Source organism: Acinonyx jubatus, chromosome B1 (genome assembly GCF_027475565.1).
Source record: "Acinonyx jubatus isolate Ajub_Pintada_27869175 chromosome B1, VMU_Ajub_asm_v1.0, whole genome shotgun sequence".
Taxonomy (NCBI): Eukaryota; Metazoa; Chordata; class Mammalia; order Carnivora; family Felidae; genus Acinonyx; species Acinonyx jubatus.
This window is the reverse complement of record NC_069382.1, coordinates 169,423,427-169,702,088: the sequence shown is the minus strand read 5'-3', so window position 1 is coordinate 169,702,088 and position 278,662 is coordinate 169,423,427. Positions and strand designations below refer to the sequence as shown.

The 278,662-nt window shown below is 39.6% G+C and overlaps 5 protein-coding genes and 1 non-coding gene across 19 annotated transcripts; 1 reads left to right on the top strand and 5 right to left on the bottom strand.

The window, feature by feature from the left end:
* Window positions 1–58,378: 58,378 nt before the first annotated feature.
* On the bottom strand, window positions 58,379–69,893 carry TLR10 (toll like receptor 10). 5 transcript variants are annotated; one of them, XM_027055178.2, is made up of 5 exons: window positions 68,551–69,893; window positions 68,247–68,333; window positions 62,078–62,515; window positions 61,386–61,616; window positions 58,379–61,274 (listed from the first exon to the last, which is right to left on the bottom strand). In XM_027055178.2, exon 5 carries the CDS (start codon window positions 61,209–61,211, stop codon window positions 58,782–58,784), a length of 2,430 nt encoding a protein of 809 aa, XP_026910979.1. In that variant the 5' UTR covers window positions 61,212–61,274; window positions 61,386–61,616; window positions 62,078–62,515; window positions 68,247–68,333; window positions 68,551–69,893; the 3' UTR covers window positions 58,379–58,781. The 5 variants fall into 5 exon arrangements, with proteins under 5 accessions (XP_026910979.1, XP_053073435.1, XP_053073436.1 ...); XM_053217460.1 differs by having other exon boundaries at window positions 61,386–62,515; XM_053217461.1 differs by having other exon boundaries at window positions 61,386–68,333.
* An 8,258-nt stretch (window positions 69,894–78,151) lies between these two features.
* Window positions 78,152–131,706, bottom strand: TLR1 (toll like receptor 1). 4 transcript variants are annotated; one of them, XM_053217459.1, is made up of 3 exons: window positions 101,886–101,967; window positions 96,909–97,036; window positions 78,152–88,520 (listed from the first exon to the last, which is right to left on the bottom strand). In XM_053217459.1, exon 3 carries the CDS (start codon window positions 88,451–88,453, stop codon window positions 86,084–86,086), a length of 2,370 nt encoding a protein of 789 aa, XP_053073434.1. In that variant the 5' UTR covers window positions 88,454–88,520; window positions 96,909–97,036; window positions 101,886–101,967; the 3' UTR covers window positions 78,152–86,083. The 4 variants fall into 4 exon arrangements, with proteins under 4 accessions (XP_053073434.1, XP_014935982.2, XP_014935983.2 ...); XM_015080496.3 differs by lacking the exons at window positions 96,909–97,036; window positions 101,886–101,967 and adding an exon at window positions 131,569–131,706; XM_015080497.3 differs by lacking the exon at window positions 96,909–97,036 and having other exon boundaries at window positions 101,886–102,022.
* Window positions 112,941–131,704, bottom strand: TLR6 (toll like receptor 6). Its single transcript, XM_015080495.3, is given in 3 exon segments — window positions 112,941–114,868; window positions 114,871–115,875; window positions 131,569–131,704. Coding segments are annotated over 2 exon segments (2,385 nt in total). The 5' UTR covers window positions 115,808–115,875; window positions 131,569–131,704; the 3' UTR covers window positions 112,941–113,420.
* Window positions 131,707–141,000: 9,294 nt separating the features above from the next.
* Window positions 141,001–210,002, top strand: FAM114A1 (family with sequence similarity 114 member A1). 5 transcript variants are annotated; one of them, XM_027055403.2, is made up of 14 exons: window positions 141,001–141,094; window positions 151,453–151,805; window positions 162,325–162,412; window positions 175,735–175,848; window positions 175,977–176,077; window positions 178,932–179,066; window positions 182,911–183,063; window positions 189,246–189,369; window positions 194,993–195,084; window positions 196,771–196,932; window positions 198,112–198,251; window positions 201,147–201,219; window positions 205,587–205,640; window positions 207,462–210,002. In XM_027055403.2, the coding sequence occupies exons 2-14, from the start codon at window positions 151,461–151,463 to the stop codon at window positions 207,561–207,563; spliced, it is 1,683 nt and encodes a 560-aa protein (XP_026911204.1). In that variant the 5' UTR covers window positions 141,001–141,094; window positions 151,453–151,460; the 3' UTR covers window positions 207,564–210,002. The 5 variants fall into 5 exon arrangements, with proteins under 5 accessions (XP_026911204.1, XP_026911182.1, XP_026911196.1 ...); XM_027055381.2 differs by having other exon boundaries at window positions 175,974–176,077; XM_027055395.2 differs by lacking the exon at window positions 141,001–141,094 and adding an exon at window positions 148,098–148,174 and having other exon boundaries at window positions 175,974–176,077.
* Window positions 149,177–149,283, bottom strand: LOC113601040 (U6 spliceosomal RNA). The gene has a single exon (XR_003422171.1). It is a non-coding gene; the product is annotated as a U6 spliceosomal RNA (small nuclear RNA).
* Window positions 210,003–221,733: 11,731 nt separating the features above from the next.
* TMEM156 (transmembrane protein 156) lies at window positions 221,734–278,358 on the bottom strand. 3 transcript variants are annotated; one of them, XM_053217457.1, is made up of 8 exons: window positions 278,172–278,358; window positions 252,259–252,528; window positions 250,478–250,738; window positions 247,450–247,569; window positions 244,277–244,360; window positions 238,087–238,129; window positions 229,953–230,055; window positions 221,734–227,144 (listed from the first exon to the last, which is right to left on the bottom strand). In XM_053217457.1, the coding sequence occupies exons 1-8, from the start codon at window positions 278,257–278,259 to the stop codon at window positions 227,085–227,087; spliced, it is 1,029 nt and encodes a 342-aa protein (XP_053073432.1). In that variant the 5' UTR covers window positions 278,260–278,358; the 3' UTR covers window positions 221,734–227,084. The 3 variants fall into 3 exon arrangements, with proteins under 3 accessions (XP_053073432.1, XP_014935984.1, XP_014935986.1); XM_015080498.3 differs by lacking the exon at window positions 238,087–238,129 and having other exon boundaries at window positions 221,736–227,144; window positions 278,172–278,356; XM_015080500.3 differs by lacking the exon at window positions 238,087–238,129 and having other exon boundaries at window positions 221,736–227,144; window positions 244,277–244,324; window positions 278,172–278,356.
* Between the last annotated feature and the right edge of the window lie 304 nt (window positions 278,359–278,662).

Sequence of the window (278,662 nt, the reverse complement as noted above, 5' to 3'; positions counted from 1 at the left end):
AACTTGCCCAAGGTCACAAAGATAGGCAATGGAAGAGCCAGGTTCAAGTTCAGGCTGTTTAATCAAGACAGACTGCTCTCTTAACCAATACACAGATTCTGGTCTGGGTGACCTCCAGGCCATTTTGGCACCTTCTCTTAAACTGTCACCCACACATGCTTGTGTTTGCTTATATGGAGCCATCTTCTTGGATGCTCCCCTACCATCCCAGGCCCCTGAACTGGAAAAACACTACTAATTCCGTAATTGCACAGCCGGAACTATCCAAGTTGTAAAGGTGGAGGACATTCTGCTGACTTCCAAAAATGGGGCTTGATAACATTTTTTTTTAAGTGGCCAAGTATATCTGAGGTATAATTTACAGAAAGTAAAATTATTATTTTTAGTGTACATTCCAATGAGTTTTGACAAACACATACAGTCATGCAGTCACCACAATTGAGACATTGAACATAAATACAGAGAACAAACTGGTAGTTGCCAGAGGGGAAGAGGAAGAGGGGGATGGACAAAATGGGTGAAGGGGAGTGGGAGATACAGGCTTCCAGTTATGGAATGAGTCAGTCACGGGGATGAAAGGTGCAGCATGGGGAATATGGTCAATGGTATCATAATAGTGTTGTATGGCGATAGATGGTAGTTACACTTGCAGTGAGCATGGCATAACACATAGAGTTATCAAATCGCTATGTTGTCCGCCTGAAACTAATGTAACTCTGCATGCCAACTATACTTAAATTATTATAATTTTTTTTAACATAGAACAATTCCACCCTCCCTAATAGTCTCTCATCCCCCTTTGCTGTCAGTCCTCACCTCCAGGTCTATTTTGTATCCCTGTGCTTTTGCCTTCTCCAGAATGGATTGTAGCCTCTTGGGTTTGGCTTCTATAGCTTGGCAGTATGTGAGATTCATCCATGTGGTTACATGCATCAGTAGTTGGTTCCTTTTAATTATTTAATATGGAGGTATCACAATATGCTTATACATTCTCCAGTTGAAGGATATTTGGATTATTTCCAGTTTGAGGCAATTATAAATAAAGTTGCTACAAATATTTACATAAAGATTTTTGAGTTAATGTAAATTGTCACTTCTCTTGGACAAATGATTAAGAGTCGGACTGCTAAGTTGTGTGGTAGGTAATGTTGAGCTCTACAACAAGCCAGTCAGCTCTTTTCCAGAGTCACTGTACCATGTTGCATTTCAACCAGCAAGGCATACTCTACAATCTCACCAGCACTTGGTAAGGTCAAGGGTTTTGTTTTGTTTTATCCATCCTAATGGGTAGAACGGTATCTCATTATGATAAACATATTTTCATGTTCTTATTTGACATCGATATATCTTCATTGATGGAGAGTCTAAGTCTTTTGCTCATTTGGGGGTTGGCGGTTGTTTGTTTTCTTATAATTGAATTGTAAGAAGTCTCTACGTCAGTGCTATTTTGCTAATATTTTCTTCCAGTCTGTGATTTGTCTTTTCATTCTCTCCACAGTACCTTTGAAAAGCAGATGTTTTTAATTTTGATGAAGTTCAATTTATCAGTTTTTTTTTCCTTTATGGATCACACTTTTTGCATTCTATCTAAGAAAATTTTGCCTAACCCAAGGTCTCAAAAATGTTCTCCTATTTTTTCTTGTAGAGGTTTTGTAGTTTGGGGTTTTACATTTGACTCATTGGGGGTTAATTTTTGTATATAATGTATGAGTCAAGGTCCATTTGTAAAAATATGAATGTCCAATTGTTCTGGCACCACTTTTGAAAAGACCAGTCTTTCTCTCTTAAATCGTCTTTGCACCTTTGTCAAAAAAATCATCTAACCATATACATATGGATCAATTTCTGGACTTTGGGTTTCCCTATTCTGTGTGTCCATCCTTTCACGAACACCACATGATTTTAATTACAGTAGCTGAAACTGAGACTTCCTGTATAAATCCCTGGATATGAGTAAACACAAAATACTTTTGGAAGGACGTACTCGTAACCCATGACCCAGAGAAAGCCCTACGTTGATTTACAAAGCCAAACTAACAAAACACACGAGGAAATATGCACTAGATGCAAGAGTCAGTTGTCCCTGCAAAATGGCACAACACAAGAAATTCATGTGGTGGAACTGTCCAAAACAAACTCTAAAATAAGTACCTTGAAAGATGTAATAGAATTAATTGAAGCTGTAAGAAAAGGGTCTCTGGTTCTAGTCAAGGTATGAATACATGCATTCCACTCTATTTCTCCAGCTAGTTACAACAGAAAACTCTAAAATAAGGCATAGAAAGCAACTCTCAGCAGACTCTGAAGGGTGAAGAGAAGATGGTAGACTAGCTACAGAATTTAGGACTTGAGGGAAAGCACAGCAGCAAATTCCTTGGGGTTGTTTTCTGTTTGTTTTCCTGCCATAGAGCCTGGTCTGGAAACTAGAACAGCCCACAACCTGGAACCACTACAGGTAGAGACAGAAACAGAGAGGAAAAAAAAGAAGACCCAAGGAAAACCCACTCCGTTTCGACAAAGAACCAAGAAGAGGACAGATCTACAGGATGGAGCCTTTACGACCATAACTGTCCAAGTGCAGGCAAGTACCATAAGAGATGCAATGCTCCTCCATTGCCCACCATGCTGCAGAGTCTATAGGACGGAGTCCAATCCCCATCTTTTACTTTGCACGAAGTGGATGTCAGCATAGAAGTGGCTCCCTTTGTAGTGGTGCAGTGGCAGTGGAGACCATGTGGATGAGCCCTGTTGACAATGCCCACCCCACCCTACGCAGCAAAGAGGCAGCATCCCCTCCCTTTTCCAACTAGAGAGTTGGGAGAGGATTATGGAGAGAAGGGAGCAGGAAAAAGAGAGCTTTGAATCTAAGTATGAAGTCCCAGGCTCATCACTGAGTGAGCCCAGCGTTACATTGACCATAATCAACAAAGCAGAAGCTTTGAGAATTGACTGTCATGTGGAATACCACCCAGGCTACCGACTGGCCCCTCAGCAGTGTGCGGTGGGACAGAACAGAGTGGCACTGCAAAGGTTCAAAAGTTAAGTGAACACATAAACCACAGCCCACAAAAGTGGGCCAGGATGTGTGTCCTAAATCTAAATGTGTTGACTGCCTGCTAAAATAGAAGATTTAAAGAGGAACCAGAGTCTCATAACATAATACACAGAATTTCTAAGATACAATCCAAAATTACTTGGTATAGCAAGAATCAGGAAGATCTCATCTTGCATGAGAATTAAAAAAAAAAAAAAAATCAACAGATACTTATGCCCAAAAAGTGTTGGAATTATCTGACAAAGATTCTAAAGGAACGATCATGAAAAATCTCCAAAAACAAATATGAATACTCTTGAAACAAATGAAAACTAGAAATTCTCAGCCAAGAAATAGAGGATATCTTTTTTTAAAAAAGCATTAAATACAAATTTAAAAATGAAAAATACAATATCCAAAATAAAAATACTCACTGGATGAGCTCAATAGCAGAGATCACAAAAGGGTCAGTTGACTTCAAGATAGATCAATAATGGATTATCTGAACAACATAGAGAAAATAGATTGAAAAAAATGAACACAACCTTGGAGGACCTGAAGGAGAATAATAAAAGATCTAACATTCATATCACTGGAGTGCCAAAGGAGAGAAGAAAATGCAGGGCTGAAGAAATATTTGAAAAAAATAATGTCTGAACCCCACCCCCCGCCGCCCCAGTTTGTTGAAAGACAAAAAACACAAACAGTAACCACCACAGCAAAACCCCATCAGATTCAAGTGGCTGACTCAATTCCCAAAAAATGTCTTGAGATAAACCCAAAGAAATGTGCGTCCTCCACCCCCCACTCCTGGACCCATCATCATTAAACCACCAAAAAATGAAAGACAAAGAAAAACAGTGTAAGGTTTAACATGCATGAAGCGTGATATTAAATTTTTACATTGGCAACTGGGTGGATATTAAATACTAGAATTGTAATGGTTTTGTTTTATTAAAAATTTAATAAAATTTCATGAGCTTTTCCAAAAATGAAATAAAATAAAATTTCTCGGCTTCTCCCTCTGCCCGAATCCTGTTTCCCTCACTCTCATGCAAGTCTCATTCTATATCATAGGCATCATTCCTCATTAAGTCATCTGCATGCAGATCTCTGGGAGTGTATTTCCACGGATCCTGACCTGGCCATGTGCCATTTAGCCTAGTGACAGAAAGAAATGTTGGCCTTCTGATGGTGGTGTAGTGAGACAAGCAAATAGTGATAGATTGCTGATAGATATTGTTAAATGTACTCCCATTTTATTTATTGTTTTTTTAATGTTTCTTTTTATTTTGAGAGAGAGAGAGAGCCAGGGAGGGGTCAGGGAGAGAGGGAGACACAGATTCCGAAGCAGGCTCCAGGCTCTGAGCTGTCAGCACAGAGACCAACGCGGGGCTTGAACCCATGAAACATGAGATCATGACCTGAGCTGAAATTGGATGTTCAACCGACTGAGTCACCCAGGCACCCCAAATATACTCCCATTTTATAGCTTAATTTAAATAGCTTTGATTTTAAAATTTTTGATATTTAAATCTATGATGTGGTTTTCATTTGTATTCTCAAATGTTTGGAGTGGACCTGCTCATCTCTCTTTATTTCTGTTATACTAGAAAGGAACACTATTGGTTTTATGAGGTGATCTTGTATCTGGCAAACAGGCTGAACTATCTTATTAGTTCTATTACTTTGCTTGCTGATGCTATCAAGTTTTCTTTAATGGGGATAACTATAATGCCTGCAATAATAACTATTTACTCTCCCCCTTCAATCCTCATACCTCGCATGCTTTCCTCCTGTTTTATGGTGTTGGCCGAATTCCGCAATATTGTGTTAAGCATTAGTGGCTTCCTTGTCTTATTGTGATCTTTATGGAAATGTGTCCAAAATGTCTCCACTAAGCATGATTTCTGTTACAGGATTTTTTATCTGGGCAAAAAGTTTAACAAATGTTCTTCACCTGTTTACACTCTTGTGGTTTTTTTCCTTTAGATCATTAATATGGCACGTTACAGTGATAGATTTTTTTCATGTGAAACTGATCTTGTATTTCTCTTATAAAGCCTACCTGTAAATGGGATCTATAAATATGCATGTTTTAATAAAATGCAAAATTTGTGTAGTTTATGTTTTATTTAGGATTTTACATCTACCGCAATACAAAACGAACTTACAGTTGCCTGATCAGTTTCACTAGCTTCCTAAACCACGTGGGAATAAATGAAGACCAACCAGATGAGAACAAGCAAGGGCTATTATTCAGAGCTTAATACAGCAAGAGAGTTAGCCACCATCACTTAGGTTTTGGCAGAGACTCAAAAGCAGGTAGAAAAGAGGGAAAGCTTTATGGTGGCTTAAAAAAAATGGCCTCAGCTATGCCTTGATTAGAGGCTATTGACATGGGGAAGGCATAGGAGGGCTAAGTACAAGCAGGGTATTCTGATTGGTTAGGGCGATATATTTGGTTTTTTCCAGTTGGTCCTAAGTTGGAAGTAGGGACAAAAATCAGGGACAATAATCAGGAATTATTAATCAACTCTTGGCTATTTGGGAATAATCGTTATAGGAGCTATTGTTTGACTTCCTGGACTATTTACTAGAGATAGTACTTCCTACATGTAGTACTTCACTAGAAATGGAGACTTTCTACAAATCTGACTTGCAGATAGTATATTGGCTTCCTGGGTTTGTTACTGTAATAATGGATTCGTTTCCTGGGCTGATTATTGCATATTGTGGGCCAGACTTCCATTTTTACCAATGATCTGGACATTATCTGTTTGTATATTCAGACTTTCAGTGGAGTTGGACAGTTTTCCTTCCTTTTCAATTTTCTGGAATATCTTATAAGAGATAGAAATTCTTGAAAGTTTGGTAAAATTCCTATGAATAACTGCCTGAGCCAAATCCTGGACAGTGGAGGTCTTTGTTTTTAATAACTATTAAATAATCAGGTATTTAAATAATCATTACTCTATTTAAATGTTCTCTTTCTTTCTTCCACCAATTTTTCACTTTCACGTTTTTGCAGAAATGTATCTGGTTCTTGAAAGTCAATATCCTTTGAAAACAGTTAGTCATAATAGTATATTCTAATTCTTTTAATTTCCATGTCTATAGCTACTTTCCTTTTTATTATATATTTTATGTATTTCTGTTTTCTTTTTCCTTTTCTTGATCAGTCTTGAGAGAAGTCTATCATCCCAATTTTTTCAAACAGCTAAATATGTTTTGTTAATTAATCTTCTGGAGTGCTTTGTGTTAGTTTTGTTAGTATCTGAATTCCATTAATTTCTTTATCTTTATTATTTCCTTCCTTCTGGTTGCGTTTGCATTGTTGCTATTTTTTAACTGCTTGAGAAAATTGTCTAACTCATTTGTTTTCAATCTCCTTGTTTCCTTGTTTTTAGAATGTATTCAAAGTTATAAATTTCTTTCCAAGTTCTGCTTTAATTGGGTTCCATAAATTTTGGCACACAGGCAGAGTGGCCCCATAGTGTAATACATTCTGCTCAGCGACCATCAGGCCTGGAAGGGGTGAGTGGAGGTTCTTAGGAAAGGAAGGAATGTTGTTTCTTTGCCTAAAGGAACCCTTAACTGACTTCTCATAGCCCCTCACAGTTGGGATCGCCCAAAACAGGTGCTTCTTTCTGATTCAAACAGAGATGCCATATAGAGTGGGGGGCATCTGAGATGGGGCTGTTGCTTGCTCAGCTCCAAGTATTTTGTTATTTGTCTTCTTTATTTTTTTCTAAATGTCACATTTTTATTCACTAATAAATTATTCATGGGGAAGAGTTGAAAAAGGCAAGAATTTTAAATTACTTATGGGAAAAGTGCAGGATCTCAAAAATGCTTCTGAAAGAATTAATTTAAATTCACTAGAGATCAGGGGTGCCTGGGTGGCTCAGTCAGTTAAGCGTCCAACTTTGGCTCAGGTCATGATCTCATGGTTCATGGGTTCGAGCCCCACATCAGGCTCTGTGCTGACAGCTCAGAGCCTAGAGCCTGCTTCGGATTGTGTGTCTCCCTCTCCCTCTGCTCCTCCTTTGCTCACACCGTGTCTCTCTGTCTCTCAAATGAATAAACATTAAAAAAATTTTTTTAAATAAATTCACTAGTGATCTTTCTGGGAAGGGCTCAATGGATAATATCATATGAATGAACTAAGCAAGAACTAAATATATGGGAATATAAATAAGTCCCTAAAAACTTAAATCCTGGTTTTTCTCTTTCTTTCTTCCCACACATTCCAAAGTCCGACTTTTTTTCTACATTCTGCCACTTAGTATTTTTAATTTTTAAAAGTGGGAGAAGTGTTACTGATGATTATACCTTCTTTTGAAAACTGTAGAAAATATGGAAGTACACCTGGGGACTAGTGGGTATAAACACAAAGAACCGGGAGATCTGTGCTTAACTGGTGCAGGCTTACGTTTTCCCTGGTGGAAAGTCTCCTTTAAAGAGAAGAAAACCAAATGCTGCTGAAGGATTCCTGGGGTCATCTTGTAATGAAGGCTGCTTTTGGTTCCCATGCACCTGCATGCCCTGGGAGTTCATATAATTTTTATTTTTTTAACCCAAGAGTTACTTAGTGGTGTTTTTTTCAGTTTCCAGATATCTGTGATTCAATTTAGTAATACACTAGAGAAGGAAGGGGAAAACAGACCAATGAAACTGAACAGATAAGTCAGAAATACATCCTTGCACATATGGATACTTGCTATGTAAGAACAGCAGTACCACGCATGAATGGATGAAAAACCACTTGGGAAATGACTTGAAAAGAACTGAATAACTATTTGGAGAAAAAATAAGCTGGATATTCTACCTTATATCATATACAAAGACAGATATCTGGTATAAAGAAAAAAACTAAAAGCTAACTAAAGGAAGAAATGTAGGAGACCATCACTGTGAACTCCAGGTAGGGAGAGATTTCTTCAAGACTGAACATATATAAACCTCATGGCAAGGTTTTGATGGATTTGATTGCACCAGAAAAAATTTTTTTCAGTGAAGTTAACAGTAGTTAACAGAATGGAAGAAGATATTTCCAACATCTTTACAAGAACGATACAGAGAACACATGTAAATCAATATTGATAGATCTCAAAAACAGGATGGTGTGAGACAAGTAGTAAACAACATTAATATCACACAGCATTCATATAAATTAGGTACACATATATACACAAAACAAAACTACATGTTTTATAAGAATACATGCAGGGACTCCTAGGTAGCTCAGTTGGTTGAGCGTCCGACTTCGGCTCAGGTCATGATCTTGGAGTTCACAAGTTCGAGCCCGACGTCGGGCTCTGTGCTGACAACTCAGAGCCTAGGCCTGCTTTGGATTCTGTGTCTCCCTCTCTCTCTGCCCTTCCCCCACTCGTGCTCTCTCTCGCTCTCTCTCAAAAATAAATAAACTTTAAAAAAAAGAGATTACATGCATATTGGGGTACCTGGGTGGCTCAGTTGGTTGAGCATCCAACTTCGGCTCGGGTCATGATCTCACAGTTCATGTGTTCCAGCCCCACATTGGGGTCTCTGCTGTCAATGCAGAGCCTGCTTCAGATCTTCTGTCCACTTCTCTCTCTGCACCTCCCCTGTGCTCTCTCTCTCAAAAATAAACATACATATATATATACATATTTAAAGCCACAAGTTAAATTGTGTTTCAGTGGAGTTAGGAAAAGAAGGAAGGAAGGAAGGAAGGAAGAAAGGAAGGAAGGAAGGAAGGAAGAGAAAGGGAAGGAAGACTTCAGCTCAGAGCCTAAGGTCATCTTTAGTGTATGCATGAGTAACTCAACTGTACACAGAAAAATGTAGACTAGTCTAGTACCTTGTATACTAGCTGTATAGTTGTTAGCTGCCTTCCTCCACCACTACCTTAAAAAATCATGTAAGACTGCAACCCAGCCTAGGTTTGTTGTACATATATTTTCTTTAAATAAACAGAAGCTTTCAACCTTACTAATCAGAATTTTCTTTTTACTAAAACTAAAATGTGAGAAAACGGCTGAACTGAATGTTTGAAATGAAAAGAAGCATCTGGCTAATTTCCTTTAAAGGCCTCTCTTCCCCCATAAAGGATGGAGTGAAACAATTGGTTCCATTTGAGCTTTTAATTAGACTAAATGTAATATGCCTACAAGTATTTTGCCTGCCAGGCATTGCAAAAATCTCTGCTGCTGATTTTACAAGAATTTTATACATGGGCAGACAAGTTGGCTGGGATTAAATAGAAGATTATCTTGGTAAGTGAGAATGTCAAAAAATCAAGGGGAAATCCAACCTTCTTGGAAGGAATGGCAGGACAAAGAGGGATGGGCTGGCAGAGATGGGCAGGCAGCCATGCGGGAAGTGAGTCTCAGAAATGCAGTGTAATTTAGTCAGGGGTAGATCTAGGTTTTGTGAGACCTGAAGTTTCCCTATTCAGGAAGGGAAGGGATTCTTAAAAAAAGAATATGAAAATACAAACACAGGCTGCCTGGGTGGCCCAGTCAGTTAAGCACCTGACTTTTGATATGGGCTCAGGTTATGATCTCACAGTTAGTGGGATCAGGCCCGTGTTGGGCTCTGTGTTGACAATGTGGAAAGCTGCTTGGGATTCTCTCTCTCTCCCTCTGCTCCTCTGCGCACCCCCCCCTTTCTCAAAATAAATAAACTTTTAAAAAACACACAAACACAAAATCAGCTATGATTGTGAATATTTATTTCAAATGAGAAAAGAAATCTGAATCCAAATAAACTATAAAATTTAAAATCCAATAGATACATTAAACATTATAAAATCTATGAAAATATCATAGTAACTCTTAGCAAACTTCCTGACCATCTCTATGATTCTTACATTCTTCATTTTTTAGATGCATACATAGTCTTTCTTTTTTTTTAATCACTTTTTTTTATTTTATTTTTTATTTTTTAAAATTTACATCCAAATTAGTTAGCATATAGTGAAACAATGATTTCAGGAGTAGATTCCTTAATTCCCCTTACCCATTTAGCCCATCCCCCCCCACAACACCTCCAGTAACCCTCAGTTTGTTCTCCATATCTATGAGTCTCTTCTGTTTTGTCCCCCTCCTTGTTTTTATATTATTTTTGTTTCCCTTCCCTTATGTTCATCTGTTTTGTCTCTTAAAGTCCTCATATGAGTGGACTTTTTGTCTTTCTCTGACTGACTAATTTCACTTAGCATAATACCCTCCAGTTCCATCCACGTAGTTGCAGATGGCAAGATTTCATTCTTTTTGATTGCTGAGTAATAGTCCATTGTGTATATATATACCACATTTTCTTTATCCATTCATCCATCGAGGAATATTTGGGCTCTTTCCATACTTTGGTTATTGCTGCTATAAACATGAGTGTGCATGTGTCCCTTCGAAACAGCACACCTGTTAGATGCATAGTCTTTAACAGCCTCTTTCTATGACAACAATTTCATATTTTTTTTTTAGAGAGAGAATAGAAAGACAAGCAAGTCTTTAGTGTGGTTGATTACAACTGGTATTTACTTTTAATAATTGGATGCATAAAACATGTGACTTTGCGCACCAATGTACTCACTTTCATAAAACTGCTACAGCTTGGTGCCTTATAAATACAGAAATTCTGAAAAAAAAATCTATTTCATGTGATTCCTTCAAAAAGGGAAGATATATAGATATAGATATAGATATAGATATAGATAGATATACACACACAGACACACACACATGTTTCATTTATAATTTGTTGCATTATTGAGTAGATTCCTTTAAAAATTTTTTTTTAACATTTATTTTTTTTTGAGAGACAGTGCACGAGCAGGGGAGAGGCAGAGAGAGATGGAGACACAGAATCTGAAGCAGCCTCCAGGCTCTGAGCCCAACGAGCAGCTTGAACCCGCAAACAGCGAGATCATGACCTGAGCCAAAGTCAGATGCTTAACTGACTGAGCCGCCCAGACGCCCCTAGATTCGTTTTTTTATTGAAATCTAATTAACATACAGTACTCTATCAGTTTCAGGTGTACAATATAATGACCCAACAATTCTATACATTACTCAGTGCTCATCATGATAAGTGTACTCTTAATCCCTTTTCATATTTCACCCACTGCCCCACCTGCCTCCTCTACGGCAACCACCAGTTCTCTGTATTCAACAGTGTGGTTTTGTGTAGACCATATGAGTTCACTTATATGTGGAATTTAAGTAACAAAACAAATGAACAAACAAAGAAAAAAAAAGTAGATTCTTGATAGGAAAGAACAGTTTGGATCAGGTATTGATGAGAACTGAGTCCCCTGTTTATGATTTTACATGCCCTGATGACTGGAAGAATTTTCTATGGATTGGCTTCTGACCCTGTCCATTTCAAACCTCATTCTTCCACTGGCGTATCTGGGCCAGATGCCACAGGACACAATCTTATTGTGATACGACCTCTGACCCTGCAGCAAGTTTCCATGCAGGCTGAGTTAGCCCACTGGGTGATAAAAGTATTCCTGGATATTATTCCCATACCAGGATGAGCTGACAATAACTCAGCCTAGAAGTAGTGTGAAAACATGAATGCATCCTACTAACCCCAAACAAAATGAAATTCCTTAGATAACATCCCTTTAGGTGAGTCCCTAAAGAGCCTGCCTGCAGCAATGTCAGTCCCATTGACATGAGCAGAAGTCAGCGAGCAACTTGGACCGATTGCAGTTAAAATATTGCACTATTGGGGCGCCTGGGTGGCGCAGTCGGTTAAGCGTCCGACTTCAGCCAGGTCACGATCTCGCGGTCCGTGAGTTCGAGCCCCGCGTCAGGCTCTGGGCTGATGGCTCGGAGCCTGGAGCCTGTTTCCGATTCTGTGTCTCCCTCTCTCTCTGCCCCTCCCCCGTTCATGCTCTGTCTCTCTCTGTCCCAAAAATAAATAAAAAAACGTTGAAAAAAATATTAAAAAAAATATTGCACTATTGCACATTTCGCAAAAACAAATGGCAAGGGAGCATGCCACTGGTGCCTTCCCATAACTTAGAAGGACTCATGCAAGTGAATCCCTTGAAGCTTCATCGTAAATCTACGTCGGACCCTATCGGGCTGCAAACCTGGCTGATGAGAACTCATCTGCAGACCCTGATAGAGAACGCACATTCTAAGCTCTCACCTCTGGAGACTCTGACTCAGTAGTGGAAGTGGTGCTTTGAAGCCCAGTGGGGTGGGGCAAGGTGCACGTGGAGGTGGGGGGGGGGGGGGAAGGAGAGGACAGAGGGAACCTACCGAGTCCTCATTATCTAATCTTCAATAAATGAAGAAACCATGATCCCCAAGGCTCATCCTGGCAACCTACGACCTGCTTGTCAGCTTTTAAAGTCTCCTGGTATTCCAAGAAACGACGGCCAGGGTCAGCTTCTCTACATGGCTAGCACTGCCTTTTCGCCACAAACATACACATTCTACTTCTCGCCGGGCACTGGGATTCGGAGCTTTTGTAAATGAGGCAAGGGCACGCAGGCACGTGCGCATGCGCCCTCTACATCTTGCTCCAAGCTACCCCCACGGGCAAATGTGAAGTCAACGGCCGAGTCTATCCATTGGAATCTTGGACTGGCTACTTGCAAACTGGAAGGTCTGTTTTCCGTGTTCTAACAATGGAGGCAATAGTACTTCCATTCCTCTCCCATACAGACAGTTCAGGTGAGCAATTAAATCAACAGGATCCCCTTAGAATTCATAGAAAGCTGCTTAAATCCTAAGGATGATTTTCCTTCTAACAAATAAGCCTTCATTTCTGCACCACTGGAGGTAGTCACAACTCTGACCTTGAGAGACTATTTGAAATAATCAAATACTATTATTAAAACAATAAGAACCCTTGCCATTAAGTCTCTTCTTTTTTGACACTTCTGCACAATGGCTTCATTCAAGAGGGGATTGCCCTGGGGTGCCTGACTGGCTCAGTGGGTTAAGCTTCCGGCTTCGGCTCAGGTCACGATCTCATGGCTCTGGGTTCGAGTCCCACGTCAGGCTCTGTGCTGACAGCTCACAGCCTGGACCCTGCTTTGGATTCAAAACCATTAAAAAGTAAAAGAAAGAGGGGATTGCTCCTGTTCACATTCCTGCAGTATCCCTTGCCATTCTGAACTCCCGGCAAGCATTTTAACCTCCCAAACCTCACTGCCTGCTCTGTAAAATAGGGGCAGTTCATATTATGTGACAGGGTTGAATGGAAAGGAATGAAATCGGGTTTGTAAAGCGTTTAGTGCAATGTAGAGTTTTGTTCCATAAAACCATAGTTACTGCACTCATTCCATTACTATTTGTGCTCTCAGAATGAATAGGAAGCCATGCCAATGAAAAGAGGAAAGAGACCCCAGAGCTGTTAAAGTGACAGGAAAAAGACATTCTTGACCCCTGTTAATGAGAGGATTGATAAAGATTTTTTTTTTTTTTGGAAGTAATTTGAAAGTGTTCATCAACATTTAGTAATTTCTAGGAATGTGTTGCAAACTGATCTAAACTAATTGGATTAAGTCACATCTGTCAGGTGCTCTTGGTAAAAATCAGTTGACTCCAGTGAGTACAGGTAGATAATAGAACGTTAATATAGAACCACACACCTGAACTGTGGGCATCTGATTAGGGTGCTTCCAAGACTAAGGAGCTTCCCCAGTGTAGACACAAGATACACTATCACAAACACTTCTCTCACTCCTGAAGAATAGGGTGAACTAGCCCTCCACATTCATGCTACCTTTTCCTAACATGCCTTCTTGGACTAGAGTCTGGAAAACTAAAAACTACATTTCCTGCACTGTCTTGCAGCTAAGATTTGGGATGGAAATTCGATCCCACCAAAGGCATAGCACATGTGGTTCAAAATACTCCCTTTTTTACAGAAAAAGGCTAAGCTGTAGGGCACGCTTTGTGTGAGGTCCAGATGGCCTATCAATTGAAGCCCAGGACTGGGCTAACATACCTGCCTTGTACATGACTGATGGTGGCTTTCCCGCTGCGGAGACGGGGTGGTGGGATTGGGTAACACTCCGGGCAGAGAAGTTGCCTTTCTTACAGACAGCTCACTCCCAGGAGGAAGAAAGGCAAAACTCGAGCTGAGCACATTCAGTACTCGTCCCAAACTCACCAGCTAAGTGCAGCCACCTCCTTCCTCCCCTGAACACACCAGAAAGTGAGAGAAAGAGAGGACACGAGTGTCACAGCTTCGCATGGAGGGGAGACATCAAAGAGGGTAAGAAGAGTTCATCCTTATTTGTTACCTATTGGCAGAAAGTCAAAGAGAACTGTCACAATTTACTCTATTGCTGTACTGCTAATTATTTCAAATTAATTTGTATAAGGATATTGTATTTGTGTACAACTTGTGTAGTTAGAAAAAGAAAGAAATGTGTGAAAGTATGGGCTGTGAATTCCTCCTCTATGTGGGCTAAAGTAGCCCAAAGCTACTGCCAGGAAAAAAAAAAAAAAAAACTGGAAAATCTAGATACAGCAGGAAACAAAATCTTTCAAAAGCATCAGGCTAGATGAAGCAAGAAGGATTAGGCAGTGCTGATTCTGGAGAAGGTGAGACTGCAGGGAGGAGAGAAGCCCTGCAAACTGAAGAGGAAAAGTCACTTCCTTAGAGAACCCTTTCTCTGTAAAGCAGCTCATCTCCACTATTCTCTGTCCCCTCTGTCTCCTGGCAAGCACTGCAACTTATAATTCAATACTGATTTCATTGTGTTTTTATCTGTGTCTACCTTTAGACTATACACTTTGTGCAGGCAGGAGAAGAGTGTGTCTATCTTGTGCATTGTTGTATTCCCAGCTTCTGGAGCACAGTACATACTTAGTTGAATTCATTGAATTCAGTTGAGTTGAGTTGAGTTGAGCTGAGTTGAGTTGAGTTGAATGGAATGGAAACAGTAAATGCTTTATGGTTTTTCAGATTTCCTGGGCTCCAGAGGCACCCTCTTCCCCAGGAAGCCCTATTCCCATGAAACTTTGTCAGTAAGATCTAACCCAAGCCCTTTCTGAATAACTGCATCTTTTGGTCCTGCTCTAAAACCTCTAGGGCTTGGAAGTGGATGGGGTCAGAAGCCTTACCATCCACTCACCTCCTGAACTCGCACACTCCCGACAGCACCCAGGCCACACCCCTGGGGCCCTGGGCCCTTCTTTTCCTAACCACAGAAAGTCCTGAGACGCTAACAGAAAAACTCTAGAGACTATCAAGTATCCAGTTTCGGTTTAACTCAACCCATTTCGCAACCTCTCCCAAACTCTGGGGGTTCCACAAGTCTACCTGCTCTCAAACGCTTACCTCGAGATTCTGAAACCGGACTTGCCCAACTTCAGCCCCATTGCCAGGTCCGTGGCCCGACTTTACCCACTCTCATTAGCCCCTGGCATCCACCCGATCCACCCAGGGCTTTCCCACAGTTCCCACTCTGAAGGAGCCCCTGCCCCATGGGTGAAGACGGTTGATAGAAAACCAGATCCACAGTACCCATTTAACTCCTCAATTGTGAGATACTTCTTTTTTTTTTTAAGTTTACTTTTTATATTTGAGAGAGAGAGAGGCGGGGAAGAACGAGTGGGGGAGGGGCAGATGGGGGTGGGCGGTGGAAGATCCGTCGTGGGCTCTGTGCTGACAGCGTGGAGCCTGATGTGGCGGTGCAACTAATGAACCACAAGATCATGACCTGAGCTGAAACCAAGAGTCAGTTGCTGAAACCAGTCAGTCAGTCACTGAGCCACCCAGGTGCCCCAGAGGTACTTCTCCTAAGTGTTGTTTGTAAGTGTGGCTTGATGGCCTCAGAACCTCATTCCTGTATTAAGTCTTCCTTTCTTTTACTTTCCAAGTATAAAGTTTCATGACAGAAGCCAAAAGCCCTGGGTTCTAGTCCTGATTCTTGAACCGTAAGATCTTGTATCATGTTTCCTGTCGGAACTCTGATTCATTTGCTCTTGGGTTTGATCCTTTCCTGTTCCCAGCAGGGAATTAGATTTTCTTCTGTGCACCCTGAGGCTATCAGGGTAAGGGAAACTGATTCTTGAGGCCCACATTTATTTGAGACTAGAGCACAAGCCCAATCCATATAATCAGATTGCAATGAGAGGCATGCCTGCAGTGCATCCTCCCCACCCACGATCAAGTGACCAAGGAACCCATACCTCCCATGAGAAGACTTTTTGTCGCTGTGGAAGAACTGCTCATGCCGTTCATTCTAGCCCCAGTGCCGGATTGTCATTCTCTGCCATCTATCTGGCTGTATGATACAGTCACCTTGAATAAATCATTCCATCTCTCAAGGCCTCAAGTTTTGGAGTTTTGAGGGGCACCGAACATGTACTCCATAGGTTAATTGTGAGGATTAAATGAACCATCAGGTGTCAAGTGCCTAGAATAGCCCTGGGCACAGAGGAAGCCTCTGTAAGTCCCAACGTGACCTCGTATGGAGAGCTCAGGAAAGCTTTCTCTGGCCCAGGCAACTAGCTCACATCTCTCCTGATTGGAACTTGGGCCCTCCCAGGGGCTGGATAAACACTAAGGGAGTGGCCTCTAGTGCTCCCTTTCTGGGATTCTATGCTGGCCACACACTTTTATTGTCACATCAAGGCTTTAAACACTCAGATTAATTCAATTGGTTGGGTTACACCTTTCTTTTTACATTTAGTCCCAGATTATACTGGCACCTGGGGTCAGGGACTGGGGTTGGTTTTATCTGAAATCTCCATGGTTTTGCATAGTGCTTGTCGAGTATTCTGTCAAGGTCTGTTTCACAAATGCACGGGTTTGATTTTGGTGTTTCAAGTCTCGCTGGGCAGCTACCTACAGCACATCTTGGGGGTGGGTTACACCTGAGGGTAGCACATCTCATCTACTACTTTCTCCCTAGCTTCTCAATGAGTAACGCTTGCCCAACCTCTCTTCCGGAATCTGGATGCCACTTTCCAAATCCACTACTTAGAGAAGGCCTGAGCCCAGAGGGACGTGTACCCCATAGGGGTCTTTCCTTTTCTCAAACCCTTACCAAATCTTTCTAGTCTTTCAAGGATTAACTGATAACTGACAAAGGATGGTCAATTTCCTCCAGTTTACTCCTTTTTTCATCTTATTAAACCGTCTACTTTAAACCTCAATCTAGATGTGGGAATTTCAAGCAAAACGGGGTAGATTTTAGCTAAGGCCCTCAAAAGAGGTAAGGAAGTTCAAGAAACTGTCCAAATGGAATTGCAAGCACAGAGAATCCTTAGACTTCTAAAGGTGTTCGATCACCACACAGGGGCTTTTCTGTTTGCAGATTGGCCGGGGAGCTCCTTTGGGCAAGACTGACATCTCAGTCATGGAGGTAGATCCAGGACCCAGCTCAGTGCCCACTCAGAAGAGCTCTGTAAGTGCTTATGAACTCAGCAAATTGGAATCTTTCAACCGATTAAATAAGGTCACAACAGCTTGGCTCATAGTAAGATGCTCAGGCAAGATTTCTTTGGCTAAAGTTGGCAAATGAAAGGCAGTAAGACACAGCGATTTTGGATCCGGATTTGAGATTCAGAATCAGATAATCCTGGGAGCAGATCCCAGTTTTGCTTGCTTCTTTCAGTGTGCCCTAAGCCTTTCCTCAGTAGAGGACTTATTTCAGATTTGTTATGAGTACGGCATGAAGTCATGCATGTGAAATTTACATTAGCAACTGCTAATACTTACTCAACATTACCTTGGGCCAGAAACTATGCTAGGACTTTCTCACTTAATCCTCCAACAACCCAAGGAGAAAGGTAATTTTTCTGCTCATCCCCCTCCCCTCCCTCCTCCTCCCCTTCCTCCTGCTTCTTCTTATAATTTACACATAATTTATTTGTTTGATTGCAAGCCTTCCTATAGTACATAACATGTTTTCCATAGTTGACCTCAGCCTTGTTCCTGTTGACTTCAGTGAGTTCTATTTTGGTTTTCAATGCTCAAGACTCTGCTCAATTACTACTGGTATCAGGTGGTTTATTGTCTCTCAGGATCAAGGTGGATATTTTCATATAAAATCTTATTTTTAATTCCCTCTCTGGAGATTCTTTCCTGGATTCTTAACTTCGCATACTTATACCTACAAGGACCCAGCATCCTAAAGTCACAAAGATAAATTCCTCTACCCCAACATCGCATGGTCTAATTCAACCTTCCGCTTCCTGGACTCCAGCATGGGGGCTGTGGGGTCAAGCCCTGCCCTCGAGAAAGGTGCTTTTAACCACCTCACTTCCTACAGATGAGGATGTGGAGGAATAGAGAAGCTAAGTAAAGTCCCCAAAGTCACACAGCTAGTGAGTGGTGGTTCCAAGGACTCACACATAGCCCTTGATCCTTGAGTGGTGGCTCAGCTCCTTTCTCCAAGGCCTGTCCTGGGCAGCCACACCCAGTGTTCTCACCACACCCTGGTGCTCTTGCCACCCCAGAAGTTCTGGCCACACCCTGCCCGCTCCCGGAAGGTAAACAGGGCCACCAGAGAAGGGACGCATTGTTGTGCCTGCAGTCTTGGCCCTGGAGGCCATGCACTTTGGCTTATAAATGCCACAAATCAATAACAGTAAAAGTCAGAATTGAGGCCCTCTTGAACTTCAACTGACCTCAATCCCAAGCCAGTTAGTCACGAGGATAAATGCCCAGGGACCGAATTCCAGGAGAGAAAACTTCCGCCTGGCATCTAGTCAACGACCTTGAAGGAGGGAGTTTGCAGTTTGGAGGACGTGAAGGGGGCGTTATGTTCTGGGGGGAAGACAGGAAGCTTGGCCAGAACAGAAAACACTGCCCTGGTAGCAACAAGGGTCACAGTGGTGACAGAGTGCAAGATTCCTTTTCCGAGGAGTGCTGGTTTGCACGAATAGGTTTGACCACAACAGCTAAGGTTTATTGAGTGCTTCCTACATGTCAAACACTGCGTTTAATCTTTACATGCCTTAATTCACTAGACGTGCTCAAACGACCCTATGAGATGGATTTTATTCTCTTCCCTTTGCGCGTGAGAAATACAGGTACAGAAAGGGTAAATAAACTTCCTGGGGGCTGCCCAGCCCCTAGGAAGCATAACTAGAATCTGAGCCCAGGAGATCTCTAGCCCCTCCCTGGAAGGAGGCTGGCACTGGGTTATTTCTCTTCCTGTTTTACCTCTCATTTAATTTGAATCAGGTTTTGAGGTGCCTGGGTGGCTCAGTTGGTTAAGTGACCGACTTTGGCTCAGGTCATGACCTCATGGCTTGTGAGTTCGAGCCCCGCTTCGGGCTCTGTGCTGACACCTCAGAGCCTGGAGCCTGCTTCGGCTTCTGTGTCCCTCTCTTACTCTGCCCCTGCCCCTCCCCTGCTCATGTTATGTCTTTTTCTCTCTCTCCCAAGAATAAACATTAAAAAACCTTAAAAAATTTTTGAATCAGATTTCTTGTACCAAAGTATATTCAGAAAAGGGATCACTTGTCTGGGGAGCGTCCCCGGCTGCTAGGGAATATGTAGGGTGAGAGAAGCTGGCGTTCTCAGGAGCAATTCCTGCTCCTAGTCTGAGAGGCCACCTTGAAAGTGAGGCCCCTCTCGCAGTCTTTATTGCAGAGTATTACAAGGGTGGAGGCAGAGCCTGAGAGAGGGTATAGACCCCTGGCAGAACCATTCTCCTCCCACCACTACGAAAGGTACAAATCCTGTCAAACCTGGTCTCCTATCTATCGTGACCAGGTTGACGTTTGGCCTTCTCGGTTGCTCCTCTGAGCTAGCTCCTACGAAGCCTGTAACAAAGGTCGCTAGAGGGAAAACACCTCAACCTAAGTTCCAAAGGGCAGTGTAGTGCGTACATCACAAGCTCCATGACCTTACAAACCAGGTGGGGGGACGGGGCGTGCTCGAGGCCACTCCAAGAGCTGCGGCTTGTTCGAATCACATGCTTTCTGAGTGTGGTGAGAAAAATCCCTACCTCTAATACCTCTGTGGTTTATCTAGAGCCAGGAAGTGCTGCATAAGCTTGGGGCCTATGCAGGTTTATCGGGCTTGTGGTTATCAATGGCCACTGAAGGTCCTCCAAGAAATGCCCTGTATTCATTCCTTGAGTATTTCCACACTTTGGATCATTCCTTTGATTAGTACACTATAAATACTTCAAGAATGATAGACCAAGTTTTAAGATAAGGGCTTTTTCTGATAAGGGTCAGGAGTTCTGGTTCTCAACAGCTGAGGAGGCTGTCCCTAAGAGGGCACACAGAAAACGTGGACTATAGGCGCCCCCTGCTGGAGGGGGTGGACCCAGACGTTGGGGGTCGAGTTCAGAGCCAGCGATCTTCTCAGGGTTTTCCTGAGTACCTCCTGCTCCCCTCTGATACCTGGCTCTCCTTCTCCTCCTTGTAGGACTGAAGTGCACATGAGGAGTGAAAAAGCAACATGGCTTAGGGGTGAGGAAGGTGGACCCAGAGCTAGACTGCCTGAGTTCCAATCCTATCTCTGCCGTTGCTGTGTGACTTTGGGCAGATCATTAAGCCTCTCTATGCCTTACCTTCCTCATCTGTAAATCAGGAGGATAATACTAGAATCTACCTCAAAGAGCAGTTATGAGACATAAATGAAGTAATATGCGAAACACTGAGAGATAAATGAGGTAATACGTGTAAAAGAGCATAGCTCTTAATTATATATGTATTGATAATTGCTATTATAATAGCCATCATCATTATTCTCACTATTATTATTAATAAAACCTACGAGGAAGCTTCCTTCCTCTCTCTCGACCCTAAATGTCACTCTCATAGCCATCAGAACTTCTAACAATCTAACAACTAGAACTTCTAACAACTCCTAACAATCTAGAACATCTAGAGCTTCTAACAACTTCTAACAATCTCCCTAACAGGGAGACAGCTCAGAGAGGGAATATGGTAGAGAAAATGAAACATATAAAATACATCTCCCCCTCCACCCCTCGATAAATATGCAATTACTGGCAGCCGTTAGTCACCCAAACCTTGGCATGCGTGATAGCACACATTATTCTAGACACCAAAGGAAGGGAAGAAATCATTAACACTGTTCCAACAATAAAGCTTTCTCGAAGGAGAAAGGTAAAATAACATGTATCAGCCGGGCACTTCCAGCCAGCCGGCCAAGTCTGTTGGGTTTGTTGGCTGTTTTCTGATAGCAAAATAACTTGTGAGCCGCCTTTTATTATTGCTGTTGGAGAAATTTAATAAAGTTTGGTGTCTGAGGTAGCAACAGGAACCCCAACCGAACAATTAGTGTTCTTGGAAATTTGGTGAATATACATAGGTATATTGGTGCACACACACACACACACACACACGCATTGTGCGTATATGTATGAAAACATGTATACTTATAGTTTACATCTTAAGGCATTTGCGTATGTATGATGAACACTTTAAAGACTATACATGTGTACATACACATCCATACAGAATGCCTTACTGATAGCCATGCCTCTTTGAGTGGAATGTTGGCAGTTGTGGGGAAGGAGTGAGGCATAGAAGAATTTTTTGCTAGCTACAGGACTACACCGGCCACTGTATTCTTAAAAAGTTTGGAAGTTGGGCAGGGCAGGGCTTGGAAAGGGAGGTGGCGGTGGTTGGTGGTGATGGTATATCTAAGTGATGCCGCTGGCAAGCAGAAGACCCAGTAGCTTGATTTCGGGGGTAGCTGGCTAGCAGTCGTGGTAGAAAGAGCTTTGCCATCCTTTTGCTTGGAAAAGCTTTGTGCTAGGCATTGCTACTTGTGGGACACCTTTGCTGACCCCAGCGCCGGGACCACGTGCCTCCTCTGAGCCTCCGAAGCATCCTGTACCAGCCACGGCACTCACCACTCTCTTCTCAGACTTCTCATTAGAATGAGAACTTCATGGGGAGGAAGCCATGCCTTTCCTTTCCGCTCCTGAATCTCCAGCACAGAGCTGGCATGCACTAAATATTTGTTCTGGGTCTGAATGAATAAGCAGACGGATAGACACAGGCGGGAATGGACAAATGAATGAAGGAGTAAATGAATCAGAGAAGCAAAGGGTGTGAGCCTAGAACAGAGAAGTGTTCCTACCTGAGGCATTCCAGAGAGGCAGCACAAGGGCCTGGGACTTACTATCTGCTGGGGTTTGCCTCCTGGTAGGAAGAGGATTAGTGGCAACAGCAGTTTACCACAGCCCAAGGACATAATTTAGTGTTCTAAGTCATGGAGGCTTTTTTTCTGAGACTGAGGAATCTTCTTACTGACAAGATAGTTCCCAGTGCATCCAGAGCCTGGTGGGAAGTCATTTGGGATGAAGTCACCCTGTGGCAGTTAAAAAAAAAAAAAAATATATATATATATATATATATATATATATAGGCGCCTGGGTGGCTCAGTTAGTTGAGCGTCCAACTCTTGATCTTGGCTCAGGTCATGATCCTAGAGTCATGGGATCAAGCCCCATGTCAGACTCTGCACTGAGCCTGGAGCCTGCTTAAGATTCTGTCTCTCTGTCTCTCTGTCTCTCTCTGTCTCTCTCTCTCCCTCTCTCCCTCTGCCCCTCCCCTGCTTGTGCACTGGCATGCACACCCCCTCTTTGTCTCTCACATTAAAAAAATTTTTTTAATATACAAGCAACACCCAGAATCAACAACTATTTTCATATATTCTGTGTAGTTCAATCCGCACTCCAGCCTTGTGAAGTTGGCACAGTTATTCTATGGATCAGAAAACCACACCTCAGAGAAGATGGGTGACCTGCCTGAAGTCACAGCACTGGAAAGCAGCAGAGTCTGGATCCCAACGTAGCTCTGTTGGTTCCAGGACTCCTCTACCGCTGTTTGGGGAGCCAGGGATAATGACACCAATGGTGAAGAGAGGGAAGAATGGCTTGGTAGGGCAGCACTCGCGGCTGTGAAAAGCTCTGAAATTTGTAATTGTTCCAATAATGGAAGTTCGCTTCTCCCTCAGATAGGTCTGAAATCGGGTTCCCAGTGAGCTGGCGGCTCTCCTCCAAGCAGGGATTCAGGAGCCTATGCTCCTTCTATGTTGTGGTTCCACCGACTTCAACGTGTGACTTCACCGTGAGAACCCAGGACAGAGCAAAAGCATAGGTCAGACCTTCACTGGAGACATGAGTCCCCAGGGAAGCTTGTAGGAAGCCAAACTTCTAGCTGCACCTCAAGCTGAAAACATGCCCAGAGCCCTTCTGTGATGAGGACCTTGACTGTTCTGTCCTCTTCTCTGGGCAACTACACCTTCGAATTTCAACTTGCCAGTCCTAGTAGCCCAGACCCATGACTGGAGATGGGCACATGTTCCAGGTGGGCCCAATCATATTTCCTCATCCCCTCAGAGTCAGGGGTTGGTTTAAAGAAGAGCATGTGATTCAAGGAGAGCCTGTTGGCACCCTTCTTTTACCAACTAAGAACTTTTTAAGTCTCTGGTTACAATGCAGTATGGATGGAAGTGTGGAGTGGTCTAGCATCATGCCCACAGCCTCATGGAAACAGCCAGAAGAATGAAAGCAGCGTGTAGGAAAAAGAGCAGAGGATGAGAAAGAGATTTGATGGCCTTCAAGTCCTTTAATTCTTAAGGCCATTCCTCTCCTGCCATTTCTGTAGTTTGATTACATAACCCAACACTTTCTCCCTTTGCTTATCTACTTCAAGTTGAATCTCTGTCACTTGTAACCCAAAGAGTCACGACCTAACATATCCAACGTAACAGAGGCCAGGAGACATGTAGCCGGTAAGTCTACAGTCCCCAACAACAATCCTTCCCTCTTCCAATTTTCTTTCATCCAGTACTAGCCTTGCTTACATGGTTTCTCTTACACACACACACACACGCATGCACACACACACATGCACACGTGTACACACTGTTATTGGTTGAAGTGTAACCCTCCCCCAAAAGATACATTGGAGTCCTAACTTCTAGTACCTCAGAATGTGACCTGATTTGGAAATTGGGTCTTTAACAGAGGTAACCAAGTTAAAATGAAGTCATTATGGTGGGCCCTAATTCCAATATGACCAGCGTCCTTATAAAAGGGGGAAGTTTAGACACGAAGATGTACATGCGCAGAGAGAAGACAGTGTGAAAAGACAGAGACACAGGGAAAGCACCACGTGAAGAAGAAGGCAGAGATCAGGGTGATATTTCTGGGGCCAAAGAATACCAAAGATTGACAGCAAACCACCAGAAGCTGGGAGAGAGACGCAGAATAGATTCTGTCAGAATAGACGAGAATAGATTCTCACAGCCAATGGAAGGAAGCTTGTAGACTATGAAACGATAAATGTCTGTTGTTTGAGTTACCTGGTCTGTGTTCCTTTGTTACAGAAGCCATAGGAAACTAATACAGACTCAGTTTACTGGCAGATAACTTGGTGACTTTGCCTGAGTCATCTATTTCCAGGAAGAAAAGCAGTAGGTATTTTTCTTGGTTGTTGTAAGCTCTCTAAAAAGGCCTTAAAGACTCCATTTCTCCTTTCATATTATATGTTTATATGCTATGAGTGATCAAATGAATAAGGAAGAAGGTTAAGGCAATTTGTAGTATACAGATTCTTTGTGTGTGTGAGTGTGTGTGTGTGTATTTTGGACATGAGGGAGGAGGTGCCCATAATAATGGTAACAATAGGGGTGCTTGGGTGTCTCAGTTGGTTGAGCAAGACTCTTCATTTCAGCTCAGGTCATGATCTTGCAGTTCATGAGATCAAGTCCCATTGCGCTGACAGCACAGAGCCTGCTTGGGATTCTCTGTCTTTCTCTCACTATGCATCTCCCTCCCCTCCCCTCCTCTGAAATAAATAAACATTTAAAAACAATGGTAACAATAATTGCCATTTATTAATCATCTACTTTGTGTAAGATATTGTTCTTGGTCATTTTAAAAATATCATCTCATTTAGTTCTAGGAAAAAAGAGTAGTGTCTCTTGAGGCGAAGTCAGTTCAAACCTGAGTTTGAATCCAGTTCTGCTGCTTTTTGGTTATTTGGTTTTGGTCATGTTTACTTAACTTTCACAAGCCCTTTTCCTCAGTGGAGTAGCAATTTGTACTTCACGGAATTTCTGTAAGATTAATCCAATAATATATGTGAATTGATTGGTCTATGGTAAGCCCTCTCACAAGTGGTAACTGTTTTTTTAAGTGCATTTATTTATTTTTGAGAGAGAGAGAGTGAGCAGGGGAGGGTCAGAGAGAGAGACAGAGAGAGAGAAAATTCCAAGCAGGCCCCTCACTGTCAGCATGGAGCCCAAAGTGTGGCTCGAACTCAAGAACTGTGAGATCATAACCTGAGCCGAGACCAAGAGTCAGATGCTTAACTGACTGAGCCACTAGGAATGCTTAATAGGTAGTAAATATTAATATTCAAATCCAGAATCACCCTATATAACACGCATTTATAATTCCCATTTTATACATAAGGAAACTGAGTCCCACACAGCTAATATATGAAAGAAAACTACATGAGACCTCGATCTGTCTGGTGGTTTCAAAGCCAAGGTTTTTCTGCTAAACGCTCCTTGAAAAGAAAAAGACCCTCCCAAACAACAACTTGTCAGTACCATAATTACATTTTAAGCGAATTGGAGTTACATGTAATTGTGTGATACAAAACACTCACAAGGTTTTATTTGGTGCTCAAAATGAGAAACCATGCAAATTTCCCAAATTAAAAAAGAAACGAAGAATTGCTCAATTTTGAACCTGCTCAGACAAGTGAATCGCAAACTGTAACACTTTGGTTCTAACACAGAACTCCTCTCTTCCTTTTATTAGTATCTCATAAACTATGCTGCTATTCACATGGCTTAGAACTTCATCAAGTGATTTTGGTGACAATTGTGCGGTTATTATAATTTGAAATGTTTTTTTCGTATCCTACAACCATGTCATCAGAGCATTTATGATGTGGTGGTGCAGAAAAGCACCAAGAGCAATGCATTTATTACAGACTTTAGATATCATAAAAAGGCTCTGAAGAAGACCTAACAGCCATGATGATATGATATGCTTAGAACCTAGCAGATTCGCTTCTACAAAATATGAGAGATAATGCTGAAGAAATGAAAGACATCATTAAAATGAAGTTATACACCAATGGGTGTAGATTTATGTGCTCTGGGACATAAAGTACCCTTTAAATTTATTAATATGGGAACGTTTGCTTTGAATTACGTGAGTTTTGAACAATGCAAAGTCTTCAGGATTTCATCCATTTCATAAAAATGGACTCATACAAAAGATATCATCACTGACTCTCAGGAACTCGAATAACCAATGTACTCGGTAGCTATGTTTCCCATTATGATTTATAAATTGAAAGTTGGATTTATACATCAGTCTCTAATGAGCTTGATTATCATGAGTCATCTCTGGAAATACTAAGGAAGAACAATTTCCTGGTTTGTAAGCTGAGGGCCACTTCACTGTGACGATCCAGTCCCCCACATCCAACGTACCTAGGTGGACCCCGATCCTTACCACAACGTGGACTGAGAGCCAGGGCTTTCTGAAAGGCAGGTAGAAGATATGTAGTGGCATATAGTATGCCGCTTATAATACTAACTTACATTTATTAGTTGCTTTTTCTATGTCAGGTACAATATTAAGTACGTTACATGCGTTATTTCCTTTGGTTGATGCAACAATTCATGTGTGCAGACAAAGGAGAAAAATGAGGCATGGAGATATTGAATGCCTTGCCCAGGAGGTGGCAGAGATGGTTGTTTCAATGCCTATAACTTACTTTTTTTTAATGTTTATTTATTTATTCATTATTTTTGAGAGAGACAGAGACAGAGACAGTGTACGAGCAGGGAGGGGGCAGAGAGAGAGGGAGACACAGAATCCGAAGCAGGCTCCAGGCTTCGAGCTGTCAGCACAGAGCCCAATGAAGGGCTTGAACTCATGAACCATGAGATCATGACCTGAGCCGGAGTCAAACGCTTAACCCACTGAGCCACCCAGACACCCTTATAACTTGCTTTTAAATACTTCCATATATGCAATGTGATATATGTATTACTTGGGTTAAGGCACAACTCACGTGGTCTGTAATGCATAGTAACCAGCACACATTCTAATCGGGAAGGCTGTGCTCCGGAGGCAGCTACGACACGTGCCTCAGTCCACATCTACTGCTTTGCCAACTGCCATAGAGAATGTCAGAAATGGGTTTTCATTTGTGATCATAGTGGCTGGCGAAGTAGCCGATGGGTTTTAGAAACGAGTTTTGTGTGGAGAAATTAAAGGTATTGAAAATATGTGGCCTAACTAAACTCTTCTAGAGGCACGGCCCACAACTACACAAATAAAACACACGGACCCTTGACTCCTGTGGCTTTCACCCTTCAGTGTAAAGCTCCAGGCTAAGTCCCTAACAGTCATGGATTCCGAGGATATTGGCTCGCTCTCAAGCCAAACACCATCTCTCAAGCGAAGAGAACCCTGTCTCTGGGGGTTTGGTGAGTCCATTTTGAAAGACCTTATCGCACCAGGTGGTAGATGAGCCACAGAAAGCTGAGCCTTCCTTCAGACTAAAGAACAGTTTACACAAATGGTTCAGTACCTGCTTGTTAATAGATGTTCGCTTAATAAATATCTATGTGGCAGAATTATAACCTGGTAGTGAGGTGGTGAAGAAGGGAGTCACTCATCCTTGCTTTTCTACTTCAAACCTGCTGTCACAACAGAAGACACCAAGGGTTGTGTCCGATTACATTGATTCAGTTTCATCCTTAATACTGAACCCAGAGCTGTCTCCAGAAGCAGTGCTCTTAACCACTGGGATAGGGTAAGACCTCTTTTTTAAAAAAAAAAGAAAAAGAAAACCAATGAGTAGGTAAAACAATCAAACAAAAAAAAGAATAACCCAAGATTCTAAGAAGTAACAATGGAGAGCTGACTTCAAATGGAGTCATACTGCAAAGAGGTCGATCTCTCACGACTGACCGGTGTGACCCAGCGGAGAAAAGACTGGCATTTCTCGATGCTTTTCTGCAAGCCCCAACCTCACTCTCCTCTGGGTCAGTGTGTCAGAGATGACCATCACCTTCAACCCCGGGAAAAATGGAACCTAGAACATCCAACTGTGATGTTATCAAAAGGAAGTTGGACTGGGTACTTATTATTAAACACTGAATACTTCTTGGGTTGTACTGATATATTTTGAAAATCAGAAGGTAGAGTCTCTTCCAGAAAGCTTTGTATGTATCAGAAGGGAGGGGAATTTGTTACCTACCGAGGACCTTACTTTCCAGATGCTGTGGTCTCTCCCCCTGCCCTCCTCGGCTTCCTCATTGTCCAGATCTAGACCCAGAACTTCATACTTTCTGTCTTGCCTTGCTTTTTGCTCCCATCCCAATGAACAGGCCCTACCTAGATTTTGGACAGATTTTCGTACCTTCTGCCTTGATTAGTGCATTGTAGAGAAAAATAGCAAGGTATTCAAAATTCTGCTTGCAAGGAGGGCATATGGAACAGTCACCTCAACACAAATGTGGCCTTTCTTCTGCTGGGGTGATAAACTGTATTGATATTTGGGAGGAAATCAACCTTGGGTTTCTGGTATAAGCCCCTTAATAAATAAATGTGGTCATGATGTTTTATATTTTTCATACATGGCTGCATCCAGCTTATTAATATTTTATTCTGGATGTTTTTCATGTATGTGTAGAATTGGCCTGTAATTTTCTTTTCTTATAATGTCCTTGTCAGATTTGGGTGCCAAGGGTATGCTGGCCTCTTAAAACAGCTTGCAAATTGTTCCACTTTTTCTGTTCTCTGGCAGAGATTGTAAAAAATTGGTCTAATTTCTTAAAGCTTTAGTCAAATTCTCTGGTGAAGCCATTTTAGCCTGGAGGAGTTTTGTTTTGTTTTGTTGTTGTTGTGTTTTTTTTGGTGGGAAGGATTACATTACAGATTCAGTTTTAAAAATTATTTAAAGGACTATTCATATTCCTAATGTCTATTTTGGCAGGTTATTTTTTCTAAGAATTTGTCCAGCTTATATAAAATTTTTGAAAACATAATTGTTCATAATATGATATATTAGACTTTAAGGTGAAGACTCCCCCCACCCCATTTCTGATATTGGTAATTTAGGTCTTCTCTTTTTTGTTCATGATCAGTCTCACTAGGGTTTACTTTGACTTTGCTGAATTTCTGTATTGTACATTGTTTCCCAGTTCATTTTGACTTTATCTTTGCAATTGCCTTCCATCTGCTTCCTTGGGTATAATTTGCTATTCTTTCTCTAATGCTTGAATGATTTATTGATTTCCAGTGCTTCTTTTTTTTTTTTCCTGACCTAAACATGCAACATAAATAGGACACCTATGGAAATATAAAACCCTATGAAAACAGCCAGATTTACCAACCCCTTTTAAAAGTCAACACTGAATCCAATAGGAATTAAATTAATGCAGCTCCATTTAGATTTTACCATTACATTGTTTGAATTCTATCACTCAAAACTCCTGCTAAAGATGGCAAGTTGAGGGGCGCCTGGGTTGCTCAGTTGGTAAGCGTCCGACTTTGGCCCAGGTCATGATCTCTCGGTTCGTGAGTTCGGGCCCCCCGTCGGGCTCTGTGCTGACAGCTCAGAGCCTGGAGCCTGCTTCAGATTCTGTGTCTCCCTCTCTCTGCCCCTCCCCTGCTCACACTCTGTCTCTCTCTCACAAATAAATAAACATTAAAAAAACTTAAAAAAATGGCAAGTTGAAAATATTATTTAAAGTTTTATGTCTCCCCTACCCGACCCACCACCAGTCCCACCAAAATGACAGTGAATGGTTATGTGTGTGTGTGTGTGTGTGTGTGTATACATATATGCCCACAGGAAATAAAGTGGGCATATGACCACATATGCCCACATAAAGAGAAAATAAAGCGGAAAAGGAAAGAAATATTTTGGAGGCTGGAAGGCTTATGAACAAGTACTTCCTGACTTAGCCAATCAAAGGAAGCTGAACCAATGCCAACATTGGGCAGCCTGGAGCAGGTTGATTGGAGTCACTGGACCTTGGAAAGGCTCTGGAGGTGGTGGCTCTGTGGTGAAAGTGAGGCTGAGAACAGAAGGTTACGAGTTGGTACAAGAAGCACACAGACACTCGCACTGAGATCTGCCAACTGTTTACCCCCACCCCAGAAATCCGGAGGCTGGCTCTCTAAAGAAGGTAGGCCAGAGCATCATACAGAAAATTGAGGATGAAGTAGAATTTTACTTCCTAAACTGTGGACTCTTATCCCCTTTCCTCCACTCCAGTCTCAGATTGCTGACAGCCCGGCAAGATCACCCTCCAGAAAATTCCTGCCACTGGCAAGTTCCCTATAGCCCGCAACACCACATGTGTACACACACACACACACACACACACACACAAACATACACACACACACACACACACACTGTCTTTCTCTCTCTCTCTCTCACACACACACATCCCACACAGCTTCCCATGATTTTTTTAGTGTCTCATTCTTAAATGTTTTTTAATGTTTATTTATTTTTAAGAGAGAGAGAGAGACAGAGCATGAATACGGGATGGGCAGAGAGGGAGACACAGAATCTAAAGCAGGCTCCAAGCTGTCAGCACAGAGCCTGACTTGGGGCTCGAACCCATGAACTGTGAGATCAGGACCTGAGCCAATGTCGGATGCTTAACCAAATGAGCCACACAGGCCCCCCCATTTAGTGTCTCATTCTTATATGTGAGATGGGAGCTAAGGATGATCAAACATCTGAGAAAACTTTCTAATTGGAAAACAGATCAAAACAAATAATAAGTTTTTAAAGAGCTCAGTATAGATAGAAACAGTGCAAGGAGCAGACAGAAGAAAACTTCAGAAATCTATCATTAATATGCTCAGAGGAAAATAAGAGAAGGAAATTAGGACATTATGTAAAAGTTCATTGTAAGACCAACTGTTGAGCTCTTAGAAATTAAAACTATGACAACCGACATGCAAAATATAACAGAAAGATTGGAAGATAAATTTTGAGAAATGTGCCAGAAAGCAGAAAAATATCAGACATGGAAATATAGCACAAAAAATTTTTGGAGACCAAACCAAAAATTAAAATGTTTGAAGAAAATAGAAGTTCCAGAAAGAGAAAACAGAGAAAATAGAGGTATTGAAATATTCAAAAACTAATTTTTAAAAAATCCTCAGAACTGAAGGACATGAGTTTTCATATTGAGAGAACTCATTGAGTTTCCTGCATAATAGATTTTAAAAGTCCCACACAAAAACACGTAATTATACATTTTTGGAATTCCAAGGACAAAGAGAAGATTCTAAACACATGCAGAGATGAAGTAACAAGCCTCATTCAAAAGAAAAAATATCAGACTTCTCAAGAACTGCACTGAGAGCTAAAAAAAAAAACAATACTTTCACACTTCTAAGGGAAAAATATTTTCAACTTAGAATTCTATACCCAACCCAGCTGTCAATCATGTGTGAACGTGAGGTAATTTTTTAAACATTTGTAACCAAGAAGGTACTGAAGGATGTGCTCACTGAAAACGAAATGGTAAAGCAAGAAACATTTCATGGAAAGGAAAAAAAAAAAGGATCTAATATACAGGAGAACAGAAAGGGATTTTGAATTGATAGTTAAAGACAACCCCAGGGTGACAGCTGTGCAGCAGACTTAGAGACAGCCAGTCACTGTAGGGAAGGAGGAAAGTGAGCACTGGGAAGTATATCTTCCCCTCAACATATTGAGAAGAGATTTACATTTCTGGTGGACAGTTTGGGAATGACTTAAGTAGGGTACACAGAAAGTGAAGTCTGACATTATGATTTATAATAAATCTATATTTGGTCTTTGTCCCTGTTCCTGGCACAGAGCTCCTAAAACCCCTGGAATCTCCTAAGTGGTACGAGTGATAGTGTCTTTTGTGATGCTGATGAGATGACTTTTAGACAGTCCTTATGTAATATGTAATATGGATGGGGGCTGGTTGCCAGAGAACCAACCACATGATTACAGGGTTAAAACTTTCTGTCCCACCCCCTGACCTCCAGGGAGGGGAGAGGGGCTGGAAGTTGAATCAGTCACCAAAGGCCAATGATCTAATCAATCATGTCTAGGTAATAAAGCCTCCATCGTTACCCAAAAGAAGTGGGTTTGGAAAGCTTCTTGGTTGATGAACACATGGGTATTCAGGAAGAATGGTAGGCTTGGAGAGAGCATGGAAGTTCTACACCCTTTCTCCACACCTTGCCCTATGCAGCTGTGCCACCTGGCTGTTCCTGAGTTATATCCTTTCCTGAAGAAAAGGTAATCTAATAAGTAAAATGTTTCTCTGAGTTCTGTGAGCTACTCTAGCAAATTAATCTAATCCAAGGAAGGGGTAGTGGGAACCTCTGATTTTTACCCAGGGGTCAGAAGCACAGGTGACAACCTGGACTTGGAATTGGCATCTGAAGTGCGGAAGGGGGCAGTATTGTGGGACTGAGCCCTTAACTGGTGGGATCTGGCACTATCTCCAGGTACCTAGTATCAGAATTGAATTGAATTGTAGGACATTCAACTGGTATCAGAGAATTTTTTGCTGGTGTGAAAAAAAAACAAACATTGGAATTGGTGTCAGTTCCAATTGTACAATTAATTGTACTAAGCAAACAAACAAGTAAAGAAGAAAAGATAATTATTAACTCCAGTAAGAAAGAAAATGTAGTCATAATATTCTATGTGGTTCAACCATATATATTCAAGATTATAATTATGCAAACACTAAATATAGAGCTTAAAAACGTATGATAAAAAAAATACTGGCCAGGAGAGGAAACTGTGTGTGTAAAGGGGGTGTTGTAACACAGCTAAACATAATGTTTTTATAGTAAGAAGACAATAGGGAATAACTAAAACCAAAAAGTTAATATAACAACAGTTCCAGGCACTGTTAAAAGTGCTTTTTATAAATTGATTCCTTTTTTTATTATTTTATTTTTTTAAGTAAGCTGTACACCCAACATGGGGCTTGAACCCACAACCCCAAGATTAAGAGTCACATTCTCTACAGACTGTGCCAGTCCCTCAATTAATTCCTTTTAAAGCCCACACCAAACTTCTGAGGTTTTTAAACCCATTTTACAGGTAAGCGTATGAAAAATAGTAGTATGAGCACATAATTTAGAAATCTGAAGACAGTTTCCAGAAGAAACAGCTTTAAGAAACAGAAGTGATCAGGTAGCTCAGTCAGTTAAGTGACTGACTCTTGGTTTCTCCACAGGTCTTGATCTCACATTTCATGAGATCAAGCTGCATGATGGGCGCTGTACTGATGGTGCAGAACCTGCTTGGGGTTCTCTCTCTCCCTCTCTTTCTCTCCCTCCCCTGCTCATACGTGCTCACTCTCTCTCTGTCCCTCTCTCAAAATATATAAACTTAAAAAAAACCTAGAAGTGATCATCTCTATGGAGAGGAAAGCAGGAAGGGAAAGGGATAGAAGAGAATGGCTGGTTTTCAAGAGAAGCCTTATAAAACCATTTGATGTGTTAACTTTTATATGTGTTGAACATTGGCAAAACTAAAAAACCTTATAACAAATGCACATTCTTAAAATATTTTTAACTAATAAAAAGACTCTACCTGTTGTAATCATCTGTATATGAAAAACTCACAGAAAGAAGCTCTCAGACCTCCCTCTTGTCAGCCCTGTCCTGCGGAGTCCTAGGGCACTGAAACTGCCATCAAATCTCTGCTCCATGGAGGGGGAGGGGCCAAGATGGTGGAACAGCATGGAAGGTTTTTTTTGCATCTCTTGTCCCTGAAATACAGCCAGATCAGCATTAAACCATCCTGCACACCTAGAAAACTGATTTGAGGGTTAACACAGCCATCTGCACAACCTGAACCAGAGAACTCAGCAGGTACATGGTGTGGAGAGGTGAACTGGGAGAAAGCCATGGAGGGCAGGGAGCTGTTTTTGCTTGCAGAGAGAAGATGGAGATGGTGAGGGCAGGGAGAGTACAGAAAGCATCCCCCCCACCCAAAAGCAGCTGGATAGAAAAGAAAGAGTATGCAAGGGACTGAACAACAAAGGGAGAAAGGAGAGAGGGTTTAAATTCCATTAAGACTCTATAAACGTGGGGAGCACAGAGTCTGAGACTCTGCAGCTCGATTCCTGACAGTACTGTGGTGGGAAGGGAAAATCCCCAGGAGCAGAGAGTGAGGTCCTCGGGGTCCTTCTACCACATGGAGAGAGGTGGTTCCCCTGCTGGGAGGACATTTGGTAGAAGTGGTGCGGCCTCCCCACAGGCAAAGATCCCAGCAGACCCTGGAAAATAACCACATTCGCTGGTGCTGGAACAAGGACGTTAAGGGTTAAGCCTGGTGCCAGGTATGTGTTGTGATTTTTCATAATCCCTGAAATGCGGCTGCTATAAGACTGCACTAACTTTTTCTGGGGCAGGCTGGCACCTAGCCACATTCTCTGGGCATTGGCATCAGCATGGTCTCCCAAATGTTCCTGGGGGCAGGCCGGCACCTGGCCATTGCTCAATGAGACCTTCCCCCAGAAGGTCTGAGTGAGTCAACCTGCAGTCCCTCAGAAGTGAGGGTTGGGAAACACAGCCACATCTGAGATAAAACTCAGGATGGAGGTGCTACCTGGCAACCTGACGGCTTGGTCACGGACAGTGTAAAAGCAGGGAGTGGATGGAAGCTGGAGACAAAGGAGGGGTGCGCCACTGTTGGTCAGGGAGAGTGCAGAGTTCTGATACTAGAGACTGGGCAGCTGGGTGATGCCATTTTCACACCTCCTGCACAGGTGCATACACACCTATGAGTGCCACAACAATCCACCCCAGTAAGCTAAGCAGTGCCATTTAGTGGAGAATGAAGCCATTACACTGAGCTCTGCCCAATTGGGCCAACCTCGCTCTTCAGGAAAGACACAAGTCTCTCCACCTGTTTAGTTTACAGATTATAAAGTGCTTCATAGTTTGACTTCCAGGGGAAACCGATGTAATTTCAATTGTACTACAGTCTTTTTGCTGGTCCATCTACCCAATTTTTTTCTTTTCTTTTCTTTTCTTTTCTTTTCTTTTCTTTTCTTCTCTTTTCTTATTCTTGAATACAAAAAGAGAAAAAATTTATTTTTATTTTCCATTTCTGTTAAACATATTTTTCTTTAATTTTTTTCTACTATATCTTTTTACTTTTCTGTAAAATTTTCAAATTCTATTTTTTACTTCCATTATTTCATTTTACTCAATTTAATTGTATTCATTTTTTTCAAATTTGCAAGCATTTTCATTTTTTCTTTTCCTTTCCTTTCCTTTCTTTTCTTTTCTTTTCTTATCTTATCTTTCCCATTTTTTCCCTCTAATCTATCAGGCTCCTTTCAACAACCAAACCAGAACACACCTAGGATCTGATTTTTTGTGTGTTGTTCTTAATTTTTTTAATTTTAATTTTTTTACCTTATTAATTCCTTTTCTTCCTTCAAAATTATGAAATGAAGGGATCCACCTTAAAAGAAAGAACAGGAAGAAAGGACAGCCAGGGACTTAATCAACACAGATACAAGCAAGATGTCTGAACCAGAATTTAGAATCATGATAATAAGAATACCAGCTGGGATTGAAAACAGATTAGAATCCCTTTCTGCGGAGATAAAAGCTAGTCAGAATGAAATAAAAAATGCTATAACTGAGTTGCCATCTCGATGGATGCCACAGCAGCAAGGATGGATAAGGCAGAGCAGCAAATCAGCAATAGAGAGGGAAAACTTATGGAGAACAATGAAGCAGAAAAAAGAGGGAGACTAAGGCAAAAGAGCACAATTTAAGAATTAGAGAAATCAGTGACTCATTAAAAAGGAACTACATCACAATCAGAGGGGTCCCAGAAGATGAAGAGAGAGAAAAAGGGGTAGAACGGTTATGTGAGCAAATCATAGTGTAAACCTTTCCTAACCTGGGGAAAGACAGACATCAAAATCCAGGAAGCACAGAGGACTCCCATTAGATTCAACAAAAACTGACCATCAACAAGGGATATCATAGCCAAATTCACAAAAGACTCAGGCCAAGAAAGAATCATGAAAGCAGAAAGGGAAAAAGAGTCCTTAACCTACAAGGGAAGACAGACCAGGTTCACAGCAGACCTATCCACAGAAACTTGGCAAGCCAGAAAGGAGTGGCAGGATGTATTCAATGTGTGAAATTGGAAAAATATGCAGCCAAGAATTCTTTACCCAGCAAGGCTGTCATTCAAAATAGAAGGAGAGATAAAAAGTTTCCCACACAAAAATTAAAGTGGTTCATGACTACTAAAGCAACCCTGTAAGAAATTTTAAGGGGGACTCTCTAAGGGAAGAAAAGATTAAAAAAAAAAAAAGCCCAAAGCAACAAAGACTAGAAAGGACCAGAGAACACCACCAGAAACTCCAACTCTACAGGGAACATAATGGCAATAAATTCATATCTTTCAGCACTCACTCTAAATGTCAATGGACCGGATGCTCCAATCAAAAGACACAGGGTAACAGAATGGATAAGAAAACAAGATCCATCTATATGCTGTTTACAAGAGACCCATTTTAGACCACAGAAACCTTCAGATTGAAAGTAAGGGGATAGAGAACCATCTATCAGGCTAACGGTCACCAAAAGAAAGCTGGAGTAGCCATACTTATATAAGACAATCTAGACTTTAAAATAAAGACTGTAACAAGAGATGAAGAAGGCCTTATATCATAATTAAGGAGTCTATCCACTAAGAAGATCTAACAATTGTAAACATTTATGCTCCAAATGTGAAAGCACCCAAATAAACAAATCAATTAATCATAAACATAAAGAAACTCATAGATAACAATACCATAATAGTAGGGGACGTCCACGCCCCACTTACAACAATGGACAGATCATCCAAACAGAAAATCAACAAGGAAACAATGGCCTTGAATGACACACTGGATTGGATGGACTTATCAGATATATTCAGAATATTTCATCCTAAAGCAGCGGCATACACATTCTTCTCCAGTGCTCATGGAATGTTCTCAAGGATAGATCACATACTGGGACACAAATCAGTCCTCAACAAGTACAAAACGATCGAGATAATGTGTATATTTTCAGACCACAATGCTATGAAACACGAAATCAACCACAAGAAAACATGTGGGAAGACAATAAATACTTGGAGACTAAAGACCATCCTACTAAAGACTGAATGGGCTAACTAAGAAGCTAAAGAGGAAATTAGAAAGTACATAGAAGCCAATGAAAATGATAACACCACAACCCAAAACCTCTGGGACACAGCAAGGGCGGTCAGAAGAGGGAAGTATGTAGCAATCCAGGCCTTCCTAAAGAAGGAAGAACGGTCAGAGATACACATCCTAACCTTACACCTTAAAGAGCAGGAAAAAGGACAGCAAATAAAACCCCAAACTAGCAGAAGACAGGAAATAATAAAGATTAGAGCAGAAATAAATGCTATCAAAACAACAAGAACAAAAAACCAGTAGAACAGATCAATGAAACCAGAAGCTTGTTCTTTGAAAGAATTAACAAAATTGATAAATTTTGCCACTTTGATTAAAAAGAGAAAGGAAAGGACCCAAATAAATAAAATCAAGATTGAAAGAGGAGAGTCAGGGGCGCCTGGGTGGCGTAGTCGGTTGGGCGTCCGACTTCGGCCAGGTCACGATCTCGCGGTCCGTGAGTTTGAGCCCCGCATCGGGCTCTGGGCTGATGGTTCAGAGCCTGGAGCCTGTTTCCGATTCTGTGTCTCCCTCTCTCTCTGCCCCTCCCCCGTTCATGCTCTGTCTCTCTCTGTCCCAAAAATAAATAAAAAAACGTTGAAAAAAAATTAAAAAAAAAAGAAAGAGGAGAGATCACAACCAACACAGCAGAAATACAAACTATAATAAGAGAATATTAGGAACAATTATACTCCAATAAAATGGGCAATCTGGAAGAAATGGAAAAATTCCTAGAAACAGGAAAACTACCAAAACTGAAACAGGAAGAGATAGAAACCTGAACAGACCCATAACCAGTAAAGAAATTGAATTAGTAATCAAAAATCTCCCCAAAAACAAGAGATGAGGGCCAGGTGGCTTTCCAGGGGAATTTTACCAAACATTTAAAGAAAAGTTAACGCCTATTCTCTTGAAGCTGTTCCAAAAAATAGAAATGGAAGGAAAACTTGCAAACTCTTTTTATGAAGCTAGCATTACCTTGATTCCCAAACCAGACAAAGACCCCACTAAAAAGGAGAACCATAGACCAATTTCCCTGATGAACATGGATGCAAAAATTTTCAACAAAATACTAGCCAATAAGATCCAACAATACATTAAAAAAATTATTCACCACGACCAAGTGGGATTTATACCTGGGATGCAGAACTGGTTCAATATCTGCAAAAACAATCAATGTGATACATCACATCAATAAAAGAAAGGACAAGCAAGAACCGCATGATCCTCTCAGTAGATGCAGAGAAAGCATTTGACGAAATACAGCATTCTTTCTTGATAAAAACCCTCAAGAAAGTAGGAATAGAAGTATCATACCTCAAGATCATAAAAGCCATATATGAAAGACCCACCACTAATATCATCTTCAATGGGTAAAAACTGAGAGTTTTTCCTCTAAGGTCAGGAACAAGACAGGCATGTCCACCCTTGCCACTGTTATTAAACATAGTATTGGAAGTCTTAGCCTCAGCAATCAGACAACACAAACAAATAAAAGGCATCCAAATCAGCCAGGAGGAGGTAAAACTTTCACTCTTTCTCAGATGACATGATACTCTATATGGAAAACCCAAAAGATTCCACCAAAAAACTGCTAGAACTGATCCACGAATTCAGCAAAGTTGCAGGATATAAAATCAATGCACAGAAATTGGCTGCATTCCTATACACCAACAATGAAGCAACAGAAAGAGAAATCAAGGAATCGATCCCATTCACAATTGCACCAAAAAGCATAGAATACCTAGGAATAAGTCTAACAAAAGCGGTGAAAAATCTATACACTGAAAACTATAGAGAACTAATGAAAGATATTGAAGAAGGCACAAGAAATGGAAAAATATTCCATGCTCCTGGATAGGAAGAAAAAATATTGTTAAACTGTCAATACTACCCAAAGCAACCTACATATTCAATGCAATATGTATCAAAATAACACCAGCATTCTTCAAAGAGCTAGAACAAACAACCCTAGAATTTGTATGGAACCAGAAAAGACTACGAATAGCCAAAGCAACCTTGAAAAAGAAAACCAAAGCTGGAGGCATCACAATCCCAGACTTCAACATGTTTTGCAAAGCTGTAATCATCAAGGCAGTATGGTACTGGCACAAGAACAGACACTCAGATCAATGGAACAGAATAGAGAACCCAGAAATGAGCCCAGAAACGTACGGCCAACTAACTTTTGACAAAGCAGGAAAGAATATCCAATGGAATAAAGACAGTCTCTTCAGCAAATGGTGCTGGGAAAACTGGACAGCAACATGCAGAAAAATGAACCTGGACCACTTTCTTACACAATACACAAAAATAAACTCAAAATGGATGAAAGACCTAAACATAAGACAGGAAACCACCAAAATCCTAGAGGAGAAAGCAGGCAAAAACCTCTTTGACCTCGGCCACAGCAACTTCTTACTCAACACATCTCTGGAGGCAAGGGAAACAAAAGCAAAAACAAACTGTTGGGACCTCATCAAAATAAAAAGTTCTGCACAGTGAAGGAAATAATCAGCAAAACTAAAAGGCAACCGACAGAATGGGAGAAGATATTTGAAAGTGACATATCAGATAAAGGGTTAGTATCCAATATCTACAAAGAACTTATCAAACTCAACACCCAAAAACAAATAATCCAGTGAAGAAATGGGCAAAATACATGAATAGGCATTCTCCAAAGAAGACATCCAGATGGCCAACTGACACATGAAAAAATGCTAAACATCACTCATCATCAGGGAAATACAAATCAAAACCACAATGAGCTACCACCTCACACCTGTCAGAATGACTAACATTAACAACTCAGGCAAGATGTTGGTGAGTATGTGGAGAAAGAGGATCTCTTTTGCACTGCTGGTGGGAATGCAAACTGGTGCAGCCACTCTGGAAAACAGTATGGAGTTTCCTCAAAAAATTAAAAATAGAATTCTGCTACAACCCAGCAATTGCACTACTAGTTATTTATCCAGGGGATACAAGTATGCTGTTTCAAAGGGACACATGCAGCCCAATGTTTATAGCAGCACTATCAACAATAGCCAAAGTATGGAAAGAGTCCAAATGTCCATCAATGGATGAATGGATAAAGAAGATGTGGTATACACACACACACACACACACACACACACACACACACACACACACACAATGGAGTATTACTCAGCAATCAAAAAGAATGAAATCTTGCTATTGACAACTATGTGGATGGAACTGGAGAGTATTATGCTAAGCGAAATTAGTCAGTCAGAGAAAGACAAATATCATATGACTTAACTCATATGAGGACTTTAAGATACAAAACAGATGAACATAAGGGAAGGGAAGCAAAAATAATATAAAAACAGGGAGGGGAATAAAACATAAGAGCCTCTTAAATATATAGAACAAATAAGGGTTGCTGGAGGGGTTGTGGGAGGGGGGATGGTCTAAATGGGTAAGAGGTATTAAGGAATCTACTCCTGAAATCATTGTTGCACCATCTAACTTGTATGTAAATTATAAAACATAAATAATAGAAAAAATAACCTCTGCTCCTTGGAGGGTGGAAAGTTCTGTGGCACAGAGAGAAAACCACTCTTCTTCTAAGACGTGTAGCAAGTGTGTGCACATACACAAGTACATATACATTAACCTTCCATGCAGATAATCTGGAAACTACATGGTCGCCTGCTGTATTTTCTGAGGAGATATCTATTAAACAAATAGACATAACAGTAAGAGCCAATTATGCCATCTAATGAATTACAACACAAAATTAAACATCATGTTTATGTTCGTCAGTTTTAAGAATGATGATTCTGCTGATACTTTTATGGAAAACAGTTACTAATTAATAAATGTTGGAGAAACAAGAATAATGAAGACTTTATTTGTTACACAATCTGCCCTAGGATCCTTGTTTAATCTCTTCCTAAGCCATTTATATAGTTCTGTGCCTTTTAAGGCTCACGTTTTTTTCCCTGTCACTCAAGGTAGAAACAGAGGACTCCTTAAATTATGTTAGAAACACACCGGCTCCCAGATAACACAAAGTCCACCAAAGAGAGGAAGGAAGGGAAAGACTAAGTCCCGAGGTACCCCTGATGTACGTGGTTGGACTTTACCCTCAAGCTCCAATGCAGTGAAGCAAACATTAAAAATCCACAGTTTGTTTATTTGTGAGAAGGTTGGGGAGAAGGAAGAAGGAATCCCTAGGCTCTTAAATAACACCATATTTAAATGACCCCTTTAAAAAAATAGGCTTTTTTTCATTTTTATTTATTTTTTTAAAGTAATCTCTACACCCAACATGGGGCTCAAACTCACGAACCTGAGATCAAGAGTTGCATGCTCTACTCACTGAGCCAGTCAGGTGCTCTTAGCCTTTATTTTTTAGAGCAGTTTTAAGTTTACAGAAAAATTGAGTGGAAAGAAAACATAACTGAATAGAAACCACAGAGATTTCCTATATACCTCCTGTCCCCACACCAACACAGTTGACCCTACCATCAGCATCAGAGTAGTACATGTGTTAGAATCTAGAAACCAACACTGACATATCACTCAAGGCCTCTCGTTTGCATCAACGTTCATGCTTCACACTGTGCATTCTATGGGACAGATGTACAATAACACATATCCACCATGATAGTATCATAGAGAATAGTCTCAGTACCCTAAAAATCCTGTGTCCCTTGCCTATTCATCCCCTCCCCCCAACCTTCTGCAACCACTGATATTTTTTACTGCTTCCATAGTTACACCTTTTTCAGAATGTCACATTAGTTGGAATCATGCAATCTATAGGCTCTTCAGATTGGCCTCTTTAACTTAGTAAAATGCATCTAAGTTTCCTCCATTTCATGGATTGATAGGACCCCTATATCCTGATTTTTAAAAGAATTTTTTCTATTATAGTATAGTAGGTATTTACGGATATTTATGCCTTAAAACTTTAGAGAAACACAATGCATTTCCACTTATTTCCTGGAATAGCTGTATCTCTTTTCTACCTCCTGGGAGGGTCCAGGGATCTCATGGAACACTGTCCAGCCATTCACTAATGTGTTTAGTGTCTATCATTGACCACTGTTCCAAATACTAGGGCTGAGTAGCAAATAACCCCAACACTTTGTGGTGCACTTCAAACATTTATTATGCTCACAGATTTTGGGGGTCAAGAATTTGGATGTGACAAACCAGAGACACCTTGTCTTGCCCTACAATGTCTGATGCCTCAACTGCAACACTTGAAGGCTACAGGATGCTATCATCTGAAGGCCCCTTCATTCACCTGCCTGGCAGTTGAAGCTGGCTATCAGCTGGGGGCATCATTTGCTCCCCACAACCTGGTGGCTGGTTTCAAGGGTGAACATCCCAAGGGAGACAGCATCAGGCAGAAGCCTTGTTTCTTTTTACAATCTAGCCTTGGAAGTCAAGCATTCTGCAGGATTCTATTTATTGAGGCAGTCATGGAGCCCGCCCTCTCTCTACCCTGGGTCTCAGCAGAGGAGAAATAGATTCTGCCTTGTGATGGGGAGTGGAAAGTTTGTAGAAGAACACGTGAAACCGGAAATATTGCTGTTGCTATTTTCAGAAAATACAATCGCCTTGTAGGGCAAAGACTTTGCTAAGCCCTGGGGATTCCTAGTGAAAAGCTATGGTTTCTGGCCAGAGAAAGGGTACAGGAACAGTGGGTAAACAGGCAATACCCCTAACAACTTTAAGTTCTAGGGTAGCAAGTAGCCAGGGTGCGTTGGAAAACATAGGACAACATCATAACCTGACTTTGGAGTTCAAGAAAGGTTTCACAGGGAAATTGTTGCAGAATCTCATGCAAAGTCTCACCTGCATTTGTGAAAACACCGATGTAGATCTGTGGGAGTCCACTTCAACACAGGCCACAGGGCTTCGTCCGCTAACACAGAACCTTCAAGTACTTACCACCCACCAGGCCTATGAAAAGGTTTCCCTGAGAAAGACCTGATGCTGGCTGGAACCTTCCACACCTTCCACAGGGTGGCAATATGGGCCAAGCCAGTATGAGAGGCAGTGCCTCTGACCTTCGCGGTCACCCAGGATTGTTGACACACCATTACCATGTCACAGAAACAGGCTTGTTAGAATTAACTGCTCAACTAGGTGGTGTTGAAAATGGTCTGAGGTCAAAAATGACAGAAGCGCAATGGGCTGAATTGCTTAATGAATATTTCCATTTCCCTTCCCTCTACCTGTTCCAAGTTTCAGAGAGAACTCAGGAGAGCACTATTTGGACAAAATAGATTAGTTTGCACCTATATTTTACAGAGAGGGAACTGAGAGTCAGAGAGATTCAAGTGACTCACTCAAGATGACCAAACCTAAGGTTGGTTTGGTGGGGTTTTTTCCACACTATGCAAAGGCCTAGAAAACATTCCTTTGAAATGTGTGAACAAATGTCCAATTTGTAGTGGGGTTTGGGAAGATTATCAATCAATTCCCTAATTCGTCAATTAGCATTCGGGATGCCACAGAGAGAAACAGGTGGGTGTCCTGGCTGCTTGTGGATTGCCACCCCACACGGGAGGACAAGCAGTCCTCCCTGCTCCCCCTCCTCTCCGTTCCTTTCCTCCCCACTCCCTCTTCTCCTCTGCCCTGCTCTCCCTCCTCTCCAACTCCCCCTCCTTCTCCTCCTTGCTCTCCCTCCTCCCCACTCTGCCTCCACTGCCCTGAGGTAGATTCAGTTCCCTCAGTGCTGAGAGAAGCCATTGAGGCTGCATGAATGATATAGCCTTTTAATTTGCTTTTAATTACTGTGGCCTGGTAACCCTTCCAAATACCCTTCACGGAGAGTAGTTTTATTTTTCCACTTATTAACCTCATTCACTAGACTGGAAAAAGAATTCCCCCTCCCTCAAGACCTCCCCTTTCATTCTTCTAGTTCCTTTTTTTTTTTTTTTCCAGCACCAGAAACTAATGCGTGTAAAACCGGAGCCAAGTATATTGTGGTTTCAAACACAAGCCTGTTTGGAGCAGAAGCCCATGGGATTGTTGCATTTCAGCCTCGAGGGACAGCCCCCTTGGCCTTGGTCTGTGAAAGGGAGGGGCCTGAATGGCCCTTTGATTCAGCCCAAATCTGGGGTTGGAGGTGGGGGGAGGAGAAGGCCTGTCATTTGACACTGTCTGTTGCACTTGGCCCTGGGCCTCTTTCCCCATTCAGGCCTCCCTGAGGATGCCCTGACTTGGCTGGTGCCTCAGTACCCGATATGCCTGGCTCCTCCGTGAAGTCCACCAGCAATCCCAAAGGTGTGGGGAATTCGATTCTGAGAATGCTGCTCTTAATAAAGTTCTTCCTCCCAACACACACACACACACACACACACACACACACACGTGCACCCCTTGCACAACTTCAGTAGGGTGTTAACCATATATCTGCTAGTTGATTTCTAAAGTATTTATTGCTTTAGGGGGGCTCAGTCGGCTAAGCATCTGACTCTTGATATGGGCTGAGGTCACGATTGCACGGTTTGTGAGTTCGAGCCCTGAGTTGGGCTGCAAGCTAACAGCACAGGACTCTGCTTGGGGTTCTCTCTCTCCCCCTCTCTCTCTGCCCCTCCTCTGCTAGTGCTCTCTCTCTCTCTCAAAATAAATAAACGTTTTTTTCCAAAAAGTATTTATTGTTTTTGTTGTTTGCATGTCAAGCCTAAGAAATAGACAAGCAAATCATTCAAATAAATGCAAGAGCTTAACAAGGTTAAGAGGCAAGTACAGTGTTGTGGTTATAGCCCTGGATGTTGAACAATGAGCTTGAATCCTGGCTTTACCATTTATGATCTTGGAAAATGTATTTAATATCTCTGCACTTCTCTGGACATCAATTCCCTCATATATAGTTATAATAACAATACCTCTTTCATAGTGTCATTGTGAGATTGATGAATTCCACACATATAAAATGCTTAGGACAGTGCTTGTCACATGGTAAGGGTTACATAAGTGTTGCTATTATGATAAAATTTTCTGGCTTGCATAGATAGGCAGCAAATAGTTAAAAGATGTAACTTTTAAAAGATCACATTTAAATCCCAACATAAAAATAAAATTTCTAGGAATAAATCTAACAAATGGCGTGCATGTTATAAGAAGAAAATTATAAAATTTTGTGGAATGTAATTAGAGACCCAAATAAGTGAAGAAATATTCCATGTTCGTGTGGAGGAGGATTTACTATCTTGAAAACCCTCTTTCTCCCCATATTAATCTTTACTTCAAAGAAATTCCAAACAAAATTTTGATCAGTATTTTTAGTGTGTATAGTGGAACTTGACAAGCTGATTCTAAATGAAGATTAAAGATGGGATAATTGCACAAGGGTTGATGAATCCAGAAAGACACTCCTGCATTTAGGGAAATTTGGCGTTTGGCAAAGGAGGCATTACGGATCAGTGGGAATAGGATGAAATAAGTAATACTGGGACAATCCATCAGCCATTAGCAAAGATGTAAAGTTGGGTTCCTGCCTTAGCTGTCCTGTGGACTAAAGACTTATGTGTGAAAAACAAAATAAAGAGGACTATCCTTATGACCTGCCTGGGTCTAAGAACCAGAAATTTCTTTTTTTTCTTTTTTAAAAATTTTTGTTAATGTTTATTTATTTTGAGGGAGAGAGAGACAGAGTGTGAGCAGGGGAGGGGCAGGGACAGAGAGGGAGACACAGATTCCGAAGCAGGCTCCAGGCTCTGAGCTGTCAGCACAGAGCGCGATGCAGGGCTTGAACTCATGAACCACAAGATCAAGTCCTGAGCTGAAGTCAGACGCTTAACCAACTGAGCCACCCAGGCGCCCCGAGAACCAGAAATTTCTTTTTTTTTAATTTTTTAAAAAATGTCTGTTTATTTTTGAGAGAGAGAGACAGAGTGTGAGCAGGAGAGGGGCAGAGAGAGAGGGAAACACAGAACCTGAAGCAGACTCCAGGCTCTGAGCTGTCAGCACAGAGCCCGATGTGGGACTTGAACTCACAAACTGCGAGATCATGACCTGAGCCAAAGTCAGACACTCAACTGACTGAGCCACCCAGGTGCCCCGAGAACCAGAAATTTCTTAAACAAGAGTCAGAAAGCACAAGCCATTAAGGCAAAGATTGGTAAGATTAACTATGTTAAAATTAATCTGTCAACATTTTATTATTTTGTGGCTAACCAAGGTAGGTTAATGGTCCTAACCTTGCACCCTCTCCTTGTAACAGAACACAATTACATCGATCCCCTTTCAATGGTGACCTTGCAGTACCCACCTGTAGAGTAAGCAGAATACACATCTCCACACAATTGTGTTTAAGTCTGACCATGTGACTTGCTTTGGACAACAAAATGTAGCATAACATATATGATGCTTAACAGAGCATGTAAATGTGCTTGTGTGGGCTACCTTGTCCTCCTCCATCTACCATGAGAAGACCATGCCCTGAGTCACTGCTTCAAATGAGAGGTACCTGGAACAGACCTAACCAGAACTGAAGCCCGACACAACCACCCTGGCCGACCAACAGAACTGTGAGTTTAGAAAATAAATTCTGGTTGGTACAAACAACTGAGATTTTGAGGGTTGTTTTCAATACAACACATGCTAGCAATAGTTGACTAGCATATTGACTTAATCAAAAGATTGTTTTCTTTTTTGAAGGATGTTGGACGCTTACAGAATCAATGAGGTGGCAGCTGGGAAACAGGCAGGAACTAAGATATTCCTGGAGGATAGGATTCGAAGACCACCAGGGGGTCTAAACAAAGGCTCCGAAAGACCAGGGCACCACTGTGGGGATGGAATCAAATTCTTTTCTATTTCTTTGATCCTCTGGTCAGGATTGAAATACCAGGAAGAGAGCATGCAATTGTCTACTGTTCTAAGAGTCCGGGCCACCTCTCTACCAACTAACCAGCAAGTGCCAGAATCTTGGTCACTGTCTCCCAGACTATATCTGGGAAAAAGGATGCCTCAAAAGGAAATAATGTACTTTTAGGAAGGGGGAGTTGATACTGGGCAACCAGAAACAAAAGATGGCTAAGACTCATGCTGACCAAGTTTCCTTCTGATTATGCTATTTATTCCAATAAGGGCCAGTAGAACAGAATACCCACCAGTATATGCACTTACCTGGTCAAATCAGTAATTGTATTTTTTATAGTAAACTTGTGTTTACTCTCGAGAGAAGGCCATACAACTTTTCCTGTGTCTATGAAGGATCTATCTGCATTCCAAGTGACTTAACCAAAGCAGTGCTTCCCATGGAGAGTCACCTTAGCCAACGCTGGCCTCCTAGGGATCTCCTCTGAGACCCTCATTCTCCACTGACAACACAGAGGACAAGAGGAATAGTCTAGACAGAGCATGGGAGACATGAAGGGAATAGCAACAAACAGGTTAGTTGGTACAAGATTTTGCTTTGAGAACCAAGGCAATCAGAATGGGCTTTATCTCACATAACCAGCCGGGCATAATTGGGGGTAATTTTGAGCTGGAGAATAACTCAAACACAACGGTGTTTCAGGAAAATTATTCTTCCTAGGGCATACAGGTTGGAGAACAGAAGAGATTGGCCACGACTCTGTCCCTATGCTGTAGCTTTTCAAGCTAGAAGTGTAGCCATAGGCAACTTCCCTGAAGTCGGTTTCGTTATCTGCTACTCCCCAAAGTCTGCCATCCAAGGCCAAGGCAGGTCTGTTCCTGCTAGGTATCAGAGACCAGGTAAAATCAGGTGTGTTCAGGATCGTATGGCATGGCATCGACAAAGCATTTGGGGCATGCTTCTGCACTGGGGATTCCCAGCCTGTGAGCTATGAATCCTTTGGAGAGCCTTGGAGCTGTTACAAGGGGACCCAAGTCCGTGTCCAACCCCAGTCCGAGGCGGGGTAAATAACATATCTTATACATCTGCACTACTCTTCCCAAAATATATATAGAAGCCATTGGGTTTAATTCAATGCAAATGCATTTTCGAGAGTTACTGGATTCATCCTAACAGTTTCTTATTAGTATAGATTTTTCTCAATCGACAACTATTACTGACAAAATTATCAGACAAGGATCTACAAGAGAGAGGTGATATATATCACCTGCTTCACTGACCTGTGAAGTTTAAATGACTGAATGCATGCAGGTGCTTAGACCAGTGCTTGAAGCAAAGTAAAAGTGCAGTAAAGCAACTATTATTACATGGTGATCGTCATCCATGAAGGGTAAGGACCACTCATCTGGATGATCTCTAAAACCATCTCATGTCGCTGAGTTTTTATGGCTTTGTGAATTCTGTGACAAATCTGGTGGGTAAAGAAAGGCTTTGAGATCTGTTGTCCCGCTGTTTCGAACGCAGAGAATGGCTAAGCCTATAAGCTATCGTAAGCTTCAGTAGAAAGCATCCTCGGAAGAGGGCCCATATCTCTTCATCTGACAGAGTGAGAGGCGCAACACAGAGGCCTCTGGGCACTGACTGGTACCACACAGTCACCTGTTGCTCCGGTGATGCGTGAACTAACTGCTGTCAGACACAGCTTACCCACTGGAAAGCGCAACAGCAACTACCAAAGCAGCCACAGGGTGTCGCTGTGACCCCAAAATTTCACACAAGGGCACGCCCCTGGGGGCAAGACTCCAGTTCATTTTTAAAGTTTTCTTTCCCAGCCTTCTCAAACTTTATTGTACACAGGTATCAGCGGGGGGCCTTGCTAAAATGCAGATTCTAATTCAGTAGGTCTGGGATGGATCCTGAAAGACTGCATTTCTAACAAGCTTTCAGGTGAGGCCGCTAACAAGCTCTCAGGTGATGCTGATGGTGCAGCGAAGTTCTGGCTTTCAGCGATTTCCCCTGGTTCCCAACCGTTTTCCCCTGATTTGGGACAGGAATAAGAATGAAGTAGAGCCGAAAAGTGGCTTCATTCTATGGCTTTCCGAGGCGGTGGAGGAGGGGGAAAAAAAAAAAGAAAAAAAATGAGAAACAACAAAAGAAAAATCAGGGCAGCTTTCTTGTGACATCCCAATGTCCTGAGTCCCTCGCAGCTACACCCCCGGCGTCTGAAGAATGACTGATGTGACAGGTGCCCCGGTTCGAGATGAGCTCCGGAGAAGGTCAGAATGGTTTTTCCCTGCCCTTCTTTCTCTGGCACAAGGGCTCATTTAGGAATTTATTGCAGAATTTACAGAACACCAAGTGGTCAAATGCTGCAGCGAACACTGGAAAGCTTCCCCCCCAAGCCAAGGCAGGGTTTCCACGGCGCCAGCTGAGAATTGAAGTGCACTGACAGGAAGAGACGCTTTGCTGATGGCATTACTCTTGCGTGCACAATGGGATCTATTTTAATGTCGCGAACTTCTGCTTTCCACACCCGCAGGGGAGGGGGAAAAGAGCCACTGCTGAAGTGAAACTCTTAGTAAACCCGGTTTGGCGGGGGGAGGGGGGGGGGCGTTTGACTTCCTGGCGGCCCTGGCCTGAAGCTTAGACGCACACTGCTAAAGGAGAAGTTGCATTATTGCTGGCGCCTGCCGTGTTTGTTTCTTCTTCTCTTGAACCTTTCCTCTTTTTTTCTTTTTTTGTTTGGTTTGGGTTTTCCTTTTTAATGACCGTCGTATATCCTTTTTGTCCTTTTTCGTTTGGCACCTGAGGCCAAGTTTTAAAAATTAAAAACGAAATTCTATCTATTCAGGTTTTAGCTATTGTATCAAATCAGTTTCAAGCTTATTGAGCTTCCCGCTTGTGAAGACTGAGGAAGATGTCGGGTCGAAGTTTTTTCTAAGGTTCTGACAGTGGAAAATATATTCCTTTCCCCCCTCCATCCTCTCCTGGGCCTCCTTATGGGGCAAACCTCCCCATCCAATTTGATTTATAAAATATGTAGCAGTGTGTTGTAACTGAATCTGAACTAAGACTAAAAGTTGGGCTATTTGCATGATGTTCATTCCTCCCAGTTAATATGCATATATTGATAGGCATAGGTAGGAGGAGGAAAGAGTACTTGGTTGAGGGGGGGTTGCAAATGAGAGGTGGGAAGGAATAATGAAAATGGGAGGAATGTGGTGCTCATCATACTCCTTGCCCCCTGGACGGGTTTGGGGCTCCTACAAAGGTTAACAGCAAGTGCCGAACAAACAGATTTCATGTAAGACTGTGGATCCCAGCACTGAGGCTTTGGGTGCTGACATGTGCATTGTTAATTTTTTTAAGTTTTGTTTATTTTATTTTTGAGGGAGAGAGAGAGAAAGAATCCCAAGCAGGCTCCACACTGTCAGCGCAAAGCCCCTCCAGGGGCTGGAACTCACAAAACCTTGAGATGATGCCCTGAGCTGAAACAGAGTCCACCTCTTAACTGACTGAGCCACCCAGGTGGCCCCTTGCACACCTGGTTTTGAAGATATACATATATATGTATATGTATATATATATATATACATATGTATATATATATGTGTGTATATATATATATATATATATATACATATGTATATATATTTTTTAATCTTGCATAACACATGTAATTCAACTAATTTGTTTTGATTATATAAGCCACATGCTTGGCTTGGGGGAGCTGATTTTCTGAACTTTCTAAAGAATAAAATATTTTTAAATTTCAATTGAACTTTGCCATATAAATTGTAAAAGCCAAGAAATATGACATGACTTTGTGGTCTCTGCACAATTGTGCACCCTGGAACAGTACTGTACAAAAGCCGAAAGGGAGGCAGCAAAGGACCAAATTTATTTTTGCCCAATTGGCTGATTATTCACAATTTCACACTCATAAATTTATTATTAAGCATCAGAAGACTTAGTGATTTTTTTCAATTCTATTTTTCAGAAAAATATTATAGAAAAGAGCCCAAATAAATAGTTGGCAATGTTTTCAAAATGAATAGAAATGTAAATTTTCATGTTATAATAGTTACAGAAATTTTCCACCAGTTCATTAGGTTGATTACACATACACGTGGTACTATTTTCTTAAGAGAGGTGGAGGGAAAGAGAGAGAGGAAGAGAATCTTAAGTAGACCCCACACCCAGCATAGAGTCAGATGGGGAGCTTGATCCCACAACTGAATGTGAGATCATGACCCAAGCCGAAATCAGAGTGGGATGCTTAACAGACTGAGCCACCCAGGTGCCCAGGTACTATTTTGATTGTAATGAATATGCCGTGTTTTTCCTCTTTCTTTAGTTCCTCTTTAATGATGGAGGTTTCTGAGATTGTGTGTATAAGCCATTTTTTACTTTTTAAGCAGTTATGTTATCTTATAGATGTGGTGGTTTATAGTGAATATTTGTGTGCAATTATTTACCTATTTTCTAACAGGGTCATTTAATATGACATTAGATTTCAAATTATTAGTTATTTTTAAATGAACTCTATGCACTAGTATGATTGTCTTATTTTTCTCTCCAGTTTTTTAAAGTAAGACATAATTGAAATATATTACATTGGTTTCAAGCATAGAACATGATTTGAAATTTGTATACATTATGAAATGGTTGCCACAACATCCATCATCATACCTAGTAACAAAACCTTTTCTTCTTGTGACGAGAACTTTTAACATCTACCCTCTTAGCAACTTTCAAATATGCAATAAATTATTAGTAACTATAGTCATCATGCTGTACATTATATCCCCAGAACTTATTTATTTTGTAACTGGCAGTTTGTAACTTTTTACCCCTTTCATCCATTTCACTCACCCCCCCCCCCCCACCAGCCTTTGACTACCACCCACCTGTTCTCTGTATCTACGAGTTTGGCATTTGTTTGGTTTTTGTTTTGTGTTTTAGATTCCATACATAAGTGAGATCATTCAGCATTTGTCTCTCTCTGTGTGACTTATTTCACTTAGCTTAATGTCTTCAAGGTCTATTCATATTGTCAAAAATGACAGGATTTCCTTCTTTTTAATAGCTGAATAATATTCCAGTGTGTGTGTGTGTGTGGTGTGTGTATACGTATACATATATACCACATTTCCTTTATCCACTCATCCATTACTGGACATTTCAGTTGTTTCCATGTCTTGGCTATTGTGAATAATGCTGCAGTGAACATGGGGGTGCACATATCTTTTCTAGTTAATGTTTTCACTTTCTTTGGAATTGCGGGATCATACGGTAGTTCTATTTTTAATTTTTTGAGGAACCTCCATATTGTTTTCCAGAGTGGCTGCACCAATCTACATTCCCACCAACAAGGAATTCCCTTTTCAAGGGAACAAAGGTTCCCTGTTCTCCACATCCTCGCCAACACTTGTTATTTATTGTTTTTTTTGATAATGGACATTCTAACAGGTGTGAGTGATATCTCATTGTGGTTTTGATTTGCATTTCCCTGATGATTAGTGATGCTGAGCATATTGACTTGGTGAGATTCTGGATTCCAGCATTGCAGCTTTGGAATGCTAGAATGTTGATACCTACCCTGTTTTAGGAAGAGAGATTTTGAACCTCCTACTACTGCATGGAACTCAGCATGACTCCTCACCTCAAGGATAAATGAATTTGGGTTTATTGAGAGAAAACACCTCAGCACAGACATTAGCATCATCTAGGAGGCACCTTCATTCAGCAATGTCAATAGTGCAAGGCTCTCTCAAGGGCTTTGAAGGGCCCCAGGTCTAGCCACCTGAGTTAGCTACAGTGGGCAGGCCATGGTGGTGGCAAATGGGGAGTGTAGCCTTCAGTGTGGTGTGCGAGCAGAACTGAGGCTCCTTGAGATCTCCTAGAATTACTCATGGGGACCTTTGCAGGAGGCCAGAAGCCCTGCTTAAGCCGGTGGGCCAAGAACAAAAGCTTGGGGTCACTGATGTTGATGTGCCTTATTTCAGCCATAGGCCAGTAAGGACTGGCAGCATTTGAGTTATATACTAAATAATGAGACTTACTCTTAAGGAACGAAACCCCTCCATTCAAAAATATGGTCTAGCATGAACAAGTATTTTCATGGTGAATACAAATATGAGTGAAACCAATAGTTAACAGGCTCTTTGGAGTCAGCATAGCATAGTACACAGGAAAGCAGACTCTATAATTAGACTACCTTGGATTTCTGTCATTTATTAGCCATGAAACCTTAACTTTTGGGTACCTTCTGTACTTAATCTGTTATATAAGAATAATGATAAAATTTAATTCATAGATCTATGACAATTAGCAAGTATAACTCACAACATCCTTAGAGCAGTGGCTGGCACATATAAACCTCAAGAAGGGTTAGAATTTGTATTGTTACACACAGGGCCACGATACTAAAAAACAGTATCATGGAGACTGACTCAACCCTTTTCCAGAAATCAAAGAACCAGGAGAAGGTTGAGGGCTAATGGGTCTCTGGATCTCCCCAGGACTAATGCGACCAGGAATCAAAAGAAGACATTGGGCCTAATGGACAATTAGAGCTAACTGGTATATATAGCTTCTCCTTCTGCCCTATTTTTTCCCCCAGGGCAAAAGGTGCTGCTGCCAGGAAGTTAAATACTTCAGGTCACTAGGTTTAGAAAGTTCCCAGACACAACCAAAAATCTAACTTCCTCCACAGAGAAAACAGAACCTAATAATGTAGAGCTTTTACCCATCCTGATATAAAATAAGAAATGCATCCCTTCCTTCAATTTTTTGTCAAAACTGTTGGAGAAATTTCCAATAACCTTAATATTGTGTTGCTAGAATTTACCTTTGCCAATCTGTCAGATCCATTAGTCTTACCACTGAATTTCACCACATGAGCCATAGCACTTGAGACAAAACTCTCCTGTGCTCAATGACTTCTGCTAAAACCAAAACAAGTTTGAGTAGCCAAGAAATAAGAGGCAATATAAGTTCTGGCCACATGAGCCAGGATATTTTCCTTCTCAGAGCTGCCTCCAGGGTGTGCAGCTATTCGTGTCTATATATATATATATATATATATATATATATATATATATATATATATTTGTGTCTATATATATATATATATATTCGTATCTATATATATATTCATGTCTATATATATATATATATATATATTCGTGTCTATATATATATAGACTCGTGTCTATATAAATAATTTGATTTAAAAATGTTTCAAAATGTATGGACCCATGGGAGGCTTGGTGTCTTATTAATGAAGATGGATAGAGAAGAGTTACTTATGTATCATTTATTTTCTAGGTGGTTCATTGAAAGAGTCTTTGTGAGATCCAAGCACCATGTCTTCTTGTTTCAAATCCAAGGACCATCTCTTCAGGCATTTTATTATCCAATGCACCCTCCATGGTTAATTTTATATGTACCACCAGGAGAAAATGGTAGCAGTGCTGTAATTAATCACAAGGACACCGGTCTTCAGAGCCTACTTACATTAAACAGTATAGCTCTTTGTGCCTCTTCAGTTCCCTAATAGTATGTCTATAACACTGGTCACATTAATAGCCGTGACACTGCATCATCTGTCCACACTGCCTTCCAATGACTCTTTCTCAATGGTTGGTACTGTGCTTCATTGATGCAAGCCTTCCCCAAAATATGCAGGTCAATGTGAACCAATATTCCTTTTCTGGTCTTGTTAAGTTTACCATTCATAATTTTATGGTATAAACATAGAACAAGGCATTTTCCAGTCTTGTCTTCCCATGAACTATTGAGGTAGTAATCATTGCATTCCCAGAATGGGAGCTCTTTTGATGCTGAATGGACCCTTGCCTTCCATACACTAACACCAGTGGGGGAGGGTCGGTGAGGGGTTCATGTGTGAAGAGAGAAGCACAGTCCCACTCTTCCAGGATAAGTACTTCCCTCTTCAACATGGCTTAGGACAGGGAGAGCACAATGTCACCACATCAGTGGAAGGTAAAAGAGGACATTGATTATAAGGCCCATTTGTGTTCAATATTAAAAGCCATCCTTGAAAGACTGCCTAACACATGACATAGAGCCTACAGCAATGGCAGTTATCACCCTGGATGCCAGATGCTGGGGGAAGAGGAGGAGTACAGGGTGAAAGACACCTGCTGCCATGCTTGCCATCCTATGGTGCTATAGACAAGAGGGGCCACTATAGTCAAAACACAGATAGACACAAGCCCACACTGGTGGCTCAAGTCTAAGGGCTGGTGGTAGACTATTGATAGCCCTGACCCCTGAAGTCATCTTGTGTTCAGTGTGAGAGTCATCTCAAATCAGCATGTTAGCACCATTCTGTTGGCCCAATCTTGGGTAGTCCCACACTGCTTCAGCCAGCAGCAGTGATCTGCTTGCCAGATTGTCCAACTCAAATTGGGGTCCAACAACCAAACTCTGAGAGGGCCCCCTAGACATGAGTTCTAGAGCTCCTCAGGATATCTGATTGACTTCATGTGTAAGGCAGTGGGTCAGAAAGCATCTTGAGGGGGACAAATGAAGACCAGGATCCATATGGGTCTGGGTCTGGGCCAGGGATATCTCACTTGAAGAACACTGCCAGTCTTGGTAGTACCAGACCCTAAGAAGGACTTAGAAATTCAACAAAGGCCCTTCAAAAGAGTTGGTAGCCAGGATGGAGGAAGGGGTCCAAGGCAGTGGGGAGACACTGCAGAGTCCAGGCACAAATAATTTTGGACAGTCTAAGCGGGATATGCAAGGGGCCCAATCCAAGGCTCTGTTGTTGAGAATGGAAATGAAAGGATCACAATGATGAAATCAAATACAAAAAGTAAGAGGCATCTTGTCCTGGATTGGGAAGAAAAGTCTCATCAGTGTAGGAGTTAAAAGATCAATGTTTGGCCTCAGGCTTAGGTGAGTCATTTAAAATTCCAAAGATGCAATTTCCCACTTGAAAGTGAGAGTTATATCTGATAGGTTCTAAACTCTCACTCATAGACTTACATTCCTAATCTATGCTTTTCTTGAATGGTTCATCATAATACACGAAGGAGTTGCACCTCAGAGAAAATTTGCCATAAATTAGATTTAAAACTCATCTCCCTCCAAACCATTTGGAATTTGAGGATTATAATCCCATTTTATCATAGACCTCTTTGCCACTTTTATAGAATATAGAACATTATCCACACTGGACTGTTGACACCCAGAAAATAGTGTCATTTATCTGTAGAGATGCACAGTGGTTGGGAAGGCATCCTGAAGAATCCGCAGAAGACTTGAACAATATTGATACAGAGCTCAATCTCCTTGAGAAAAAATGGAAGAAGCTCCAGGTTGGCAAATGGCAAGGGAATGGGAAGGAACTTGCAACTTCATAAGGCCTGGAATCATTTTCAAAACATGATCAGACTCATTACACTGGGTTCTGTTACAGCATGCAGTCTGTGTATGCTTACTTCCTCATCAATGTCATGCTTGAGGAGAGTGGGTCCCTCGATGAAATCTAAAACTTCTTGGGTAAAAGTATATCCTCAGTTCTGCATGAGGCTAGGTGCTACTTCAATCTCATGTTCCAATATTAAACCTATGTATGATTCATTTTCTATTATATACCACAAGAGTCAATATTATATACCTAATAAGACTCAAAACCAAGCAAATTAGGAAGTTCTAATTTTCTGGAAAATCTTAAGTTTCTGGAACAGTACAATGATCTGATAGGTAAGATTTCATGGTAGTCTAGCTGCTGAAACAAGAAGTTACCTAGAGGTATACCTAATGTATTATTTTTTAATTGTGACAAAATACATCTATTTTTAAAACCGCATTATTAAATTGAGGATTCTACCATGGAATAACTCAACCCTATTGACTTCAGGACTAATGTTACCTACTCTACATGTTCTCAATTAACTGATCTTTAAAGATAAATGTCTCACACTGAGTAATTTACTCGAGATTTAAAAATACTCATACAGTGTCTGTCTGACTCCTCCAGAAGCCATGAATCACACTAATAGCAATGGCCCAGATGCAAAAAGCCTGGTTGGAAAAGCATTCTCCCCATGCTCTGATCTTGCTGCACTGTGGTTTCTTTGGGTTTCCCCTTTTACCAAACAGACCATGAGCTCATAAGGGAGGAAGAAGAGAGACACTCAGCCTCAAGGCTGCTGAGCTCTAGCTTCTCCAAGTAGACTGGTCATTGGCCAAATGGTAGCACAACATGGCTTAGAGATTGACACCCAACCCTGTCTCTATACTCTCAAGTTGACCATCTTGAATACAATTTCTCAAATGACTGCTAGCATGAGAAATTCCTAAGATCACAACTATAAGGAAATAAGGTAGATGCAGAGCCTAATTTTGCCCTACTTAGGATATTAGTTTTATTAGATTGAATGAAATGAAGTAGGTGTTGTAGGTCAAGAGCAACCACATATTGGCAATTTCACATAATTCAAGCTATACTCAGAAATACTTCAATTCTGGATTCTCTGCCTTTTTCCCCTGACTTTCTATCCTGAAGCTGGTTGAGTCCCTGCTAAGTTCCTCTAGCTTACCTGGCATCCATTCCATAAACACTTATTGACACCTTCTCTGAACCAGGGACTGAGTAAACACCTGTTGATATAAGGGCAGAGGGAAGTCTGTCCTTGCCTTTGAGGAGCTCATACTCTAATGAGAATGGGAAACTTTAAAAATATATATGATCAGTTTGTGATAGAAATATATTTGAAGTGTTATGGAGAATCAAGGGGCATCATACTTAGAAGTGAGGAAGTTTTCAAAAAAAAAGTTGACATTTGGATTGTACAGTCAGTCATGCAATATGTTAAGGTCTGGGGGCAGAGAAAGAGACTGTTCTGGAAAAGGGCCAATAACTTGATACGGCTCAATGATAGGAGGCAGGAAGGTAACAGGAGATTGGTGTCAGATCTTAAACAAGCATGGCCATTTTCTTCCTTTATCAGGTGGGTAAGTCACAGAAATTTTTCTAATGAAGGAGGTAACATTTTTTGAAATATAATTTTGCAAAATTTAGAAAAGCTTGTTTTCTTTCTATGACTGGGGAGACTAGAAAGGAAGAATCAAGCAAAATGAGTAGGATGCATAGGCTTTAAACATTATCTTTCTTGTTTTTTCTACCTAATAAAGAAATATAGATTCACTTAAGCAACTCCAACATTATGGAAATATACAACATAGAAACCAAAAGTTTTCTGTAATATAACCTCCCAGGCCTAAACCACTGTTACTACACCAAAGTGAAATCGCCAAAGTATACCAAAGTATGCCAAAGTACTGAATATAGATTCATTTAGACTTTTATTTCAATATATAAACCACCATATTAATATAATTTTCTCCATACCAGTAAATATAGAACTACCTCATTCTTTTTAATGGCTGTGTAACATTTTATCGCATTAATGAACTATAATTTATTGAATTCGTTTTTATTCTGTGGAAACATGAGCTGTTTTCAATTTTTCAGTATTACAAATAATTCTGGGATGAACACCGTTTTATAGAAGCCTTTGCAAACTTGTATTTCTGTAGGATACATTCTTAGAAATCCTTCGAGGAAGTGACATAAAAGTAGTCATTTTTCATTTAAATGATATTGCCAAATAACCATCATAAAGGCTGTATCAATTTCTATCCCCATGGTGTATGCAAGGCCCATTTCCCTATGGGAAGGGAGGATTTTTATAGGCAGTCTGTTCTTATCAGAGAGATTACAGAACCTTGAGACTCTTCATTCAGCTCCACAAATGTCTGTAGTTCACACATCTCTCTGGTTTCTAATAAATTAACATTAATAGAAGCTCTAAGTTTTGCCCAAAAAAGTCCACATTTACGCCTATCTTTGGGCCATTCCAAGTATGCTTTCTTTTCCATAAGAGCTTTCAGCTTAGGATACCTGGTAGGAATACAGTAGAGTGGAATGGGTTCTAGCAAGATAAAAATTATGTAATCAGAATTTTCATGGAAGAGATTTTGGTGGGCAAAGTAAAGTTCATAATGGCACCACTCACTCTGGACAAAGTTGGGAGACAAAACAAAGATGGACTTACAGCTTTTCTCAATGCAGTTCGTGATATTTTCAGTAATGCTCTTGCCAGGATCAAAGTTTCCTTCATGAAGGCAAATCAAGTTCTCTTCTTTCTCTAGATTGGGAATTAATTCATACTTCACCCAGGTAGAATCATGTTTATTGTATGAAATAAACACATAGAACTGGACATTTCTCTTGAGTTGTTCTTGGGTTGTCTTCCTAATCCTCTGCAATGTCTGTGTCCACTGACCTAGCATCCTGAGATACCAGGGCAGATCAAAGTAGAGGCAGCAGAAGGCCATAGCCGTCCCCAGAACTAGCATGATAACCACAATGGTGACAATCAACAGAGCTGTGTTGCAAGATAATTCAGGAAGATGAACATCCTTTAACCGAGTCCCCTTTAGATTCAAAGGGTATTCACAGATATATGAATCTGACCATCCAATCATCATGCCCTGTGAATATTTTTCCAGCTGAATGAAATCTCTTAATTCACAGGTACACCGGAATGGATTTCTTCCTGCATTCAGAGTCTTAACTTCCTGACAGCTCTGGAAAAAATCCAGAGATGGGCTGAGAATTAAGTTCATTTCAATGTTCAGAATTGAGAGTTTTCTGAAATGACTGCACCCAGGAAGATCAGTTAGAAAGTTAAATGCGAGATTTAGTTCTCGCAAAGACTTCAGATGAATAATCTCTTTAGGGACAGTTTGAATTTTGTTATTATTCAGGTCAAGTATTTGAATACTTCTGGGCAAGCACCTGAAAACAGAATCAGCAAATTTGTTGGATGACAGGTTCATAGTGATCAAGGTTTCTGGCCAAAAGCAATTTTCATCATTTTCATATTGTAACAGATTCTGGCTGAGATCTAAGTGCTTCAAGGATGTGTTGTTGGCAAAGAAACTCACTAAAGAAAGTGTCTCCAATTTATTGCCCTTCAAAATTAAAGTTTTCAAATGAGGCAATTGGATAGGTTGCTTAAACAGGTCATCTGTTAAGATATTATCAGCAAAATTTAAATGTTTGAATCTTGTAGGATAATTAGGAAACCGCATGTGTGGCATTTGTGCATCTGATATAGTCAGGTTTTCTATATCCATTTTGGTAAAAAGCAAGTAGACCCTTTCCTGTGGAATATAAAAAATTCTGAACTGTATGTGCTCCAATTTTATAGTTCTCATTGCAGTATTTGAGTAATCAAATGAATTATGGTCAAGATAAACCTTGCCTCCAAAAGTCACATGTTGGACTTGGAAGCATTCTACTGATGTATGCCAAACAAACTGGAAGATGAGGAGAAGGTCGTCCCAGAGTAAATCAACTTTATTAAGCAATAGAATAGATGTCTTGGAATTCGCTAAAGTAAGATTTTGTTGAGTTTCATAAGTTGAAAATTGGCTTTTGCCATCTATGTTTGTCATTTCTAGTATTTTTGAAGTCTTGATTCCGTCACGCAAAAGAACCCAGAAATTTGTGTTCATTGGTAAAACAATATGAAGTTTTGTTGTGTTTAAGATGGGCAGGCTACCTTCTTCATAATAAAAAAGACTTCTTAATCCTAAGAAGACTGTATTTAGATGCAAATGAGCAATTTTCTGGAAATCTGATTTTCGTATTTTTGCCCCACTCAAACCCAGGATTTCCAGATGTGACATGTTGCCAGCCTCCTCATGGATAGGCACACTGTCAAAGTCATTGAAAGAAAGATCTAAATGTCTGAGACCTGCCAGTGAATACCAAGTTACAATCTTCAATCTGTTGTAAGACAAATCTAAATATCTTAACTCTCTGTTGAATTCAAAGGTCTTGATATCCAGCTCTTGGATTCTGTTATGGCATAGAATCAAAACTTTCAGTTTAGAGACAGAACGAAAATCTGAACTCTGAAGCTGAGAAAGGAGGTTGTAGGATAAATCCAGTGTGGTTGTGGTTGGGCTCAAGTCTTCAGGAACCTTTCTTAGGGACATGTTGGAGCAGTTGGTTGTCAATTCCCTGTCTTCTGGCGGCTTTGACGCGTAGCCCAGCACTGACATAACAATACTACAAAATACATAAACGCTTCTGATAAGTGTCATTGTAATTCCAAGGATTCAATCACTTGGTTCCTTCATATGGATGATGAAGATGAGTTCAAAATCCTAGAAAGATATATAATGTTAAATGGTTATGTCATTTTTTAAATCCTACAGGATTATTTTTGATGCCCAAAATTCACTATATTCACCAAGAGTTTGGAACAGAGTTCTAACCTGTATATTGAGTCTTTGACATGATCTGAGATCGTGACATGATCTGAGAGTTTGGCTTACAGATTTCCAAGCCAGTTGCTGTGCATATCCCCATCACTGAGGCAAGTCAGAATTCCCAGAAGGGATACATATAATAGTTGGCAGAAGTGCCTTTCTCCCAGTTCAACTTCGGAATTTCATTGCCAGGCCATATTCAACACTCCCTTGCATCCCATTTGGATAGCCTGAAGGCTTTAAGAAAATTGAAAGTGAAAAATTTTAAGATTTTATTCTTTTAGAGAAGTTTAAGGCTCACAGAAAGATTGAGGAGAAAGTATAGAAATTTTTCCATATCCCCCCAACCCCACACCTGCATGGCCTCCCCAGTTAGCAACATGGCACACTTGTTACAATCGATGGACCTACATTGACACAGTATAATCACTCAAAGTCCACAATTGACATTATTTTTCACTCTTGGTGTTGGACATTCTATGAGTTTGGACAAACGTATAGTGGCATGCATTCATCATTATGCATACATTCATTGCCCTAAAAATCCTCGATGCTCTGCCTATTCATCTTCCTTGTACTCCACAACCCTTTAGAACCATTGATATTTTTATTGTCTCCATAGTTTTGTCCTTTTCAGACTGTCATTTGGCTGGAAACATACAGTATATAGCTTTTTCAGATTGGCTTATTTTACTTACTAGTATGCATTTAAAGTTCCTCCATTCTTTGCATAGTTTGATAGTTTGTTTCCTTTTAGCACAGGATAGTATTCCATTATCCGGATGTACCATAGTTTGTTTATCCATTCACCTACTGAAGGACATGTTGGTTTCTTCCAAGTTTTGGCAATTATGAATACAGCAGCTATAAACATCTATGTGCAGTTTTTGTGCAAGATTTAAACTCTCAATGAAGGTACTTTGTTATTACCAAATACTATGGGCTCCTGAATTAACGTCAAGGAATTGTTCCTCAACTTTTACATTTGTGGACATAGAGAGTCCTTTGAGCTAATATCTGATTTTCAACAATGCTTAGCCATGCACATGGAAGGTCTAAAACAGAAATAAACAGAATGGTTCCAGTCCTTATGGTTCCATATGTCTTCAGGTTGGTGGCAACAGCAATCTGGATCACTGACAAATAAGAGAAATAATGATAATAACAGTTTCCATTTCTTGGGGGCTTTCTACAGTGCCAACATATATACACCATGTCTGCACAGGTACATGGGCACACACACACATAGCTTCTCAGAACAATGGGATAGCATGAACAGCAGAGAGGTCTCACTACACCATATCTTCCCATGGAGTATTATATCATTTGTTCCTCCTGCTGTTCTGTGGGAGTGACCAGCCTGAGGAAAGTGAGGGTTGGTGTGTATTGGGCACATGTATTAAGCAGAATATACACGCATGTATTAAGCAGGAAAACTCTCACCAAGGTACTTACCTCACCTTGGTGTTTTCCCAGTGCATGGTGTAGGAAGACATAAAGTTTAAGAGTTTACAAATTTAATATTAGAATCTAACCACTTCTTGATAGAGACCCAGGGGGTCTTTCCTATCAACCTTGTGCCTCTTCAGTCATTTCCACCCAACAAACAGAGGAATCTTTAAAATGTACATCAGAATCTGACCCTCTTCTAGTAAAAATCCTCCACTATTTTCTTATTTCAACTGGAGGAAAATCCTGAGTCCTTGCAACAGCTGACATCTTCAATCCATTTCTCCAACTCTAGTCTGGTCATTCCTTATACTTTCCAAGCATGCTCCCACATCAGATTTTTGAACTTGGATTTGCTGTTCTTTTTCCAAAATACACTTTCCCTAGATGACAAGTGGCATGCTCCCTCACTCCCTTCACATCTCTGCATGAAGATCACCACATCAGAGAGACTTTTTTGACCACCCTCTACAAAATATCACTCCCCACTCTCTATTCTCCTTATCTTAAAGTTATGTTTCTTTTCTTTTTTAAAAAACATTTTTATGTTCATTATTTTTGAGAGACAGAGAGAGACAGAGCATGAGCAGGGGAGGGGCAGAGAGAGAGAGAGGGAGACACACAATTCAAAGCAGGCTCCAAGCTCAGAGCTATCAGCAGAGCCTGATGTGGGGCTCGAAGTCGTGAACTGCAAGATCATGACTTGAGCTGAAGTCAGATGCTTAACCAACTGAGCCACCCAGGTGCCCCAAAAAGTTATTTTTCTTTCTAGCCCTTCTCACCACCTAACATGCACATTTATTATTTTTTTATAGACTCTCTTTTCTTACCCCTTACTAGAATGTAAGCTATGTAGGAACAGAAGTTCTATCTGTTTTATTCATTGCTATAGCCCCAGTGCCCAGAAAAGTTCCCAGCAGAGTGGGTACTTAATAAATATATTGAATAATGAATATTATGAAAAACTTAGTTCTTTAATTGCCTCTGTTCTGTGTCCAAACAACTTGAAGTCTGACTCTTCTCTCAAAGTCCTCAGAATTCTGCATCCATGAGTTTCCTCATCTGTAAAATGCAGGAAATAGTATTCCCCTCCCAGAGTTTCAAGACAAATAAATGAGATAATATGTATGAAGGCATGGTGGGGGGACAAAACAGGCAGAACTCATACAAGAGGACACCTGGAATATTACCTCATGCTCATCTAGATTTTTCTTTCTCTAGAACCTGCCTAAGTTTGTCGTTGTTGTTTAGAAATTCTAGAAAATGTGGACATTTCCCAAAATAACTTAAAAATGAAATACTTTATAAAACTATTTTGTAGAATATAGAAAAATGGATACAGAAATGCTTGACCATCTTGTGACATGACTGTAAAGAGAAAACTTTGATTTTGATATTCCTTGTCCATTGTGTGCTCAGGGGAAGAAAGCACAAAAGACACTGGGTGGGGAATGGGGTTGAGAAGATGGTAACCTGGAACTGGCCTGGGATTTTCACCTTTCCACTGAGAATATTCTTCCAATTTATCCCAGGTAGCCTTTTCTTGGTCACTCCTTTTTATATGACACTTAATATAGCATCCAATGATCAATATAAGAACATAAAAAAAAGAGCCCCTATAATACAACTTTATGTTCATGATAATTTTCCAGACTTTAAAAATATGGGAAAATAAATTTGTTACCAGTACCATAACATTAATCCATTGCCCACCTTTAGGATGACCTTAGTAACTTGTCCTCGGTGATGAATCCATACATTTATATCTATTCAAGGCAGATAGCATCTCCACTCCCTACTGACTCTGTCATGCAAATGAGGCAGTGGCCACTTGATGTCTTTTTAATAACAACCACTAACATTCATTGAGCTATGTAATACTAATTGTATATAGCTTGATCCTTACAACAACAGCCTTACAGCATCACTGCTACCGCAGTTTACCTTTCACAGATATGGAAGGTGGTGCTTAGAGAGGTCATATGACTGCCTCAGAGTCACAAAGTTAATAGATGGTGAGTCCAGTGCCTGGTGTCTTAGCCCCTCAGCTACCTTGATTCTCTAGGGTGAGTCAAGGTAAATTTGTTTTCAAAATATCTTGTAATAACCTAATCATAATAAAATTATATCTCACTAAGTCATACTAATTCTTTAAACTTTCCCATCATAGAGTCCAAGGAACCTAATGAGTAAGTCTGCAAATGCCACACAGTTTAGGTTTTATATCAATTACTTATAAGGACTGACATGGACTGAACCATTCTGTTGAGCCCTGTCTTGTTTAAGCCACTATATTTTGTTACAGCAGCCAACCTATGTCCTAACTACATACTGTTACATTTAGAATAAAACCCAAACACCTGAAATTGGTTTATAACACTCTCCATGAGCTGCTCTTGCTTCTTTCTAGGATCTCTCTTCATACCACCCTTCTCCTGGCCCTCTACACTCCAGTCATACTGTCCTTCTTTTTGCTCCCTGGCCACAACTATACTCACTCTGACCTTAGGACTTTGCACTGGATTTCCTGCCCCCCTCTCCCTTGGGTTACTCTTTCCCAGCCCTTCCTTGGCTGGATCTCTCTTCTCATTTAGATCTTGGCTTAAAAAGTTTATCTCCTAAGGGCATCTGGGTGGCTTAGTTGGTTGAGCCTCCGACTTTGGCTCAGGTCATGATCTCACGGTCTGTGGGTTTGAGCCCCGCGTCAGGCTCCGTGCTGACAGCTCAGAGCCTGGAGCCTGCTTCGAATTCTGTGTCTCCCTCTCTCTCTGCCCCTCCCCTGCTCATACTCTGTCTCTCTCTCAGCAATAAAAAAATTTTTGAAAAAAAAAGTTTATCTCCTCTAAGAGTCCTGACTTGACCATCTACCTAATCTAAACTGGCCAGACTTGCTATTAGTTCACATCACCTTATTTTATTTCTCTTCAAAACAGAGCACTTGTTTATTGACTGTCTCTTCCACATCTTACACCCATGAGAGAAGAAAGGAACTGATGAGCTTTTTCACTTCTGTATCCCCACCTAATAGAATAGTGCACAAAGCACATGCTCAGTAAATACTCTTTAAATGTATCTATGAATGAGGGGTGCCTAGCCGGCTCAGTTGTTGAAATGTGTGACTCTTGATCTCAGGGTTGTGAGTTCGAGCTCCACGTTGGGTGTAGAGATTACTTTGAAAAATAAAGTCTTTTAAAATAAATAAATAAATTCAATTCTGTATCTCTTAGCACATGATGGCACATAATATGTTCTCAAAAATGTGTGTTGAATGAATGAATTTGTGTTGTGAATTCCTGATATGGTGTAGTACATGATGGTCAGATCATGAGTTTGGTGTTGGGGACTGATAGATTTGTGTTCAAGTCCTATCTTAGTCATTTACTGCCTGTGTTAACCTAGACTATTTATTTAACTGCTGAAAGGTTCAGTTTTTCATCTATAAAATAAATTTTGTGCAGAGGCACAAGAGATCACGTATATAAATCACTGTTACCATGTGTGGCTTATTCAAATGGTAGCAGTTATCTAGGCCAAGGGTAGGGTGATTTCAGACACAAATTTTAAGGAGTGTCAAGAAATTCAAGAATCAAGATAAACAATGTTTTAATGGAATATTTTAAAATTACTTTTAACATAAAAATTCACAATGAACAAAATATCAAAAATTTTCGTGAAGACAGGATCAGTATTACTGAATTTTGCTTTTGTCTCAGGATCCAATGTGGCTTGGCAGGACACTGACAGTTATAGTCATTAAACTGACAAAAGTGTTTTTAACATCATCATCTCACAGAGTAATTAAATTTTTAGCAGCTTACTTAAAGCCCCTAGGTTCAGAGGCTATAAGCCCTTGAAAAATGCGACAATATCTAACCTAGTTGCTACTTCTAGAATCCCCTGAAAGGAGGTGTCATGATCTCTATACATTACTCACCTCTTCTCCCTACCCAATACCACAACCTCATCTGTAATTTATTCTAAAGAAGGGAGAGGAACTAACTCTTTTGAACTTTCCTTAATGTAAGAAAATAAAAAGGTACTATCTCTCAGTCAATGCATGTGCACTATGGCATTTCATTACAACATTTTAAAAAGTATAACATAAAATTTTTATGAAAGATGCATTCAATATGTATTGCATATTTTTATCATACTCCTCCTACTATTACTACTCTGCTGAAAATAGGTAAAAAAGAGAATGACTTTTAATAGCTTATGATTTAAAAATCCAAATCAAAAGACACTATGAAATGACTGTTAGTGATTTATCAAAGAATACTTAACCATCTAACTTTTCTTTTCCCAGTGATGCAAAAAAGTAGAGAAAGGGTTAAAACCTATAGCATGTTGTACAATCTTTGCAACATAAGAAAGAGCAAGAATGACATTTTTTGGGTGTCACCTATGTGCCTGGCATAGAGCTAAATGTTTTCCATACACTATCTTGTTCAATCCCTTCAATAACTTAACAAAATGGTGGCCTTTTTAAAAAAGGTTTTTTTAATGTTTATTTTTGAGAGACAGCACGTGCGCATACATGAGCAGGCGAGGGGCAGACAGAGAGAGAGAGAGAGAGAGAGAGAGAGGGAGACACAGAATCTGAAGCAGGCTGCAGGTTCTGAACTGTCGGCACAGAGCCCGACATGGGGCTCAAACTCACGGACCACAGGATCATGACCTGAGCCGAAGTTGGACGCTTTCCTGACTGAGCCACCCAGGCACCCCAAATGGTGGCCATTTTTATCCCTATTTCACAAATGGAGAAGCCAAAACTCAGAGGTTAAGTAACTTACCCAAAGTAACTCAGTGAATAAGTCACAGAGTATGGATGTGAACCCAGACCTATCTAGTCCCTTCCGGCACCCAGATTGAAGGCTTTTCAAACTGTGAAATGAAGTTTTTTAGGATGTGATTACCCATGTTGATTCCACTCTCAGGGATAGCTGTTATGGTGGCTTCTTCCTCCCTTCCCACCCCGTGCGCCTTTCTCTGAAGTGGCATGCAGCTACTAGAGGTCACTCTGCTAGGTATCACAAAGCTCAAGAGACTTTGTCTACATCCATTCCTAAGTTATGAACTCATGAGAACTGAAATAAAACTTAGACCGTACACAGAACTTCAATTCATCACTCAGTATAGGTGGTCTGTGGTAAAGCTCTTCTAGGAATCAGGTGCTTAGGTGCTATTAATCATCCTGTACTCTATAGCGGCCACATGGCCATCTTCAGCCACCGTGGACTTTTGCAGGAAACTGAACAAGATATCTACATTGTACAAAATCTATTAGATGGGCTCCTACTTTTTGACATAAAACACAAATGCAGAACTTTAGTAAAGGAGCAACAAATATGCTTTAAATAGCCAAAGCAGATGATATTAACATGTACTACAGGAAAATAAAAGCTGGAGAAACCTCACCACAAGGATGGGATCATCCATTCTGAGTAGAAGAACTGACCAGGTTTAATCAGCGACCAGTGAAAGAAAATCCAAACCCTCAAGCACCTACAAGACAGTTCAAGTCCTTAGATCAGTAGCCCCAACATCACTCATTAATTGTTAATCTTTAGATGAATATAGGCAAAATAATAAATACTAAAAATCTGAGTAAGGCTACTTTCCCATGTACATGTGTTCGAATGATCTCTTCTTTAGAAAAGACCCATCCCACCCTTATTTCTTTCTCATGAGTGTTAGAGCAAACAAGGCTAATAGTTCTTACCCCCTGGCTTGCAGCGGCTCTAGCAAAGCTGCAGGTGTGGATGATTTGTTGGCTGGACCAGAACTGGCTGCAGGCGTGCTTGAATCAAGCTTTTCAGTGAAGCTTAAGCTCCTTTGCCCCCTACTGCATGCTACTGGCATTACACGTTGCATGAATTTATTACAATCTTCAAGCACTTTTTAAAAAAATGGCAGTAAAATACACATACATAACATCTACTATTTTAACCATTTTAAAAGTTTCTTTATTTGGAGAGAGAGTGAGCAAGCACAAGTGGGAGAGGAACAGAGAGAGGGGGAGAGAAAGAGTCCCACGCAGGTTCTGCACTGTCAGAGCAGAGCACAATGCAGAGCTCAAACTCTCGAACTGTGAGATCACGACCTGAGCCAAAATCAAGAGTCAGATGCCCAACCGACTGAGTCACCCTGACTCTCCTAACCATTAAAAAATTTTTTTCTTAAGATTTATTTTTGAGACACAGAGAGACAGATCATGAGCAGGGGAGGGGCAGAGAGAGAGAGGGAGACACAGAATCTGAAATAGGCTCCAGGCCATCAGCACAGAGCCCCACTCAGGGCTCGAACTCACAAATCGTGAGATCATGACCTGAGCCAAAGTCAGACGCTTCACTGACTGAGCCACCCAGGTGCCCCCACCCCTAATCATTTTTAAGTGTGGTGCCATCAAGTACATTCATATGGTTGTGCAACCATCACACTGTCTATCTGTAGATCTTCTCATCTTCCCAACCATAAGCTCTAGACTCATTAAACAATAACTCCACATTCCCCTTCCTCTCCACCCGTGGGGTCCACTATTACATTCTCTGCAGGAGTTTGACTACCTTAGGCACCTCATATGAGTGGAATCATGCAATGTTTGCCCTTTTGTGACTGGCTTAGTGTGTAATGTTTTCGAGGTTCTTCCATGTTGTAATGTGTCTCAGAATTTCCTTCTCTCTCTCTCTCTCTCTCTCTCTTTCTCTCTCTCTGTCTTCTAATAACTGAGCCACCTCAAAACTCACTGGTAATGCTAGAAGCATTCTACACTCATCATCTCAGCCCTCCTGCCTCAAATCTGGCCACAGTTGCGTGACTACCTGGTGTAACTGTCACAGTCTTTAAAGGGTGATTGCCCAATTAAACTTATTGTTGACTCCTTATCTAACCTTTTAAGAGGGCACATCTCTATAGCTTCCTGGGACTTCATTCTCTGGTTGGGGTGGCAGGGTGGAAATTATTCCAGTCTGTTCTCTGAAATCTCACCTCCCTTGATGAGAGTTCTTTGGGGCCCAGTTACCCTTTCTGGTCTAGTAATAACTAAAACAAACAAAAAAACCAAAAAGGTTTCTAATACTTTCGTTGAAAACAGTGAGGTCCACACATATCTCATTTCACCTTTCATATTGGACTAGTCTGGCCTCCATGATCAAAACCTGTTCTTCAAGAAATCCTTCTCACTACATAGCAGTGGTGGTAAGGCTCAGTGATGTACCCTCCATTGTCATTCTGGTTCCTTTATGTATCTTTCTTTCTCTAACTGCTCTTACTCTGACTTCAAGATCGAAAGTTTTGTTAAAGAAAAAATTATTCCTAACTCTTGTTAAAGAATGGCAAGGCAGGACTCTGTTCTTCCCTGTTGTGGTATATATTAGAATTGTCTTCTTTAAAGCTGAGTAATATTTTATTTTGTGTATATACCATATTTCTTCATCCACTCATCCATCAATGGATATTTGGGTTGTTTCACCTTTTGGCTATTGTGAATAATATTCCTATGAACATGGGGGTTCAAGTCCCTGCTTCCAATTCTATTGGGTTTATACCTAGAAGTGGAATTGCTGGATCATATGGCAATTTTTGGATTAATTTTTTTCAGAACTGCCATATTGTTTCCCAAAGCATTTTAGAGCACTTTGAAGGTTCCTTCCTGCAAAGTTCAGATCAGGGCACCTGGGTGGCTCAGTCAGTTAAGTATCTGACTCTTGATTTCGGCTCAGGTCATGATCTCGTGGTTGAGATCAAGCCCCTCCTTGGACTCCACACTGATATTGTAGAGCCTGCTTGGGATTCTCCCTCTCTTTCTCTCTGTCTCTGCCCCTCCCCCATTTGTATGTGCGCTCTCTCTCTCTCAAAATAAATAAATAAACTTCAAAAAAAAATTCTTGTTCTAAGAATGTACTCCCTTCCCAATTTCATATATACATAAACCTATTATAATCATTCATTTTTTAATTGGCCATTCCTCTTGTGGACAATCCATTTGGAAGTTTTTATCTTCACTGGTGATATCCAGCAGTGTCACCTAAATATTTAGTGTAAATAAAATCTTAAAAATGAGATTTTTTTTAAACAATAATATTGGTGGGGGATGCTTGGGTGGCTCAGTTGGTTAAGCATCCAACTACTTTTGATTTTGGCTTAGGTCATGATCTCATGGTCATGGGATCAAGCCCTGCATCAGGCTCTTCTCTGGGCATGGAGCCTGCTTAAGAGTCTCTCTCCCTCTGCCCCTCTCCCCCACTTGTGCTCTCTCTCTCTAAAAAAAAAATAAAAAGCAAAATAATAACATTGGGGTTTTTCATAAAAAAATGTAATGCATGTATTTCTGCACATACTTTAGGAGGAAACCATACAATAAATAACAGCATAGAGAAAAACAACAACAGAAAATGAACAGTCTACTGCACACTAAACATATGCAAACATGTCTATAAAAATAGGTAACTGGAGGCACACCCATTAGGAGTGCAGGGAGGGAATTCCTAGTTTGTTGGATAAACTAAGCTCTAAAATCTCTTTCATTTCAGAAGTTCTCAAACCACTATAATCAAGACACTCACATTCTATTGTGGTCCTCTTATGGAAAAAATTACTTATATATTTTTTTGCTGTCCAAAGACATATTCTTCCTTTTTCAGAGCTCAAAATGTTTAAACACTTTGCCTTGCCAGTGAATGGAGTTTCTTTTACTTGTTTTTTAAAATTTGTTTATTTTGAGAGGGGGGAGGGGTAAAGAGAGAGAATCCCACAGAGACTCCACGCTGTGAGTGCAGAGCCTGATATCAGGTTCTATCTCACTAACCATGAGATCATGACCTGAGCTGAAATCAAGAGTCAGACAGACACTTAACTGACTGAGCCACCTGGTGCCCCTTCTTTACTTATTTTTTAATTTACTTATCAAAAACAAGTGGAGCCCAGTTAAACAGTAGTATTCTGGGGTCACCTGGGTGGCTCAGTCGGTTAAGCATCCAATTCTTGATCTCAGCTCAGGTCATGGTCACACAGTTGGTAAGATCGAGCTCCACATCAGGCTCTGTGCTGATAGCACGGAATCTGCTTGGGATTTTCTCTCTCCCTGTCTCTTTGCCCCTCTTCTGCTTGTACTCTGTCTCTCTCAAAATAAATAAATATTTTTTTAAAGCAGTATTCTGTCATTATCGCCATCATCATCATCATGATAGCTTGATTTACTTTTCTAAAGTAAATACAGGAAGTATTATAGGAAGTATTACATACAAGATATTGGCTAATCCTCACCAGAAACTCCACAAAACTTGCGTATAATTCCCATTTGACAGATGATGAAACTAGTCCAGAGAGAATAAGAAACTTGCCCAAGGTAATCATCCAGTAAGAAATGGAGTCAAGATTCAAAACTGAGCCTGTCTGAGTCAAAGGCCACAGTGTTTTTACTATTCCAGGTGACCAAAAGTTTATGTACTACTCTCTCTGCCTTCATCTGGAATTTCTAAATATTTAAATCCTTATTTACACTTAGCAGTAGTAACAGTAAGCTCAAAACCATATTCACTGATAATTTGGGGGTATAATTTTTTTTTTATTCTCTTCAAAAATCTTTCCCCTTTATCCGTCCCTTTTTTCCCCTCTTCTCTTACTCTGAGCTTCGGAGATATCTGCCATGGTAACACCTCCACACACACATACAAACACATACACTCTCTCTTTCACATAATTTTCCCCTCTTAAGATATCCTTCATATATAAGTTCCAGTGAACAGAGAACCCTTTGTTACCTTAGGTGGTTGGAGGTTTATTTTAAAGATACTCCAGAAGTAAGGAAGGCTACCAGATCTCACAGAGAACTTATAAAAAAAAAAAAAAAGGCTAACACAGTAGCCCTGGTTGGACCATCTTATTGTATCTTCCAAAGTGGGCAAAGGCTGTTCTCTACTCTAGTAATGAGTCAACTTCTCTTTGACTCTTCCTCTTTCTTAATCTGCTCCTCTTTCTACTGCCAGCTTCTCCTTATTGCTGCCTTTGCTTCTATTTCTTACTACAGCCTGTTCTTAGTGTTATAGCTTATGGGCAGGACAGAGGCTCATAATGAGGGTACTTCCCAAAGGTAAGAAATCTGATTGAATCTTTGTATCCAAGGAGCTCCAAAATGGAGTATCTCTATTTGGCAGAGGACCCATATCTGATAGTATACTGGCCTATTTTACATCTTGCCTTTGGTAAGGCCTAGGTCCCTGATCTGGGCAGGTAGGAAAGTCCTGTATTTCAAGGCTTCCAACTGGTGGAAGGAAGAGACTGGGGTTGCTTAAAGCCACCGCAGGCTAGCTCATAGTCTAGTACTAAGTATGTGTTGAGTAAAGTTCCTCTAGTTTAGTTAGAAATATCAGTAAGAGAAAATAGTGACATAGTGTATTTTTTCTGAATTAATACTTCTCAAAAATAAAAGGTAACAAAATTCTTACATGGTTAGGAAATTCTAATACTTCATCATTCATTTACTATACTTGACAAGTATAAGGAAGGGAAAACATTTTTGTTTGAACAAATAAATTGAATGGTCCTAAATATGTAATGGAAACCTAAAGAAAGACTTTGCAGAGATTTGGTAAATACTTCATGATCAACGAGTAGAGCAGCACTGTCCAATAGAATATAGATGATGAAAGCCACACAAGTAACTTTAAGTTACCTAGTAACCATATTTATTTTATTTTATTTTATTTTATTTTTATTTTGCTTAATGTTTATTTATTTTTGAGAGAGAGACACACAGTGTGTGCAGGGGAGGGGCAGAGAGAGAGAGAGAGACCACAGAATCCAAAGCAGGCTCCAAGTTTCATGCTGTCAGCCCAGAGCCGGATATGGGGCTCCAACCTACAAACTATGAGATCATGACCTGAGCTGAAGTCTGATGCTTACCTGACTAAGCCACCCAGGTGCTCTTCTAGTAACTACATTTAAAGAGACAAAAAGAAACAGGTTAAGTTAGTTTCAATATATATTGAATCAATTGATATATTGTATCAAAATATTAACATATAGTCAATATAAAAACTATTAAGATACTTCTTTTTTTTTTTCATTCAGCATGTTAGAAGTCTGCTACGTGTTTTACATTTCCACCACAATTCAACTCAGACTTGTCACATTTCAAGCACTTGACAGCCAAATATGGCTAGTGGTTACCATATTGAACAAATAGGGCTAGAGCCTTAAGCTAATTAATGACCATCCTACAATTAGCCAACAAACTGGAACTCCTGTTCACCCACAGAATTTTCCCCACTAATGCAAAATATTGATATTTCTCATTTCCTCACCTCTTCTAATTCCAACTCCTGCTCCCTTTCTCAAATAATCCTATTCACTCTTCAAATGACCCTATTGTAGAAACATCTATCTGGACCTGTGTCCTCAGAAATTACCCCAAAGGCATTAGGGATAAGCCTGTGTATACATATACATATACATATTAGAGGTAGAATGGGGGAAAGAAGAGGGAAGATAAGCAAATAAGAAAGATTAAAGAAGGAAAGAGACAGGGGCATCTGGGTGGCTTAGTTGGTTAAGCATCCAACTTTGGCTTAGGTCATGAGCTCACGGTTCATGGTTTCAACCCCCCATGTCAAGCTCTGTGCTGACAGCATGGAGCCTGGAGCCTGATTCAGATTCTGTGTCTCCCTCTCTTTCTGCTCCTCCCCCACTCATACTACTGTCCCTCTCTCACTCTCTCTCTCAAAAATAAATAAGCTTTTAAAAAAATTTTAAAAAGGAAAGAGAGAAAATGGAAGGCTTTTAAAAGCAGAAAAGATAGCAAATCTAAAGGAGAAAACAAAAACATAGGGGAAAGAACAGGGGACAACAAAATGGAGAAAATCAGGATGAAGACAAGGGACAGGATAGGAATGGAGATCAAAAATAAGTGGTGGGGGGGGGAATAAAATTTATAGGCTAAAGAAAGGAGTGGCAAAGGGAAAAAAAGTAGAGAAGGAAAGGAGGGAAGTCTGGGTTTCTCATCCAGGTGCCCATTATTATTATAGCTTTATTAATAGGTTGCTTAATGTTTGTTGTATTTTTTTTAATGTTTCTGTATTTATTCTGAGAGAGAGAAAGCATGAGTAAGCAAGGGATAGAGAGAGAGGGAGAGAGAGAGACTCCCAAGCAGGCTTCTCGCTTAGCACACAGCTGGACACAGGGCTTGATCTCATGACCATGAGATCATGGCCTGAGCCAAAATCAAGAGTCAGACACTTAACCGCCTGAGCCACCCCAGGCACCCCACTTAATGTTTGTTTTAGACCAAGTTATAGAGAAACACAATAATGTAACAAACATCCTGTAAGACACATCAACAGGAGAAATCTCCCGAGATTTCTTTGTTTTCAACCAAATACTTACAATGTTTTGATTGAATATGAAAAAATTACACACTGAATCAGATATCTTCCAATATATCCAGTGGTGTGCTAGAGCTGGGTTATACCAGCTCATAAGAGCAAAGTTTTAATTTTTAAGCATTTTGTGAAACAGTTGCCCAAAACAACTATTATTAAAAACTAAATTGTATATGCTTGCAATTAAATAAACTATATTAAAAACAAAATAATAGATACTCAAAACTCATCACTTCATAATTATTTTTTAGATATTTACTATTTATTATGTTCTTAAAGTTATTTATGTGTTTTATATCTGTATAGCTGAAACACCATAGAGAATTAATAACATTGTCTTTCTTGGTTTTTACCTGCTATAGTGGAACACATACTCCAGTAATTTCCTAAGAAAAAGTGTTTTGAGGGTTAATTTAGAGCAGGAGCTTAATGTCCTCCTTCATATTTGATCGATTGTTTGGCTGTCTCTAAATTCCTAAGTTCCAAATAATTTTCCCCACACAATTTTATTTTCTAGCTTCTGGTGTTGAGAAGTGTAATGCCATCTTAATTTGTGACTCCTTGTATATGCATTTCTCCTTCTCTCTGGAAAATTTTTGGATCATTGTCTAACATTATTCTAAAATTATCCTAAAATTTCAAGAGGTGGTGCCATGTACTATTAATTTTGCTGGGTGTAGTTAAGAGTTTCATGTCTTTCAATGGGATATCTTTCCTTTATTACTTTGACAATGTCTCCTCCTCCATTTTCTCTGTCTAGAATACTTATTAGATGTAGGTGGACTTCCCAGATTTAGGCTATTTCTTATTTTTTCTCTTACATTGGCAATTAATCCTTTTGTTCTTTTTTTAAATGTCTATCTTAAGGGGGGGGGGGGCAGAGAGAGAGAGAGGGAACAGAGTATCTGAAGCAGGCTCTGTGCTGACAGCAGAGAGCTCAATGTGGGACACCAACTCACAAACCATGAGACCGTGACCTGAGCCAAAATCAGATGCTTAACCGACTGAGCCACCCAGGTGCCCCAATCCTTTCGTTCTTACTCCTTAAAACTTCCCTTAGCATATTTTCAAAGTCTCCAATTTCTTTGGGGGACAGGGCTATCTTATTTAAGTTCTAAGAAGTATCTCCAAGTTGTCTTGGAAGAAAAGTCAGCATCCTTGTAGGCCTGCCTGTTAACCACATCATCAATATGCAGCATTCCTTCCCCCGACTCTCAAATACATAGCGCCTGGGACCTTGTTGATTAACTTTGATAATGGATCTTTATTAAGGGTGGCCATCCACTTGAATGGGTGTTAATTTGTGGAATTCAAGAAGTGACTGTGTCCTAGTATGAGGATGAAGTCCATCAGAAAGCTTTGGAGCAGTGAAGGAAAGCAGGGATGAGCAGGTCCAAAGTGCTGGGGAGCCACAGAAAGTTCAAAAAGAGGTAGCCAGGAAATTCAGCCCACTCCTGAAATCCTCAGGAGGGACTGCTTTCCTGTAACTACACAGGCTGGGGACCTGAATGGTTTTATTTGAAAATAAAAGGAAAAACTAGAAACTATAGTGATATTTGGGTTGCATTAGTAATGTCAGAGTTTTTCATTGGTTTGTTTTCCAACTGAATCTTCTTTTGAACTGTCCATCTTATTGCCAATATAACAACTGGGATTTAGTGCTTTTCTATTTTATTCTACTAGTTCTTTATGTAAAAGAACTACCTCTGTGAAAAATACTGGCGGTATTTTGATAGGGATTGCATTAAGTGTGTAGATTGCATTAAGTGTATAGATTGCTGGGGCACTTGGGTAGCACAGCTAGTTGAATATCTGACTCTTGATTTTGGCTCAGGTCATGATCTCATGGTTCATGGGATCGAGGCCCATGTTGGGTTCCACACTGACAGCATGGAGCCTGCTTGGGATTCTCTCTGTCCCTCTTTCTCTGCCCCTCCCCCTGCTTGTGTCCTTTCTCTTCTCTCAAAATAAATAAATACACATTAAAAAAATAAATGTGTAGATTGCTTTGGGACATTTTAACAATATTTGCTTTTCCAACCCATGAGCATGGAATTTTTTTCCATTTCTCTGTGTCATCTTCAATTTCCTTCATCAGTGTTTTATACTTTTCAGAGTACAGATATTATACTTCTTTGGTTGGTTTATTCCTAGGTATCTTACCTTTTTTGGGTACAATTGTAACTGGGATTGATTCCTTAATTTCTCTTTCTGTTGCTTCATTATTGGAGTATGGAAATGCAACAGATTTCTGTACATTGATTTTGTATCCTGCAACTTTATGAATTTGTTTACCAGTTCTAGCAATTTTTTTGGTGGAGTCTTTCAGGTTTTCTATATAGAGTATCATGTCATCTGCAAATAGTGGACATTTTAATTCTCCCTTGCTGATTTGGATGCTTTTTATTTCCTTTTGTATTCTGAATACTATGGCTAGAATTTCCAGTACTATGTTAAATAACAGTGCGAAGAGTAGATATCCTTGTTTTGTTCCTGACTGTAGAGGAAAAGCTCTCAGATTTTCCCCATTCAGAATGGTATTAGCTGTGGGTTTTTTCATATGTGGCCTCTATTATATTGAGGTATGTTCCCTCTAAACCTACTTTGTTGAGGTTTTTTTTTTTATCATGAATGGATGTTGTACTTTGTCAAATGTTTTATCTATGCATCTATTGAAATAATTATATAGTTCTCATCCTTCCTTTTATTAATGTGATGTATCATATTGGTTGATTTGTGAATATTGAGCCATGCTTGCAACCCAGGAATAAATCCCACTTGATTATGGTGAATGACTTTTTTTAATGCATTGTTGGAATCAGTTTGCTGGTATTTTATTGAGAATTTTTGCATCCATCTTAACCAGGGATATTGGCCTATAGTTCTATTTCTAGTGGAGTCTTTATCTCATTTTGCTGGCCTCATAGAATGAGTTTGAAAATTTTGCTCCCTTCTCTATTTTTTGGAACAGTTTGAGAAGTATTTACTCTTCCTGTGAAGCCATCTGGCCCTGGACTTTTGTTTGTCGGGGTTTTTATTATTCTTACTATTATTACTAATTAAATTTTTTAAATGTTTATTTATTTTAGAGACAGAGTGCAAGCAGGCAAGCAGGGGATGGGGCAGAGAGAGGGAGACACAGAAGCCAAAGCAAGCTTCAGGCTCTGAGCTGTCAGCACATAGCCTTATGTGGGGCTCAAGCTGGTAAACGGCAAGATCATGACCTGAGCAGAAGTCGGCTGCTCAACCGATTGAGCCATCCAGACACCCCCAGTTTTGGTAGTTTATATGTTTCTAGGAATTTGTCGATTTCTTCCAGGTTGTCCAAAATGTAGGCATATAGTTTTTCATAATATTCTCTTATAATTGTATTTCTGTGGTGTTGGTTGTTATTTCTCCTCTCTCAGTTGTGATTTCATTTATCTAGGTCCTTTTTCTTTTCTTTTTGATAAGTCTGGCTAGAGGTTTATAAATTTTATTGATTTTGATTCAAAGAACCAGCTCCAGGGTTTCATCGTTATGTTCTATTGTGTTTTTTTAGTTTCTATATTATTTATTTCTGCTCAATTCTTTATTATTCCCTTCCTTCTTCTGGCTTTAAGCTTAATTTGTTGTTCTTTTTCTAGCTTCTTTTGGTGTAAGGTTAGGTTGTTTACTTGAGATTTTTCTTGCTTCCTGATATAGGCCTGTATTGCTATATACTTTCCTCTTAAGACCACTTTTGTTACATCCCAAAGATTATGAACTGTTGTGTTTTAATTTCTATTTGTTTCCATGTATTTTTAAAATTTCTTCTTTGGTTTCCTGGTTGACCCATTCATTGTTTACTAGCATGTTATTTAACTTCCATGTATTTGTGGTCTTCCTAGATTTTTTCTTGTGGTTGACTTCTAGTTTCATAGTGTTGTGGTCCAAAAAGATGCATGGTATGATTTCAATATTTTTGTGTTTGTTGAGGCCTGTTTTGTGACCTAATATGTGATCTATTCTGGAGAATGGTCTATATGTATATGAAAATAATGTGTATTCTGCTGTTTTAGGATGGAATGTTCTGAATATATGTTATGTCCATCTGGTCCAGTGTGTCATTCAATGCCATTGTTTCCTTGTTGATTTTCTATATGGATGATCTGTCCATTCATGTAAGTGGGGTGTTAAAGTCCTCTATTATTATTGTGTTATTATCATTTAGTTCCTTTGTTAATGTTTTATATATATAGGTGCTTCATGTTGGGTGCATAAATATCTACAATTGTTTTATCTTCTTGTTGGATTGTCCCCTTTATGATTATGTAATGCCCTTCTTTGTCTCCTGTTACAGTCTTTGCTTTTTTTTTAAATTTTTTTAAATGTTTATTTTTGAGACAGAGAGAGACAGAGCATGAATGGGGGAGGGTCAGAGAGAGAGGGAGACACAGAATCCGAAGAAGGCTCCAGGCTCTGAGCTGTCAGCAAAGAGCCTGACGGGGGGCTCAAACTCACAGACAGTGAGATCATGACCTGAGCCGAAGTCGGAAGCTCAACTGACTGAGTCACCCAGGTGCCCCCAGTCTTTGTTTTAAACTCTAGTTTGTCCAAATATAAGTATTGCTACTCTGGATTTCTTTTGACAACCAATTGAGTGTTAAATGTTTCTTCTCCCCCTCACCTTTTTTGTTTTAATATTTTTTAACGTTTATTTATTTTTGAGAGAGAGAGAGACAGATAGTGAGCTGGGGAGGGGCAGAGAGAGAGGGAGACACAGAATCCAAAGCAGACTCCAGGCTCTGAACTGTCAGCACACAGCCTGACGCGGGGCTCGAACTCACGAACTGCATGATTGTAACCTGAGCCGAAGTCAGACGTTTAACCACCTGAGCCACCCAGGCGCCCCACCCCCTCACTTTCAATCTGTACATGTCTTTAGGTCTAAAATGAGTTTCTTGTAGGCAGCATATAGATAGGCCATTTTTTTTTTGTCCTTTCTGACACCCTATGTCTTTTGATTGGAGCATTTAGTCCATTTACATTCCAAGTAATTATTGATAGATATGTGTTTATTCCCATTTTACTACTTGTTTTGTTGTTGTTTCTGGAGATTTTTTCTGATCCTTTCTTGTCTTTGTCACTTTTGGTCTCTTCTTCATGCTCAGAGTCCTCTTTAATATTTCTTGCAGAGCTGGTTTAGTGGTCACAAACTCCTTTAATTTTTGTTTTTCTGGGAAACTTTATCTCTCCTTCTATTCTGTATGATAGCCTTGCTGCATAGAGCTTTCTTGGCTGCAGACTTTTCCCATTCAGCACTTTGAAGATATCATGCCACTCCCTTCTTGCTTGCAAGTTTCTGTTGAGAAATATCCAGCTTGACTTACAGATTTTCCCTTATAAATTATGGACTTCTTTTGTCTTGCTGCTTTTAAAATTATTTCTGTATCACTATATTTTGCAAATTTAATTACAATATGTCTTCTTTTTGGCCTGCTTTTATTGATTTTAATGGGCATTCTTTGTGTCTCCTGGATCTGAATCTCCATTTCCTTCCCCAAATTAGGGAAGTTTTCAGCTATTATTTTCTCAAACAAATTTTCTTCCCCCCTTTTCTCTCTTTTTCTTTTGGATACTCCTGTAATATCAATGTCACTGAGTTTCCTATATCTATTCTGATGTTCCATAATTCTTCATTCTCTTTTTTGTTCAGCTTCATTATTTTCCATTATTTTGTCTTCTTTGTCACTAATTCATTCCTTTGCTATCTCCAGTCTGCTGTTCATTGCAGTAACCTATTTCCAATCTTATTTATTGCATTCTTCATCTCTGATTGATTCTTTCTTAACTCTTTTATCTCTGTGGTAAATGTCTCACTGATGTCTTATATTCTTTTCTCAGGCCCAGTGAGTATCTTCATCATCACTGCTTTAAATTCTCCATCAGACATGTTACTTATATATGTTTCACTTAGAGCTCTGGCTGTGGCCTTATTTTGTTATTTTATTTGGGATAAATTCCTCCATCTTGGCATTTTGAATAAATCTCTGTCTTCTTCTCTGTATTAGAAAAACGAGTTCTGTCTCCTGCTCATGAAAGTAATGGCCTTGTGAAGGAGAGGTCATATAGTGCCCATGGCCTAGTGCTTTAAGAAGTGTCTCTGGTGTGTGCTGTGTGTGCTCTGCTATTGTGTGTTGGCTGCTCCATCCTTCAGGCCAGTCACCTGCAAAGGCTCTCCTTGCTTGCTATGGGCACTGTTTGGTCCTTGGCCTGAATGTGGCAAGTATTATCTAAATGTGCTCTGGTCTGCTTGTGAAATGAGACCTGACACCAACTCCACCAGAATTGAGGCCCTGCAGAACTCTCTGGTCAGGAGATATGGTGTGGGCAGAGGTTTGTGCTGGTCCTCTGGGGAAGGGACCCACTCTACTGGGACTGAGGCAAGCCTAACTGAGAACAGTCCTGCAACAGCACAGAGGGGCGGGCCTTGGTGTAAGCAAGTTAGACAGTCAGTGTCCTCTCTGAGCTGCTTCCCCCAGGTGGCTCTGTGTTTATGCTGAGGGACGGGGTAGGGAAATGGCACCAGTCATCTCCTTTGTTCCTGGAGAGGCTCTGTGAATGCTGCCTCTCAGAGGAGCATTTCTAGAATAGGGAATAACTCCCCTCTGTGTGCCCTGGACATTTTTCAGATTGTTGTTTCCACACTGTCTCTCCCCAGATTGTTTTCTTGCCTTCTATCTGGGAGCTGATTAAGACTTAGTTTTGATGTAATTTCCTTTTGTTGGTTATAAATTTTCAAGTACAGAAAAGTATAAAAGCAAAACTAAGCACCAAACACAGGTAAGCAATGATAATGTTTTGTATATTTTCATCTAGTCCTCTTTCTCTGCATATTTTTAACATATGAAACCTTGATATACATATATTTTGTATCCTGTGTTTTGCATTTATATTGTAATATAAGCATTCTCTATTAATAAAAAAACAACTTCCTATACATTATTTTTTCAAATTGTGGTAAAAAACACATAACACAAAATTTATCATCTTAACCCTATACACTATTTTTAATGATTATAAAATATGTTACTAAACACAGTATATTCCTCCATTGTTAGAAATTTAGAATTTTTCAAATTTTTCACTGTTAACAATGACTCTGCAATTGACATACTTTGTCCACATTTTAACTTACTTCTTTAGACTAGATTTTTGGAAGTAGAATTACAGGTCAAAGAACATGATTATTTTAAAGCCCTTAATATACATTCCCCAAAAACTTTGCCCTCCTATTATCACTATATAAAATGCCCATTTGACTGCAATCTCATTAGTATAACAGGCTGATAAAAATGGTACTGTTTTAATCTCAATTTGGTTAAGGCTTCTGGAGTGAAGTGTGAGATTAGATAACTGGTTTTGTAACCCTTTGCTGACTTATAGCCAATAAATGGGGTTGGAGAGTCTGAGAGGAGTTAAAGATTAGAAGAGGATTTTTGGAGAGTTTGGGGTGTATTATGAGTTCTATTTATCCTGAAGAAGAGATCAGATGTGCTCCCTCTTACCTCAATCCTAGGAAAAAGGCTTCAATAGAACCATTTGGAAACCTTGCCCAGGTGAACTGTGCAGTTGGGGCACATATTGTAACCAGTCTTTAATTCATACCAAAATCTAAAGGTCTTGGCTAGGTACTCTAAGGGCATATTTTACAAATAATGAAATTTAGGCCTAGAAAGTTTAAGTAAATTGTTCAAGGTCTTTGCAAGTAAGCAGTGGAAGTAACGGAGCTAGAACTGAAACCCAAATGTTCTGAATCAGTGCTTGAATATTTACCCATTCTGCAATATTTTTTCTCATTTACCTGTGAAATCTTTATTATTTTCATTACTATATATTTGTTCATACTTTGACCTGACCTGAATTCTTCATCTTCCAACTTGGAATTCTTTGGATTCCACCAATAAAATTTCAACTTCTAGCAGCCCCCTTAAAAATATTTATGAGATCACATATTTATATTCAGGACTGACATAACTGTTATTCTTAAAATGTTGAATTTGTTAGATAAACTTTAACTGACTCTATTACTCTCTTTAAGGATTTTTTATACTTGCAAGATGCAATGGGTTGAATTTTGCTCCCCAAAATTCATTTGTTGAAGGCTTAAACCCCTGTATTTCAGAACGTGACCTTATTTGGATATAAGGTTGTTGTAGATGTTATTAGTTAAGATGAGGTCATTAGAATGGTCTCTAATACAATATTATTGGCATCCTTATTTAAAAGAAGGGAAATTTGGAGCATCTGGCTGGCCCAGTCAGTAGAGTATATGATCTCAGGATTGTAAGTTAAGCCCCACATTGGGTGTAGAGATTATTTAAAAATAAAATCTTTTTTTTAAAGGTGTGGGGGAGTTTGGAAACAGACAGACATAGAGGGAAGACAAAGACAGAAATATGGTCATCTATAAGCCAAGGAGAAGAGGCCTGAAACAGATCCTTCCCTCCCACCCCTCGAAAGGAACCAACACTGCCAAGACCTTGATATTGGACGTCAAGCCTTCAGAACTGTGAGCCAGTACCTTTCTATTGTTAGGACACTCAGGTTGTAGTACTGTTTTACACCAGCCCTAGCAAACTAATACACAACTAGTGCTGACTATTGAAGCTTGGTTATGAAATCTTGAAGTTCAATACAGGAAGTGCAATCATCCTAGAGAAAACAGAAAATTTCAGTCCTAACAACTGTTGCAATTTCCATTAGAGAACAAAAGCTTTTATACATTTTTAAGCATATATTTCATGGTTTTAGTTTCCTTTCTGCTATAATACCTCATAGGAATTTAAATGATGACTTTTCTATATCCCTAAGTTCTAACTCCATAGCTTAACTTTTCAGGATCTTTGACATGATCTTAGTCTAACTTTTCATGCTTATATCTCACTGTTGTTTTTCATAAATTACATGACCAAGTCAAATTGGGACACTAGTCCCAAAATAGGCCTGGGTATTCCTATCTTTGTTCTCTTCATCTCTCTATTTAGAATGGCCTTTCCATTCTTTATCATCATACTTTGAAAAATCCAAAGTTAAAGTCTTCCTTCAGTGCCCAGTGAAAAAACCTTCACTTCTAAGAATCTAAATGGTTCTGAAATACCACTTTATATTTTTGCTTCATTGATTTTTATTTTACTTCTCTGGCTTTATGTAATATGCTCTTATCGACTTTAAGTAAATTAGGGCAAGAAGCAACTAGTACAGGTAAGTGTTATTTTGATTTATTCTTCCAAAAGTGGAGACTGAGATAAGAGCTTTGGGTGCAGGTCATTTGTTTGGAGAAGTAGTCTCAGGGCTCAAGAGTGAGGAGACTGAGAAGAATGAAACAAGGAAGAAAGAAAAGCAAATCTCAGAGTGAGTAAGCCTCAGTCCCACCAGGAACTCATTGAGGAATGGTGTAGAATATAATTATGTTTACCCAAGAATAAAAGACAGCAATATTTATCTAATAGGTCCCATCCCTTAAGTGGTCAAAAAATCTCAAGGTATATCTCTGGCACTTCCCGGTTTACGCATCTATCAGAATGGTTTAACAGGCTTCTACAAATATCATGTGCAGTGCTATTAATGAAGCCACAGGGCATAAACTGAGAGATACATGGTGCAGTTATGACAAGATGCTCTCTGACTACACTTGCCCAGAGCTAGCAGTTAGACTAAAAGGATAGACAGGGAGAATTACTCATGAATATTAAAAAAAATCTGATAAAATTGTGCTAGAAAACATATCTAACATGGCCCATTCCTTGCAATGTTCTAATCTGTTCATGCCCTAGTTTAATAGTTCCTAAAGACAAGAATACTATGTATAGAAACAGTACACGTGGACTGTATTCCTCCTTCTGATCAAAAGAGTAAAGTCACCCGTGCATGCTAGGTTAGGCAGCTAGAATCTCAGCAAGATATCCAGCCACAAAAAAAAAACAGGCTCAGAATTTCCATTTGACCTGAGATGTAACTCACTCTTAGTTTGGGTTCCTCCAAATGCAGACCCTGAGACAATTATTCAACTACAAGTAGTTTATTTCAGAGGTGATCTCAGGAAACACCCTTGAAGAAATGAGGATATGAGATAAGCATAGAAAGGAAGCCAATAAAAAATACATTTATTAAGCTGTTTCTACGATGGAGAATTAGAATTCCATCCTACTGGGGAACTCAGGGATAGTATAAAGCACACCCCAGATTTATCCCCAAAATGGGTGAGAAATTTGGGGTATTTATCTGCCAGTTCTCCTAACATTGGTTGAGAACTCCCTCCAAGAAAAATATCCAGCATTTCTAAATTGCCCTTTGTGTGAGCAAAGTGGATTATCATGGCCAGGAGAAAATCCTTCAGGCAAAGAGCCTACAGCATTAGCAATAAGTAGCTTTCAACATGCAGGGGCAAACCTGAGTAGAAATGAGAAGGGCATCAATAGCTATAGATATCTGCTATAGAAACTAAAGTTGTTTAAACAGCTACTTCTCTTGATTACATGACAAATTCAATGAATTCAGGGCTAGAGGAAGGAAGGAAGGAAGGAAGGAAGGAAAGAAGGAAGGAAAGAAGGAAGGAGGGAAGGAAGGAAGGAAGGAAGGAAGGAAGGAAGGAAGGAAGGAAGGGAGGGAGAAGAAAAGAAAAAATGAGTTCTTCATGTGTTAGACATTAACTGTTTAAAATTATTTCATTAATTTTCATTGCCATATGTAAAGGTGAACTGGAGCCTGAAAGTACATGTGTTTATCTGCATCACACATTCAAAATTGCATTTAGATTTGTGTTGATGAAAATAAAGTCATTGTTGGAACTTCCAAAAGCAGCAACATTTTTCCAAAAGCAGCACACATATATTTTTTGATCTATGTGTGATCTATTTATTTTGCTTGCTCCATCAATTTAATATTAATAGCTGCTCTTAGGTTAGCCCAAAAAAGTCCATGTTTGCTCTTCTCCTTGGGCCATTCCAAATAAGTCCTTCGTGCCATGAGATTTTTGAGCTTGTGATAGCTGCTGGGAATGGAATACTGTGGAATAGGCTCCAGCAAGATCAAAATTAAGTTATCAAAAGCTTCATGAAATAGATTGTGGTGGGCAAAGTAGAGTTCATAATGACACCATTCACTCTGAACAAAGTTGGGAGACAAAACAAAAATGGACTTGTAACTTTTCTCAATGCAGTTGATGATATTCTCCACAATGCTCTTGCCAGGAACAAAGTTTCTCTCATGGAGACAAATCCTTAGGTCTTCTTTTTCTAGGTTTGGTAATAATTCACTCTTCACCCACACAGAATCATGCCCACTATATGAAATAAAAGCGTGGAACTGAAGGGTTCTTTGGAGTTCTTCTAAGGGTAGGTTCCTTGCCCTATGCCGGGTCTGGGTCCACTGACACACCATCCTGAGATACCAGGGCAGATCAAAGTACATACAGAGGGCAGTCACAGTAACAGTCAACACCAGCACAGTGACCCCAATGGTGACAAGCAGCAGAGCTGTGTTGCAGGATAACTGAGACACATGAAAGTCCTTTAGTGGGGTTCCTTTATACCTTTCTGGATAGTCACACTTATAAGAATCAGGCCAACCCTCTACCACTTCACTTGATACTTGGCCTATATTCTGGATAAATTCTCTTAGCTCACAGGTGCATTGGAATGGATTGTTTCCTGCTCTTATGGACCTAATCTTCTGGCAGCTGTGGAAGAAATCAGCTGATGGGTTGGAAATTGAATTATGGTCAATGATCAGTACAGAAAGGCTGCTGAAAGCTCCACAGTCAGGAAGGTGGGCTAAGGAATTGGAGGCAACATTGAGTTCTTGCAAAGCTTCTAGTTTCATGATTGGTTTAGGAATGCTTCTTATTTGGTTATTGTGAAGATCAAGTACCTTGACCTTAGGAGGTAAACATCTGAAAACAGAGTCAGTAAGTATATTTGAAGACATATTTAAACTTAATAAACTTGTAGTCCAAGAGCAATCTCCTTCATTTTTATCATACCTTAGAGAATTCTGACTAACATCCAATTGTTGTAGAGACTTCATCTCTTTGGTCATATAAACTATACTTGCAAGTTCTTTTAATTGATTCATTTGTAAACTAAGTGTCTCCAATTTAGCCAAGTTTCCACAGTTTTTGAAAACCATGTCTGTTAAGAGATTATTAGAAAAATCCAAATATAAAAATGTGCTAATTTGGGATGGACAAACCATGTGGACCATATGTGTACCAGACACTGTGAAATTTTGGACGTTCATATTTGAAAAGATTTCATAGATATAACTTTGTGGAAAACTGAACACATCAGTGACCACTTGGTGTATAGAGAAGGCCTTCAGTGAAGTGTTCGAATAATCAAAATCTCTGAAGTTAAGGTGACCTTGTAGTTTTACATTTGAAATTGAGAAATACTTTATGCTTGTATGCCAAACCAACTGGATGATCATAATGAAAAAATTCCAAGTTGTTTCAATGTTGTTTAAAGTAAGATTTGATAACCTTGAGTTGTTCTGAAGTTTTAACAGAACATTTTGGAAATAAGAACATCCATTATCATCTAGCACACATTTGATATTGGAAAGTTCCAGACTTACTGCTGTGCTGACTGATACATCCAAAATAAAACTGAATTCTTTTCTTGTGGGGAAAATAATGTGTAGACTTTCTATATTAAAGTTTTGAAGGCTCTCAGGGTCTTCTTTTTCCCCATAAGCGTCTCCTAAGACCAGTAAAACCTTACTTATATGCAAAGAAGCAATTGGTAGCACACTAGATTTTTGTAATTGTGTGGCGCTCAACCCCAGAAATTCTAGTTGAGACATATTGCCAAACTCTTTGCATATGGGTAGGCCAACAAATGCATTAAATGAGAGGTCTAAATGCTTGAGATTCACAGTAGGACAGCAAGAAATCTTCCACAATTCATTGTGGGACAAATCCAAATATTCCAATTCCTGGTTGAATTTGAAAACACTAATATCAAGATATTGAATTCTGTTATGAGAAACTATCAAAATCCTTAGCTTTGATAGTGATACGATGTCAGAAGTCCGAAGCTCAGATATATAGTTTTGTGATATATTTAAGATTGTTGTTTTCAGGGATAGGTTTTTGGGAACATGAAAGAGACTTGATTCTGATCTGTCAACCAAAAATTCACTTTCATCAGTCAGTTGGATTTTGGTCTCAAGTATTAACATGAAGATGATGGCAAAATGGAAGATGCTAGAATTAGTTTTCATCATTTTGTAATATTAGACATTCCTAAGAATAGTTGTTATCCTTTAGAGCATCTTGATACAGGTACAAATCCTAAAAAAAAAAAAAAAAAAAAAAAAATCCACTTTAAATAATTGTATTAAACTAGGCATGACTGGCATGGAACATTTTTTCCTAGGGACTCATAAAATGAAGTCTACATTCTTTGAAGTCACACAATCTGAAACCAGGGAAATACACATATTGATAAACAATTATACTACCTCTAATCAAATAACTTTTAATATGCATGGTGTAATGGGTTGAATGGTGACGTCATCCAAAAGATATACACCTTGTAACTCTGTCCTAATCACCAGAAACTGTGAATATTACCTAACTTGGAAAAAGGATCTTTGTAGAGATGATTAAGTTAAGGATCTTTAGATGAGGGGATCATCCTGGATTATCCAGGTGGTCTCTAAATCCAGTGACAAGCGTTCTTATAAGAGAAAAGCAGAGGAATATTTGATGGAGATAATAGAGACACAGAGAAGGCCATCTGAAGATAGAGGCAGAAATTGGAACAGATATAGCCACAAACCAAGGAATGCCGACAGCTACCAGAAGCTGAAAGAGGCTTTAGAGAGAGCTTAGTGCTACCAACACCTTGATTTTAGACTTCTGGTCTCCAGAACCATGAGAGAATAAATTTCTGTTGTTTTTAGCCACCAAGTGTATGGTAATTTGTTATAGCAGCCACAGGAAACTAATACAGGTAGTTTTACATATTTATGGAAAGTCCACTGACCACAACCTTCCCAAGATCATACAGAATTCAAGCTAGGATTCACAGCTGGTATGTTTTCTACTTTTGACATGCACCACCTCATGGCTTTCTTAAGAGTTCCTTTCACATGGGGTTGAATTCAGGCTTTTTTGCATTACTTTCCATTATTTACACATGGCTTCATGCCTAACTTTGGTATTATTCAAAAGGTAATTAGATAACTAAAGGTCTCTTAAAATCCATTTACTCATCCATTTGTTTATTCATCCAGTATTTATTGATAATCTACTGGCCATGTTTTAGGAACTAGAGGTAAAGCCGTGAACAAAATAGAGCCCTAATTCTCAAGGGGTTTGTTCTCTGATGGGTAGACAGAAAACAAATGACTAAATGTAATTTCATGTAGTAGTAAATGACATGGAAAACTTAAGCAGAGTAAATGAATCAAGAATAATGGTAGGAAGGATATAAGATGGTGGAGCAGCATGAAGACCCTCAGCTTGTCTCATCTCTGCAATGAAGCTAGATCAGCACCAAACCATTTTGTACACCTAGAAAATTGATCTGAGGATTAACACAATAATCTGCATAACCTGAGCCACAGAACTCAGCAGGTACATGGTGTGGAGAGGTGAACGGGGGGAGAGAAAAGCCACAGAGGGTAAGGAGCTCTTTTTGCAGACAGAAGATAGAGAAAGGAGGAGACTGCAGTGCATCAGGAGAGTGAAGGAAAAATACTTGCCCGAAAGTAGTAGGAGAGAGAGAGAAAGAGTGAAAACACAGAGGACTGAACAAGAAATGTGTTGCCCAAAACCACTGATGGGGAGAAAGGAGAGTTTCAATAACACCAAGATTCTATAAACAGTGGAGCACAAAGTCTGAAGTTCTGGAGTTCAGTGCCTGGTGATGCTCCGGTAAGGAAGTAGGGCGAATCCCAGATGCAGGCAGCAGCGTCTGAGGAGTCCCTGTGCAATGGGGAGAAATGGTTCCCCTGCTTGGAAACCATTTGGTAGAGGCCATAAAGCCTCCCCAAAGGCAAAGTTCCCAGCGGACCCTGGAGAGTAGCCATGTTTGCTGGGATTGGGAAAATGACTCCAGAGTGGGATGAAACCTGGCACTAGTTGTGTGTTGTGATATACCATAATCTCTGAACTTCTGCCACTGTGTGATCTCATGAATGTTTTCTGGGGCAAGTCAGTACCTGGCCATTGTTCAGCAAGACCCTCCCCCAGAGAGTCAGTGTGGATCCAAGCTGCATAGATCTCTGAAGTGTGGGGTTTTGAAACACAACCCCATCTAAGATAAAACTCTGCAGGGAGGTGCCACCTGGGAGGTGGATGGCTTGGACACGGACAGGTTAGAGTCAGGGAATGGACAGAGGCCTGAGACAAAGAAGGGGTGCTTGATCATGGATCAGTGAGAGTGTGAAGTTACTGTGCCAGAGAATAGGGAGCTGGGTGAAGCCATGTCCACCTCTCCCATGCATGCACATGGGCATGAGCATGCCCGCCATGCTGATCCACGCCAGTAAGCTAAGCAGCACCACCTAGTGGAGAAGGCAGATGTTACACCAAGCCCCGCCCAACTGTGCTCTCCAAGAACAACCTCTAGAAGATGAGCATAAGTCACTCCATCTGCAAAGTGTCCAGTTCTAGGACATAGTTCATAGTTTCAGTTCTAGGGGAAACTGAATTTAACTTCATTCAAGTTTCACTGTGTTTGCTGGTTCATTTATTCATTTTTTTTTTTTTTTTTGCTTAAATTGATTTTTTTTCTTTTTCTTTGTCTTGTATAAAGAGAAAATTTTATTTTTATTTTATTTTTTTAATTAAAACGTTTAATTATTTACTTTATTCTTTATTATTTTAAAACTTTTATTCTATTTCATTTTCTTGATTTCATTTTATTCTATTTTACTACATAATTTTTTGAATTTAAAATTTTCTTAAATTTTCCTTTTTTTTCCTTTTCTTTCTTTTTTTCCCAATTTTTCTGTATTCTATCAAGCTTCTTTCAACAAGCAGACCAAAACACAGCTAGGATCTAGTTTCCTTTATTTGATTTGTTTTGCTTTTAATTTTTTAATTTTTACTTTATTTTATTAGTTTTTTTTCTTCCTCCAAAATGATAAAACAAAGAAATTCACCCCAAAAGAAAGAGCAGAAGAAATGACAGGAGCTTAATCAATGCAGATACAAGCAAAATGTATGAACTAGAATATAGAACCGTGGCAAAAAGAATACTAGCTCGGGTTGAGAAAAGCATAGAATCACTTTCTGTGGAGATAAAAGAAGTAAAATCTGGTCAGGATGAAATTAAAAATGCCATAACCAAGATGCAGTCTCAAATCCATGCCACAATGGCAAAAATGGATGAAGCAGAGCAGTGAATCATCCATATATAAGACAAAATTATGGAGTAATGAAGTAGAAAAAAAGAGGGAAACAGAGGCAAAAGTGCATGATATAAGACTTAGAGAACTCAGTGACTTATTAAAAAGGAATAACATCTGAATCATAGGAGTCCCATAAGATGAAGAGAGAGAAAAGGGGGCAGAAGGTTTGTGTGAGCAAATTACAGTGGAAAATTTTCCTAATCTGGTCAAGGACACCAACACCAAAATCTAAGAAGCACAGAGAACTCCCATTAGATTCAACAAAAATTGACCATCAACAAGGCATATCATAGTCAAATACACAAAATACACAGACGAAGAAAGAATTATGAAAGCAGCAAGGGGAAAAAAGTACTTAACCTATAAGAGAAGACATATCTGGTTCACAGTAGACCTATACACAGAAACTTGGCAGGCCAGAAAGGAGTGGCAGGATATATTCAATGTACTGAAGAGGAAAAATATGCAGCCAAGAATTCTTTATCCAGCAAGACTGTCATTCAAAATACAAAGAGAGGGGCGCCTGGGTGGCTTGGTCGGTTAAGCGTCTGACTTCGGCTCAGGTCATGATCTCACGGTCCGTGAGTTCGAGCCCCGCGTCGGGCTCTGTGCTGACAGCTCAGAGCCTGGAGCCTGTTTCAGATTCTATGTCTCCCTCTCTCTCTGCTCCTCCCCTGTTTGTGCTCCGTCTCTCTCTGTCTCAAAAATAAATAAACGTTAAAAAAATTAAAAAAAAAAAAGCAAACAAAATACAAAGAGAGATAAAGAGTTTCCCAGACAAACAAAAACTACAGAAGTTCATGACCACAAAACCAACCCTGCAAAAATTTTTAAGCGGGACTCCTTGAATAGAGAAAAGATGAAACAAAACAAAACAAACAAACAAACAAACAAAAAAAAAAAAAGCAACAAAGACTAGAAAGGACCAGAGAACATCACCAGAAACACCAATTCTACAGGCAACACACTGGCACTAAATTCATATCTTAAGTACTCACTCTAAATGTCAATAAACTAAATGCTCCAATCAAAAGACATAGGGTATCAGAATGGATAAGAAAACAAGACCCATCTATATGCTGCTTATAAGAGACCCATTTTAGACCTAGAGACACCTGCAGATTGAAAGGAAGGGGATGGAGAACAGTCTTATCATGCTAATGGTCATTAAAAGAAAGCTGGAGCAGCCATACTTATATCAGACGATCTAGATTTTAAAATAAAGACTGTAACAAGAGATGAATAAGGGTATTATATCATAATTAAGGGGTCTATCCACCAAGATCTAACAGTTGTAACAATTTATGTCCCCAACATGAAGCACCCAAATATATAAATCAATTAATCACAAACATAAAGACACTCATTGATAACAATACCATAATAGTAGGGAATTCAACACCCCACATACAGCAATGGACAGATCATCTAAGCAGAAAATCAAGAAGGAAAGAAGGGCTTTGAATGATACACTTGACTGGATAGACTTAACAGATACAGTCAGAACATTTTATCCTACAGCAGCAGAATACACATTCTTCTCAAATGCACATGGAATATTCTCCAGAATAGATCACATACTGGGACACAGATCAGCCCTCAACAAGTAAAAAAGATCGAAATCATACCTTGCATATTTTCAGGCCACAATGCTATGAAACTTGAAACGAATCACAAGAAAAAATGGAAAGACCATGAATACTTGGAGATTGAAGAACAACCTACTAAAGAATGAATGGGTTAACCAAGAAATTAAAGAGGAAATTAAAAACTACGTGAAAGCCAATAAAAATGAAAACACAACAGCCCCAATCGTTTAGGATGCAACAAAGGCAGTCATATGAGGGAAGTATACAGCAATCCAGGACTTCCTAAAGAAGGAAGTCTCAAATACATAACCTAATCTTATACCTTAAAGAGCCAGAAAAAGAACAGCAAATAATACCCAAAACCAGAAAAAGAAGGGAAATGATAAAGATTAGAGGAGAGATCAATGATATCAAAATTTTTAAAAAAGCAGTAGAACAGGTCAACAAATCCAGGAGCTGGTTCTTTGAAAGAATTAACAAAATTGGTAAATGCCTAGCCTGACTGATCAAAAAGAAAAAGGAAAGGGCCCCAATAAATAAAATCATAAATGAAAGAGGAGAGATCACAACCAATACCTCAGAAATACAAAAAATAATAAGAGAATATTATGAACAATTATAGGCCAACAAATTGGGCAATCTGGAAAAAATGGACAAATTCCTAGAAACATGTAAACTACCAAAACTGAAACAAGAAGACGTAGAAAATTTGAACAGACCCCATAACGAGTAAAGAAATTCAATCAGTAATCAAAAATTTCCAAACAAACAAGAGTCCAGTGCCAGATGGCGTTCCAGGGGAATTCCACCAAACATATAAAGAAGAGTAAACACCTATTCTCTTGAAGCTGTTCCAAAAAATAGAAATGGAAGGAAAACTTCCAAACTCATTCTTTGAGGCCAGCACTACCTTGATTCCAAAACCAAAGACTCCAGTAAAGGAGAATTATAGACCAATTTCTCTGATGAACATAGATGCAAAAATTCTCAACAAGATACTAGCAAACTGGATCCAACAATTCATTAAAAGAAATATTCACCACGATCAAGTGGGATTTATTCCTGGGCTGCAGGGCTGGCTCAATATCTGCAAATCAGTCAATGTGATATATCACATTAATAAAAGAGAGGATAAGAATCACATGATCCTCTCAAGAGATGCAGAGAAAGCATTTGACAAAATACAGCATCCTTTCTTGATAAAAACCCTCAAGAAAGTAGGGATAGAGAGATCATACATCAAGATCATAAAAGCCATATACAAAAGACACACCCCTAATATCATCCTCAATGGGGAAAAACTGAGAGCTTTCCCCCTAAGGTCAGGAACACGACAAGGATGTCCACTCTCACTACTGTTAGTCAACATTGTACCAGAAGTCCTAGCCTCAGAAATTGGACAATGCAAAGAAATAAAAGGCATCCAAATTGTCAAGAAGGAATTCAAAGTTTCACTCTTCACAGATGACATGATACGCTATGTGGAAAACCCAGAAGACTCAAGTCCTGCTAGAACTAATATGTAACTCAGGAAAGTTGCAGAATATAAAATCAATTACAGAAATCGGTTGCATTTTTTTAGTGTGGTTTTGTAAAAAAAATTTTAAATGTTTTATTTATTTTTAAGAGAGCTAGAGAGACAGAGCATGAGCAGGGAGGGGCAGAGAGAGAGGGAGACACAGAATCCAAAGGAGACTCCAGGCTCTGAGCTGTCAGCACAGAGCCCAACACGGAGCTTGAACACATGAACTGCAAGATCATGACCTGAACTGAAATCAGATGCTTATTTGACTGAGCCACCCAGGTGCCCCTCAGTTGCATTTCTGTACACCAATAAGGAAGCAGCAGAAAGAGAAATCAAGGAATCGATCCCATTTACAATTGCACCAAAAAACATAAAATACCTAGGAATAAGCCTAACCAAAGAGGTGAAAAATCTATACACTGAAAACTATAGAAAGCTTATGAAAGATATTAAAGAAGACACAAAAAATGGAAAAACATTCCACGCTCGTGGATTGGAAGAATAAATATTGTTAAAATGTCTATACTACCCAAAACAGTGTACACATTTAATGCAATTCCTATCAAAATACCAATAGCATTTTTCACAGAGCTCAAACAAACAATACTAGAATTTGTATGGATCCACAATAGACCCCAAATAGCCAAATCAATCCTGAAAAAGATAACCAAAGTTGGAGGCATCACAATTCCAGACTTCAAGCTGTATTTCAAAGCTGTAATCATCAAGACAGTCTGGTACTGGCACAAAACAGACACATAGATCAAGAACCCAGAATAGTTTTCCAGAACCCAGAAATAGACCCACAAACCTATGACCAACTAATCTTTGACAAAGCAGGAAAAAGTATCCAATAGAAAAGAAAAGTCTCTTCAGCAAATAGTGTTGGGAAAACTGGACCACTTTCTTACACCATACACAAAAATAAACTCAAAATGGATGAAATCCCTAAACGTAAGACAGGAAGCCTTCCAAATCCTAGAGGAGAAAACAGGCAACAACCTCTTTGACCTCAGTCCCATAACTTCTTACTTGATGTGTCTCTGGAGGTATAGGAAACAAAAGCAAAATGAACCATTGGGACCTCATCAAGATAAAAAGCTTCTGCACAGCGAAGGAAACAATCAGCAAAACTAAAAGGCAACCGACAGAATGGGAGAAGATATTTGCAAATGACATATTAGGTAAAGGGTTAGTATCCAAAATCGATAAAAAACTTATCAAAATCAACACCCCCCCAAAAAAACCCAAATAATCCAGTGAAGAAATGGGCAAAAGATTTTCTTTTCTTCTCTTCTTCCAAAGAAGACCTCTAGGTGGCTAAAAGACACATGAAAAATGCTCAACATCACTTATTATCAGGGAAATAAAAATCAAAACCGCAATGAGATACCACCTCACACCTGTCAGAATGGCTAAAATTAACAACTCAGGCAACAACAGATGTTGGTGAGGATACAGAGAAAGATGAACCCTTTTGCACCGCTGGTGGGAATTCAAACTGGTGCAGCCACTCTCTAGAAAACAGTATGGAGGTTCCTCAAAAAAAAATAGAACTACTCTATGACCCAACAATTGCACTAATAGGTATTCATTCAAAGGATACAAAAATGCTGATTTGAAGGGGCACCTGCACCCCCATGTTTATAGCAGCACTATCGAAAATAGCCAAATTATGGAAAGAGGCCAAATGTCCATCAGCTGATGAATGGATAAAGAAGGTGTGGCATATATATTCAATGGAATTTTACTTGGCAATGAAAAATAATGAAGTCTTGCCATTTGCAACAGCATGGATGGAACTAGATTGTATTATGGCAAGTGAAATAAGTCAAAGAAAGACAAATATACGATTTCACTTATATGTGGAATTTAAGATACAAAACAGATGAACATAAGGGAAAGGAAGCAAGAATAATATAAAAACAGGGAGGGGAAAGCTGGAGACAAAGGAAGGGTGTGCAACTGCTGGTCGGAAAGAGTACAGAGACAAACTATAAGTACAGAGTTCTGATACTAGAGACTGGGCAGCTGGGTGATGCCATCTTCACCCCTCCTGTGCATGTGCATACACACCTACAAGTGACACACAATCCATCCCAGTAAGCTACGCAGTGCCTTCTAGTGGAAAATGGAGCCATTACACTGAGCTCTGCCCAACTTGGCCAACCTCACTCTTCAAGAACGACACAAGTCTCTCCACCTGCTTAGTTTACAGATTATAAAGTGCTTCATAGTTCGACTTCCAGGGGAAACTGACGTAATTTCAATCATACTTCAGTCTTTTTGCTGGTCCATCTATCCAATTTTTTTTTCTTTTCTTTTCTTATTCTTGAATACAAAAAGAGAAAAAAAATTATTTTTAGTTTCCATTCTATTAAAAATATTTTTCTTTAATTTTTTCTACTATATCTTTTTACTTTTTTGTAAAATTTTCAAATTTTATTTTTTACTTCCATTATTTCATTTTACTCAATTTAATTGTATTCATTTTTTTTTCAAATTTACAAGCATTTTCCTCTTTTCTTTTCTTTTCTTTCCCTTTTTTTTCTCTAACCTATCAAGCTCCTTTCAACAACCAAATCAGGACACACCTAGGATTTAGCATCCTTTATTTGATTTTTTTGTGTTGTCCTTAATTTTTTAACTTTAATCTTTTTTACCTTATTAATTTCTTTTCTTCCTTCAAAATTACAAAATGAAGGGATTCACCCCAAAAGAAAGAACAGGAAGAAAGGACAGCCAGGGACTTAATCAACACAGATACAAGCAAGATGTCTGAACCAGAATTTAGAATCATGATAATAAGAATACCAGCTGGGATTGAAAACAGATTAGAATCCCTTTCTGCGGAGATAAAAGCTAGTCAGAATGAAATAAAAAATGCTATAACCGAGCTGCAATCTTGATGGATGCCACAGCAGCAAGGATGAATGAGGTAGAGCAGCGAATCAGCAATAGAGAGGAAAAACTTATGGAGAACAATGAAGCAGAAAAAAGAGGGAGACTAAGGCAAAAGAGCACAATTTAAGAATTAGAGAAATCAGTGACTCATTAAAAAGGAACTACATCACAATCAGAGGGGTCCCAGAAGATGAAGAGAGAGAAAAAGGGGTAGAACGGTTATGTGAGCAAATCATAGTGGAAACCTTTCCTAACCTGGGGAAAGACACAGACATTAAAATCCAGAAAGCACAGAGGACTCCCATTAGGTTCAACAAAAACTGTCCATCAACAAGGGATATCATAGCCAAATTCACAAAAGACTCAGGCCAAGAAAGAATCATGAAAGCAGAAAGGGAAAAAGAGTCCTTAACCTACAAGGGAAGACAGACCAGGTTCACAGCAGACCTATCCACAGAAACTTGGCAAGCCAGAAAGGAGTGGCAGGATGTATTCAATGTGTGAAATTGGAAAAATATGCAGCCAAGAATTCTTTACCCAGCAAGGCTGTCATTCAAAATAGAAGGAGAGATAAAAAGTTTCCCACACAAACAAAAATTAAAGTGGTTCGTGACTACTAAACCAGCCCTGTAAGAAATTTTAAGGGGGACTCTCTAAGGGAAGAAAAGATTAAAAAAAAAAAAGACCAAAGCAACAAAGACTAGAAAGGGCCAGAGAACACCACTAGAAACTCCAACTCTACAGGGAACATAATGGCAATAAATCCATATCTTTCAGCACTCACTCTAAACGTCAATGGACTGGATGCTCCAATCAAAAGACACAGGGTAACAGAATGGATAAGAAAACAAGATCCATCTACATCCTGTTTACAAGAGACCCATTTTAGACCAAAGAAACCTTCAGATTGAAAGTAAGGGGATGGAGAACCATCTATCATGCTAATGGTCACCAAAAGAAAGCTGGAGTAGCCACACTTATATCAGACAATCCAGACATTAAAATAAAGACTGTAACAAGAGATGAAGAAGGCCTTATATCATAATTAAGGAGTCTATCCACTAAGAAGATCTAACAATTGTAAACATTTATGCTCCAAATGTGAAAGCACCCAAATATACAAATCAGTTAATCACAAACATAAAGAAACTGATAGATAACAATGCCATAATAGTAGGGGACTTCAACACCCCACTTACAACAATGGGCAGATCATCTAAACAGAAAATCAACAAGGAAACAATGGCCTTGAATGCCACACTGGACTGGATGGACTTATCAGATATATTCAGAACGTTTCATCCTAAAGCAGCAGAATACACATTCATGGAACGTTCTCCAGATCAGATCACATACTGGGACACAAATCAGCCCTCAACAAGTACAAAAAGATGGAGATAATATTGTGCATATTTTCAGACCACAATGCTATGAAACTCGAAATCAACCACAAGAAAAAATGTGGAAAGACAACAAATACTTGGAGACTAAAGACCATCCTACTAAAGACTGAATGGGCTAACCAAGAAGTTACAGAGGAAATTAGAAAGTACATGGAAGCCCATGAAAATGATAACACCACAGCCCAAAACCTCTGGGACACAGCAAAGGTGGTTAGAAGAGGGAAGTATGTAGCAATCCAGGCCTTCTAAAGAAGGAAGAACGGTCAGAGATACACATCCTAACCTTACACCTTAAAAAGCAGGAAAAAGAACAGCAAATAAAACCCCAAACCAGCAGGAGACAGGAAATAATAAAGATTAGAGCAGAAATAAATACTATCAAAACAACAATAACAAAAAACAGTAGAATAGATCAGTGAAACCAGAAGCTGGTTCTTTGAAAGAATTAACAAAATTGATAAACCACTAGCTACTTTGATTAAAAAGAAAAAGGAAAGGACCCAAATAAATAAAATCAAGATTGAAACAGGAGAGATCACAACCAACACAACAGAAATACAAACAATAATAAGTGAATATTAGGAACAATTATATGCCAATAAAATGGGCAATCTGGAAGAAACGTACAAATTCCTAGAAACATGTAAACTACCAAAACTGAAACAGGAAGAGATAGAAATTTGAACAGACCCATAACGAGTAAAGAAATCGAATTAGTAATCAAAATTCTCCCAACAAACCACAGTTCAGCACCAGATGGCTTTCCAGGGGAATTCTGCCAAACATTTAAAGAAGAGTTAGCACCTACTCTTTTGAAACTGTTCCAAAAAATAGAAATGGAAGAAAATTTTCCAAACTCATTCTACAAGGCCAGCATTACCTTGATTCTAAAACCAGACAAAGACCCCATTAAAAAGGAGAACTATAGACCAATTTCCCTGATGAACATGGATGCAAAATTTCTCAACAAGATACTAGCCAATAAGATCCAACAATACATTAAAAAAATTATTCACCACGACCAAGTGGGATTTATACCTGGGATGCAGAACTGGTTCAATATCTGCAAAACAATCAATGTGATACATCACATCAATAAAAGAAAGGACAAGCAAGAACCTCCTCTCGGTAGATGCAGAGAAAGCATTTGACAAAATACAGCATCTTTTCTTGATGAAAACCCTCAAGAAAGTAGGGATAGGAGGAGCATACCTCAAGATCATAAAAGCCATATATGGAAGACACACTCCTAATATCATCCTCAAAGGGGAAAAACAGAGCTTTCCCCCTAAGGAACAAGGATGTTCACTCTCACCACTGTGGTTTAACATAGTACTAGGAGTCCTAGCCTCAGCAATCAGAAAACAAAAAGAAATAAAAGGCATTCAAATCAGCAAGAAAGAAGTCAAAGTTTCACTCTTTGCAGATGACATGATACTCTATGTGGAAAACCCAGACTCCACCACAAAACTGCCAGAACTAATACGTGAAGTTCAGGAAAGTCACAGGATATAAAAATCAATATGCAGAAATCTGTGGCATTTCTATACACCAATAAAAACAAACATTAAAACATTTTTTAGTGTTGATTTACTTTTGAGAGACAGAGACAGAGCACGAGCAGGAAGGGGTGGAGATAAAGTGAGACACAGAATCCGAAGCAGGCTTCAGGTTCTGAGCTGTCAGCAGAGTCCAAGATGGGGTTTGAACCCATGAACCATGAGATCATGACCTGAGCCGAAGTCAGAGGCTTAACTGACTGAGCCACCCAAGTATTCCATAAAAATAAACATTTTAAAAAAGATAGATTTAGCCTCACTTTATATGAGACAATGCATCGATACATTTGAATTATCTTTAGAGACTTTGGGGAAATTGAATGGATAAAATCCATACAATCAATCTGGCACTATTAAGTTCGGCACCACAAATAGTATTTACAAGTCTTCTCTACACAAGGCCAACTAGCTATTAAGTTGAAAAGATCAGAACCAGTTCAAGAGTTTTTTGGCTTTGTTTCCTAAGTGGTTTTGTAAACTTTTCCTTTTTATTGTAAAGATGAACTTCCTTTTTTTTTTTTTTTAAGTTTACTTATTTTGAGAGAGAGAGAGAGAATCTGCACTTACAGCCTGAAGCCCAACACAGAGCTCCATCTGACCAACCAGGAGATCGTGACCTGAGCTGAAATCAACAGTTAAAAGCTTAATGGACTGACCCACCCAGATGTCCCAAGATGCAGTTACTTTCGACTCTTTTGATCAAAGTGGGTGTAGCCTGGGAAACATTTTCAAGATCTACAATTCCATCTGACTAGTAGCACCCAGAATGGTTTCGGTGGCTTGAGAAAACAGAAAAGAAGATCTTGTGGAACAGCCCAGAGAAATAAAATAAACCTGTCCATAGAGGGGTTATAGGACAGCACCACCTCCAGGACTAATTTACCTACACCCCCTTTTCCGCAGCATTCTCATTGCAAAGGGAGAAACGGGGAAGGACGGGAAGAAGAACGATGCCATCTGAAACCAACAGAGAGAAGCTCTGTAAGAAAACCGTGAGGTGTTTGCGACTGGAATATTCATCCTCCAACTCACATAAGTCTCCTGAGAGCCAGCCATGCATGCGATGAGGTGTCATCCAAAGAAAAACAAAGACACGCCAAAAAAACCCTTTCTCTGACTTAGGATGAGCAGCTGATAATTAAACACTAGTGCAAACCACAGTAAGTACGCATCAGAAATAACCCACTTAGAAAAACACCCCAAACCCACAGTGTCTCTTAATCACAGAGACTTTTGAGATTTTTGTGTCTGATCACTAGTTAAACCATTATTTTCTTTCTATAGGATATTAAAAAAATATATATTGCTGCTTACCAACAAACCTGCCAGTCGGTCGCATTGGCAATCTGTAGGAAATTTAAGTACTTCCTGGAACATTTATTTCACTAGCAACTATATTTAAATGTTGGGGGTGGGAAGAAAAGCTCTTTTGTGCCATCTACTGAATCCCACTGAAATTACACAGGAAGTGTAAACCAATTTTCTCCTATTCATATGTAGAATAGGGGCTGGTGGGTTAATTGATAGGCCTGTATTAAAATAGAATTTCTGTGGCTCTTTCATTCTAGACAGCTGACTGCTGTTTCTGTGCGAAGTGAAAAACATGCTGTTGATAAACCACAGATGATTACTGGCTGAATTCAAAATGCATATTGTGGCGGCTGGGCTCAGAAAGGAAGAGCAGACCTGGCTGTGTCTCAGATGCTTTGCTTCTATTCTTGCGTTTTGATCAGTCCCCCATTAAAGAGGGAGGGGTCCAGATCAGCACTCTGCTAAAACTCCTAGAGAGAGAAGATCACTCATGTGCTAATAGAGAATGGATGCTAACTAGTCCCTTGTTTTTAACAAACTTGTTTTCCGAGACAGTCTGGTGCTTGAATTTTTTGCCATTGATATTTTCAAACTTAGTTCAAAAAGTGATTTTTTAGGGGCACCTGGGCGGCTCGGTCAGTTAAGCGTCTGACTCTTGATTTCACCTCAGGTTATGATCTCCCGGTTCCAGGGGATGGAGCTCCGAGACAAGTTCTGTGCTGACAGCACAGAGCTTGCTTGGGACTCTCTCTCTCTGCCCCTCCCGCACTTGTTCTCCCCCCCCCCTCCCTCTCTCTCTCTCTCTCTCTTAATAAATAAACTTAAGTTATTTTTTAAAACTCCATGTGAGAAACATACTATCTAACAGTAAAGTCGAAGACATCTCCTTCTGGTTAGCTGTCTGCACACTCTAGGAATTCATTCTGATAGTGCCATTCTTTTAACCTAACAAAAGCAACAACTGATGTGGGAAACAAAGGCAGAAAGAAATGGCAGAAAAAATTAAATTTCCTTGTAACCTGCAGCCCAGACAAATACTTGAGGCTTTTTTTCCAGGGACTCCCTATTGTCTTAATGCTAATGCTTTGCTAGAGGGAAAACAACCTTAGTTTGACAATAGCTAGGCCTCCAGTATCCTGGGAGTCTTTAGCGTATGAAAATCTCATGGGAAACTTCCCCTGGACTTTACCTCCCCCAACTCCATAACATATAACCAGTCTCTCCTCATGGTCCCTGGGCAGCTCTTACTGCCCATGGGTCCTGTCCCCATGCTTTAATAAAATCATCGTTTTTGCACCAAAGACGTCTTCAAGAATGTTCTTGGTTGTCAGCTTCGGACCCCCCACCATCACCCCAAAACCTCATCAGCAACCACCACAAATGGGCAAATAAAGTTAAGAAATGCTAGCTGTCTGCCTCAGAACTTGTCCCCAGCCTAGTATTGTATGACGGGCAGTCATAGACTGGATACAATTTTTTGCTGTGATCAGCTTCTTTTTCCCCAGTGAGCAAGGCCAACTTCCCTTAACTCAGAACTTGGGGTTCTTCTAATATTCTGTGTATCTCTCTGTTTCCTCCTACCACGCCCCTACACTTTGTTTAATAGGGGAAATGTATCTATGAATATATTTCTGAAACTGCAAGAATGAACCTCCCCCTCCTCCACTCTTACCATTTCTTCCCTCAGACCCTTCACTGGAGACGAGGGTGGTTTCTGAGTAAGAATTCAGCTCCCAGACGTATTGGACTTTGAACCAGGTCTGGAGAGGAAAGCCCACAGGGCAGGAAGCAAAGCCTGTGAGCACTCTGAAGTCCTGTGATTCCCTTCAAATTTCCTCCCACCACTCTGATTGCCCACCCACCTCCTTCTTTCCTCCCTATTGCCATTGGACGAACACACACTTGTAATCATGTACACCCATGCATTGATCCATGTGTCCTAAAGAAAACTTTAATTCTCAGGAATATAATTTCTTTGTAAAAAAATTTTTTAAATGTTTATTATTTATTTATTTATTTATTTTTGAGAGAGAGAGAGAGAGAGAGAGAGAGAGAGAGAGGCAGAGCATGAGCAGGGGAAAGGCAGAGAGAGAGAGAGAGAGACAGAATCCCAAGCAGGCTCCAGGCTCTGAGCTGTCAGCACAGAGCCTGATGTGGGGCTTGAACCCACAAACCATGAGATCGTGACCTGATCCAAAGTCTGATGCTTAACCGATTGAGCCACCCAGGCACCCCTCTTTGTAAAATGTTTAACATTTTACTTTAATAGCTACAAAATATTATTTCCACAGGTAATCAATATCAAACATTATTAATGAGATATTTTATATGTGCTTTATTCTAAGTCTTCAGAATCCAGTGTGTGTTTTATACCTACAGCACATCCTATTTGGACTACCCGCACTTCAGGTGCTCAGTGGGCTGGAGATATTGGAAAGCCCAGGTCTAGATGGAGTGTCATCACAGCCATGCAAATAAGCACAAACCTAAGCCCAGTTAATAGCAGCCCAGAGAACTAACTTCAAATAGAGCTCCCATATCTTACACTCCAGGCCACTCCTCACCTTCTCTCAATAGCAGTTTCTGCCCATCCCTAATTCCATACCCAGGCATTCTCTTTGGATCTAGGGCATTGTAAATATCCTGCCTCTAAGATATGACCTATAGTTGTTTTTTTTCTTCTTTTTTAAACAAAAGCTTTATTGAGATAGAACTCACATACCATAAAAAAGTTTACCCACTTAAAGTACACAATTCAATGGTTTTAAATATATTCACAGAATTATGCAACTGTTACCACAATCCATTTAGAATATTTCATCACCTTAAAGAGAAACACCATACGCCTTAGCTGTCACCGGCCACACCTGCATGTGCTCCAACTTTAGAAAGCCACTACACATTGTACTAATCCCTATAGATTTGCCCATTCTGGACATTTCATGTAAATGGAATCTACAATATGGGCTTCTTTGTAATTGGTCTCTTCACTTAGCTTGGTGTTTTCAAGATTTATCCACATTAGGCTGCTATCAGTGTTTCATTTTTTATTGCTAAATAATTTTCCATTGTATGGGTATACCACATTTTATTTATCTACTTGACAGATGATGGACAATTGAGTTGCTTACACTTAACAGCTTTTATGAATAATGCTGCTGTGAACATTTGGGTACAGGTTTTTCTATGGACACATTTTCTCTTGGGTATGTACTTAGGTGTGGAATTGCTGCATCATTTGGTAGCTATGTTTAGCCTTTTGAAAAGTTCTAGGCTGTTTCCAAAGCAGCTGCACCATTCTACATTACCACCAGCAGTGTGAAAGTCTTCCAATTTCTCCACATCCTTGCTAACACTAGTGATTGTCTGACTTTTACTATAGCCTTCTTAGTGGGAATGAAGTGGTATTTCGTTATGGTTTTAATTTGCAATTCCCTGATGCCTAATGATGTTGAGCTTTTTTTCATGTGTAGATTGGCTGTATGTATATCTTCTCTGCAACCTTGCTACACTTGTTTATTAGTTTTAATTAGTTTTTTAGTGGATTCCTAAATATTTTCTACAAACAAGATCATGTCATCTGCAAAATGTCATCTTCTTTCTTTCCAATATGCATGCTTTTTTATAACACGTGCTTGCCTTATTGTCATGGCTAGCATTTCCAGGACAATGTCGAATAGAGGTGATGAGACCAGACCTCCTCATCTTGTTCCTTATGTTAGGGGGCAAAGCGTGGAGTATTGCACGATTAAGTATGATGCTAGCTGGGAATGTTTCACTGATGCTTTTCACCAGGCTGAGAAAGTTCCCATCTAGTCCTTGTTTGTTGAGTGCTTTTATCAGGAAGGGGTATAGAGTATGGTTTCTTAATCAATAAGGACAAGAACAATGCTATGACCACAGTGCCTTAGTTTGGGGGGGGGGGAGTGCCTCTGCTTCCTTCCCTCCCTCCCTACTCTCCCCCACACCACCATTCCTCCTACCCACCTGATCCTAGAGCTCAAATTGTGTCCTATCAAGCTGGCTAGGAATAAAAAATGGCATCACCTGGACATCTGCCTTTTCATTAATTCTCCCTTAATTACTGAAAGTTTTCCAGCCAAATTTTTGAAACTGTTACCTGAGTAAATTGTAGGCCAAGGCCATTCTTGTCTCTAGCTATTTACCTGGTAGGAGGTTCCCTCTTTCAGTTTCATAAAATGTCAACAAGCACTTTGTACACAATCTTGGTTGGAGTTTTCTACTGTTGTCTAGGATATATTTTTGAAAGGAATTAACAGGTTAAAGGGCAAGGACAAGTTTATGTTCTTGACACATAACTGCCAAGTGCTCTCCATTAAGTTTGTGCCAATCTGCCTGCTCCCAAGGGGGTCAGAATACTCACTCTCCACATTCTCCACAAAAGTAGCATTTTGGAGACAATTTCATACATGAAGAGTGATATCTATGTTTCATTTTTATTTTCTTTTATTATAAATGTCTCAGATAGTTATTCACGTTTATTGACAATTTGTATCTTTTAGTGAATTACCTGTTCATGTCATTTGCCTATTTCTCTAGCAGGGTTATGTTTTTACTATTTAACTATGCATTCTATTTTATGTCACTGACAGTGTCTGTCAGACTTTTTGCAAACAACTTCCCCCATTGTTTACTTTTCATTTCATGATCTTTTGAACCAATAAATGCATATATTTTTATCTAAACAAGAAAACTGACTTTCTCTTTGCTAGCACTGTCATTCAGTTGTGTGCTGGTAAACCAGGTTACTCACCACCACCACCACTCCCCCAAAAAGCCTGATTGGTAGCATTTGCCAATACCTGCAGTATAAATATTTCCACTATGGTTGATTTCTAGCTGCCAACTGACATATTGCAAAATTCCTGAATGTTTAACAGGAAGCTCTCACAATCTATACAGACAAGTTCCAGCAGACTACTGTTACATTGCTTTTAGGTTTAGAAAGTTCTTCTCTACGACAAGGTCAAGCAAATATATGTGTATGTGTTCTCAAGAAAAGTTTCTTCGTTATTTTACTTTTTTTATTACCCAAGGAATATATGTTAACTGAATAGAATCAAAAAATATAAATCAATAAAAAGGAAACAAATAAATCAATGGTAATCTCACTGTATACAGATAAGCCAATATCATTTTTGTAGTAACCATGCAAACTTTTTTAATGTAAATGAACATGATTTAGTCTCTTGATGCCTGCTGCCAAATTGCTGTTCAGAAAATTTGTACACACACACACACAGAAAATTTGTACACACACACACACACACACACACACACACACTGATAGCATTAGACTGTATGCTGTTTTGTTATCTGCTCTTCTTAATTTATAACACATTATAAATATCTTTTCATGTCAGTAAATATCTATCTATGATGTAATGTGGGCCAGGAGTGAATGGTCAAGAAAGAATTCTTGAGACACTTTTGCTGCAAAAGGTGTTTTTATCAAAGCACAGGGACAGGACCTGTAGACAGAAAGAGCTGCGCTGTGATTGTGAGGAAAGATTGATTATATAGTTTTAAGTTAGGGGGATAAAGACAAAGAAACTTCCAAAAGGATTTTCATATGTTAAAGAAGATTTACAGGATCCTGGAGATCAGGCTATTGTCAAGCTAAGGTGTTTGGCTTCTAGCAAAGCATTAAAGTTAGAGCAGTTGTGAATTCCTTGAGTGTCATGTTCTGCCTGTCTCAATATTTGTCAACGGGCTGCAAGTTGTGAGGAAATTTAATTTTATCCACATTTATTTTGCCTCTGTTCTCCTCATCATCTACAATTTTAGTATTGGCTAAATAACATTCCATTTTATTTACAATGCATTTTTTTTTAACGTTTATTTATTTTTGGGACAGAGAGAGACAGAGCATGAACGGGGGAGGGGCAGAGAGAGAGGGAGACACAGAATCGGAAGCAGGCTCCGAGCCATCAGCCCAGAGCCCGACGCGGGGCTGGAACTCACTGACCGCGAGATCGTGACCTAAGCCAAAGTTGGACACTTAACCGACTGAGCCACCCAGGCGCCCCTACAATGCATATTTTAATTAACAATGTATTTAACCAATCTTCTGATGTTAGGTATTTAAGTTGTTTTCAATTTTTGCTATTATAAACAATTCTGCCATAAGCAGCATCTTCATGCATTTCCTTAGGATGTGTCTGAACAATTATTTCTTTAGGATATATCCATTAAGTGGACTTTCTTAGTCAATGGACATAAATCCATGCTATTATTCTCTGCTTGTTCTTCTACTACTATGAGTGATATGTCTTTTTTATGATTATTTAATCCAAATTTAGGATAGAATTTTAAGTTGCTCATCTTCTATGTAATTCAGTAGCCCACCAACAATTTCAATTTCCCTTCCCATCTATTGGTTCTACTGATTACATAACAGGGTATTGACTGGAATTTTCCCTACGATTTGGATCCAAAACCAAAGACAAGAAAGTGTTATATACCCCTTGTTCTTAAGAGAGCTGCCAAAGGCCAAGGACTTCCACCAGGGCATTCAAAAAAGCAGCTGAACCAGACAATGGCCCTCCCCACCACTGCCTCACTCTCATACTTCCCAGCCACCTGAGAGTGCTGGGGACGGCAGCAAGTCAGCAGCACTGGGATACCAGGGTTTATGATCTTAGGCTGCACCCTCTTCTCCTCGGGGAGAAGTAACATCCTCTCTCCTTTTCAAGCCAAGTAAAGGGGCTATGCCAGTAGAATCATTTATGGAGACTGGACAGAGAGACTAGGCATTTGTTTCCTCAGGTGAATGCTGGCTTTGATACACAAATGTGCAGGACACCCCTCCCCTCACCCAAGGGTTGTCCCTCTCTGAGGAAGCTCCCAGGGAGTTTAGGAGTGTAACTAAACAGAGGACCCGGTATCTACTCTCATGGAGGTTTCTGTTGGAGTAACCCTTGCCAACAGGTAATTAGAGACCTGTGACCATGTACCTGGGAGAAGGGGTACATCTCCACTCACCTTCCCTTGGTCCACATACTCAGAGAAAGCACAGGAGGACTTCATTCATCCCGGTTACTCCATGTAAAAAGAATGGAGGCAAGAGCTATGGAAAACAGAGCCAACTGGCCAGTCTGAGCTCTTGAATGACTTTGTGGAGTAGACACAGCTACCTATCCTAGACCTCCTGACTATATTTGTCCTACATTTAAGAAAGAAAGAAACTTCTATCTTATTTAAGCCCTTGAGTTTGAGGTCTCCTTGTTCTGTACCTTAACCAACACAATTATAGAAAAGGACATCTGCCTTCCAACCCCTCATTCCTGGTCTCTACATCAGGTCCAGAAGAGACAGCGCACGAGCAGGGGAGGAACAGAGAAAGAGGGAGACACAGGATCCAAAGAAAGCTCCAGGCTCTGAACTGTCATCACAGAGCCCAACGTAGGGCTTGAACCCATAAACTGTGAGATCATGACACAAGCTGAAGTGGGACGCTTAACCGACAGAGCCTTCTTGTTGCCCCAAATTGCACTTTTAATACGTCGAAGGGCTAGAGAGATATGAAATCTGCTTGAGATATCACTAAGGGATGAGAAGAGGAGAACTTTAGAATTCAGTTAACTGAGTGGGGAAAAAGAAAAACTACTTCATATTTACGCTTGGCTCTGTTGAGATTCCTTATAAATTTACCATAACTAAAAACCTCTAGAGTCCCTATGGCCTTAGAAATCCCTCCAGGTCTCTTTGTGATTTATTCTCATTCTTTTCTAATCAAATCACTCTCAAGAAATCTAGACAGAAACTGACTTCCTCCTTTCTCAGCATTGTTTTTTGTGTTTTCACGCTCATTAAAACCCAGACTCTAGCCCATGTATATTCCAGTCACCCACCATCTCTTTCCCATTCTCCCCCACCCATCCATTGCAATCTCTTTACCACTATCTCTCGTTTGCACCTCAGGACTTCCCAAGCTGCTTCTTTCATATTTTTCCCTCTCTCCAAGATAGCATTTACTTATTCTACTGCCACACCCAGTTGAGTCTCCAAGCCACCAGAGACAGTTGTGTCTTCCCCAGGGTGGTGGGTTGAATAATGCCCCCTTCCAAAAAAAATTCCTGTGCACTTGAAACCTCAGAATGTGGCCTTTTTTGAAACAGGGTCTTTGCAGATACAGTGAGAAGTTAAGACAAGATCATACTAGATTAAGAAGGGCCCTAAATCCAATAAGAGTATCCCTATAAGAGACGGAAAAGAAGACAGGAGAAGGCCATGTGAAGATAGAGGCAGGGACTGGGGTGATACATCCACGAGCCAAGCAATGGCCAGGATTGCCAGCAACCACCAGACACTGGGAGAAAGGCACGTGACATTTCTCCCTTAGAGCCTCCAGAAGGAAGTAAGCCTGCTGACACCTTGATTTTGGACTTCTGGCTTCCGAAATTGTGAGAGATCAACTTCTGGTGTTCTAAGCTTTGTGGTAATTGGTTATGGCAGCCATGGAAACCTAACACATCCAGTAAGGCTGCCAGTTGGATGCTTTCTTTGCTCACGGCTCCCTTTCAATTCCAACTTTGTGCCCACTGTGCCTTCCCTTTGAAGGGCCATCCCCGCCACAGGCTGAGGGCCTTTATGCTGAACAAGGCTTGCCCAAAACCTCTGAAGCCAGAAGCACTCCCTAATCATCTTTGCCATGTCCCATTCCTTTGAACCTGTCACCTTATTGACGTGCTTAGTTTTTATTCTCATCATGGCGTTAATAACTAAAAATATATTAAGGCAAACTTCTCAACTTGTGGCAGTAGATTTGGAGCATGGAAAGGCATCACACAAATATGAAGGAAGGGGACATTCTATTTGCATGGAGTTTTAAGATAAAAATGAGGATTTCAAAAGCATTTTATGCTTGTGGCCATTCAGAGCTATTCATAAATGTGTGATATAGTTTGTTGTTTGCTGTTTTGTTTTGTTTTATTGGTTTAGAAAACAGTCCAACAGAGGCAAAGGAAAATTTACAACTTGAGAGAGGTCCTGTGAAAGAGAATTAAGTGCTCTCTTGAAAGGCAGAGGAGGGCTAATGCCAATAAAAGATGACTCTAATAAAATTCCCTTAAAGCTTATTTCTTTACAACTATTAATTATGAAACTGGTTTATTATTAAATAAACTCAGTTATTATTGAATGAGCCAACTCCAGAAGGAAAGGACTTTATTTTTTTCTCTAACCACTGCCTTACAACCAGGTTTTGTGGAATCTTTCTCTATCAGGATCTATTCAGAATCTACCCTGAATCTTGGGCAGATGCCATAGATTTTATTGACAAGTCATATTATAATAATTGCACCTCTATTTCAGGCATTAAAATGTCCAGGACAGTCCAAGTATTATCATTCTCACACCTAATTTAAAATTTTGCTTGGCTCCATCTCAGGTCTTTCTTGCAGTGAATCAGGGAATAAGTGTGGTCAGTTTCTTTTTTCTTCCACCATCTTCTCTGCTTTCTTTATATTCTGGATGTGCCCAGACCACTTCAAGGGAAGAGTATTTTAGACAAAGAGGAGCAAATATCCCTGCATTTAACTATTGGGTAAGGCAGACAAGCCATCATGTCGGCTCTTATTATGGCAGAGTCCAACTGTTGTCTCTTTCACAGGATGTATCTGTTGGTTATTCAGAGGTCTCAGGTGGATACCCCATTGCACAGTTCCTTGATGCAGGGGGCATATTCTCTGGCTGATCGCTTGCAGCAATTCCCCCCATACATCTCTTCCGCCTAACCCCATGGCTTCTATTACTATAGTCCCTTTGCAAACAGGTTGCCCTGGTAGCTGAAGTCCCATCATGACAACTCAAGCCCACCTACCCTTCCCATAGTCAACATGGTCTACAAGAAATTCACAGACTTTGCCATGACAAAAAATGGAAGTCAGGTTGCAATCACTGCTTCTCTTCTCTCCTCATTTTCCCATTTTGGGCTATCCACATCAACCTCTCACCTACTGAATTCTCTAGGTGGGTAGCACTCATCCATGCATTTCAACAAAATTTATCAAGCACCTATATTTTCAAAACATTATTTACCAATCTTTATGTGCACAATCCCCACCCCTGCCACAAAACTCCCAGGGACACTCATCAGGCTCTTCCAAGAGCTCTCACATCATGCACTGAATTTGTGTACTCTTGTTATTCTACAAGCTGCAGGCTGAGAGTGGGATGCCAGGATACTTTTATATTATGCTTAGAGACCCTCTCATTTACCTTTGGAAGAAATCCAAAGCAATTTCCCCATAGGTCTAGAACCTCTACTTAATGATATCTAACCACCCTTTTGAATCTATTCTGGAGATAGGTGGTATGTGTTGGTAGTTACAAGGCTCTTTCTGCTATTCTTTAATACATCCAGCCTGGCTATGTCTAGTATCTCCACTTAAAATGTGGTGGCATTTATTACCTTTTGTCAGCTTTGAGGCATTTGCTAAAACTAAGACAACCAGAAAACTCCTATTCAATAACCAGTTACAAATAAAGTTGGCTCAGAGTTTCCTTTGCAAACAAATAAATCCATGTCTTTGTCCTTAACAGCCTGTAACTAAAGGCTATACAGTTGACCCTTGAACAACATGAGGGTTAGGGGTGCTGACCCCCTGTGTAGTCACAAATCTGTGTATAACTTTTAACAGCCCCAAAACTTAATTACCTCAATAACCTCAACTTACCTTAATAACTTCAAAATGGCCTCCTGTTGACCAGAAGCCTTACCGATAACATAAATAATTAACATACATTTTGGATGTTACATGTATTAAATACTGTATTCTCACAATAAAATATACTATAAAAAAGAAAACATTAAGAAAGTCACAAGGAAGAGAAAATATAATTATAGTACTGTACTGTAAAAAGTCCATTAAAAAAAAAAAAAGAACTACAAGCAGATCCATGTAATTCAAACCCATGTTGTTCAAGGGGCAACTGTATTTTCCTTTATATATATAAATTATTATGTCATGAGTCCCCACTGGTTAATTGCATATTTGTGTGACAGCGTCAGAAATTTAATAATTTCCTCAGATGTGAACAAAAATTCTTTATTTTCCATAAATGGTCTAATTTTTTCCCAAGCTCCAAAGTTGAACAGGATGACAAAGCTCACCCGAGTTCAATGAGGCTCCATAGGACACTCCAAGGGCCATTGGGTACACTTCTGAGTTTGACTTTCCTTGCTGCCATAAAGTCCCATAAACTCCTGCTCACACAGACTCTCTTTGGGAAAGGAGAAGGGAGAGGAAAGGTCCTTGAATGACCATTTACTTGTGTGTTTCCACTCAAAACTGAATGGTTGAACCAGAAGAGACTGAGCTACCTGTAATAGGCAAGTTTGAGCACCACCTCAGCCTCCAGCCTTGGTCCTCAGCTTCGTTAAAACCTAGTTTTCATTTAGTCTTCCAGAATGTGTAGATATAATAGAGGTATCATCTAGACAGAAACTTAAAATCATCATGTTCATCAGAATCCAAGTTAATGATGGTTTCTTAAATTGAATTTCCTGATTTTTTATGTTTCTGCATTATTGTTTTCAGCAATTAATGTCAACTTCATATTAAAAGCAGCTCTAATATTAGCCCAAAAAAGTCCATGTTTGCTCTTCTCCTTGGGCCATTCCAAGTAAGTCCGCTGTGTCATGAGAGCCTTCAGCTTGTGATACTTGCTGGGAATGCAGTTCTGTGGAATGGGTTCCAGCAAGATCAGGATTAAATTATTAGATCCTTCATGAAAGAGATTGTGATGAGCAAAGTAGAGTTCATAATGACACCATTCACTCTGAACAAAGTTGGGAGACAAAACAAAGATGGACTTGTAACTTTTCTCAATGCAGTTGATGATATTCTCCACAATGCTCTTGCCAGGAACAAAGTTTCTCTCATGGAGACAAATCCTTAGGTCTTCTTTTTCTAGGTAAGGTACCAGTTCATTCTTCACCCAGGCAGAATCGTGTTCACTGTATGAAATAAAAGCATGGAACTGAAGGGTTCTTTGGAGTTCTTCTAAGGGTAGGTTCCTTGCCCTGTGCCGGGTCTGGGTCCACTGACACACCATCCTGAGATACCAGGGCAGATCAAAGTACATACAGAGGGCAGTCACAGTAACAGTCAACACCAGCACAGTGACCCCAATGGTGACAAGCAGCAGAGCTGTGTTGCAGGATAACTGAGACACATGAAAGTCCTTTAGTGGGGTTCCCTTATAACTTTCTGGATTGTCACACTTATAAGAATCAGGCCAACCCTCTACCACTTCACTTGATACTTGGCCTATATTCTGGATAAATTCTCTTAGCTCACAGGTGCATTGGAATGGATTGTTTCCTGCTCTTATGGACCTAATCTTCTGGCAGCTGTGGAAGAAATCAGCTGATGGGTTGGAAATTGAATTATGGTCAATGATCAGTACAGAAAGGCTGCTAAAAGCTCCACAGTCAGGAAGGTGGGCTAAGGAATTGGAGGCAACATTGAGTTCTTGCAAAGCTTCTAGTTTCATGATTAGTTTAGGAATGCTCCTTATTCGGTTATCATAAAGATCAAGTACCTTGACCTTAGGAGGTAAACATCTGAAAACAGAGTCAGTAAGTATATTTGAAGACAAATTTAACACCACTATACTCCCACCCCAAGTGCAATTTGCATCATGTCTATCATATTCCAAAGAATTCCAACTAACATCCAATATTTCCAAAGATGTCATATGCTTAGTCATGAGACCTATATTGTAAAGGCCTTTTAATTTATTCTTTCGTAAGATAAGGGTTTCCAATCTAACTAGTTTGGAACAGTTTTGAAATACACTGTCTGTGAAAACATTCTGGGTAAAGTTCAAAAATTTAAATGTGCTTGATGTCTGAGGACAAAGCATGTGTATAAAAGGTGAATCTGATAGGGTTAACATCATAATGTTCATCTCAGAAAAAAATGTATATAACACCGTCTGTGAATAAATAAAAACTCTGTAACATGCTCTATTTTCAATGCTTTCAGTGCTGTTTTAGAATAAGTAAAATCTTCTTCATCAATGCTTTCAACTATTATTAAATTGTAAATATTGAGATATTCTACAGGTTTGGGCCAAAGAAATTGAAAAACCCTAACCAGGCATTTCCAAGTTGTTTCCACATGTTTGAGAGTAAAATTCAGTAAAGTTGGGCCTCTAATGAGTTCTGATAAAAATTTAATTAGAATTTGACAGTTGTCGTTATTCAATTTAATATTAGTCAGTTGTAAGCACCTTAAACTGTTAACTGATATGTTCACTTGGACAGAGAATAACTGATTTGGGTGAAAAACAAGGTGAAGTGTTTTTGTATTCAGAATTTGAAGACTTTCTGTTTCACTTTCTTTTGCATAATAACCTTCTAAATCCAGAAGGATGTGACTTAGATGCAAATGAGCAATTGGTAGCAGATCTAATTGTCGTAACCTTGTACCACTTAATCCTAAGAAATTCAGTTGCGTCAAGTTGCCAAATTCCTTACAGATGGGCAGGACATCAAAGTCATTGAATGAGAGGTCTAAATGCTTGAGACTCCTGATAAGGTGGCAAGAGGTCTTCTGCAACTGATTGTGAGATAAATCCAAATATTCCAAATCCTGGTTGAACTTGAAAATGCTAAAATCGAGGCACTGGAGTCTATTATAGGAAAGTATCAAAACTTCCAGCCCTAAGAGATAGCTAATGTCAGAGATGTGAAGCTTAGATATGTAGTTTTGAGATATATCTAAGACTTTGGTTTTTGGTGACAGGTCTTTTGGAACATGCGTAAGTTTCATTTTTGACATGTCTACTGCAAATTCACTTTCATCAGAGAACTGGATTATGGTTCCAACTATTAAGGTCAAAATGTACACAAAGCAAAAGCTTCTGGTGATAGATTCTTTGTCTTTGGTCATGATGTTTAAAAGGCTATTCCCCAAAGGGTTGTGCTGTTCTTCAGGGCATCTTGATATGTGTCCAAATTCTAGAAATACAATATACATTAAGACATATAAATATTGGATGATTGCTCTCAGACCTCCACTTCCTAACACAAAATCCCAGTGATCTTTTCATTCACTATCAGAGTCATTTCTGTTTGCATAATTAAATGTGATATATTCTCCAGTTATGCAGCTTGCTGGTACCAGGGGAGGCAATACAGACCTTATCATCAAAAAATTGTGCTTCTGTGTTTTAACCTGTCTAGGCATTCTCTGAGGGATGCACTCAGGGGCTTGGCTTTGTTTCACCATTTTCAGAACTTTCTCAGGGCTGGAGAAACCTCCTGGGTAATGTTTACTGAAAATCTTTATAGGCAAATATACTAGCCACAGGCACTGGAACAAGGAATAGCAAATGTGACAAACAGCACACACATCAAAAAGCCAGGGAAGGAAGAAGCTTACAAAAGAGATACGTGGTAGATAAGAGTCTTTGGAAATCTCCATGTGAACCAGGAAATCTAGAAAGCCACCCATGTCTAGGGCTGGATGCGTGTTCAGAAAAGAGCTAAGAAAATCCTAAACTTTCACCTTTGGTTGACCTTTGGCTCTGTGAAAGCCAAAAGTGAAAGCTAGGGCAGAGTTGTAAACAGCCTGGATAAACATCCAGGAAATGTTTCCACACAGAACCAATCTACAAAAATCCAAAGTTTTGTTTCATTTTATCTCTAGATATTTAAGAAAATCTCTATCAAAGCACTAGCTGGCCACTAAGTGAATCAAGCACAGAATACAATGGCCACACATAACAAAGAATATAGTCTTTACAAAATAGTTTAGAGCAGTCACTAAACAAACAGCCAACAGTACTCCCATGACAATCAGCAACAGCAAACCCTGGGAGACAGGAGAACCTGAGTTACCACATTATAATATTCAAAATGCCTACTTTAAACAACAGAGGCATGCAAATAAATTATAAACTATTACCCATTTATAGGAGAAAAAGGAAAAGAACAAAATTAGAGAACTAACACTACCTGGGGCATCTGAATGGCTCAATCGGTTAAGCATCCAACCTCAGCTCGGGTCATGACCTCACAGTTCGAGTTCGAGCCCCGTGTTGGGCTCTGTGCTGACAGCTCAGAGCCTGGAACCTGCTTTGGATTCTGTGCCTCTCTCTCTCTCTCACTCTGTCCCTCCCTGGCTCATGTTCTATCTCTCTCAAATATAAAATAAACAAAAAAAAAAAGGAAACTGAGAAGTGACGTTACCCAACTTCAAGACTTCCTATAAAGCTACAGTAATCAAGACAGTATGATACTGGTGAAAGAATGAACAGATCAATGGACCAAAATGAATAACTCAGAAATAGGCCTACACAAATATAGCCAACTGGTCTTTGACAAAGAAGCAAAGGCAATTCAGTAAAGAAAAGATAGTCTTTTCAACAAATGGTGCTAGAACTACTAGACATCCATATGCAAAAAAAAAAAAAAAAAGAGAGAGAGAGAGAGGATCTAGACACAGGTATTACACTTTTGACCAAAATTAGCCATAAATGGATCATAAACCTAAATGTAAAACATAAAACTAGAAAACTTCTAGGGGATAATATAGGTGAAAATTTAGGTGACCTTGGGTTTGGAGATGACCTTTTAGACACAACATCAAAAGCACAATCCATCAAAGAAAACATTGTTAAATTGGACTTCATTAAAATTAAATTTTTCTACTTTGCAAAAGACACAATTCAGGCAATGAAAAAACAAGCCACTGGCAGGGAGAAAATATTTACACAACACATATCTGATAAAGGACTTGTGTCCAAAATATACAATGAACTCTTGAATTCAGCAATAAGAAAATTACACAGTTTAAAAATGGGGAAAAGATCTGAACAGAGACCTCACCAAATAGCAAATAAGCATATGAAAAGATACTCAATATCAGATGTCACCAGAGAATTGCAAATTAAAACAATGAGATACTATTACACACCCATTAAAATGGCCAAAATCCTGAAACCACACCAAATATTGGTAAGGGTATGGAGCAACAGTGATTCTCATTCATTTTTGGTGGGAATTCAAAATGGTACAGACATTTTGGAAGACAGTCTGACAGGTTCTTAGGTGCACTCTTACCATATTCTCTGGCAATTACAATCCTAGGTATTTACCCAAATGAATTGAAAATCTAGTCCACAAAAAAAGCATGTAGATGTTTGTAGCAGCTTTATTCATAACTCCCCAAAACTGAAAGCAACAAGATGTCCTTCAGTGGGTTGAAAGGTAAACAAACTGTGGTATATCCAAACAATGGGATGTTATTCAGTCCTGAAAAGAAATAAGTGATCAAGCCACAAAGAGTCATAGAAGAACCAGAAGGCATATTTCTAAGTAAAAGAAACAAATCTGAAAAGGCTACATGCTGTATAATTCCAACTCTATGACATTCGTAGAAAGGCAAAACTAAAGATAAAAAGATCAGTGGTTTTTAGGGTTTTGGAGAGGGAGGGATGAATAACCAGGGCACAGAGGATTTTTAGTACAGTAAAACTGTTCCTTCCATATGATATTATAATTGTGGATATATGACCTTATGCATTTTTCAAAGCCCACAGAACTATATAACACAAAGGCTGAATCCAAATGTAAATTATGGACTTTAGTTAATACTAATATATCTATTATATAATATACCACACTAATGCAAAATGTTGTAATAGGAAAAACTGTCTAGTGGAGAAGGGGTACATGAGAACTTTCTGAACTATTTACTCAATTTTTCTGTAAAACTAAAACTGCTCTAAAAAAATAGAGTCCATTAATTTAAACAGAAAAGTATATAGAAATGCATCAAAATTTCTGTATATTAATTTTGTATCCTGTGACTTTACTGAATTCATTTATCAATTCTAGTAATTTTTGGTTGGACTCTTTAGGGTTTTCTATATATAGTACCATGTCATGTGCAAGTAGTGAAAATTGTACTTCTTCCTTGCCAATTTGGATTCCTTTTATTTCTTTTTCTTGTCTGATTGCTGTGGCTAGGACTTCCAGTACCATGTTGAATAAAAGTGGTGAGAGTGGACATCCTTGACTTGTTCCTGATCTTAGAGGAAAAGGTCTCAGTTTTTCACCATTGAGTATGATGTTAGCTGTGGGTTTTTCATATAAAGCCTTTATTAGGTTGAGGTATTTTCTCTGTAAACCCACTTTGATGACAGTTTTCATCACGAATTGATGTTATACTTTGTCAAATGCTTTTTCTGCGTCTATTAAGATGATCCTATGGTTTTATCCTTTCTCTTGTTGATGTGATGTATCACACTGATTGATTTGCAAATACTGAACCACACTTAATCCCTGGAATAAATCCCATTTGATAGTGGTCAATGATTTTTTTTTCAGTGTATTATTGGATTCAGTTTGCTAATATTCTATTGAGGACTTTTGCATCTATGTTCACCAGAGATACTGGGTTGTAGTTCTCTCTTTTTTTAGTGTCTTTATCTGGTTTTGATAACAGGGTAACATTGGTCTCATAGAATCAATTTTGAAACTTTTCTTCCTCTTCTATTTTTGGAATAGTTTGGGAAGACTAGATATTAACTCTTCTTTAAAGTTTGCTAGAATTCATCTGTGAAGCCATCTGGTCCCGAACTTTTGTTTGTTGGGAGTTTTTTGATTACTGATCCAATTTTATTGCTAGCAATCAGTCTATTCACATTTTCTTCTTCCTGATTCTCTTTCAGTAGGTTATTACAAATGGATTTTATCCATTTCTTCTATGCTGTACAATTGGAAATTAAGAATAACAATACCATTTATAATTATACCAAAAGTAATAAAATACCTAGGAATAACCTTAATCAAGAAGGTAAAAGGTCTGCACTCTAAAAACTATAAAACACTGATGAAAGAAAGTGAAGATGACACAAAAAAATTAAAAGATATTCCATGCTTATGGATTGGAAGAATCAATATTGTTAAAATGTCCATACTACCCAAGGCAATCTACAGATTTAGTGCAATATGCCAACATCATTTTTCATAGAACTAGAACAAATAATATGAAAATTTGTATGGAACAACAAAAGACCCTGAATAGCCAAAGAAATCTTAAGAAAGAAGAACAAAGCAGAGGTATCACAGTGTTAGATTTCAAAATACACTGCAAAGCTTTAGTAGTAGAAAGAAAGAAAGAAAGAAAGAAAGAAAGAAAGAAAGAAAAAGAAAGAAAGAAAACAAAAAAACCCAAAACGATACTGGCACAAAAATAGACACATAGATCAATACAGCAGAATAGAGAGCCCAGAAATAAACCCACATTTACATGGCCCATTCATTTACAATAAAGGAGGCAGGAATATACAATGAGGAGAAGACAGTCTATTCAGCAAATGGTGTTGGGAAAACTGGACCACTTCTTACACCAAACACAAAAATAAAATCACAAAGGATTTTAAAAATTGGATAAAAAAGGAGAAGAAGTTAATATAAATGGTTTCTGAAGAAACATGGGCATTGACTTACTAGACAAAGTCTTAAATCAACTGTCTTAGAAGTTAACTATGTGACTATGGTCTCTTTTCTTTGGACTCAGAGAATACTTTATTCTCTTTTAAAGGGCAGTCCTTTTATCCCTCCAAAATATTATATCACTCCTTTTGAGAATCTAAAATTGTACAAAAGGGCAATCAAGGAGCTATTGCCAGAAACTACAAGACATTCTCAAGAGTCTACACCAGTATTCAATTTGGCCATAACTCTGCCATCTGCTACAACCCGTGACTGCTCATGGGTGAAGGGTTAACAAACCCATTTATCTCTTTCTCTAGTGACTAATCTTACATAGGATTAACTTTCTAGCTCTTTTCTGAAAATCTGACACATGTAAAATGTCCACTGTGTTACCAAAAACATTACTTTTGGGTAAAATGACTCTTGAATGGTAAACAGCATCCATGCTAAAAGGACTGTGTATGAACTAGAAGTACGAAAGTACGAAGCCTGTGTTGTATTTCCTCTCCTATATCTTTCTGAGAAAAATGGACAAAGTGTGGCCTATTGGGGCTGTGAGTCTGAATGACTAGGTGAGCCTGAGAAAAACTCATCATGGTCATTGTGAAGCCATGCCCACCACTGGCCAGACTTTCAGATCCTCAACCCAGTTTGGCCAGGGCAACATGAGATAAAAGGAACAGAGAGGAAGGTGGGTGGCAAGTTGGAAAGCCAATCCACCTGTGGCTTGATGGCTAAATCTCTGTGGCACATGACAGGATAAGTCCTTTTGTGAGGGTGAAGATTAGAATAAGGCCAAGTTTGTGTCACAAGGAAGAACCACCTACTCCCTCCACCTCCATGACTTGCACCTCACCAAAACCAGTTGTGGCTGGGCTGGCACAGGTGATACCACTGTTAAAAAGATATGATTAATATAGTCCAAACTGGGCATTCATGACTGGTGAAGGGGTGGAAGCAGGCACACCAGCCCACAGATCCCATGCTTGTGACTGAGACAAAGGGGTGGGGATATAATTGTGCAAAAGGGCAAGCAAGAAGCTAGTCTCAGAGACTAAGAAATACACTCATGAGTCTATACCATTCCAGCTCTGATCTGCGTGGAAAATAATTTATGAGCTCCTGCAGGGAACACAAGCTAGCAGGACAGATGGGGCTCCACAGCTGCCTAACTCCAACTGCAGTATCCTAAAAGCAGCAATGGCAGCTGGGATGGCCCCTGGGCAGCATCCTGCACATACACTGGAGCGCCCACAACCACACCTGCCTAGGAACCACCTACAGGTAGACGTTAGAAGTATTCTTACAAACCGGGAAAAGGTAGACAAGATAACATATACTCTACTCTTTGTGGACACAGGAATTTTTTTTTTTAGTCATAGGATCTCATTCATTGACACAATTCCCATAAAAATGGATATGTGTTTTTTCCAACTCATATCAGACCAAAAGCAACAAATTGAGAGAGACATGATAATCTGAATACATCAAGTTCCTACAGCTGACACACTGAAAAAACAGGAAAAGATAGAGAGATATTAAAAAGTACAATGAAGAAGTCAGAAAGCATGTAAATTTGGAGCTGCTGTATATAAGAGATAACAGCTTTTCCAGAGCCCAGAAAGTTTCACTGTACTATGACAAATTACAGACAATGATATTCATGACACTGATGCTAAGTGAATGAGGAAAGATTACTGTCTGAAGGGTGGAGGCTGGTGCATGAACCCACAGACCCCATACTTGGAACTGGTACAAACGGTTGGAATGTGAGGTTCACTCTACCCCATTCAGGAGGTGATCTCCACAAGTAAATATCTAGAAGCTCCCAGGAGACAAGAGCAGACAACAACATTTCTTAAGTAGGACCTTGTGTAGCAGGAATAATTGAAAGCAGATTTTTGACTACTTGTTGCTCAGTTTTATTAACAAAAGGATCCACTGTTCATCATCTAAGGGTATATTGGAAATAGAAAAATAGTTAAGAGATAAGTAGTGTTTCAATTAACCAGTCTTTGAAAAACGTAAAACTCTTCTGGGTTGGAGAATTTCATTACAAAATGGCATATGGTTAAAAGTCCCTCACTTCTTCTCTTGTAGAACCTCTCCCAATTGCCAGCAAAACAGCCATGAAAACACAGAAACTTTTAAAACTCACCTTGCCACCAAAAACAAAGAAGGGTAGAAAATTAATGGAGGGATCCAAAAGCATCTACACTCATGAGAGGTATCAGGAATATATTAAGGAAAACATGGTATACTCTACCTTTGTCTCAGGAAAATAGACTTCCTGACAAAGGGTGGGAAAGAATTTTATTCCTCTTTCTGTTCGCATATCTCTGTTTGCAGATGTATGATCTTTCATTTAGAGAGTCTGAAAGACTTCATAAAAAAAAAAACTCCAAGAACTATTAAATTCAGTAAAGTTGCAGGATACAAAACCAACTTACAAACGGTTGCATATCTATTCATGAACAAACTATTTGAAAAAGAAAGAAATAAAACAATCCCATTTACAAATGCATCAAAAAGAATAAAATACCTAGGAATAATTTTAACCAAGGAGGTGAAAGACCCGTATACTGAAAATTATAAGACTTTGATGAAAGAAGTTGAAGAAGACACAAATAAATAAAAAGATACCCATATTCATGGATCAGAATTGGTAAATTCTTCAAATTGTTAAATTGTTAAAATGTCCACATTACCCAAAGTCATCTACAGACTCAGTGCAATCTCTTAAATTTCCAATGGCATTTTTAACAAAATCAGAAAAAAGAATTCTAAAATTCATATGAAATTACAAAAGACTCCAACCATCCAGAGCAGCCCTAAGACAGAATAAAGCTAGAGGCATTACACTTCCTGATTTCAAACTATACTACAAAGCTGTACTAATCAAAACAGTATGGTATTGTATGTTATTAGCATAAAAACAGACAAATAGTATGGAACAGAATCAAGAGTCTAGAAATAAACCCATGCATACACAGTCAACTAATATTTGGCAAGAGAGTTAAAAATACTTGATAAGGAAAGTGTAGTCTCTTCAGTGAATAGTGTTGGGAAAACTGGATATATGCACATGTAAAAGAAGTGGACTCCTATCTTACCCCACTTACAAAAAAAATTACTCCAAATGGATTAAAGACTTAACTATAAGACCTGAAATCATAAAACTTCTAAAAGAAAACACGGAGGGAAATCTTCCTTACATTGGTCTTGGCAATAATTTTTGGGATCTGACACCATCTGCCTATGTTTTATAGGAAACAAAAACAAAAATAAACAAATATATGATAAGGGATTAATATCCAAAATATATAAGTAACTCATACAGCTCAATAGCTAATAATAATAATAATAGTAATAGTAATAATAAAAATTTTAAAATAATTTTATTAAAAAATGGACAGAAGACCTGAGTAGAGATTTTTCTAAAGAAGACATACAAATAGCCAACTGGCATATCAGAAGATGCTCATTGTCACTATCAGCAGGAAAATGAAAATCAAAACCACAATGAACTATCACCTCACACTTGTTTGAATGGACATTATCAAAAAGACAAAAGGTAACCTGTGTTGACAAAGATGTTGAGAAAAGGGAACCCTTGTGCACCATTGGTGGGAATGTAAATTGGTATAGCTATTGTGGAAAACAGTAAGGAGTTTCCATTTTAATGTTTAATTTTTTCCTCAAAACTAAAAATATAATTACCATCTGATCCAGCAATCCCATTTCTGGGCATATATCTGAAAGCAATGAAATCACTGTCTTGAAAATCATGCATCCCCATACTCATTGCAGCATCGTTCACAATAGCCAAGACATGCAAACAACATAGGCATCCACTGACAGATAAATAGGTAAAGAAAATGTGAGATATTTAGAGAAAGATAGAAATAGATATAATGGAATATTATTTAGTCATTAAAAGAAAGATATTCTGCCATTTTTGACAACATGGGTGGACCTTAAGGGCATTAGGCCAAGGGAAATAAAGTCAGACAGAGAAAATAAATACTGTATGATCTCACCCATATGTAGAATCTAAAAAAGCCTAACAGATAGTAGAAAGGGAAGGGGTTGCCAAGGTCTGGGGGACAGGGGAAATGAGGAGATGTTGGTCAAAGGTTAAAAACTTCCAGATATAAGGATGAATGAGTTCTGGGGATCTAATGTGCAGCCTGGTGATTATAGTTAACAGCAGTGTATTATATACTTGAGAGTTGCTAATAGAGTAGATTCTTACAACCAAAAATAAAAGATCATTATGTGAGGTGATGGATGTGTTAACTAACGTTATTGCGGTGACCATTTTGCAGTGGTCATATATACACAATTATGTTGCAGATCTTAAATTTATAGTGTTGTATGTTAATTATCTCAATAAAACTGGGGGGAAAAAAGTAGGGAGGGACTTGAGGGTACATATTACATTCTGAGATGTGCAAGTCATACAATACTTGTAAAGGGGTTAAAGATAAGAACACTAGGGAGCCGTATCATCAGAAATTACAGTTTGTATATATAATACTCCATTAGGTCAAAGTATCAGAGAATTGGGCAATGAGAATAAAAGAGGCTACTACTTCATGCTGGTAAAAATAAATAGCCCACAATGAAAACATAACAGATAAGAACACCTACATAGTGAATAACTGCATCAAAATTTACAAAGTAAAAATGCTAAAAACACAAGGAGATATTGATAGTGAAAACATTTAGTGCATTTCTTTGGGTTACAATTAGATCAAACAGCATAAAACAATCATAGGAGGATTTGGATGAAATAATTAATAAAGGATTTAATAGAGACTTAGACTCTATAAAAAAAAGTATATTATATATCTAAGTCCCCAGGTTTCATGGAGCATTTACTAATATTGATTCTTAAGTCAAATTTTTTAATAAATACCCCAAAGCAGAAATTGTCAAAGTCATATTTTTGGGTAAAAAATAAAATTTTTTAAAAAGTTTATTTATTTTTGCGAGAGAAGCAGCGAGAGTGAGTGGGGGAGGGGCAGAGAGAGAGGGAGAGAGAATCTCAAGCAGGCTCCACACACTGTCAGCACAAAGCCCAATGTGGGGCTAGAACTCACAAACGATGAGATCATGACCTGAGCCAAAACCAAAAGTCAGACACTTAACTGACTGAGCCACCCAGGCACCCCACAATAAACTTTTTAAACCATTTTTTTAAATGTCCTAAACATTTTCTGCATCAAAAACATTGCGTTTTCAATTGCAAACATTAGAAAGTATGAGAGTCAACAGGGTGATATGCACATACTCTAATCTTCTCCTCTTGCTCTAAATCCCCAGAATGATTGTGGAAAAAATACGCACACACAGGAAGAAAAGAAAGAAAAGTCTTTAGGGAAAATGAAACCAAGAAAAGTCTCTGAGATCCACAAGCAGATTGGACTATGATAGAGTACTAACTTCCAAAGGATGTCCAACTCTTCATCCCAGAACTTGTGAATATTCTATTACATGGAAAAAGGGAATTTGAGTTGAAAATGGAATTAAATTCATTAATCTGCTGACCTTAAAATAAGAGAGTTATCCTGGATTATTCAAGTGGAACCAATGTAATCACAAGGGTCCTTAAAAACTAAAGAGGGAGGCAGAAGAAGAGGTCAGAGTGATATGATGTAAGAAGGACTTGAGCTGCCATGAGGAAGGGGCCATGACCCAAGAAATGCAGGTAGCATTCAGAAGCTCAAAAAGGCAAGTAAATGCATTCTCCTCTAGAGCCTCCGGAAGAAATGTAATCTTTTCAAGACCTTTATATACGCCCAAAAAGACTTATGTTGGAGTACTAACTTACAGAGCTGTAAGATAATAAATGTGTTTTTTAAGCCACTAAGTTTGCAGTAATTTGCTATAGCAGCAATATAAAATTAATACAGACTACTTTGGTCCACCCTCCTGATAAATAGGCTGTGAAAACAGATCAAGAAGCAGTTTGATATGGAGCCTCAACCACATTTTGGGTTGCACAATCAAAAAGCATGGCACTTACAAAGCAAACACCTATAATAGAAAGTAACCAAACTCAAGATACAAGAGAAGTTAACACCCAAGGAAACTATCAATGGTATCCTCAGATACTGAGGATTGATTGATAATGATATCCTAAGAGAGAGAGAAGAATTCTAAAAAAGAATGGAGTAGGAATCATAGAAATTAAAAACTTAATCATTGAAATAGAAAACTCATTAAATGAGTTGAATTGTAGAGTAGCAATGCTGATGTGAGAATTAGTGAGAAGACCAAGAAGAGGAATTTCCCCAAAACATAGTACAAGAAGCATAAGAAACGGAATATATGAAAGAAATACTAAAAGACATGCAAGACAGATCCACCATCTGAATTACCAGAGGATAGACTATCCTCTGAAAAATAAGCTGATAACTTTACCACCCCATCCCCAAAAAAGCCACAACAGGGATGCTAAAACGAATATTTTGCAAAGAAAGTAGGAAAGTTTATTGCTAAATTCCAATAAGTATTGATGACAAAAATTTTAATAATGATCTGGAACTAAAATTGCCAATAATTACAAGGGAATTAGTAGACAGTGGGGGAGAGGGAAAGAGTGAACTACAAGTATGTTGTGATCCTTGCCTGATTGAGGAGAATCTATAGATAGAGACAAGTTAATTCAAAGTGTTAATTCAAGAAAAATACAAGTTTAAGTATGTATATTATAAAATTAAGAGTAATTATTAGAAAATACAACAAAAGAGGGGCGCCTGGGTGGCTCAGTTGGTTAAGCGTCCGACTTCGGCTCAGGTCATGATCTCGCAGATTGTGAGTTCGAGCCCCACGTCGGGCTCTGTGCTGACCGCTCAGAGCCTGGAGCCTGTTTCCGATTCTGTGTCTCCCTCTCTCTCTGACCCTCCCCCGCTCATGCTCTGTCTCAAAAATAAATAAACGTTAAAAAAAATTTTAATAAAAAAAAGAAAATACAACAAAAGAGACAAACTCCAATCATTTGAGGGTGGGGAGAAGCTTAGAATGAAGAAACCCTAATCCATCTAGCACTGTACTGAAGGAATAGCACATAATGATTAATTAATATGTTTCTAATATTGTAAGAATGGCTTATTATTAGCATATCTATGACAATAACACATCAATATATAAAAGGAAAAGAACAGATGAGCATCTCCATGTATGTTAACAATTTACTTGTTAAATTTAGCATTCATCTTTGACCAAATACACAACTTTAATTAAAGTAGATATTGAAAAGATACGTTGAGGGGCACCTGGGTGGCTCAGTGGGTTAAGCATCTGACTTCAGCTCTGATCATGATCTTGGGGTTTGTGAGTTCAAACTCTGCCTCAGGCTGTGCTGACAGCTCAGAACCTGGAGCCTGCTTTCGTATCTGTGTCTCCCTCTCTCTCTGTCCCTCCCCTGCTCACGCTAGGTCTCTCTCTCTAAAAAATAAACATTTAAAAAATTTTTAAAGAAAAAAAGGGCGGTACCTGGGTGCCTCAGTCAGTTGAGCATCCAGCTTTGACTCATGTCATGATCTTGCGGTTTGTGAATTCGAGCCCATATAGGACTCTGTGCTGACAGCTAAGAGCCTGGAACCTGCTTGGGATTCTGTGTCTCCCTTGCTCTCTGCCCCGCCCCCACTCACACTCTGTCTCTGTCTCTCTCTCTCTGTCTCTCTCTCTCTCTCAAAAATAACATTAAAAAAAAAAAAAGAAGAGATACTTTGAAAACCTGATGAAAAATATATTAAGTATCTAACTTAAAGCCATTTCTGTTACATTCAATGTCAAAGATGCCCACTGTTATTTAACACTGTTCTAGAAGTTCTAGCCATTGCAATTAAGGTGAAAGGGAAATGAGAGACAGAAATACAGGAATGCAGAAAATAAAAATATCACTCTTTTTAGATTATATGATTGTTAGTGTGTAAAATCCAAGAGAAGTAATGGAAAAACTGTTAGAACCAGTAAAAGAGTATGATAAAGCAGTCAGTACAAAATAAATTATTTTTTGAAAAAGAAATCTAACTGTCTAAAAATAGTGGGTTGTCAAATAAATCATTACTATCTCCATTTAACTAAATATGACTACATGGCCTTTAAAAATAATGAAAATCTAATTCCATGGGAAATTGCTACTATCTTTATATAAGTGACATAAAGTTTATTTTTTAAACAGGTAGCAATAAATACGTGTAGATATATGTGGAAAAATTAAGATACATATCAAGATATTAATAGTAATCATCTCTACATGGTAGGATTATAAGGGAATTTTATTTTCCTTTTAGCTGTTACCTGTATTTTTTTAATTTTCAACGATCAAAATTAAGAAGAACACATTATTTGCTCAGAACATTTACCAAAAATTTCAAAATCAATAGTTAATAATATGAATTATGCCCAATCTCACAAAAAATAAAAATGCACTCTATGTTTATTGCAGCATTATTTATAAAAGCCAAGATATGAAAGCAACTCACGTGTCCAACCACAGATGAATGGATAAAGAAGATGTGGTATATTTATACAATGGAATTGTGACTCAACCATAATTATTACTTGACATTTGCAACAACATGAATGGATCTATAATGCTAAGTGAAGTAAGTCAGACAGAGAAAGACACATATCATATAATTTCACTTATATGTGGACTCTAAAAAACAAAACAAATGAATAAACAAACAAAAAGTAGAAAACAGACCCATAAATACAGAGAACAAACTGGTGGCTGATGGGCAAATGGGTGAAGTGGAGTGGGAGGTATTGTCTTATAGTTACAGAATGAATAAGTCAAGGTGATAACAGGTACAGCTTAGGAAATATAGTCAATGTTACTATAATAGGGTTTTATGGTGACAGATGGTAACTACACTTATAGTGAGTATAGCATAACATTTAGACTTGTTGAATCACTATGTTGTATGCCTAAAACTAATGTAACATTGTATATCAACTATACTTCAATTTTTAAAAATGCACATTAAAACAAAATAGGACATAACATCTAGATGAATCATGATCAGTTTAGACAGACCCAGCAAAGAAGGCACTTGAGTAACAAGGGGAGAAAGGATTTTAAGATGAACCCAGTATTAGATTCTATTAAAAAATAATAAATGTTAATTTTTTATAATGTTCTTTGGTCATGTAGGAAAATATCCTTCTTTTAGAGATATAAAATGAAGCACTTACAGATGGAATGTTAGGATGTCTATAATTTAAGATTTTTAACCGTAAAAAGATAAAGTGAATCAAATGGGATTTTTTATTTCTTAAAGATTAAAAAAAGAGGTATTATTGTTACCTGCCAAATTTGAAATATTCAAAAATATAACAGCCAGTGTTGGCAAGTGGGACTAAAATAAGAACTCTTGTTTACTACTGGCAGAAATGAAAAATTAGTACAACCTTTTTGAAGGACAATTTGGTCACATATATAAGTTCCTTAAAAACATGCCTACCCTTAATTTAGCAATCCCACTTTTCAGAATTTTCTTCTAAAGGAATTATCAGAAATACACCTAAAAACATTGCTATGAAAATGCTCTTGGCGTGATGAGAAATTGAAAAAAATGATAATGTCTACTGTAGAAAATAGTTTCATCAATTATTAAACCTATAACATGGGATAGCATGCAGCCTCAAATATTGCACTTTTGAAGCAATATGTTATATAAGTATAATTTCTATTTCTATTTATTTTAAATATAAATTATAAATAATATAATATTAAGTGAATAAGAGAATACAAAATTGTACATGTAGGAGGATCTAATTTTGTAAAATGTGATAAAATCTGACAAAATACACAAAGCCTAGGGAAAAAGGATGGGAAGAAATATATCAGATGTTAATAGTCATTATCTCTGCATCTCTGAATCATAGATACATTTAATTTTCTTTCTTATACTTTTGTGTATATTTGCAAAATTTTTAATTTTGAACTGTTTTTAACTCAAAAGATTTACCTCAAATATAGCTAATGTAAAAATATTTTATATTTAAACAAGCATGCTTGTATTATTTGGGGTATCGACATATACAGAGAACGTCTTCCACACGATGCTAGATGGTTGACGCTGTGGATGGGAACCCACCCAGAGGTCCCTCCACGGTGTCTGTTCAGGGGACTGAAACTTAGCCACCTTGTCGGAAAGCTGACCAGCTGCCCTGTGAGCATCCTGCCCCCCAAACACAAATATTCCTCCAAGGGCATTTATATCCTCAAGTGATTCCTCGTGTATACACTTAACAAGCCAGTCAGGAGCTTTTCTGTTTATGAAAAATAAAGGAGAGGGGAAAAAAGGGAGCAGAAGTTCAGAGAGTTCATCATTTGTTTTAAAAGGAAGTAAAGAGAGATAAAAGGTAAACGTTTTTTTTTTCTTTAATGCATCAAATAAAAAGAGGGAGAAAAAAAGACAGATGGAAGAAGCCCTGTTTCAAGGGGGAAGAAACTGTGGTGGATAGGATCCATGAAAATTCAGTCTATGAAAAAGACAAGATGAAAAAATATTAAGTGAGGTTAAGTGTGAGTCCGTAGTCAAGTTAGCAAATATGCAAGAAAGACACTGCTTTATTTGTCAATGTTTAGATAAGAGACCTGGAAGAAATCAGGGCTAGACCCGTCCCTGCCACTTCCTCCATTTAATAAATGTTTATTCAGAGGGCACTACGTGCCAGCACTGTGCCAGGCGGCAGGAGCCAGGGATAGAACTATGAACAGCACTGCTTTCAAAATACTTCTACATTAGTGACAGAGACCAAGGAACAAATACAGTGCCGTGTGCAGGGAAGATCAAATGCCCATGCCTACTACAAAAATACGTAAGTTGTGGAGCAGCAGAAACTGCTGCGCATGTTGCTGAAAGAGACCAACTGGAGAGAGGCGATGAGAAATGTAGACGAAAACAGAACCAACATCCTGTATTTCCCTGAACTATGGCTGCAGTGCTAGTGACTTTTATACCTTTTCAAGACAGTCATAAAAAGACCCCCTACTTTTTATCCGCCTTGTGAATCCCAAGGACGTTCACAACATTTTTAAAAAGACACCTAAAATCATCTTGCAAATATTTCAAAGAAACATTTTTAGTACCTGTTTCCTATGTAATTGTTGATATTTTCCTGCATATATGAAGTAATTATTCCACAATTTGAAAAAGCCATAAAAGCCTTTTTACTTACCAACGTGTTTCCTTCTCAGAAGAAGAGAAAGTAACTTCTAAGTGATCAGGAAGATAAAAGTGCTTGACAAACTGCTCGTCCTTCGTGGAAGTAGAGCAGGACCATAGAAACCGTTTTCTGCCATCTGTTGGACCTTCCTGGAATTACTCCTAGACAGGAATTTCCCTTTCAACAGTCACGTGACAAGCATGTGGGCCAGCAGATTTTCCTGGGCTACAGACTAAAACAGTAATCCAATTTTTAAATTCGTATGAGCACACGACTTAGGACAATTTCAGTGTGAAGAAAAAATGCTTTTTCTAAGGTAATGTTTATCTGCAAAGTGTGCAGCCAGAATGTTAAATTGTCACCCAGTGGAGAAAGTTATTGAACACTGCCTGTTTTCCATGATCAGGATATTTAACATTTCCAAAATCATTGCAACCCACCATAATCAAGCAATTTTGGAGCATTATTTTAGCTGGATGAGATACTCTAAAGCAGAATAAGCTTAGGTCCAATATTTGTTTTTTAAAAAATCAACTTTCAAGGAAAGTTTAGTAGTTGATACATAATATAGCCACATCTAGGGGAAGTTGTGAACCTGTTTCTCCACATTCTGACCACATTGGGTATTATTATCTTTTTAAGTTTATTTACTTTGAGAGAAAGAATGGGGGAGGGGCAGAGAGAGAGAGAGAGAGAGAGAGCTAGAATCCCAAGCAGACTCCACCCTGTCAGCAAGGAGCCTGACATGGGATTCAAACTCACAAACTGTGAGATCATGACCTGAGCTGAAGTCAAGAGTCTGATGCTTAACAGACTGAGCCACCCAGGCACCCCCAACATTTTGTATTATTAAATGCATTAATTCTTAATTCTAGAATAATAAATAACACAGATGCTGCAGGACTAAAAATCAATTTTCTAAAGGCCATTTAGAATAATTTTAGAACAATCAACAAAGGTTAATACAAAAAGAAGGTGTCTGGTTAACCAGATACTTTAGGCAGCCAGGATATCCAATTCCCCAGACTTTCCACTTAATCAAGACTAATATGTAAAGAAATGAACATATGAGTTAAATAACCATTCTATAATCACTCTCTGGCATTACCTCATCTATACAAAAAACAAGTTAAGACCCTACAATCTGACCCATAACGAAGTGAGACATTTGGATAAGAATCACTTCTGCTTTCAGGAGGAAGAGAAGGCCAGCTTCTTACTATTCATTCTTAGTCATCAAACATAACAGGAAGTCTTCTTAGGTGGGGAGGGTCAGCAAGGAGCCGATGGGTCTCTGATGGACCAACCAAAGGAAACAGCTAGGGAGTAGTGGGTATCTGTGACACTGGGAAACCAGCTTTGTGCAACAGGCAGAGGAGAAAGGGGCCAGCTGGGGTTTTAAGGGAGTTTTAAGCAACACTGGACTAAAGCCTTGAAGAAAACACACACACGTATTTACACACACAACACGTGCGCACACACAGACACATCACTACAGATTTGGTCACATTGCACAATGACTTAACAAACCCTCACTAGGACATTTCATAATGCTGCTATTCGGAGCTGTTATAATTCTGAGAAACATCTTTAAGGACATGACAAAACCCACAGAAGTCAGGTAACATGGAAGACAGGACGGCAGAGGAACAGATCATACTGGGCTGAACTCACAATGCCAAATACTAGCTTTGTGGTCTTGGGCAAATTACTTAACCTCACAAAGATTCCATTTATTTATCTAAAATGGGAGTACTTATGATTTTTAGGGAAGATAATGAATATAAAGTGGGTGGGACAGGGAACACAAGAGAAGTTACAATACTAAGGAGCTTTGGAATTCTATATAAGCCTTACATTTTTCCTTGTTGAGATGAAAAGACTTCAGGATATACTAATAAGTGAAGAAAAGCAAGGTGCAGAAGTGTATGGAGAGTGTGCTATCATTTTCATAAAATCTGGTCTATTTACTTAGGTTATCTCCTTGCCAGGCATTGTTCTGAGTGCTTTACAAATATTACCTCACTTAACCCTCATAAAGATGCTGTAAGTACTATCATTATCCTCACTTAAACTGGGGGAGGAGCAATCAGGTAACTGTCCAATCAACGTTGTGCGTGCTGGTCACCGGTGGGGCTGGGGTTTGAATCCACACGTAGTCTAGCACCAGCATCTGTGTGCTTCAGCACTACCCCAGGCTGCCGTCCACCTATCCTTAAGAGACACACAGAGGAGGGAAGGAGAGAGAGAGGAGCAGGCTAGAAAATGGGCAGAGATTGGAGTTTTGCATCAGAAACCAGTAGCCCTGTCAACACCTTGATTTTGGACTTCTGGCCTCCAGAACTGTGAGAGAATGAATCTCTGTTTTAAGCCACACAATTTTATGGGAAATTGTTATGATAGCCACAGGAAACTAATACAAGAATCTACATACCTATGCTGATATATGCATAAAAATATTTTTTTTTCTGAGAGGATAATTAAGAAATTGTTACCTTTGAGCAGAAGAACCAACAGAGAGCTTTATATTCACCATTTTATGCTCTTTTGTCCCTTTTGAATTTTTTATTACTATTTGCATGCATTAGTTTTATTTATTTTTTCTTTCAGCGTTTATTTATTTTTGGGACAGAGAGAGACAGAGCATGAACGGGGGAGGGACAGAGAGAGAGGGAGACACAGAATCGGAAACAGGCTCCAGGCTCCGAGCCATCAGCCCAGAGCCCGACGCGGGGCTCGAACTCAAGGACCGCGAGATCGTGACCTGGCTGAAGTCGGACGCTTAACCGACTGCGCCACCCAGGCGCCCCTAGTTTTATTTTTTAAAAACAAAAGTGTCATAGTGGGATAGGTAAAATAACAGTCTAAAAATGGCAAATATACTATCCCAATAGAGAAGCAAAACGTTATTTTGATGATTTTTACTTTTTAAAACACTGGCCTTCCTTTCCCTGGAAAAGTCAATCAACAATTACTTTTGTTTACCAACAGCTTAAAATTTTTTTTAATGCTTATTTTTGAGAGAGAGAGAGCACGCACATGCGCGCGGGTGCACGCACACATGAGCTGGGGAGGGGCACACAGAGAGGGGGACAGATGATCTAAAGTGGGCTCTGTGCTGACAGCAGATAGCCACATGCAGGGCTTGAACTCACGAACCATGAGGTCATGACCTGAGCTAAGTCAGACGCTTAACCGACTGAGCCACCCAGGCACCCCATCAACAGCTTTAAAAACAGGTTATATTAAAATTATATCATAAAATATACAAACCATTAAAAATAAAATTGATAACTTAAAATTGGTATTAAAATCCAAAAATGCTGGGTCACCTGGGTGGCTCAGTCGGTTAAGCGTCCAACTTCGGCTCAGGTCACGATCTTGCGGTCCGTGAGTTCGCCCAGTGTCGGGCTCTGGGCTGATGGCTCAGAACCTGGAGGCTGCTTCTGATTCTGTGTCGCCCTCTATCTCTGCCCCTCCCCTGTTCATGCTCTGTCTCTCTCTGTCTCAAAAATAAATAAACTTTTTAAAAAAATCCACATATGCTGAATTAAAAAAAAAAAAGACAAGTCACAGTCTAGGAAAATTATTTGCAACACATGTAACCACAAAAGTATTAATATCCAAAATATATTAGGAATTCTTACAAACCAATAGGAAAATGAGTAATAAGCCCAATGGTGGGAAATTAGCGAAGATATAAACAGATGGATAACAGAAAAGTAAAAAGAAATAGATTCAACATATAGTAAGGAATGAATCCTTATTAGAATATGGGAAAATACAAAACAAGACAATGAGGAGACACCATTGTACACACCTGGGATGGACAAAAATTAAAACATCTAATACCAAATGTTGGTCAGATCATGAGGAAACGGGAACTCTCATACATGTTCAGAGATTCTGACTTAAGTGGTCTGGGATGGCACCAGGCATCAGTATTATTTTAAAAGCTCTCCAGGTGATCCAGTTCAGAAGGATCAGGGCACTTAGATGTAAATGTCATTCTAAACACATCGCGCTCTAGTGGCCCCTGTTTTCGTCAACTGCACCCTTCACACCTCAGGCCTGGAAATGATGTAGGTGTCCTTGACTCTCACTGCTACCTCCAGATCAGTCTTTGAAACCTACCCCTCCTGGTTGCAATTACCCACAGAGTCCCATCAATTCCTTCATTCACTGAGTATTTCAGCAATGCTCACCATCCAAGTACAATACCACCCCTGCCATAATTCCAGTAATTCCAATAACTATGTAGAGATACTTTCATTCCACACACCCCCACTTCTTAGTTCTTTGATATTCTCTCTGCTAATGATCTTATACTGCAACCCACCTCAGCCATTCATTCCCTCATTATACCCTAAATATTATTATTGCCAATGGCTGTACCCTCTCCATAATCTCACTTGCCAGCATCCCGCTCTCCAGCTACAGCCTCCCTCTGCTCTCTCCCTCTGCTGCCAACAAGTCCTCAGCCCCGCTGCATTGGACTGAAAGCTCATGATCCATCCTTTTAATCATCCCTCTACATTTACGCTCAGCTACCTTATTCCACTCTCCTCTACCCAGGTTAAATCCAACTCACCACTGGACTACACAGAGCCTGAGCAGCTCAATGCAGTTGGAGAAAATACCCACGCTGACTGTTTTACTCGAAATTCATGACTGGGTCCCAACCTCAAGAGGGAGCAGCAATCCTACTACCCTATCTACCCCCCCCCTCTTTCCCAAGCCTGTTCACGCTCCCCTATCTTATACCTCCTTTCCTCTCTTATGCTGCCAACACCCCCTTCCTTCCTCTCTCTCAGCTGATGATGCTTCATTTTTCATGCAGAAAAGCAAAGCAAGCAGAAGAGCATTTCCACATCCTCCCCCAAGACTCTACTAGCCTACTTGTATGTGTCTACCTGTTGTACGTGTCTTCCTTTGTTCACCTGAATGAACTCAGTCAAGAGCTTCCTCCCCATTGAGCATTGACTTCCATCCCTGCTTGTCCACTCAAGGACATCACTCTCTTACTCTTGCAAGGATCTTTTCTCTACTACATCATCATTTTTTTTGCTCTAATATATGGTTCTAATTAGCATATAATGCTACAACTTCTCTCATATTTGAACCCTCAGTCTCTTCATCTTTGCTCCCCTTTCCACCAGAACTCCTTGAAAGAGTTGTTGTACTCACTGTCTCTAAAGTCTCCTTCCAGTCTCTCAAACCTACTCCAATCAGGTTTCAGTGATTTCTCTATCACTCCAGAGAAATCATTCTCGTTAAGGTCACCAATGACGTCCACATTGCCAAATCCAATTTTCAGTTGGACTGACCAATTCTCAGTTTTCATCAGATCTATTGGCAGTATTTAACACAGTTAAAAGATCTTGAAAAGTTTTCTTACTTAGCTTCTGGGACCCCATACTCCCCTCCTCCATTGCCATTCCCATACACCTCCCTCCCAACTTCTTGCTAAATCACTGCATTCCTTCCCAGTCTCCTTCTGGGTTCTCCTTATCTCTCCGACTTGGCACAGCTAAGACTCAGTCCTGGGCCTCTTCTCTTCTGCAACTCTGTGCATTCTCATCCTGGTTCATAGCTTCAAAACTATTGATTTACTGATGACTCCCCAGTTACTATCTCCAGCCCCGACTTCTCCCCTGAACTCCAGATTCTTACACCCAACTGCCTGCTAAACATTTGCTAAACTTTTCTTGTTGCAAATCAAGTGCTTGAATCTTCACTACCTCAAACCTCAAACCTGTCCCTTTTGCATCCTTCCTGACCTCAATAAGTGATACTTCTGTTCTTGCAGTCATTCAGGTCAAAACCGTTGGACTAATGTATGACTTTTTTCTTTTCCTCCAAGTCTACATCCAATCCTTGAGCAAATTTGGCTGGGCTTTTCTTTGAAACATCTCCATAAGCAAAACACCCCTCGTGCCCTCCACCGTTCCAAAGTGGCCAAAACCATAGTCATCTCTCACACAGATAACTGTAATGACTTCCTAACTGGTCTGTCTGCTTCTGCCCTTCCTGCTACCGACCAACCTTCACCCTATCCCAACCCAATTACAATCAGACACTAGAATCACGGCACACTCCTACTCAAAATCTGTAAGGGTTCTCATTTCACTCAAAGTATAAGCCAAAATCCCTATTATGGTTTGCAAGGCACTGCCTTATCTGCCTTATCTGCCTCATCTTTTAGACTTCACTATCTCGATGGCCTCATTCCTTCCACTCTGCCCCATCCTCCCTCTGCTCCAGCCACACTGGCCACATTACCATTCTCTGAGTGCACCAAGCATGTCCCCACACTGCTCTTGCAGTCCTCTCTGCCTGAAACTGTCCCCACATATCACCATTGTTCACTCCTTTACTTCCTTAAAATCAACACTGAAATGTCACTTTATTGTCAAGACCTTCCCTGACCACGGTTACTCCCACCCATGATATTCTAGACCTATGGACACTATACATTGCTTTATGTCACCACCTGATATGTTACCTAGTTAGAGTCTATCTCCTTTTCGACAGAATGCAAGTTCTAGAGCAGCTAGAGCAGATCTAGGCACATACTCAAAAAAAGTTGGGTTTAATGAATGGTTGTGATGTAGGCAGGCTGGGGCCATGGATCCAGAGGGGGTCCCACAGGACCAGCCAAGAGGGTCCTTGGCTACACACTGGATAGAAATAGCCAGGATGGAGTGAGAGCAGAGTTTGTTGATGATACAGAGACAGTGCACATACAGATAGAGCATCTGGAAGACTCAGAAAGGAAAAGGAAAGAGAGTCTCTTCTTTGTTCCCGGTCTGAAGTTTTTATTGAGGACTGTGGTCTGGTGTATGTGTCCTCTCAGGCATCCAAGAACTGGTTACAAGAAAGACAAGTGTCCAGGTATCCTCCATAACTCACTTATTCCTTGGAGCCAAAGGGTCTTGGCATTGAGATGCCTAGCACCAATGGTCTGGAATAGGCACATGATGGGTTTATCCGATCATTCTCTCCCAGTCCTTTCTTCGATGTTATCTATTATGTTGGAAGACTAAAGAAATCATTAACTCCTTGTCCCTTACAAGGAGGGCATGCATTATTTGTACTATGAGGAACATGTATGAGTGCAGGTACTAGCAAGAATAGAAGCAAGAAAAAAAGCAAGAAGGAGATTTTTATGGAGTCCTTCAGCTTCCCTCAGTTGAACCAACTTGGAGGACAATTTCAAGTATCTAAAAAAGGTGACCTGGCTATTCCATTTCTAGCCTGCAATATAAGACAATATACACAAAGGAGGCCATTGCAGCACTATGTGTAATAGTGAAACATGAAATACACTAAATGTCCATCAATTGGGGAATTGATAAGTTGTGGATAATCGTACAATGGAATCCTATAAAGACTTTAAAATGAATGTACTAGATCTACAATCTATGAACATAAATGATTCTCAAAAATAAAATGGCACATAGGATGTTATTTATACAATTTTAAAACATTGAGGGGTGCCTGGGTGGCTCAGTTGGTTGAGCATCTGACTTCAGCTCAGGTCATGATCTCGTGGTCAGTGAGTTCCAGCCCCACATGGGGCTCTGTGCTGACAGCTCAGAGCCTGGAGCCTGCTTCGGATTCTGTGTCTCCCTCTCTCTGCCCTTCCCCTGTTCGTGCTTTGTCTCTCTCTCAAAAATAAAATAAAAACATTTAAAATTTTTGAAAAATATAGTATTTGTGGATAAAGAGATGTGCAGTGTAGACATATGGGTGGGGAGGATACACAACAGCTGGAGGATAGTGGTGACCTCCAGGGAAGGTGAAGAATGGAAGGGAGTAGACTTCAAACATATCTGTAACATTTTTTTTTTCTTTTAAAAGAATGTTCTAGGGGTACCTGGGTGGCTCAGGCCATTAAGGGTCCAACTCTTGGTTTTGGCTCAGGTCATGATCTCACGGTTGGTGAGTTTGAGTCCTGCATTAGGGTCTGTGCTGATATCGTAGAACCTGCTTGGGATTCTCCCTCTCCCTATCACTGCCTCTCTCTCTAAAGAAATAAATAAATACACTTAAAAAATAAATAAATAAATAAAAGAAGGTTCTAAAATAAATATGACAAAAAAGAAAAGTTATTCAATCTTCATATTGTCATAATATTATCTACTTTTTTCTTATACAAACATTTGTCCTATTATTCTCTGCTTTCCAATATGTCTTAAAGAGTATTTTATTCTTTAATACTCCCAAATATTTTTAATGAATAAAAAAATTTTAAGTTGCAAAAAATAACAACTTTTGAAATAAATCCTGGTGGGCTTAGAAGCAGCAGCATGTCAGTAAAAGAGCATAATTTGCAGTCAGCAACAAAACCTGTTGCTGGAGTTACTTGCCCCGTATTCTGTTATCGGAAAGGTGTGGTTTGGGTCAAAGGTGAAAAGGAAACCAGCCGTGAAGAGGGAATGTTTGATCGCGCGGCTACCGTTCAGCGCAGCAGGGAGGGCAGGTGTGGCAAAGGTGCTTGCTGTCCTTAGGCTCAGAAGTCACAAGCATGGTGTTTGCGTCCATGGTTCACCGAAACACGCCTGTCACACCTCTCAAACAAAATCTGCTAACACTCACAATTGCAGAACTCAGAACGAATCACTGTTTTTAAAACTGCATTGTCCCTAACTTATATAAAATATATGTGCACGTATATATATTTACAAGAAAAGGTTTATACCATACATGACACGTTTGTAAACTTCCCCTGCCCTACACTTAATATTCGGCTATGGCCTGCCTTCTTTGCTGTCAACAAATCGGATGTAGAGTTATAATTTTTAATGGCTACAACATATCTGATTGTTTGGAGATGCTATGGTTTACTTCACCAATCCTTTATTGTGGGACAGATTATGACCGGGTTTTCTCGGGCACAAACAACTGCAATAAACATCCTTGCACATACATACTCGCACATTGGCTTAAGACAAATTTCGCAGACGTGGAACTCCTGGGCCAAAGCTACTGCTTTTGAATTCTGATCCCCATTTCCAAACTGGCCTTCTAGAAAGTGTTTTTTGCTTAGTTGGCCGATTTTAAATCAAATTACGCTCCCACAAACAAGGAAAGGGAAAGCTGTTTAACGCACAATCGAGGCATCAAAAACTGGCCGAACTTGAGCGATCCCTTCCCGGGGAAACTGTCCGCAGGGTTTTCCAGCACTTTTAAAGGTAGGAAATGGATGCGGAGAACCCCAAGACCTGCCCAGGGTGGGGGTGGGCGTCCCTCCGGCTCTTCCTGCGGGCACAGAGCTGGAAAAGCCTAGTTACCCCGCGAGGATCCCGGCCCGGCGGAAGAAGGTGCCCGGGAGCCTCGGCTGCGCTCGGGCGCTGGGGCGGGGCGCCCGCGGGGGCGGGGCTCCGCTTGGGCCGGCCGCGGGGCGGGGCAGCTCGGCCGGCCGCCCCCTTGTCCCCCCTCCCGGCCCGCCCTCCGGCCGCGTCCCCGCCGGCCCTGCCGACGTGGCGGGGCGGGACCCGCCCGGCGCTCCCGCGCGCACTCGGCCGCCGGAGCGGTAAGAGCCCCGGGCACCCTCTCCCCTTCCCCTTCCCCGGGAGGGCGGGGGAGTGCGAGGACAGCCGCATCTGGGTGTTAGGGAGACCCTGCCGTCTCTCCTTGTCCTGGTCCCCAAATTCTGCCCTCCGCTTTAGTGGGAAGCCATCGACAGGGACTTGGCACCGCGCGCGGGACCCGGGAGGACCGGACTTGGGGGGTGAAGGTCTGGGGAGGCGCGGGAGGCGCGGCCGAGGGCCCTGTGTGGGTGCGGGCGTGTGAGTGTGTGTGTGTGAGTGTGTGTCGCTCCGGGTCCACGCTCATGCACACACCCACACGCCCGCACTCGGGGTCTGCCCCCTCGGCCGGCCTGAACCTCCGCGGAGACTGCCTTGTGTTCTCAAAGTATCCGGTCGCGGCACCAAGCAAGTCTGAAAAAGTTTCTCCAGTGCCCCAGGTCCGAGTCAGAGGAGGCTGCAGGATCACTGCCGCCAGGGGCACAGAGGGAGCAGCTCCCCATAAGGCAAAGTCCTCCATCCCGGGGTTCGCCTGTCCTTGGCCCCGGAAAACCGAGCTCTGGCCTTGACCTCCCAGCCAACTTCAGCATCTCTCTTCCTTCAGCTTCACACGCTCTTCCACCCCAGCCAACACCCTAAGCTAGTGCTACCTGGATTCACATCCCCCAGGCGGAGCCTACCCCCTGTCCCCCGCCCCTCCCCAGCCCCCCACGCGCTCACTCACTGATCTTCCACCATGGAATCTGGTGAGTATTTCCAGCCATCTCAGATCTGGCACCTGAACTTCACCGTCCTTTCCTAGAGTAGGAAGGCATCTCTGTCTGGGCTAAAAGCAGTATCTGTGCCCCATTCATCCCATCAATTCCCATCCTGAGAATTAGAGTTACAAGCAGGTGGCTTCTAAAATCAGTCTCTCTTGAACTCCAATTTGAGATAACTAAGGAGACAGCCTGTCTGTTCAGAGGCCTCTTTCTGTCCTCTTTTCCTCCTAGTGCCCCTTTCTGACCTCACCCATATTCATTCCCAGTTCTCTCTGTCCTTTCCTCCCTCAGAACCTGAGCTCAGGAAAGAATCTGCTAACTGCTTACTTACATTGTAAGCTTTGAGCGAAGGAATGAAACTTCCAGGGTGGTATTTGAAGCACAAGAGAGCCAGTGCAGAAGGAATTTGAGGGTGAATGGGGGCCTTCTAGAAAATCAGAGATTCAGTTCATATAGGTAGCCCTTTATTTAGAAGTCCAGCATATATCAAATATTCTTCCTTAATCAATATCAAACAATATATTTCAATTCCGTAAACATCTGAGGGTTAGAAACCAAGCTAAGTGCTTGCTGGTCACAGTCCTGGAGGAGGAAATGACACAGAAACAAATACTCCTTATAAATGCCATAGAAGTTAGTGCAAAGTATCACTGTCTCTCTCACACACACACACACACATACAGCATGGAAGAGGGAGCAATTAGTTTTTTGGAAAGAATGGGGCAAATTAAGGAAAATTTCAGGGTAAGAAATACACTAGACATGGAGAGACAGATAGGAGTTTGCAAAGCAGTTGAAGGTAGGGCAGCCGAAGCAGAGGAACCAGGTAGGCAAAGGCAAGGATGTGGGAATGCTTACAGGCTTGTTGGTAATGATGGGAAGTCTGGTGAGGCGAGTGAAGGGTGCATTAAGAGTTACAACAGGTAGAGAGATGGGAGCTGAATTATGAAGGCTCACAGATGTCATGCAAAGGTGTTTAAACCTAGTGGTTTTTAAGCGAGAGCAAATAGGTCCCATCTGTGTTTCAGAAAAATACGTAGGAGACAGGTGGAGGCGAGACCAGAGGACAAAGAGGCTGGGGCTCGGGCCCACCACTTGTTAAGCTTCATAGGTGGAGAACTCTTATAAGCTAATTAACCTCTCATCCAGAGGTTTTTTGTTCCTGCTCCTTCACTGACCAGCCCCTTTAAAAAAATTTTTTTAACTTTTTTTTTTTTTAATTTTTTGAGAGAGAAAGACAGAGGGTGAGCAGGGGAAGGGCAGAGAGAGAAGGAGACACAGAATCCAAAGCAAGCTCCAGGCTCTCAACTGTCAGCACAGAGCCCAATGCGGGGCTCGAAATCACGAACTGTGAGATCATGACCTGAGCCGAAGTCGGGTGCTTAACTGACTGAGCCACCCAGGCACCCCAGCCCCTTTATAAAATTGGGGGCAGTGATTTTACAGTCTATCCTGTTACCAAACTCGTATCTTGCCAAATGAGACCATTTAAAAAAATCTATCCCCTGCACTACTATTTCATAAAATGAAAGACATTTTAATACCAAGGAAAGCATGCAGGCTAAACTTGCAAGATGAAGGCAGTCCTTTAATTTAATAAATTTAGATTGACAAAAAAACTTGCTATCTTGTCCTCATTTTTCTCTATCATCAGGAACTGGTCCCAGTCCTGCAGTTTTTCGTGTTCGGGAACCAAGTATCCAGGTCATTTTGTCCAGTTTGTCTAAGAGCAGGAAGTGAGGAAGCCCACCGAGAGTGCGTTGCGTACCCACAAAGAGAGGGTGGGGCCATCTTTCCACCTCAGAATACTGTCTCTCCCCCCACTATTCCTCCATGCTGCCTCCTAGCCCAGCCACACATTCATCCTGATTATCTAGAATTCCTTCCTGATACTGGGCATTTGCACATACTCTGATCCTATCATGCCTGAGTAACCATAGCAAAACCATTTTCAAGGTTCTCCCTTGCACAAGGTCAGTCTAATTCGGGCACATCGTTACCTTATTGGATGTGCCGTTTTTTGTCATCTCTTACCCATTTCATGTTAGCTGAAGTGGTTTCCTGGACCTTCATTGACCAGGAATAAAATGAAAACAGATTATTCATTTTCTGAAGGGTAGTAGTCATGGCTTCCGCTTTAAACTTATTTTTGGAGCCTATGATGTTGCTGCTCCAATACCTAGCATAGTTCTGGGAGCGTTTTAGGTGATGAATGAATTTACTCATGAAAAACTAACTTATTCCCAGCCCACAAAGCCTCCTTTATATGCCACTCTTCCTCTCCTTGAAGTGTTCTAAAGAAGCCTCCTTGTTTCTCTGGGTTCAGTTTCGCTAGCATCAAAGCCACAAGACATGGCTGCAGTGATCAATGTTCCAAACCATAAATCAGGAGAGATTTATAAGTCTGATTGCTTCTGGGGCCCCCCAGGCCGACATGGGGACTGTCCTAGGAAACACAGTGTGTATCACAGCTGCGGTCCTGGTGCACTCTGACAGTCACTGTGCAGACACAGCTTTCTATTTAAAACACAACAGTTTCTAATGGCCTCAGATAAGAGGGCACAGTGTTAAAACTGATTTCATCTCTCCTATCATAACACCCAGAGTAGACAAAGATCTATCAGAACAAACAAATGAAAACAAGTTTTGGTTTTGGTTTAGAGAAAATACAGACCTGTAACAGGCAGAAGTCAATATAGATTAACGATACATACAATTAGAAGTTAAAGGGCGCCTGGGTGGCTCAGTCAGTTAAGCATCTGACTCTTGATTTCAGCTTGGATCATGATCTCTCGGTTCATAAGTTTGAGCCCTGCATTGGCTCTGCGCTCAGAGTGGGGAGCCTGCTTGGGATTCTCTTTCTTCCTCTCTGCCCCTCCCCTGCTTACACATGCTCGCTCACTCACTCTCTCTCTCTCTCTCTCTCTCTCTCTCTCTCTCTCTGTCTCAAAATAAATAAACATTAAAAAAAGAAGTTAAAGTAGGGTAAATATTATGGTGACCATTTTGACTCTCTAAACGGATGTAAAAATACAGTCTTTCTGAAACTTGTAAGTTGTCCATTAATATTTTAACCAGTATGGGTTCAATACCTTATAGCTAATTTGGGGCATTTCTGAAGGAATGGCTTCCTGTAGCTGGTGGAATGCAGAGCAGCTCCAGGGAAGAGAGGTTTCTGTCTGCAGTTTTTCTACAATTGACCTAAGGCAATTTGGCCATCAGCTTGTTCTGAGAAGCTTGATGAAGTCCAAGCTCTCTGACCTTTAAGGCCTCTGGCATGGACTGCTCTACAGGCAGGACTCGGCTAACCCAGTCAGGTTTTGGGGTTCTCCCGAAAAGCATAACTAGAAGATCTCTGTCTCAAAGACCACTAAACTGCTGAACCCAATAGACTCTTATGCCCTGGTAATAGAAGGGTGGATTGCACCTGTATGTTATTATTTGCCAATCCACATATCTCAGGCATCTTCTGTTTCACGGGTGAAAAATGGCTTCTAATATCCCTGTGCTAATTAGCACATCCTGGGGTTCTGATTAAAGGGGATGATGGTTAAACCGTCTCTAGAAGTGGACACCCAATTACAGATTTTGAATGCTAACTAAAGTCTTCTGGAGAGGACATTCCTGAATAGGGCACTTGGGTGTTAACCAGCCACCCCTAGGCTGTAAATTGCAGCAAACCTGCATACATGTCACACGATATATGCAGAAGTATTTTAGAGTACGTTACGAACAGCACTGCAACACATTTAGGGCAAAGCAGAATCAACAACAACAACAAAACAACGCTTTTTTATTTGCCCATGAACGTTTATTATAGCCAGGTTTATCCTTACGTCCCTGTGTATAGAAAAGTGAAATAGTTTGGAGTGCCTTAATAATCCAGATTAATAATAAGGATTTTCAAATTACCTTACAAAGAAATGAAAATATCAGACAGTGTCTATGGCCAGCTATTGATGAATAAAAAATGGGAACAAAAGTGATGTTGAAGCATCATTTATTCACAGGGCCATTCTCCTAATGCCCCTAGGACCCAGGCAAGGATAGGACAAATTAAAACAAAAATTTCTAGATCATGGAAACCAAGCAATGTTCTAGACCATGGGTCAGCAAACATTTTTGTAAAAGGCCAGATAGTAAATATTTTAGGCTTTGCGACTTTATGGGCCATATGGTCTCAGCTACTCAACTCAGCTGTTGTAGTGCTAGAGAAGCCACAGACAGTACGTAAACAAATGAACATATCTGTGTCCCCATAAAATTTGATTTACCGGAACAGGCGGAGGGCACAATCTGGCCAGCAGGCTATAGTTTGCCAACCCCCAGCCCTAACCCAGTCCTGCCTCTGAGATTTTCAGGAAGATTTTATTTGTTTACAAAAGGACAGCAGCTTTTCAAGTACCATCACTCAGTTCTGCCTTCCTCCCACGAGCCACAGCAACTGCCTTTTCTGGGCAGTGGCCTTGTTTCATTCTTTACTATTTCAACTAGGCATTGGCCTAGTCATTGACACACTATCTCCAACCTTAATATCCTAAACTTTATATACCAGCTAAAGGGAAGTATGCTTTTTTTTTCTTTTTTTTTTTTTTTTTGCTATTCCCACCTATAGACTTGTTTATAGGAGTGTTATTACTGAATCCAAGGATTTTTATTTAAAAGGAGACCTTCTAGGGGCATCTGGGTGGCTCAGTTGGTTAAGTGTCTGATTCTTGATTTTGGCTCAGATCATGATCTCGTGGTTCGTGGGTTCCAGCCCGGTGGTGAAGCTCCATGTTGGTGGTGCAGAGCCTGCTTGGGATTCTGTCTCTCTCTTTGCCTCTCACTTGCTTGCACTGTTTCTAAAAATAAATAAATAAACTTTAGAAAAATAAAAGAAAACATTCTAACTTAGTTAACCTGGAGGTTAAGGAACAAAAGAAAGACGATATGGATCATTTGGAACCATTAGCTGTAAGATAGCTCTTGAGTAGTAAATGGGGTAAAGGCATTTTCTGTTTGCTTTCATTTCAAATTACATTTAAAAAAACTTTAGGGGCGTGTGGGTGGCTCAGTCGGTTGAGCCTCCGACTTCGGCTCAGGTCATGATCTCATGAGTGAGTTCGAGCCCCGCGTCAGGCTCTGTGCGGAGCCTGGAGCCTGCTTTGGATTCTGTGTCTCCCTCTCTCTCTGCCATTAACCCATTCTCACTCTGTCTCTGTCTCTCTCAAAAATAAATAAACATTAAAAAAATTTTTTTTAAATAGTAATAAAAAATATAAATAAATAAAAAATTTTTAATTCCAATATTGTTAACCTCCAGAGTTATATTAGCTTCAGGTATACAATATAGTGATTCAACAATTCCATACATCACTGGTGCTCATCATGGCAAGTGCCCTCCTTAATCCCTATCACCTTTTTAACCCATCCCCCATCCACCTCCCTTCTAGTATCATCAGTTCTCTAGAGTCTGTTTCTTGGTTTGTCTCTCTCACTCTCTTTTTTTCTTTGCTTGTTTGGTTTGTTTCCTAAATTCCACATGTGAGTGAAATCATACAGTATTTGTCTTTATCTGACTGACTTATTTCGCTTAGCATCATACGCTGTAGCTCTATCCAGGTAGTTGTTGCAAGTGACAAGATGTCATTCTTTTTGGGGGGTTGAGTTATGTAAGTATATATATGCCACATCTTCTTTATCCATAAATCTACTGATGGACACTTGGACTGGTTTCTTGGTTTGGCTATTGTAAATAATGCTGCTATAAACCTAGGGGTACACCTTCAATCTAGTTATCGTACTACTGGGTATTTGCCCCCAAAATACAAAAACACAAATTCAAATTACATTTTAATCTCAAACCTCTGAAAATATTCATCAAACAACACACATGTTTGTTGAGCTTCCCACTAGGTTCAAACAACCATGTTAAGTGCTGCATAAAATCTGAAAACAAAACACGGGAGCTCCTTGTGTTCATAGAATTTACAATATACTGTGATAGGAAAACACTCAAGTGACTCTAAACCAAAGGCAAGTATAACTGTCCAAGGTGAGGTAGTTGCAAAGCACTCTGGCAGTTCAGAGAAAGAAAAATTCTATCCAGTTGGGAAGAACAAAGAATGGAGGCAGTACTTATCTTAACTGGGTCTTGAATGTGTTAAGACAACGTATTGAACCAACAGCCACATGAGGGTCTTTTGTGAATGTCAGGCATTGCATGGATACTTACATTGTCTTGGTCCAGGTTTTGGAAGGGAATGGTGGGAGATACACACAGTGGGAACAGAGTACAGAGGTGCTTGGATGCCAGCTGAAGCTTCTCACCTCCTCCCAATAGTAAGTGGGAAACCCCTAAGGATGTATGAACAGGAGGGTGAGGGATGGGGAAGCAAAAGGGAGAGTGACAGTAGAGATCTGAGTCCAATGTTGAAGCCATCAACATGAACCATAATGAGACCCTGATCTAGAGTGGTGGCAATGAATAGAAGTAAAAATAAAAGAAAAGGCATAAGTTCTGAATAAAGAGCCTCTAGGATTTGGGCACTGGGAGAGAAGAGGCTGGTGGCACTATAGTTGGGCTCTGACATGGTTCAAATCTCAAATATGTCACTGAAAGTGTGACTTCTGAGCCTCAGTTGCCTCGTCTGTAAAATAGAGCTCATAATATCTAACTCACAGGAGAGAATACATGTAAGGAGCCTAGACTTAATAGGCGCTCAATAATGATAGGTATCGATATTACATATTCTTGAGAGAGTGAAGGTTTAGTTAATGACAGCGCTGAGGTTTTAAGCCTAGGTTATTGGGAAAATCTAGGCACCATTAAAAGGAACACAAAAGTCAACAGGAAGAACTAGTATTAACAGTAAGACCACAGGTTTCCTTTTGGATGGGAACAGTTGTCCAGCTGGCCATTAGAACTACTTATCCAGAAGTAGATTTTTTTTTTATGAATATAATTTGTTGTCAAATTGGCTTCCATACAACACCCAGTGCTCATCCCAACAAGTGCCTTCTTCAGTGTCCATTACCCACTTTCCCCTCTCCCCTACCCCCCCATCAACCCTCAGTTTGTTCTGTGTATTTAAGAGTCTCTTATGGTTTGCCTCCCTCCCTCTCTGTGTGTAACTATTTTTCCCCCTTTCTTTCCCCCATCTCCTTCTGTTAAGTTTCTCAAGATCCACATGAGTGAAAACATATGATAGCTGTCCTTCTCTGACTGACTTATTTCACTCAGCATAATACCTTCCAGTTCCAGCCATGTTGCTGCAAATGGCAGGATTTCATTCTTTCTCATTGCTAAGTAGTGTCCCATTGTATATATGAGCCACATCTTCTTAAAAATATGGAAGCTTCATGAATTTGCGTGTCACCCTTGCGCAGGGGCCGTCCTAATCTTTTCCGTATTGTTCCAATTTTAGTACATGTGCTGCCGAAGCAAGCACTAGAATTTTTTTTTATTAACAGTGTTATTAACATATAACACTATAGGTTATATGTATTATATATATTCTTAATATATTGAGATATAATTCACCTACCACAAAATTCACTCAGAGGAATTTTGAAAGTTCGGTGGTCTTCATATATTCACACAGTTGTACGGCCATTACCACGATCTAATTTTAGAACATTTTCCTTGTGGACAAAAGAAATCCATACCCATTAGCAGTCATTCCCTCCTCATTCCCCTTCCCTTCTGTCCCTGGAAGCCACTAAATTACTTTCCATCTCGATGGAATGAGGTAAATATTTGAAACTCACGACGTAAGAGTGGTGTGTGAAACTGTGAGAGAGGAATGTGATTCACCAAGGGAGAGAATGTAGTACAAGAAAAGGTAACAGCCAGACAACCTGGGGGAATGGCTGTGTGAGGGGACAAGAGGGCTACATGTGCACATGATCCTAAGCCCGTACCTCCATTTGGCCAGTATGTTAAGTGGTTTCTTACATACTCTGGGTTTCGTGACAACTTGAGGGTTGACCAATTGGTAAACACCGAGGTCGACAAAAATACTTACTGATTTGATGGAGACTTGACTTCTGGTATAGTGAGAACTCTGTGTTTTCATTTTAGCCTAAGAAAATTATCATCTTGGGGCAACTGGGTGGCTCAGTTGGTTGAGCGGCTCTTTTTTTTTTTTTTTTTCACCGTTATTTTATTTTTTTATTTTTTTAATTTACATCCAAATTAGTTAGCATATAGTGCAACAATGATTTTAGGAGTAGATTCCTTAGTGCCCCTTACCCATTTAGCCCATCCCCCCTCCCACGAGCGTCTGACTCTTGATTTCAGCTTAGGTCATGATCCCAGGCTTGTGGGATTGAGCCCCATGTCAGGCCCCATGCTGAGCATGGAGCCTGCTTGAGATTCTCTCTATCTCTCCCTCTACCCCTCTCCCCTGTCCTCTCTCTCTCTCTCTCTCAAATAAAAAATTGTTAATTTTTTTAAAAAATGAAAATTATCATCTTGAACTAGCCTTTTAGATCTGTACTGTCCAGTAAGGTAGCCACTAGCCACACATGCCTATGTAAAATATAAAATTAAATCATTTAAGAGTTCTGTTCTACATGATACACTAGCTTGCAAACTTGGTAAAGAGTTTTCTGCTTTGTAGGTAATTTCATAATAGTGACATTCCTCATTTGACTTAATACCTTACTTCTTTCCCTTCCAATTCATCCTGTGTTTCCCTGTGTCAACTATTGTCCAGCAGAACCCAGGCCTTCACCAGCTGGTGTCCAACAAAGCACACTTATGTGTATATGTTGCTTTCTCAATGTGAATCTCTGATGACATCACAAAGCTAAATGTCAAGTCATTTTTGATCAGCTCCCAGGTATTTTCTATGCTTATTCTCATTATTGCTGTGATTGTAATTACTACAGTGATATTAAGTAATTTCACAGACACAGATAATACTCATAGTTCCCACATACATATCCCTGCATACCAGGTACAAGATCCATGAAAGTTTAGAGATAGCATTGCACGGTTGCATTAGTTTCCTATTGCTGCTGTAACAAATTGCAACAAACTTAGTGGCTTATAACAACACAGATTTATTCTATTACAGTTCTGGAGGTCAGAAGTCCCAAACTGGTTTTCACTGGGCTAAAGTCAAGGTGTTGGTAAGCCTGGTTTCTTCCGGCATCTCTGAGGGGAGAAAGGTTTCCTTGACTTTTTCAGCTTCTGGTGGCCACCCATATTTGGCCTGGCTCATGGCCCCTCCTTCGTCTTGATCACCCCAATCTCTGCTCCTGCTCTCTCCTCACCTTTTCCTCTCTGTAATCATATTTCCTTCTGCCTCTCTTGGAGGACACTTATGGTTTCATTTAGGACCCATCCAAATAACCCAGGATAATCTCCATCGCAAGATCCTTAATTTAACCATATATGTGAAATCCCTTTTGCTGTGTAGGGTAACATTCACAGGGTCCAAGGAACAGGACATAGATACCTGTGGGGGCCATTATGCAGCCTACTCCAAGGTTATGTAAACTTTCTTATTGGTAGAAGAAAGTTTACTCCTACCAGATTTCATTATTGGGGGCTTTGAACAAAGTTTAGCAATTCCGATTAAAGCAGAAAGTATTTATAATCATGTTGACAGATATTAAAATGTCTGACGATGCCGGTGACACCTCAGCCACTGGAGACAAAGCAGAAATTACCAAGATGCCCAATAGCAAGTTTTTACCCAAAGAGACAGAAGCACACTGTGATTCAGCTACGATTCCAAATGAGCCAACACCAGCTGATGCCACAGAAGATGGGCATGAAAATGCAACCATTCAGCGTGCAGAGACTGCAAACACCCAGCACCCTGAGCCCCAACACCCCAGTGCCACGCAGCATCCCCCCAATGGAGAAGTGACTGAGGATGTGCTTGCTGAATGCATTGACTCCGTCAGCCTCGAGGCGGAACCTGGATCTGAAATACCCCTGAAAGAGCAGAGTAATCCGGTAGGAGCGGTTCATTCGATTCGGTTCAACCTGGGTTCTTATTGACACCTACCGTGGGCACAGATTTGTGCCAAGCTCCATGGGTGGGGGTTGGGGATTCAGAATATACTATGGCATCACCTCTGTCATCAAAAGTGTGTTGGGTGGTGAGAAAAGGCATACATGAGAATAATTGGTCATTATGTTATTTGCATTTTGATAATTACAGTAATACTAATAACAGCCACCAATGACTGGACACATCATTATGCCAGGCACCCCACTAGCCACTTTCGGGTCAGGTAGTTCACTCCATACGACAGTTCTTTGAGGTTTTGAGATGGATATTATTAACCTTAATTTATAGATGAGGCAATCAGGAGGCAGCTTAGTGAGATATTAAGCTACTTGGTAATAAATGGAAGATATTGAAATATTGGACATAAAGAGTCCAAGTTATTAACAAGCCTGATTCCACCCTAAAGAAGTCAGTGTTTCTTTAATACCACTTAAATTTTAACACATATTTACAGATCTACTGTGGGATCTTAAACATTCAGATCACTATTTGATCATCAGCTATACCGCCTTCCAAAGGACCAGAGGCAGAGCATGTTCATTGCCCCTTCCCTTCAGTGTCCACATCTGTCTTTTGAGGGATTAAGATAGACCAGTGTCTCCAAATTGGTACCTTGTTCAACGTCGGTCTGACCAACGAGCTGGATTTTCTTGGCATTTTTACCTTCATCCATGTGGGGACTGGTGGGGATGGAGAGGCTCCCAGCATGAAAGAGGGAGGCAGGCCACTCCCCTCCAGTCCTGTGCTTTCCACAGTGATGGTACAGGTTGGGGGGCGGGGGGAATAGTGGTTTTCCTCAACCAGACCCCAGCCCTGCTCATCTGAAGTATGCCACCAGAGACCACCTCCGTGTCTGTCCTTGAAGGGACACTACGACATGCAATGAAGGGGGGAAACTAAACAGAGAACCAGTGCTGGGCATTCCCTCTTGAACCTATCATTAACACTATTAACTTGAGCAAGATACCTAATTTCTCTGTGCCTCAGTTTTTCCCTCTATAAAATGAAGAAGTTGCACATGAAGAGCACTAGGTATACTTCTGACTAATATTTTGTGATTCTTTTATTCAATATCAGGTTTCTTGTACCTCTGCTTCTTCAAAGGGTTTGACTTTTAGAACTGTTCTAAAATGAGATGGACTTCCTCAGGGAGGAGGGGGTTTCCCACGTCTGGAGATGTTTAAACAAAAGCAAACAGTGGTTTTGTAGGGATGTCATGGAAGGGATCTGAGGCCCAGCTGAGAGTTTTTATGAGATATGGTACACATACAAGGAAAATTGTGTTTGTGAGTTCCAAGAGTTCACAGACTTCAGAGAGCCTCCTAGACCAGAGGCTCTCAACTCTAGTTGAACATTTCAACCACTGGGAAATGTTTAAAAAAATGCTTGGGGCACCTAGGTGGCTCAGTAGGTTAAGCATCCAACTTCAGTTCAGGTCATGATCTCACAGTTTCTGAGTTTGAGCCTCGCGTTAGGCTCTGTGCTAACAGCTTGGAGTGTGGACCCTGCTTCAGATTCTGTGTCTCCCTCTCTCTCTGCCCCTCCCCCACTCGCACTTTGCCTCTCTCTCAAAAATAAATAAACATTTAAAAAATGCTGATGCCAGGGTCCGTATTAGTCTGGGTTCTCCAGAGGAATAGAGCCAATTGGATATATATTTAAAAATCCTATACCTATATATACCCATATGCCTGACTCTGGAGACTGGTTTCCCTGCACGCTTTCTATTGTGGGAAACATTGGTTCTCAGTTTTTATTATAAAAGCAACTGTTATTCAGTATCTTTGTACATTAAGAAAACCATATTTTCTGCACCATTATGACCTGACATGACCTAAAGAAACTATACTAGCTCCACTAATTCAAAGTATATATGTTCCTAATGGATAGATTATACATTCCAATTTCAGACTTCTAATAATGATAACAAGACTGCTAATAAAACTAATACAAAAAAAAAAAACTCAGTATGCTCCTACCTATCCCCCTTCGTAATTTTTTTGAGCACACTGCTTTTGAAAGCACTTTATAAACCTCCTTCATGCCATAGGGTTAGAGCCAATTAGTAGACAGGTATTGCCCTCCTTTCCCTACATGACACTGATAGTTTTCAAGGACTTGGAAAGGAGAGCATTTCTTCATAATGAAGCATCACAAAAGTATCTGGATGGAAGTGCAAATATTGGCGGCTGGGTTGGGCCTGTGGCTCTGGGTGTATGTGTTTGGCATTGCACCAGAAGCTAAGTGAAACCAAGATGTGGGAGGAATGCCCATCAGTATGTTTGTTCTAAGAAGGTAGAAAGCCGATATGGCTGGTGGGAGGGCCTTGAGGAAAGAGGGTATTTCTTCCACCAAGGTCATATATAAACCCCAGGTCATATATAAACCCTTCTAAGTAGGTGCAAATTTAGTCTCTTTCTAAGGATTACCCAGAGAGGGGGTGGGTGGTTCAACTATCTCTCCTGGTAACCTATCCTTTTAAATTAAAATTGGAAGTCACTTTTGTGTCTTGTCTTCAAGCATTGTTCATTTGCTATTTTATTGCCCTTGTTGGATACTTATTAAAAGAAATCCTTAGCAATGATGAAAGCAACTATTTTTCTGTTGATCCAGAAGAGAATTAATTTTGCAGAAAATCTTGAATCAAAAGTTCATTTACAAGTTGGCTGTTTGGATCTTGAACACAGGTCCCTTGAGGAATGGCGGGTCCAGTAGGAAAACACCCAAGAAAAAAGCTGACTTGATCCCAGGCATATCTGAGCCTAAAAGAATCTCATTATCCCTTTAAACAGCTTCTATGGGAAAATAACACTTTTAACAGAAGAAAAAAAAAACCTGGCAGAATAGCCTTTGAGAATGTATAAACCAGTATCTTCTAGGACACACTGGATTTTGCAAAAATATGCTCAGATGTGTATATATTTTTTCTTTAAGTGACTTGTATCTGCATAGTTATTTTGGGTCTAAGTCCCCTTAAAATCCCCATTATTAGCTTCACCTTTGCCTGAGTCGGTCCAGTGGTTGTAACCCGGCAGGTAGGGTGGTGTGACCAGGAGGGACAAAGAGAAGAGGAAGAAGCCAGTGGTTCTGCCAGCTGCTTAGCTGGCACCTCTGCTTTGAAGGACCACACCACTGACAGTTTATGTACTCAGAAAAGACATCTCTGTCTTTGATGTTACTTCTTTTTCTCATCCATTCTGATGTACAGACTAGAGGTCACTGAGTTGAGACTTCCTGCGGTATCTACTCTACAACATCCATGAGTGATGACCCCCAGACTTACTTGAACGTTGGAGATTAGACTAGACTCTCTAAGGCCTCTACCAGCCCCATGACACCACGTGTTGTGCCTAGGAATCTGAGTGGTGCAACTATCTTCAGGATGCCTACAGTCTAGTTGGAGAAAGGAGTGTTGTATAAAAGTAATTATGGCATGTCTTATAGTACTAGATAGGACAGACACAAGGGAAGCCTTAGATGGGGCACTTAAATCGGTCTTCAGGAGGTGGGGATGTCTTCAGACTCAATTTAGAGATGTTTTTCTTAAGTGCTAGTCAGGAGTGACATTTATTTCCAGAGATTTTCTGGGGAGTTATTAGATACTGGCCCATCAGCTCCTGTAAGATCCAATCTAGACCAAATTTCCCTAAGTTCTGAACACCAAGATCCAATCTAGACCAAATTTCCCTAAGTTCTGAACACCAAGAAATGTTACCCAGAGTGGGGAAAAAAGTCATCTCTACTGTTCAACGCCAATACATAAGGCCAATTATGAAAGTAAAGAATTCTAATGTTACCACTAAAGGTACTCGCAAAGGAAAACATAGACTACCACTGATTAGTTCTCTCCCTAGGAAAGGAAAAACAGAATATATTACGAGCCATAAAATTGCTGTCAAGGGAAACAAAGAAGAGAGAACATAGACCAAGACTCACAGATGGCAGATTTTTGCCACTTAAATAAGTAGAGTTTGCTTTTGTTTTTGTTGTTGTTGTCATTGTTGTTTTCTTGTTTTGTTTTTGAGTATTTCCTCCTTGAAGACTACTCTACCTGATGGCACTCAGTTTTTGGCTTTGGTGGATGCTGGTGCCATTTGGCCGTAGAGGGCAGTACCTCCTAAATCTGGTGGTATATTGGAATAACCTGGGGAGCTTGTTAAAAATTCAGATTCCCTGGCTCTGCACTGAGATTCTTATTCAAAAGATCACAGTGGAAGCTAAGACTGTATTTTAGAAATGTTTTTTATTTGTTTGAGAAAGAAAAGGAGGAGCAGAGAGAGAATCCCAAGCAGGCTCTGCACTGTCAGCACAGAGCCCCACACGGGGCTCAATTCCATGACTCTGGGATTATGACCTGAGCTGAAACCAAGAATCAGATGCTTAACTGAGCCACCCAGGCTCCTCAAGACTCTGTATTTTTAATAAGTTCCTCCAAATGATACTCTTGCAGTCTGTAGACCAGTGTTTGGGAACCACTAATACTAGGACATGGAAACAGCTAGTTGAAGAATTGGGTGAGATTGAGAAGATGGTGAGTTCAGTAGTGAACATGCCATGGGACATCCAAGTGAAGGTATTGTGTGGGCAGTTGGTTATAACAGCCTGGAGCCCGGGAGAGAAATTTAGAAGCCATTAATATTTGGATGTTATTTAAGAAATGGGAGTGGGTGAGATTGTCTAAGTGGTATATGTAAATAAAGAAACACAGAGGCCAAGGACTTGGCCCTGGAAGTTTCCTGCCCCTGAGCCAACTTGGCTCTTAGATTCTTTTTGATATGTTGTGGTAGCCAGTAAAGTGGTTGAGACAGCGAGAGTTACCTCTTGTCTTCACGATCTTACCATCACATTCTATAAGGGAAATCAATCACAGATCTCATTGTACCACACTGACATTTTAAAATTGAACATTAATTAATAAGAAAATTAAAAACAGATCATGAGAACTGTTTTCATGTAGACTTGAGAATGTCCCATCGTTCTGTCCTTTCAGGTGCTTTGACCACCACCCTGGATGAGTTTCACTTAAGACAAATGCCTAGAATTCTAGAGGCAGGGTTTTCTTCCCTTAGAGCTGGCATCAAAAAAATAGAATTCCCTGATGTTCAGAGTTGGCTAAAACACCATTTAGCACAGGGCAAAAACCTTTCTTATGTGCTATTAATAAAAAGAGAGGCTCTAAAATAAATGTAACCATTTGTAAACCTTGAATACCTTTAATATCACCATGTAGAACCCCTTTCAGATATTCAGAATGCTATTTAATAAATAGTTCATCAGTTAAAACCCACTTCTGCAATTCAGTATGCTAATTAGCAAAGCATCAGCTGTTAATAAAGACACAGATAATGGAAATGCTCATTATATATGTCTCTGGAGTATGGCTTTCATGATTAGGATGCCAGCTGACCACCCTGAACTCCAGCATATTTTATTAGGATGCGGGAAGCACTTGGATTGTAACTTAATTAAGGCATTCCCCCTAATATCACAATATGCATTTGGCGACTTTCTAACATAAACTGAAATCATAAAAGATGGACCAAAAAAAGTAAGAGTCAGAAGATAGAGCATGGAAGCCATGAGTATAGAGCATTTTAAGAAGGTCAAAGTAGTTAAGCTTCAGATGCTAGTGAAAGGTCAAGAAATAAAATGACTGCAATGACTCCATGACTTTGGCCACAAGAAAGCTATTGTGGCATTGATGAGAATGGTTTCATGAAGCATGGTGGCTGTGGGAGAATACTGTGGCAGGTGGAGTAATGGAGGGTGGTAGATACAGCAGGTAGGTACTTTTTGTAAAAAGTGAAGAAGCAAGATGTGGGGCAGAAACCAGATAAGTTTGAGACAAACTTTCTGTCCTTGTGATTTTCATTTGTAGGTTTAGAGATGGAGGAAGCACGTACATGGTTAAATATGGGAAGTAGCGGTAGAGAAAGGTTGAAAAGCCAGGAGAGAAGGGAAGACCAACCTATCCAGGCCCAGCGGTGTTCATGTGGAGGTGATAATTTTAACTGAGAAGACATCACTTCCATAATGCTAGATGGGAAGGAAGTAATTGTGAGTGCGGGGTGCAGTTAGGTCGAATTTGTATTTAGATGGGTATTTGGTGTAGGCCAGTGTGTATTTTGTGCATAAAAAGGACTACTCGGGCTTTTAATATGGTTTTAAACAATTAGTGTTCAATGTATTAAGGTTATAAATTCAAAAATGCAATTCTTCCTAGACTTTATGTTCATCTCACGAATCTTATTCTATTTGGAAGTCTAGCAATATTGAACACTTTCAAGGGACTTTTGATGAATGGTTTGTCCTTTTTACCAACTTAAATATGTTCAAATATCTTTAAATTGTGACTATACGAATTTAATGTATTCTGTTTTCTGTTTAAGTACCTCATTTATCTACTCAAACAAAACCTTGCTGAGTCCATAGGAAGTGCTATTAAATCTATTAAATAATGGGTTGGACCTAAAGACGTGTTAGATGCCAATACTATGCATCAACTTAGGAAGATTTCAACTTAAAATCATAAGTCTAATCATTCAATTATTCATTTTAAATTGTCTTTTTACAGTTTCACTCTAATTTCTTAAACAATTGTGCAGAAAAGACCAAATATGCATAGAAATATTAATAGCATGACTTTGATGCTTTAAACCTTTCTATATTTAATTTTAAACATTCTCAGAGTTGAATGATGCATACTCACCAAGGAAAAAAATTACCTGGAAATAACTGAGGCCATTTTTAAGCAAATATTTTGACAGAACTTCAGGCATCCAGAGCAATTTACATCTTCGCTGAATGTCACACTGAGCCCCTTTTTAGAGCAGCTGTGTCATGAGTAACAAAACTTAAAAAGGGTTTGGTCTCACAGATGCAAGCTGTGTGTAGTACCTAATTCTTGATTTACTTAAGACATAGGATAACCAGGTTGATCTTTGATCTTTACAACAGGTACCTATGTTACTATCTAATTGTTAAAGTCCTTTGAATTCAATGGAATTCTAATATTTGTACATTTTTTATGTCTAATGATACATGTAAATTTGATAGCGTAAAATAATGTATTTTTTATTTAATGATAAGGACGTTTAAATGGAACACCAGATATGTAAATATCTTTTCTACTTAAAGAACTTTGAACGTGATGGAATCCTGCATTCTTTGTATTCTTAGGACCACACAACAGCTGTGGATGTTTAAATGATCTCCAGTTGAGGGGTGCCTGGGTGGCTCAGTCGGTTGAGCGTCTGACTTCAGCTCAGGTCATGGCCTCACGGTTCGTGGGTTCGAGCCCCGCGTCGGGGGCTTAAAGCCTGGAGCCTGCTTTGGATCCTGTGTCTCCCCTCTCTCTGTGCCCCTCCCCTGCTCATGCTCTGCCTCTCTCTGTCTCTCAAAAGTGAATAAAGATTAAAAAAAAATTTTTTTTAATGATCTCCAGTTGAGTTTTGGGTATCCCTCTTGATCAAGCCAAGTCTGATTTTGCTCTCTAAATGAAATCATAATGTTCTGAGAGTTTATGAGCAGGAACAGGAAGTTAAGAGAGTTTCCATCTGGTGGCTTCTGTGTTCTCTGTGAATTAGGATGTGAAGCTGACTGTTTGCTTTAAGTTTATTTATTTATTTTGAGAGAGAGAAAGAGAGAGAGAGAGAGAGAGAGAGAGGACAAGTGTGGGAGAGGGGCAGAGAGAGACAGAGGGAAAGAGAAATCCCAAGCAAGCTTCATACTGTCAGCGTGGAGCCTGACACGGAGCTCGACCTTGAGATCATGACTTGAACTGAAACCAAGAGTTGGACTTAACCAACTGAGCACCCAGGCACCCCAAAGCTGTCTGTTAAAGGAGGTGAGGGTTGCATGGGGTGAAGGTGAGAAAAAAGTTTTAAAATAACCATATTTGTTTAATGAAAGATCTGAGTAGATCCATGCCCCCTACTTTATAGACTCATAAGCCATTTAAAGCAGAGACAATACTCAAGATGAGAATTCATGTTGAACATTTAGTTTATATGGTTTTTATATCAAACGTGCACATTTAGTCATTTGAGTATTTGCCATTGATAACAAATTTTCTTTGCAGCTGATCACGAGGTCACAGCTCAATGTCAAAGGAGCTTTATTAATAAAGCAATTGAAGCATTTATACTGCAAAATATTCTAGACTCATTTAACATTTATTTTCATTTGCTAGTCAATTACCAGCTGTCAGAGCATATTAAGTATTATAAATCTGAGTCAAAAGCTGTCACCCCTAAGTGTATTAACTCTCCCTAATCACATAGGTAGTGATTTGTCCTGTAAAAGAATGATATTAATCACCAACTTACATCTGTCTTCATGATGGTATAAAATTGCCACTGGCTTCCATTGCAAAAGTGAAGTAAATCAATGTAGACACCAAAAATGAAAGCAGACAGTCATGAATCATGAGTATTTCCATTCATGTTAACAAGCTCCTCATTGTTTCCAGGCAGAAATAAATGTCAGCCAACTTTCAAAGCTTTTTTGCTCCTTAGTGTTAAAAATGTAGATGATGATGATCACTAGTTAACATTGATGGAGTTTTTATTATGTGCCAGGCATTATGCTCAAAGTTTTATATGAATTATTTCTTTTAACATTGACAATAATCCTGTGAGTTTATTGGCTCTTATATTTATGGTTCTTACACTATCATACCTTTCATTTCGTAATGAATAAATGATAGCTTGAAAGACTTGAATAACTTGCCCAAAATGGGAGAGCCTGGAGTCAAACCCAAGCAGTTTAATTCCATAACCTCTCCTCTTGACCAGTATTCTACAGTGATGGATGGTGTTTGATATTTACTAGGTGAATTGGTTAAGAATGCATTTGGGTACAAATAACTAAAATCCAACATATAGTAGCTTACCAAATAGCAACTTATTTTTTCTGGCTTAACAAAAAGAATGAAGACAGGCGGCTACTCATATTGGTTTAGTAGCTCAGCAACGCCAGGACCAGTGACTCTGTGATTCCCTGAACTTTCTCTCATGGCAGCAAAAATGGCTGCTTCAGTTTCAAGTACCACGTTTATATGCAGGGCAGGAAAAAAAGGATGACGGTAAGAGTTGGCACCAGCCATAACTGTGTAGTTTGTCATGAAAGCAAAAGCTTTCCCATTTATATCTCATTGGCTAAAACTGTTTGACATGCCCACCCTCATCTGCAAAGGTAGAAGGCAGCAGGGAGAAGGGGGAGGCGGAGGCTGATGGACCAGCCTTGGGTCCAAAGTTATAGGCTCTACAACCTCCGTAGGAATATTTCACTGAACTTTCTCTTTTTTTGGAGTAAAGAGCTGGGATTCTCTAACACCTCATGTATTACTCCGAATGTATTCTTGCCTCATTTTCTAGAATGTATTTCTAAATAATAAGGGAAAGCTGCAGTTTCGCTAATTGGGTCAGGGCTCATTGGTTACAAGCAACAAAAACTATTACACACTGAAGAAAATGGGTGAATTTCAGTCATTTATTCAACAAACAAATGTATTAAGTACTCATTGTATGCCATGTACTCTTCCAGGCCCTGGGGATATACCAGTGAACAAAACATTTAAAAAAGAAAAAGATGGACAGACTTACTATGCAGGAATCTCATGGAACCCAAAGATAGCAATGCGGTAGGGCCTTGAAGAGGGACAGGAACCAGGGGCCCAGAAGCTGTCAGGAATTCAACAGCTTCTCTCCGCATATCTCCTTCATCTGCTCACTGTGATTTCTCTTAATCTGTAGTCACCATGATGGATAGAATATGGTCCCCTACACGGCCTGACTTTTCATCTTCTATTCAAGCAAGCCAGCTCAAGCTGAACCAGAGTCCCTCAGTCTCAATCCAAATACTTAGGCAGAAGAAGTTGAATCCACAGAGCCCGGGGACAGTGACAGATATAGTTACAGTGGTCACTGTGAGTGGAGTGGACACCTAGAATGGCATCTACTTCAAAAGGCTACCTGTTGCTGCTGCCCATCCCCCAGCTTATTGGTGCTCTTCTAGACACTTTGCCCGTCATCCCTCAGAACTCCCTCCTGTCACCCCAGAGGTTAGTTACCTCTAACCTGGAAGAGGACATTTGCTTACCTATGTTAAAGTTGCCCAAGTTTTAAACTTTTTCAAATCACTTTGCACCCTAATATAGTAAATGTTTTCCCCCTCACAAGCCTCGTCCCTATCTTCCAGATAATAGGATATTTGGGTCTTTGTTAACATCAAACTTACTTCAAGCAGAGCCCTCAGAAGCCAACACCACTACTAATCAATTTTGTTCCAAAGTATGCATTGAAATGTGGGTCGGTGTATTCTGTTATGGCCCTTATAAATGCGAAGCCAGGGAGATATGGTTATTTTTTTTAACTTTCTTTTTGTTTCAAACCAATGGGTGTTTTTTCACTCATGCGTGTACTGAATTGCTAACCTTGGGGCTAATTTGTTTTTCTACAGGCTGTGGATTCCCCATCACATGGAGGGGGATGGGCAGGCTGGGGCTCCTGGGGCAAATCTCTGCTCTCATCAGCATCTGCCACAGTAGGTAAGAATTATATGTTGCATTTGAATGGATAAAGTTCAGAAGCCTAATAATAGCATTTGACATTTTGATCATACCATGTACTGATAGAGTTTAACATTAGCCCATGAGATAATAAGAGCAAATCATTTTTAGTGCTTGCAGCTCTAAGTACTTCATGTATATTGATACATTTTTTCCTCAGAATAACCCTACAAAAGAGGTATTTTGGGAGAGCGTCTGGGGGGCTTAGTCGGTTATGTGTCCAACTTCGGCTCAGGTCATGATCTCACGGTTCGTTTGTTCCACCCCAATGTCGGGCTCTGTGCTGTCAGCACAGAGCCTGGAGCCTGCTTCGGATTCTATGTCTCCCTCTCTCTCTGCCCCTTCCCCACTTGCACTCTGTCTCTGTCTCTGTCTCTCTCAAAAATAAATAACCACTTAAAAAATAAAATAAAATCTTTAAAAAAAAAAAAAACGAAGTCAAAAGTAGGTGGGCTGAGATTTGAACCTAGTAGTATAGATTTAACCACTATATTATATTGCCCCTTAAAATGTAAGATTTGAGCTCTTATAATATATTCTTAAAGTTTTGTCCTTATCATCCCACCAGAATGTTTTAAAATATACAACTAACCTACTCTGTGAAAAGATTTGGGGTATTTCAATAAAATATGCAGGTATGAAGGATAGAGTAAATATCCCAAGGCTGATAGAGTTAACTGTAATTGAGCATTGACCTTGACTCTGAGCTTCTTGGCTGCCAGTAGATTATCAATATTTCATTGAATGATAAACCAAAACTTAGTGTATCTAGATAAATTTATTTTCCGGTGTTAAATTTTTGAAGACATTTCTTGTATCAGCTCTGTGTGTACAAAGAGAAAATATAATGGACAGTGTCTTCATCAGCATAGGTTTGGCAAGTATTCTTCGTGTGACCAATTCTTTTTTTTTAATTTTTTCTTTTAGATTTATTTATTTTTGAGAAACAGAGTGAGACAAAGGGTGAGCAGGGGAGGGGCAGAGAGAGAAGGAGACACAGAATCTGAAGCAGGCTCCAGGCTCTGAGCAAGCGGTCAGCACAGAGCCTGATGTGGGGCTCGAACCCACGAACTGTGAGATCGTGACCTGAGCTGAAGTCAGACGCTCAACCGACTGAGCCACCCAGGTGCCCCTTGTGTGACCAGTTCTTATGTGCATCTTTCATGAAAACGGAAGGAATAACAGCAACATGTCTAAGATAATTTAGCAAAGGCATTTCATCTTGAAGGTGGAGCAAATGAGGAACAGGACAGGGAAGCAGCAGGTAATGTGGCTTTCAGATCATCTAAGTCAAGTGTTCTCAAGGTGTACTCCATGGCTGTAAGGATTTTGTAATGGGCCATAAATTGGTCCAATTCACTGGATAGGAGGGATAGGAAGGTCGAAAGTCTTTTGCCCCACTCTGATGGCCCATGGTCACAGTTTAAGGGCCAGCTGTCCAATTTGATAGAATTTAGACTGTCTGGAAGAATTAGATAGACTTCATTCCTCTCTTTCCGTGTCTGGAATATCAGGGAACTCTGGCAAGAAGGAGATGGTGGTCAAATAAATGTTGGCCTTTGGGGAGGGCCCGGAGAGCAGATTTTTTTCTGTTGCTGATTTAAGGGGCCAGGTATGCTGTGGATTCTACATACGCAGATGGAAAAATCAACCGAGTTGAAGTAGAGAAACCTGTTTGGTTTTCCAAACAGGAAAGAGTCTCTTCAAGAGAGTGAAGACAGGTACTTGCAGCCATCTTGCTTCCTAGGGAAAACATTTGAGCTTTTAGTGGCTCTCAGATGGATCTTGCCACTGACAATATGTAGGAATGACATGCTTTCTGACCCCAAAACTAAAAATGTGGAGTCCAGGAGCGCCTGGGTGGCGCAGTCGGTTAAGCGTCCGACTTCAGCCAGGTCACGATCTCGCGGTCTGTGAGTTCGAGCCCCGCGTCAGGCTCTGGGCTGATGGCTCAGAGCCTGGAGCCTGTTTCCGATTCTGTGTCTCCCTCTCTCTCTGCCCCTCCCCCGTTCGTGCTCTGTCTCTCTCTGTCCCAAAAATAAATAAACGTTCAAAAAAAAAAGAAAATTTAAAAAAAAAAAAAAGTTCAAAGCTTTAAAAAAAAAATGTGGAGTCCAGAAGTTTTTGACATTTGTTAAATCGTGGAACAGTAAATAATATGGTTTCCAAATTACACAGCTCTCCTCATGGTTTATGTCATAAAACATTACAGTCTCCTGGATGCTTCCAACAGTGGTAATGGTGTCCACATCTGCCCTGGCTTATTATGAATTTGGTGCTTTGAAAAGTTCTATTATAGACAAAGGATTTGCTTTCTTGTTAAAAATTTAAATATAAGTTCCTTCCACAGTAAACACTGAAATCAACTGCCCTGTGGGGAGCAGTTCAGGTGTTTTTTGTACACTTACAAGTGCACCTACCTGAATCTGCTCTGCCCCCAGTTCAGTCTGTCATTGTTTCTCACCAATCAGTGGCTACACCTGATCATTTGACTTTGTGCTTCACTGGATCCATATGAAGTTTTCTATCCACCAACCGCCAGCCTGTTAAACTTACTACTCCGTTATCTTCTTAGGTGTCCTGTCGTAATCTGACCTTTGCACATATATAGCCTAGTGCAGCTGTGGTCCAGTGGACTATGTTCCAAGGCCTCTGGGATTTGTTGCCCAGTTCATATGTAACCAGTAGACGATGCTGGTTTTACTGCTTAAAAAGCAGGATGTGATTCTTGTGGCAGGTCCCACCCCATACTGGTGGGCACTCATCTTTTAATTTGACCTGAAGTCAGTGTGTTAATCTATAACCTATGCTTGTATTTGGTGTTACTCTTGAAGTTTCCCTGTGTCTAAGGCACCACGAAGATGATAGATGTTGGATCTTGTTAATGTTACAACCACTTTAAATTTCTGGTGGTTCTCACCTGGCTTTGTACACTGATTTAAAAAAGCTTAGAGGTGCCTGGGTGGCTCAGTAGGTTAAGCATCTGACTTCGGCTCAGGTCATGATCTCACGGTCTGTAAATTCAAGCCCCGCATCGGGCTCCATGCTGACAGCTCAGAGCCTGGAGCCTGCTTCGGATTCTGTGTCTCTTCTCTCTCTGCCTCTCCCCCGCACTTGCTCTGTCTCCGTCTCTCTCAGAAATAAACATTAAAAAATTTTAAAAAAATAAAAGAAAGCCTAGAGATATAACTGCTGTGGACCAGCAGGATCGCTGTGCCAGTCACTGTGGCCACTTTCTCTTTTATGGTTAGTGGAGATATGGTTCATCTGAGATTGGCATTTGCACATTGCCCCATAAAATAGCGGAATGAAGTTCAGTATAACCTCTTGTATTCGTTTCTATTGCTGTATAGCAAATTACCACAAATTTAGAGGCTTAAAACAATGTATCTTAATTATCTCGGTTTCCGTGGGTCAGGAGTTCAGGTCGGGGATACCTGGGTTCTCTGCTCAGTGACTTTACCAGGCTGAAATCAGCTGTGCCAGCTAGCTGCATTCTCATTTGATAGTCAGGGTCGTCTTGCAAGGTTGTTCAAGTTGTGGGCAAAATTCAATTCCTTGAGGTTGTAGGGCTGACACCCCCATTTTCTTGCTGGGGATTGGCCAGGGTCACTCTCAGCTCCTCCAGGCTGCCTTCAGGGCCTTCTTCAAAGCCAACAGAATAATCTCACCCACACTTCAAATGTCTCTCGTTAGGAAGGGCCTAGTCCCTTTTAAAGGCTCACCTGATAAAATTCAGGCCCACCCAGGATGATCTCCTTTGATACACTCAAATTCAACGGATTAAGGACCTTAATTATAACTGAAAAATCCCTTCACCTTTGCCATACAACTGTCACTTAACCATGGGAGTGAAAGACCAACATTTTCACGATGACCCTGTAGTGCTCAGAGGGGAGGGGATTACCCAGGGTGTGTACACCAGGGAGCAGAATCTCGCCCTTCCTACCCTACCACATTTCCCTTTTCTGTTTGAAATCCTCATCATTTACACCACTAAGTCCAGAAACTTCATATTTTTTGTGCCTCTAGCTACATGCTGGAATTGTTAGAAGCATTTAAATCTTGGCGTTCTTCTCATTTGCAACCAGCAATGGCCAAAAGGCACATGAGGGAGCTCAAGCAAATTTTGAAATGTTGATGCTTCTCCTTAGAATCCTATTAGATAAATTGGCACTATTTTTAGAAGAGTAGAGCCTAAACTGGTCCATCACCACTGGTCACCGCACCCCGAATAAATGCAGTAGCAATAACACTGAATACCATCCCTAAGTTACTCCTAAGGCATATTTTGGAGATTTCTGGCCAAGATATGCTGTGACTCTGTGTAGTAATAGTACCTAAAGTAATAGCAATACATACTTTAAAACTGGGTAAGTATCTCCATGGATGTGATAGAGAACTAAAACTTGTAGCATAAGGGGGTGGGGGTGGGGGGCTGAAGTTACGGGTTCCAGGGCTGGAGACAGGCAATGGTGGTAGTTGGGAGATTGACTCCCAAAAGATAATATGGATCACAAGCGTCCCACAAACGGAGAAGTGCCATAGCCTGGCTCACAGCCTGAAACACAGGGTTGGAGTAGAGCTTAAAAAGTCCTGGGTGCCATCCTGGATTGTCATCTATATTAAGCTGCTACCTAGGGAATGAGAGAAGCAAGTCAGGGACACCTTCTGTTATGTACAGCATAATATCCACCCAAGACTTTGTAGCACTAATAGTTTATTATCACGAGGAATAGAGACATTGGAAAACAGAGCACTCCCAGCAGTAGATGAGCTCTTGAAGGTTTATAAATTGTCTGTGGAAAGTAAAGAAAGAAAATAATCACACATTGCATTGCAGTTGACTCCCGCTCAGAAAGCTCATGTTACCCCCAGGGTAATTCTGGTTGCAGACACAGAAGTGCAAAACACGTAGTTGGTAACAAAACACAGAGCTGTCAATTGAGCACTAGAAATAGAAGCCAATACTTCATACACTTGTTGAAAAACTGCAGTCACAGTAGTTGGAACTGTTCAGAGTTTGCAGGAGAGTACTTGGAGAATTGAAACATTGGAAGGTGGTTCGTTCTCAGAAAGGGCGCTGGACCAGGAATCATAAAGATCTGAGACCTGGTCCTGGCTGTTACTAACTTGTGATCTCAGAGGACAGTCACTAACTACAACACCATGCACCTTATTTGGATTAGATTCCTTATTTGGAAAAGTATGGGTGGGGGGACTTAAGAAATTCTAAGATTCCTTCCACCTTCCAGAATATGATGATTCGTTAGTCTATGACTATATATAGAAGGAGAAAGATATTTATAACCCCTATGCTAAATGGGAAAATACAAAAAATGATCCACTTTTTGCTACTTTGTATTTTCGTATTTGGTCTTTTGCCTCACTACTTTGACCCCAAGGTTAAGGGAAAATGAGAAAAAATGGCCTCCCAATGCTTGATATAAAATCAAACAGTTCTCAGCCAACAATTATTTCTGGAGAGACTATAACTCTTACATTAGCTCCATCCACAGCTACACTGTCATCATGTTCTAAGAAGACTTGATCACATGCCACCCGTGTCTTTGGATAAGTTCATAAAATGAAATTAAAATTGTTATCATTTGAGATCCAGGCCGAAGCCGGAATGAAAAAGGAAAATATAAAAAATAATGATTTTGATGACCATTTCAAAGCGATGCTGTGAGAACCAGATGTGATTTCCCGCCAGCATCTGAGAGGCCTGACTTTTTCCTACACGATAGACTGGTAATCAAAATGAAAGTCAACAATGCTGAAACATATACAGATAGAGCGAGGTACAAATTGTATAGTAGAATACAGCAACTTGTTTCTAGATATTACAAAAGTCCTAAATGGTTTTTTTTTTAAATCTAGTTTTGACAGTTTTATAAGTCTAAACACCCTTTGCAGGATACCTGAGGAGAGAGAGGTGTATCTGATGTGTATATTTTTACCTTTTCAAAATTACCATTGTTCCCCTTTCCCATCTTCTTCCAAGTTATACAGTTTTCCCCTTTTGCACATTTTAATGAAACCCTTCCACCAGCACTGTCAGAAATAATGACAGCGTTTATTCCAGAGAATGGCAAACTAGTCAAAATGATACTACAGTGAGAATCCTTAACTGGGTAAATCACTATCGATATCACATGGATTCATTTCTGAAGGTGACATCACTGATCGTGTGAAAATTCTCCAGGATCATTAATACAGACAATTATAGGATGATAGGTCAGTGCATAGAGTTTGTTCACAATCTATGAATAAGACCGAGGGGTTAATGAACGTCTGTTTAACTGCCAGGCACGTGCTATCGGTTCAGAGACATTTCTTGTCAATTTTGAACCTAAAAAGAAGTGAGTATCTGACTACGGAGTGGACACCAAGCCTTAGAAGGAAGGCTTTCCCAGAAGGAAGGTGGAATGGATCCTCTTTTTGCTGCACTGATGTTTGGTTTAGTTGAGCACAGCCAACATCATCTGTGTTTTTCCGAACAACTACTACTCACGACTTTTTATACTATCTTGAATTCCTTGATAGAAGTTGGAGATGCAGCCAATATTTTTAAACTGTTGTATTTCTCAGGGCACCTGGGTGGCTCAGTCGGTTAAGCATCCGACTTTAGCTTAAGTCATGATCTCACCTTTGGTGAGTTGGAGCCCCGTGTCAGGCTCTGTGCTGACAGCACAGAGCCTGGACCTGCTTCAGATTCTGTGTCTCCTTCTCTCTGCCCTCTCTCATTTATATTCTGTCTTTCTCTGTGTCTCAAAAATAAATAAATGAACAAACATTGAAAAAAAAATTTTAACTGCTGTATTTCTCAAAAACTCGCCCAGAGTTTAAACTGATACAACTTTCAGAAGAGCAATTAGCATTATCTGTAAAATTTTAAATGCACATACCTTCTAGCCCAGTAGTTCTACTGCTGATCCTTTGAAAAAATTCATTAATATATAAAAAGATGTTCAATACAGAATTCACTCAGCAAATGCTTACTGTTCCAGACACTATTCTAAGCACTGGAGATAAGGCAGTGAGCACATGACACAAAGACCCTTGCCCTAGCAGGGCTTACATATGACTGGAAGGAGACAGACAATAGACAATATACATAATAAATAGGAAATTATATAGAGGGCTAGAAAGTGTAAGTCTCTGAGAAACATAAAGTGGAGTAGGGAGCACAGGTTAAGGTTTTAAAATGGTGGTGAGGGTTAGGTCTCAGGGAGGTGATAACGCAGCAAAGACCTGAAGGAGGTGAGGGAGTTGGCCGGGCATATATGAAAAACTTAAAACACCTCAAGTATCCACCCACAGAGCATGTTAGCTATTTGGATGTAGTGCAATGTAGATGTTCGGAAGAATAATCTATGTAACCATTAAGCTTTTTTTAAGGCTTATTTATTTTTCTAGAGAGAGAGACAGAGCACAAGAGAGGGAGGAACAGAGAGAGAGGGAGACACAGAATCTGAAGCAGGCTCCAGGCTCTGAGCTGTCAGCACAGAGCCTGACATGGGGTTTGAATTCACAAAGTGTGAGATCTTGACCTGAGCCAAAATCAAGAGTCAGATGCTTAACTGACCGAGCCACCTAGGCGCCCCTTTATGCAACCGTTAAACAGAATGAGGTAGGGACACCTGGGTGGCTCAGTCGGTTAAGCATCCAAGTCTTAATTTTGGGTCAGGTCGTGATCTCACAGTTCGTGAGTTCGAGCCCAGCATCGGGCTCTGCACTGACAGCACAGAGCCTGCTTGGGATTCTCTCTCTCCCTGTCTCTCTCTGTTATTCCCCTGCTCGTGTGCTGTCTCTCTCAAAATAAATAAATAAACACTGAAAAAAAAAAAAAGAATGAGGCAGATGAGTGTTGTAGGTCAGATGCCTGGGGGAGACACAGGCAGAAGTTAGGCTGTGGGAGTTTCACTGTGAAGTGCTCTCAGGATCAAGCCTTGCAGGAGAGTGAAGGATTGGGAAGCAGAACTGGGCCATCAGAGAAGCTGAACTGCAATGCAGGTTTTTCAGAGGCCTCAGTTTGTCCCCTAGGGAGCGGCGGAGGGGGTGGGGGGTAGGGTCAGGATGACTCTCCAGAGATGTCCCCCATAATGCACAGGGCACCACACTCGGCCCCTACCACCACCTGCATGTGCCGTGTATTTTGAAGTAGAAGAAGCCTGGTCCGGAACACTTCTACATAGGTATATGCTTTTTAAAAATGTTTCATGAAAAAAAATCACAAGAAACAAATAAGGGTTGTTATCTTTAGAAGGAAATGGGGGACCAGGGGCGCAGAGAGGAAAGTAGGGTCACTTAAAGTCTTTTAAGAGCTCCAAGCACTTTTCCTTTTTGAAGTTCCTCTTGTATCACAGCAAATGTAATGAAACACAGCCATATGCCTCATTAAATATATAATTTACAGGGGCGCCTGGGTGGCTCAGTCAGGTTAGTATCTGACTCTTGGTTTCAGCTCAGGTCGAGATCTCACGGTTTGTGGGATCGAGCTCCACGTCGGGCTCTGTGCTGACAGTGTGGAGCCTGCTTGGGATTCTCTCTCTCAACCTCTCCTTCTGCCCCTCCTCCTCTTGTGCTCAAGCACTCGCTCTCTCGCTCTCTCTCTCTCTCTCTCAAAAATAAAATAAACATTAAAAACTTCTAAAGTAAATAAATACATAATTTACATATGACTATGTAAGAGTTGAATTCATTTGAACTGTAGCTGACCCATTGACCTAATATCACATTTTGAATACATTTAAGTAAGTATTGATTAATTTCTATTTCCAATTTGCATATTTTCCTTTCTGTCGTTTAGAAGCAACATTTTTTTTCAGGTCTTAAACGTTTCCATAGGCTTTTATAAACTCATAGACTCTACTGTCTATTATGTTAGTAAGTCACCAGAAGTAGTCTAGGGAGAAAGAAGCTGGCCCACCTTCTGTTGTCTGTGATTCTAAACTCTTTGAATTTGATCATATAAATGTTTTTGTTTTAAAAATCAACCAGATATATCAGGAAAGTGAAATTATGAGTTTTTTTTAAGTTTCTTTTATATATATCCATTTCTTAAGGAAAAATAAAGAAATGGAAAAGAAGGAAACATTGTATTAAAAATTAAAATAGGGGGAGTCCTCTGAATGAGTTAGCTGGTCCCCTGCGTGCATGGGCTTTACCATATGGGACCAGTAGAAAGTACTCATGGAGGGGCACCTGGGTGGCTCGGTTGGTTAAGTGTCTGACTTTGGCTCAGGCCATAATCTCAAGGTTCATGAGTTCAAGCCCCACATCGGGCTCTTTGCTGTCTGTGCAGAGTCCACTTCGGATCCTATGTCTCCCTCTTTCTCTACCCCTCCTGGCTCACACTCTGTCTCTCAAAAATAAACAAACATTAAAAAAAGAAGAAGAAAGAAAATACTTGTAGAGTTAGCCAGTCATCCAGGGTGCTGCAGAGAACTACTCTTGCTTCCCTAAGTTACCTCTTGGCAACAAATTAGTTTCTTCCTCCACAAAGAGGGGAGACCTCGCTTTAATGGGTTTTAATCTTGGTGGAACTCACAAAATAATGGTTTGGTGATATCATGTGCTTTTTGAGGGAAAAAAAAAATTAAACTGGATGTATAAGATAACACCACACAGCATGGGGATGATTCTAAAAACATCACACCTGCCAACCCCTGACTGAAAGGGGCAGAATTAGAAGAAGATTTCACTCCAGAAATGGCCTTTGCCTTGCTGTCTAGTCAAGGTAAGGGAAGTCCAGTAATTTTAGCATAAGCTAGTTTTTTAAAAATAAAAAATCAGATCAAGGATCTGATTTCCAAGAAGTTATAGAAATGGGACTAAAATGACATTTATCCACTGTAAATGGCATATAAAACTTTCTTAATATAGCATAGTGGTTAAGCGTGTAAATTCTAGAGTTAGGACTGGGTTCAAAACCTGCCTCTGCAGGTTTGGGACCATGGGCAAATTATTTCATGTCACCAATATCTCAGTTTTCTCCATTGTGAAACAGGCATAATAGTATCCCTTATCTCATAGTGAGAAGATTAAATGAGATAATTTACTTTACTAGAAATAACTAGTCCAGTGCCTGGGACATAGTAAGTGTTCAAAAAATGTTGGCCGATACCAAGGGTATCATGTATTTCTCCTTGGTGATTTTATAGAACCCTGGGAGATAGATGTTACAATCCCCCTTTCAAAGAAGACAACAGTAGAGACTCAGAGGGTAAGTAACTCATGTAGATCACACAACTAATAAATGATGGAACCAAAATTCCTTGACAAGACTCCAGACTCCTAAGTTTAAGATGTTTACCACTAGGGTATAGGTGAGAAATTAAACACCAGCCAATCATTTAACATTTGCTTTAAAATTGTACCATATCACAGCATATGTACAACATTATTTTGTTTTTCATTTATTTATTTATTTTTTATTAGAGAGAGAGAGAGAGAGCAGGGGAGAGGGGCAGAAGGAGAGAGAGAAAATATTAAGCAGTCTCCATGCTCAGCTCCAGAGCCGGTCACGGGACTTGATCCTACAACCCTGGAACCATTCCCTGAGCCAAAATCAAGGTGGGGTGCTCCACTGGCTGAGCCACCCAGGTGCCTCATTGTATAACATTCTTATCTTCTTTGCAATATTCACCTATTTTTGCTGCAATAAGTCCAGGGGTAAAGGATATTCCATCTTTAGACCCATGGAATTTGAAGGAATTTCATTTCTTTGAGGATATTTAGGGTTCACAATGAAGTGTGAGGAATCCATGATTATACACTATAGTATTATTCGTATTTGTTGTTGTTGTTGTTTTTCTGCTATTGGTAGAACCTAATCAGTATCTCTGAGAATGAATTACTCACAGTCAAAAGGCAAAAATGATTCCATATATTACTTCCTTGTTCTGGGCACTAGATGTCACACTAAGTAAAGTTTTAGAAGTTATTCTTCAAAGTAGGGTGTGGCATCATTAAACCTTATCTGTGAAGAACCATAGCTTTCTAATTTTAGTAGAATGCACTAATGATGTACTTTCACTAACAAAAGAATTCAGAAAGAATTGTTTATCAGAAAATATAATTGGGGCAAACTTAAATATGTGCAATTCTTTGTATATCAATTATACGAAGGAAAGCTGTGGGCAGTATTGGGTGGGGGGGTATGGATGGGTGTGTGTGTGTAAGTGAGTGTGTGCATAGGTGTGGGTGTGTGGGTGTTTAGGTATGTGGGTGTGTGAGTGAGTGTGGGTGTATAGGTGTGTGTGTGTGTGTAGGTGTGTGTGTGTACGTGAGTGTGGGTGTATAGGTATGTGTGTGTGTGTATGAGTAGCTGGAGTAGCAACGTAGTGTCATGTGTATTAAACAGACACATCCCATTTATCTGAAAACAAAAATGGTATTTCCTTCCAGAAACAAAGTAACTTTTCTAGAGGCAATTTATGGGGACATACCCCTAATCATGTATGTTCTGAGATGGTGAGAAGCTGTTCTTCCCTAGGAAAAGAATCAGAGATGGTCTTCACGTGAAAGGGGTCTAGAAGGCGAAATAGGAGATAATGACAGTGTGGTCCATTAAATCCTGCATGTTCTCAAGGAAGGATGTGGAATCATCTTTCTTATATGGCTTTCTCAAAGAAAATGTAGCTGACTCCTCCCTGTCTTCTCCAACTCAGTTATGCCTTTATGTTAGCCCTCAGAAATCTCAGTGTGAATCCTATTTGAGATTTGTATGTATATTCTTTCCTTTTGGAAAATATGTGTGTTTTTAAAATATGGCAAGTAATATGGACTCATATGTAAATAGGCTAGATGGTATCTTGTAACTTGAAGGTGTTACTGAAACTTCAATAAATTTCCATTGAAATGCTTGGAATTTACTAGAAGGTAAGGGGAATGAGTTCAAGCCTTAGTTTTAGCAGTTATAGGTCATGTTTGTTCCAAGTAACTTGATAATGAATTTGAACTGTATCTAATGAGCTGCGCATGAATATAGGCATATGTTTCTTGTGAAATTAATGTTTTAAACATTGTAAATAATGTTATTTAAGTTTCCCTGTTTTCTAGATAGTGTATAATGACAGGTGGTTTCCACTGGATGTAATTAGTCCTCTGGTAAATATTAGTGCCCTGATTATGTTAAGATCACTCTGATAAATAAAGTTACAACTGATAAAATACTACTATTTGGGTTTGGGAGTCATCTGTGTCTTTCTCTTATTCAGGAGATGGACAGTGGGTCATTTTAATGGTGCTTTCTAAGACTAGGTGGTTCTCTTTGGCTCTCAAATCCTGCCATGACTTGGGATTTTTTCCCCCCACATATTAATATTGCTGCTGCCTTTGGTTTTAGCAACCTGATGTTGCCTGGGTCCCTGGTGAAATCGTTTTCCCTTTCTTCCTGCGATGCTAAGGGGGAGGTGAGTGCTGGGACAGTGGCATCCCAGGCTGTTTCTCCAAAAGAACTCAAAAAGCCATTTTAGGACAGTCAGTAGACCATTAATTTTTGTGTTCAGTGGGAACTTGAGAAAAGCTGTGGTTCATCATGGGGGCCTCTAAGGAGAAAAATTAATTGCTCCAGAATAAAATGTAGCCAAGACTATTTCTCTGTCAGGCCAGGGGTTGTTTGTGTGTGTGGCACACGGTGCTTGGATGAAGAGGTCAGCTCTGTGTTTACCAAATAGTTATTGAACACCCACTGTGCTGGGCTCTGGAGACTATAGGCATCTTGGCCCTGCTCAGATGGCGTAAAGCCAGTGACCTTCAGCCTGGCCGACGACTGTTAGGAGCTTGCATGCGGACCGTTACTGCTTAGGACAACTGGCAGAGCCACTGGGTGCTCTTCCTGGTTTGCTCACTGATTGGACTTTTGATTTTGACATGTCAGCTCCAGACCTTGCACTCTCCGCACTGAAAGAATGACTAACACTTTGAAAGAGCATGCTGGGCCTCACCCGATTTCAGCTCGGTGACTATTAATTGAGTGTCTGTGACCGGGCTAGGCCTGCAAGGAATTCAAAACTGAATGATGCATGCCTGTTTTGAGGAGTTTAGAAAAGAGTAAAGAGGAAAAGACAGGGATCCTATTCACAGATATCTTGGATTTGGAATCCCAGGTTGCTAAGCAGACCGTCTGAGAAACAAATGAGAGGGATTGCAAAGTCCATGCTGTTAACCACTACATGCTCTTACAACCGGGGTATATGCCTACAGCTTACAACAGCTCTGGAACATGAGCTATCGAATTGCAGACCGTGGGTTTCTATTGTATTGGGAACGGTATTTTTATTTCCTGGCAGGTCATGGATTGACAGCAGTCAAGGAAAAAGCAGGAGCCACACTACGGATTCATGGTGTAAACTCCAGCTCTTCTGAAGGGGCCCAACCTGATACCGAAAGTGGAGTCCCTCAAAGTGAGCGATCTGTTTATCTGGGGGCTTCTTGGACTTCAGCTGTATCGCACTATGTGCGCAAACAGAAGATTTCTAAGTCCAGATCAGTAGACTAAACTCTAAGAGGATGTTTCTCTCCTTACTAGCAGATGTGGCCACAGATCAGAGTCCCACAGAAAGCCCACCCACTTCTCCCTCATCCGGGTCTCGGGGCATGCTGTTCGCCATCACCAATGTGGTTCAAAACACAGTAAGTCGTTAGCTGCTTCCTCTGTTTTCCCTGGTCTCTCCCAGCGCCTTCTTTTGATATCTGTGTTTACCCGTGACCTAGATACATCAGAGAAAAGATGGTCTTGCTCATAACTTCAGACTATGGTTTTGTTATGCTTTCTCCTACAGAGTAGGTGTAACCTTGGCACCAAAATAATAAGAGCAAATGAAATACATTTTATGTTTAAAAGAAAGGACTGCTCAGAAGGAACGTTTTCAGTCTGCTGTAACAGTGTCCTTTCCAACAGCTGCAAGGACAGCCTCCGGCTGGGGAGGAGAGAGGGCTCTTTCTTAGAGCGGAGACAGCTGGTTTTCTTCCATGGTCTATGTTTCTTTTTTTAAAAAATTCTTTTTAACGTTTATTTATTTTTGAGAGAGAGAGAGAGACAGAGCATGAACGGGGGAGGGTCAGAGAGAGGGAGACACAGAATCTGAAGCAAGCTCCTGGTTCCGAGCTGTCAGCACAGAGCCCGACGCGGGGCTCGAACTCAAGGACCGCAAGATCATGACCTGAGCTGAAGTCGGCTGCCCAACCGACTGAGCCACCCAGGCGCCCCAGGTCTATGTTTCTTAATCTTCAATTTGAAGATTATAAAGCCATTCAGAAACCAAAAAAAAAAAAAAAAAAATGCTGGTAAGGAATTGGAAACAACATCCTGAGATGTTTCTGAAGTGTTTCCAGATAACTAAGACCAACATTCTTCCCCCATCTTAACCTCCCATTCCTACTCTCCCCATTCCTTGAATAACCCTAAGTTTATCCCCTGCCCCAGATCCCTGTCTGCCTCTTCAAGAAGCTTATTATTGGCAGCAAAACACTGATGAATAATGAAAAAGCAGGGAGGCACCCCAGATGAGATGATGCAGCTAGCCGGTCTTCAGTGTCAGGAAGAAAAGGTTTCTTTTCTGCTGTGTAAAAACCAACTACTTTTTCTAGAAGTATAGTTGATGTCCAATTTATTCATTCATTCATTTAAAAACAAAAAGGTGGGGGCACCTGGGTGGCTCAGTCGGTTAAGCGTCTGACTTTGGCTCAGGTCATGATCTCACCGTTGGTGAGTTCGATCCTTGCGTCAGGCTCTGTGCTGACAGCTCAGAGTCTGGAGCCTGCTTGGGATTCTCTCTCTCTCTCTCTCTCTCTCTCTCTCTCTCTCTCTCTCTCTCTCTGCCCCTCCCTTGCTCACGCTCTGTCTCTCTCAAAAATAAACATTAAAAAAAACTTAACAGAAAAAAAGGTAATCAGTCCTCACTATGTGCCAGGAACTATGCTAGATGCTGGGCATATGTGGACAAACAAAAGGGCACAACATCCTGGAAGACAGAGCCAACTCAAAGGTGAGTACAGTGCAATGTGGGAAGGAGAGGAAGCTGTGGACACATATGTGAAGTCATCTTACCGGACTTTGGGGTCAGAGCATGCCAGAATTAGAAAATGCGTGCTCTCCTCCTTGCAACTCAAGGCCCTCTAGACTAAGGCTGAATGAGAAGCAGCAAGTGTGTTTTAGGAGTCAAACAGCAACACATGTCCAGTATGCCTACATGTGGAGGGGGTCGGGTTGGGGATGGGGCGGAGCTCTTTCATATCCCTGGTTATAAGAAATGAGTTCATCGTCTCCCTGAGTGACAGCGCAGGGCACTCTGAGTTTGTCTTCAGCACCCTCAATTCCTTTCTGTGTTCTCTTCTACCTTCTGATACTTACTTTTCCCAAGTTCCAGACACTCCTACCAGCTTTGCCCTTAATCAAAGTCTCCATGTCCTTCTTTCTCCCATTTTATTCTCTACTGAAGTAATCCCTCGTAGAATATTAAAAGACATAAATCAAATCATGCAAAAGTATGAATTGTGATATCCCATAGTCCTTCCACAATATACATGTGTTAAAATCTGTTTTCTGATGTGAATATTGAATGGCCCCCAAATCTGAAAACAGCATCTAAATGTCCAAGATGGAAATGCCTACTAAAGTATATTAATTCAGCGAAGTCTAATATTGCTAATGAAGCAATAATTATGAAGATTGGAAAATGTACACAGGCAATAATATCTTAATAAAATATAATGTGTATAGTTCATGTAAGGCAGAAAAAACACAGATGTGTGCATAGTATAATTGCAGTTGTGTAGTTGGAGTATATGAACAGAAGCTGTAAAGAAATGTAAGCAGTTCTATTTATATGAACAGTTTATGTGAGTAAATCTTGGTTGTTTTAATCTTTCTTTTTTAAGGAAAACAATGGCTGACAAGAGGATTTGCAGGATCATTGTATGATGGAACAGTTTCTAAAGGCAGCCGTATATGGAAATCAACCTGTCTTATTTCATGAATATACTAATTATAGGCAGTTATTGCTAGTTTCTGAAAGTATGCAAGGGCCATCTGAAACAGCCTGAGGGTCCCATACTCCAAGGCCCTAGATTAAAGAATTTGCTAAATTGGCAAGAGTATTTGACATTTTAATAGACTGCTCCAAACAACTCTGTTACTCAGGTTAACATTCTTTCAAACAAAAACAGTAATGGGATCACCTATTAATTTCATGTCTTAGATACGTATTCTATTCATACACATAGAGCCAGTAAAAATTAATCCCAAATATGCTTTGGTTTTTCCTAAGCGTCCTTTTTAAATAATATTGTATGCCCTACAAATTATATGCCATATGTCCTTCCAAGGAAAAGAAAACAGCATTAAGTGGATGTTAAATCCCTGATGAGAAAAAATTGTGACTTCATATTGATTTTAATATTTGCACATAGTGCCTTCTGTGAGTTTCTGACTGCTGTGAAATTGCAAAAGGCAAAAGCTAATCCCATGTGATTATCTCATCTGCAGGGTAAAAGCGTCTTAACGGGCGGTCTGGACGCTCTGGAATTCATTGGTAAGAAAACCATGAATGTCCTTGCGGAGAGTGACCCAGGCTTTAAGCGGACCAAGACACTCATGGAGAGAACCGTTTCCTTATCTCAGGTGGGATTATATACTTTTGCCATCCTTTCTTTCAGTCAGTAAAGTAAATACCTTTTTATTTATCTTTTTAAATAGGTATTTTAAAGCATGTGATTTAAATTCAAATGACCTAAGACAGTAGAGAATGAAAATTGAGTTTCTAATGCACCTGTTCCCCAGCCACTGGGTTCCTCATGGGAGGCAAACGCTGTTAACAGCTTCTTATGGATTCTGTCAGAATTATCATATAGCTATAGATATGGGTATAGACATAGACAGAGATACAGATACATATATACTTTTGCAGACAAATGGTAGCATGCTAACCACACCCATTTGTACCTTGCTTTAATCACTTAATAATTTCTTGAAGATTATTACATTTTTGCCATTTGTCTTAGTCCACACAGGCTACTACAACAAAATATAAGACTAGGTTTCTTATAAGCTACAAACATTGACTTCTCATAGTTCTGGAGGCTGGGAAGCCCAAGATCAAGGTGCTGGCAGATTTCAGTGTCTGGTGATGGCCCATTCCTGGTTCATAGATAGCCATCTTCTCGTCTTCTCGCTGTGTCTTCACATGGTAGAAGGGGCAAGAAGCCCTGTGGGGGCTCTTTTATAAGGACACTAATCCTATTCATGAGGGCTCCACCCTCATGACCTAATCCCCTCCCAAAGGCCCTACTTCCAAATACCATCACATTGGGGATTAGGTCTCAACCTATGAATTTGGGGAGCGGGGCACCGGGGTGGCTCAGCTGGTCGTGTCCAACTTCAGCTCAGGTCATGATCTTACAGTCCTGTGAGTTTGAGCCCCATGTCAGTCTCTGCACTGACAGCTTGGAGCTTGGAGCCTTCTTCAGATTCTGTGTCTCCCTCTCTCTCTCTGCCCCTCCCCCACTGTGTGCTTTTGCACACACGCACGCTTTCTCTCTCAAAAATAAATAAATAAACTTAAAAAATGAATTTTGGGGGGACACAAGCATTCAGTTGAAAGCATCATTGTATGTATTCCAGCTCTACTACTTTCTAGCCACATGACCTTGAGCAGGTTACTTAATTCTTCTGTGCCCTGGTTTACTCGCCTGTGCACTGGGTGCAACATCAATACCTACTGATAGTAAAGATTCAATGAGTTGGAAGAGTACTGGACTCTTAGCAAACATCAGGAACGGTAGTTATTGTTGTTGTATTACTATGTGTCAATATAATAGGTGGAAATGGCATCATTGGAATTTTAATTTACAGTCCTCTTACTATGTGCAAGGATGGGCCTCTCTTCTCACACTTCAAGTTTTAAAGTTTTCCAACCCTCCTTGGGAAATACGATATGAAGAATTGAATCTGTGGGGCACCTGGCTTGTACAGTCGGTAGAGCATGTGACTCTTGATCTTGAGGTCATGGGTTTAAGACCCATGTTGAACGTAGAGCTTACTTAAAAAAAAAAAAAGAATTTAATCATGTTTTGCTTACCTATAGTAGTTAAAGAAGTTAAAAGTAGTATTTATTTTCTTTTCCAAGTATAAAACCCTAATAGTGAACTTGCTTTTTCAGATGGCACATGCCCAGTTCATGCTCCACAGTGCGGACATGCTCCTGGTCCCTTCCTCCATAACAGGCAGATACGCCAGGTCTGTCTCTGCCTTCCTGAAATCAGGAGCAGCTGATACAGCCCCAGATTTCATAAATTTCATAGGCAGGACAAACATACCTTCTCCTGGCTCAACACTAGGAAGCCACTAAGGAGCCATCACTGACATCATGTTAGTGGCATTTCCTGAAAAGCTTTTGTTTTAAGCTATTTCCTCTGGTCTCTTCCAGAGTAACCTTCATATAACCACTCTGATATTATAGCTCAGGTCAGGACTTGGCAGGATCATCTAAACCACCAGCCTACCGATTCTGCAAAAGAAAATACATTTGTATTAATCAGATAATTAATACCAGATGTTGCAAAATGAAAATGAAACTAAAACACCAACCCCCAAGGATCGATGTGGCTAAGAGCAAAAAAATCTAACTTTCGCTCCTGCAGCGTGAATGTCCCTGTTCAGGGACTCTCTAGATAGCTCTTTTCTGAGTCCATTATCTTGTGGATCTGCCGTCCTAAAATCTTTACTTCCAGCCTCATAGAAGGGGAAGGAATATGGGAGGGCCCGGTAGGTAGGACACTTTAGGACTTCTCCCTGGAAGTGATATATGTCACTTTACCTTCATTCCTTTGGCCAAAACTTCCACAGAGTCTACCTAATTCAACTCAAGGGGCTGAGAAATATAGTTCAGTTATGTGTCTAGGACGGAAAGGGTATTTGGTGAGCATGTAGGAATATTGTTACCACAGGACTTATATATAAAATTTATATAGATACATACGTACATATTATATATTATATATACACATGTACCTACCTATAAGCCTATATATGTGTCTATATATAAGTATATATGTATAGATATAAATTTCATTCTAGTTAAGAAGGTGATAATGTGGGGGAAATGTGACCAAGTCCAGAAACTGGCTAACTATGCTTCTTTGGCTGAAATTCACATACCTCTAAAATGGAGAATTTCAGGGCGCCTGGGTGGTTCAGTCGGTTGAGCGTCCGACTTCAGCTCAGGTCATGATCTCACAGTCCATGAGTTTGAGCCCCGCATCGGGCTCTGTGCTGACAACTCAGAGCCTGAAGCCCACTTCAGAATCTGTGTCTCCCACTCCCTCTGCCCCTCCTCCACTCATACTCTGTCTCTCTCTCTCTCTCTCTCTCTCTCTCTCTCAAAATAAATAAACATTAAAAATTTTTTTTTAAATCCCCAGTGGTAATTTGATGAGATTGTTTTGAAAATTTAAAATTCAGAGCTTGTACATATTAATGTTAAAGACAGATAGAGGGGAGAATTCTGTCTGCAGCCCAGTGAGTTTTTGGCTAAGCGCCTCAAGAACCCAAAAGGAGAAATGGGGTCGATTGTTTTATTGATGCACATTAAAAACCACGGTCTGTTCTTCCATGATCTTTCCCTTGTGAATTTGTGGTGGCCACTGTGTTTATGGTGCTCTCCATAGATACTAAAGAACCCTATAAACGTAATGCCCAGTAAACTTAATGAGGAATCAAATAAAGGATGCTTAGAATCACAGAAAGCAAGTGCAGGAAATTGGGAGTGACTGGGGGACTCGGTGTTCACTTTGCTCTCTTTATTTAATCAACAAAAAAAATAACTAGAGAGAAATGATCAACATGGAGAGGAACTCCATTCACAGTCCTACTTCTCCAGCATCAATAAGCTAATATTCTTCTTTATACTTAGTATCTGATGAGAAATACGTTATGAGTTTATATTTTATTAATATTGTTCATCAAAGATGGTTAATAGCCACCCACATAAAATTTTTTAAAATAACGCAACTCAGATCAAAGCAGACCAGCTTATGACTGCCTTGAGGTCTGCCTGGGTGCCAAAGTTGCAGTGAATCCTATCACAATAGATTAGACTTTCCTGGTGTGCATCGATTTGCTCGTTATAGATAATTTGGATATTTTAGAAAATAAGAAAATTAATCACACACGGAAAACACTTCAGCGGAAACCACGGTTCAGCTTCTGATGTGCTTCTTTCCAATCCTGTTCCCAGGCATAGAATTTTTGCTTTGTCTTTTCATGTATATAATGAACATGGAAAACTCAAAGTGGAATATTATGTAAAAATTGTCAGTAGGATCAATCAAAGAATCATTGTGTTAGAAATTCCCAAGTAACTAAAACCTACTCTTCACAAATACAAAGCCAGCCCTTATCTCCCCTGATTCAGGAAATGAGGCATCCCAGCATACACCCAGGGCACAAACACTGTGTATTTCCGCAGATGTTAAGAGAAGCCAAGGAGAAAGAGAAGCAGAGGTTGGCCCAGCAGCTCACGGCCGAGAGGACCGCACACTACGGGATGCTGTTTGATGAGTATCAAGGTTTGTCACACCTGGAAGCCCTGGAAATTCTGTCCAATGAAAGTGAAAGCAAGGTATGTCAGCCCTGCTCATGTATAATACCATGTTCACTGGGGCACGTGGGTGGCTCAGTTTGTTGAGCGTCTTACTCTTGATTTCAGCTCAGGTCATGATCTCAGGGTCATGAGAACAAGCCCTGTGTCAGGCGCCGTGCTGGGTGTGGAGCCTGCTTAAGATTCTCTCTCTTCTCCCTCTGCCCCTCCCCCTGCTCATGCTCTCTCTCTCTAAAAAAAAAATAATAATAATAACAATAAATAAAATAAAATTCCATGTTCACTAATTTGTTTTCTTATACATGAGAGAAACTGGAAAATCTGCCATTAAAATATCTCATGTTTAGGGCCTTGTTAGTAGTGTGCTAGGGTCACAAGTATGATACAGTTTGATGACCCCTTGTGCTCCACATTATTTCTTCTCTGTCCTATGCTAAGCTATTACCCCTCCCCGCCCCCAAGAGGGCCAGCAAAATAAGAGTCATCACCACCATACTTCATGGTGCCAAAGGTTGCTCAGAAACTTGCCTGTCAGGCTCCTGGCCCTGTGCTTTCTTTTGGTGATGTACCCAGACCAGCGATGCCCTACTAGGCCACATTGCCATATCCACCCAATGAAAACAAAGCAGCTGATGTTTCTTCCAGACTGCAGGGTTTTAATAGAGTTTTATGGGCTAAATAGTGATGTGTTCACCCATTCGTTAAAAAGCTTGGGCCACAAAAGGCAGGATTATCTTGCTGGGGGTTAAAGGTCTATTGGGGGGGGGGCACCTGGATGGCTCAGTTGGTTGAGCATCAGTCTTCAGCTCAGGTCATGATCTCACCATTCATGAGTTCAAACCCCATGCTGGACTCTGTGCTGACAGTTCAGAGCCCGGAGCCTGCTTCAGATTCTGTGTCTCCCTCTCTCTCTACCTCTACCCTGCTCTCACTCTGTCTCTCTCTCTCAAAAATAAATAAACATTAAAAAAAAAAAAAAAAAGTTCTATCTGGGAATGTTCCAGAATGGAAACCTGGGAATTACCTGATAGCCCTGTACATTCACATCCCCATCACTGTGATCTCAAGAAACAAAATAGAAACAGTAGAAATCAGCAGGGTTTGGGGATTTTTTTTTTAAAGGATCTACGTGGGGGATGGGGGAGGGTAGTTATTGAGCAAATACTCATATGATACTTATATAGTCACTATTCTAAGTGCTTTAAAACTATTAATTCACTTAGTTATATATACAGCTCTTTTGCCTGGTGTCAGGCTGATTGTACTTTGGGGTGTTTTCCTGGCGGAGCCATAGGGTAGCACCTGCTGGACGTCTTGGGAGGGGCCATAGTTCATCTCAGTGACATTCACTGGGGACAAGCAGGACCCCTGATGGCAAGAGGAACTTGGAAGTGAGCCTTACAGTAGAGGAGTGATTCTTGACTCTCTCTTGGCCATGTCCTCCATGTTTGCACTTGGAGGGGATACAGACATTCTTGATGCCCACCTAAGCCAGGAAACATGGCCTCTGCCCTATAAGAGGCAACCAAGAACCAAACAGGATGGAAATCCCCCTCCTTCCAGATGATTGAGTTATGTGTCACTTTTCTGTGTTTATTTCTTTTTTATTGTTGTTATCCATGAGCCATCAGGAACAGTCTTGTGGTTAAACGGTTAAAGGGGGTAATTTTTTAAGAACAAAATCATGCCTCATATACAGTTACAAAATGAACGTGAATTAAAGAATTTATTTAGCCTCTTAATTAAATGAAAGAACCAAGCAGATATTATAATTGGTTCAGGGGAAAAGCCAACACACATATTTACGTGGAGTAAAGCAATTTTGAAACCAGTGTGCAAATGGTCATAAACCACAGGAGGTGAGGCTGTTCCTCTGCTGGACAGAATCTATTCACACGTCTATAGACTAGAATTATTTTGCACTGCTCTCAGCTCGTGCAATCCATAGAGTTGTGAAGTTGCTCCCATAGACTCGGAATCAGATAACCTGGTAACGTGTGCTCTAGAAAATGTAGTTTTCCACTGAATCACAAATCTTTCCCTATAAAAGCTGGGCTTCGAGTCAGACATTACACGATCAAATACCACTCAGTAGTAGCTGTATGATTTTGGACCCATCTTACCTCAATCTCCTTATCTGTGAAATGGGATTAATAATAAAACCTACCTCATAGCAGCATTAAAGAATTAAATGAGATAATCCACGTGAAGCCAGTTGCAGCTTGCTGAATAGATAATAAGTACTCAATAAATGTTAGCTGTCTTTTTATACATGTTTATGTATATGCATATATAAGGTTGATGACATTTTATTTTTACATGCATTCTTATATGTGTGTGTATGTGTGTTGTTTTAATTAAAAACATAACACGGATGTATGGTCTCTTGTAGTTATCATAGTGGTAGAGAGATTCCATTCTGGAGAGTTCCATTGCAGTTTTCAGCTGTGAAAGAGTCCCAGGTCCTTAGAAAAGAGCCCCAAACGACTGACGTTGCTAGGAAGGAGGTTTGGTCCCTGGAGGGATGCATTTCCCTCTGTTTACACACTGTTCTACAAGCTCTGCTTTTGTTCCCCCGGCCTAGAGATTTTTATAGATTCATAGTAGGGAATGCAGAACTTTTTCTTGGATTAGTAATGCGTTACTGGGTGCTATAAAAAAAAAGTCCTAAAAATATATGGGTCAAATCAGTAGGCATTATCCTCATTCTAGAACCGTCCAAGATGGGAGTGCCTGGTCATCAGGCAGCTTTCCTGAATTAGGGGTTCAGGAGCCACGCTCTGTCCATCTCATGGCTCCACTAGATCCGTCCTGATGTTCACCTGCCTCAGGCAAGAATACAAATGGAGACCCTTACTGGGGTTGTCAGATTTAGCAAATAAAAATACAGGATGACAAGATAAGCTTTAACTTTTAATAAACAATGAATACTTCTTTTTAAAATGTTTTTAATGTTTATTTTTGAGAGAGAGAGACACACACACACACAGAGTATGAGCAGAGGAGGGATAGAGAGAGAGGGAGACACAGAAGCCGAAGAGGTCTCCAGGCTCTGAGCTGTCAGCACAGAGCCTGATGCAGAGCTCGAACTCACAAATGGTGAGATCATGACCTGAGCTGAAGTCAGACGCTTAACCGACTGAGCCACCCAGGCGCCCCAACAATGAATACTTTTTTAATGTAAATATGTCCTCTGCAATATTTGAGACACACACTTACACTAAGAAAATATTCATCATTCAAATTTAACTAGACCTCCTCTACACACCAAATTCTTGGAAGTTAAAGGAGTTTTGAAACAAACTGTTGAAAAAATATATATATTCTGTCATCCTACCCTAACAAATACACTTTTATAATGACTTTGAAGGCCTGGTTCCCATTCAGACTTCTCACACTCCTCACATTTCCGTACTACCCTCCTGCCTGCTCTCCTGTCTTTATTTCCAGCTATCTCTCACTTCAAGGGCTTTATATGTACATGTGAGGATACCCTAGTTCAAGTTCCATCCACGCCACTGCTAACAGCCACCTCTTAGACCTAGGGGTGCACCCTCCAGTGGATGGTCCTGCCATAAGGAGCACATCCTGAGTAGAGATCCATACAGGCTGAGGGAGGGAAACTTTAGCAACTTTAGTACCTAGAGAGTGGTTTGGAAGAAGGAGTGTGGGCTCTGGGTGGGCACATCCCTTTGGCCCTGTGGACTCCCCTGTGTCTGAGTCTAGAGCATTGGATTTCACCATCTTCTAGGCCCTCTTTGTTGTCTTTATCCCACCAGCACAAGGACAGAAAGGTGTAGAGGGTACACTCCCATTTTTTAAGAGCCTTGACCTGAAAATGATACACATCACCTCTGCTGACCTTGCTATTGGCTAAAACATAGACACATTATATGGAAATATAAGGAATTATTATCATTACTACTCTACTAGATTGACTCTAGGATGGCAACAGGCATGACAATGTGGTATACTATAAACCTTATGAAAAAAACTAATCATTTTAATTGCTATTATACACAATAGCTCACAAGAACAGTAAACAAGAATCTTCAAAATGGCACTCTATACTCCCTCTCAGGGAAAAGATTTACAAGGCAGACTGTCTACCCTTGTGTTCCCATCAACACTTAGCAGAATGCCAAGCATATAGTCAGCATTCTATGAATATTTATTGAGGAGTGCATGATTATTTATTATTGGATTGAAATAAAGATTCAATGCTCATCACCTTGGCATAATGGAATGAACTAGGAGGAAGCAAAAGAGATACTGTAGTAGAAAGATGCTGACAATAGATTCCTTTGTTAAAAAGAATCCTTTCCAAAGGATGCCCAAGGCATACAACCCCGGTGCATTCCCTCCCAGAGGATGGCTCCCCTCCAGAAGACATGAGGAAACCATAATGCCCCACATTTTCACTAAGTGTTGTGCTCAAGCACATTTATTCAATAATTACCTTTTTTATTTTACTCTTTGAAAACTGCTGTTTAAAAATACATCTGAATTGTAGGAATCTGATGTGGGCCTATCTAGGACCCTGAGACCTAATCATGAATATCTGAGCTGAAAAGAAGCTCTTAAAAGGTCAGAGCCAAAGGATGTGGGGGCAGCCATCATGCAGGGTGCATTTGCCTCCACCTGCTGAACTCCATGACTGATGGGTTTGTGTGGATGCCTTCCTGCCACGCTTCCTTCCGGAGCTCCTTGCCATTGCATTCTGTCCTCCTGATATACATGACAACTTCTAGGAAAATGTTTTCCTGGCATCCCTGATGCCCTCTCTAACCCTCTCGCTTACCCTGATGTGTGAATCTACAACCATAATGAATACGAAAACATATTCCAGGGGGCATTGCGGCTCCTCAGCTGGTTCTGGCTCCAGAGCAAGTGTTTGACCTGCAGAATGAAAACTTTACTACTTTACAGTCTTATGTCATTTTTTGTATGGTTTTTCCATGCACTATGGCCATTTTGAAAGTTCAAATCAGTCTTCAGATTCACAGAGGATGGCTGGCCACGTGTGCAAATAATTTTTAAGTGTTTACCGCGGTCAGTTTCAAAAGAGGGGCTCTGAAGACAGTGAACAGGGAAGTTGTCAGCTCAAGCATCATCCTCTGTGAAGTCTCCCTGCCCACCTTCTTGTCTCCCCAAGTGGGACTGAAGTCGCCTCCCTGGTGCCCCACTGCCCCTCCATTCACATCTGTCATGGCCGTTAGCGGTTAGCCTGGGCTTTCCTCCAATAGACTGCAAGATCTCTGAGAAGAAAAATGTGTCTCATGTGTTTTTGTAGCCGTGGTGTATAACCCACATCTAGCAAGTAATAATGTATGTATATCTGTATATGTAAAACATTTCTTTATGTGTTTGTTTATATGTATATGTATTATACATACATATGTTAATATTCTTTTATGTTAACATACATGACATATATGTAATTTCTTGACTGTCACTGTAAGTACTTTTAAATACATTATCTCATTTAACCCTCAAAACAACCTTACAAGGGAGATGCTATTAGAACCCATTTTACAGATAAGGAAGGAAAGACATAGAAAGGTTAAATAAATTATCCCAGGTCACACAATTCATAAGTGAGGGACTCATATTTGTTGTTTTTTTTTTTTTAAGAGTGAGAGATAGCAAGCAGGGAAGGGACAGAGGGAGAAAGAGAATCTTAAGCAGCCTCCATGCTCAGCGCAGAGCACAGAGCCCGATGTGGGGCTCAATCCCATGACCTTGAGATCATGACCTGAGCCGAGATCAGGAGTCAGTCGATTAACTGACTGAGCCACCCAGACGCCCCACGGGGCTCATCTTTGAATTCAGAGTTGACAACATGTGTGTTTTTAACCACTTGGCTACAAGAGCTGCCACCACAATTTACTTAGCGTCTGCCTTTTGCACCTGTGTCTCGTACTTCACGGTCACTATTTCATTTACGTCACAAAGGATCACAATGAAGTGTGGCTCTCCCTTTAAAGTTGTAAAAGCTGAGGCCCAGGGAGCTTATGTAACTCACCCAAAGTTGCAAGGTTCATAGGCAGTAAATCCAGCGTTCAACCTGGCATTACCCCCCGCCGCCCCCCCCACACACACCACCAATCGCCTGAGTCCTGGGAGAACTGGGGACGGCCCTGTGTAAATGTGACTAATGAGAAGAAAAGATGACAGTTACACTGACCTATTTCTGTTTTCAGGTTCAGTCATTTTTAACATCGCTTGATGGAGAGAAGCTGGAACTCTTAAAAAACGACCTAATTTCCATTAAAGACATCTTTGCAGCCAAAGAATTGGAGAATGAAGAGAATCAAGAAGAACAAGGTAAAGGAAAATAACCGGTTAAACAGCAAAACAAAGTGTTGGTATGATCCTTCAGAAACGGCTGTTAATAAACGCAGCCCTTTGAACAGGGGATGATTTAATGCAAGTGCCCCTCCTCCTCGCTTCCAGAACACTCTGTACATCTGCTCTTGTTACAGGAGCTGGTCGCATTGATCCGTAGGGCGGGAACTCCTGACTGACGCATCTTCATTTCTCTGGTGGGCAGCACAGTTCCTGACACATCACGGCACACAGTAAACTCAAATGGTCACATGGACCAAGAACGCAGTGCCCTGAGCAGGGCCCTGATGACTGGAGTTTATGCTCTGATATCTAATTTCGTATCTGCATGCAGTGGGCAGGGCTTTTCATGGATTTCTTCTTGTATTTTTCTTTTCTTTCTTTCTTTTCTTTTTTTTTTAAGAATTTATTTATTTTGGAGGGGCAGAGAGAGAGAGAGAAGGAGAGATGAGCATAGAGCCCAACGTGGGGCTCAATCTCACAACCCTATCATTACTTGAGCTGAAATCAAGAGTCGGACACTTAACCAGCTGAGCCACCCAGGCTCGCCTGAGAGTAATTTCTTACTGAGGTCATCACCTAGCACTGCAACCACAGTTGTTCAGGTTATGCTAACAGACAACCATGGCCACACAGGCTGACTTCTCCTGGGACTCTCTCAAGGTCCCATTTGAAACATTTCCACCATTTACTGGCTGCATGGCCTTGAACAAGTTAGGTAACCTTTCTGAAACTCGTTATCTTCACCTGCTAAATGGAGACAATTATACAGATTCCCAAGGGCTGTTGTGAGGCTCAAGTTAGAGAATATATGTAAAAATATTTATTACAGAGCCTGGCACACAGAACTGCTCAAAAACATTAGCTGGTATTGTTATTTAAAGTGCTAAAACAATGCCGGGACAGTAGTAAAGGTACAATCAATTGTAGCTTTTATTTACGATTGTATTTGTTATTACCCACACAGCATAGAGATCATGTGCCTTCATACCCATCAAAGAGCTGGAAGTGTTCTGTGCCCAGGTGTGTTACGTACCTTTAATCAAGGCTCAAGCACGAGAGCCAAGCGCTTCAGCCTCGTTGCTCAGGACCAGATTATTCTAGGCATTTGCAAACTTAGTTAAATACCATCTCCCACTTTAGTCCTTCATAGAGACCTTATGTGCCTTCAGTTTAATGAGGTTTATGCTCATTGCATCAAAATAGAAGACTCAGTTATACAGGACAATAGAAAGAAGTCAATATCAAAGAGACTATTGGAGAAGAATGTTTTTGAGATTTGTGTGTTTCTACAAAAGTCACAAAGAATGACAGCCTTGTCTTTGTTTTAATAATGAGAAACTAAGACACTAGATGTCAAAGTTCACACACATGGTATTATGGGCCCAAGATGAACCAATAGGGATGCCTGTTTTCCAGAGTAACAATCACCAGAAAGATCCAGATTATTTCTCTTTGGTTTCATGATGCCTAAGGTAGACCTTGATCCTAATGGGGGAGTCATTGAGAACGGCATAAAGAAGATCCCAGATTTCCCCTAATGTCAGTACTGTTGCCAGTGCAACTTAAAGCAGCCCTGCATCCCCAACTAGGGTAATTTCTTAGAGAGGAACCTTGGTTCAATACTGTTAATACTGTTAATGCTACCATATATGATGTGTTTCAGTCAATACAGAGCTTTAGTAAATTGGGCTTTTTTCATATGACAAAAACAAAAAACAAAAATTGAAGTCCTGGACAGCATGCTTAAGAAATGGTAGACTTTCTCTCCTTAAGTGACAGAACCCTATTACCGCCCATAATACTTCCATTTTCCCAAAGGGCATCTCCAGATTATCAAAACACTATTAATTTTAATTAATTTAATAGATAAATGTAAAACATGTAAAGAAAAACTGGGAGAAAAGAGTAGCGGGGTTGCCATTAAATCAATCCAGTTATGATGGAGCATGACAACTCCATAGAGGTGGACAGATTATCTAAAAGCTGTAAAGAGTTATCTCATCAGTGGGGGTGAGCGGACGAGCCAGGAACACTCTGAGAGAAACCAGAGCATTCGCATCCATTTTTTTTTTCTTGTAAGCATTTACATTCCCAAAGACCCCTTAACATGTAAATAATTTATTTGCAAGTCTTGGAAAATATAACAAATTGTCGTTTTCAGCTAAACTCAACATCAGGCCCCTCTGCCTTTGATAATATTAGCTAATGATTTGCATGATTGTCTTTCCAGCAGTGTGTAATTTTATCACACTACTATAGGTCTCTAATTTGTCGTGAAGAGGTTCTAAAAGGCCATTTTCTATTTTTATCGCTTCAGTGAAGATCTTGACCACATGTACGAACCAAGAGTTGTAGTAATAGATATTCTTTGTTGCAACAGTATTGATCATCTGTTTTTATCTACTTCTGTTTTTCTCTACTTCCATTTTTCTCTGTGGCTTTTTTTCCCCTAAGATATCTGCTAAAAGTTATTGGTATCTTTTTCTGTTGTATAGAACAAATGCACATTTAAAAGCTGGAGAGGGGTACCTGGGTGGCTCAGTCAGTTAAGCATTTGACTCTTGATCTCAGTCAGGTCTTAATCTCAGTGTCGTGAGTTTAAGCCCCGCACTGGGCTCCATGCTAGGTGTGGAGCCTGCTTTAAAAAAAAAAAAAAAGTGGAGCTACACAAAGTATTTGCATCCTCATTTAGCATTGATGACTCCCAAATATTTTTAATCTCCCTATGTTTTTTTTTAATGTGTATTTATTTATTTTGAGAGAGAGAGAGAGCAGGGGAGGGGCAGAGAGAGAGGGAGAAAGAGAATCCCAAGCAGGCACTGTGCTGTCTGCACAGAGCCCAATGCAGGGCTTGATCCCATGAACCATGGAATCATGACCCGAGCCAAAATCGAGGTTGGATATTCAACCGACTAAGCCACCCAAACACCCCAATCTCCCTATGTTTCTATCTTTGTAGCACATAACAACATAGTTGATAATATTTTAGTGTTTACAAATACTTTCACGTTTGTTACATTATTTGATCTTTACAACAGTGCTACAGCAGAGATGGATGGGTTTTTTTTATCTAAATTTAGAGGAGGGTATGGAAGCCAAGAAGACCCATGACTAGCCCCAGGCCATATATTCTCTAAATGCAGGAGCTGGGGTAGAACCCATGCCTTCCACAACTAAGTCCAGGGCTCTAACTTCCCTGCATCATTGCCTCACACAGAACAAGAAGTGAGAAGAACCAGGCAGTTTGGCAATGAGCCCTTGCTGATGCTGCACAGATGTGTGCCTGCCCCTCTTACTTTGCCTACATAGGGAGGGTGAGACCAAGACTCCTGCCCAGCAGAGAGAGAGAATCTCAGCTTTGTCTCTGTCTCCCTAGCCCTTCATCTCTCCTTTCTTGCAAGTAGCTAATGAGAAGGCATTAGGTTGAAGACTAGGTTCAGGTAATCTCCTCCAGGAAGCCTTCTTAATACCCCTCTCAGGGCAAGATTTGGTGCTGTAAAAGCCTTCTCAATCAGTGCGCTTACCTCTTCGGGTTAGAACGATGCTTGTGGCAGCTTCATCCTGAACAAAGACAGCCATCTCTCTCTCTCTCTCTCTCTACCGCCAAGGTACACACCTCCCTGTCGCTGCTGCAGCCACCCTGGCCTCCTTGCTGTCCCTGCGCAAGCCGGGCACACTCCTTCTTGGACTTTTTTTTTTTTTTTAATTTTTTTTTTTCAACGTTTATTTATTTTTGGGACAGAGAGAGACAGAGCATGAACGGGGGAGGGGCAGAGAGAGAGGGAGACACAGAATCGGAAACAGGCTCCAGGCTCTGAGCCATCAGCCCAGAGCCTGACGCGGGGCTCGAACTCACGGACCGCGAGATCGTGACCTGGCTGAAGTCGGACGCTTAACCGACTGCGCCACCCAGGCGCCCCTCCTTCTTGGACTTTGTGTTGGTGGTGTCTCTGCCTGGAGATCTCTTCCCGTGCCCCATCTGGTGTTGCTCACCATCTCCTCCTCTGTCATTACTCAAATGGCACCTTCTCAGTTGCCCTCTCACTTCCCGACCGCCAGCCACCCCCATTCCTCTTCCTTGGTTTATACTTCATAAAACTTTCCACCTGACACATATGTTTTACCTCTCTATTTTGTTCATGAATCTGTCTCTCCCCTGAGAATATATGAACTCGGGTGATGATAAACTGATCAAGCCAAATGTTTTAAACAAAGACATACAAGTTACTCCGGCTGTCTTCACGAGCTGCTAATTAGCCATTTTGTCTATAAAACAGCAAAGGGCACATGCACACAAGTATTAGATACAGTTTTTCTCACATGGCTTAGTTATCCCTGAAGGTAATGCCTTTCCCCACTGACACAAACCAGAGGATTTTCTACTCAGAGGGTTTTGAGATCATGTAATCAGACCGATTAATGATGCTTTTATTCTCCCCCAAACTGGTGGTAAACCCATTGTAGAATCAATTCTTTAGCACTTAGAAAATTCAAATATGGTTTCAATTCATACATATAAATGAGAAAAAGAAGTAAGATTATAACTTGTAAAAAATCGTTTTTATTGGGACACCTGGGTGGCTCAGTGGGTTAAGCATCTGACTTTGGCTCAGGTCATGACCTTGCGGTTCGTAAGCTCGAGCCCCGTGTCGGGCTCTGTGCTGGCAGCTCAGAGCCTGGAGCCTGCTTCGGATTCTGTGTTTCCCTCTCTCTCTGCCCCACCCCTGCTCACAATCTGTCTCTGTCTCTCTCAAAAATAAATAAACATTAAAAAAAATTTTTTTAATCTTTTTTATTGACCCTCAATGACATTAATTTATTTTTATTTGATGGTATATATGTGATCTATATATTATTCTATATGGTATAGTTTACCACCAAACTGTTTATTTAATAAATACTCAGTTTAGTACCTATTATGTTCCCGGCCACTGTGTTGGATGCTCTGGATTCAGGAATGAGCAAAAACATATACCATGTCTGTCCTTAGGTAGCTCCCATTCTGGAGGGAAGATATACCGTTAAGAAGTAGTATAGGACCAACAGGTGTCCTCGGAAACCTTGGGAAATTTCCCAAGAGATACAGTGTAGTTACATCAGGTAGTGTATGACCCACGAGACTAGTTCTGCTTGCTCAGCACTATGACTCTGTGGACAGAAAAGGGTGCCCTGGGTATTATTAGAGTTGCAGTGCTAAGCATAACAATACTCAAGGTCATAAATACAGTGTTGTCCCAGGTCTCTTCCACCATTCGTTTGTTCATTCAGTCATTCTTTCAACAAATAGCTACCGATCACCTATAGCTGTCAACAAGACAGATAGGTCCCTTCCTGCCCTCACGCTGCCTTCAGGTCAGCCTGGGGGCACCCCAGCTACAGCTTTGAGCAACGAGGCTGGGGCAGCCCTCACGTGGCACTGCCCGAGCATCGTGGTGCTTGGGAGCGAGCAGCTCATAAGCTGCCCTCTGGCAGCCGGGGAGCAGGCTGCTGCAGCCCTCACTTTCACTTTGACTGCGGGCTGTAAGGCTCGGGGAGCTGCCACATTCTGAAGGAGGAAAAATAAATCACGTTTCTTACTTCTGTCATTTTCTATTTCCAGCCTTAGAAGAAAAGGGAGAAGAATTTGCTAGCATGCTTACAGAGCTTCTCTTTGAATTACATGTTGCAGCCACGCCTGACAAACTCAATAAGGTCAGCACTGTCTAAGTCTCAGTTTTTGTTGTTGTTGTTGTTTTTAAAGTTACCGGTTGTAAAATTCAAGAGATCCACCTGAAATGGAAAAACCCCAAACCCCAAATGGCACATGGTGATGGGGGGAGGAGAGTATGAGGTCACTAATTAAGATTCCAGGAGGCAACATAATGAAATGTGATGGGAGAGAACATGCTAGACTGTGTCAGGAGACCTGCCTTTTAGTTGCAACTTCACCAGTAACGACCCTGTGACCTTGAACAAGTCACTTCTCCTCAAAATAGAATTGTATATCAGAGCAGTGGGTATCTTCAGCATAGGGGAGGGAAAAGGGGTGCAGAATCACCAAGGGGTTTTTCAAACTCCGTCTCCCCTCCCACGCTGCAGTGATGTGCCAGAATCATGCAGACAGAATCCCCTCAGCCGGGTCAGCCACACGCCCCCTCCTGCACAGAATGCTGGTGCCGCGTGGAGTCTAAGAACCATCCAGCTTTTTCAGTCTGGGTTCTTCTAATTGTACCACAGCATGTTTTGCAACTTAGTGTAAGGACTTGCCGTGGAGTTTGTTAATGAAGACACTGCGTATTAAGTACTTAAAACTGTGTTATTTTTCCCATTCTCTTTTTTTCCCTTCTCTTTAGCAAGCAGTAGTTGATGTAGGCCCTCACTTAATCAAGGTGGGTGAGGAAAGGACAGGATGAGGCAGTGAGGGGGAGACATGAGTAATTTCTTTATCTCAGATAGAGGTCACCGATTCTGGCAGGTCAGTGACTTGAACACAGTGGGAAATTGCCTCATTTATCTCTGTGCAGCACCTGCCACTGCTGTGTGTGTGCGTGCGTGTGTGTGTGTGTGTGTGGTGTCTCCAAGGTCCCACTGGCTTGTGGACATGGTCAGCTAAGCTTTAAGATGAGAAGTAAGTTTAACATAAGCTCAGATACAACTTTCACTTAAGCAAACAGCTTTAAACCGTAATGTAAAAACTCGGTGAGTCTGCCCTTTCTAAATTCAGGGAATGACAGATGGGGAAGGGGGGTTGATCTGCTTGTTCAATTTAGCCATAATTTTTTAGGCTTACAGGTTTCTCAGACTGCACTCATGTGAGATTAAACTAGTCATGGAGCAGCTCCAGGTCTTTCCCACAGCTCCTCTCCTCCCCCCTTGAGGTCTAATGTCTCCATGACGAGGGAAGAGAGAACAGATCCATCCTTCACCTTCACTGCATGATACATTACTAGGTTCATGAAACATTAAGGGTTTCATGAGCTCTATCAAATGAGGAAATTTGCTTTAGCAATGACCCTGGCTAAGTCTCTAACCTATATATAAAAAAGTACTGTTATTCTTTTATAGTTGGTCATGAAAAGTGAAAAATATACTATCGGTCTTTCAAGGTGACTGTCCTTTTTATTCTTACCCGTGTATCCTTTCACAGTGTGTTTTAAAAAGGTCCTGCAGTGTTCTCGCCATACTTTCTATTCTGCCCCCTTTTCTTACTTTATATTCACCAGAAAGCACCAACAAGGCGCTTTTAAGGGGACTAAGGAATTGCCTCATCACTTTTTGAATGTACAGAGAATCACCCTTGAAGGTTTAGGGCAACTCTACTGTAGTCTGGGGATTGGAATTTCTTCGTCTCCCAATTTGCATAATAAACGAATTGCTTTGGTTGGGGGGCCTTTGCAGGCCATGAAGAAGGCTCATGACTGGGTGGGAAAAGATCAAGCTACCGTATCAGTAGATATGGCAGAAGAGGCAGAGGAGAACACCAGAAAGGAAGAAAAGGAAGAGAAACCAGAAAATCCCGAAGAAGACAAAAAGGAAGAGAGAAGAACTAAGACAGTTGAGGTAAATGTATTTGAGATTACCTAAAGAGCAGTGATACTACCTTTATTTCACTAGTAGCCGAATTTCAAGTGAGGAGAAAGCACTTCATTTTCATTTGTATCCTGTTTCACATTATAGAAATATGAGTATTAATGGGATAAACACTAAAATTTCTCGATGCCAAGACAATTCGTGACTTAGCATAGATATTGTAGTTTTTCTCCAGAGCTTTACAATGATAATTTAAAGGAAAGAAGATCTTTAAGAACATAGTTGATTTATCATTAGGATAAAACTCCATCTTATATGCAAATTTGTAACTATAAAAGGTCTTTATGCCCCATAAACTAATGAGGTAATTGAAGCTTTTTCCAGAAAAAAACTTCATGGCCATGGTTTCTATTCTATAGTTTAATAAATTTATGTGAGCATAATTTATAACCTGTGTTCAAAAATGAGTTTGCAATAACTTCGCTTTTACATTGAATTTTCATTTTAGAGAAAGTAGATTTTAAATTCGACCACTATAAAGAAAAATGTCCAGTGAGGTTGACTTATTCAGCCATTCTTCCACAAGCATTTTTGAGCAGCTGCCTGTTGTGTGCCCAGAACTGCTCTGAGAACTAGGGACACAGATGTGAGTGTTGCCGTGACACCGGGGACCCGGCAACACCTCCATGTTATGGCAGCCTTTCTACTTAGAAAAGTCTCCGATACACCCATTCACCTTTGGGTAAACTTGTCAGGCCATTTTTTCCCCAAGAAATATATATATATTTTTTACAAGTTTATATATGTATGTGTATGTGTGTGTATATATATATATATATATATATATACACACACAAACACACACACACACACACACACACACACACAAGTTTATATGTATATATAAACTTGTCAGGCCATTTTTCCCCAAGAATTTTATTTATATATATATATATATATATATATATATATATATATGGAAAAAAATTTATATATATATTTTATATATATAAATTTTTTTTTCATTATAGGGTTGTTGTTGTTGTTTTAATTAAACTCTACCCCCCATTGTGGGGCTTGAACTCATGACTCAGAGGTCAAGAATTGCATGCTCTACCAACTGAGCCAGCTGGGCCCCCCACATTATAGGATTTTCAACAAAGCTTCTGCTCCATGAATAATTTTCTTACTTGCATTTATCTGTTTCAGGAAGTATACATGCTGTCCATCGAAAGTCTGGCAGAAGTAACAGCACGTTGCATTGAGCAGCTGCATAAAGTAGCAGAGTTAGTTCTTCATGGGCAGGAAGAGGAAAAACCAGCTCAGGACCAAGCAAGAGTTCTGATAAAGTAAATGTTACTTTTAATTCTTATTTTTCCAATTTTACATGTATGTGCCATTCAGATACACACCCATAGAGGCATACACACACCCTAGGCTACTAAAGATTTAAATTATAAGGCAACTAATTCTATTGTTCCGTGGTCATCTTTAAAAATAGACTCTCTTAAGAATCACAAGATTCTTTGCTGAATCATGTTAACAAGAATAAGAACAATTAAGTAGACATTCTAGGGATTATTTATGAAGAGATTTAAGGAAAGAAACACTAAATCATTCAAGGATAAGTGTTTATTTTAATAGATCAAAGTCTTAAAAGTACAGACCTTTGAGGATAATTGCATTTTTAACGTACCATAAGAATAGAGAAAGGACACCTTGATGCAGCTTCTCAGCTAGCTTCCCAAAGATATTCAAACGCACCCCCATGGTTCCTAGCGACTTATACCAGCTCTGCATATTCTGAATTCTGGCAGTGATGGTTGTTGATGCAAGCCAGTTTCCTGTGGATTGCATGTGTGTGCATATGTGCTATCATATGTTACAGTCTTCCAACAAATAGTAGCTATTATTATTAGTTTATCTAGTGGAATAAAATGTAACCGTATGCACATGAAAATAGTTGGTATGGAGCTGAAAAACAAGCCATCAGCTTTTACCCGCATGTCTGTATGCCGTAGTGTGGAAAATTAGCACAGATCCAACACCTTCTCATTACTACACAGACACAGGAGCCGAAATAAGAGCCTCCTAAAAATACACAGGTACACAACACACACATCTCAATACACTCATTCACTTTGCTAGCTAACTAGTCTTTGCTTATTACTGTATTTGGCATTGTAGGTGGGGAGCAAATGTTTAGTCAGAGAACTTTCCAAAAAGTCGACATTAGCATCTTTGTACTACTGGTAGCATTTTTCCTCACTTGTAAGGAGGTGTCATCTAGTCTAGATTTTCCTATCTAAGCATGTGAAAATGAAAGGTGATCTAAGAACCACACAATCCTGCACGTAATAGGCTTAGGAAGAATATGTAGTTACCTCAGTCTATAGAAGGAAGAGGAAAGGGAAAAATAGGAAACGTTTAAAATATTGAGGAAGACGTCGAAGTGGTATTTTATATTTGTGGTGTTTGTTTGTAAAGGGAGAGTGTTCACAAGTCCCTAAGTATGTATAGCAGGACCTTATTCTTAGCATCTCTGATTTCCAGTCCAGATTATACCAACCTTACCAAGCTGCACCAAGCGAAAGGTCGTAAGGCCTCACATGTGTCTGTATAAGTGCCTTTCCACCCACCTGCCCAAGGCCATAGACAAAATGGCTCTGGGCTATCCCCGGACCTTTCTCCTGACCCTTTCTGCAGATAAGTTTTGCATGGATGGATGGAATGGTAGACAGATAGATATAGCCCGACAAACCTAAATACATAGCTTACACAGAACCCCTGTTTATCAAAACAAAGCTCTCTGCTCCTGACTTCACTAGATCTTAACATGTAAGAGTCTTAACTTGGAGTTACTATTTTTCTAATAGAATTTTAACCACTATTCATAAGAATCGTATATACTAGTTACAGAAGGAAATAGATAATATTCACATTGTTAGGTTAATTGGATTGTTTTTGGTTTTTGTCATCATCTGTGATGTTATGACAAATGTTGCTTTGTTAAATATTTGTGCCTGTCTAGCATTATTTTCCTGAGGTAAAGTCCTAGTAGTCAAATGGCTAGAATAAACTTGGGGTTTTGATAGAAGTCTTTAAAAACAGATTTTATAGGGACGCCTGGGTGGCTCAGTCAGTCAAGCGTCTGACTACGGCTCAAGTCATGATCTCACAGCTTGTGAGTTTGAGCCCCACGTCGGGCTCTGTGCTGACAGCTCAGAGCCTGGAGCCTGCTTCGGATTCTGTGTCTCCCTCTGTCTCTGCCCCTCCCTGCTCATGCACTGTCTCTCTCTCTCTCTCTCTCAAAAATAAATAAAAACATTAAAATTTTTTAATAAATAAACAAAAACAGATTTTATAGGATCTTTATTATGAGGTACGTAATAAAAACTTAATCAAGAAATTAAGAGACATCTGAATTTGAATTCCAGCTCTATCACTTATTACTGCATGTCCTAAGCAAGTTACTTAATCTCCTTGGGGCACCTGGCTGGCTCAGTCAGTAGAGCATGCAACTGTTGATCTCCAGGTCATGAGTTCAAGACCCAAGTTGGGTATGGAGCCTACTTCAAAAAAAAAGTCACTTAACCTTCTTAAGCACCAGTTTCACCATCTATAAAATGGGGATATTAATGTAATCTTTAAGATCACTATGAGGATTAAATATGATTATGCATATAAAAACACTTAATGAATGCTCATTATTATTTCAAAATGACCAAAAAGCTAGAGAAAAGCCACTTGGCAAGAAGCTTATACCCCCAAACCTATGGAGGAGCTCAAGCCTCAAATTTTCCTGCATATGCTTTTGATTCTAAAATGAGGTAGGGTGAGGGTGCCTGGGTGGCTCGGTTGGTTAAGTATCCAACTCTTGATTTCAGCTCAGGTCATGAGCTCAGGGCTGTGCGTTAAAGCTTTGAGCTGGGCTCTGCACTGAGCTGTGAAGCCTACTGGGAAGAAGGGAGGGAGGAAGAAGGAAAAGGAGAGACAGAGGAAGGGAGGGAGGAAGAAAGAGATAGGGTGATTATTCATTAATTATGCATGCAGAGAAAAACCAGGATTAGATTAAACTATGATTGTGAACCATGAAAGATTACTGAGGGAAACATTTCTGCAGAGCATCTTCAAACTTGTGTGTGTTCTTTTCAATGAATATGGTATCAGTATCAGTAATTTTCTTGATTTTTAAATTATTTTATCTTATGGAAAATCCCCCCAAACCTCCTATTTTCTTTCAGATTAACTACTGCAATGTGTAAAGAAGTGGCCTCCTTATCAAAGAAGTTTACGAATTCTTTAACCACTGTTGGGGTAAGTTTATCATAGTGATTTTTTTTTCACCTGTTTTGGGAGATGAGCCTCTGAGGAGCTGTGAGAAGTGCAGTGCCTTCTTTGTTGGCTCTGTAAAACAGAAGCCGCGCCATGATGTTTACTAAAACCAGGCCAGGAGCACTTGTTAGAACAGGTAACTTAGGGCTCTCATCTGACTGGGTTCTATCCTGATGCTGCCATCTCTGACTTACAAGGTATTAAGTGGGTCTTGAAACATCTCTGAGCCTCATTTCCTCTATTTGTTTAAAAAGAAGTCAAATAAAGGTTCCTTTCGTTGCTTACCACTTGTGATATATAATTCTATCTTATCTATCTATCTATCTATCTATCTATCTATCTATCCTATGAAAATAATTTTGAATACTCACATTCACTATTGCCCTCAGAACCTGTTGTTTATGCCACCCCCACCCACTGTGAGAGGTTTCCTTATTATTACTCTTCAACTTTAACCAAAAGAAAAAAATTCTGCCTGTTGGCATAAGTGTTTCTATTCTCAAGGTAACAAGTTTGAAAGGTTTGGCGTTTGGAGGTGTGGCTTCTGGTTATTTTCTTCAGAAGCCAGTCACATTATATAACCCTACCTTAGTGGGATTGGGAAGACAAGTGGAAAATATTCCTTTTTAATCTTTCTCTTTTTTAAAAAATTTTTCTCCTTTAAAAAAAAAAACGTTTTTTAATGTTTGTTTATTTTTGAGAGGGAGAGAAACAGAACTGAGCAGGGGAGGGGCAGAGAGAGAGGGAGACAGAATCTGAAGCAGGCTCCAGGCGCTGAGCTGTCAGCACAAAGCCTGATGCAGACAGAGCTCCAACTCAGGAACTCGTGAACTGTGAGATCACGACCTGAGCTGACGTTGGATGCTTAACCTCTGAGCCACCCAGGCATCCCCTCCTCCACTTTAATCTTTCTACTTTTTCTTTTAAGGCCCTGGATTCAAGGGCAGATGATTCTTGCCATGAGAAACAGCAAATTTTATTTCCTTTTTTTTGTTAGGGTGTTTTTTGGTTGTAAATGTGTTAGTTTCCCAGGGTTGCCATAATGGGTACCATGCAAAGGGGGGGCTTAAACAAGAGAAATTTATTGTCTCACAGTTCTGGAGACCGGAAGTCTAAAACCAAGGTGTCAGCAGGGACATGCCCTCTCAAGAAGCCTCTAGAGGAGAATCCTTCCTTGCCTTTTCCAGCCGCTATAGCCCCAGGCATTCTTTGGCTCATGGCAGTGTAACTATAATCTCTTTCTCTGCCTTCACATCATCCTCTCTTTGTGTATTTCTGTGTCCAGATTTCTCTCTCCTCATAAGGACACCATTCATATTCGATTAGGGTATGACCAGTGGGACCTCATCTTAACTTATTACATCTGCAATGACCCTATCTCCAAGTAAGGTCACATTCTGATGTCTTGGAGGTTGGGATTTCAATATATCTTTCTGGGAGTACATAATTCAATCTATAACAGGAAGTGACAGAAACAAGCTGTATGTAATCTAGACAGAAAAGGGACTTTATTAAAGGCAGTAGAGGAATGTGAGCAGCTGTGGGGATCCAGCACCAGAATATGTATTCCCTCTCTCTCCAAAACATTGCCATTAATGTGACTCAATTGTAGCATTTCCCAGACCCCATGTCTCTCCATTCAGATTCTGAGTTCCTGGGTGAGACTACTGAAAGGTCATCATTGTGGGTCACATGTCCGCTTGGTATCACCCTTAGTGACTGGGGACAGGATCATATCATGCAGACCTACCTGGCTGCTGGGGTGTACTTTCCCCCACCCTGCTACCCACCGAGGCCAAGGTCAGTTCTCAAAAGAAGTGGAAATGATTGCAGACCTGACTGTCAGGAAATGTGTGTTTCCCACACTTCTATAAGCGACTCGATTAATCAGGGATGAACTACATACCACCTATCCATTCTGTTGTCGAGGAATCTGGTTTGTTTCTCCTATTTTGTAAAACATCAACCCTTATACTTGTATAATTTGGGGGCTTCCACAATAAGAGCTTCTGTATGTAGACAGAGTGAAGAGGGAGACAGAAGTTCGTTGATACGATAGGCTTGATGAAACGCACGTGTGTGCTCGGTGTTGTCTGAGTGACAGACACCCAGGGACTTTGGTGTAACTGCCAGATTCACAGGGAGGTGTGAGGTCCTAATCAGGATGAAATGGCCTCGGCGACTCAGCTTCCCAAAGCTTCTCACTCTTTCCCCAGTTCACTAGGTGGGAAACTGAGGCCCAAAGGGGTGAGACAGATGGCCAACTGTTTCTCTATGGCTGCCTACTGATGAGGATATATGTGTCTGTGCGTGCGTGCGTGTGTGTGTGTGTGTGTGTGTGTGTGTGTTGTATATTGTATATGATTCACATTAAACATTCACTTATTTACATTAGTGGGTAATATTCACAGCATTGCTTCCCATTTCTCTTGACATGCCACCTTCCAGTACAGTGCTTCTCAAATCTTAATGGGAAGGCAGATCACCTAGAGAACTTTTTAAAATGCACGTTCTGGGTCAGTAGACCGGGGATGAGGACTGAGTTTCTGCATATCTAATAAACTCTCAGATGAGAACAATGTTCCTGATTCACAGTGTACATTTTGAGCAGCAAGGCTCTAGCTACTGGGCATGTACTTGAACGTATACATATGTACACACTTACATATATGCACATGTGTACAAATGTTTGCATGCGCAAAATCAAGAAGACACACGTTACCACTTTGGAGAAGGAAAAAGCTAAAGCTGAGTTTACTGAAATGCCGTCCCATCCCAACACTACCCCTGATCTTGTGCTAAGATGAATCATTTATATCAAGTTTCTGTTTTCTAAAACAGCCGTTATTCATAACTTGAAGTTAATGAGTGCGTATTGCTCTCCAGACTCCATTTAAATTGCTTGCACATCTCATTGATTCTGAAAGCCAATGTCATTTTATTGCCCTCGTTTTGATTATATTTTAGAGGTTTATTGATAATCAAATAAACATGAAAGCAAATACCATAATGGATTTTCTGGTTAGTTACTAAAATGACTGGGGTTTTAAAGAGTTTTTCCCCAAGACTCCATTATGGTCTCCCCAGTAAGACATTACTTTGCCCTCAGTAAAGTAGTGTCAATGAGAGTGGGCTGCTCTGGAAAGATCTATCTCATTTATATATTTTTGTTTACCATAAAGTCATCTGGATACAGTAAGGAAAACCAGCCTATTAAGATTGCCCTCTGTCTTTCCAGTCCCTTTAGTTATTTATTGTCTAAGAGTAAAGTGAACAGTTAGATAGAGAAGACTGTTGATTGATAGACCAATAGTGGAAATAATGATACTAACTAATACTAGCTCTCATTTTTTGAACACCTACTTAATATCAGGCTCTGTATTTTGTGTGCTTTACATATATTCATGTTTTGCAAAATGGAATCTCCAGATCTGTCTGTAAGTTGTACTTAAGAATGTGTTAATTTTCTACTAATCTGGAAGACGCACTCTGTAACCAAAGACCCATGTTTGCACTTAAAAGAAAGAAAATAAGTCTAGACCAGGGTCGGCTCTAGGGTAGACTAGTAAGGTGCTTAACTCACCCACAAATGTGAGAGCTTACCTTGCCCCCATGCCTCCCCAAAAAGACAAGGAAACAACTTCAGTCATCTAGATACATATTTTCATGTAAAATTTAAAAAGGCGGGGCGCCTGGGTGGCTCAGTCGGTTAAGCATCCGACTTCGGCTCGGGTCATGATCTTGCAGTTTGTGAGTTTGAGCCCTGCATCGGGCTCTGTGCTGACTGCTCAGCCTGGAGCCTGCTTTGGATTCTGTGTTTCTCTCTCTCTCTCTGACCCTCCCATGCTCATGCTGTCTCTCTATCTCTCTCAAAAATAAATAAATATAAAAAAATTTTTAATCAAAATGAATACAAAAAGATCATGATGAACCAAATATCAACATTTTAAGTAGAGACAAGATCCAACCCTATACTTGGGCAACTCAGCCTCACTCACCTCCCCATAATCCCAGACGTGCTACAAACTTTCAATAGTTAAAAAATGTCTGAGCTTAAATTTCTAGTTATGTGACCTTAAACAAGTTACTCAACTTTCCTGATTCCTATTTTCTCATCCTTACTTTAGGTTATCATGGTACCTACCTACCTACCTACCAGGATTTCTGTCAAAATTAAATGAGATTAGATAGAAGCAGCACCTAATGTGAAGTCTGGTCTATAATAAACATTCCACTTCTCCTCTTCCTCTTTAAGAGATCCCTCTACAAAGCCATCATATGACATTTTATGTGGCAAGCTTTATACTATGAGCACCTAATCTGTCAATTTCATCCTTTTGATTCCACAGAGCAACAAGAAGGCTGAGGTTCTTAACCCCATGATCAATAGTGTATTGCTAGAGGTAAGTGGCCCCCAGAGAGAAAGTGCTTCTGAATCAAAGCAAATGTTAGAGCTACTTGTTTTGTTTGTCTTTTTCCCAGGCAGCAAGTGTTATTCCAGTTCTAAATCTTATCATCAACAGTCGCTTTTGAGCACATTTGTGTAGCTCAACCAGCTGTAAACCCTTGGGTGAAGCAACAATACCTAATTTTCAAGAATTCCTGATTATAAAGAGAAATGCTAAGCTTGCACGTTATTTCTGTTGCTGTTTCCTCCAGCAGAAGCACATTTCTGCTGCCAAGTTTGACACCAGATTTAACACTGTGATTATTGGCTGCAATGAGGGATTCTTGCTCAATGGTGATTTTTGTAAAAATGAGCCCTTGTCTCCATTCACGATCACCTTTGGTTTAGCCGGGTCTAAGCTTCAGACTAACAATATTGACAAGTTGACTGTTTAGCCTCTGTCTGTTCAGTGACCAGAGGCACTGTCCTCAGAGATCACTCACTCCCTGGCCTGTCGGCTCACCAGGACTTTGTAACACTGATACGAAGCTGTCCCGATACTGCTGTGGTTTTACCAGAAGCCAGTGACAGAAGAGAGAAGAGGCCCCGGAGGCCACATTCCTGAGTCATAGTCACGGTGTCCTACCTGTGGCTGGTGGAGGAAAACCTTCCATCAGGGGCCCAGCTATAAGGACCTGGCACATCTATAGCCCCAGGGCACCCAGCTGAAGCCACGGGTATTAACCAGTTTGAACACGGGCAAATGCATATACAGTTTTTTGTTGTCTGAAGTAGCTGTCAATTGCAGCGTTTGGAAATTACCAAATACAAGTCAGGGAAGGCTACCTATATATTTATAATGTTTGTAGAAATTGTGCCTTACTGTTAGGGAAAACTACCAAGGTACAAAAGTAACAAAGTGGTGACATCAAGTGTTACCATTTAGGACACAGCCACGCAGTGGGATGAAGTCAACCAGAAGGGACAAGGAGCTATAGGGGCAGGTTCTGGAGGACACAGCTAAGAGGAAAGCCAGGCAGTCAGATGCAGAATATGGAACAAGAAAATGTCTCCCCTGGCCACCCAGAAGGCATCGGCAGATTAATTTACTATGTCAGTCATGAAGAATATGAAGTCAAGTGTTTATTTATTTCCCCGGTGGGAGTTTTCTTATGTTTTAGTGACCTGAAACATTACATAGCCTCTCGACCGACTGCGGTATGCAAGAATACCACAGAGCGTTGCTTCACTATATGCTAACTAATTTGGATGTAAATTTTAAAAAATAAAAAATAAAGTTAAAAAAATTCTTAAAAAAAAAAACAATACCACAGAGCATAAATGGCAACATCAAATATCCAAACCAAGTAGAAGGTACCCATATGCATTCAAGGATTTGCCATGAATGATTACACAGTACTATCTCCAGTTCGCTTTATGTAGCCCATTCCTGTTTATTCATCTCTAGGTTAGGGCAAACTAGAGCTTCCTTCATACTGTGCTTTTGTGTTATTTCAGGACAGTGGGGTTGGTCTGGGAGAGGAATAGGGAAGACTGGATATATTTGGTCATGAATATACACATATCGATGTAGCCTCAAAGTCCATGGAAATGACTTGCCTCATGTGAAGTGAATTCTTCTATTAGTATAGATAATTAAGAGCTGAACGCATTCATCCAAAGGACTGTGTTTACCATTGCCTTAAGCACCAACATTAAAGGAAAAATATTTTAAAATATTGTGAGGTTTGCAAGGAGGGACCATTATCAAACTGGAAGGATTGTCCAGGTTGAACTCTGCAAACAACCCTTGAGCCACATTTCTCCCTTCTCCCAGGGCTGCAATAGCACGACATACATCCAGGATGCCTTCCAGCTGCTGCTGCCTGTGCTGCAGGTCTCACACATCCAGACCAGTTGTTCAAAAGCACAGCCGTGACCTGGCCAGACTCCCATCTAGTGAAAGAAAAGGCAGGCCACATTGCTCTGTTATATATCAGTGAAGGGGATGTTCTCTGCACATCTGGCCACAGACGCCCCTTTGAGGACTCTACAAGCAATTTTGCACGGACTGTATGGAGAACGCAAGTTGAGAGAGAATATCATTTCTCTTAATGTATATGGTTGTTTTTACAAATAAGTGTATTTCCTTTATGTTAATTTAAGTTTACAAGGCTTTATATTGATAATTTCCTTTAATTTGAAGTTCATTCACCAATATTCATTTCCATTTTCCTGGTCAAGCATGCTATATTTAGAAATTCATGGGTAGATCCTATACTTTTTATTTAATCCTTTAAATTCCCACCTTTAAATGTCCCATTCTTATGGTATTACTTTAAATCAAATCTTATACTGAACTTAGTTTTGTTACATAAATATGGCAAAGATAACACTACTTACAGATATTACCTATTATAGTAAAAGAGAAACATAAATATCTCTTTATAGTAACTCATTCTGAAAACAAGCTTTCATTGAACTCCTACTGCGTGCTCACAATAGAAGAACATGATCTGAACCCAGGAAAAGAGTAGTTAGGTACTCTAAGTAATCTTTATGCCCAATGCGGGACTCAAACTCACAACCCTGAGATCAAGTTGCAAGCTCCATCAACTGAGCCAGCCAGGTGCCCCTAGACAGATGCTCTAAAAGAGGATTAATAATAATTCTTAAAATGCTTAAAAATACTAATAAATTTTCCAAACCTTAAGAGGTTTGATGAGCAAGGTAAAACTAGAGTTTTTGTTTTTTTTAATGTTCTGCTCTTCGATGTATTCTTGTATTTTTCCATACTCCTTGGACTTTTTGATCCCAAACTTTATATATGGCGTGAAAATATATATGAAAGGGGGGTACTAAAGAGTATTCAGTTTAAACTAGACTTTTTGTGACCATAAGTACATGATAGCATAATTACAAAGCCTGGAAATATCCGAATAGAAAATTAAAGGGATTTGAACACAACACACCCCCAGACTGCATCTTTAACTCCGAGTCAAGCTATTGTATAAATACACACATCACACTCGCCAGTGGTAAATACCATCATTGCTTCTAAAGGGCAGACAATACTGATGTGTGGCTTGACTAACTGGTAGATTGATCCATGACAGATTTCACTGAAGACCCGGTGGCCAGGAGAGGCATTGTCTGTGAACACTTCTCCTGAGCTCCATACACTCATTCTGGTGGGGGTTCATCCGAGCCCCATCAGCATCCCGACGGGCATTGTCACAAGATGTCTTGCTCCCTGGTTCTCTCTAAGGCAAATGAAACTTGTACTTTTATAGGGGTGAAAATCCTTTGTTCACATATGCTTTCCCTCCCCTGATAGAGTAGACTGCCTATGTTCCATACAGGCAAAGTAGGAATATTTTAATATTATCCTATGTCTTATTAGCATTTTACTTGTGTCCTACATTTCATTTTGTGTATCTCCTGAAACAACCAAATAGAAAACATAAGAATAATTATTTACAATCTGGAAAAGAACTCTCTGAGGAATCAATTAAAGATGCTTTTTTTTCTATTGTTTTTTGATTGCCTGAAATGTTTCTGATATTAAGTCTAGAGAAAAACTAACTGCCAAAAATGCAATTACCTCTTCATAAATTTTGTAGGTATTGTGTACAGAGCAGAGGAGAGGACTTAGATTTACGATCTCTCCACAACAGATTTTTCAGCATCAGATGGATTTATAGATGTTAACTGGAAATGTAATAGAAACAAGTAGTTTCAAAGGAACTAGATTCCCAGAAACAGGCTTTAAGCCCAACTTCACCCATATAGTTTATAGAAAAATTTTTAATCACAAAATGAAATAGAAATCTGTAAAAGAATAAAAGAAATAATTGTTCTTTAAAAAGTGGTTGACGGTGTTTACATTGCATTTACATATCTTTTAATGATAAAATATCAAAGGTTGCCAGGTAGAAACATAGGTTGACAGATGATTCCTGGGGCCTAGCTCAATGGTCTGTGAATTACATTATTTAACAGAGAATAATCACTTAAAATATATCCACCCTCCAGGATTGCTCTCTTTCAATACTGTTTTTCATCATCACTTTTAAATAATTGCTTCTTCGCTTTGCTTTAAAACCTAGCAAAGCACAGGATCCAAATCTGGGCAAATGTCAATCAGTTACTGAATGAATGATTTAGCAGGCTTACTTTGGAAGTTTTGTATTCCTTCAATAATCCTTTACATAAATTGGGTTAGTTTCACTCTTTGCAATTACCCTGAACAAGTGTGCCAGTTTTTTTTCTTACATCAAGTGCAAACTAAGTTCCAGTCTAAATAATGAATGTAGTCCTATGCCTGTGCCTTATTAAATAAAAAACATCAAAAGTGTATTTCCAATTCAAAGCAAAACGCATCCAAGAAAAATTGCTTTGGGGTATTGATACATACAGCTCTAAAGGGTAAAAATTGAGCCCGAAATCTTAAAGCGGAGGCGTAAGCTTGAATATTCTATCCCACTGAGGACAGAATTCTGTCTTTTCTCTGGGTCTCACACTGGGCTGCACATCACACTCATGATTAAATGCGTAGTGTGACAAGCTGAGGCGGTGGCAGGAGTCAGCTGGGGTACGCAGCAGCCTCACCAACACCAACTAAGGAACCATGGACCTCAGCAGCAGAGCTCAGAGGGGATGAAGAAGCACCAGCCTGGGGTGGGTTAAAGGAAGCTGCTAAATGTAGAAGTCTGAACCCAGAAATGAGAGCATTTCCTATGCTTTGTAGAAGTCAGCTGACCCACCAGGAGCTCTCCTATCTGGAAAGTCACCTTCTGCACAGGCCAGCCATGCTGCACTTTTTAGAAACAAGAGCAAGCAGATTTCAATCAAAGCCATCCCAGAGGTCTAGGAATAACATCTTAGGGAAGTAATTTAGCAAAAATGCAAAAAAAAAAAAAAAAAAAAAAACCTATTTCTCTTCTTTTGTAAAAAAAAATAGGGAGAGATGATAGATAGATAGATAGATAGATAGATAGATAGATAGATAGATAGAGGTAGGTAGGTAGGTAGGCAGATAGAGTGTATGCTGAACAGATGGGGTGGATCATAATACATGATTTCAATCCATGTTTAATTTTGTAAGTGAAATTATTCTTCAGCATCAAGGTAATTTTTGTAATGTAAAATTTGCCCTTTGATCTTCCTCTTAAGGATGCTGTACATTCTGGGGGCACCTGGGGGGCTCAGTCAGGTGAGCATCTGACCTCCGCTCAGGTCATGATCTCGCCATTCCTGAGTTCGATCCCTGCGTCAGGCTCTGTGCTGACGGCTCATAGCCCAGAGCCTGCTTTAGGTTCTGTGTCTCCCTCTCTCTCTGCTCCTCCCCCACTCATGCGCGCGTGCGTGCTCTCTCTCTCTCTCTCTCTCTCTCTCTCTCTCTCTCTCCTTCAAAAATAAAGAAACATCAAAAAAACTTTTTTAATGAAAGATTTTTTTTTAATTTAAAAAGGATGTCCTGAATTATGATACTCAGATCCAGGCTCAACTTGGTTTCTTAAATGATTGTGTTTGTGAAGGCACATCAGAAGAGATCACACTGAAAACCCGTCTTAAAACTGCAATTTTGCCTTCACAGCCACCCTTCACATAAAAGAAAAAATCATGTGGTTCACCATGTGTTTTGTTTTTCTAGATATCTCATAATTTATTCAGGTTTATGTTCATTTTCTGTATGTTCACCCATAATAGATATTCCTCTACAATATCCACTATTAAACAAATCTGAGGAGAGGCATCATTCTTTTCATCTTTTTTTTTGCTTAGATCTGAAAATAATCCGAGTTATCCTATCCTTTGAGCATCTTACCTTTAGTAACTATTAAATTATTACAATCCAATGGTAAGAGATGGTGTATTTGCTATTTCTGGCATCTAGGGTCATCATCGACTGGGAATAGAAGATGAATATAGTTAGAATTTTGTGTTGGGATTTAAGCTACATTTGCCTTTGTATGGATCAGAGAATATTTTCCTCTGCATGAGTTGTCAGCCGAAAAGCAATGGGATTATGTCTGCCTTTGGTCACTGCTGACTCACTTGACAGGCCTGTCTCTTCTATTAGTCTCAAAGGAATTCTATACTGCAGAAGAATAATATGTACAATTTTTATATGCCTGCAATGAGTACAGAATTTAGGGTGATTCAGAGATGATCCATCTCCCTGCCCTGGGTTTCACCGCTGGGCTTCTAGAACTGCCATTTGGAGGAAAAAGCCAGCGTAGAAGCCAAGGCCAGATGGATGGAACCTTGGCAAAAAGCAAAGCTAAGCCTCTGCCTTTGAGTCCCTGCCATCTTTCTCCTTTTTCTCTCTCAGGATTTTTTTTTGACAGTTAGTAAATGCTTCTCTTCCAGGATCAGCTTTTACAGTCCTGACTATCTCTTCTATATCTCTTCTTCCCTTTCCCTTTCTCTATGTTTATGCTATCCTTTTCCCAATTACCTCATCAGAAAACAATCCATCCAAAAGATTGCAATAATAATAAATAATATGTATTTACTATCTGCAGGACACTGTGCCGAGTATTTTATAAGCATTATCCCATTTAATCTCCATAATTCCAGTATTGGGTAGATATTCTTACAATCTCCACTGCCCAAATGAGAAGAACACTGAACCACAGAGACATTAGATAATTCATCCAACCTTACACAACTAGTAAAACAGAGCCAGGATTCAAACCCAGGGCAGTTTGACCTAACTAGCTAGCACCTGAAAGTATTATGCACAGCCTCCAAACAAAAGAAACATAATCTGTTATTTTTAGAGACATCTGAACACTTACATGTTTAGCTCTCTTTACACCATGAAGTGGATTTGTAGCTGAAAGGTTTGGTTGTCAGCTTTTGGTTGTTTCCATGCAACTGAGGCCAAACTGGGACTAAAGAGACACAGAATGAAGCCACACAAGGTCACCCCCGGATTATTCTCACCCCAGGCTAGCCACAATACTGGCTTCACAGACATTTACATCAAGCAGCTTCCTGGCCATCAACACAGCATCCTGTCTCACAGGTGCCTTTGATATGCCTAAAATGGCTCCATTTCCTCCTCCCTCCCCCCCCCCTTTCTCTGGTGCCAGGGAAACCCTTGTAAATCACCACCCTTCCCTTCCTGAAAATCCTTAACCCTCTACTACCTGCCTGGAGCATTGGGACTTTTTTTCTTTTTCCTTGCCTTGAAGATTACCGACTCATCTAGGCAGCTGTTTAGCTGATTCTTTAGTACCAGGTGCTGTGAGATACTAATAAATGTTTTAAAGATGTACTAAATAACGCCTTCTTTTCTCTAAACTTGGTGTTGTTCTCTACAAAGCCCAAGAAATGATGGTGGTGATGGCAGTAGTGGTGGCATTCTTATTTATTGAGTGCTATGTTCCAGACACTTTACCTCTGTGATCTCATTTAATCCCCAATGTCAGTCTTATGAGATAGCTACTATTACCGTACCCATTTTGCAGATGAAAAAGAAAGCTCAAAGGGGTTAAATAATTTCTACGTTATCCAACTAATAATTGGAAGAGCCAAGGTTTATGTCCAGGCACTATATAAAATGCTAGACAGAGCCCATGGACAAGCAGATATCTGGTCATAAAAAGGACTCTCCCTTGGGTTGAGTTCTCTTCAGCCAACATCTGGGCTCTTTTCTTCCCATCCTGTGGCTCCAGGCAGAGATAAATTGTCCCACAAATCTCCCAGTCAGAGGCCTAACCACATTTTTTTCCTGCCAATGCCTCTGATTCCAAGAGAAGGTGGGCAACCTATATACATCCCATTCTCTCTCATGTGATAAACCTCATATTGAGTGATCCATTTCTCACTGAAACCAATGATTGCCTTTTTTGACACTTGTGTAGAAAAGCTCTGGTTTGCTATCTCTGCAGAAAAAAAAAAGGATCCATAACTAGGAAATGTGATAAAGGACAAGAAACCAAATGATGAACAACAGGGCAGAAACACTGGCCAAGCCATTTATGTCAGAAAGAATTATTTGGTCCTAGAGGGCATCTTCTGTCAGGGATGTATAGGATACTTTCCAGAAAGCCTCACAGCTCCCTCCCTCACTTGTTCCACATCTTTATTTAAAATCCGCCTTCTCAGCAAGATCTCTCCAGGTCGAATTTCAGCCTTCCCAATATTTTATATTCCCTTTCCCTCCTTTGTTTTTTTCTCCATAGGATGTATCATTAGCTAACATCCTTTGTATCTTACTTGTCTATTATATGTCTCTTGCACTAGGATGTAAATTCCATAAGACAGAGATATTTTTTTTTGTTACCATATTCCCAACACCCAAAGCTGGTGCTTGGCACATAGTAGGTGCTCAGCAATTATTTATTGAATGAACAAATACATCAAAGTCTGTAAATACTGAATGAGAGGATGGAAACAACCATATTATAGGGCAATTAATGAGAGAATGTCTGGTTGAGTTACATTATAAACTGTTAACTATTGAAGTAATTGTGTCCATTTTAATGGTATTTGATGTTTTAGGAAAAATGGATATGATTTGGAGGCTTAGAAATATATGAACATTTTTTCCATTAAAGTGAATGAAATTTACATTTTTTACTTAGAAGAATTCACTCTATGAGAGATTTTTCAAGACTCTTTGTCAGGCATGGATAGACTATGATGAAAAATTAAGGCCACTTAAGGGCCCCTGGTGGCTTAGTCAATTAAGCATCAGACTCTTGGTTTGGCTCAGGTCATGATCTCATGGTTCATGGGATCAAGACCTATGTCAAGCTATACCAACAGTGTGGAGCCTGCTTGGGATACTCTCTCCCATGCTTTCTACCCCGCCCCCACTTGCATGATCTCTCTCTCTCTCTCTCTCTCTCTCTCTCTCTGTCTCTCTCTCAAAAATAAACATTTAAAAAGAATTAAAACCCAGACACCTGGGTGGCTCAGTCAGTTGAGCATCCAACTCTTGATTTCAGCTCAGGTCATGATCTCACAGTTCAAGCCATGCATCTGGCTCTGTACTTACAGCCTGGAGTCTGCTTGGGATTCTCTCTCTCTGCTCCTCCCCCACTCCCATGCTCACTTGTGTGCTCTCTCTCACTCTCTCTCTCTCTCTCTCTCAAAGTAAATAAACAAGCTTAAAAAAATTAAAACCACCTAAATAAGTAACTATGGTATACTGATGCTGTGGAATAATATGCAACAGTTAAAAAGAATAAAAAGAATGTGCCTTAGTCATTTTGGACTAGTATAACAAACTCAGCATAGACTGCCTAGCTTAAAGAACAAACATTTATTTCTCCAGTTCTGGAGGCTGGGCAGTCCAAGATCAGGGTGCCAGCAGATCCAGTGTCATGGGAGAGCCCACTTCCTGGTTTGCAGATGGCTGTCTTTTCATTGTATCCTCACATGGCAGAGAGCAGAGAGAGAGCCAGGAAACAAGCTCTCTGCATCTCTTCTTATAAGGGCATTGGTCCCATTCATGAGGGTTCCCCTCTTACCACCCTAATACCTCCCAAAGGCCCCATTTCCAAAACACTGGGGATTAGGCTTGAACATATGAATTTTGGGGGACAAAAACATTCAGTCCATAGCACAATGGAATAGACCTCTGTACTAACAGATCTCCAAGATGTATTATGCAGCGTAAAAAGAAAGTCACAGTATGGCACTTGTAGAAAGTCTATCTAAAATAACACATGCACCCACATCCCTAAAGAAGATCTAGAAAGATACATGTATAACTACAACAATGTTTGTGACCAGGGGTGGAAAAGGTTGTGATAAGGTGGAGGAGAACCTCAGAATTTTGTAGAGTGATTAAAGGGGACTCCAGTGTTATTTGTAATAATTAAATATTTTTTGGGGCACCTGGGTGGCTCAGTCGGTTGAGCGTCCGACTTGGGCACAGGTCACGATCTCACGGTTTGTGAGTTCGAGCCCCGCATCCGGCTCTGGGCTGATGGCTCGAAGCCTGGAGGCTGCTTCCGATTCTGTGTCTCCCTCTCTCTCTGCCCCTCCCCCGTTCATGCTCTGTCTCTCTCTGTCCCAAAAATAAATAAACGTTAAAAAAAAAAACTTAAAAAAATATTTTTATAATGAAAATGTATTAATGGATGACTTATGTAACAACATTTTTAAAAATCAAAACAAGAAGCAAAAGAAAATTGCTTCTGATCAGGGAGTTAGGGGATAGGACCCTGCCAATGACTTCAAGTATAGAACACACAAATTATTTTTCAATAGAAGAGCCAGAAATGTGAGTGAAGGCATCTACATGCTTTGGATTTCTTCATCATCAATATTCCTATAAGGTTCTAAGACAAATTTGATGACCATGCAAATTTCTTTTTCCTTTCCTCAGAGAAGCCCAACCCAAATGCGTAGTTTGTAAAGGCTGTGATGATGTAAACAGAAAAATTTGTCATTTCCATCCCATTGGAGAAGGACTCCAAAAACTTTCTCAGCCAGATAGTCTCTGTAATCTTCCTACTAAACCCAAACAGCTCTGAGATACATAATGGCCAAAGAAGCAATTTCAAAAACTTCTGGAGGGAAACACCACACAAATGAACGAGTCTGTGGTTCAGAGTTATTAGCTTGATGCCCAAATGCATATCATATTTGCAAGAGGCAGTTTACAATCTGCTCTTCTTGACAAGTGTAGCACAAGGGGATTTAAATCCCTGCATTTGCAATTTCTGTCTCTCTCCAAATTTATGGCAAAATTGTAGACACGAATAATGTGTCAGGGTTGAATGGATTGAGGTCTCTGCTCTCCTACAGCTCCATTTCATTCAAAGGAGAGTAATAAATGGAAAGTAAAGCAAAGTCTCAGTAGATAACGAATCCGAGTCCTAATGACCTTCCTGAACTACAAAATGGATTTGTAACTTATTTGGCATTGCCCAGACTATTTGGTGCCTGTAGTGAGGTGTGAAAACATTTGGGCCATTTTGGGCCACAACTCTGCATTTTAAGCATTTCCTCAATGATTCATGAAGGGTCAGAACTACCTTTCCCTGGCAAGGTAAAAATCTATCAATGGTAATGAAAGACTCGTTTCCATCCTGCCCTGTACACTACCTTGATGAGGTTGTGATTGATTATTAAGGAGTCTTGATCTGTTCTGCAGCCCCTGGGACCATAGCATGACCATTTATATAAGATATGGGTGTTATAAGTTAATGCCTGCTATGCCATACCTCTCTTTCTTTTAAAACCACTTGGTCTTTGGCAAGGATTATAAAGAGTCACATTTACTCTAGCGAGGTCATGTGCAGAATAACATATTTGCTTGCTGAACAGTACCCAGTCTGTCACTTGGCTGGTCATCTCTATCTGGATTTGCTGCAAATACAGCAGTTGGTCAGTCATTGCTAGGTCATTGATACCTAATGAGAATAATATATGTCAAATGGTCTGAAATTAGTTGGCTGAAAAAATGAAAGACTTGTTGATTTTTAAAAGTAGGAATAAAGTCCTCCATGTTTTGCATCCAAATATTGCCTTTTTGTCTCTTTGAGGTAATCATGTTTTTTCTTTCCAGGGCTAAAATGGAAACAAGTCATGAGGTAAAGAGAACATCTATTGATTTTTATGAACCTATACTGTTCGTTCATTCAGTCATCAGCCATTCATATATCTATACTAGGTCCGCAACATCTATTGTGTGTGTTCAATTTGAAATTCACTTTGCCCTTCTCTCATCCAAAATAATGTAAATCACTTTGAGCAAAGAAATCCAGTAGGTATATTCATGGTTTCTGCGAACACCCTACTCTATGCTAATGACACCCAAATTTCTACCTTGAACCCTGACATCACTCCTAAATTCCAACCAGAGTCAACTTCCTACCAGACATCTGTACATCAGTATTTCGTATCCCACTAAACTTAATCTGAATATGTCCAAATTAAATTCATAATCTTTTCTTCTCCTCCTACATTCTCTGTTGGATGCAGTGTTACTTCTGCCAGAAGCCTAGCTTTCACCCTAGGCTGCTGCTTCTCTTTACTGTCAACACCTAGTTGCCAAGTGCTATTGCTTACTTTTTTGTGTATCTTCCTCCATCCCATTGCCCCTGTCTTTTTTTCTTTTTTTTTTTGAGAGAGAGAGCATGCACACTAGTGGGGAAGAGAGGCAGAGGGACATAGAGAGAAAATCTTAAGCAGGCTCCACACTCAGTGTAGAGCTCAGCATAGGGCTTGATCCCATAGTCCTGGGAATATGACCTGAGCAGAAATCAAGAGTCAGATGTTTGTCGGGCGCGTGCACCATCTGCTAGGGTGGTCGTTTTCCACACTCTAATTTTTTGAGTAACAGCGCCATCTTATCCTGGGCATTTGTTCATTGAAAATCTGTGGCTCAGAACAGATTTACTCGTCGGCTCTGTCTGTTGTTCGTCTTTTGGTTACCTATTGGCCATCATTTGAACTACACCTGGATGTGCAGATCTCAAATTCATGCCATTTACCACGGGGATCTCTGGTTTTGAGCTACTGACGCACCCTTTCATTCAGGGAATTGGGTTGAATTGAGCTAATTATCATTCAGACCCTCAAAATAAAAAAATACTTGACCTTAAAAAAAAAAGTCAGATATTCAACCAACTGAGCCACCCAGGCACCCCTCCATTGCCCTAGTCTTGTTTCACTTTTTTCTTATCTGTTCTACGAACTAGTGTAGTAGATATTGAAGGGTAGCAGAATATGCCACCCCAGTATATGACTGTAGGAGATCAGGATGTGCTACTCCAAAATATGCTGCTTTGGTATGTTCATTACTTTGAGCTGTAGGCACTTGAAAAACAGCAAATGCAGGAAGAAGTTTTTCTGAACTCCCCTTATCTTCCTAAAGACAGATCCCCAAAAAGAAACTCAGTTGTCATAAATCCCTTCCCCTGGAGTTTCAATAATCAGAGAAGATTGACTCTTATTACAGGACACAAGACTAGAAGTAACACCACATCCAAATGGACTTTGGAACAACCTGTCATACCTCATCTGTTCTTCTCAGTGCCCACTTATCTTTCCTAAAAATCATTTACTTTTCCCTGAGAGGCCTACATCTCCACCCCCTTTCCCTATTAAGATGGTATATAAGCCTGAATTCTAAGCCACTTCTCTGAGTTACTCATTTTCCCCTGGGTATCTCTAATGTTACGTGAGGTTACAAGTTAATAAACATCTGTTTGTTTTTCTCTTGTTAATGTGATTTTTACTATTAGGGTCTCAGTGAAGAACTCAGAAGGGTAGAGGGAAAATGATTTCTCCTCTTCCACAACACCAGCCTGATGTCAGGACAGGCCCCAGGCCCCTTCCATTAAGATGGTGTCAGCACAGACTCTCTGAGAGTGCAAATCTGGTTACTCCCCTGATCAAAACCTTCACTGGCTGGCCTCAGCATTCCTTTACAGTCTGGTCCTACATTTTCCAGCACCTTCATCAGTTCCTCATCAACTCAAGGATCAAACTCACAGAGATTCTTGCTGGCTGCCCCCAGCACCATGCTCCCTCTCACCTCTATGTAGTAGCAATTGAACATATGCAGCTACCACCATGCATTGGCTAGATAGAGCCCATGAAGGACCTTCATGGATTGAAGTATTGAACAATATTGATGACATCATAGAACAACACATTCCAAAATCAATACAGTATCATTAGCACAAATGAAAATGTGCTTTAGGGGCACCTGAGTGGCTCTGTCGGTTAAGCATCTGACTTCAGCTTAGGTCATGATCTCGTGGTTCATGGGTTAGAGCCCTGCGTTAGGCTCTCTGCTGTCAGGGCAGAGCCTACTTCAGATCCTCTGTCCCCCTCTCTCTCTGCCCCTCCCCCATGCTCACTCTCTCTCTCAAAATTAACATTTTTAAAAATGTGCTGTAGTGGAATTTATTTATGTTGAAATGTTTACTTATTTATTTTGAGAGAGAGAGAGAGAGAGAAAATTCCAAACAGGCTCTGCACTGTCAGAACAGAGACCGACATGGGGCTCACACTCACAAACCATGACATCATGACCTGAGCCAAAAATCAAGAGTCCGCCTCTTAACCCACTGAGCCATCCAGGCATCCCTGGAATTTATTATCTTTGACTGGACTTTTTTTTCCTCTCATTTTTTTTTAATTTAAATTTTAGTTAACATATGGTGCAATATTGGTTTCAGGAGTAGAATTCAGTGATTCATCACATACAACACCCAGTGCTCATCCCAACAAGTGCCCTTCTTAATACCCATCACCCATCTGGCCCATCTCCCAGCCATCAACCCATAGTTTGCTGTCTGTCATTAAGAGTCTCTTGTTTCTGTTTCCCTCTCTTCTCTTCCCCCACCTTCCCATATGTTCATCTGTTTTGTTTCTTAAATTTGACTGGATTGTTTTTTAAATTTGGCTATAGTATAACTGCAAAAGTGGGATGAAATTCCATAAAATCTTCCAGTGTCTCAATCTTCTCTTACTGCAATGATTCAAAAACTGGTATTTAGGGATAATCAGAAATTTTAAAAAAGGGTTTTCCTGAGAAGTGTGTTTAACCATTAATAAGCCTTCCCCACCTCCCCCTTTTATAAACCGTAGGGACTTCCCAAACCTTTTAGCTAGTTATTACGGACTGGAATGCTCAAAAGGTGGATTTAAAGTGCAGTCTTTCTCCAGGTTGAACAGGGAAACCTGGTTTTAGAGTACCGGTTAACAGCAACCTGCAGTCGTGCTCCTCTGATTGCAATCTGCCTTCCCTCTATTCCAATATCCTTTGCTGTAATAAATCATTCTTTCAGTTGTGCAGTAGCATGTAAGGGCTGCCTGCTTAATCTTTAATTGGTTAAGCAGTTACAAGCTCAAATTATATAGTGTGAAAAATATCACAATAGATCACAGTATTGTCAATTTCCCCCGAAGAACTCTGGCATTCTCAAGCTTAACAAAGCCCATCTCTGTCACACATTAATTATTGCAATGTCCTTGAAACCGAGAGTAGCATAGTTATTGCTATTTGCAAAGAGAGCATACTTCTGTGTCCTGTATGTCAGCCCGCGTGTGTGTGTGCGTGTGTGTGTGCGTGTGTGTGTGTTTGAAGGACACATAGATCTTGAATTAGGGCCTCCCCTTCTATACATCACTGCTCAAGTGCCTTTATATGGGTTCCTTCCACCCTGGCCAACTTACCTTTTAAGACTCAGATTACATCCCCTCCCCTAGGAAGTCTTCCCTCACTTCTGTCTTCCTCCTTCATTTAGGTGCTCCTTGTCTGGGCTCCCATAACACTGGTTCCAGGAGTCCACAAACACTTATCAGGTAATTTCCATATCAGGCATCTAGCTTGGTACTGGGAATTCAAAGATGGATAAAACCAGTTTCTCAAGGAGTAAGCCCCAGCCCAGGCCTTTCCAAACTGTCTGGGTCACCTGTCTCTGCTATGGGACTATGCCTGGTATAAGGTAACTGTTATATTAATAAATGGATCAATAATTAAAAGACCTCCACTTCAGCAATATGTTAATAATCAAAAGCCTTAATGTGTAAGGTACTCCAATTAAATTTTACTGTAAACTGGTAATAAAAATTAAGTCTTGGTGCTGAGATGGTAGGGGAGGTTCTACACTGCTCAAGTATTGTGGTGGTATTAATTAAACAGGAAGGAAAGATGGAGTCTCAAACACTGGCTTGTTTCAGGCATAGGTAAGTCAACCTGGGTCCCAGGTCTTATACAATTGGTCCTCAAGAGAGGCAGGACAATGTCCTCTCGCCTCCTTCTCTGACCTCCCTTTTGCTCCCCCATCACCATCCGTCCCATCGAAATGAGCACAGTCTCTAGAATATGGCCTATGTGATTTCTGTCTCTGATGAAATTTCTTGCACTAAAACATGCCATTGAAAAAGATCATTTTGCTCACGTTAATCTAATTGTTCTGTAAAAAAGCAACGATTACTGAATAATGGAGAACTTTTCTTCTAGTATTAGTCTGTTATTTAGATAGCTAGAATAAAATAGACAAGTTTTTAAAATACTTTTCCTGCTGAATTTTTCACTCTGAATAAAGCATAAAATAAAGAAAATCTCGCTATGATGTAATTATTAAGCACTGTTGGTTTGTTGTGATATCATGGAACTTTGTTATGATAAATTGTTTAAAAAATAAAACCTATATCATCCGTTTGCCAAAATAGGCGGGGGAATAGAGATGATATCCTGTCTCTGTGTAGCAAATTTCAAGTAGGAAAATGTGTTTGAACCCAGTAAGCAGAAAGAAACTTTCCAGGGACTCGATTCACAGCCTTTCTTCATCCATGTGTAGGTGTTTGTGCATTGTAATTACTATCTTTCACCACAGGGGATCTTGAGATGAGTTAAAAGATTTTACCGCCGATAAGTAATCTATTAAACAATTATTTGTTGAGCCTTTTTTTCTGTTTTTTTCTTTGTTCATTTGTTTTGTTCATTAAATTTCCACATATGAGTGAAATCATATGGTATTTCTCTTAGCATTACACTCTCTAGATTGATCCGTGTTGTTAGAAATGGCAAGATCTCGTGCTTTTTTTTTTCAAAAAAATTTTTAACGTTTATTTATTATTGAGAGACACAGAGATAAGCAGGGGAGGGGTAGAGAGAGGGGAGACACAGAATCTCAGGTAGGCTCCAGGCTCTGAGCTGTCAGCACAGAACCCAACGTGGGGCTCAAACTCACGAACTGTGAGATCATGACCTGAGCCGAAGTCAGTCGCCCAACCGAGCCACCCAGGTGCCCCTGTTGAGCCTATTTTATGAGCATCTAGAACCCAAAGCTTCAATCTGTGCAAGTCTTCTCACAACCACCAAATAATCCAGTTCTGCAAAGGTACTTTGATACATGGGTAGACACAAGAGAAGCATTGCTGCATAGCAATACTTGTGGTAGAGTATTGTTTGTAGCCTCCAAGCATTGTTGGAACACAGAGATTCATGATACAAAACCCCCATTAGAAATGCTTATGAAAGGCATTTGTCTTGGATAATTTTTTTCCCAAGAAAAAGAAACTTCCCTTCCCTACATAGAGAGTCCAAGATTAAGATGCAACAGAGGGTTAAGAGCATGGAGTTTGAAACCTAGACCACTTGGGTTCAAATCTCAACTCTGCCACTTAATAGCTATGTGACCTTGAGTAAGTTACTTAACCTCTCTGCCTTAATTTTTACACTTGTAAATTGGGGTGATTGATAATAGTCCTTACCTACTGATTCAAAACTGGTATTTAGGGATAATTGGGAAGGAAAAAAAGGATTTTCCTGGAAACTGTGTTTAACCATTAATAAATCTTTTTTTTATATTTTTAAAAAAATTATAGGGACATCACAAACATTTTAGTTTGTGATTGTGCATTGAAATGCTCCAAAAGGGGGGATATAAGGTGCAGCTGTGAGTGGTATGATATAAAACCAATTAACTAATAAGTACCAAGTGTTTAAAATAGTGGCTGGCACATAATTAGTGCTACAGTCGCTCCCACTTATCCGGGTTTCACTCTCCTCGGTCTCAGTTACCGGTGGTCTGGAGGGCAGATGATCCTCCTGATGAATCGCCAGAAGGTCAGAAGTAGCCTAAAACTGCATCACAAGGCCTAATTCATTCATCTCCCTTCATCTCATCAAGGAGGCATTTTATCATCTCACATCACCACAAGAAGAAAGGTGAGTACAGTAAGCTATTTCAAGAGAGGGACCACATTCTTATAACTTTTCTTATAGTATATTGTTATAATTGTTCTCTCAGGATTATTGTTAACCTCCTACTGTGCCTAGTTTATGAATTAAACTCTAGGTGTATATGTGTAGAAAGAACATAGTGTACATAGAGTTCGGTACTATCCGTGGTTTCAGGCATTCACTGAGGGTCTCGGAACATGTCCCCCACAGACAAGGGGAGACTACTGAACCATTGTTAATACCCTCCCCAACTCCTACCCCAACATTTGGCCCTTTTGGCAGTGATCGTATGAGCTATGACTGCCCTAAAGCAACTGAAAAAATAGAGCAGATATATATATATATATATATATATATATATATATATATATATATATCTTTTAGTGTGAGTAAAGGAAGTCTCTCCCCAAATGCACATGGCTAGAAGTTAGACTTGGAAGTGGAAAATAATCACTTTGAGAACCCCACCCCATACGCTTCCTTAGAGCAAACCACTTCCTGTCCCAACATTATTTTCATGTAAGGGGAAAATAAACATTTAAAGACAGCTAGAAAGAATCAAGGCTCCATATAAGGATACAAACTGATGCCTGTCATTACCAGATGCCAAATCCCAGAAAGGACTATCTCTGAAACAAGTGTTTAAACTAAACAGAGCAAATTGTCAGTTGGGGGAGGGGAGGAGTGAAGGTTTTTTTTAAGTCACTATTTTCTATTAAGCATTTCAGAGAGAGAGGAGAGACAGAGAAGGAGGATCTGGTTTGTACTAAAAAGGAATTAAAATAAAAAGCAGACTCCAGTTCCCTGGGCAAACGAGCCCTTGTCTTAATCTCAGTTCTGTCACTGACAAGCTCTGTGATGTGAACTTGGGTGAAACCCTCAGCCTCCAGAGCTTTGGTTTTCCTCAGCTGTAAAATGGAGGAGTTAACCAGATAATCTATAAGATTTCCTACAGCTCAGACATCCTATGACTTTACTAAGTAAAATAGATGTTAGATGTTATATTCAGCAGGCAACAGAAGCCAAGTCTGGAAACTTAAGCAGGAAAAGGATATTTTACAAAGATATTATTGGTAGCTCACAGAATCAAAGGGAAGGCTAGAGAACCAGACTCAGAACCAAGGCAGTTTGATGGGAGTTCGGGGTGTGTTGGGGAGTTTAAAAGCAGGAATGACTCAACTCTGCTGCTGGAATGAATAAGCTCCAGTCATTTTTTTCTTGCCCGTACATCATTGCACCTATAAACCAAAGTCCTGATAAAGAAGGTCAAATTGGTCTAGCTCTGGCCACATGTCATCCGTTGGCTGATTAGCAAGAAACTTTGATTAACAGTCCTATCAAGACATTGTTCCATGGGTCAAAGGTAATTCCCTAAAAGGAAATTGGCATACAGTTATGAAAGAAATATAATGCCTACTGTGTGGCTCTTCATTACAGATGTGCCTGCTTTTGTAATATCACACACTGATACCACTCTTCTGTGTGAAAATAGATGTGCTATTTTTACAGTCCATCTGAAAATAGACATAATTTTGGAGAGAGATAATGATGCCGTGACAACTTTGTGGAGACCCATCATGAAAGTTTCGGCACTGAGACATGCTTAAAGAATAGCCTTAGCACGCCTCAAGAGATTGTTCTGGGGGAAAAACCAAGCCTGTGTTTTATTTTTAAACACATCTCCCTGCACATCTCCTTGGAATTGAGGAGAAACATTCACAGAGGCACCTGACGGTTTTCTTCTTCTTCCTCTTCCATACTTACGGAACCCTGTTTGGATTCTGATGGTCAATTCCTCCCCCCTCCTTAAGAACCACTCAAATCATGATCCTGCTATACTAACCACAAAAGTGGCTGGGTACAAAAGCATATTTTATATACTTCAGTCTAGGACTGAATCCACATATTGTTCCTGAGATCACAGGCAAATTGGTGAGCTTCTCAGGCTTCAGTTCCTTAGGGACAATGACACCTGTCTCCAGGAATCATTGTAAGGAAGAAGTGAGACTATCTGTGGCATGTGCCTGACATACAGAGGGGCTCAGTAAATTGTTCTTTATCCAAAAAATATGTATTAAGAACTTTCTGTAAGCCAAGTATCATGCCAGCTTCCAGGAATATTATGGTGAGCAGAATCAGTCTAGAAAGGGAGATAGACATTAATTGATAACCATGAAAATAATTGTAAAAAGCAGATATTGAAAGGGTTATGAGGGCTGAGAAAGTATATACTTGGGAAATTCCACCTCTTCAGAAAGATCAGAAAAAAACTATCTTCAATGCTGCTTAAAGCCACCTTCTTGAAAAACCTACCCTGCTTACCCCCAGCTGGAAATGATTCTACTGGCCTGTGAATTCTCAGCAGGAAGCGTGGAGCCTGTAGATGACATTTATCTTACCCTATCTTACCCTTGTGTCTAGCATTATAACTAGGAGTAGTGTACCCTGTCTCCTCTACTAGAGTATAGATTCTTTGCAGGCAGACACCAGGCCATCCACATGTTCGAATGCTTCACAATATCTATTAAAGTCTATTATTTCAATAAATAAGTGAAATTAGCTTTCAGGAAGCTGCCACAATTTAACAGAATTTGAAGCTTAATTGATGCCTTTTGTAAGCCAAGTTCCCATTGATTTCCAAGTCATTTGTCTGAACATAATAGGCAATGTTCAAGGAAACAATAATTTGACCTATTAGAAATCATATAATATCTATCCCTCAAGGAGTGTGATATCCCTCAACTCCTGCTGAATAGTCCCAGACCTGAACTTGACCTATTAATCAAGTTTACAGGGACAATAAAAAGTGAGACTAGTAGAATTCCATTTTCCAAATCTTCAAAACTTAAATGCTATGATTAGAATCTCAGTTTGTGATCTAGAAAAAGAAAGGAGAGGAGAGGAGGGGAGAGGTAAGGAGGGGAGAAGAGGGGATGGGAGAGATGGAGAGGATACCAAAAAACCCTCTGTATGCTGAATCATTCATTCCTGTTAGTTTGTTTAATATTAAACCTGACCCTGCCATTAAAATCTAGAAATCTTCCCAGAAAAGCAATTTTAACCATATAATGATGCCAGGAGATTAAATTCCACCTGAATTCTGGAAAGATATTTTTATATTTTTCAATGTTAAAAATTGTCTGTATGTACTCTTATTGTAATTAACAACTATAACTACTCTTGACATCAGTGATAGCTATAAATAATATGAATGCTGAAAGAATCAGAAGAAACATTTTGCTATTATGTTTCAATATTCAAGTTTCACTTAGTATTTCACTTAAAGTCATTTGATTTTGGTATCTTTGAATTTTTTAAAGCATCCTCAGTGCCAAAAGGAGACAAAATTTATAAATCCAAGCAAATACATTAACAAACAACCCAGGCCCTCTTAAGTAATTTGCCAAATAGAAACAATCCCTCTGTATAGGAAAACCCATCAAATCAGAATCTGCAATGTGGGCTAATGAGAGAAAGGATTTTCATCCTTGACCTTGGTTTTTGGTTCCTTTCAATATCAAAATCTTGAGGCCACTGTAGTTGTATAATGATAGATAAACAAGGAGAGGAAGCATTCCATTGCTGTTTTTATGGGTGTCATCAGCTTGTTTTCCATGACTCATGATGGCTTCCTGAAAAAACTCTGATTTCTTTTATCTCATGGGCCAAATGAATGCTCTTGAGCCAGTTTTCATCAGCCAGCGACCATTCCTACTGTTCCCATTGTGCATTCTCAGCTGGACCCATATATTTACTAGTTAACTCATTCCTGAAATAAAATTATGAGTATTCTTCAAAAGGGTTTAGTCCAAATGGTCCGGAGGAATTCAGAGGGATATTCTGAAGATAAAGAGAAAAAAAGACAAATATTATTCATGCAAGAATGTTATTATCTGAAAAGAATTAGTGGAGAATAATTTTTAAACCATTTATTAAAACTGTGTCTTATAAGGACACCAAAAATCTTCTCAATATCACTGATTAAGAGCTCTTTCTAATCCTGTGGTAGACAATGGAGCCTCCATTATAAACCTAGGAAGACAGTGTGGCTAGTGGTAACAAACGTCTCAGCCTAGGACCCAGGAAACTAGGGTCTCCTCAAGCCTCTGTCACCACAGTATGTTTGGGTTATTGTCCTCTTCTATAAAATAAAGTGTAAGTGTTCACGCAAGTTTCTTTTAAAGAAACACAGAAGTTGGGACTTAATCATTCATTCAACAAATACTTATTGAACATGTATTATATACTAGGCAGCATTTCCGTTGAATGAGCTGTCTCTCCATTATGCTCCCTGAGTCCCCTATGAATGAATACCTGTATCATGTTATTGGCACTCAATCTGATTTCTCCACTGACTGCATGTTACTTTGCCAATGAGCAGCAGAATTCTTGGCATACAGTAGGTGCTCAAAAAGTATTTGGTGAATGAAAGGGGATCTCTTCATATGAAAGGTTGAACATCCCAGAACGAGGACCAGGATGAGAGATATCAAGCATAATATTTCATTAAAGCAATCACATGATTACATTAAAGTCTACCTAGCAATTTCTAAGCCAACAGCAGACTCTGATTCCACTAAGACCCAAACACTAAGACCTGCTTCTCTCTAGTCCTGAACACAAATATATACTTGGCATTCAGTTTCCAGTTTGACATTTTGGGCCATTTACAGTCTATCCCTTCGGTTGCCTCTCTAGATCTGCACTCCACTTCTTTCCCACCCTACTGTTACCCTCGAGGCCAGCCTATATGAACTACCTCAATCCAGCTCCATTGTCCTCTAGCTCTGATTGGGTTTGACCAATGGTAAGTACTAGCACATCGGGGAAAGAGAGAACAGCCAAACTGAGATATTTATTCTCTCTTCAGGGCAATTGCAGGCTGTTGTGTCACTTGGCCAAAAGTCACAGTCCTTATCAGGCAACCCTCCCCATATATATCGTGTGTGTGTGTGTGTCTGCGCCTGTGCCTATCTTTCTGGGTTCCTTGCCCCTTTAGTCTTAGGGATAGTAGCAGTGTCCTACTGTTAACTAGTTTTAGGATGCTGCACTCTCTTTTTGGGTTTTCCCACATCTCGGCTTAATAGACCCTTTAGTAAACTCACATCAAATGATTCAGTTTGAGTATACTATTGGTTTCCTGCTAGAATCTTGACTTAAAGTGTCATAAAGAATAAATGATCTAGTAATGCACACACACACACACACACACACACACACACACATACATTGGACTATTACTCAACTATAAGGAGAATAAAATCTTGCCATTTGCAATGACATGGATGGACCTAGAGAGTAATAATTTGCTTATTATATTAAGCAAAGTAAGTCAGTAGAGAAAGACAGGTACCCTATGATTTCACTCATATGTGAAATGTAAGGAATAAAGCAAACAAACACAGGGGAAAAAGAAAAGAGAGGAAAACCGAGAAACAGACTCTTAACTATAGAGAACAAACATGGTTACCAGAGGGGAGGGGGAGGTGGGTTGGGGATGGTGAAATAAGTGATGGGGATTAAGGAGTGCATGTGTTATAATGAGCACAGGTGTTGTATGGAGGTGTTGAATCACTAAATTCTACACCTGAAACAAACAAACAAAGTCTAGATCATTTATTCTTATCACCACCAAGGACAATTAAAGGATACTAATAAATGCTAGTGTCTTTCCTCTTCCCTGTTATAATTTTTATATCCCCTACCACAGCTATCAATAGTGCCTTAACATAACAGCTACTTAATAAATATTTGTTGAATAAATGAAAAATAATTCTAAGAGGGGTGCCTGGGTGGCTCAGTCAGTTTAGCGTCAGACTCTTGATCTCAGCTCAGGTCTTGATCCCAGGGTCATGAGTTCAAGTCCACGTTGGATTCCATGCTGGATGTGGAGCCTACTTAAAAAATATACAGTGAAACCTTGGTTTGCGAGCATAATGCATTCCGGAAACATGTTTATAATGCAAAGCACTTGTATATCAAAGCAAATTTCAAGAACCATTGGCTCAGTAATCACGTGATGTTCAGCATCATGTACTACTTGTATTACAAGACATCGCTCATTTATCAAGCGTTTATCAAGTTAAAATTTATTAGAAATGTTTGCTTGTCTTGAGGAACACTCACAGACAAGTTATTCACAATCCAAGGTTTTACTGTATATACATTTCGAAGGCACTTCTGACCATAGTTTGGGATTCAAGCACATGAAAATCAATGTACATTAGATTTATTATCAGATCCTATATTGAGGGAAGTTTTTAATTTCAGTAATTGAGGATCAGCGGGTAGTCTGGCTTTATAAATTTACATTCTCTCTTTTCTCATGTTCTGACTAAAGAATGATTGGCCTCCTGGAATTATGTATGATCCAACCTTAGGAAACAGCCAAGGGATGAGCTGACATCTCAGGCGAACATGTTGTTTAATAGACTAAGAGATTAGTTTATTGGTCCTTCCTAGACCTTGGAGAAAATAGTGATTTTATTTCATGCCATCTAATTCATATGAAGTACTTTTGCAAGTTCATCACCTTCTGTCTCCTACACCCAGATAGAAATGAAGTTTGAGGTAAACTGCATCTCCTTGGATCTTTCATGTTTATAACGAATAAAGACAAATCACCAGTAAAGCCCAGTCTTCACTCACCGTGTATACTGATCTTGCAGATGCATCGTGGAAGTAACTTCTAGTTCTGGTATTGGAGGAAGCACTTTCTTGACCGGAGTCAAGGGCAGTCTCTGCTTGGTCCCTATTTTTTAAGAAGGAAAGCTGTTCTGGTCTGTATGTAGTCAATAGCAATGCAAAAACAGATACAACATTTTCCAATGTACTAAGAGAACCATGCCCTCCATCTAGCAAGGATATTGGTAGTTTCCATCACTTGCTAGATTTCCTGTCTACAACTGTGACACCTTTAACCCATTTCTCTCAACTCTGTTTCTTTCATTTCTCCTCCCCACCCACACTTCCTGAGCACAAGACCTGCAGCATAGTTAAAGGGGGAGCAAAGTAGAGAAAAACATTCTTAGCGTTCAATGCCAAGTAGAAAGAAAAAAACTTTAGTTGAAACTGACTACAAACATTTCCTTCTTTGCATTTTGTTAAAACAGGTCCCTAAGAAGAATATCAAGGACATCTCTGATTTCAGGGACAATTTTAGCAAGAAGCCAAGTTACAAATCAGATGAATTCTAATCTGTCCTCCTTTTCTAGGACTATGTGACATCAAGTCCTTCTAATATTATCTTCAGCTGACTTCAAGGTAGGAGGTGAAATTTCAGACCCATGGCATATGGTCTTTCTTTCATTCCACTGGGATCTGGGGTCTTGCTTTTCTGGTTTTTATATTGAAACTTGAGTTTTACATAATACATGTAGTTTTTGCTTCACAGATGTCTCTTCTTTTTATACAAAGCCCTGGACATGAATGGAAATGAGGTGACCTATAATTTAAAGAGAAGTTTGAGCAGCTGCTTCTTAAGAAGACAAATCAAAAAGGAAGATTTAAGTGTAATCAAGAATATGATGCTTATCAAAGGAAATTTTTTTTTAATTTTTTAAAATTTCCATATGCATCAAAAAAAAAAAAAAAAAGAATTTGAGGCTTCTTATCCATGAAGATGATTAAACACTGGTATAGGTTACCGAAATAGAAATACTGTGAAACCATCTGTCAGAATTATACTTTTAATTAGAAAAAAATTTAATAAGACTGATTTTTATATTTAATTTTATGAATAAAGAATACAGTCACATGATTAAAATTTTATAAACTAGGGAGGGATATTAGGCAAAATGTCTTCCTCTTTACCCCATTCCCTACAGACAGCCACTTTTTACCACATCACATACATAATTCTTTCCCTTCTTTCCTTCCTCTGCCACAGGCAACCAAAGATTTTAGTTTTTTTTTGTAGATAGATAGATGATATAGATACATAGATTTATATGTTCATATGTGTGTATATGTTATTTTTATCTTTATGTAAATCATAGCATACTATACACATGTATGTATATGTAATGATCTATCTCAGAGATCTTTCCCCATAAATTCTTCCACATTCTTTTTTACAACTTTCTGGTATTCCATAGTATGGATGTATCATCAAAGCACCTTCCTGTCAGATTGTGTCTAATCTGGTATTGTAAACACACTAGCAATAAACATTGTATATATGTCATTTCTCTCCTATATTAGTAATCCATAGGAGAAATCCCTAGAAATAGAATTGCTGGCTCAAAGGGCTTGTACATTTGTAACTTTGATAGTTATTGCCAAATTACGTATCACAGCAGTTGTAGCACATTAGCCTCTTGGTTTACCTTAGTAAAGATAAGAGTGCAGAGCGCCTACTGCCTCTGGCCCCAGAGGGTGATGTCAAACTTCTGGATTTTTACCAATCTGGTAGATTAAAATGTATTTCAGTGTAGCTTTAATTTTCATTTCCACCTGAATGTAAGCTCAACAGAGATCTTTGTTTGGTTCACTGCTGTGTCTCCTATACCCAGAAGGCCAACATTATTGGCACATAGTAGACATCAAAATAAAAAAATTAAAAAAAAAAAAGTCTTTTGAAAGAATTTATTCTGAATGAGGCCAAACAACTTTTCATACATTTAAGAGCCATTTGTAGTTCCTTTTCTGTAAACAGTCCATTTTTATCCTTTACTCATTTGCCTACTGGTTTATGGTCTTTTCTCCATTAATTATTAGAACTTCCTTATTTACCAGGAAAAATTGCTTATCGTATGTGATGAACTGCCAATAACTTTTCCCTAACGGTTTTTACTGTGTTCATTCTTGTAGTCAAATTTATCAGTCTTTTAACTGAATTTTGTGCCATGGATCGAAAGCACTACTTTGTGGTTATAAATGGATTCTACTGTTGTTTCTCCTATTACTTTTATGGTTTCATGTTTACTTAAAAATTATTGATGCTTTTGAAATTTACCCTAGCAGTAGTGTGAACTCTGGATGAAGCACATTTTTTTTTCTCTAGATGATTATTCAGTTGTCACAACACCCTTCATTCAGTAGTCCTTCTCTTTCCTACTGATTAGATGTGCCCCTTTTATCATTTACTCAAGTCCTAAACTTCCTACTTTGTCATTAGATATTTTTCTCTACTTATGTACCAGTACCGTGGTGAAACAGATACTTCTCTTCTTTCTTATTCCATGTCAATTTTTTCTTGGCTCTTACTGACAGCCTATTTTTCATCAGGATATTAAAATGACCTTGTTTATGATTTAGGAAAAATTGGCATCTTTATATATTCATCTTCCAATTCAAGAATATAATAGACCATTTGTTGTTGTTCAAGTCATTTTTATGTCTCTCAGGAGCATTTTTCTGAGGTTTACTTTAGAAAGATCTTATATGTTTCTTTATATTAATTTTATTCCTATTTTATCTTTTTATGGTTGTTTTAAATGCAGTATATCTTCTAACTGGTTGTATTTACATATATGAATGCCATCAATTTTTTTGTATTAATTTTGTACCCTATCCCTATTGAATTGTATTTTTAAAGAATGTTTTTAAGAGAAATCTGTTAAATTTTCCAGGTACACAAAGTGATCATTTTACCTTTCCAATTTGTTAACCAGGTATTTCTGTCTCTTACCTAATTGTGTTGGCCAGTACTTTGAGGATGGTGGTAGATAAAGTGAAAATATTGGACATTCTTGAAAATTTCTGACTTTAGCTAGGCATGCTTTTAGTGTTCTCCTAGTAAATATGATTCTGGGTTTTTGAGACAAATATATTTTATCATGTTAAGGAAGTACTTATTTATTTTATTTTGGGGAGTTTTATGAAGGATGGGCATTATTGTGTGTCAAATGCATTTTTTAGGATGTATGGAGATAACCAAACAAATTTTATGAGTGACATTAATAGATATCTCCTAATGGCGAACTGTTCCTGTATTCTTGGAATAAGCTCCTCTTTATCATAGTAGAAGTGTTTATGTATGTATATATACATATATTTTTTTAAAACTGAGCTACTGGATTATTTTGCTAATATTTGTTTAGAATTTTTGCACAGAAATGAGAAAGGATGAAATATGGCCTTTTGTAGCAACGTGGATGGAACTGGAGAGTGTTATGTAAGTGAAATAAGTCAGACAGAGAAAGACAGATATCATATGTTTTCATTTTTATGTGGATCCTGAGCAACTCAACAGAAAACCATGGGGGAGGGGAAGGGGGAAAAAAAGAGAGGGAGGGAGGCAAATCATAAGAGATTCTTAAAAACTGATAATAAACTGGGGGTGGATGGGGGGTGGGAGGGAGGGGAAAGTGGGTGATGGGCATTGAGGAGGGCACCTGTTGGGATGAGCACTGGGTGTTGTATGGAAACCAATTTGACAATAAATTTCATATTTAAAAAAAAAGAATTTTTGCACAGAAATACATAAGATTGCCCACTGATTTCATTTTAGACACAATCTTTCTTAGTTTTAAATATTACTAATGTTGGGATGCCTTAATGGCTCAGTTGGTTAAGCGTCCCACTCTTGATTTCGGCTCAGGTCATGATCTCACAGTTCATGAGTTCAAGCCCCGTGGCAAGCCCCGCAGTGCAGAGCCTGCTTGGGATTCTCTCTCTTTCATTCTCTCTCTGCCCCTCCCATGTGTGCTCTCTCCCTCTCTCTCAAAAGAAATAAACCTAAAAAAATAAAAAATAAAAAACATTTTAAAATAATAATAATAATGATAATAATAATAAATATTACTATGTTTATTTCAAAATAGAATTAGGAAGCATCCTTCTTTTCTATGGTCAATAACAGTTTAAATACCATTGGAAATATCTATTTTTTAGAGATCAGTAAAAAATTCCCCTGTGAACTGCTCCTTCTGTTACTTTTTCAGGAATAACTGACAAATTTTCTATTTATTCTATGATAATTATTTTGTTTAGATTTTCTATTTCTTCTGGTATCAGGTTTTGTAAATTTTTCCAGAAAATTATTGATCTTAATTAGAGACGTTAAAAAGTAGTAACTACTCTTTAAGGGACAGGAGTAGATGCCTTTTTTAAGCCATTTCAACAGATATTAATGACCTTTCCATTACTGTGGCAATGCTAAAATAACTGCCAAAGTTAGAATTCCTCCTTTTAAAAAAAAATATATATATATACATATATATATAATTTGAGAGATAGAGGGCATGTGAGCAGGGGAGAGGGGCAGAGGGAAAGAGAGAATCTTAAGCAGGCTCCACACTCGGTGCAGAGCCCAACGAGGGGCTCAATCCCATGACCCTGGGTTCATACCTGAAATCAAGAGCTGAATGTTCAACCAACTGAGGCACCCAGGTGTCCCTAGAATTCCTTCTTATAGAGTATTTAACCTTCTAAAAGGTAAGTGACAAGGCTTTCCTGACTGGTTAGGACACAGGTGAGAAAATGAGACCAGTCTTTACCTAGACAGACACAAAACTCTCATTTCCTTGCTCTCTTCCTCAAAGGGCCATTGCACTTGACCCTGTTAGCATCCTTTATTTTTACCTTATTATCAGTAAGAACAACCACATCTATGGGGCTAGTTCTATCATCCCCATTTGTCTCACACTGAATCTGTGATTTTTGTCTTTCTAAATATGTGCTTCTCAGAGGTGGGTGTGGTAGGCAGAACTCTAAGATAGTCCCTGAGATTCCCACCCCCTGGGGTAATGCCCCATTTAATCCCCTTCCCTTGAGTGTGGGCGGGACCATGAATGGGATGTAGGTTACATTATATGGCAAAGATGAAATTTCTGCAGGTGTATTTAACATTCCAAATCAGTTGATTTTGAGTTATTCAAAAGGGAGACTATTCTGGGTGAGGCTGACCTAATGAAGTAAAAGCCCTTACAGAAGAGATGGGGCCTTCCCTGAGGTCAGAGAGGATCTCTTGTGAGGCTTAAAGAAGAAAACCACCATGCTGAACTATGGAAAGGGTCAGGTAGCAGAAGACTGCAGGTGGCCTCTAGGTCCTGAAGCAGCTTCTGGTAAACAGCCAGTAAGAAGCCAGAGCCATTAGTAAACAACCTCAAAGCAAAGCAAAGCAAAGCAAAACAAAAAAACAAAAAAAACAAAACAAAACAAAAAAAAACAACCTCAAAAAATGACTTCTGCCAACAACCTAAATGAGCTTAGAAGTAGAGACTCCAGATGACAATACAGGCCAGCTCTCATCTTGATTTTAGCCTTGAGACCCTGAGATCCAGCAAAGCTGTGCCCACATTTCTGACCCACAGAAAATGAAATAATAAAGGTGTGTTGTTTTAAGCCACTAAATTTGTGGTAATTTGTCACACAACAAGAGAAAATTAGTAAAATGATCAACAGAACCTTGGCCTGAAAATCACCAGAACCTGGATTTAAAATGAAGGTTCTAGGGACACCTCGGTGGCTCAGTTGGTTGAGCGTCCAACTTCGGCTCAGGTCATGATCTCACGGTTTGTGAGTTTGAGACCCGCGTCGGACTCTGTGCTGACAACTTGGAGCCTGCTTCAGATTTTGTGTCTCCCTCTCTCTCTGCCCATCCCCCACTTGTGCTGTGTGTGTCTCTCTCTCTCAAAAATAAATAAAATGTAAATAAATAAAATAAAATAAAATAAAATAAAATAAAATAAAATGAAGGTTCTAGGGGCACCTGGGTGGCTCAGTTGGTTGAGCATCTGACTCTTGGTTTCAGCTCAGGTCAGGTCATGAGTTTGAGCCCCACATCAAAATAAATAAATAAACTTAAAAAAAAGCTGTGCTCACAGCTTTTTTTTTTTTTTTAATAAAATGCAGTTAATAGAACTCTGCCCCAAATCTACTGAATTACAATCTCCCTTCAAAATGGTCCAGGAGCCTGAAATTTTACAGACATCCAAATTAATTCTGATGCACATTAAGACTTCAGAATGAACTTGCCATGCAGATAATTGCTTAGACAATCTTTGACAAAGCATCTGATACTATTCAGAAGTTGAGATTTGGAGACAGTTCTTTTTAAAGTTAAAATATCAAAAGAAACTATTCATGAAATTAACTAATTACCAAAGAAAATTAACAGAGCTCTTTTGGTTAGAAAGCCAAACTATTCATCATTTGCTGATTCATTTGGTTTGCTGATGTTGTATAATATGGTGTAACCGTAATTTACTACAGAATGCTATTATCTGTCAAAATGATAGCTAGTTGCAAATAACTCTCTAGTGGTACATTATATTCTGTTTCTCCTAATACCCAAGGATATGTAACTTATAAGCTAATAGGAAAACTTCTGAAAAATTGATAAAAAGGCAAAAAGGTAGAATATATGTCATTTTGATGCCTTCTTCAGAATAGCTAAGATGGGTGGGATATTTTTCTAGTTCTACACTGGGAAATAGAGTTTCTTTCAAACAAAATTAATTCACTAACACTAGTTAAGGCAGCAGAAGCAGTCAGGAATACCTTAAAACTTCACAGAAGTCTATTCATGAATTTGTCAAAGGTCTGAACCAAACATTTCTTTGACTTTTTTCAGGAACCTCAGAATGGGTTTTGGCCTTCCTGAATCTAGTGAACAAAATGGATTTCCAGTGGTAGAAACTTTGATTAAAAATAAAACTCCATGCCTTGTGTTCTTGAATAAACCCTCATCACACTAGCCATGACAATGTCCACATTGTCTCTGATATTTTTCTTTTTCTTCTTCTTCTTTTTTTTTTTAGATTTCTATCACTTTTCAGAAGTGCTTTACATCTATGACATCTGGTTTGTAACTTCAATTCATCCTTCCAAAGTAATATTTGATTCCCACTGAGTAACAGAAACTTGCAAGGTGTTTTCTTCTCTTTGTTCCTGATGATTTTCATGTCAAAGACAAGGTACTTCTCCCACAGCGAAGGTACCTCTAAAACTTCCTCATTCTAGCCACGATCTCTTCGCTGCTTAGAGAATTTGTCCCATCAATTTTTTATATTCATATTTCCAAAGCTACCGGTTCAGCTATCCTTGGTTATGAAATTGGAAAGACAAAATAGCTAAAACCAAAACAAAACGAGGAATAGTAAACAGGACTAGGTATCCGTACCATGTATGATTCTGTGACCTCTATTTCCCCAATAGTGAATTTATCCAATTTTGTTGTAATTGCTTATTTGTCTGTCTCCTTGTGTGCAAAGACTGTATTTAATGCAGTTATATTCCCCAGAACCAACCTTCCAGTATGACACATAATAGGTAAAAATATGTGTCGAATGACTGAAAGAATGTCATCTAACTTCTTTGTGCCTCATTTTTCTTTTTTTTTTTTAATTTTTTTAACATTTATTTATTTTTGAGACAGAGAGAGACAGAGCATGAACAGGGGAGGAGCAGAGAGAGAGGGAGACACAGAATCCGAAACAGGCTCCAGACTCTGAGCTGTCAGCACAGAGCCCGACGCGGGGCTCGAACTCACAGACCGTGAGATCATGACCTGAGCTGAAGTCGGATGCTTAACCAACCGAGCCACCCAGGCGCCCCAATGCCTCATTTTTCTTAATGAAAGTGCATGGGTACGAGCTGTACAAGAAGTCAATTCTGGGGTGCCTCCTAGGAACTTGGAGATAAGGAAAATAAGATTGTCCTCTGAGAGTTAGCCTATGAAATCAACTCATAACCACAGCAGAAGCATTATCTTCAGAAATCATTCCCAGGTCAAAGCCTATTAAATGTTAAAAGTGCTGAGCCATCAAGCTATCCCTAAAATGGGGAAGAAGGCCTTTCAAGCTGTGTTGGCAAAGGAATCTGCTTTAAGACCTACCAAGCAAGCCTTGGCCGTGATTTGACTCCCAGCATGGTTTTGTCTGAGGAGAGAGGGCACACGTGTTAGCTGTCGGAAGTGTTTGGGTCCGTATTTTCTCTCGGTTGTAATACTCATTGTGAATCAATACGTTGGCCTTCTTATAAACCTGTTTTGTGAGCTGGGTTACATAATGGATCTTTTTTGGTGAGCCACCACTGCAGGAGGCTGAGCCTTCAGGCCTGAAGAAAGGCTCTGGACCAGGTAAAGTCACCAACGTGAGGCACCTGGGTTGCCTTGTGGGTGGAGCAGGCATGCAGCCTCAGCTGGCAGTGGGTACTCACGCCTGAACTTCCTCGTGACTTCATCAAAGCCAGTGTGGTTGCCTTGACGCTAAAAGGAAGAAACTCAAGGTAAGGGTAAAGGAGGTAATAACGATGTATTCTGATGTACTTTGAAAAATAGAAAGCACTACCAAGTGCAAAGCAGAATATTTTTACAAGCCCACTTGAGAGGGCTTGGAATTTAATAGGACCACATTTTGCTCAGCAGGGATGGGCTACGGATGGCTAACCCTGGAAATGGTGACCTCGGGGCTTCCTTCCCCTCCTTGTACTTTGGGAGATTCGGCCATGACTCCGTGGAGACAATGGCAATAATGTCTAAACTGTTATCCACAAAGTACTTGCTTTCCTTATAGGAGCTTCTCCAGAAATGAAGGAATGCAAGTTAATCTTCACAGATCACTGTAGTCAAGATGGATGCGGAAGTTCTCTGATGGTTTGGTGATTCTTACTCAGTTCTCTAATCTGGCTCTGAGAAAACCTTCCAGTCTTATTTCTTCTTATTGCCCTAGGAATGCAGAACTTCAGCACCACTATGCACCCTTCTGACCTTTTCATCACATAAAAACATTGGCACTTTTGTGCAAGCCCAAGATAGCTAGTTGCTTTTTAGGGCTAATAGAACCAATTATGGTAGCTTAAAATAGATTTCCATTATTCAAGGAGCCAACTCTCTACTGTGTTCAAATCTCCATCTGTTATTGTTAACAGTGATCCTAAAACCACTCAGCTGTTCCAAATCTGGCCAGTGTGAAAATCAAATGAGGACGGGGAAAATACATGACTGCAAAATTACCTAGAATTAACAACTGAAGAGAACAGACAGCTGCCAGTACTCTGAGCCATTGTCTCACTTGCCAGTTTGTTCACACTCCAAGGAATGAAACTGATGAAGTGTTTAAAAGTTATAATTTAGGGGGAAAAAGGTTTTGAAAGGTCTTTGTAAGACAGCTGCAGCCATTGTTTCAACATAGCCAATGTAGAGTTGTATTTATTTAACAAATATGTATTGGGTACCTACAGTGTGTCCTCATAAGCACTATGCTATAAGCTGGGGATGCTGTGATGAATATTATCAGGTCGAGTCCCTGACCTCAGGGAGCTAACTGGCTCATGGGAGCCACATCAATCAAACAATAACACAAATATATAAAATAACAATAGTGATCATTGCCACAAAGCGAGATTTGTGGCATTACGAAGATGTGTGATATAGGGAATTGCCCTGGTCTACAAGGTCCAATATGACTTCCTTGGGGAAGTGTTAGCTGAGCCAAGATGGGAAGGGCCAGTGGGAGGAGGTGAGGTCTGCAGGGAGTGGCTAGTTCAGGCAGGGAAAGTTTGTGCGAAGATGGAGATGTTTATCTGCATGTGTTTTATCTTCAGTTCTTCCAGGCCTAGCACAAAAGGCTATCACATAAAGGCATTCAATGGATGAATAGATAAATCATCCTATTCTGCCTATAGATTCCTCACACTTAAGAAATTCTTCCTGCATGTAGAGTCATCTTCTGCATTCGATCTATTCTGTAACCCACCAGATGGCTGCAACCTTTACTGTTTTATGAACCCAAATCCGTAGTTTAGGAGTCGTAAATGCTACAGTTAAGCAAGTAAAAATTAAATTTCCATGTTACTTTGCTTGGTTGTTGGGCATCTGGCACGAGTAATTTATCTTCTTTTCTGCTGGAAATCGAAAGCTGCTTAGTCTTTATTATGCTGGCCATAAACATGTTGCAAATTGTAATTTTACATTGCCATTCGTTTTATTTGGGGGGTAATACAAATTACTGGGTCATCCACTTACTTCTGGCATTTAGTAATTCTCTTTCACAGTAAAATTCCATTTTCTTTCCTTCATGGTCCCTAAGAACCCACTCACATTAACTGCAAAAAACATATCACTAACGCTGAAATGTTACTTTGAGGGAGACTCACACTGTCACACACAAGCTCCTACAACCTTATACAGGGTAGAGAAAATGTTTCATCTCGGTCTCCAGTGTTAAATATAAAAACGCAAGGAGAGTTGTGATCTGTGGCTTAACCCAGCAGGAGTCAACTCCTCAGTTCACCATAGTCAGTAAGTGGTGAGCCAAAAAGCCTGCGGGACAAAATTGAGTTTGAACCCTCACTCTGCTAGGAACTGCCTGTAAGTCAGTTACATAAACTCTCTTAATTTCAGTTTTTCTCATCAGGAAAAAAAGCGACATTGTTGTGAAATGAAATACAATGATATCTGTGAAAGTTGCCTGATAAATGTTTATAGTTGAATCGGGTTTCCCTTCTCCTAAGGCACCGAGGGGTAGAATTTCCTTAGCTGTGCTGTCAGCTCTGTGACAGCAGAGACTGCTGGTCTGTGCCCCTGTCCCATCAATGCTTAGCATAACACATGCCCCTTAGTCGGTATTCAGTAGATTTGGGTTGAATATTTGAAGGTGAAGAATTTCAAGTTTTAAAGATTCCTCCATATTCTTTTTTTTTTTTTTAATGTTTATTTATTTATTTGGCAGGGGGAGAGAATCCCAAGCAGGCTCTGTACTGTCAGCTCAGCATCAGACATGGGGCTCAATCCCACGAACCATGAGATCATGACCTGAGCCGGATTGGACCCTCAACTGACTGAGCCACCCAGGTACCCCAAGATTTCAACATTTTCGATGGTCACAGAGGGGGAGATGACATAGGCCACCTCACTGGCCTATGCAGCAGGAGTGAGTAGAAGCTCTAGTCCTAGAAACCTGGTGTCATAGATATTTAGTTATCGGCTATCCAACTTGTGGACATCTCAGGGGTGCTCTCAAAGACGCAGGAGGCCAGAGGGCAGATATTGCTGCTTCCTGGCTCCAGGGTACCAATCTGTGGCTTGCGCTCATTCAACCAAATAACCCTCCTTGGGGCTTTGAATTCTGGACAGTGATACAAAGCTGAAATGGTCAAAGGGTAGCTCTGGAAGCTCGGAGGGAGTGTTCAGTGGTAGTGATCCGATCAGAGACATGCTCACCAGGCCACTCCCACTGTGACTTTGGCTGTATTTTTGGCTGCCTGGCCTCCCTTAACTCTTGTCTATTTTGCAACCTCTGAGTGCCTAACACGTCTGTTGTTTCTAGGGGTTACCTACTGGTTTTCCAATATGTTTCCTTGCTGGCAACCCAGCCAAGTTGATTGCTATTGTTTGCCTCTGATGATTCAGGTCCTAGGCCACTGCTCCTGCCCCTGACTTTGGTCTCCCGACAGTGATCAACCCTTTAAACACTGTTTTAGGGATACATTTCAAAGTTGCTTTTGCATAGTTCTCAAAATTTCTTCTTCAAGAAGGTCAATGTATTTCATTATTCCTTGATATCCTTAGCAATGCTGCAGAATGAGTTATATGTTCTTTAATGAAGTAGAATTATGTGCCCTCTGATCACTCTCACTTTGTCTTCACCTTTCCCAAACCCCAAGATTCATTTCTTGCTCATCTGCTCTTTCTACTTCATACTCATTTCCCCTCAGGGTTTCTGTGATTTAATAAGCTTTTATTTTGCACAAACTACGTGCCAGATATTATGTCAGGGACAAGGATCCGAAGCTGAATAAGAGAGTCATCACCTGTGTGAAGATAACAATCCACTGAATAACATGGAAACTAGATTGATGTCAGGACAGGCAACCTAAGCCATCCCGTTTCTCAAAGCCAGGAAGAAAATATTAGAGACACATAAAAGCTTAGGATTTGATTCTGCGTGCCATCGCTTTCTACAGCAATGAGATATGCTTACTCTCCCAGTGTTTGCTCCAGAGCGGGTCGGGCACTGTGCAATGCCAGGGGCTGGGTACTCTCTCTGTTTCTCTCTCATCCTTTTGAGGGTGTGAGCCTATCTATCTCTGTGTGTACATGTGTAACAACGCTTACTTTGTACTACGTGAACAACTGGAGAGGCATTCACGACAGCAAGCCGCTCTGCCAAATGTGACTGTAGTCTCTGCTCCCTTTGAATAATCTGGTTTTTTTTTTGTTTTTTGTTTTTTTTTTACTCATGTTACTGCTTCTCCAGAGAACCATGCTGGCACATTTTTTCCTTGCATTCTCACTGCTGCCTATAATCCATCATTACAAAGAGAGGCCTTAAAAACGGCACTCAAGGGAGACATTATTTCCTTTCCATTTCTCTCTCAGAAAGAGCAACTTATAATAGGAGAGGAAAAATTGCATTTAGGCTAAAGGATTATAAATAACAAAGAATCTGCTTCTCCTCCCCCCCTCCCCCACCAGCCCTTAAGATGCTAAGCCTCAAAAGGACTCTTGATTTTTTTTTTTTTTAGAAAGGCCTTCACCCCCTGGCTCGCTCTAAGCATTAATATTATATACCTGGTCATAAAGCTAGAGGATTTTTAATGAGAGCTATTAAAGGGAACGGATGCCGGAAACAGTTTCCTCTGGTGAATGAAAATCAAAGGCTCATAAATACAACTTGTGAGGTTAGTCTTGTGGTTAGCTAGTACTTTAAATTTGTGATTCCCCTGATTATACGAGTTGGCAGGGGGACTATTGACTTTTTCTCAGACAAAACTGCACGGCTCAAAATTATGACTTGAAAAGAGTGAGAACCAGGATTCCTAAGGCCCCTGACAAGCTCTGCAGAACTGGGTTAAAACATTCCTGGTATATGAATGTCAGGCCTGGGAACCGCCTAAGAGGAAGAACAGGGGAAATACCATTTCCTCCCTACAAAAATGAATTTTGGCATCTGAAACAACCTTATGATTTTAATTTCATTAATCCAACAAAATTGTCACTGACCACACAAACCACACTGGCCCACATTTGGTTACTATCAAATGATCACTAAGCTAACTGCTTATTATTATCCATAGGTTAGTATTTTACTGCTCACACCGAGAAGAGAAAGTCTGCATTTTTTTGTTTAATTGAGTTCTTTGGGTGCATTCATTCCAAGTTTCCCTCAAGCTAGGGGTCCAAGTACATGCTAATCTAAGTAGATAAGAAAAGTCTCGGGAGCACAGTTCCCAGGAAATGCTGGGCACAGATCTGCATGTGGCTGCGATGCAGTTGCAGCGGGGGCCTGAGGCTTTGTTCAGTTTCCTTTCATTTTTGAAAACCGTTTATACACCAGACTTGAAGCTTCCCCTTATCTGACTTCTCACAAAGTATGAGGCAGCCGGCTCACTGGCTAATACGCCAGGAGCTGTAGAAATATCACTCATGATTCTGTGGTTTTCCAAGAGTCGAGGACAGGACGTCTCCCTGATGAAGGAGAGGACTTTGCTCATCTCACATTCTCCCTCTCTTTCTTTTTAATATGACTTGACAGCTTGAATTCAGAAGGAGGCTTCACAATTAGGAGATCGAACCACAGCGTCTGTGCTAACAGCTCCCTTAGCCGCTCTAATTAGGGTTCCCTTATTCCATTTCTGTTTCTCGGGAGAGGACAGGGGACTTTTTAATTGGGGCTATTAGAAGTTCTCTTTACACAATGACACGCTTTGCTAAGTGAAAGCCCTAGCAAAAGCCATGCCCACTCTGCAATTACTCCTTGCAATTCTGAGGAATAATAGTATCTTGTCTCATTTAAAAATAAATCTGAAGCTGATTCCTTATTGCTTTCTCTCCTCTGCCTACTCACATGAATTTCTTCTTGCCAATTAGGCAAACTTTCCATTATTTAGGGAGCTAGTTTTGATCATGAGTGTCCCCTGATAGTAAGACATATTAAACTAGATTTCATTTGCCCACAGCTCCTTTTTTCCAGATACAAGGCCAATTTAAATGAGCTTAGATCATTCGATCTTGGGTCTACAGTGGAATGGTGAAGCACTGGGATTTTCAAAGCCATGCTCTGTCTGCACATCATAGAACTCACCTGAAATGACCCGCACGTTCAGTGTTCGCAGTTTCTCAGAATCCTTTCCTTTTAAGAGAACAAATGTACGTTCGTATTTATGACCTATTCCAAGAACAGAAATTAAATATTTAAGTGATAAACAACCACATTCTTAATATATATTCCCCATGTTGACTCAAAGGATTACCAAGGAAAATGGGCCATTCACAACAGGGTCGGGAGCCACGAGACATTAAGAGCTTTCCTTATTAAGTTCTTTTCCATGAGCAAATACAGGTTCTTTCTAAAGCAAGCAGTTTCTCCACTACCATAAATGCCATCATGCCGTCTCCTCTAAGGAAAAGCACCAGCTGTCATGTATAGGATGTTATTATTCCTTACATTATTATATATACATAGATATGTACAGAATATTTAATGCATATTGACTTTTAATGTCTATTTATTTTGAGAGAGAGAGAGAGAGCACAGAGAGAGAAGGAAACAGAGAGAATCCCGAACAGGACCCATGTCATCAGTGCAGAGCCCGACGTGGGGCTTGAACTCAGGAACCATGAGATTATGACCTGTGCCGAAATCCAGAGCCAGACGTTGGACTGAGCCACCCAGGCGCCCCTTTAATGCATATTTAATGCCCTAAATGGTGTGATATTTTTTCATTACTTTACATGCTTGGATTTGTAAGACAAGCCTTCAAAAGTCACTAAGCCTGTCATTTGGGTAGATGTTCATAAGATTTTCACTCCCCACTATTGGTTTCTTTCTAGACATTTTCTCTATCTAGCTACTACTATCTCTCTTTCCCGATATGCAGTTACATAGAAAAGCAGATCAAGAAACTCAAAACCATGCACTATTTGCAAATAACATGTTCATTTAAAATAATATTTTTAAAACCAGAAAGACCTCTGGGGTGCCTGGTTGGCTCAGTTGGTTAAGCTTCTGACCCTCGATTTTGCCCCAGGTCGTGATCTCACTATCGTGAGATCAAGCCCCACATCAGGTTCCACGCTGGGCATGGAAGACTGCTGAAGATTCTTTTTCTCCTTTTCCCTCTGCCCCTCTCCCACATGTGTGCGTGCACTCTCTCTCTCAAAAAAGAAAAAAAAACAATAACAACTAGGAAAACCCTAGGAATTAATTCTGATATTTTATTAGCTGTATAACTTTGGAAAAACCATTTAATCTCTCTGAGGCTCAGGGTTTTCTTCATCTATAAATGAAAATAATAGTACATACCCTGTTTACATACTTTGAGAAGCTAGTAAAAAAAAAGCTTGTGAAAATGCTCTGAAAATGGTTATTCTACAAATACACAATGTTGATGATATTATTATATATTAGCCTTATATACTACAGTATCAATGGTAAGACTTGATATGAAACTGCTTTCAGAAATACCTGCAACAAATACATAGCCTAAAGAGTTAACGGTACCTTCACCCCAACCTAGGGGCAACCATTTGTTCTGCCTACTGAGATGCCCAGCACAGCCTTGCCTGGCAAAGAATTTAAGAGTGTTGGGTGCCTGGGTGGCTCGTTTGGTTAAGCAGCTGACTGTTGGTTTCAGCTCAGATCATTATCTCACAGTTTGTGAGTTCAAGTGTTGGGCTCTGCACTGACAACGTGAAGCCTGCCTGGGATTCTTTCTCTCTCTCTCTCTCTTCCCTTCTTCCACTCATTCTCTCCCTCCCTCCCTCCCTCTCTCTCTCTCTCTCCCTCAAAATATATAAATAGACTTTAAAAGAATTAAAAAAAAGAGTCTTAGGAAATACTCCAACCATCCCAATACTACTCTCCCTTATTGAGAACTACTATGCACTAGACACTGTGATAAACTTCTTCTAGAACCTCTTTAACGCAATCCTTACCTGTGGGGTAATGGTGATTATTCTTGTTTTACAGAGGGGAAAAAGGGGACATTTAGATCTAGTAAATACCTTGCTCAAAGTCACATAACTGATGAGTGATAGTACTAACATTCTATTCTGTCTACCTATCTCCAAAGCCTCTTCTCTTAAGGATACATTTTAGACTGTCTTTAAGTGACCATCTACTCATATTGTAAACTATTGCTCAGGCGTGATATTCAGCCAGTAAAGGCATGGACATACCCCGGAAGTGTCAGTGTATGCACAGGTACACAGTAGAAGAGCCAGTACACGCATGGGTACACACCTAAAGGGTTGATATATGTGTGAGTTCACACCATTAGGGCTACTTGAGCAGTTTACAGTCAATGTCCATCCTGATAGATGGATGCCTGAGTCATACTAAATTTTTTTTTTTTGAGGGAGAGAGAGAGTGTGTGTGTGTAAGCGGGTAGGGGAGGGGCCCTGGGTGAGGGGAGAGAATCCCAAGCAAGCTCCATACCCAGCACAGGGCCTGATGTGGGGCTTGAACTCACAACCATGACATCATGACCTGAGCCAAAACCAAGAATCAGCTACTTAACTGAATGAGCCACCCAGGCACCCCAAATTAAATATTTTTAATATCATCCCTATTGTCTGATTTCCAATCACACATTTTAGCTTTGCCCAGCCAAAAATCTACTGACACCCTTCTACTTATGAAAAGAATGACTCACACACTCATCACCTAGAGCCACTCTGCTCAAGATCTCCAACTCTGAAATTCTTTATCCTCACTCCCTACCCTTCTACCTCTCTTCTGCATTCACTTCCACTGAGCCTCTGCTCCACCTCCAGCCCTTTTGAACTCCTGCCTAGCTTCGCCTCCCCTCTATTCTCTTGTCTGAGTAGAGAAAGATACATGAAGCTTCTTGAATGCTGACACTGTGTCTCACTTATGCTTCTTTTCCTTGGGTAACCTAGAACTGCCACTGACACGCAGTGGGTGCTCAATAAATGGCAAACTGAACTTTAAAAGGAATGTACATCTAGGGGCACCCGTGTGGCTCAGTCAGTTAGGAGTCTGACTTCAGCTCAGGTCATGATCTCGCGGTTCATGAGTTCGAGCCCCACGTCGGGCTCTGTGCTGCCAGGTCAGGGCCTGGAGCCTGCTTCGGATTCTGTGTCTCCTTCTTTCTCTGCCCCTCCCCCACTAGAACTCTGTCTCTCTCTCTCTCAAAAATAAGCCGTAAGAAAATTTTTTTTCAAGAACGTAAATCTATAGATGAGACCCTAAATGAATTGTGCCAGACAACAGATTTACTCCTTGATACTTACTCTGCCACTTCCACACTCTTCTGTGGCTTTCAAGTATTTTGTGGATAGTGAGGATGAGCAAAAATATAAAAACAACTAGAACTAAAACGTACCAAGTGATCTTCATGGAACAAGTGAAATCTGCAAAGAAAAAAAATGCCATAAAAATACAATAAAATGATACAACAGAGAGAGGCCATATGGCGGTGTGGTTGTATTCTAGTACATATTCTAGCCTTAACTGAAAAGCTAAATATCTAGCCATCACTGTTACAGGGTCATTTGCTCTCCTGACTTCTTCCTTGACATATTAAATGGGTGTATTAAATGAAGAAATTTGACCAGGGAGCTTCCATGGGTTCATTTAGCTCCAAAATTCTAGGTTCAATTTCACTTAGAGGTTATGCCGGCAGGAGTTGCCAGGTAGTTGCTATCACTAGGCTAAAACCACAAAAAGCAGAGTCCCAGTATCAGGGCCATTTGTAATTAACAGGTGTGACCCTGGGCCAAGCAGCCAAAAATTAGGTCCTCAAATTGACCAAGATGCAGTGAGCGTAAGGAAGATGGAGAAGAAAGAGAAAGACAAAGAGAAAGGGTTGGAATGAGGCATATAAGAAGAGGCCAAAGCAGATAAATAGTCAGACTCCCCTTTCTGCACAGACTTTCACTGCAATGATCAGATCAGGTGCACATATTAATTAGATAGTTACCCTAGCCTACAAAAAAAAAGCTTGTTCATTCAAATGACAATGAGGCTCATGGGAAGGATAGTCCCCAGCCAGCAACAGTTTAGCACCATCTCCTTTGGTGCCATAAAGACACTGGCCAACCGACCTAGGAATCGGTGACATAGCAGAAGGTGACCTCATCATGTCCAAGACATAGCTGTCTACTGACTTCCCAAGCCACCCTGTGGACCCTCCTCTTTGCACACAAAACACAGTACTTACTCAAGGTAGCAGGATATATAACTTGTTTATACCCTTGGATGTTTGCCCTTGTGGGGTTCAGGTTCATGATATGGGTACCCCTTTCACAGGGGCCACCCCCATGGGCAGATGTACATTATATTGTCATCCAACATTTATTTAGAGAAGAGACTGAATGGAGAAAAGATAAAAGTTGACTGGAACAGCAGCCCTCAGCAACTGCCCCCCCCCCCCAAATCATCCCAAGCCCTTCAGCTGCAAACTTGCAGTCCTTGCTCAGCAAAGTAAAAGTATGCAGGTGACCGGAATGGAAGACTTACAGTGGCAGCAAGAACCACGTTGGGCCCAATGGCCAAGGTGTCACTGGGCACCAATCAAGCTATGAAAAAAGAACCACGCATTCACCAACTTTATATAACAATAGCAGAATGTCCACAGTTGGGGCCAAGCCTGCCTGTACACCCACCAAAGCCCCAGTGCAAATGCAGAAGAATGTGTCTCCCCACATCCCATGCTGTCACGTACCCCCCATCCCTGCAGTCATCTTGGAAAGGATCAAGGGGGAACAGAGAGGAATCTGAAAAAAGTCTGAAGAGACAAATTTACCAGATTGGACTAAATTTAGTTTCACCCCCTGGTAGATAGGGCTTTTAAGGGAGATCAAATTAGTCTCTGCACAGCAGAGTAAAATATGAATGCATTTTAAATCTCCTACACGTGACAAACGGATATACTTTTTCCAGAATACAATACTACATACTTGTATACCACTGTTATCTTGCTGAGTTATGGACACAAAAAAGTTGTCAACTATGATTTCACTTTGACTAGCATTTATCGATTTTTTTCATTAACACAAAAAATTGTCTTAAAATCATACTTATGGAAGTGCTTATTTTTCCTTTATGTTTTAGAAAACATAAAAAGCAATTAGATGGATACATTGAAAGAAATATAAGTTTTTAATATTTATAATGCAAACCTCTTTATCTTTCAGATTTCATCATTGTTATGCAGTCCTTCCAAAGCCTACCTTCCAATCTCACTCCTGAACCCAAGGGAACTGACCCCTCTGTTCAGATCTTCTCTCTTACCCTATACACACATCTTGAAATACCCACTAACTGCAGAGGCTGTAGGGCCCTGCAGACTAACTCACAAGAGAAATTCCTTTGAAGCCTCATATTTTACTTTAAAAATGCATATGTATTATATAGTTGTGTTTGCTTTAAGATATATATAATATTTTCTAAATAATTTTATCTGAAAAATTAAAGCTTTTAAAGCATTCTAAGGCAATATGAAAGGCTTCCATATATCTGAAATATCAAAAAGCACAGCAACTTACTCTACCATAGCACCTGTCACACTGAATTTACTTGCTTGACCACTTTACATTCATCTATTTTTGTGTCCCTAATGTTAGCACATTGCTTGGCATACAGTAGGCACTTATTAAATGGTTATATCATAAAATGTTCTCAAAAGTAGATTTTATGGGTGAAGTGGGGCACACTGCCTAGAAGAAAGGATCAATTCTGGCAATTCAGAATAGGGTACCTAGGAAGCTAATAAGCTTAAAAGGGAAGTAAGATATGTCTAAGTTTTATCTTTTGGACTCCTACCTTTCCCTCAGAGCCATCCAGTGACCCAGAGTACCTAACCTCCACCCTGCTTATCTCCATGCTTTGCATGAAAAATCCAATTTTATCCAGTCCTCAGTCTCAACTTTAGGAGAAATCATGTTAAGTCAATTCAAAATAAAGTTTTCACAGCCCATCAGAATGTACATGAATGTTTGCCTTTAAAAATAAATTTCACCCTTTAATACCTAGGTGTGGTGGTGTTACATCAAGCACAGCTAATAGGCATGTCCAAAGTTACTCTGAGGTCTTTCTAGTGCCCCTCAAATCACAACCCGCAGATGCCTCCTCAGACTCTGGGTACTGCTAGACCCCATGAAAAGCAAAAAATAAACAGATAAAAGGGCTAACATTCTTTCCAGTCATACTATTTCATCAACAAAATTCAACTATTTAACTTTTAGTGAAGTTAATGTGTTAGCCTTTATTTAAGTTTGTGTCCAATTCTCTTTCCCTCTAACTTCCTTAAATACATACTTTTGACATCCTTTTCTAGGTGCAGAGAAATGTGTGTACAATTATTCAGGTATTCCATAATCCTACAAGTATGGTTCATAGACTTTTCCTCCTTTGGATCTTCTTCCACAATTGCTGACGTTCTGGTGTGGGTTTTAAGATTACATGTAATGTTATGTTCTTCCAAGTGGTCAACTATAGGAGCTACAGTGAAGTTAAAATGTCGACAAGGTGAATGAAAGTCATTTGCCTTCACTTCCGTTGATCCTTTCATGGTAAGAACTGGGAAGAGATTAGGAAAATGTTATTTGCAACATAGTAATACGTAGTAAGAAAGCACACACTACTCAAAACTAAATCCCTTGCTTCCTCTACAAAGTAGAAATGAGAAGCTCCCTGCACTAAAAATAATGATTAAAGTGCTTACATATTTTAAGATTGTGAAAACCAGGTGACATTTGGGTTGAAATAGAATTGGGGCATCTCAAGGAAAATACAAACGTTTCCCTGATGATTTGTGGGACAGATTATAATGCTCCAAGAGAGAAATGCCTAGTTATGCCCATTTTGAATCCCTGGTCAGCCAGAGAAGAAGGAGAAGAAGGAGGAGGAGAAGGAGGAGGAGAAGAGGAATGGGGGGGGGGGGTGAAGAAAGAAAGGGAAAGAAAATAAATAATGCAAGGAAAGAAAGAAAGAAAAATAATAAATTGATTGCTGTTGTTCTAAACCACTGAGTTTTGAGGTAAAATGTTACACAACCATAGCAACTGGAATAATTTATCAATGCACTGTTTGACATTTCAAGGAGGCAGAGAAGTAGCATCTATGAGTGACCAACCCTTAAAACACTTCTTAGTTCTCTATCACCATAAAGGTACTTTCCCAATTTGCTTTCTGGTGAATTTGACCTAGAATCCTGCAATAGTTGCAGCACTAGTTGAATAAGAACCCAGAAAAAGGTACCTCTTTTATACTTCATCTAAAGTCAATACCAAGAAATCTCATTCCCATTCTGAAAGAATAGAAAAAATGCCAATATGGAGAGATCCAGGCAGCAATCTCACTGAATAGGTATAAATAATAAATCTGATGCTTGGGCCTGAGGCCACTAGTGTATTTTATGACTACAAGTGAATTATTTAATTTCTCAATGATACAAGTTGATTTGATTTAATTAAATAATATATATTCATTCTCAAAATAGATGTGAGATTCAGTTAAACATTACACATAATACAGTTATTCTTTTATTTTTTCATTCTTTAAACAAATATTTATTAAGCATCTAGTGTTAGGCATTCTGCTAAGATCTAGAAATATAGTGAACAAAGACAAAGTCTCCAGCATCAGGAGGCTCACTGGATAGTTAGACAAGTGAAAAGACAATGCATATTCAGTGGATAAATGTTAGGTAGGACTAGGTACAAATGTATCAAGGATTCAATGACTCCTTAAGGAATCAAAGTTCGATTCTACTGTGAGAACCTATAGGTTTACTTAGACTTTTTTTTAATTTTTAAAACTTCGATACCTTTGAAGAAAGCATGCTAAATAATCTTTTAACCATCAAATTACATAAATTGTGGTGGCATTTTGATGTATTTTAAGAATAGATATTTTGGTTTGGTAAAGTAAACCAAGAACGAGTAATGTCCCAAAGCCCTGCAAGCCACTCATCAAGAGCCACACTGCTGATTGTTCCAATACCATTGGATTTAAAATGAAATGGTTTATTACGTTTTTAACAGAATAAAGTGGTTTATCCTTGACAAATTTTATTATCACTTTCTCTTTACTTTTACCTTTTGATGTTTGTTCCTGAGAAATAAAATCCATGAGTTTTGTGGACTCACAAGCCAAACATGAGGAGCACATTTTAAATTCATTCGTGATGCCTTGGCAAATTCTGGTGAAGTTTTGAAAGTTGGAGTGATTTAGAAAGATTCCCATAATAGTCTGAGTTTCTTTTATTGGTTTCAGAAAAGTCACAAAAGAAAAATTTAAAGAGGGGAGTGAATAGTTGAAATTAGGTTGTAAACACACTTCCAGACATGATAGCTCCAATATATTTCCTATAAAGGAAAAAAAAAATGTGTTTACTATGAAATCCTGAGTTTTTGTCATTCAAGTAAATACATAACAAGTGCCTGGTTTTTCTTAGGCAGACACAGTATATTTCAGCTTGTCAGTGACAAGAATGTTTTTACATGAATTAACAACATCTATTTCATTTAAATATTTCCTTTAAAAATTTGTCAACATTCCCTATTAATTTTCAGGGAAGAGAAATTGAGACATTCTTGGAAACCTTAACATTTAACCGTCTCTCTTCTGGGAAAGTTTTAATGAACAAAGCTTGGGTTCCTCCAAATCCATCTGTCCCCAAATAGAGGTTTAAGTCAATTGCACAGAATTGAACAGGGAATGAAAATCTTGAACAGTAAGTCTGTATTAGTTTCCAAGGGCTGCTGTAACAAATTACTACAACCTCGGTAGTTTAAAACAAGAGAAATTATTCTCTTGCAACTCTAGAAACCAGAAGTTCAAACATCCGTTTTATTGGTCTGAAATCTGGGTGTCTGCAGGACCACTGTCCCTTTGAAGGCTCTGAGGAAGAATCTGTTTCTGGCCACCCTCTTCCAATTTTTGGTGGCCATTGGCATTCCTTAGCTTGTGGCCACATCACTCCAATCTCCGTGTTTCTGGTCACATTGCTTTCTCCTCTGTCCTGTCTTCTACTCTTCTGTCTGTGTCATCTCCCTCTGCCTCTCTTATAACATGTTATATAACAATTGTGATTGAATTTAGGTTCCACCTGGGTAATACAGGATAATCTCCCCATCTCAAGATCCTGAAGTTAACCATATCTGTAGAGACCTTTTTTCCTTATGAGGTAACACAAGTTCCAGGCATTAGCACGTGATATCTTTGGGTAGCCATTATTCAACCTATCTGAACCTCCAAAGATGACATTTAACAGAGTGACACCCTAATTTTTATTTTTGCCTGAAGACAAACATTAGATATGGAAATGATGGTATAAAAGAAAGAACATTGTATTCAAAATAAGACAAGGACTCTAGAGCTATATCTGTCATTAGGCAAGATACTTGGACAATTTACTTAATCTCTGTAAGTCTTGTTTTGTTATCAGCAAAATAGAGATAAGACCTCTAGATCCTGCTAACCTCATCAGATTATAGTAGCATCAAGTGGTATAGTACATATGAAAACACTTTTGAAATTTGTACAGATGTATATTATTTAAAATTCAAACCTATATTCCAAAGTGAAAATTAAAAATTCAACTTGCATTTAAGGTAGAATTATCTGTGAAATAATTCGCATAAGTAATTAAAACTCACTATATAAAAACTGAGAATCCCTATTTAGCAGTAATGATCATGTAAGGAATAGGTAAGCTCTCTCTCTCAGGTATTCCTAGTGTGACAGTCATTTGCTAGTAGGAAAAAATAACTCAATTGTCCCTTTATGTGACTTTCTTTACCATTTCTCATATAATCACATAGGGCAAAATAAATGTTTTAGTTTTTCAAGTAATGTGGAGTATGATGAAAGAATTACTTCAATTCTTACAGTGATTACTACTAGTCATACATCTTGGTTCAATATTAAAAGAAACCCAGGCTATCGATTGGTATTAAAGAATTTTTTATTTGTGGAATTTGTATTTTAATAATAATTCCATACGTGTCTCATTACTGATGGTTATATTTTTATTATTTAATAAAATTAGAGGCTTGTTTTCAGTCCTCTACATTTGAAATTGTTTCTATAATGATTCACATGTGATTTCTAGCTATAAACACATTTCATACTTGCATTGCTATAAAGGGTTTTTTTGGGGGGGGGAGATGATATTTTACTCAAATCCACAATTTTATTAACATATTTGTTAATATATTTATAAACAATGTTATGATTGAATTGTAACTAATTTTTAAAACTATTTTCTTCAATAATAATGTCCCAGGAAGGAGAAAGAAATGTACAATCTGATGGAACACTATAACCTATAGTTTTTTTATACTATTAAAAGACACAAAAACATCTCTTGCCATGTTTCCATTTTACTTACTGGCATTTTTCATCTTACAAAATTTTCCATTTCTTGAATTTGTGTTCCTATGATACAATCTAGATAGGGAAATTTTTGCTGTGAATATTACAATCATCTTATCCAATAAGTGACCAGCTAGGCTTTCTGGAATTAATGCTATATCCTTTATATTTGACTATGAGGTAATTATGATGGTTTTTAAACCTTAGTTTTAAATAATTCAATTGGAAAGGAAATAAATAGAGGATATATCCTTCCCTGGTATAATTTTAAGAAATATTAAATTGTACTCAATCATTTTTGTTATCAGGTGGCCTATTTTCTCATCTCCAAAAACAAGGATATATGAATTTAACTACTGCCATTAATATTGCTGGCAGTCAGACATCTAAATTCTCACTCCCATAGATAGAAATGCATTCCAGAATTACTCCAGTACTATGACTGCAATCTCTCAGCATAAGTATATAGAATATTAAGTAGAATTAGGAAAAAACATTACAGGGGCACCTGGGTGGCTTAGTTGGTTGAGCCTCTGGCTCTTGACTTCAGTTCAGGTCGTGATCTCACAGTTCATGGGTTCAAACCCTGCATCAGGCTCTGTGCTGTGTCAGCACACAGTCTGCTTGGAATTCTCTCTCCCTCTCTCTCTGCCCCTACCCCACTCATGCTTGCCCTCTCTGTCTCTGTCTCTGTCTCCCCCCTCTCAAAATGAATACATAAACTTAAAAAAAAAAAATACATTACACTATAGGACAAATGCCCAAGTCAAACTTTTTTTTTTAAGAAAGCCAGAGAGTAAGGCTATAAAAACATCAACTACCTTTATTTTCTTTTTTAATTTTTATGATAAAGCTTTATCATATATAAGCATATGTAAAATGTGTCGTGTCAGTTGAAGAATGATAAAAATAAACAAACACCCATATATCTATCATGCAGATTAAGGATATTAATATTACCAATATCTTTGAAGCACCCTATCCCTTCTCATCCCTACATATTCCTTTCCAAGAGGTTAACCACAATCATGAATTTTGTGTTTATCACTCCTTTGCTTTATCTTAGAGTCTTTCCAAGATGTACATATTCCTAAATAACAGTGTTTCATTTAACATATTTTGGAAATGTGTTTGTGTGTGTGTGTGTGTGTGTGTGTGTATACATATATATATGGAATATACTATATGTATTCATCTATGACTTACCTTTTTTGTTTAATATGTTTTAGTCATGTCGCTGCATATAGCTATAGTTAATTTAATTGTCTGTAGTATTGTTTTGAATGAATATACCACAAGTTGTTTATTCTTCTGACAGTAAACATTTGGGTTCTTTCTATTTTTATTGTTATGAATAATGCTGCTATGAACTATAGCCCTCATACATTGCCAGTGGGAACATAAAATAGTGCAACCACTTTGGAAAACAGATTTCCATCTTTTATATGTTAAATATATACTTTGTATATGACCCAATAATTCTACTCCTAGAAATTTACACAAGAGAAATAAAAATACCTATACATGAATTTTCATGGCAGCTTTTTTATTTGTAATAGCCATGAACTGGAAGCAATCCAAAAGCCCAGCAACTAGTGAATATATAAGCAATTCCTGGCATACCTTTATAATGGACTATACTATTCAGCAACAAAAAGCAAGAAAATACTGATCCAAACAACAACATGTACACAATGAAACTCAAATACATTATGCCAAGGGAAAGAAGCCTGATACAAATGATTACATAGTTTATTATTCTATTTAAATGAAATCCTAGGAAATGGAAAAATATATTGACAGTGGGAGAAGGGTTTTTCTGCAGAGGAGAAAGAGGGACCTTTGTGGGGTTTTAGAAAGTGTTATATCTTGATTGTGGTGGTAGTTACATTGGTGTGAACATTTGTGAAACCTCGAACTATACACTTACAATTAGAGCATTTTATTATATGTAAGTCTTATCTCAGTAAATTTTATGTTTGAATAATGCTATTATGAATGTTGATGAACATATCTGCCATTTTCTCTAGTATACATACTGAGTAAAATTGCTGGGTTTTCAGTATGTGTATCTTTGATTTTCCTAGAAAATGCCAAATTGTTATATGAAGTGATTGTACCAATTTATATTCTTTTGTGTGATGTATAAAGGTTCCTATTGACAATACATATTGGCCAAGGCCTTTCAAGTTTTGCCAATTCAGTGAGTATTAACTAGAATCTCACTATGTTTCAAAGTGTTTTTTCTTGTTTTTTCTATTTTGACATATTTTTCTGTTAGGTTGTTTTTCTTTTCTTATTACTGTTTGGGAGTTCTTTAAAATTTCTATTTAAAATTTTAAGAAGGTCTTTAAATATTTTGTCAAGATAACTTCTCACAGATTATGCCTTATCAATTCATTTTCTTTATGATCTTTTAGATAAAAGAAGCTCTAAGTTTGAATGCAGCAAATCTGTCAATCGTTTCTTTACAATTTGTGCTTTGTGCCTTAAGAAATCCTTTTCCCTTAAAGTTAAAATGAACTTCTAAAAGTTTTAAAGTTTTGCCTTTACATTTTTGTTCTTAATCTATCTGGAATTGGGTACAGTGTGAAGTAGGAAGCCACGTTAATTTTTTCCACATGTGATAATCAATTGCATTAGCATTTATTGGGTAGACTATCTTTTCCTCGCTACCCATAAAGACACCTCTGACATATATCAAGTACCCGTGGATATATGAGTGTGTTTCTGGGATCTCAATTTTGTTCCATTAATCCATTTTTCTGTCTTGGCAAATTACACTGACTTAATTACTTTTGCTTCATAAAAAAGCTTTTATATCTGATAGGAAAAGTCCACTCACCTTGTTCATTTCTTTTAAAAGTGTCTTAGCTATTCTTGGCCCTTTGCTCTTTACAATAAATTTTAGAATCAGCTTGTTAAGATCAGAACCTAGCTGTGATTCTGACTTGAACCCTGAAATCCATTGGAAAAGAGAGATAAGATATTGAGTTCCTCCTGTCGCTTTTTTCTTCCTTCCTTTCTCTATTTATCTGGGCTTTCTTTGACATCTTTCAATGATCTCTCTACATTATACCCCATATACCTTTTGTTAGATTTCCTCCTGGGTTCCTTACTTTTTGTTGTTAGGGCCAACAGTATCGTTTAAGGGTGTGTTTTAGGTTTGTTAGTGGCATATGGAAATACAATTGACTTTTGAACATCAATTTTATTTTTTGCCACTTATAAACTTCTTTATTAACTTTTATTTTGTATAAATCTTTTGGACTTTCTATGCAGATATGCTTACCAACTACAAATAAAAACAATCTTATTTATTGATTTCCAATCCTCATAACTTTTATTTCTTTTACTTTTCTTATTGCACTACCAGGACCCCTAGTACCATGAAGAATAGACATGTTGAGAGAGGGCATCTTTGCTTGTTCTTGATCTTAAAGAATACTTACATTTCATCACTGGGAATAATATTTCATATAATCATTTTTGGAGATCAGTTTAAGGAAGCTCGCTTCTATTCCTAGTTTGCTAATGGTTTTTCATTACAAGGGCTGTTGAATATAATTCAATGCTCATTCAAGAACTTTGAGATGATTGTGTGTTCTTTCTTATTTAATCTGTTAATACAGTGAATTACGTTATTAGGTTTGCTAATGCTAACTCATCTTGTATTCCAGGTATATCTAATTTGATAATTTTACACACCTTTATACATGTTTGATCATTTTTATCCAATTAGATTCTTTTTTTAATTTTTTATTTATTTTTATTTTTTTTTAATATGAAATTTACTGTCAAATTGGTTTCCATACAACACCCAGTGCTCATCCCAACAGGTGCCCTCCTCAATGCCCATCACCCACCCTCCCCTCCTTCCCACCCCCCATCAACCCTCAGTTTGTTCTCAGTTTTTAAGAGTCTCTTATGTTTTGACTCCCTCCCTCTCTAATCTTTTTTTTCCCCTTCCCCTCCCCCATGGTCTTCTGTTAAGTTTCTCAGGATCCACATAAGAGTGAAAACATATGGTATCTGTCTTTCTATGTCTGACTTATTTCACTTAACATAACACTCTCCACTTCCATCCACATTGCTACAAAAGGCCATATTTCATTCTTTATCATTGCCACGTAGTATTCCATTGTGTATATAAACCACAATTTCTTTATCCATTCATCAGTTGATGGACATTTAGGCTCTTTCCATAATTTGGCTCTTGTTGAAAGTGTTGCTATAAACATTGGGGTACAAGTGCCCCTATGAATCAACACTCCTATTTCCCTTGGGTATATCCTTAGCAGTGCTATTGCTGGGTCATAGGGTAGATACGTTTTTAATTTTTTGAGGAACCTCCACACAGTTTTCCAGAGCGGCTGCACCAGTTTGCATTCCCACCAACAGTGCAAGAGGCTTCCCGTTTCTCCACATCCTCACCAGCATCTATAGTCTCTTGATTTGTTCATTTCGGCCACTGACTGGCGTGAGGTGGTATCTGAGTGTGGTTTTGATTTGTATTTCCCTGATGAGGAGTGACGTTGAGCATCTTTTCATGTGCCTGTTGGCCATCTGGATGTCTTCTTTAGAAAATGTCTATTCATGTCTTCTGCCCATTTCTTCAATGGATTATTTGTTTTTTGGGTATGGAGTTTGGTGAGCTCTTTATAGATTTTGGATACTAGCCCTTTGTCCGATATGTCATTTGCAAATATCTTTTCCCATTCTGTTGGTTGCCTTTTAGTTTTGTTGATCGGTTCCTTTGCTGTGAAGAAGTTTTCCATCTTCATGAGGTCCCAATAGTTCCTTTTTGCTTTTAATTTCCTTGCCTGTGGGGATGTGTCAAGTAAGAAATTGCTGCGGCTGAAGTCAGAGAGGTTTTTTCCTGCTTTCTCCTCTAGGGTTTGATGGTTTCCTGTCTCACATTCAGTTCCTTTATCCATTTTGAGTTTATTTTTGTGAATGGTGTAAGAAAGCGGTCTAGTTTCGTTCTTCTGCATGTTGTTGTCCAGTTCTCCCAGCACCATTTGTTAAAGAGACTGTCTTTTTTCCATTGGATATTCTTTCCTGCTTTGTCAAAGATTAGTTGACCATACTTTTGTGGGTCTAGTTCTGGGGCTTCTATTCCATTCCATTGGTCTATGTGTCTGTTTTTGTGCCAATACCATGCTGTCTTGATGATGACAGCTTTGTAGTAGAGGCTGACATCTGGGATTGTGATGCCTCCCGCTTTGGTCTTCTTCTTCAAAATTACTTTGGCTATTCAGGGCCTTTTGTGGTTCCATACGAATTTTAGGATTGCTTGTTCTAGTTTCGAGAAGAATGCTGGTGCAATTTTGATTGGGATTGCATTGAATGTGTAGATAGCTTTGGGTAGTATTGACATTTTGGCAATATTTATTCTTCCAATCCATGAGCAGGGAATGTTTTTCCATTTCTTTTTATCTTCTTCAATTTCCTTCATAACTTTCTATAGTTTTCAGCATACAGATCTTTTACATCTTTGGTTAGATTTATTCCTAGGTATATGCTTCGTGGTGCAATTGTGAATGGGATCAGTTTCTTTATTTGTCTTTCTGTTGCTTCATTAGTGTATAAGAATGCAACTGATTTCTGTACATTGATTTTGTATCCTGCGACTTTGCTGAATTCATGTATCAATTCTAGCAGACTTTTGGTGGAGTCTATTGGGTTTTCCATGTATAATATCATGTCATCTGCAAAAAGCGAAAGCTTGACTTCATCTTTGCCAATTTGGATGCCTTTGATTTCCTTTTGTTGTCTGATTGCTGATGCTAGAACTTCCAACACTATGTTAAACAACAGCGGTGAGAGTGGACATCCCTGTTGTGTTCCTGATCTCAGGGGGAAAGCTCTCAGTTTTTCCCCATTGAGGATGATACTAGCTGTGGGCTTTTCATAAATGGCTTTTATGATGTTTAAGTATGTTCCTTCTATCCCGACTTTCTCGAGGGTTTTTACTAAGAAAGGATGCTGAATTTTGTCAAATGCTTTTTCCACATTGATTGACAGGATCATGTGGTTCTTATATTTTCTTTTATTAATGTGATGTATCACATTGATTGATTTGCGAATGTTGAACCAGCCCTGCATCCCAGAAATGAATCCCACTTGATCATGGTGAATAATTCTTTTTATATGCTGTTGAATTCTATTTGCTAGTATCTTATTGAGAATTTTTGCATCCATATTCATCAGGGATATTGGCCTGTAGTTCTCTTTTTTTACTGGGTCTCTGTCTGGTTTAGGAATCAAAGTAATGCTGGCTTCATAGAATGAGTCTGGAAGTTTTCCTTCCCTTTCTATTTTTTGGAACAGCTTGAGAAGGATAGGTATTATCTCTGCTTTAAATGTCTGGTACAATTCCCCAGGGAAGCCATCTGGTCCTGGACTCTTATTGTTGGGAGGTTTTTGATAACTTATTCAATTTCTTTGCTGGTTATGAGTCTGTTCAAGTTTTCTATTTCTTCCTGTTCGAGTTTTTGAAGTGTGTGGGTGCTTAGGAATTTGTCCATTTCTTCTAGGTTGTCCAGTTTGTTAGCATATAATTTTTCATAGTATTCCCTGATAATTGCTTGTATTTCTGAGGGATTGGTTGTAATAATTCCATTTTCATTCATGATTTTATCTATTTGGGTCATCTCCCTTTTCTTTTTGAGAAGCCTGGCTAGAGGTTTATCAATTTTGTTTATTTTTTCAAAAAACCAACTCTTGGTTTCATTGATCTGATCTACTGGTTTTTTAGATTCTATATTGTTTATTTCTGCTCTGATCTTTATTATTTCTCTTCATCTGCTGGGTTTGGGGTGTCTTTGCTGTTCTGCTTCTATTTCCTTTAGGTGGGCTATTAGATTTTGTATTTGGGATTTTTCTTGTTGTTTGAGATAGGCCTGGATTGCAATGTATTTTCCTCCCAGGACTGCCTTCGCTGCATCCCAAAGTGTTTGGATTGTTGTATTTTCATTTTCATTTGTTTCCATATATTTTTAAATTTCTTCTCTAATTGCCTGGTTGACCCATTCATTCTTTAGTAGGGTGTTCTTTAACCTCCATGCTTTTGGAGGTTTTCCAGACTTTTTCCTGTGGTTGATTTCAAGTTTAAAGCATTGTGGTCTGAAAGTGTGCATGGTATGATTTCAATTCTTTCATACTTATGAAGGGCTATTTTGTGACCCAGTATGTGATCTATCTTGGAGAATGTTCCATGTGCTCTCGAGAAGAAAGCATATTCTGTTGTTTTGGGATGCAGAGTTCTAAATATATCTGTCAAGTTCATCTGATCCAATGTATCATTCAGGGCTCTTGTTTCTTTATTGATACTGTGTCTAGATGATCTTTCCATTGCTATAAGTGGAGTATTAAAGTCCCCTGAAATTACCACATTCTTATCAATAAGGTTGCTTATGTATTTGGGGGCTCCCATATTTGGTGCATAGACATTTATAATTGTTAGCTCTTCCTGATGGATAGACCCTGTAATTATTATATAATGCCCTTCTTCATCTCTTGTTACACCCTTAATTTAAAGTCTAGTTTTTCTGATATAAGTATGGCTACTCCAGCTTTCTTTTGACTTACAGTAGCCTGATAGATAGTTCTCTATCTCCTCACTTTCAATCTGAAGGTGTCCTCAGGTCTCAAATGAGTCTCTTGTAGACAGCAAATAGATGGGTCTTGTTTATTTATCCATTCTGATACCCTATGTCTTTTGGTTGGAGCATTTAGTCCATTTACATTCAGCGTTATTATAGAAAGATATGGGTTTACAGTCATTGTGATGTCTGTAGGTTTCATGCTTGTAGTGATGTCTCTGGTACTTTGTGGTCCTTACAACATTTCACTCATAGAATCCCCCTTAGGAGCACTTGTAGGGCTAGTTTAATGGTGATGAATTCCTTCAGTTTTTGTTTGTTTGGGAAAACCTTTATCTCTCCTTCTATTCTGAAGGACGGGCTTGCTGGATAAAGGATTCTCGGCTGCATATTTTTCTGTTCATCACATTGAAGATTTCCTGCCATTTCTTTCTGGCCTGCCAAGTTTCAGTAGATAGGTCTGCCACTAGTCTTATGGGTCTCCCTTTATAAGTAAGAGCGTGTTTATCCCTAGCTGCTTTTGGAATTTTCTCTTTATCCTTGTATTTTGCCAGTTTCAGAAGATATGTTGTGCAGAAGATTGATTCAAGTTACATCTGAAGGGAGTTCTCCGTGCCTCTTGGATTTCAATGCCTGTTTCCTTCCCCAGATCTGGGAAGTTCTCAGCTATGATTTGTTCAAGTACACCTTCAGCCCCTTTCTCTCTTTCTTCCTCTTCTGGACTTCCTATTATACGGATATTGTTCCGTTTGATTGCATCACTTAGTTCTCTAATTCTCCCCTCATAATCCTGGATTTTTTATCTCTCTTTTTCTCAGCTTCCTCTTTTTCCATAATTTTATCTTCTAATTCACCTATTCTCTCCTATGCCTTTTCAATCCAAGCTGTGGTCACCTCCATTTTATTTTGCATCTCATTTATAGCACTTTTTAAGCTCCTGATGACTATTTATTAGTCCTTTGATCTCTGTAGCAATAGATTCTCTGCTGTCCTCTATACTTTTTTTCAAGCCCAGTGGTTAATTTTATGACTATTATTCTAAATTCTTGTTCTGTTATATTGCTTAAGTCGGTTTTGATCAATTCATTAGCTGTCACTACTTCCTAGAGTTTCTTTTGAGGAGAGTTCTTCTGTTTCGTCATTTTGGATAGTCCCTGGAGTGGGGCTGAACTACAGGGCACTTCTCCTGTGCTGTCTGGAGTAACTTGTGTTGGTGGACGGGCCGCAGTCAGACCCGATGTCTGTCCCCAGCCCACTGCTGGGGTCACAGTCAGACTGATGTGTACCTTATCTTCCCCTCTCCCAGGGGCAGGACTCACTGTGGAGTGGTGTGGCCCCTGTCCGGGCTGCTTCCACACTGCCAGGCTTGTGGTGCTGCTTTGATGGGATCTGGCATATTAGCCGGGGTGGGTCTGCAAGGTGCACAGGGGCGGGAGGGGCAGGCTCAGCTCGCTTTGCCATTGGTGGTCCCCTGTGGGAGGGGCCCTGTGGCACCGGGAGGGAGGCAGAACCATCAGAGGGATGGATGCACAGAAGCACAGCATTGGGTGTTTGCGTGGTGCAAGCAAGTTCAGTGACAGGAACTGTTTCCCTTTGGGATTTAGGCTGAGGACGGGAAAGGGAGATGGCACTTGACAGCACCTTTGTTCCCCTGCCAAGCTGAGCTCTGTCTTCCCAGGCTCAACAACTCTCCCTCCTGGATTCCTCTTGCCCTCCCCACTCTCCGAGAGCAGAGCTGTTGACTTTTAACATTCCAGATGTTAAGTCCCGCTGGCTGTCAGAACTCACGGAGTCCAGCCCCTCCGCTTTTGCAAGCCAGACTCAGGGGCTCTGCCTTGCCAGGCAGGCTGCCCCTCCACTGCCCCGGCTCCCTCCCACCAGTCCATGTAGCGTGCACCGCCTCTCTGCCCTTCCTACCCTCTTCCATGGGCCTCTTGTATACACTTGGCTCTGGAGAGTCCATTCTGCTAGTCTTCTGGTGGTTTTCTGGGTTATTTAGGCAGATGTGGGTGGAATCTAAGTGGTCAGCAGGACAAGGTGAGCCCAGCACCCTTCTATGCGGCCATCTTCCCCTCTAGATTCTTTTTTTTAAGATTTAATTTTAGTAATCTCTACACCTAATATGGGGCTTGAACTCACAACCCCAAGATCAAGAGTTGCATACTCTACTGACTGAGTCAGCCAGGTGCCCCTATCCAATTAGATTCTTAATGTTTTGTTTTAAAATATTTTTTTTAGGAGAGAGAGTGCAAATGGGGGACAGGGCAGAGGGAGAGAGACAGACAGACAGACAGACAGACAAAGAATCTTAAGCAGGCTCCATGATCAGCACAGAGCCTGACTGAGTCTCAATCCCAGAACCCTGGGATCATGACTTGAGTCAAAATCAAAAGTCAGATGCTCAACCGACTAAGCCACTCAGGTACCCCCTAATCAATGTTTATAAATGAGAATGGCCTGTAAGTTTTTCTTTTTTGTTCCATCATTGTTAAGTTTGGGTACCAAGATATATACTAGCCTTAAAAAATAAATTGGAAAATACTCCCCTGTTTCTATCTTCTGGAAATGTTTATTATAAAATTATTTTATCTATTCAACCTATTTCTTGAAAGTTTGGCAGAACATGCATGTAAAATTACCCAAATCTAGGGTTTCTTTTAGCAAATATTAACCCATTGGCTCAATTTCTTTAATTGTTGTACCACTCTTCAGTTTTCCATTTCTTCCTAAGTAAGCTTGGGTAAGTTATATTTTTCTATAAATATGTCCTTAACATTTTAAACCTATTGACTTAAAGTTATTAATAGTAATCTCTTATTACATTTTAAATTTCTACTGTGTCCTTTTCCAATCCTAACATTACTGAATGTGTCTGCCTATCTTTTGTTATTCAGTTTTAATAGACAGAAATAATAACCTGCCAAAAATGTCCACATCCTAATGCCCAGAACCTGTGAATATGTTACATTACATGCCAAAGAGAAATTAAGGCAGAAGATGGAATGAAGATAGCTGGTGCACTTATCTTAAAAAAAGGGGTTGGGGGGAATTATCCTAGATTATCCAAGGACCTAATATAATCACAAATGTGGAAGGGAGAGGCAAAAGAGTGTGTCCGAATAGCACAATGTGACAAAGACTCAATAGGCCATTGCTGGCTTTGAAGATGGAAGCTAAGACACAAACCAAGGCATGCAGAAACCTTCCAGAAGCTGGAAAAGAAAAGAAAATGGATTCTCACCTACAGCTCTGAAAGGGATGCTATTTTTGTACAGCATATTAGTTCTCTCTTGTTTTTTCATTGACACACAAATCAGTGGTTATTTTTGTTGTATGCAGTTAACATTTTCAAGATTTATTTAGATAAACCCACATGGTTATAATTATTGAGGGTCTTTCCCCTGTCATTTCTTGCATGGTTGACCTCCCTTCTAGGATTATATCTTTTCTTCTATAGTTAATTCTCTATAAATTCCTTCTCTGAAGATCTGCTGTTTACAAACTCTCTGTTTTTGTTCATCTGAAAATGTACATCTCACCAGTTCCAGATTGACATTAATTTTACCTCTGTACTTTGCAGAGCTTATTCCACTGCCTCTGAGTTTCATGGTTGCTTTCAAGAAATGAGCTACCTAATTATTGTTCCTTTGAAGAAAATCAGTCTTTATCTCTGGTTATTTTTGATTTTTTTTTCATGTTCTAGAGAATTTTGTATTTATTCTGGTAGGGACTTGTTAGGTTTCCTGAATCTGAGGATGTATGTCTTTCTTCACTTTTGTAAAATTCTCAGCCACATCTCTTCAAACATAGTCATTTCCCCATTCTGTCTCTTCTCTCCTTTGATAGCTTCATTAGAGATTTCTCCCTTTGTTCTCTATGTCTCTTAATCTCTATTTCATATTTGCTCTTTCTCTGGCTCTCTGTGTTGTGTTCTCAGTAATTTCTTCAGATATATATTCCAATTCATTATTCAGTTGTGTCTGATCCATTTATTCCATTCCTTGTGTTTCTACTTCATCTTATTATAATTTCATAATTAGACTTTCAAGTTATTCTTTTTCCAATCTGCATGATGTTTCAGTTTCAGGTATAGAATATAGTGATTCATAAATCTGCCTGATTATTTTTAATAGTCTTGTTTTTTACTCATACTCATTTGATACCATTTTTTATTGAAACAAACTAAATATTTACTTTATATATCTCATAACCCCAATATCTGAATTCTTTAAAGATCTGATTCTGCTATTTTTGTCTCTGTTGACTATTGTCTGTTCATGTGGGGTTTTTAAAGTTTATTTATTTATTTATTTTTAGTGATCTCTACACCCAACATGGGGCCTGAATTCATGACCCTGAGATCAAGAGTCACACGCTCCTCTGACTGAGCCATCCAGGTGCCCATAAGCCTTCATGTGTTTTATGATTTTTGACAATAGCTCATGTTACTTAGAATTTTGTTTGGGAAATTATTTGAGATCTGATTTGAAGATGTTTTCCTCCAGAAAGGATTGCTGTTTACCTCTGCTTGGTATCTAATACCACATTATCTCAAAATCACTTTAAATTAAATTTCTTGGTGTGGTTAAAAAGGAATCCTTATATACTGCTGGAGTATAAATTAGTCTGTCCACTATGGAAAACAATATGGAGGATCCTCAAAAAATTACAAATAGATCATATCATTCAGCAGTTCCTCTTCTGGGTAGATACCCAAAGGAAATGAAAACAGGAGTTCACAGAGATATCTGCACACCCATACAGTATTATCACAGTATTATTCACAATAACCAAGATATTGTGAATAACTCAAGTGCCCATCAATGGGTGAATGAATAAAGAAAATGTGTTATATATACACAAATGTAGTATTGTTCACCTATGAAAAAGGAGAATATCCTGCCATCTGTGACAAAATTGATGGACTTGAGTACATTATCCTAAGTAAAATAAGATCAAGAAAGACAGTTACTATATGGTATCATTTATAAGTGAAATCTAAAAAACGTCAAATGAGAGAGGGAAGATGGTGGCAGAGTTGGAGGACCAGGATCCTAGGCTCATCTTGTCCCGTGAACACAGCTAGATAACTATCAAATCATCCTAATACTCCAGAAATCAACCTGAAGACTGACAGAACAAACTCCACAACCAAAGGGAGAGAAGTGACCACATTGAAGAAGGTAAAAAGTGTGGAGCTATGGTTTAGGGGAGAAATGGATCACAGACACTGCAGAGGGGAGGGAGCCATGGTAATGGAGAAGGGAGAGAGAGAGAGAGACAGAGAGGAGCACACAGGGGAATACACAGGGAGAACATTTCCCATAGCCATTGGCTTGGAAAATTAGAGGGGTTGTATTTTTTGAGATCTTACAACCAGTGGGGCTTGAAGTTTTGAGTTTTAAAGGTCAGTGGGCTAGGCCGGGATAGAGCCAAGAGGGGTCAGGGAGAGAAGGCAGGCAAACAGCCCAGGGGCAGACAGCATGGAAACAATAATCTGAAGAGAGCCTGGGGCACACAGCAGGGAGATTATTTGCTCTTCTCAGAGCATATACCTGAGAGGCAGCTTCGTGGAAATGCCTCTCAGGTAACAAAGGAACTGGTTGTCACCATTTCCCTCCCCACCCCTCAGCATAAACACAGAGCCACTTGCAGGAGGCAGCATAGCACTGACACTGGCTACCTAACTTGCTTACACCAAGTCCCCTGAGTTCAGACTAGACTACTCTTCTCAGTCAAGCTTGCCTCAGTCCCAGCATTGTGGGTCCTCTCCCCTAGAAGACCAGCAGAAACCTCTGCCCACACCACATCTGACCAGAGATTTCTGCATGGTCTCAGTTCTGATGGAAGTGGTATCAGGTCTCATTTCACAAGCAGACCAGAGCACACCTAGTTAATACTTGCCACATTCAGACCAAGGACCAAAAACTGCCCACACTAGGCAAAGAAAGCCTCTGCAAATGACTTACTTGAAGGATAGAGCAGCTAAAACAAAATAGCAGGGCACACACAGCATACACCAAAGACACTCCCTGAAGCTCCAGGCCCTTGACACTACATGACCTCCTTATAAAGCCACTACTTTTAGGAGAAGGAAACATAACTGCCTTTTCTAACACAGAGAAGAAGGCAGAAACTTAGACAAAATGCCAAGATGGAGGAATTCATGCCAAATAAAAGAACAAGGTAAGGCCACAGCCAGAGATCTAAGTGAAACAGATATAAGTAACATGCCTGATGGAGAATTTAAAGCAACAATCATAAGTATACTCATTGGACTTGAGAAAAGAATAAAAGACATTAGTGAGATCCTTACCACAGAGATAAAAGAGTGAAGAAAGAATCAATCAGAGATAAAGAATGTAGCAAAAGAGATTAGAAACAGGCTTGATGCAATGAAGAGCAGGCTGAAGGAAGCAGAGGAATGAATTAAGGACCTAGAAGACAAAGTAATGGAAAATAATGAAGGTGAACAAAAGAGAGAAAGAATTATGGAACATGAGAATACACTTAGGGAATTCAGTGACTCAATCAACCATAATAACATTCGTATTACAGGAGTCTCAAAAGAAGAAGAGAGAGAAAGGGGAGCAGAAAATTTATTTGAGAAAATAGCTGAAAACTTCCCTAATCTGGGGAAAGAAACAGACATCCAGATCCAGGAGGCACAGAGAACTCTCATCAAAATTAACAAAAGCAGGGCAACACCAAGACATAATTAAATTTGCAAAATACAGTGATAAAGAAAGACTCTTAAAAGCAGCCAGACAAAAGAAGTCCTTAACTTACAAGGGAAGACCCATAAGGCTAACTGGAGACTTCTCAGCAAAAACTTGGCAAGCCAGAAGGGAGTGACATGTTATATTTCAAGCGCTGAATGGAAAAAAATCTGCAGCCATGAGTGCTCTCTCCAGCAAGGCTATTATTCAGAAAGAAGGAGAAATAAAGATTTTCCCAGACAAACAAAAACTAAAGGAGTTCATGACCACTAAACCAGTCCTGCAAGAAATATTAAAAGGGACTCTTTGGGAGGAAAAGACCAAAAGTGACAAATACTAGAAAGGGACAGAGAAAATTTCCAGAAACAACAACAACACAAGTAATAAAATGGCAATACGTATGTATCTATTAATAATTACTTTGAATATAAATGACTAAATGCTCCAACAAAAAGACATAGGGTGTCAGAATGGATTAAAAAAATAAGATCTATCTATATGTTGCCTCCAAGAGACACAGTTTAGACTTAAGATACCTGAAGATACCTGCAGATTGAAAGTAGAGGATGCAGAAACATTTATCATGCAAATGGATGTCAAAAAAAAAAAAAAAAGCCAAAGTAGCAATACTTACATCAGGCAAACTACACTTTAAAACAAAGACTGGAGGGGTGCCTGGGTGGCTCAGCTGGTTAAGTGCCCGACTCTCGAGATAGGCTCAGGTCATGATCTCTCAGTTTGTGAGACTGAGTCCTGCATTGGGCTATGTACTGATAGCCTGCTTGGAATTCTCTCTCTATCTGCCCCTCTCATGCTCGTGCTCTCTCTTTCTCACTCTCTCTTTCTCTCTCTCTCTTTCTCAAAATACATAAATAAACTTTAAAAAATAAAACAAAGACTGTAACAAAGATAAAGAAGGGGAGTATATCATAATAAAGGGGACAATCCACCAAGAAGATCTAACAGTTGTAAATATTTATGTACCCAACGTGTAAGCATCCAAATATATAAAACAGTTGATAACAAACATAAAGGAACTAATCAATAATAATACAATAATGCTAGGGGACTTTAATAACCCACTTACATCAATGGACAGATCATTTAAACATAAAATCAACAAGGAAACAATGGCTTTGAATGACACATTGGACCAGATGGACTTAGATATATTTAGAACATTTTATCCTAAAGCAGCAGAATACACATTCTTTCCAAGTGCACATAGGACATTCTCCAGAATAGGTCACATACTGGGCCACAAAACAGGCCTCAACAAATACAAAAAGATTGAAATCATACCATGCATCTTTTCTGACCATAACACTTTGAAACTAGAGGTCAACCACAAGAAAAAATCTGGGAAGATCACAAATACATGGAGGCTAAATAACATGCTACTAAACAATGCATGGGTCAACCAGGAAATCAAAGAAGAAATTTTTAAATACATGGAAACAAATGAAAATGAAAACACAGCAATCCAAAACCTTTGGGATGAAGTAAAAGCTGTTATAAGAGGAAAGTTTATAACAATACAGGTCTACTTCAAAAAGCAAAGCAACAACAACAACAACAACAACAACAACAAAACCCTCAAATAAACAACCTAACCCTACACCTAAAGGAGCTAGAAAAAGAACAACAAACAAAACCCAAAACCAGAAGAAGGAAGGAAGTAATAAAGATTAAGGCAGAAATAAATGGTGTAGAAACTAGAAAAACAGTAGAACAGATCAGTGAAACCAGGGGCTGATTCTTTGAAAAATTAATAAAATTGATAAACCTCAAGCCAGACTTATCAAAAAGAAAAGAGAAAGGACCCAAATAAATAAAGTCATAAATGAAAGAGGAGAAATAACAACCAATACCACAGAAATACAATTATAAGAGAATATTGTGAAAAACTATAGGCCAACCAATTGGACAACCTGGAAGAAATGGAAAAATTCATACAAACATATAAACTACCAAAACTGAAATAGGAAGAAATAGAAAATGTGAATAGCCAAGAAATTGAATCAGTAACCAAAAAACTCCCAACAACAAAAAAAAAGTTGGACAGGACAAGATGGCTTCACAAGCAAATTCCACCAAATATTTAAAGAAGAGTTAATAGGGGTGCCTGGGTGGCTTAGTCAGTTAAGCATCCAATTTCAGCTCAGGTCATGATCTCGCAGTCTGTGGGTTCAAGCCCTGTGTCAGGCTCTGGGCTGAGAGCTCAGAGGCTGGAGCCTGCTTCAGATTCTGTGTCTCCCTCTTTCTCTCTCTGTCCTCCTCTCTCTCTCTCTCTCTCTCTCTCTCTCTCTCTCTCTTTCTCTCTCTCTCAAAAAAGTAAATAAACATTAAAAAAAATTTTAAAGGAGAGTTAATATCTATTCTTCTCAAAGTATTCCAAAAAATAGAAATGGAAGGAAAACATCCAAATTCATTCTGAATCCAGCATTACCTTGATACCAAAACCAGATAGAGACACCACACACACACACACACACACACACACACACACACAAAAGTACTACAGGCCAATATCTCCGATGAACACAGATGTAAACATCCTCAACAAAGTACTAGGGAACAATGTCACATGTCAAATTTATACAAGAAAAAAAAAACAAAGACAAGACTTAATTCTTGGATTTGGCCTTTCACACCTTATAGGCAATGATCATTAATATCCAAGCTATGGCCAACTTGTGTTCACAAACTCTCAAGGGAAATTTTTTCCTTACTCTCTCCAGGGCCTAGGTAAAGGCAGACAAATTTCCTCATAGCCAGACAAGTTTTCCTTAGATTATTCCTTACTCCTTCACAGAGCACGTCACCTTTGGGGTCCCAGTCTTAAGCTCGGGCTTCTGTCTACTATGTATGACCCATGAAAAAGACTCTAGGCCACTCAGGTGACCAATTTGTTTACTCTTGCATACCAGTCTGGATTCATAATTTATAACCATTTTCCACCTTTGAGGAGTTTTCTTATTTTGTTAGTAGTTCAACTATATATTTTTTTGTTGTTCTTAGTGTTTTAGTCTTTAATGTTTTATCTCACATTTTTAGATATTTTGTGCCAAGAGTATTTTTCAAGGTTGAATGCAAGAATAGAAGTTTCAACTCTCTGTTGACCTTCAAAAATAAGTGAGAATGTACAGTAAAATCTTCATTGTTTGACAGACAAGAGCAACTCCAGAAACTACTCTACGTCAAGTCATATTTTCCCAATACCTAGGCTATTTCTCTGTTAACGAGTTGTCAAGGAACTTTGGAAGAAGCATGGATTCTTTCAGACAATACATATTCTAAGTGTTATTGGTTCAGTATATGAAATACAAACTGAAGAAAATAAGCAATTTTTACCACCAGAAACATAGCTAGTACAACCACTTTGGAGATGCATTTGGCAGTTTCTTATCAAATTAAATATATTGAGCTATTTTACTACTAGTTACCTGATAGAAATGAAAACATATTTTCATATGAAGAGTTGTACAAAAATGTTCATAGCAGCACATTTATAATGGCCAATAACTGGAAACAACCCAGTGGCATAAGGGACAAATGTGATGTATTTGTATAATGGACTATTTAGCAATAAATAGAAAAGAGCTAGTGATACACTTAATAACATGGGTGAGTCTCAAAAACATTATGCTAAGCTAAAGAAGCTAGATCAAAAATAGATACTGTGTGATGATTCCGTCTATATAAAGTATAAGAAGGGATAAAACTAAACTATGGTGACACAGGTCAGAAAGTTGCCTTGGGAACAGGAGAAAATTTGACAGAAATGAGCAAAAGGAATCCTTCTGGGAGTGATGAAAATCTGTATTTTTTATGGGGTTGTAGTTACATAGTCACATATAATTGTCAAAATTTATAAAACCGAACACTTAAGATCTTTGTATTTTACTGTATGTAAATTGTGCTTTTAAAAAAATAGCCAAACTAAACAAAACACCTCCAATTGTTTCTAAATAGTTTTAATCAGGGGTGCTTGGGTGGCTCAGGCGTCCGACTTCAGCTCAGGTCATGATCGCTGTCGGGCTCTGTGCTGACAGCTCAGTCTGGAGCCTTCTTTGGCTTCTGTGTTTCCGTCTCTCTCTGCCCTTCCCCCCCACACACTCTGTCTATCTCTAAGTAAGTAAATAAATAAACAAACAAACATTTAAAAAAATTTTAAATAGCTTTAATTATTATTGGATATTCTGTATCATAATTCAGCAATTTAAAAATATTAGCTAGTGTGCCTGGGTGGTTCAGTTGGTTAAATGTCCCACTCTTGATTTAAGCTCAGATCATAATCTCACAGTTCTGAGTTCAAGGCCAGATATCAGGCTCCTGCTGACAGTGCAGAGCCTGCTTGGGATTCTCTCTCTTCCTCTCTCTCTAAACTTCCCCCGTTCGCTCTCTCTCTCAAAATAAATAAATAAACTTAAAAAAAATATTAGCTGCCAGGAGAGAAAAAAAGCTAATGGCTTAGCTGCCTAATTACAGAGATATTAGTTAACATACTTTTTTTTTCCTTTGGTTACAGGTCTGCCTCTTTAACAACTGGTATAGACTCAAAGAGTATCAATTTCGATAGCAAAAGTTCAAATAATTACATTTCCATTTTGGGTTCAGTAATTGAGGCTTCTCTAGTAATATTGAGTTGGAAAGGGTAAAAATACATCATGTTGCAAATGAATGATACATTGATGGTGTTAACCAGGTAAGGAACAGGGGAGTCTCGACAGGATATGGATTTATTCATAGAACATTTGGGAAAGACAATTTAAAATATTTCTTGGGGAAAAGGGGCAAAGTTTGGGGTTACTTTTAATTTATGGTAACAGTATGTAGAACAGTGGGAGATAAGAAAGATTGCTGACTTTACTTGTCAAAATAGGGAAGTAAATGCACATTATGAAACTCTCCATCGGAAAAAAAAATGGTAGGAAAATAACCTAGGGTAAACAGACACATATCTTTTAAGTGAAAGATTCTGTGAAATAAATTTCATACATTGCACAACCTAAAAGTTCTAGGTGGGAAGTAAAATTTCGCTTCAAAAATACAAGAGGAGGATAATAGTGCCTGATCTGCCTAAATCAAAAGGTGGTTATGATGATCAGATAAGAAATGCTTCCTTCAAGAATGTTTCACTTTTATTTCCTTTACAGTATGAGTCAGAAAATTCACTCCATCAACAAATACTTGGTGAGTGCCTCTTAATGTGGCAGGTACTGTCCTAAGTGCTTAAAATATGACCTAAACAGACAAAAACCTCATTTTCATCAAGCTTATGCTCTATTTGGAGAAATCAGACAGCAAAAAGTACACACAATAAGTAAGTTATATAGGGTATGAGTGCTATGGAGAAAAGAAACAACAGTATCAGGGTAAGATATATTACCGCATTATTATTTTAAAGAAAGTTGTTTTTCTATAAAAACAAAAAAGGTGTACAGAAAGGGCATCTACCAATGCAATGAGAACCTAATAGAAAGCATCCCAAGCAAGGGTTGCTGTATATAATCTAACAGAATAAAACCCATTCTGCCAAAGCAGTGGAAAGCATTTTATTTAGCAGTGTCTATTTTTTTTTTGCCAGCATCTAATGTCTACAATATATTTGTAAACATATTGTGTCGATCAGTAGCCATTTGCATTCCATAAAGATTCAGAAAACTCCGTAAGAAATAAAATGTTACAACAAAGTAAATCTACCCATATAGTTTTATTCCTTCTTTCTGAATATTTTCAGAATAGTCTCTCTTGAGAATGATGCTTTGCCACAAATGAGATGAAGTATTTAATGTGTCAGAATGAGTTATTACTTGTAAAAGTACTTGGTATAGTACCTGGTACATGTGTAAGTATTATTACATTAAAAAAAATTTTTTTAATAGTTGTTAGTCTATATCCCAGACCTTATTGGGGCTTGTTGATTAACTTTTTAATGAGCCAGTTGATGAGAGAAAAATTAAGTGTCCATTTTTAAGAACTAAGAATACTTTCAGGCAAATTAGTTGCGGTTACTCTTGATAACACTGTTCTTTATAATATAGACATAAGTAATGTGTACATAGGGTTGAATACTTCAGGGTTTATCCTATACTTTGTATACTTTGTAAGTTAAGTTCCTTTGTCCACTGTTTTCTTGCAGTTCATGGTCCATTATACTACCATTTCCATCAGAAAGTGTGAAATGCCAGGGAAAATGAAAGCTGGTAAACATAGTTTATGTCAGTTTGGCTCTTACAAGTAAGCGAGGAAGTCAAATAGCTAAATAAAATTAGGTTTGAGGTGTTGTTATCTCTGCTATTCCTGTCTTGCATTGCCGTGAATTATCAGTAAGACATTTGTATGACTACAATTTCTGGCTTCAAGAACTTCTGAGATATTTATATGAGTACATTTTATTTGAAAATAATTGCTTCTCTTAGAGAGTGCTTCTGCAAGCAGGTAAGGAGAAATATTAGCTGATCATTAGAGCTCTGACAGTTATCTCTTTGCAACAAAAATGGAAGGAACATCCTCCCCAGACAGGCCTGGAAGCAACTTTTATGTTTCCATTGTACCTTTTTACATTGCTATTTCAGTAATTACAGTATTGTATTTAATTATTTACCAGTCAGGCCTCCCGCTAACTGAAAACTCCTTGAAGGAAGAGTTGCCTGTTGTTTTTGTAGCCCCGGGTTCCTGGTACAGGTAGACACTATTCATTCCAATTTCAGTATATGTGCTGCAGAAGCCAGCACAGGTAGGCACTGTTCATGACCGGAGGAATAAATAAATAAAAGATCACTGAGATTGATATGGGTTAAGCAGGTCTCTCTCTCTTAAACACTGTAAGTCCAATAAAAGTTGGTTGGTGAAGTCTCCTGTTTGCGGCAACCCAGGCTCTCCTAATTGCAAGCATCTCTGAATCAAAATATATCCATTCCTTTTCTATCTCCACTATCTACATGCAATGGAAGTGTAGCAAATCATTACATTAACTACTGTATCTTAGTATAAGCTGTCTTTCAAATAAACTGGAAGTATTAAAATAGTTTCTCTTGCCAGTGCATGCTCAATGCAAACTCATTAAAAGTCCAAAACACCATTGAAGAAGTTCCTCTTCTTCAATAAAGTTAGACTAGATAGCTTATACTGTGTAATTATGATAATTGAATATTCTGAGTAATGATTATTCAGAGACTCAGACACATTTTTGATGAAAAATGATCAAACACAGTTCTCTATTTTTAACTTAGGCCTTCAGAGGGTTTATTATTTTGAAATCAAATCTATTAAACCTCATGAATACATTATTCCTCATTAAGATTCCTTCTGAATTCATTTGATGTGTTAACGACATGGTATCAGTGAATAATTTATAAGTAAAAATCATTTAATAATATTTATCTTAGAAATTAAAGTGAATAGGATGTAAGAAAAAAATGGGGGAAAAACCCACAAGTAACTGATAAGAAGAGTGGACTATACAGGAGAATCTCAAGGTTAATTTTAGCACTTCATGAGCATCTAAAAATTTTTACCAGATATTTTATTTTATGAAATATGCCAGTTGACATGTCAACTCATTTCATAAGGCAACTATAACTGTGATTTTAAAATTACTGAAAAAAAATGAAATAATCATTTGCCTTTAGTTGAATCTGTATTAGGCTAGATAAAATGAAGCTATGTGACCTTGTTCCTGGTGATCCATAAACCATTATAAAATATAAAGCGTGCACTATTGCATGTGTAAAATATTTTACTCAATCATCAACCTTTCATTTATGGTGGCTGTGTGCAAAATTCCTTCTACCACAAAATGACATCAGGATAAGATGACAGTTTTCAAACATTTTTGTTTGTTGGCCCCAAGGAAGGTCCCTTTGAAATAAAATTCCCAAATAAATCCATCCCCCTAAAGAGTCCAAGGAAATATCTGTGCTGTTTTTGGACCAGGAAAAGCGAAGTGGCTATTTTAAGTTTGCAGAGGCAATATAGGTAGTAGTGAGAGCTGATTGTAATTAGTTGTGAAAGTAAAAACACAAAAGTCATTAATGGTTGATTACTGTCAAGACATCTGCCCAAGAAAGAAAAGCTTTTCACATGCTCTGGCAATCACCAGTTCTCATAATACAGTAACCAACAGTTAGCAAATAGTTTATGAAATCTTTTTTGAGGCTGATTACTTGGTTTTCGTTAGATGAACCTGATTTTTTGGAGATGTGAGGTCCATCTTCCTGGCCTACCTTAGATAACTATCAAATCAGCTTACTATTTAAAAGGCTTAAAAGTTGAAATAAGTTATCTCCATTCCAATTCTAACTATTCTCTATATTTCCACTAAGTGGAATCAAGAATTAAAAATATATGTTATGATTGTTTAGTCTGAGCAACATAATGCCAGAAAACCAAGAAAATTTTGAAAAATTCAATCATTCACAAAATTGCACATAGTGTTTGTTTAGCAAAAATATTGTTATCTGGCCACTTAGTATCATGTACATGCAATAGTAATCATGGCAGAATGTCATCAAATATAAGCTTTTCCCTGATTTTAAGCAAATTCATATAACTTTAATGATAGAATATAGTGTTTTCTTTTTACTTTTTCTTATTATTAAATGCTAGGGAGCACAACTATTTTCCGAACGCACATTTATATATATTTTAAAACTTTTACTGACATATAAAAATAGTTCAAATTTACATTTATTTATTTTCTTATCCTAGGTTCCAACGATAATATCACAAATCCCTGAAATATCCACAGAGGACATTTTGTTCCATTTTTTCTCTAGTTACAAATATACTAGAGAATATTTGCACACACCTGCTGAAATTTGCACCCATCTTATTTTAAATTCTCTTATTTTTCAAAAAGCAACAGTGAGTTATTTGTGTGAAATAGCTGTGGTAGAGGTAAATCAAACACCTTTAACATAACAAATATGACTCGCTTTGTGAAATAAGTCTAGAGTGTAAAAGCATACTTAAAACTGTTTTGAAGGAAACTACTTCAAAGAGCAAAATCATGTGAGATGAATGTAAACTCAATGTTTAAAATCTAGACTACACATTTTAAATATTTCTTTTCATTTTTTATTTCACTACGGTATGCCACAATAATTAAGTACTGCAAATAAGTTTACTGTGCTATATAACAGTCAACTAAAATTACAATCTCATTTTCTTAACTTTTCAGACATAGAACTTCAGCCCAGGCAGCGTGTATCCAAAGAGAGGATCTTTCCTTGTAACCGTTAGCTATCATAATTTTTTTTAATTAGAAAAAGAAAAGATAAATTATAATTATGTACTCACCTTTTGGTGTCTTAAAATGTTCTGGCAAGATTAAAATGAATGCGATCACAATTGCCAAAAGTAATTTAAAGAAGGCTGTTTTTGTCATGTCTATTCACATGACACAGTGTGTTCCCCTCCAGTACATTGGTGGCATGTTTCTTCCTGCTTTGGGTTTCATCTCTGAAGTTCTTTAAGTTTATGCAAGCAACTTCATACTCACTTCCTTTTGTGTAAGACTAAAAAAAAAAAAAAAAAAAAAAAAAAAAAAAAAAAAAGAGGGCTTGATTGCTTCTCAGGCTTTTGGCTAAGATCGATTGTAAAAAAAAGAGGCCTTGAACTGAGACTTTTTCATTCTGAGTCACTTTCCATTAAGAAGACTACTGTCTGATAGACACTTTCAAACTACCTTCCAAACAAGAAAGATAAAGAAATGATCTCAAGAAGCAAAGATCTTGTCCTCACCTAAATTTGAAGGTGTTTTCCCATTTTTGCCAATGTGTGTGTGTAAA

Excerpts from the sequence above, each read along its gene's own strand:
- TLR10 (XM_053217461.1), bottom strand. The coding sequence starts at position 61,211 with ATGACACTTATCAGAAGCGTTTATGTATTTTGTAGTATTGTTATGTCA.
- TLR1 (XM_015080496.3), bottom strand. The coding sequence starts at position 88,453 with ATGATGAAAACTAATTCTAGCATCTTCCATTTTGCCATCATCTTCATG.
- FAM114A1 (XM_027055381.2), top strand. The coding sequence starts at position 151,461 with ATGTCTGACGATGCCGGTGACACCTCAGCCACTGGAGACAAAGCAGAA. Across the intron at positions 183,064-189,245 it reads CCAATGAAAGTGAAAGCAAG|GTTCAGTCATTTTTAACATC; the intron begins GTATGTCAGCCC and ends TTCTGTTTTCAG. Across the intron at positions 189,370-194,992 it reads AGAGAATCAAGAAGAACAAG|CCTTAGAAGAAAAGGGAGAA; the intron begins GTAAAGGAAAAT and ends TTCTATTTCCAG.
- TMEM156 (XM_053217457.1), bottom strand. The coding sequence starts at position 278,259 with ATGACAAAAACAGCCTTCTTTAAATTACTTTTGGCAATTGTGATCGCA. Across the intron at positions 250,739-252,258 it reads TCAGGAACAAACATCAAAAG|TTCTTACCATGAAAGGATCA; the intron begins GTAAAAGTAAAG and ends ATCTCTTCCCAG. Across the intron at positions 230,056-238,086 it reads TCACGGCCAAGGCTTGCTTG|GGACCAAGCAGAGACTGCCC; the intron begins GTAGGTCTTAAA and ends CTTAAAAAATAG.